A 284,642-nucleotide genomic window follows, 5' to 3' on the forward strand; every position below is an offset into this window, starting at 1 on the left:
TGGGTTAAGTCCGATGCCTTAATATGGTTTTAAATAATTGTGTTTCACATTAAATAATCACAAAGGAGTTGAAAAATCAGGAGTCAGGATTTTTAAGAAACTCAAAACACACTTTAAGACAAACTTTCTCTCATAAACTGGTGGCGTGAGTCTATTTGTGCATAATGTACCACATTCACAGCAGAGTTCCCAAATTATTTTATGGAATTTAAATGCTAATTAACCACAACTGAAAAACTACTGTTGAGTGTAGTCTATTAAAATATATATTTACACTTGCAGGATCACATTAGAGCACAATGCAGTTGGTAATAAAGCGACACTACACTAGATGCGGATCTGAGAAATTAACTAGTAATGCATTTGGGACTTGAAATGTACATTTATTTTCACCCCTTCTATATTGACTTCGGTTTTAAAAAGGTCTGGAATTTTACATAATCATTACAATCCATTAAATGTCTTTAAATAAGGCAACGTTCATTACAAGGTACCAAACTGCAATTCATTATGAATTAACGTGTGTGTGGCACCACCCAATGAAAAATTTAAGTTTAAAAAAATCTAGTTTTCCATTGTGAAAACCAGCTCGCAGTCCCTGTTCAAGTTTGAATGAATATTTTATATATATATATATATATATATATATATATATATATATATATATATATATATATATATATATATATATATATATATATATATATATATATATAATATACACACACAGTTTAGGCATGCGTACAAACCACTGTTGTGTCTTTTAAACTGTCAAATAAAATATCTTGTCTAGGAAGGAAAGGAAAGAGAACATTTGCAAACTCAAATCCCATGAGGTATATACTAGAAGACTGTGCGCAGACAACATATTTCTTAAAATCCCCAATATGCCATTTTAGTGACAATGGCAGAAGTAAGGCAATTATTTGAACAGAAGTCTTGAAGAAATAAAAACTTCTCAATCATGCATGTGAGGAACTCAATAAATTCAGTGCTCTTCATCCAAAACAAACTTGTCTTAAAAGTGCATGTGGTTATTTTGACAATGTTGACATCTGATAGGACATGAGTTCTGATGCATCACAGGCATGTTACAGTGTATTCTATGAAAATGGATTATATGAAAATGTATTATAATCAGATCAGAAAAGACAAAAACACAATTTTTAAAGTCTGATGTTTTAGCATCTGCCACCCCATTTTCTCTTTGCATTCTTTGGTGTAAAGTAACTAACTGCATGGATGAGATTAAGGTGATCCAGTTTGTTTTAGCAAAGTATTAAATCAAATGTCCATTACCTACAGTCTGCCCAATTCTCAAATCCAGTGTAGCAGATGTTTAATGTGTCAAATGAAAACAAAATGAGGAAACTTCATCAGAAAAATGACATTCCTGATTTAAATTAGAATTAAATCTCTTCGGCATATCCACCAATTTTAAATAACACATCATGCTCTCATATGAACATAATACATTTACAGTGTAACATACTTATAATGCATCATCGTGGGGCACGCAAGTTGCAATACTATTTCTTGTGTTATGCAGTGCTTATGCTGTAAAAGCGAAATGGTCAACATGGCATACATCAAGTAGTTTAAAAGCCCATGAATTGTTGAAGCATTGTTTTAAAATGAATACTTTCTATCTGTGCTTAGTACATGAGGGTGAGATGGAGTGCTCCCAGTGAGATCAATTGGTATATCCTGGCTAGCCATGTAAGCATTGAATGGATAGCTGGTACCCTGCAGCATTATCTGATGCCTTGTTTCTATTTCAGTTGTGCAAGCCTCGCTCAGCGCAGCCTAAAATCACAGCACAATTAATTGATTCCTCTATGGTTTTGATTTCCTCTTCCTGTGCCAGCTAATGCATTTGCAAGTACAACACTGCAGGATCATCTCTGACCTCTGAAACCTCACACATGCAACCAAAGGCCTAATAACGACACATTAATCACCAGAAATTACTATGTGCTGACCTGGCCAATATGATCCACGTCACTCTGCCAAAGCCATATTTTTCTAAAGAACATTTAAGTCCCTGTACAACACAACAGCTTACAATAAGGGAAGAAACCAAACCTATGCAATTAGTTAGATTAAATGTTCAGAGAGAAGGGTTACTGTATGTTTTAAACTGTTTACCATGAAGATACATTAGAAAAAATAATATATTAACTTCTCCTCACCTTCTCAATCTCTAAAATATAGACACATTTCTGAGAAAGGCTTTTGAGAACACACGTTGGCTGTGAATGGGGTGACATTTTTGTCATTCTAAGGTCTCTGCCAGCCACAATGTGTGTAGAAGGGTAACAGTTTAAGGTCCAACATTACAAGAACGGACTAAATGCATTTAATTATCACTAGAGAAGAAGCACTATGGTTTAAATAACAGTTCTTGGCCCACTCAGGTTGCTGGATGGAAATCACCTCCACACAAAAAAAAAAAAAAAAAAAACAGAAAGTGAAGGAAGTAATCTTTTTTTCCTACATTTTGAAGTTAATATTACATTTTAATGAAGCATGTCTTTTAGACTCTCTCTTAGCCCTCTGCAGCTCCAGCCACCACCCAATAACATCTACCACCTGATGCAGCGCTCGTCCCTGCCGCCTTAAGCTTCCTCCGGTGCCGTGGGCCTCTTCAGGTCCCGGATCTGCTTAATCAGATAGTTCTTCTCGTCGCAGAACTGCTCATCCTCTGATCTGTCGGTCTGGAAGTGGCTCAGGAACTCCACGAGTTTGGCCTGGTTCTTCAGCAGGATGTCCAGCACGGGCTGAGTCTTGTTGGGATTTGCAACAAATACCTTTTTTCAAAAACAGGAGAGAGAGACAGAGATGATGTAAATTGGCTATCTGAAAAGTTTAATGCTTAAATTTGATTACAAACTTCTCTTAAAAACACATTTGTCTTCTAAAAGAGGTATGTAGCATTTCACGGTACAACTAGATTATTATACAGTAATTGTTGTGCACTGATGATACATGTTTTAGGTGCACACCTTGAACACATGGAAAGCTTCAAATTGGATGTTTCGGCTGTTGTCTCTTAGCAAGTTCATCATCAGCTTCAAGTTCTCCGCCCGACTAATGTATTTTGTCATGACAGTGAAGTTGTGTCTATCCAGGAGAAGTTCCCCAAGGAGCTGAAAAAAAAGGATGTAATTACAATACTGTAATTATTGCAAGATCTAGTTAAAGTCACACAATCAACTTAAGTAAGTAGACATGTCAGTTACACTAAGTGCTCAACGGTGATTTTGATTTGACAGAGACGGTGGAGCTTCTACCTTCAAAGACTGACGTTTGGTGACGTAGTTCTCAGAATGCAGCAGCTTCTCGTATTCTGTAAACACCTGATAGACATTTTACAAGTATATTAGGCACAGCATGGGCACTCTTTCCATTAAAGATCAAAATCCACACTAAAAAAAACAAGCTTACTCTGTCATAATTTTTCTCCAGGAAATCTGCACACATAATCTTGTGTCTTGTGAGGAGATCCTGAGAGGGGAACAGAAGAGAGACCAAGATATTAGATAGGGACTGTCGGTATGAAGGTGCTGAAAACGGAAAATATATGCCAGTGTACCTTGAATGAGGCGAAAGCGTCTGAGGCAATGTCAAAGGTTGAGAGATCAACATAATGGAAGAAGCAGTAGAAGTCTTCGGAGAAGAGCACTGTCCGTGCCAAAGGCTCGTGACGCAGGCACTCTCTCAGCATCATTCCACAGTTCAGAGCCACTTCTGGACTCTCATATCTGTACAGGTTAATGCATGTCAGGCCCAGGTTAAGTCATCTGCCCCGTTAGAATTCAATATAGGCCAGTTATAAAACAAACAGATGTAGATGTAACACAAACAAAAACTGCAAACAGGTAAAGTCAATTAAAGATAGACCCATCCTAAACACTTTTAAGACCGTTAATGAGGCATTACATGTCATTTAGCTGACACCTTTTATCCAAATTAATGATGAACATTACACTTCTAGGCCTTATTCTTTTTTTTTTTTTTTTTATAAATGGTAAGGTATTTTTTTATGAGCCTGACGACAGCTGGCTAAATGTAGACAATTCACCATGCAGCTAAAAGGGAATCTATTAGCAGAAGAATCATTTTACACACCAACATCAAATGTCAAATGTTTGATGTCCATCTCTGACAATCTAACTGGATGGTCCTCTTTAGAGACATGACATTTTTGGAACAAACACAGCAATGGGCAGAGATAGCATTTGATCCACTATCAGCCTCAGCTGTAATCGACCACAATGCAATGCAGCCGTAATAGATGTTGCTCTTCCAGTAGGCAGGGCGACTCAAATTTTTTAGAGCTGTAAAACCTGCACTCTATCACTCTCTTCATCAACATGCATTACCCACAGATGAATGCAACATGTTCACGCTCGTTCCTCCGGGAGTTGTTGAAACACATACTGGGTAATGTAGAAAATCACAAGGCATGTTGAGTTAAAGTGATTTTACCAAAAACGTTTAAAAAAAAAAAAAAGTACCATAAACAAAATAATTTGGTTACAGTTAAGGAGTATCTAAGGTTGGACTTGCCTTTAATATACTGTACATATAAAGCACTCACATCAAACATGTATCAAACATCCTGAAAAGATGAACTTACCCTTTCAGAAGCATGAAGAGGATCTGTTGTTGCGTAGAGATGTATTCCACCGTGGGTGTACGGGTGCCAATTTGACGTCTCACAATATTGCTGAACAAATGAACCACATCCTTCTTCCCCTGTACAACACGCAAAGAGATGAATGGCTGACTGGGTGATAATGATATACAAAGACATTTATGCTTTGGGCATGTTCAAATCAGACATACAGTGGGAGCATTGTTTTACCATTTGGTGTTGACACAAAGGGATCAATACTTTTTACAAACACAAAGTCATTGCAGAAACAAGAACATCCCCCCCCCACACACCTCAAAATCAATCCTCTGCAGGTTTGCAATTAGAGCGATGAGGAGGTTGGTGTTGTACAGCTCTTGTGCAAGCTGAGCCACTGCTTCGGTTTGAGGCTCCTTGTCACCTGTTCCACTAAGTACCTCCTTCAGTGAAGCCAGGTTTTTGGACACCTCCTCCGCGACCTTAATTAAGCAGGAAAAAAATATGTTAATGACTAAGACTTTCAGTTGGTGTTAAGAATAAGGGATTACTATTTTAAATAAGAGACAGTCCATTGCCGACCTTTTCGCACTTTTTGCTGTCAGCAGCATCCATCTTTTCCATGGATGCCACATTCTCCTTCAAACTCCTCACTATATCAGCTGGACTCTTCTGAGACTTCCCAAAAGGAAAAGGCATGACTGAAGACTGGTAATCCAAGCCCAAATCTCTGATGAAATAAAACACCGTTGTAAATAACTATGATATGCAGTTAAAGCAATTCAATTTCCTGTACTTCTTTGCATCAGGAAATGGCTGAAAAGCTCTCACCCGCTCTCACCTGAAGAAAGCAACAATAGTTAAACTGTCTGACTGAAACTATTGAGTTGCAATGTTAAAGCTCATGACCACACACACACAGCTAGCTAGCTAACATCGCTAATCTTACATTAGTTTTCAAAGATAATGCGAGCAGATTAGCGCTCAAGTAACACTACTGCGATGCGTTTTCCCTTGGTTATTTGTTTAACCAAGTTAACATTAACGTTAGCCCAGCCGAATAAAACGTGGACTTCCTAACCGAAACGAGGACATAACGGGGAACAGCACGGTAACAAAGTTAACGTCACAGCGATGTTCAGCTGCAAAGTTGAGCTAGCTTGTGACCTAGTTAGCTGTAGCAAGAAACAACAAAACTAGCTTCAGTACGTGGACAGTGAGTACCGTGGAAAACACACACATAACACACTGCTGAAATATTCAGTTCAGGCTGTCAAGACTCACCGAGTGAACTTTAGTTTTGAAGCCGAAGAAGGCTCGGAAGCTAAAAGTTAGCTAGCCGGCTAGCAAGTTGTCCCCACTTTCTTTTACCACTGTAACGCTAACGTTACTTTGAAGTGTAACGTTATCCGAGATATGTGGCTGTAACGTTAGCTAGCTAGCTATCTAACGTGTACTACTTGTAGCTACAAGTTGCTCAAGCGGACGACCTTCATATCTGTGATATTTCCTATAAATCTCTCTACTCGTGACCGTCTGTCACCTATCCTGCTAGCTAGTTGCCTAGTTGTAAAGAGAGAGTTACTGGGCTGGCCTGTCAGACAGCTTCATTTCCCTGTTCTCTTCTGTTGAAACTCTCTCGTCCTCTCCTCATCCCGGGGACACTGGGCGGGTATGTTTTGCTTTACAGGATGACTGCCACTAATTTTAGCCAATCACTTTAACCAAGGCAAAGACGTGGAAACGCCCTCTCCGCTGTAGGTGCGCCTGTTTCATGGCTCGCAAATTTCGTGTGGGTGGAGTCGGTGGACAGAATATACGGGAACCACCTTCAGCCGGACTGCTCTGTAAGAATAATCAAGTGCATCAAAGTTCTCGAGAAAAAGATAAGGCAAAGACATTTTGAGACAGCCCTTTTATCTTATGGAATTTAACTTATATAGGCCATCGTAGAATAAATACATGCATTGCATTTTGTAAAACACAGGATAATATTAATACGTATTAGCATTAGTCATTTCCTTATCAATTCCTCAACATCAATCCACCATAGGCAATTAAAACACATCCATTGCTAATTCACAAAAGTCGCAAGAAAACAAAAAAATAGCATAGTATGTTGAACATTTTTGGTCCTCGTGACTCCCATATGTCCATATCATTACAGCTCCATCATCATGCTCAACAGTAGATGACAGACATTGTGGATTGAAATCACCTTTCAGCAATCTCAAACATACATTAAACCAATCCAGATGTTGAAAAAAATGTAAAAAAGCATCAGAAGGTTAGTGCTCAATACGTCACGTTATGCATATCTCTCTATTGTTATTTACACAAAAGGTTTCCAAATGGCAACCCAGCTAATAAATGCTGTCCGGTTTGGTGCTTATTTTGTGTCACATGTGGTGGTTTATGGTGTTAGCAATTACAGCTCAGGTTTCATTACACAAAGGCGATGGCTGTCCTGTCCTGTCTGTTCTGTCTATCTATAAAAAGACTCACTGGTCAACTCACGATGACAAGCCTTTCTGGAGGATAATAATGTCCTTCACTTCAAGCTTTTGGCCTGGTCATATAATGCAATAATTGCTGTCACTGACATTTTATTGCTGAATTGTCGACTCCCTTGATAAAAAGCAACATGGTACTACATCCTTTGTACATCTGTCCAAGGCTTTTGATATCATCACAACACTGTCAAATAAGCTGTTTTTCATTGTTGTTTTGATGAAACGTCTTACAGCTTGTTCAAATCACAGCCTATCTTTCTGCTAGAGTTCAAACTGTTGTTGCCAATGGCTTCAGGGTGTTTCATAAGGATCAATCTTAAGTCCTCTGCTAATTACTCTATATAATAACTAGGTTACCATAATAAAATTATATTTATTTCTCAACTTAGTACTGCAGTGGTAATTTATATGCTGTCACCTGTTAAATCCATGGCCGGATTGAACCTGTTAAGGGCCAAAATGTTAATGTTGGGCCCATATTGGCCACAGCACCCACTGTGCATTGTGCATGCACCTTCAAGGTTAAGTACAGATCACACAGAAGACTGTATAGAAACTTAATCGCACCCTAATAGCAAAACTTTTTTATGAGTATGCACCAAATTAGCAATAATAATTAATAACAATGAAAATAGGCTTAAGGGCCTCAAGATTCGGTATTACCCTTAATCTTTTACAGTCTACTATGGTAGAAGTATTTCATGCGTTAAGTGCTTGCTTAGGTACAAGCACTTAACGCATGAAATACTTCTCAGATTTTGTGACAAATAGACCTCAAATTAGCTGCAACAACTATTAGTTTAATTCAATTCTGACATAACACTAGAGTGTGTCAAATCTATTTAAAATCTGCATGAAACATGGCCCGCCCTTAGGTAGCCTTATATCTGCTTTGGGGTATTGATACTTAAAATGAAAGTACATTTTCATAAGGTAGCCTTTTCTTGTAAAGCACATTCGTCTTTTACCACTCCTACATCTGACCTCCTGCATTTTTCACGTTTGAAACATTGCAACATATCTTCGCAGACAAGACTTTTATTTTGAAAGGCATACCCGGAAGTCCTGCCGTCTTGAGCAGGGTAGCTAGCTTGATGCTAGTGTGAATAGCTCACGATTACTTCTGAAGGACGGAAAGAAACATAGTCACTGCTCGGAACACTTTTTCATCTTTTCCACCGTCTCAGCGCGATAAGACTATATTAGCAGGTAAGATGTGAGCTGTGTATGAGCGGCTGGATTAATAGCTGCTGTGTTTGATGGCCTTTTGTCGCCCCAGGCCTGGCGTACAAGCTGAGCTGCTCTCTCTTCACAGGGATACATCACGTATGGCGCTCTTTACTTCGAAACGGTTTGCGAAGACCCGCGCCTGTCATGATAATTTCCCACATTTAAAGGGAAATATTCGCAGTTTTTTGGGGTTCCAGCATAAACATAATGTCGAAGTGTCATATTTTCCTACCACCGACCTTTATTTGCCTGCATGAAAAGGCCTTAGGAAAAATGTCTGGGCGTTAAGATGTTCATAGTGAAATTAGTTTTCAGTTATAGCTGGTTTGTTGGAGAAAGGGACACACACCCCCTTTAATTCAAAACTTTGTAGGAGAAATGTAAGGCACTTTTTATGTTTCACTTATTCTTTTCGCAAATCGACCACGGCATCGCCATGTAGTACAGGATTGTGATATGAGAGCATTTCAGTGAAGAGCAGAGGTTGAAATAAAAGATATTTGCCGTTATTTACATGGACAGCATTGTGTGTTTTGCACGCTGGCTCCGCTGCTGTAGCCGCCGCAGTGAAATCCTGGCCCTGCTATCATGGCTGTAACCGTACGGCTCTATCAAGGCGTCGCAGCACACTGCTATTGTGATTTTTTTTTTTTTTTTATGTGTGTGTGTTTTAAAAAATAACCCACCCAGTTTCGTTTGTGGACTATTAAGGATTTAGTAAAAATTTTTACTCCTCATATTTATTAAATCTGCGGCGCCTGAAGCGCATAATGGACACCATTAAACAGACTATCTTTGCAAAATGACAGCACACATTTAGAGGTTTCGAGCTTCTCATACTTTAAAGAATACAGTGACGGATTTTCAGCCAATCTTGCATGGTTTTAAAAAAAATGTTGATTAATAATACAATACAAAGGTTTAATAAAAATGCAGCTGAAAATGATACATTGTTAATATTCAAATCATCCCAGCTCCAGGTAATGTGTATATCTTTACTGCTTATCTAGAGGCAATACGGTCTAAAATAGCATATTTTCATTGATTAATATTTCTTAAGACAATGTTATGGCTGCGAGTTGGGTCAGACAAGATATGGTAGAATGTTGGAGCAGACTGTGTATGCAAAATGGAAAACATGTTGCATCATTTGCAGTAAAACTACTCATGGAGGGGTTGTCTGTAATTAGAAGTAGCCCCTATGTGTAAGATAAACAGGGTTGCATTAGATCTGGTGTGATTGAGTTCCTATTCCCTGTTCAGTCTGATTTATACCTGTGATGGCTGTCGTTAATTGCCAGCCTGGGTTGTGATGATATTGTCTGCAACTGTCACCTTTTTAATGACCGAACATAAACAACATTGATTGGCCTCCTCAAATATAAGCAGGATCTCACACAATTCTGATATTGGTCAGCAGTTTTAGCAGACTGTGGATTTTAGTATCCATACAGGCCATCAGATAATCTTCATAGCACAGTCAACCCAAATGAACTAGGATCAGAAGTTGAGACTGTCAAGCTGTAGTCCTGCAACCAATGTGTAGGCCCCGTGTGCAGTCCACCATTTAACAGTGTTTGTAGGACACATGGCTCTTCTTTGGGGACTTTCGTTGCTCTATTTTGGAGTTATTTGGAGTAGCCTAGTCAAAGTTTTGTTTCCAGCTGTTTCTGGGAAAGAGTTTGTCTGTGGCTACTTTCCAAAGGGTTCTTTTATTATCTCACAATCCTCACATTTAGTTGGTGAACGAGAACTTGATATCCAGAGTACAGTTGACTCCCCTTCGCGAGGACGCTTATGCAGTTGACAAATGTTTATCCCTCGTTATGAACACATTACTAACTGAACAGTTTAAAACTCTGTTATCATATTACCCTACTGTTAATATGTTGGGCCATCATTGTCATCATTTATTTTAGCTACATTGCCAATGATTCTGGGCATCACCAAAGATTCCTGGCTCTTAGTTTGAATCAGATATGAGCTGTGATTATGAGCAAGATGTGTGACGGATGCATCAGTGTGTATGGAAGCTGTTATAATGGTATACATGGCAAGGCTGGATGATTGAGTGAAGTAGACAATCGTTTTAATAATATCTATTTAAAAAGAAATACTAACCAGCTTGTGTGATGCAAAGTTATCTTGTCGTTCTCACCTTAATATATTTGTGGTTTTTTTTTTTTTTAAATGTTTTTTTTTTTGTCATTAGACAGTTGGTCAAACAAAAAAAGCCTTTGGTCATGTCGGGACAGAGGAAAGGAGCAGCAGCACGGCTGCTTAAATGTGCCTTCTGCAGAACCAACCGGGACAAGGAGTGCGGGCAGCTGCTGGTGTCTGACGGCCAGAAGGTGGCAGCCCACCATAAGTGCATGGTGAGAAGAGCACACTGTTCTAACCTCTTTTAGCCTGGGATCCTTCAACACAAAGTCATGCTTACTTGCAACCCTTGTTACACATGCAGAATAGTGAAGAAATCAGCCCCAAAAACTGTGGATTTTGTGTTTTTCCTGTTGTTTCATTTGTTTATAAGCTAACAAAAAGTCTGCATTTCCTAAAGAAGAAAAAAACTGTTTTAAAAAAAAAAAAGTTTAGCAGAAAGAAGTGATATATCTCCCATATTCTTGAAAACCTCCAATTTGTCTTTTGTCCCCTTGGTGAGCCTGGCCTCCAGGTTTGAGAAAACACTGCTCTAACTCCTAAAGCCTCTGACATACCATTTAAAAAATGTGGCTGAATAGAAAATGTCATTTTGTGAGTATAAGTATTTTACTGTGAAATCGGCTCTGATGCCTGTAACACATGGAATCCACGCTAACCCTCAGAGTAGTGTGGAAAATGGTGCAGTAGTCATGAGGGAAATTAAAATGCAGATATTGTACATATCATCATCATCATCATCATATCGAAAGACTGCACAAACCAATTTATGCTTCTTATAAATGTCTATGCAGCTTTTCTCCTCTGCCCTGGTCACATCCCACTCAGACAGCGACAACATTGGAGGATTTTCCATTGAGGATGTGAAAAAGGAGATCAAGAGGGGAAATAAATTGGTAAGTACCCCACTGCCCCTCTCAGTGAACCATTAATAACAGAGGAGTGGAGCAGGAGAGCTATAAGGCCCCAGGGTTGAGCTTTGGTGCTGTACAGATTTGATCTGAAAACTATAAGTGTATTTAAATTTGAACGTATATTACTTGTTGATGTTAAGAGTACCACACATCCAAACACTGTGCATAAGGAGAATATGCAGTAGCTGCTTTATTGAACTAATAGTAACTAATGATGATGATGATGATGCATGCATGTTTTTATGTAACTGCTGTTTACTTGAGCATATGCCTGTCTTTCTTGTACACACATGTTGTATGTGTGTGGATGTATGCAGACTGTAGCATGACACTAAATCCCTAATGTTTAATATCACGTTTTAATTGGGAAATATCAGCTTTTGCATCTAATAACATATCTAGAATTACATTGTTTTGAATAAACAGGCTGTGGCTCATTCCTCAATCTGAAAAACCATTTAATAAGTATGTATGTCTATGTCAGACACTGAATGTTATGAGATGCACTGCAGCTGTCTGTAAGACGCCTGTGAATTTCAGAGTCTGACACTGAAATGCAATTGCATAACATCTATATTGCTGTAAATTAATATCAGTTTCACACGTTATATTTTTATTCTAGCTCATGCCGTGATAAACTATTCTGTAAAAGTGTATCCATATATTTACAGGTACAGTGTTTATAGCATTATGTTGTCTTTCATGAATACACCTATATGTATTTATATTGAAGAGTGCTCTTTTTTCATAACCTTGTTGTGTGCTTCTATGACATTATTTCATGATATTTACACATGGCCTGTCAGACAGTTGTGTCCATCAGGTCCCTGTGATCTTTGGAGAGAAAATGACTAGTTACAGTATTAGTTGTCAGCTTTTTAGAATGAATGCTGTTATTGGCTGGCCCGTGACCCGCCGCATGGCGAGGGCCAGCGTTATGGATGGGAAACGGTCACTGAGTCACTGAATGTTGAAGTTCCACCATTGGTCGGAGTGAGTGTGATGGCGTGAGTGTTGGGGTTTCCCCGTGGGCCAATGCCCTTTCAAAATGTATTGGCACCACACAGGCTTTTACCGCCGCTATCGCCCATTAATCAGCTGATTGACTTCCTGAGTACATGGTGGATGTTGTTGCTGCTGCCACCACCACCACCCCCGTTTCAACTGTTTTAATGAATGGTCGGGCAGAGTAGGCTACATGCCGATTAGAGTTCGGATCGGGGCGCATTTTTCTGTCCGCATTAAAAAATAAGCTTTTTTAAATTTAAAATTATCAATGCCTTATCGCGCTGATGTGACCGAGCCCGACCAGAACCCGAACATCATTTCTAAATATCTGTCTGAACCCGTGTCCTGACGGGTCCCGTCGGGTCCCGTCGGGCTCGGTTCGGGTATTCATCCTCTAATGCAGATGAATGGCACACCACCTCGCATATCTGTCTGTCACTCTCTCTCTCTCTCTCTCTCTCTCTGAATGTGTGGAACAAGTTGGCCTACACAGTTAAGAAAAAAAAAGTTCACAAACATCAGTGACATATTTATAATTTATTAGTGTGTGCTGTATGAACAGGCGTCAATAGGAAGTGGGCAGCGCTTTCCGGCCTTCAGCAGCCGGTGTAAACCCATTAAAAGAACTACTCCCAATTACAAAGAAGTAGTCATCTTTAAAATGGAAGCATGTGAAAGTAGCACAAGGAAGCAGTGCCAGTGGAACTTAAGTTTCAATTTCCAGTGCACTGTAGAGAGCAGAGAAGAAGTAAATAGTAAAGTTGTGAAGTGGTGGTTAATGTACCGTGTAGGTTTCAGTTTGGCTGCAGCTTCTGAAGACCAACGTCTGAGGCTGCGGTTCATAATTGTCATGGTGAAAACCTAGGTGTGTAAGTGTCAAAAGTCCTTTCTGACGCTCCATTTATGCAAGCTGTAGAGAGCTCCATATATATGACATCAAAAAAGGAAAGGGTCAATGTACGAATAGACAAGTCATGAGGTGGTTTCCAACGGGTTGCAATCATTTTCTTAGCAGCTGTAAGTCCAGCAAATGCAGCACGTTTCAGAATTTTAGAGAGCTGAACGGCTGACAAATCAAAACACTGATAGTAACAGGTACAGTATCATTAATCAAGGCAGATATTTTGGATGCAATATTGTTCCAGAACTGACAACCAGGAGAGCAATCCCAGATCCCGTGAAGATATGTACCTTGAGCTTTTAGTGGGCAGAAAGTGCATGAAGGACTGTCAATTACTTTCATGAACCTAGCCTTGTTCTTAAAGATACAGGTCTGTTTCCTTTCCCCTCAGATGTGTTCTTTATGTCACCGGCCGGGTGCTACCATCGGCTGTGATGTGAATACGTGCCGGAGGACGTATCACTATTACTGCGCTCTGAAGGACAAAGCCCAGATCAAAGAGAATCCCTCACAAGGGATTTACCTGTAAGTCACTTTAGACTCTGGACTCTTCTGCGCACAAATCTACAAAAAAACAAAATATACATTTTCTTTCCATTAAATTCAATTGAATTATATTTCTTTTGCTCCTGAACATAGTGTTTACTGTCGCAAACACCGGGATGCCTCTCAGGTTGGCATTCAAGGTAAAGTATGCTTTAACATCTGTTATATCATTAGGCTGTGTGGATGATTGGATTTACAGCTGCTTTCCCTTTTCAGTTGCAACACAAATACAAACACGTAGACTCCATGAATTTGAGTTGTTTGTAATGATGATTGTCTGTTTAAATCTCATTGTATATCAAATTGTAATACTACCACAAAACATTCTCTTACAGCCGCTCGCTCCATCTGTTCTGTGCTTGACATTTGTTCTGATGAAGTTCTTAATGTGATTTTTGTCTCCCAAAAAAAAATACACTCGCAGATTGTTTTGCTTGAATATCTTTTATGAACGGAAAAGTTTGTACTAATCATGATTGTTGGTACGTCGTTAGATGAAGAGGGAGCTGTGGCCAATGATTCCGACTCATCGCCTCCACAAAGTAGGGGCAGAGGAAGGTTCGAGAAGGGAAGAGCCAAGGTCGGATCTCGCGGCCAATCAGAAGACACCCGCTCCACTTCCTCGCAGGCTGCAGACGAGGAGAGTTCCTCCCACGTAAGGCAACACGTCTGTTCACCAATGCAGTCTGTGAAATTCACTTGAATGGCCTGTCCGCTTAGCCTGGATGCCAGCCGAACTTAGCCCCGCCCACAACATTTGAGGTCGGGAAGTTCGGTCTGGACTTGAGCCGTTGTGGAGCAACTATGCTCAAGCCAGGGCGGGCTTTATACGATGATGGACATATGATCAACAGTAACGTAATCAACCACGTCACCAAAGAGCGCTTGGGTTGAATTTGTTTACAACAAAGATGGCTGCCATCGCGTCTGTTATAAAAGATATGGACAGCGCATTTATTTTAAAAGAGGAACAGAGAACCGCGATCACGTATGTAGACACATTGCCACACCCGTCCGCACGACACGGAAACTGCCGCCTCTGCTCTGTCGAAGCCTACCTTTGACTTGCAGCTTCTGTGACGTCTGTTTCTTTGCTCTGATTGGTTGGAGGTCTATCCAATTGAGTGCAGAGGCATTTTCTTTCCTGGTTCGGTTGAAACCCGCCCCATAATCACAGCCCAGTGGAGCAGTATCAGACTCATGTTCTGACTAGAATATAAGTATGACCACGTCAGGCTACTATCCGCTGTATGTGGCTACTGTCCGCTGTATGTGGCTACTGTCCGCTGTATGTGGCTGCTGTCCGCTGTATGTGGCTACTATCCGCTGTATGCGGCTGCTGTCCGCTGTATGCGGCTGCTGTCCGCTGTATGCGGCTGCTGTCCGCTGTATGTGGCTACTATCCGCTGTATGTGGCTGCTGTCCGCTGTATGCGGCTGCTGTCCGCTGTATGCGGCTACTGTTTTTGAGTGTTGTTCCGTGTGTTCTAGCGGGACAGGTCACCTCTTCGGGCCAGCCCGGCAGATGGCGGCCAGCGCTGTGGCTTCTGTCATGCTGGTGATGAAGAGAATGAGACGAGGGGCATGCTTCATACCGATAACTCCAAAAAAGTGGCGGCACACTACAGGTGCATGGTAAGTTTGATGTGCGCGGGGATGTCTGTTTGTGCAACATGCAGAACACTTAATGCCGTGAATGTGCAGTTGCAGCACTACCGCTTTTATCTTTTTGTAATCTATTGTCCCTTTCAGCTTTTTTCATCAGGGACGGTGCAGCTGACCACTACGTCACGGGCTGAATTTGGAAACTTTGACGTAAAAACAGTCATCCAGGAAATCAAGAGAGGGAAAAGAATGGTGGGAAGATGTTTCTAACCACTAAACAGTCTAACCTGTTTTGAAAGAGTTAAAAAAACGACTTTTTTGTTAATGAAATTTTGTTTTTTGTTTTTCCAGAAATGCACACTCTGCACTCAGTTGGGTGCTACCATTGGATGTGAAATCAAGGCATGTGTGAAGACCTACCACTATCACTGCGGCCTGCAGGACAAAGCCAAGTACATTGAGAACATGGCACGTGGCATCTACAAGTGAGTTCAACTACAGAGAAACACATTTTCAGTTAAAAATAAAGGGCTTATGCTTCAAACCAGATTTGAACATATATCATTTGACTGTATTATTGTATTACTTTTTTTTTTTTTTTTTACTTGGGTTTTTTTACACAGATTTTCTCTTTATATTTACTGTTGCCACAATATAATTTGTACTTTGATTCTAAGTTTTACATATGATCATCAAGTCACAATTATTCCTTGAATGCCATTATTGTAAAGGTTTTTCACTAATGCCTTCTTGATTCCGATGAGCTTTTAATTTACACTAATGTGAAAAGATGATATGTTTAACTTACACTTTAGAAAACCATAGTCATGGATGGTCATCCTAGGCTGGATCACCAAGCTAATTAATACCATTCAGAGACAGATTTCGCAGAATGGTTTGTATTTACGCATCACATGCTTTTATCTAATCCAAACTTGATTATTGCAGTGCTCTGTATTCTGGCAATAGTAAGGGAAACATTCATAGACTGCAGCTTATTCAAAATGCTGCCGCCAGGAATGAACACATCACACCAATCCTTGCTGCCCTTCACTGGTTACCAGTGAGTTGTAAAATAGATTTTAAGATTTAACTCCTGCCTGAACGGCCTCCTGCCTATATATGTGATTTGCTAACTCCGTACGAGCTGGACCGATGCCTGAGATCCTCTGGCAGGGCTCTACTAAGGGTTCCAAAATCTCGTCTTGTCACTAACGGTGACCAGGCCTTTGCTGTTCGGGCCCTTCGGTTATGGCTTCTTTTAAATCTCTTCTAAAGACTCGCTTTTATCGTGTGGCCTTTTCATAACTGTTTTTTTTATTATTTATATACACACACACATACACACAACTGTTATTTATTGCTAACATTGTTGTATTATTTATTGTTGAATCTTAAGTATTTCAGTGCATTTATATTTTAATTATGGATCTTGTTTTATTCATTATTTACTGTACAGCACTTTGTAACTTGGTTTTGAAAAGTGCTATACAAATTAAGTTATTATTATTATAATTATATTTTGTTATCTCATATTCTGGTATGTATAAGTTATAGAAGTTTGATTTACTTAACCAACCACATCTGAACCACATCTGGCCTAACCCTAACCCTAAACCCAACCCCAACCCCTTTCCTCTCAATGCTCCAATCACTACGCATGAGCGTGAGATTAACGGTGTCCTGAGTTTTCTTGGAAAACATTTGCAAAGCCAATTATTTTTTGAATATTGCAGATTGTGCATGGTTTCCATCCACGTTAGCTAACTTGCAGTCTTCCTCTTCCCCGTTTTTATTTTACGACCACCGTCGTCTGTTCATCGGTGAAATAGCACCTTAAACTTTAAGGCTCTGTTCAGACCTGGCATTAACATGCTTCATTTTATGAACCTAAAAAAAAAAAAAAAAAAGGGTTATTGTCTACCTGCCGTCCCCAGTAGGGCTGGGTACCGAATTCAATACTTTTTAGACACCGACCGAATTGCCTCTAAAGTATTGAGTATCGAAAAATGCCTCGTCATTTAATTCCAAATTTCAATACCTATGGAGTAAATCTCATCAGCGTCAGTGAGCCAATAAGCACGCAGCATGCTTCTACTAAGATCTAATAATGCTGCTGATTGGTTGTCTGAAGTTATAGAGGCAGGCAAGAACAAATCCACGTTATGCACAGAGGGGGCTCACGTATAGGAACCGGTGTCGAAGTCACGGTATCGGTACCGGTATCGAAAATCTTTGAACGATACCCAGCCCTAGTCCCCGGGGACCTTTGCCAGGCAACGCCAGCGCACAGAGCTTCAGACCTGGGGATGAGAGCAGGCGGGCGGGGAGGTGTCACATCTGTGCAGAGCAACCGGAACAAAAACACTGACAGTATGATGATAACATCCAAAACACAAGATGTAAAGTGATTTCTAAGTGAGAAACATTTTTGGCGCCACTCGTACTCCATTTTTTAGTCGTCGTGGACAAAGCCAGCAATTGAGTACGTACCCTCGCTTACGCATACAACCTCAGTTGAGTAGGCAGCCCAGGACACATTTGTGTACACACTGCTAAAAGAATGTGGCCATCCCGAATATGCCAGGTCTGAACATCAGTCATATTTCCATCCCCTCCTGTCCTGTGTAGCAGAATGTGTTGAATCATTTAGCTGTTGCAAGTGTTGAAATTTGCAGAAGCACCCAAAGTTGCAGCCTTTTATGGTGTTGGTTGGTTGTGTGAGAAACTACAAAAGTCACTTCCTATGTAACTTTCTCTGGTTTGAAGACACTTTATTAGTGTCTATAAGGGTCATTTGACGACCCTGTGGTTGTCCCTTTGCTGATTTGTGTGTGTGTTTTAAAAGGCTATACTGTAAGAATCACAGTGGCAACGAGGAGAGGGATGAAGAAGATGAGGAACGTGAGAATCGCAGTAGACAGAGGGCAGCAAACAACCTTGAAGGAACAGCTGTAACGCAAGTGAATGGCAACTAGGTAGGTTATTAGCGGTGGTTGCACACAACAACTATTGTTAAAACATACAAAATGTCCACATTCCATGTCAAACACGAGGTTTCAGTGTTTTCCTATAGCAGTAGTTGAAGTTTTAAAATCTGCTGTCATTTCATTGATGCCATTCTTACAGGTTGGCCTGAGGGACGTGACGTGGGATGAAAACAGAAGAACTCTAAGACGAGGGAGAGATATTTTTTATAATAAATCTTAGCCTACTCACAAAGTGGTGGTCTACCACCCCCCTTCACGTTTTTTTTTTTTCTCTCCAGTAAATGGACATGATGTCCCAATGTGCACCAGATGTCTTCTTGACGTGAAACCCTGTTTTGAGTTGACTGGATAAGCTTTTCACAGACTGGTGGTACTCTGCAGAGCACTGGACTGCTGCAGGATCATAAAAAGCCATGGCTAATCTTACCCAAGACTCCGTGATGGGCTCACATTTCAAATACATGTATTATTTCCGTGAATAAGAGCCGATGGACTGATCTTCTGATTGTCTCACTGCCCATGTCCCCACAGGTTACATGACACACACTTGCTGAAATGGATGCATTCTTGCTTTTCCTTGCTTCTAAAGGACTCACTTTTAAGAGGAGTCTGTTTGTTACTAGTCTCTCTATCAAGTTGTGCAGTTTGATTACCCTGTTTCTGTACTCATGTCTTAAGAATACTCTTTTCATGTTAGCCTTTCTTTCTTGATATGTAATATTTTGCTACTGTATTATCATCATGGGTAATTTTTTAATATCTGGACAGTCACAATTACAATTTTTTGCCAGCATGCACTTGGATTTTGCCACTGTTCAAGGTGGCATTTTCTTATTTAGCTACTAAAGGGCAAAGTAGAGCTCTTTAGAGGTGTTGGCTTGACTTTGTTTGATTTACTGTTACTTGTATCTCTACAAATGTATCCATGAATGATTGGAAATAGAAAATATTTTATTTTACACATTTACTGAGTGAACGGAGTCTTTCATTTAAACGTGTGTCCATAAGGTAGTATGGGCATGGCTGGTTACAGCGTGTTAAAGGTGAAGATGAGCTTTGAAGAGTGAAGAATGTCACACTAGCTGCAGTGTCATAAAGTCAGACCTCTAGAAACGGCAAGGCCATACATGTTCCCATCTGGAGTATTCTTTCTGCAGATAAAGTACTTTGTGTAGATGAATTTAGGGCATTTCATTTTTTTTATGTACACATTTTTTAACACTTTAAGCAAGTCATCATTAGGTCCACACTATAATATCTTATGTTTCGGTTTCAGAGTGAGAGGTGAGAATGATAATTGATTAAATGATCCAAAGACCCCTTAACTGAGAGAGAGACGGAGCAGGGACCCCCTACTACATATATTGTATAAAATTAAGTTGCCTATTAAACTGGGCCTACAATAACGTGTAGGGCGGCCTATAGCCTTTATACATACTTTTGTTTGCATAGAATACTAAGCTATTAAAATAATTATTGGCATGATTTTTTAAATCATGTTTTAATGTTAAACATACATGTGGTACAGTGAGTCCTTAGGATGAACTGTATCTGTGGATGGCTACCTTACCTATAGGCCAGTAAGCCTATCAGCAGTGGGGATTTATATTTGCTAATAATATGTTGGATTCATGTTAATACTTTTACATTTTTGAAAAAACTTTCAAAAATTAACAATAATTTGGAGGCCCCCCTGCAGTGACTCTGAGGACCCACTAGGGTCCCAGATCCCCTGTTGAAGATCTCTGATGTAGAGAGATAGCTAGTATTGTATACTTAGTCAACTGTCAATAAAGTTTGTTTAAAAAAAGGCTACAGCCTCAAACGAAACCGCCTCAGAGCCATGTGCTCAGAGCACAACATCAAATGAAGCCGTAATGCATCAGGTCTCAGGATAAAGATGCATGTTCATCTGATGTCGGAGACCTGACTGACGGTGATATGTCCTAATATGAACACCGCACTACTGCACTCCATGATCATGAAGAGAAGACTGCACTTTTATCAGGCCTGTGGGTGCTACTAAACAGTGTATTCATATAAGTCTGTACCAAGACGGCTGATATGACAATAGTTTTAGTGGTTAGAAGCAGTGATGTTGCCGAGGCTTCGGAGCGTTTGTCGAGAAATCCAGGAAGTTTTCCATAAAGCGCGTACTTTATATTGAGGTTTGTGTCGTTTTAGACAAAGGCGTAATTGATGATGCTGCCGAAGGCCGAACACAGTGGAGAAAATATTGTTCCTGAATAAGATTCTCCACTCTACATCATTTTCCTAGTCATATAAGCAGCTCACTGTCTTGGACTTGATTACATTGGTATTGACTGCAGCCCTGCTTGCCACTTCTGTTTATGAAACAATTAGGCCTAATTATTTACCAAGGGATTCATTACACACATTTACAAGACATACAGTTATGTAACATTTTACTGGCACAAAATACAGTATCACAGATGGTTGAGATCATCTGTAACATATCTGCCTGTTTTACACTCTTTGACCAACAGGTGAGGTGAAACCTCGGGGAAATTATCCAATGTGCTGAGAAGCTTCAATGCTTAAAAGGTGCACTGTGAGTTCCTGCATGGTTTCAGCGCGATTTCATTTTTGTCTCAAATCATAGGCATCTCTCCTTGATCCGCTAGCTGCCTGCCCCCTCAATACACAAAAAGCCCGGTCTTGGGAGACAACACAGGGGTCGTAAACGTCACACAAACACTAGAGGCACAGGCTGTGCACCAAAATACAACAAATCACGTTCCAGCCAATCACTGACAAGATGGATGGGTGTTGTCTCCAGAGACCGGGCTTTTTCCACAGTGTATTGAGGGGGCAGGCAGATAACGGATCAAGGAGAGATGCCTACGATTTGAGACAAAAATGAAGTTGTGCTGAAACCATGCAGGAACTCATAGAGCACCTTTAACTAGAACTGCAAGCAGTTATGACGGGGTCCAAGCCTCCTCCTTGGGCGGAATCCAAAGCTGAACGGTGGGGAGGCAGCAGGATGTTTTTATATTGTAAAAACATCCTGCTTCCTGATCCATGACTTTAGATTTTATATAGAAAAATAAATGTACGTACATCTAGTAATATATGATTAATTACACACATTTACAAGAAAAATAAATATACGTAGGCTACATGTAATATATTATTAATTACACACATTTACAAGACAGTTATGTTATACAACAACAACATGTTATACATGCCTACTTATCAGAAAATAGACACTATTGACAGGATATAATGGATTACATTTTTTTTTTTTTTATTGTTGACAGATCTGTCCTGCGGTCCTTATACACAGCCCTGCTGTGTAAACCGCGCCTCGGGCATGGACCCCTAATATTAATCTCTACAAAAACAACAGGGTTCCACAGCCGTGCTGTAACCGCGGTTCCCACACAGCAGGGCTTGGACCCATGGATGTATTAAGAGAACTGGACCCCTAATGAAGCTTCACCTCACCATCACTAGTTAGAAGTTGGCAGCATGCTTTACCTTCTTCACATCCAAGCGCTTCACAGCTCGAGTACGACGGGGGCGGGGATAACCCGTTCCTGCGCATTGGATTGGCCCGCCGCGCTCCTACGTCATCATACACACAGAGCTACAGTGGATCCGCAGCCCGGAAAAAAAGGCAGAAGCCTCTTATAGCAACGAGCTAGCTACTTCCATGTGTGTGCTGTCACAAGGGTGAAGAGTCCGCGAAACCATTTTCAGAATAGACCTTGACTTTTCTATTTGAAGACCACAGTAGACTAGAACGGCGTGGACCGACACGGATATGGCGACATCCAGCCCCTGTGTTGTGGTAAGTTCGCCCCCAACAACTAGAATGAAATAAGAGATACTGATAGAAGGTGACCACTGCATGCCCACTGGAAGAACACGCTGTACACGGGCGCCGCTGCGTTTGATAAATATGTGTACACATACTGAGGGTCGTATGGCCTGTGTGCTCACCGGTGCTCCCCTTGGTAAAATGTTTCGGTGTAAGCTACATAACGGCAGTGTATTTTCCTATAGCGTGGCCTGCGGCTATGGAGACGGTCACAGACACGCGCTCTGCACAGTGGGCGTGCGTGACGCAGGAGACGCGTTTGAACGGAAACATTCAAACCTAATGTGCGGGGTTTTTTGTGTCTGACAGGAGATTACAGGTACAGATGAGTAGCCTATATTACACGATTGGGCTTACGTGCAGTTCAGTGCCACGATTGTACACAACTGCACCCAGGCAGCAAGAAACGCACGAGCTCCAAGAAAAGGGGCGTGTTTGAGTTATGAGTATGCGTCATAAACAGTGGAAGGTATCAGCTATGATGGTATGTGTGTAATTGGCAAAAAGTATAGCTAGATTGGCTTCAGACATATGTTAAAAACAATTAGCGTTACTTTAGTTTGAACATCAATTTAAGAGCTTTTGTCTACAGTTAATGTAAATTATTCTAAGAAGCTAATGGGATTACATTTCACTGGAATTGTACCTCGTACGATTTCATGTGACATACACTTGATTGATTGATTGATGAATATACAGTTAAAGTTTAAATTTGCCTCAAAGAGCAAGATTTTAAATAGCAGATGTAAGTGTGTTCTAAATCAAACATAATTTGGTGTCTATACGTTTTATTAGGAGCAAAAATCTATAGTGCTTATCCGCAAAAGAGCTGTTTGGTTGTTTTGTGTCTGGAAAGATGTTTCTTCGTATGCATGTAGTCTCAGTTTGAGTCACAGCACAAGGTCTGGCCTTGTGAGATCTGTGTGCATTTTGCAATATGTATTATAGATAAGTTGACGAGCCACGATGACCCTCTGACCTGGAATAAGTAAATAAGTAGCCAACAGTATGCTCTGTTTTTCAGGACATTTCCAGCATTTGGAAGCCAGTGTTGTATTGTGCCAGCAGACAGGGAGGGACCCTTGCTGACATTATCATGAAGCATTTTGCTAAACGACATCATGTGACGGTGGAAGATCCTGTCTCATGTGTCACATTGTTTTTCATGTTTTACCTAACCGAGCTTCCATATGCAACGAGTTGGGTATGGGTTTGACTTTACTACTTAAATAAAAGACAGCAAGCCCATGTCTAACAGTGGAAAACACTCACACTTCAGATCATGTTACCACGAGGACATCTGCTCAGTATCGGTCGTTATTATCTGGAGTTGAAAGGGTGTATCCCAAACAGATGGGCATGCTTTTCCATTTTGGGGAACATAAGGGGAAATGCTTTGTTCTAGTTCAACCGCATATAATGTGAGGATAGGCACTTTGTAATCCAGTTTTTAGTAAAGCAATGACAGTGTGTTGACTTGGGAGGATCCAAACTCTCAAAAAACGGTTTGAATACTGTGAGTGTGCTTATGGCCACATCATTCCCACAGCACCTCGAGCTCTGCACCAGCTCCCCAGCTGTCACATGATACCAGTTATGTTGTCTGGGTTCATATGGAATGCAGTTTGACAATCTATGGTTAGTATTTACCACCACTGATAACTGTCTGTTGCTTGGTAAACTGTACATAATCGAGCATTGTTCTCAGAGTTTGTGTTTTGTGGCAGAAAAACTGTTGACTGAGGCAGTAATATATGGAGGGATATATGGAGGGAGTTCATGGGAAAGTAGACCACAATTCACCTCATCCCCTTCACGGCGTACTACCCTGTATCTGCCCCGTGTTCTGTGTTAGGTAATCCCACTTTGTGTCGTGTTTGATTTCAGATCAGTGATGAGGAGCAGGGGTATGACCTGGACCTTTTCTGCATACCAAAGCACTACGCCGATGACCTGGAGAGGGTCTACATCCCACATGGACTCATCTTGGACAGGTGGGTAGCCACATTTTTAGCACATTCTAGTAGGATAGTGCAAATGTGATGAATTGTCAGGGTCAACTAAAAGGTGGGTTGTCTGAATCATTGGTTAACTAGTTTTAACAGAAGCCTTGTTGTATGTGGGATTCCAAGGTGTTCAGTAACTGGCGGGTCAATGTGCCATCCATGTGTTTTGTGTAACCAATTAACAAAGTCAGACACCATTTACATTTTTTTTAATATGATGTTAGATAAGTGATCTTTTTTTTTTTATTTAATAATGCATTTTTTTTTTTTTTTGGGGTGATTTCTGTTAAAGCTATAGTGCGTAGTTTCTGTCTCCCCCATATTCAAAGTAATGACAACAAAACTGTCGGCGCGTCCACATGATACAAGCCTTCCGTGATCACGCAGTTACTTGTAGCCAAGGAGGACACGGAGGATTAAAAAAAAACACGATGGACTCTTCAGAAGAGGTCATCATCTTCACTCGAGTTTCTGCGCGCGAAAGTCTCCGGACGCCCCATGGTCTTAATTAGCTTTGTTAACGTAACGGACGTTCGTTAATATCAAAAAGTTACGCACTAAAGCTATAAGCGGATCTCTGTGGTTATTCTGCTTGGGGGTGCTTTAGAAATGACAGCTGTGCCTGCTGACACAAAGAGAGAGGAAATGGGTACTACTGCTGACTGTAGCAGAAAACTGAGCTGACTCTTTTTTTCTCTCTCTCTCTCTCTCTCTCTCTCTCTCTCCCTCCCATGTGACCACAGGACAGAGAGGCTTGCCAGAGAGATCATGAAGGAAATGGGGGGGCACCACATCGTGGCCCTCTGTGTGCTCAAAGGGGGTTACAAGTTCTTTGCAGACCTGCTGGACTACATCAAGGCCCTAAACAGGAACAGTGACCGCTCCATCCCAATGACAGTGGACTTCATTCGCCTCAAAAGCTACTGTGTAATATATATATATTTTTTGTATCACTTAATATAAAAGCAGGCAGTCACATTTTATCACATTTAGTTTAAAAGATTTACAAGTTTGAATACTTAAAGGTAGCCTGTGGAGTTTTTGACAACTAGTTGCACTGTGGAGCAATGTTTTTACAGGCATTAACCCTAATTTATTATCTTGTGCATGCACTTGAAGACGCACATCCATGTGCATGAGCATGCAGGGCAGTTTTCACACTTTTCCACTGAAAAGTTAGCTAGCAAAGACAGAAAAAGACAAAGACATCAAGCTAGCAACCATGGATGTAAACATAGCAAGATTTAAAATAGTCAAAGAATTGGTTTTGTAAAATGTTTAATAAGGAAGGAAATACATTCAGAATGTGTGCTAGGTTTAAATAACCCAGTTTCTATCCAAATATATTGCAAATATGAACTGAATTTGCTGACTTTGCGGGTCATTACACCGTTGTAGAGGAAGAGAGCGCAATCAGATGTCGTAATAAAAGAGTGCCAAAACAGTGGAAAACCACGAAGAAAACGTGTTTACATTTCCACTCAGTGAACAGAAACGCACCTAAAGATACAGTCACATGTAGCTACATGTAGCAGGGTATGTAATGCAAACACTGCAGTAACATGCCTGGAGCAGATGACCATATAAAGAAATCCAGCAAGGATTGGCGTCAGCTTAAGCTGAGAGTAGAAAAAAAACGGTTGGAAATGGAGGGTTCAGAATCTGAACGGTCTGAAATATGATACGACACGACACAACTTTATTGTCAGTTCACACTGAAATTCATTCTGCGTTCCTGAGCAGCTCCACCACAATAAGAAAGAAAAGAAACACACATACACAGAGTTAGACAACTACACATATAGTACAAAGATGAAAACACATCAACAACCATGACAAAGGAATGTGTCATGATGTCCTCGGTTTCATGATGTCCAGTCTTGTGCCTTGATACACTTTTTCCACCTTAAACATACTGTATAATGTGAAGTCTGTAACATGTCCACTTCATTCCCTTCCTCTCAGAACGACCAGTCGACAGGTGAAATCAAAGTCATCGGTGGAGATGACCTGTCTACATTGACGGGCAAGGTAAGAAGCATGGAGGGCAGCATGATTATGACTAAAACAATCTTTGTTGACACTGTGATCAATATTATTAGTATTTAAAGTGAAATGAACTTGAAATTAGAAACAACTTGTACTGCTGTTGTCCATCACATCATTTCTTACTGTGTATTGCCACTGCACCGACATTTGAAATGAAACTGATACGCATTAACTGATTCAGAATTTTGTAAACAGGTTTGTTGATGATGCTAATTAATAATGCTGATGATTGGGCTACACTTGAGCAAACCCAATGCTCTCACATAATGATCTAGACTCGCGTCACATTCCTTTCGAGCTCGTTTGCATACTACAGTCCAATGTATCCAGTCCACTGTTTTTCATTAATGTCATTTGTTCTTGTGTTTTTACACAGAATGTCCTGATTGTGGAGGTATGTACTGATGTTTTCTTAAACTTAGTAACTTAGTAAAGTACACCGCTTTCTATTCCAAGACCGCTAATATGAGCTTCTCTCCTGCTGTGTTTCCAGGATATCATCGACACAGGGAAGACAATGCAGACATTATTGCAACTCCTCAAACAGTACAACCCCAAAATGGTTAAGGTAGCAAGGTAATTTGAAAAAAAACAAAAAAAAAACTGATTTTATTTTTTGTGATAATGTTTCTCTGTTTCATGACGACAGATTGTGGTGGTTTTCACTGACAGTCTGTCTCAGTCTTTTATGCAGCTTTTAAATATTACGATTGATGATCAACTTGGTTTCTGTCCTCAGTTTGTTGGTGAAGAGAACGCCAAGAAGTGTTGGCTACCGACCAGACTGTGAGTTCAAGACAGTAAATGTTTTTATTTTTAGACTATTTGTGAAATGTTTAGTTAGTATAATGTAGGGTTTTTTCCTGCCATTATAAGGTTTAGGTGAAGCACCTGAGCCGTTTTGGGCACCTAAGCCGAATGAATGTAACTACAAGACTTTTCTCAGATCTAATGATTGTAGTTGGACTTCTTTAACAAGTTTTGTCTTAAGGCTTTTTGAGTGTTATGTATTTATTACCTGCTCTAGCTTGTCCAACGTTTTAGACACACATATGGTGATAACAGTCCAAAATGATGAGAAATAAGAGACGCAAAACTACCACAAAGGGACACAAACCGATGCCAAATTACCACAGAGAGACAAAACAACCCCAAAGAAAACAACAATGACCAAAAAGAAACACAACGCGACTACAAAAATACACGTAGCTCTGTTGTTTGTTGTCACGTAGTGCTGTCAGTAGCGAGAAAAACTAAAATAATCGGTGTTGCCTACATCGAGTTATGCTACTGCTAGCTTTCGCAAAGTTGTGCTAATTCATACCTCTATTTAGTTCCGGTGTTGAGATGGCAAGACGAGTGCTTAGGGACCGTCTACAAACTACAACACCGAAAAGCAATACAAAAATATTTTCAAAAATAGGCATATGCTTATTTTTTTAAAGTGCTGTAGTACAACTAGCAGGAGACAAGTTATAATTGAGGTAAGTTTGGAGACACTACCTTATTTAATCATTAAATGAATAAATATTTTTGTTGTCTCTCTTTTTGATGTTGTAGTTTGTAGACGGTCCCTAAGCACTCGTCTTACTGCCGACTCAATACCGGAACTGGTCTGGCTATCAGCAGACCGAGCTCAATCTTTTCAGATTGAACATTAGTCTGGGGAGTCTGCTCTGTATTTTCTACTGCACAAGAGGCGTGATCAACGGGCATAGTTCAAATGACTTTGTACGCAATTGGATAGTCCTTCAACCAATCAGACCAACGATCCGGGTGACGTAGCAGCGACAGCGGCATCAACGGGTTGCTGCGCTTCGGTGGCCGGCTTGTTGAATGTAAACAAGAAGCTGCTCGGTCGCTTCTCTATCGTCATTGTGTTAAACCCGCCAATGGCGTGCCAGGTGGATAAGCCAGTTTGTGATTGGTCCCCGCAAAATTGTAACGGAAACAGGATAGATAAACGTACAGGTCTCCAGCCTGAGCTGCAGGGAGAAATCAAATTGCCGGCAGATCGGGCTGGGTTTACCCAGTCTACACTGGAACTAAACAGAGGTATGAATTAGCACAACTTTTATGCATTTCTTTCACATCTACTGCAGCCAGATTCACTGTGTTCACTCAGAAGGAATCACTGCACATGGCAAGGCACTTGTAATGACATCTCGAACATGTTAAGAGGCTAAAAGCACGTTTAAACCTGCCCCGTTTCAGCTGCCTCGGTGCGAAAGCTAAAAGTAGCATAAATCTGTGTAGGCAACACCGATTATTTCCGGTTTTCTCGCTACTGACAGCACTACGTGACGACAAACAACATAGCTACGTGTTGAAATCGACCGGAATTCTCCTTTTAAAGAAAGACGTCTAAACCCCTCACCAAATACTCGCACCTAAGTCTTTCACAATGCTGGGGAAAACACTGTCATGTACTGTATGCTTTGCATACCTTGATTTCAGTGTTAGTTTATCACGACAAAGACAAGTAACTTGATTTATTCACCTGTTTCTTTCAGTTGTAGGATTCGAGGTGCCTGACAAATTCGTGGTGGGATACGCACTAGACTACAACGAGTACTTTAGAGATCTAAATGTAAGTATTTGAGATGGATAAAGAAACCTAATGATTCAAGTAGCTTATGTTTCATGCTTATTAGAGTTTGTACAAATGGTGTGTAGCTGTGTGTTAATGTAAGGTCCGACCAGGACAACAAACATGTGAATCACTAATATGCTGCAACACTCATTGTTCCTTTTCTGTTTCAGCATATCTGCGTCATTAGTGAAACGGGGAAGGAGAAGTACAAGGCATGAAGGGCACATCAAAACACTTTGATGAATGGTTATACCGTCTCCTTTTGCTGTCCATTTGAATTTTATATTTTATTACTTCATATTCGTGTCATAAAAACACTCAGCCTGCTCAGGGTCCCTGACACTGTTGGAGTGATAATCTTGACCGTTATATTGCCTGTTTTATCCACAACACACACAACTTATGAGAAAATTGATTGCCTTAGCTAATAACACGTCTGGGTTAAACAGCATGGAGCCCGGCTTCACCTGGAATCTGTATTATCTATATCTATCTATATCTATGCCCCCCCCCTGACTAATTATTTGTTTTAAGCAATGGATTAATTGATTCAGAGCAATGCTGCTAGCTTTAAGTACAATATCACAATTGTTGTGCCACATTAACATTTACAACATTTGGCAACCTCCAATGAAATGAAATAATTATTCTATTGTAATTGTACTTTTACCTTAAGGATGACATTGCATTTTCTTGAAATCTACACTATGTAAATTTTGGGACAAAACCAATGTTTGTTGCTGAGGCGTGTGTGATAGGATGTTTTTCACATAGATTGTGTAGAAAAGTAACACATATGCTGACTTCTGTCAATTGAACACAGATTTGCTGAAGATAAAATATACTCTTATTTATGAGTGTTAATGAAATCTTTGTCTTTTATGTTACACAAAGAAATTGGATGCATGGATGCTTTGTTCAGACAAATATCTTACTTATGCTAGTAAATATGTGTAGTTTACAGATACTTATACAGAAGGTAAAAGTTATTCAATCCTGATTGAACTACTTCATCTGTATTTACCTGTCATTGAGTCAGACATGATTTCTTTTGGTTTTTCAATTTCAACTTTATAAAATGCTCTGATTCACTGTAAACCAGTGTCAACTAAAATTTGCAATACCAGAAATTAAATGTTCACACCCCTCATGTGACTAGTGCATTTCACTACAAAGCTTTGCATACTATATAACAACAAATAATGGGAACGTTAAAATTATTTCTGGTCAGTCGATAGTGAAAATACTGAGAAATGCAGTGGTGATGCAGATAAGATAAAAAGTGTTTAGTGTGTTACTATAGTATGTGTTAACGTTAACAGAACTCCCAGCTTTCTAGGGAGAAAAGGTTACAATTGAGTGAAATAAATACCTGCTGAAGGCCATTTTTGATTTTGATTTGTTTTTAACAAATGGTGATAGCAAAACCCATTTTTCTCACACTTTTTATGTGTCCAATTGTTACCTGTATCTATTGTTTTATTACTAATTTATACTGAGCCTGGATGATTTACAAATCAAGAAAACTTGAATATGGGAATGCAAAGGATTGGTCATCTTTATTTTTAATGAAAACGTCAAACCTTTTTTTAATCTCTTAATTCAGTAGGTTTTATCTGCAAAAAAATTACAAGGCAATAAAGTTTTGTAGCCAGTATGACAATATGAACAGTAGCGTGATTGGCTGCTGAAAATAACTCATCAATAATCATAACTCCATCCTCCAGGAGTTATCTGCATAGGGCCTCCTGCGACCAAATTGGTGTCAGGAGACCAGTACTGACAGTAGGTAAAAACTAAAACTTACATTCTTGGTGCAGCAAATGTGTCATGCTACCCAGGTGTGATTAAACATTAGTAATTGCAGCCGACGTGAATATAAGAATTCCCATGAACCGAAGGAGGATGCAGTTCGCCATATCCCGCGTGAGCATGCCGGTAAATGAAGCTGTTTCATTGGACAGGGCTGCGTTAACGTTAAAAGGGGCGTGACGTTTGCTCCTAGCAGCTAACCTAGCTCCTGATCATCTGGGATCTGGTTTATTCTTGGCGGCGTCCTGCAGAAACGAAAAATGAAATTGTAGAGCGAGTAATATTTGCAATAGACACTGTTTTAGTTTTCTTCTGTGAGCCGTAGAAGCTACCAGGCTAACGGACAGGAACATTTGTTTGTGAAATGTTGACCCAGCCGCTCTGTGGACATAGCATTGTGGCTATCGGCGTAACTGCTAACTTAGCTAGTTAGCCTAGCAGGCTAGATAGCTAGGCTGTTAGCTGTGGCTGAAACTAGCTAGCTAGCTAGCGAGGAGCCTAACATAACATAACATAACATAACACTGGCTTGACTTAGCTAGAAGGTAGACTCGCGTTATGAGAATCACTTAAAGCCAGCGTCGTCAGATTAACGTCAGTTACATTATAATCAATTTGTTTTGCACTTAAAGTTAACAGTTGGTCATGGCTAGCGATAGCTAATTTAACGCGCTAACATGCAGTGCTAGTTTAGCATAGTAGCGTTTCAGTCGTCACCTACTGCTGCCCTGCACCAACAAACGGGTCGGTAGCCTGCAGTTACAGGGCATTGTGCGGTATGTAGCCATGGCATGCTAACCACCCATCAGGACAGTTGGTTACTGGTCATAGCACATGCCAGTTCTGGCTGACCATATAGTCATGATATGAGGAATTATAGAGATAGCTAGCGTTGTTATGATTAACAGTCAGGTTTAAATTGCTTTAACACCAGAGTTATACAGACGACAGGGCCTTGCGGTTTTGCAGTGGGTCTAACGTTACATTTCGTTAGCTAGCTAGGTTGTCTAACGTCGGCTCAGTCGCCTGATTTGAGGATGTTTTTTCAAAACAAGTAAAGTTAGAAAAAGTTTGGAGAGCAACAATGTAACACAACTGAGCTGGTTAGCCATTTTAAGTTCATGAATTAGTGGCGGGCAGCGCTAGCTAACAAAATGAACAATTCAGGAGTCTTGCCACAAGAAAAGATGGAGCTGGATCTGGAAATCCCATCTTCGTTAGCTCAGGGCGATGGACACTTGAGAAGATCCAACAGTGCACCCATGATACATGGCTTAAGGTTTATACAACATGACAGTTACTGCATAATATTTTAGTGAATGTGTTTGCCCTTTTTTTTTTTTTTACAAATTGAAATAACTACATTACACCTCATAGGTAGAAGACACATGACACATGGTTGGTCTGTTAATTTGTCATTCCAGTGATAACTCCCAGGTGTTCCAGAGAGAGGTCCTGCGTAGCCGGAGAAATAGCACCACAGTTGTCAACAGGCCCAACATGGTACAATACTAAACGCATGTTTCTTTAAGTAATCGTTGTCTGCATTATTGTGTATTGAATGTTCTCTTCTCCACACGCATCCTTCTTCACAGGTCCCGTCATCACCTGTCCGCGTCCCCAGCACCAGACTTCATCAGATAAAACAAGTAAGAAGAGGAAGTGTTGTTTTTGACATATTTGAAAGTGTTTCATGATGAAAAGGAGCATGTCAGACCACCGTCTCCCTCTCAAGCCATAGGGAGTGATGGTGTCTAAAACAACATGCGAGAGGAACACTTTTTGGAGTCCACAGGGCCATCGATCTTAAAGAGTTGATCAATTGGTAGTATCGGACTCAAACAGAAGAGCGGTTACCCTGATGTAATCTGCTGGCTAAATGTAATCTCCATAAGTGAAATGAAAAACTGTTCAGTTTTAGCTTTTGAGATGACATTAAGGCTGTACCCTTTTCACTTGGAATATTAGGCCTGACTGCAATGGCATGAGACTTTTGAAATTTTGAAATCTGTTTGAAGAATATATGCAATTTTGGAAAACTAAGATGACCATTAACCGTCTTGTGTCCTCCTGCAGGAGGAGGGTGTGGACGTGATGAACAGAGAAACTGCTCATGAGCGGTAAGCTGTGCGTTTGTGAATGCCGTTGTGGATGAAGAGATCTGCTTGAACTATTACTTTGTGTGGGTAAAGTGCTGATGTGCATCAACTTATTCCTGTTTCTATTTTTATTCACAGGGAGGTTCAAGCTGCCATGCAAATAAGCCAGTCCTGGGAAGAAAGCCTGAGTCTGGTAAACCTCATTACAGATTGTCCAATCCCCATCCGTGTTGATATGTGCTGCTGTTTTGAATCCTTGAAAGTTGGCTTGATTTTGCCTCCCACGGCATGTTTTGGCCCGGGGCCATTGTTGTCCTCTCCATCTCTGTAGAGTGGACAAAACACAAACATGCCAGATTAATAGTGAAAACATTTGGAGTTATCAGGGCCACCAGTCCTTCAAGGTCAGACTGAGTTGGTAGTATAATACTCCGACACAATATTTTATTATTATTATTATTATTATTATTATTTTTTTTTTACTACTTTGCCACCTAGTACACCAATGTGTTTGGCAATTGTGTGTGTGTTCTTAGAGTGACAATGATTTGGAGAAGTCAGCATCTTCGTCTCCAAAGCGCATCGACTTTGTGCCTGTGTCGCCTGCGCCATCTCCAACCAGAGGGATAGGAAAAAAGGTACATCTGACCTCCGTGTTATCACATGCACATAACTGGATTATACTATGAGCTGAAGGTAGTAGTTAAAGTATTTTCACGGTCTGCTGTAATCTGATTTCACTAACAACTTGTAGTCAGATTCTTGAATGGAGGTCTGCGTGGCAGCCTACAGGAAGCAATTTATTAGAAGCCGAAAAACACAAACTTGTTTTTGTTTTGTGTAAGTTTGTTGCTGCAGCTTAAAAAAATACAGTATTTTAGTTGCAAGCCCCACCAGTGTTTGCGTATAGAAACACTTCTTTACATCGGATTTATTGTTGCTGTATGTTATGCCAGAGTTGATCAAAAGGTTGTTAATTGGCCACTGTCCCTAATTATACGAACTTCTTAAATATACAGGGGTGCTCATAAGTTTATGAACCCATGCTAAAGTTGACTAGAAAGATCATCTTCTGGAAATTGATCTTAATGCCTTAATTTTTAAAACGAGGACACTAATGGACACTAATTTTCTTCACCATACCTAGAGATTGGCATGGTTGTATTTCAGTTAACCTAATAGCTGGTTTGATTTGCATTGAGAGATGATTTATGGAAAGTACCCCATGCCAATCTCTAGGTATGGTGAGGGGTATGTGATGATGTGGGGGGGGGCTATTTTAATTCCAAAGGCCAAGGGAACTTTATCAGGATCATAGTATCCTGGATCCATGAAATAACTGGCCTTTAAAAATAACAACCTGCCTGCCTCTATGGGAATTTAACATAGGGGTGTACTGACTTATGCCCCCTGTATTTTAAGGAAGAACATTTATTTATGATACATTATTCATTCACAAAGGAAATTGGTGGCCTTAAAGGTTGGACTTTTCCTAATTTTTTTTTAAATTAAGGCATTAAGAATTTTTTTTATTCCTCTTTTTTAGTCAACTTTAGCATGGGTTCATAAACTTAGGAGCACCACTGTACTAAAAGGAGGGGCGACCTCTAGCTCACGCAGTAGAGTGTGGCTCCATGTAGGCTGAGTCCTTGGTAGCAGCCCGGCCCTTTGCTGCATGTTGTTCCCCCTCTCTCTCCCCTTTCCTGTCTTCAAGCTATCCTGTCGATTTAAAGGCCATAAATAGCCCCCAAAAAATAATCTAAATATACTAAAAGGAAAAAGAATAAGAGTATTGCCTTAATCTGTCTTTAATCTAGTCTGTCTTGTGTTTTGCTTTCTTGCAAGCAGCAGTGTTTCTCTCCTTCACTACAAATCCTTGTGAGCAGCAATGGCCTAACACCCAGCCCAGTACCCAGTCCAACACGACGCTTCAGGTCAGCAACTCTTGGGAGTGATAACTTTATAATCTACTAATGTTACTTTACTCCTGTTCTAAATAAAAAGCCTGTGAGACTACAGCTGCTTCCAGTTTGACTGTATTGTCTTCTTGGTGGCATAAAATGAGTTTCCTTTTGCCAGTCTTGGTAGGAAAAAAAACTACTGTATTGCTTCTATATGTCTGAGTAAACTATAATCTTTTCTGGATGACCGATTGTGTACAGAGGCATTTGTAACTGCTGATGTGGTTACATTTTAAAAGTGTGTGTGTTCTGTGCTCCTTAGCCGACGGAGTCAAAGCCCAATCAACTGCATCAGAGCCAGCATACTTGGGCCAATGAAACGCAAAGGTAAGGTATCCAACATGCCTGAAATTCCAAAATGCTTTGATAATACCTTTTCTCATATCTCTTTAAATTCTACCAAAAGAGCCACTTAATGCATGGATAGGAGTGGTCTGTTGTAAGTTGAAGGCCTTAATTGTTCAGACTAAAGGTTAAAGGCACTAAAGGACTCTACTAATAGTTCACTTGATTCTGCTTTTAGATTTGATCACATTCTATGTGTAACTCTTAAATGTAACTATTGGGCAGTGCACTGGCTGTCTGGTAATTAACTGGTAAAATCTGTCGTTTATGCTAACTCGGATTATGATTGCAATAAAACACTCCAGCAACCACAGGCTGTGTATTGAGATTCCTAAATGTCAGGGTCCCTTTACTCCTTAGGCGAGATGGAGACGGAGAGTCAGCCTAAGAGGCTCTTCCAGGGCACCACCACCATGCTGTCCTCTGATGTCTCCAACCTGTCAGAGCTCAGTTCCTGGTAAGACTTTGTGGATCGACACAAAATGTCAGAACAACCGTTCAAAAGCACACTGTTTAGGTAAGGATTCAGCAAACGTATTCAGTTCAGGTGAATGAAGAATTTAAGGCAGAGGGTGGTTTATCGTGATCTGTTAAAAAAAGCAAACGGCGGGGAAAATAAGTATTGAATGCGTCAACATTTTTCCCACTAAATATATTTCCGATGGGGCTATCGGAATGACATTTTCACCAGATGTCAGTAACAACCCAAGTAATCCACACATACAAAGAAATCAAAACTTGTATGTCCATGACAAAAGTTATGTGTAATAAAGTGGAATGATAATGGGAATAAATATTGAACACATGATGAAAAAGGGGTGTAAAAAGGCATGGGAAGCCAATAAACCAGCTGAAATCTGTCATTATGTAGGAAGCCATCCTGCCCCCTGTTAGTGCAAATTAATATCAGCTGGATTAGCGACTAGTTTCTTCATACAGGAGGCGTCTTGAAGCTGTCATTACCAACAAAGGCTTTTCTACCAAGTATTGAATACATTTCACTTTATTACACACAACGTAATTCATGGACATGTTTTGATTTCTTTGTATGTGTGGATTACTTGGGTTGTTACTGACATCTGGTGAAAATGTCATGCCGATAGCCCCATCAGAAATATTTTACTGAGAAAAATGTTGACACGTTCAATACTTATTTTCCCCGCTGTACTTGTAGGCAGGGTCCAAAATTAACTTTGTTTGTTTGCCAATGACTGGTAAGGGTGCCGGTGCCGTGGCAAAATAGCCTCGGGAAGGAACTTGTTTCGGTTTAATGTGTACAATCAGAAGTAGTTTGTCGTGCAACAGAAAACTCAGATTGGACAGATAGTCTAGCTAGCTGTCTGGATTTACCCTGCAGAGATCTGAGGAGCAGTTAACCATAGTCCTCACAAATCCACCAGAGGTTAGAACGCCAACACAAAGGAAGTCGAAGGCAACGGATATCCGGCCTAAATGAGTGAAATCCGGCAGAATTTCCGGCGGCAACGGAGCAATCCCAGAAGTGGAACCTCGAGGATATAGACCAGTGATTAGTCAACTGCGTACCGCTTTGCTCTAACGTTACACTTGTGTCTCGCTTTCCTGGCGTCGCGCTCGTCGTCCGCACATGCTGTTGCACAGAGCTGTATTTACTGTGTTTCCGTGAAAATCATGACGTTGCAGTCCATAATACATTTGTGAGTGCTGATCTGCCGCCAAAGGTCATCCATTTTGTTTGCTAAAGACCGTATATACGACGTGGAAAATGCTACATAGTAATAGCCGACAAGGAGTTAGCCGTAGCCCAACATTAGCCCTCTTCATCCCACTTTGTTCACGGTCTCAACCCGACTTGTGTGCACTTGCGGTCGGCGAAGCCGTGACGTTAAACCTCGGCAGCGCTGTAGCATTCGGTCTCGTCACAAAATCAACCACATTTTTACTCAGCGTTGTCTCGGACAAAAAGGACGGGATTTTATTTGAACACCACAACTGCGGGATGTCACTTAATTGCCAGTGCATTCACTGATTTCATTTGCATTCATCCATGCTGTTGTAGGTAGAAATGTGACCGCAGAGAGTGTTCTGTGAAAGGGGAAAAAAAATGTATATAGGCTGCTAAATGTATAACTATTTACTTCGTAAAAACAAATAGTGCTTGTGCGAGTGTCGTAAGCTCCTCTCTCTGCTCGTCACTCAGTACCGTATTTCCCACACTGGGTGTTAGATAGTAAGATACGCCCCTTTCCATGGAAATGTAATCCCCATTTCTGAATGTGCATTTGTTAAGCACCATTCAGTTTAAATATGAACTAAAACAAGACAGTTTCTGTGTTTCTTACCAAAGCATTTATCAGTAATACCGGTATACTGCCTAAAACGCTGGTATCGGGACGTACTGGAGTTAATGCACCGATCTGATACCACATAATGAAGCCCTAAAGAAAATCTACGTTAAAGTACTTTATTATACGTTTGTATTATATACGTTTGTTTGTTCTTGTTTCACAAAGAGTTTAACCTGAGCCAGACCGACAACAAAGAGAGAAATCACATCCATACAGGGATAGTAGTATACAGTTGTTAAAACATAATAAAATATATGACACACTGGTATCAGATCAGTACTCGGTATCGGCCGATACGCAAGTTCAGGTATCGGAATCGGGAAGCAAAAAATGGTATCGAGCCATCTCTAGATTTAAGGTGTGTGCCCCTAAATTCTGCCTGTGCCCCTACGTTTTTTTATTTTTTTAAGTTGGGGGGTGCTATAGTGACTCTAGTTAAAAAAAATCGTCTGGAGCCCTGAATACAGCAGGTGTTTGCCACGGTCACAATTCTGACAGCCTTTTTCTTTCAGTCACTCTCCAGATTTGCTGGACGGCAGCCTCAGCAGCGTCGGATCCTCCACAGACTCGCCAGGCAAAATGGAGGGAGTGTCGCCCTCCTCGTCCAGCAACTCGCCCTTTGCTTCCCTCCAGGATTTGTCCCCAAAGTGAGCACGGGATAGCAAGAGACACTATAAGGGACTATCGCCAAAAATTCTCTCTCCAGGAAACCAGTTTCCTTGCGAGACCTTCCATCTCAGCATCACCTAGATTTAAATGGAAGTTTCCATGTTAGTTTCTGAGCGGCCGTTTTCATGCCTACATTTTGGAGCGTGTAAGATATGTTTGAATTAAGGAAACGAAAGCCATGGATTAGTTTTAGTGTGGAAGAGGTAAGCCTAGTGAAACTAGCGACGACTGAAGACACTGGGCACCAGCTGCTAGTAGAGGATCTTGGATGGTGCTTGGCTTCATAGTGATAGGGTTCATAAGTGGCTATGCTTTTGTCCTACCAGTTCCCCTCACTACAGAGAGACATTAAGCACTGGACATTAAAAAAAAAAAAAAAAAGAAGAAAAAAAAGACTATTTGGATGTGTACATTTTTCCTGTTTTTGTGCTGGAGAACTTCTGTCCACGGGCCTTTGTATGTATACAGTCTGCATATTTTGTAAGAAAATATTTAACTTATTGTTTTCCTGCTTTGTTTGTAATTATGTATATATTAACATTGTCGAATGTCGTACATAGTTTTAAGTTTGATTGGCTGTGAGTTGAATGTGGGCACAGGTCAACAGCAAATGCTCTCTTTGTAAAGGAACATAAACTACTTCTGGTGTACACCTGTGGATATTTCCTTACTGTTATACTGTAAGAAGTTATGTTTTCAGCAGATTTTCTTATTTTTATATGGGCTCTGCACTGTGGTTTTGTTTTTTTTTCCTCCTCTGTTTGACTTGTATGCCCCCTTACTCATGGCCTGCTGCAACTTTAAATGCCTACTAAGAGCAATTAATGCACCAAGCAGTTAATCGTGGCTGTAATAAGATCACTGTTGTGCTCTCAACACTAACGGTTGTTCTGTATCCTGTGTTTTTGTCAGGATGTTTTTGTAGATAAGCAGAGTATAGAAATGATTCAGTTTTCTTTCAACTGGGGAAATGTTCTTATTTATGGAAAAAAAGACATTTATTATAAGATTTGGTTGGTGATAGGTTTCTATCCCCAGTTAAAATGAACCATTTGTGTTGTCATTTACAACCAGTCACAATCAACTGACTGCTGGAACATGCAGTACAAACAAAATGGCACTATCGCATTGTGAGGAAACAGACTGCTGTGGTTACATTTATTAAAATGTTTTTAATTGCACAGGATGCTTGATCCTGTTATGTTTCACCCAGTGTGCAAGCAGAGCAGAAGTGAAACTTTCTCGTTAAACAAGATTCAAGAATGCAGTACGTAGAGTCTGAATTATTTTTTTTGCACCTAAATTTGCTTTCAGCTGTCATCGCCCTAGTGCCCATATTCCTTATGTAACTTCTACATCTGAACCCCTTCATGGCTCTGTAGCTTCTAATGTGTATGTACGAAAGGAAGTGATTGTAAATCAGTTTATGGAAGTGTGCCCTTTTAAAAAAAAATTTTTTTTCAGCAGTATCTTTTTCTTTTTATACAAATAAGAAAATGGAGAAAGCAGTCAGCGTACCCTATTGTAAGGATGTTTTTCTTTTTCAGTCATCTCATGGAGTGTTCAGGACATGCATTTAGTAAACAATCTAATACTGTTGACCACAATGGAAAGGCTGTAATATGCAAAGATGGCTCACAATTTGACTATGCTTATCTTTTGTGATTGCAAACATCAGGACCAAATCAATACTTGTGTGTAGGTGTTTTGAATATTCCAAGAGTAGTCTTGCCTGCAACACTAATTTAAAATGTCAACACAGCACCCAGGGCCACAGTAGGATGGTGTCATTCCTAAACATTATTTACTGCTCTGGAACCAAATGGTATGCAAGCAGTGGCAAATCAAGTTTTCAGTTGTCAAACCTGACAATATTAATTTCCAAAGGAGCCTAGTAACAATAATTACAAAGCTAACCGTGGCCTTATTGCCAAGTTATGTGCTCTACACCCTCCTAACCCAACTCGTAAAGTATAGAAAATAGCTTAATCTATTTTATACCAGACAGCTGTATTGAGACTTTATTAATCGTTTGATGGAGCATTGATATAGTACTGCAAACAAACCATTATCTTCTAAAGATCATCTTTCCTTTGAGGACATGTAAAATCATCTTACTGCTGGAAAAATAAAAACTCATCCACACATGCAAATAACTGCATTTAGTCCTCAGCGTCTATGATATAAATGCTTTAAAACATCAATATAATGGTTACAGTTGAATACCATAACACAATTTTTAATGGCTTTATATACATGTTTGCATGTAGATTCCTTCACACTCAAGTTAATCATATTCAGTTACATAATGGCAATAGAAATACAGACATGGGGAATATGAGGTCAGACAACACTTTGAGTGGCCTCCCGTTTCTTCACAGGCCCTGCTCAGGGACAGCTCCTCTCACACTACCATTCCTCTGACCTACACACGGGGAGGTCTCTGCTGTTTGCGTCAGTTCAGTATTGTGTCAGTTTACGTATGTAACAAATATGTGGATTTAAAAACAACTATGCTAAAATGTATTTTTCAGGGGACAGGGTGAACTGAATAAGTACCCCCGCCCCCCTGCTGTCAGCTGTACTCATTGAAGCGTAGCAGTGCTTCTGGTGTGAGGATGTTCTCTTCGTCTTTAGATTTCCCCTCCTCTCACCTTACAGCACTTCATGTGCGTAAGATGACCATCGTAAGAAGACCTAAAATATGACAAGAAACAAAACAGAGCAACATGATATTGTAAACTCTAGCGCATACTATTTTAAGCAATGTGATGTCAAACAATAGCATTGTAGTTCACATTAAAACGTATTTAACATACAATGCAACCTCATTCTGTCAGCCAATGACTTACCAAGAACATAAGCAGCTACAAGTTTCTTGTTAACACTTAAGTGGAGGTAGACAGGCACAGTAGATTCTTGCTCCCCCAGGGTCGGGAGCATCAGGGCGGCCATACACACCAGCCCAAGCAGCACCGTCAGCAGACTGGGGCCTCCAGCAACAGGACGGCTCACTGTCAGGTGCACACAGTGCGATCAGATGCATCACTAAATTTTCTAAACCAGCTGGGCACGGTAGTTTTTAATCAAACATTACTCAGGAGTAAATGGTGTTATTTGTTGGGGACTATTTTCCTGCACAGATTTGGTGCTCTACTGATAATTTACAGCAGCGGAGCAATATGTGGGATTGACAAAAAAATAAACTACAGTGCGTGTTCATGGTAATTCAGGAGGATGTTACCCAGTGCCACACAAAGGTGTGGCTCACTGATGTGCTTTTAATCGTTATTTATATATACATATATGTGCTTTTAATCGTTTTTGGACAACAATGGAGGAATAATATATATATATATATATATATATATATATATATATATATATATATATATATATATATATACATACATACATACACACACACACACACACACACACACACACACACACACACACACACACACACACACACATACATAAGAATGTTTTAGCTAAACAACCCAAGATATGGTTTATGACAATGAACTATGCACTCAGAATAGTAAATGCAGTTACAGCAAATACATGAAGACAAATGAAGATTAATTTGATCTTGTACGCAATGAGGCTTTGGCTTGTACTTCAAGCCAAAGCTTCCTTCCTTCTGCAAAAGATGTACCTTTGTATGTAATAATCTCAACAGGAAGCAGGTTAACATGGTATACTTCCTACTACCTACTGTATCTTGCTACAAAATCAAAATGTGAAGATGATTACAACATGCATGTTATTATGTTATTGTCATACTATGTTTGTGAGACCTTCTGCCCTTATTGAATTTATCTAATTTAGCTGAAAAAAAAACATCCAAATACTTAATTTAATCCAAATACTACCATTAAAGTCCTGCATTCAAAGTCAGTTCAAATAAATAAATGTTGTAAAGAGTATAATATATATATATATATATATATATATATATATACACACTAGTCAATAAGTAACGAGAAATTGCAGGACTAAAATCACGACATTTTAAGTGGTTTAAACCATCATTGGCATCATTAATATACTGTTATTAGATTTTCTTTTAAACTGAAATATCAATGTTGGTATGGCCTCAAAAAACCCAGTATCAGTTGGAATGTATTAGCTTTATTGTATCTGTAACTATTTGTAAAATATTAAAAGTAACTATAAACGACAGCTGTTGAATACATAAATGGAATAACAAATGCAAATCTTTCCTCATGAAAATGTAGTGGAATAAAAATCGTGCCACAAAATGTAAATGCGTGGCATGCCAGTGCCTCTTGTTATTCATTTTTATACTAGATAAGATGGGTAGGTAGATAGGTATGTTCATAGACCATAAAAAAGCAATCTAATGTTGCTGAATTTGAGTTTGAGCATTTGGCTCCATCTAGTGGTAAGACCACACAACAGTCCTTCTTCCTACCTGTCTGAAATGCAGTCTGCTCGAAAAACTCGCTGTCTGCAAACTGCTCTTTGACTTTGCGTTCCTCATCTTGGGGCCGGGGGCTGGGCGGCTCCTGTGAGGCTGATGGACGGAGCGTGGCCGTCACCTCTTTGCGACCCAGAGCTTTCCGCTGACTCTGCTCAGACACCTGCAGTCGGAACTTGTCGTACACCCCATAATGGCATGCACGCACATCTCTGTGTCGGATCACTCTGTGTGGACAGAGAACGTTAGACAGGCTCCTTACTTGATCAGATGGGAAGGTCATCTGTATAAACAACCATCTGATTCAAAACATACAGTCAAAACTATCCAACAAACAAAGGCAATATTAAGCAATGAACAATTAAACAGCATGGATGGGAATCCACAGGAACAACAAGCTCATAAATGAGAAATGTGATTTACCACTTCATGAAAAAATAATAAGTTAGTTCCATACAGAAAAACAAACTCACATGTCAACACAACACTGTGGCTTGACAGCTCCGGTGGCATCCACCACAGTGTACTTGTTTGGCGCTGTGCACAGCACTGATAAAAAGAAAAAAATACACAGATTATATAGATAAATTGGAATGTATGACAAAAATAGTACAGCATACATGGAAAACCAAATGGATTGTGTTTTACTCTGCCAACTAGGGCTGCACGATATGAGGAAAATATCTAATTGCGACTGTTTTGACTGATGATATGATTCACAATATTGGAGGGAATGATCATTTTTGTATCATTATTCTTATTTTCATGGAAAAATATCAAAATTTAAATGATGAGGATCTGTACCAAAGAAAGATTTTGTTCTTACATCTGATGGATAGGATGTGTAGGCCGGGACGTCTCGGCACCACCACAATACTTCATTCCGGTGGAATGGAATGGTTTGACACATATTTTGTCTTAAACTAATATTGCGCCCCCCCTGCGATTTGGAAATTGCACTAGTCCATAGGGCTGGGCGATATGGAGAAAATCAAATATCACGATATTTTTTGACCAAATACCTTGATATCGATACCGCAACAATATTGTAGTGTTGACTATTGGGGCTTTCACAAAATATTTACACAAGGAGATTTTAGATAAATAATCATCAGTAATGTGGATATAATGACTAAGTGGGTAAAGGCAAATAATGGAACAGTTACAACAGTCTGGTAAGTTCAGAAAATGACATCACTTTACTGTAATGCAGCCTTTAAAACCAGGAAAAGACAACACTGCCATGTTACGATATCCAAAACCTAAGACGATATCTAGTCTCATATCATGATATCGATATAATATCGATATATTGCCCAGCTCTACTAGTCCATATTGCCATTTCGATAAGATTGGGATTAATTGTGCAGCCCTTCTGCCAACTCACCTTTAAATTTGAGGGCGAACTCATAGGGGTTGTAGAGGGTGAGCACCTGCTTGTGAGACGTCTGCTCATCTGCGTAGAAGATGAGCTCAGTGGGGAACACGAACACAGGAAGGCTTCCTTCCACCAGCTCAGGCTGTCGATGCTGCTGCTGCATTGGCTCCAGCTGAGCTCTTCCCCTTCCCCGTCCACGGTCTGCCTGGGCCCCCCCACCTCTCTCTCTCCACAAACTATCAAGCTGTGTAAACTCCCTTTAGGTGAAAATGACACTTCCCGCTATCATCGCCTCAGGGACATGACGTGGCACTGCGAAGAGACACAGGTGAGGAATAACAAGAGGCACTGGCATGCCACGCATTTACATTTTGTGACACAATTTTCATTCCACTACATTTTCATGAGGAAAGATTTGCATTTGTTATTCCATTTATGTATTCAACAGCTGTCGTTTATAGTTACTTTTAATATTTTACAAATAGTTACAGATACAATAAAGCTAATACATTCCAACTGATACTGGGTTTTTTGAGGCCATACCAACATTGATATTTCAGTTTAAAAGAAAATCTAATAACAGTATATTAATGATGCCAATGATGGTTTAAACCACTTAAAATGTCGTGATTTTAGTACTGCAATTTCTCGTTACTTATTGACTAGCATATATATATATATATATATATATATATAAATAAATAATGATATTATACTCTTTACAACATTTATTTATTTGAACTAACTTTGAATGCAGGACTTTAATGGTAGTATTTGGATTAAATTAAGTATTTGGATGTTTTTTTTCAGCTAAATAAGATAAATTCAATAAGGGCAGAAGGCAGAGCAGGGTAATAAGAGAGGGCCAGCCAGGGCAATTTCATTTTACGTAATTTATTTAAGGTTAACTTAAATTCAACAAGGCAAACAGGATTACGTAAACTCCATGTGGCTAGTCACGTGCCCTGGTGTGTTTACATGGTTACAATAGAGCTCGAGGAACCAGACTCGGGGTGTCGCAACACATTTTGTACTCCATGTACACATAAAAACCACGATTAATTAATTAATTTGCAGCAACAAAGCTTTAGTCAAGTGATGTTTTACTATCTGGGGTATATTGTTCAATTACTTAGTTATATTGCCATCTTTGTATTCGTATTCAGATAACATGTAAGCTTAAATGTAAGATAACGTAACGTTGCCTTTACAGTGCAGTGTAATCGTAGGTGACAACGTAATGATGTTTTTATGCAAATGTATTGGTAATATAATTAGCAACAGGGAGATTTAGAAGAAAAAAAAAATCCACCATACATTTGGTTACTCTCTAACTAAACCGTGCAGTTTGACTGTTTTTACTTGCTCGCACACTGTAATAACAACACATCGTTATGGTGCAATGCTAACGCTGTACAATAGTGAACGTTAGCTAGCGTTAGCCGGCTAGGAAAACCCCAGATGTTAGCTGGTAGCCACTTAACGTAGCTAGTCTAACGTTACACGCTATGTCATTACAGAAGATAAAACACAAAGTTGTTTTATTTCAAGACAAAGCTGAGAGCGAGACTTTACCTTGTTGTCAGCACACGGGTTTGTGTAACGTCAGTGCTATCACCGGGATTTGCGCTTCTGTTCCCACCACCCTGTTGTTGTTTCTCACTAGCCTTTTTTTCTTTGTCAACAATATACTGCAGGCCTCGCAGTGCATGCTGGGATGGCGAAGGGCGAAAGACTGCGTGCAAGACGTCAACAAAGCGGACGAAAAATACTCCAAGCAAGAAGAAATGTTTGTAATAACTTCAGAACATTGTGGAAAGCATGTAATTAAGCGTTTATAAACGCCCTAAACCACGCAAATTCGGTCATACATGCGGAATACAAACGTATTGGTTATTAACTGCACCAAATTGATAAGTCCTGTTAATCATAAAGTAGCTCAACAATGTTTTGTGTAAGTATTTCACCACGATGATCATAAAAAATATTTCACCTTGCACAGACAGAAAAAAGTAAAAGCCGATATCAGACTCAAGTTGTTGTTGAATCGTCTATGCATGTTATGTATCACTCAAAAAAAGAAAAAAAAAGATATATATATATATATATATATATATATATATATATATATATTCTCCATCCAACCTGCTTTCAGGCACAGCAAATGAAAAAACAGTGCAATTGTTACATAGTGTATGCAGACAAACCCGTCCAGGAAAGATATAATGGCCTTCATCTGCAGGTAACGTTAGGCATTGTCTGGGGTTGGCTTATGACTTTCCACTGACCTTTAAATCTATGAGGGTTTTTTTCCTAATATCTTTTGATAAAAAGGTCTGAGCTTATAATAAACATACATTTGTGGTCATTTGTAATTTAAGGTATTTGATTAAGTGTTAAAACGACAGAACAAGAATACCCCTAATGTAACAGCCATGCTGCCCTCAAGTGCTGTCGGATTTATTATTATAATGAGAGCACATGCATAACAGGCGGCACTTTGATGGTTTTAATTTAAAGGTTTGATTGTGGACGTGACTTTTCCACTGGTATATTTCCACTATAATACGTTTTGGTGGTCTGTTTGAATATATTGTCTTTGTTTAATCTCAACGCAGGTTTTAACCTAAATGTGCATTTTCCGTGAATGCTGCCATTACAGCACAAAATCCATATACCGTTAGTATGACAGTTGATTCATAGACTTACACAATGTCCAAGTTAAATATTGTGTTGACTTGGTTGGGCCATGTAACTGAACTGCACGTGTTCTTGTTTTGTTCTGTTTAAGAGGTGGAAGGCTGCTTTTTGAGGCGCCTTGAACGCAGCAAGAGAGTGACAGCAGAGAGCATCAGAGAAAGAGAGGTTTGTGTGTGTGTGTGTGTGTGTGTGTGTGTGTGTGTGTGTGTTCGTGAGAGAGAGAGAGAGAGAGAGAGAGAGAGGGGGGGGGGGGGGGGGGTGTGGGGGGCGGGATGCGAGGGAATTGGCAAGACATTTCAAGAAATTTCAAGTCTATAAATATGATCTATGATCTATTACAGCTACAACGTGATCAGTTGTCCTGTTTCAAGCCAGACAGATAGGCTACTTTATGGTAAGGATTACATATACACACCAGAGCCAAAGATAATACTTTTGAATACCCACTCGTTTAGCATATATATATACAATTAAAACGGTAGGCGGATGTAGTGTATGCAGACACGCCATCTCGACCTCGTTAAATATTTATATATCATAGGGGGCGTGGTCAATGGAATGGGGCTCAGCCAATGGCGCCGCAGTGGAGGGAGCGGGGCGTTCCATTCGGTTAGGAGCAGAAGTTGAACAGCGCTAGCCGAGACAGAGCTCTAGAAAGGCAGATAGGGAGAGAGCAGAGGCAACGGCCCTCTTCTGGAGGGGGGGCTTATTATAACAAATATATACACACACATGTGTGAACTGTATGGCCGCACGATAGGTCACATGTGGATAACAGTAATTTTAGAAAAGCATACAACCGCGGCTTTACATTTAAAATGCCTATTTTACTTTTCCTGTTAGACACGTCCGCCTCTATGAATCAGCGCACTTATTTGGGTACGACGTATCTGGACGTTGCTAAAGGCGCGGTTGAGGTCTTTATGAAGGTAAAGAATGATTTTACCCCGACTTTTTCAGCAAGTGTGCACCTTTGGTGTGCTTAGGGTTCCTTGGACAAGATCGGTCGAAATTAATTGTTGTTTTGGTTTTCTTTTTTTGACAGCTGCGTGCCCGAGACCCGGCTAGTAGAGGCGACAGGTACATGCTAGTTACATTCGATGATCCACCATACGGAGTGAAGGTAATTAGCAACTGATACAATTTTTATATTTGACCAGTCGAACGTATTTTTCTTTCAGTGAGACTTTATTGTCCTTCTGGTTTGTAGTCAGTGTTGGGCGGCTTCCCGGTGGCGAAAAACGGCCCTTTTTTTTGCTCCAAATAACCGCAGACCCGGAGCTGCACTGCCTCCGACCATCCAGCGGACATTTTGCTTTTGTGTTGAGAAAAGTCTCGGTCGTTGAGATGGAGGCGGAGAGATTTATTATCGCCCGTGACGTCGCTCTTTTTTTGAAAGTACAATGTATAGATTGGCCAAAGAGCCCGCCAATCATCCTCTGCTCCTCCCTTTGCATCATCCACGCATTACCATTGGCCAGTCTGGTCTGAAAGTTGATAAGCCCTCTTCATCATTAGTTTTTTTTAATGTGAGTTCGCTAGAAAAAAGAAAAAAAAGATAATTATTCATATGATAATTATTGTGTCATACCGATACTATATGAGCGTAATGGCTAAGCATACAAACACTCTCTAGTTTTCATACGCACACACACATAGGACAAAAACAACCCAAACACACAACATGTGAATCACAATCATTTCAGGGGTTTCATGTCAGCAAAGCTATCCTCACCAGTAACCAATTAAATTGTTATGACCTGGCACATATCACTTTCTGAGCTTTTCATGCCCAATAAAGTACAATTCTTAGTACCCACATAAACCCCTGAAGTCCATGATCTGCTTTAGTGGCTTGTCTGTATTAGGAATCTCAGGTTTTCTAACTCTGTCCATAAACACCAGTCTATTACTCTCAACACATTATGCATTGCAGTCTTTACTCTATCCCATATCATTCATACCTGAAGACATGGGATAGAGAAAAGTTTGCTTTCCTTGTAAAGTTGTTTTTTTGTTTTGTTTGCATGCCTCATGACTAAAATTACAAAATGCCAGAGCCGGAAAGTAATTTATTAATTCCTCTTTAATTGCAGTAGCTGGTTTGAGGTTTAGAAGTGGATACAGAGGCATGTTATTGAGTACCATGAAAGTTAAAAGCTACTTATAATGGCTGGTTCATTCCATAGCTCTTGTTTTTATAATACTCTTGAAAACGTCGGTGTACTTTGTTGCACCATTAACAACAGCTGCAGCTCTTTTTTTTAAAAGAGCACCAGACCAGAAGCCACAACATAAGTCTATCTTATGGTAACTAAATAAAATAATATAGTATAATATTTTACACTCATCATGTATTTGCCAAGGCAGTAGGGATGCACTTCTAATTATCATACAAGCAAGAAAGTAAAAAAATGGGAAATGAATAATTAAACGTGTGCTAGGGGTGAGAATATCGAAGTGAGTTGAAAAATCGAGCTTCAGGGTGTAAAATCAGTTCTTTTTATTTTATCATCAGATTAATAGAGGTATAAAGAACTTTTGTATAAAGAACTTTTGTCTTGTACAATCAGTTCAATATTTAGCTCACTATAATTTATGTATTCAATTATACATTTGACTAGTCTGTTATTAACATTCTAGGGCTTCTTGCATTTTTACTAAATTTTGTATTAACTCATATTAGGTAAAATATCAAATTAAATGCTTTTTTTCACATAAAGATATTAATATAACCCTAGCTTTTGATAGATAAGAAAAGCTATTTTTAAGACTAGCTACTTCCTTTTGTTTCAAATTGAATTTTATATGAATGACATTCGTCATAGTACTCTTATTGCAATATATATTTAGTGTACTTTCAACTCAGGCAGAGTTTGTTTTTCAATTAACTAATGCACTTAAATTAAATGCAATTAAAAATGTCTTGCTTTTATGATTATTTATTTAAAGCGGTGCAAGATGCAAAATGACTGTCAGGCTATATGTGGCTCATTGATCTCCAAGAGGACCATTTTGAGCTCAGTGCCCTTAACACTTAATGCATACTTTTTATTCTTCTACTGAAGGCCTTTGCTATGTGTAGCACTGGGGTCATGACAAAACGTTATGAGTGGATGCTGTCATTCATGTGATGTATCCCTACTTCACTCAGTCATTGACCTTGCAGTATTGGCCAAGTCCAGATCATTGCTTCATGCATCCCACTGAATTAGTCTTGCGTATAACATTTAAGCCAAATTATCCAAGAAAGTGCTATTCCCTCGCTGTGAAGTCTGTCTTCAACTCCTTTTCCATCTGCTCTTCCTCTTTTTGTCTTCATTGCCTTCTCCTTTGTTGGTTCTGTCAGCTTTGTGCACCAAGGATTATGATGAAAGGACAAGGTTATACTGAATGGGGCTGCTCTTGATTGCACTGTCACAGAGGCAATACATTGTTGAGGTAGAGTGAGCGAGAGGAGGTTAGGTGAGAGGAAAATAGAAATATTCTGTAGTCTGAATTATTGAGTGCAAGCTAAACCTTACTATGTCTGGATTAATACTTTTTTTATTTTTATTTTTTAAATACTACCCATGTGAATGTGTTTCCACCTTGGAGATTTCCTCAGTTGCTCAGTGATGTTGCTTTTGTATCATATTTATCTTACGTCATGTAACTCTGAGCTTTTCTACGAATTCCACCCGAATCATGGCTTTGGAATGATATCCCTTGATAATCCAGATTAAGAGCATATGTAGACACAGTGCAATTTTTTTTACTTCTTACTCTTCATCATTTCTTTCCTCTACTAATAAAGGAAGTGATAAGCTTGCAGGTTGTTGCAGTAGTAAAGGCTTGACCCCGCTGGAGAGCAGTTACACACTCACATCCTCTCCTGTGGGAGTATATCTCCGTCACAGAGGACCGGCAGCATTGGGAAGAGTATTTTTGGATGCTTGCCATGTATGAAATTAGACTTCTTTCTTAAACAGCACCATCCAGCTCAAATGTGGGCCTGATTTTCAACAATCTTCTCTTCCATTCCCGGAGCTTGACACAAGCTGATCTCATTTTATGGGTACTGTTATGTCATGTTGCACATAATCAACGGGTTGCTAAGAACTCCTTTTACCAAAGGTGGCAGTCACATCCTTGAGATCAGTTTGTGGTTGTCAGTGAACAAAACGCATTCAGTTTTTCTTTGTAATTACACAGTATGGGTATCTGTGGGTGTGGATCTATTTTGGTTTGTGGCTGTTCACTATGCACTGTAACCTCAGGCCTCCTCTGCCACTCAGTGGTATAGCTGTTTGCTGGGCCGTTCCATTCAGCACTGTCCATGTTTGTATTTCAGGCAGGCTGGAAGGAGAACCATGCCACCTTCATGTGCGAGCTGAAGAACCTGCAGGCGTCTGGGCTGACTACGTTAGGTCACGCTCTCCGCACAGCCTTCGACCTGCTTAACCTCAACCGCCTGGTCTCAGGCATCGACAACTACGGACAGGTATTCGGACGCCAATATCTTATTATGTATTTCTTTGGCAGCAGTCTCATCTGTTGCTATAAGAGAAAAGTAGAATTACTCTGCATAATATCCACAGTAGTAAACAAAAGGCTTAACAGTCATTTTAAATAGAGCTGAAATCTATTAATTGATCAGGTGATCATCAAAAATAGTTTTTTTTTCTTCACATTTGTCATTATTTCCTGACATTTTGTGGACCAAGCATTTATTAGACTACTTGTGAAAATAGTCTGCAGATTCATCAATAATGAAATTTTTTGTTGTTGCTGCCCAACACATTTAACACCTTATACACACAGATTGACAAGACAGTGATGTGCCATATTTAGTGGTGGATTGGTTGTGTTAGTAAAAACTGTTAATAATTAGGTTACAGCGATGTGAAAAATATGTATGTGGCTTTTTTGGGTTTTTGCCTTTTTCAAACTGGGGATTGAAGATGAAATAGATTCCACAAAACAAAACTAGTTCTGACATAGCAGCTGGTAATGGAGTGTAAAACCAGGCGTTTCTGATACAGCCAACACATACAGAATATGTGGACTTTCCCTGGACAACTGCCAGGTTTGATGATGATTGTAGCAAAGCTTTCAGCTGCCATTTCTTTATTCGTTTACCATGAGACAAAGAGAAGAATATTGACTTTTGATTGCAGCATAATCCACTGTCTTCCTCAGTTAGCACTGTCGTCAGCTCTGCACACACATCGTTTCTGCAAACCCCCGCTTGAATTACTACGCTCAAGTAGTGACACGAGTTCTGTGCATCGGGTGTGTGTGTGTGTGTGTGTGTGTGTGTGTGTGTGTGTGTGTGTGTGTGTGTGTAAATTTACTTAAGCATTCTGTGTGTGTGTTTGAGTTAGACAAGACTGACCCCTACAGCACAGTGGTGGAGGCCTCTGTCCTTAATGTGTAACACAAGGACACTCTGCAGCTTACAGATGCATTCTGACACAAGGCAAAGATTACAAACTGCAACACACAGTTATATTAGTATTCAGGAAGTTATCAGAGGTGTGAAGCTAATGCCATACTGAATACTGTGTTTAAGTGGACCTCTGTTTAAATAGTAGACCGGTATTTTGCCATTACTGTAAGGTTGCGTGTTCACATAGCCAAAAGGGGATCCGGCGATTTTCCACAGGGTTGTGCGACGGTGTGTGAATGTCACTGAAATGGCCCATTTGTGTGACGTCCGGTTGTGTTCTTTAGCCCCCCCCCCCCCCAATGTAGCACAAGTAGACTTTAAATTTCACAATGACTGTTTCTGTCAGATCGTAGTTCCCGACTGCACTTGAATGCAGCTTTATTTCAGAGAATAAGAGAAAGAAAAGAGAGGGAGGGACTGTGCTTTGTTGTTTGGCAAACATTCAGCTGTTACACAAACTCCTGGGCAGTTCAGTGCTTGTGTTTTGTTTTTTCTTTTACCCTCATAGTGTTTTAAAACTTTCCTGTGGCAGCGATAGAGGCAGTGATGTTTCCTGTTTACTGTACGGGATTCTCACACCGCCTCAAAACCGTCTTAACAAGTGTGTTCGCAGGTTACACAATTGGCCCCGGCAGCGTGACGTGGTGTTGCGTTTCTCAAAAAGTTGACCGTCTCAACTTTTCGCTGCAGCAGCCTGAACGACCAGTTTCACTTTCATTTTTAGGAGATGGGACACAGAGCACAGAACAGTGTAAAGAAAGCAGACTGGTGAGAATAAATGGGGTCACCGTTTGCTTGAACTTGGATTTAATTGCTGAATGTTACTGTTTCCGTCTCAGGGCCGTAACCCCTTCTTCCTCGAGCCATCTGTGATCATCACTATCACTGACGGGAACAAACTTACACACAGCTCTGGGGTGCCAGATGAGGTGAGAGCACAAGCACATGCAGTAGTGCTACTATGTACTGTTTGTAGCAATGTGATCTGTTTAGACTGTGTAATGACATCAATGGTAAGTTCAGTTTTTACATATAAGCTCCTCTCCCATCGTCCTTTTTTCTTTCTTTACCCGGTCTGTTGTGTAGCTGCACCTGCCTCTGAACTCTCCACTGGCGGGCAGTGAGCTGACCAAGGAGCCCTTTCGCTGGGACCAGCGCCTGTTCGCGTTGGTGCTGAGGCTGCCGGGAGCTGCCACACCAGACACCGAGCAGCTTGGTAGCGTCCCCACAGATGAGTCTGCCATCACCCAGATGTGTGAAGTCACTGGAGGTTCGGCATTTCCTTACTTTTGCAACCCAAACGTTTGTCCTGTATTCACACCACCATTTATTTTCAGAATCATTGCGTGTCCGTCTGTACGCATAATTCATTCTATTACATATAAAGATAATTGCGCCTCCTGTTTTTCTCTCTCAGGGCGATCGTACTGTGTGCGGACACAGAGGATGTTGAACCAGTGTCTAGAGTCTCTGGTCCAAAAGGTTCAAAGTGGTGTTGTCATTAATTTTGAGAAGACCGGGTTAGATCCGCCTCTCGTTGGGGAAGGTGAGTGGCACACTGCATAGACACAAGGCAACAACTTTACCTTTGTGCAAATCATTGTGCAATTTGTTGTTCTGGACAAACTTACAAAGCTTTAAGAACAGACGTTTGTGTGCGTGTGTGTGTGTGTGTGTGTGTGTGTGTGTGTGTGTGTGTGTGTGTGTGTGTGGGTGTGTGGGTGTGTGGGTGTGTGGGTGTGGTTGGTTGGGTTTGTGCAGGGGCGGATCTAGAAAAATATTTATGGGGTGGCGAGAGGGGGGCAGGAATTTTTGAGGGGTGGCAACATATGGCAGACGTATATATACTGAATTTGATCACAGTTTGATGAGAACAAAACTACAAACGGGCACAGGCTGCCATTTACAAACTCATACAGACAAACGTAATCTCATGCAATCAATGTCTTGCATTTGAGGTTTCATTTGAAACAGTTCATATTAGGAATAAGTGACCATACGATGTGATCTCACTTAATAGGAGATAGAAGTATGATAGAAGCATCATCACAGGAAAGGCATTAAGGTAAGACACAGGTGATGAGTGGCAGATGTGTGAGAGGGGACGCAAACAGTTTTGGACTGTGTGAGAGAGGCAGCGTTGCAGGCAGCATTTGTACAAGATTAGGAACTGTCATTGATTAGTTATAACCATCAGACTGTGTTAACCAACATTTTAGCCTGGGAGAGTATTTTTAGGTTCATTTGTTTCATTTTTTTATTGAATCTGAGCAATAGATCTAAAATACATTCTACACAAAATATAAAAACTCATCTCCCCATCTCATCACACTTTCACACTGACAACTTTCCCTAATTATTCATATTTAAGCAAACATGAATTTTTATATTTATTTGATGTCTAAGCAATGTCTCTTAAATTGTATAAAAATGTCCGTCTTTGTCATTTGTTGTTCTTATTCATATGTAACTTAGTATATATGCAGCAACAATTTCCATACCATGTGGAGCAGCTCGAAAGGAGCTCGTTGGTGATGGCCCAGCCCAGGCACTCTCTTTTCCCTTTCACTGTCTGAGCCCTGCACGTTATCTTGTCTCTCGCTTTCTCCCTCCTCATCTTGGTGATGCTCTCCCTCCATATCTTCACCGCTGTGGTGTTCTCCCATTTCCTCCTGTCCCTGGTCGCCTTGGCCTTGTATTTTATCTCTGTCACGTTTCTGTTGCCCTTTTCTCTCCACCTCGTCTTCTCTCTCTCCTTCCACCTCATCTTCTCCGTCTACCTTACTCAGTTGTTCATTTTCTATTTCTCTCGCCCTTCTCTTTGGTGAGAAAAAACTACATATGCTACCTTTCCTCTTCATTTCTGTAAGATTAAAAGTAATTTTACAATGTTCTTCAAAATCAGCATCGCAACTATGCTTTCATTATAATTTCATTTCTTGATAGATAGTTAATCCGTTTTGACCTCTTTCCTCCTGTGTCTCCTTTCCTCACGACTCCTGGCTCCCTCGCTTTGCGCCACTTTGTTTTCCAAACAAATCAGGCTCTTGCCGCTCTGGCATCATCTCATGCTGCATTCACTGCAGTCGGACATTGGAGATTCGCGCTCATAAATTGTCAAATTGGCCATAACTTTTAATTCCTTGCTGCCAACTGGGGTGGCAGCAGGGGTGGCAAGGCTTTCTTTTAGGGTGGCATTTGCCACCCTATGCCACCCCGGTAGATCTGCCCCTGGGTTTGTGTGTCAAACTGTGTGTTTGGGTTTGTGTGTCAAAAATGTGAAAAATATATGTGGATGAATGGGAATGAATGGTACATGTGGATGAGTGGAAGCATGGAGAGTGTATGGTCGGGGAGGTGTGTATGTAAAAGTATGAGTATGAGTATTCATGAGTGTGGTTTAAGATCATGTGGAGTAGAAGAATACTGTTACTAGTAGGAGTTGTACTCTGATTGGAGTATGAAATTACACAGTATGCTGGTATTACGTCTTCAGAAGTTTTTAAAAAACAGCAGTCATTACATATTGATATACACAAAATGTTTCACTACTCACAAGCCCAATCGGGTGCATAAAACAGTATCGGAGCACATGATCTCATTCCATTTCATAAAGTTAGTTAGAGCAAAGATACTGTGGGCAGTAAACCGGATGAAAGCAGAAGAGAATCTTCTTATCTCGGATCAACACAGTGCAGTTTTACACTAAAAGGAGAACTGATTCAGCCAAGAAAATGATGAAAGCTTATTTATATCCCCGACTCAGGGCTCGTTTGACAGTTGTTGCTCCCAAATTGATTGTTACATTTAAATTGAATTAATATGAATTGTTCATTTGGTTGAGAAATGTGTTCTCTTATATCATATCTTTTTTTTGTTTGACAGACAACTCGGTGGAGTCGAGTCGTCCTGTGTCATCCTTCAGCCCTCAGCCGTGGCACAGTTGCCACAAACTCATCTACGTGCGACCGAACCCAAAGACAGGGGTTCCAGTTGGGCATTGGCCCATACCAGAGTCCTTCTGGCCGGACCAGAATTCTCCTTCCCTGGTGAGCAGAGAGAGGCAAAAAAATATCTCAGCAGCACCTTTAGGGCCTTATTTTAACTATCTAAGCGCACGGCGTGACGCGCCTGGCACAGGTGTGTTTAGGGCGTGTCCAAATCCACTTTTGCTAGTTTGACGGCGGAAAAAAGGGTCCGTGCGCCGGGCGCATGGTTCAAAAGTGTTGTACTTAGTGTCTTCATTAATCAGAGGTGTGTTTTGGGCGTAACATGAAATAAACCAATCAGAGATCATCTCCCATTCCCTTTAAAAGCCAGGCACGTTTGGACCTTGGAGCATTGCTGTTATGATGGAGGATTTGCACCGTAATATTTTTTATTTGTAATCAGTAGTTTGTGTGCTGCTGTGCGTCCCTGTGTGTGTAACAAGCATAGTGTGCGCGCTGTGCATGAGCCTAGGAGCATTTTACTAATGCTCTGTTAAAATAACAATGAAATGCTGCGTTATAGACCAGGTTTTTGTTGGTCAATGGCACGATCACTTCCTGCTGCCTCAAGATAGCAATACGCCCAGAATGCACCTGAACACACCTCCCTGTAAGACCAGCAAGCCCATGGGCCACAGATGGGCGCAGGTGTATTTGCTATTTAAACGATGCGGGCGCTGGACGGGAAACTGACAACTGGGTCGGTCTTAAACTAGCAAAGACACTGGTGTTGGGCTTTACGCTGCACTGAGCTGCGCTGCACTGCGCCGGGTGCAAGATAGGAGTCTTAGTGTTATTCTGAACTATGAATAAGTTTTACACAAACTTTCTCTTTTACTTTCCTTGTCTCTCATATGTTCCGTCTTTCTCTTTTTCATCGGCAGTCCTCCTTTTCTCTAATATTAGTCATTAACTTTGACTCACAGCCAATATAACGAAGTGTCCAACTCTGCAAACTCATCGTGTGATCTCCATTATTTGTTGCGTTCGCAAAAACACCACATAGATCCATACCACAGATACATATGTCCAAACAACTTCTTCAATTATCTCCGTCTCTTGCTCTCAGCCACCTCGCACTGCACATCCCGTAGTGCGTTTCTCTTGTGTGGACTGTGAGCCCATGGTGATCGACAAGCTTCCCTTTGACAAGTATGAACTGGAGCCGTCTCCACTCACCCAGTTCATTTTGGAAAGAAAGTCTCCACACATGTGCTGGCAGGTATAGTAGATCTTTTCACACACCCATTAGCTCTGTTGGCTTGTTTCCACTGTCTGTGGTGTTGCCCCCGGGACTTTTCTGAAAAAGCTGAAATAATGAGGTTGCTAGCTTTATTCAAAATATCATTTCACATTTTGCTTTTCAGTAAAAATTTTAAACTCAATAACCAAAATGATGCATGGTACAAGACAATAGAACCAACACTAGAAATGGAAAAACTCACTCTAACAGTCAGAAACCAAATAGAAAAATGGAATAAATTGTATCCAGAGCATGTAGTTGGAGGAATAATTAAACATTCTAATAAGTGCATACTGTAGATGGATACACACACACACACACACACACACACACACACACACACACACACACACACACACACACACACACACACACACACACACACACACACACACACACACACACAGTGGAGCTACCCACTCTTTTTTTGTGTGTGTCTTGTTGCTGTCTTATTTTCTGTCTTTCTGTGTTTTTTATTATTTCTATTTTTTTATTATTATTATTATTATTTTTTTCTTCCCTGTTGTTCCCCCTTGGTGTTTCTATTGAATGTTAATATGGGGGGGAAAAAAAGTGTAGTACGATAAAGAATGCAATGCTTTTTGCACACTAAGAAAAGTATTATAATAAAGTAATAAAAAAAAAGAAAAATAACCAAAATGAGATTTGACTTCATAGTATTCCTTGTTTTGTCCTCAGGTGTTTGTTAACAGCAGCGGAAAACAAATTGACCTGGGCCAGCCCTTTGGTTATCTTAAAGCCAGCACCACTCTCACCTGTGTCAACCTGTTTGTCATGCCTTACAACTACCCAGTGCTTCTCCCTCTCCTCGGTAAGACACGTGGCAGTAAACAGTTCCTTTAAAGTGGCCTCGAAACTTCTGGGTCAGTGGGTCTGAGCTGATATTAACTTTAATAAGCTTTCCTTTTCTGGGTCACTTCATCTCCTGCAATCTTCCCCAAATCATCTTTAGCTATAAACATAATGAAAGTAACAGGCTCATCACGGAGCAACTTTATAAACAGTACGTCTTTAACAATGCTATTCAACAAAAGAGATATTTTGAAATAATGAGCTATTTAGAGGGGTAAATAGTAGTGCCTGTTTTGATGCTCGTTTTAGACTCACCCCCTGAATATTAATGTGTGTACGGCCCTGCAGCAGCAGGAGGAAGTGCAGCTGGATGTCACTGCTCCAGAATGCTAAAACTTTATTCTCCGCCTATCTTTGTCTCCTTCCAGATGATCTGTTTAAAGTGCACAAACTCAAACCAAACCTCAAGTGGCGACAGGCTTTTGAGATGTACCTGAAGACAATGCCTCCATACTTCCTTTTGGTAAACTAATGCTGCCTTTAGTAAACATTCAGCACATGGATTTATATTGTTTCTGCATGTAAGTAACATTCACAACTTCCTCTTGCTATCTTCTGACAGCCCTTAAAGAAGGCGTTGAGGATGATGGGTGCACCGAATCTTATTGCAGACACCATCGACTGTGGCCTGAGTTACAGTGTTATCTCTTACCTGAAGAAGCTCAGCCAGCAGGTAAAGACTTTGACAATTTGTCACCCAAACACGAGGACATTTCACTCTTCTTTGTTCTAGTATGTGGTAGAGGAGTTGTAAAATGTTTATACTATTAGCAGCATTGTTAAAGAGTGACTAGCCTCGCTTTAGCGCTGCGGAGGAGGGTCTGGCTAGTCCACACAGCATTCCGGGATGGGAGAAAAACATGCTCAGGTTTATTGCCATTTCTTTAAACCAATTACCATCGTCTTGGGCGGCGCTAAGCCCCGGACTAAATGACAGTGCCTCTGCAAAATCGCCTCGGCAAGGAACTTTTTTTGGTGGAACGTGGACGTTCAAAAGTAGTTTTAGTCGTGCAACAGAAAACTCAGATTGGACAGATAGTCTAGCTAGCTGTCTGGATTTACCCTGCAGAGATCTGAGGAGCAGTTAACCATAGTCCTCACAAATCCACCAGAGGTTAGAACACCAACACTAAGAAAGAGGAAGGGGACGGACATACGGCCAACAATTAGGGACATCCGGCGGAATTTCCGGTGGCAACGGACCAATCCCAGAAATGAAACGTCGTGGATATAGACTAAAGAAAGAAAGCGTCACTCTTATATATATATATATTTTTTGCATGACTGTTTCAGCATGAAATTATTCACGTATAGGACTACAAAAGAATCAACATATAAACATGTACCCCAAAATGCTTTGATGTGTCTGTGCTCTAAACAGTATTCCTGTTTTGTTGGTATAAAGGCAAAGATGGAATCCGAACGTCTCATTGTGTCTGTTGGGAAGAGGGCTCCTCAAGAAACTGGCATAAAGGTGAAGAACCACTCCAACACGCTCTCTCTGGCCCACCGGCGGGACTTTAAGCAGTTGCTGCAGGGGATCACCGGGGAGGGGCCCCTTCGCCTGGGGGACATCAACTTCAAAGAGTTCGCTGGCTTCCAGATCGCCCTGCTCAATAAGGTAGATTCCTGAAAAGGCATGACATACTTTGTGTGGGTGGGAAAGTTCCAGGGGAAAAAAAAAAAATGCAATGTTTGGTTGGTTTTCTGTGACTGGATATGCTGATGTGTTCACAGGATCTAAAACCTCAAGCTTATCGAAATGCCTACGACATCCCACGACGGAACCTTCTGGATCAACTCACCCGGATGCGCTCCAATTTGCTGCGGACGTCACAAAAACTGATCCGAGGGCAAGATGAAGGTATAAAATCCCACTGTTGAGGGAAATCTCTAAAGAAAATGCACTGTTGTATTATATAAATATATACATGTATATAATGTATTACCCGGCCCCGGGTTCGACTCCGACCTGCGGCCCTTCGCTGCACGTCGTCCCTTTTTTGTTGTCAATCTTCAGCTTTGCTACCACATAAAGGCAAACAAACCCAAAAAATATTTGTAAAACATACAAAAAAAATCTTTTTCAATGATTTGTCCAAAGGCTGCATTGAGATGTGCACAGTTGGCGGGAGCCATTTAATGAACATGAACGATACAATAACCCAAATCGCCCCCCCCCCCCCCAAAATACCAATATGAAAAAGCTATAGGAATTGATAGGAATCTATAGGAAATCCTGTGTAATTATTGCAGTACTTTGTTAAACTAATAATATTTCCTATGGTTGTCAGACTATCTGCACAGTATCCCAGTGGCTCAGATGGGAAACTATCAGGAGTACCTGAAAATGATGCCGTCTCCTTTGAGAGAGATTGACCCCGACCAACCTAAACGCCTGCACACATTTGGGAATCCTTTCAAGCAGGATAAGAAGGTAAAAATAAACACAAAACACTACACTTTACCTACTATGCACAATGTGGCTTTTAAGAGATATCTTCATTTCATATTTAGTCCCTTTATTCTTTAATGTTGTGTTTTGCCTGTATTTGTATCTCAGGGGATGATGATCGATGAGGCAGATGAGTTTGTTGCGGGCCCTCAAAGTAAGAAACGAGGAAATTCCAGCGATTCCAACTCGAGTACTACTATGAAGAGAAGGCGGAGCATGTCCCCGTTACTGCGGCGGCCACAGACTCCACCAGCGAGCACCAACCACGTGGTGGCGGGAAAAAGTCCGGTTGCAGTTCAAGGCCAGCAGAATCTCCTCAAACCCATCCCACAGCACAAAGGTAAGGTTAAGATGTACCTACAACATGAGAGTTATTTTGTATGTGCATCTGTGAGGCACAAATGGCATTAAATGTGTTATTTTGTTGTCCCCACAGGAGTGGACGACAACAACGCGGTGGTCGCTGAGAGTAACGGTGACGGGGTTCTTGAGCCTGAGTCGGGGGAGGTCTGGCCCGCTGAGACGGACCCTGTAGCAGAGAGCCCATCTCCACTGAGCCTGGAGGAGAAGGCCGGGCCGGAAGCAGCAGATCAGGGAGAGGACATGGACATGACGGAGGAGAGACTAGTGGAAGATAGTCTAGATGAGCAGCCGCTGGAGGAGAAACACAACTGTGACCGACTGAGTCCACAGAGCCAGCTAGACGACACGGAGGCTGAGCCGGCCATGTTGGAGACTATAGTCATAGCCCCTCTGGATGGCAGCCAGGCAGAGCTGAAGAGTCAGGTCATCAAGGAGGTCCGCAAACCTGGGCGAAGTGAGTATGAGCCAGTGCAGCATATCACATTACATTCATTGCTATTCTAAGGTGATAAAGTAGGTGTCATATTGGGTCTCTTCATTACGCTTGATGGTGTTTTAAGCTCCCAACGTGTCCTTCCAGGCAGTGCTGCGACCGTTGACTTCAAGGCACCTAACCTTAACGCTAACCATAACCATAACCATAACAGATGCCTAATCCTAGTGGCTTCCAGGCAGCGCTGCCTGGAAGGAGACGTTGGGGGCTTAAAACACCGATAAACCTTCATTACTAGTCTCACTTTGCCAGACCTTCCTCCACAACGCTGCGTAGGAGGGTCTGGCTAGTCCACACAGTATTCCAGGATGGGAGAAAAACGTGCTCAAGTTTATTGGCATTTCTTTAAACCAATCACAATTGTCGGACGGAGCCACAGTGCCTCTGCTAAATAGCCTCGGGAAGGAACTTGTTTTGGTGGAACGTGGACGTTCAAAAGTAGTTTCAGTCGTGCAACAGAAAACTGAGATTGGACAGATAGTCTAGCTAGCTGTCTGGATTTACCCTGCAGAGATCTGAGGAGCAGTTAACCACAGTCCTCAGAAATCCACCAGAGGTTAGAACACCAACACAAAGACAGAGGAAGGGGACGGACATCTGGCCGAAAAGAGGGACCGAAAGTGGACCGTCGTGGATATACTTGATTACTGTCTCTGTTTTTTTTTTCTCAGACTATGAGGCAATACTCTGTCTACTGCAGCAGGTGAAAGGACCAGTTGATGTTCAAAGGTACTTCATCCAACATGCTATCAAAGAAGCGATCAGGTAAGAAACAATGACTCATTTTAGACTTGGCAGTAAAGGGTTAAGTGAAGGAGTTAAAACATCACAGTAACCCATGTCTCTGACACAGAACATGCCTGTTCAACAACAAACAGGTCATTTTAACCCCCTGCCGCAACAGCATCAGCACTCGTAAAAATGGCCTTTCTTGAAGCAATGAGGTAAGACTGGATGTGGTAACTATTTAAAAGTCAGTTTATGGGCTTTAGCCACAGATCAAACAAGTCAAATACGTTTTAAAATTCATCAAGAAACTCAAAATACTCTCATTCTCACACACACACACACACACACACACACGAGACTGCGCTCTCCCAGTGCGTGCTCCCGGTTGTAGACCGTTCCATCCTGTAATGGTTGAGCCGACACCAAAGAATAGAAATATTTATAATTAGTTTAGATAGTGAAGTTAGCGTTAGCTAGAAACTGTTAACTTGCATGAGTTAGGTCTAGCTAGAAGGATGTTTATTTATTTGTATTTAATTGTTTATTTAGATAGGGACAGTGCATATTAATGGACATCAGTACAAGTACACATTGTAAATATATATAATATAATCTATTGTCCCTAGGCAGATACATAAAAAGAAAAACATAAAAACAGTAACAAGCAGGCAACACCCTCATAGTTTGAGAGGCAAGACAAACACTAACAACAACAAACAAGACCAAATACAACAGAACATGTGACATGTGTGAGGCAGTTAAAAGTGAGTGCAGCTTTGGTTTTCTAAAAGCCAGAATTTTAAATGAGTTTTAAAATTGATGCATGTGGGACGGGCCCTTATTGTGGGGGGGGGGGGGCAGGCTATTCCAATATTTATTTCCCTTTATTGACAAAACAGTTAGACCAAATGTGGTGCGCCTAAAAAGGTATTACACAGTCCCCTTTGGTGGAGGCCCTTGTACTACCACCACTCTCAATTCTTTGAAAGAAGTCACTCAGTGGGGGAGGGGCACGATGATGTATAGCCTTATATACAAAACAGGCATACTAATTCTTAAAACTAAAAACTTGTGTTTTTCCAGTATGCTACAGTGATGTACACTGAGGGAAAAAGTATTTGATCCCCTGCTGATTTTGTACGTTTGCCCACTGACAAAGAAATGATCAGAATATAATTTTATTGGTAGGTTCATTTGAACAGTGAGAGACAGAATAACAACAAAAAAATCCAGACAAACGCATGTCAAACACGTTATGAATTGATTTGTATTTTAATGAGGGAAATAAGTATTTGACCCCTCTGCAAAACATGACTTAGTACTTGGTGGCAAAACCCTTGTTGGCAATCACAGAGGTCAGACGTTTCTTGTAGTTGGCCACCAGGTTTGCACACATCTCAGGAGGGATTTTGACAACAAAAAAAGCCAGACAAACGCATGTCAAACACGTTATGAATTGATTTGCATTTTAATGAGGGAAATAAGTATTTGACCCCTCTCAATCAGAAAGATTTCTGGCTCCCAGTTGTCTTTTCTACAGGTAACAAACTGAGATTAGCGTAAAGGGAGTGCTCCTAATCTCATCTTGTTACCTGTAGAAAAGACACCTGTCCACAGAAGCAATCAATCAATCAGATTCCAAACTCTCCACCATAGTCAAGACCAAAGAGCTGTCCAAGGATGTCAGGGAAAAGATTGTAGACCTACACAAGGCTGGAATGGGCTACAAGACCATCGCCAAGCAGCTTGGTGAGAAGGTGACAACAGTTGGTGCGATTATTCGCAGATGGAAGAAACACAAAAAAACTGTCAATCTCCCTCGGTCTGGGGCTCCATGCAAGATCTCACCTCGTGGAGTTGCAATGATCATGAGAACGGTGAGGAATCAGCCCAGAACTACACGGGAGGATCTTGTCAAGGATCTCAAGGCAGCTGGGACCATAGTCACCAAGACAATCCTTTCAGAAAAATGCGGAGTTTTTTTTGTGATTGTTGCGGGCAAAAATCCTTGATTATGCGGCACGTTTTCTTAAAAAGTGCGAAGGAATATGCGGGATAGTTTATGCGATGAAATTGCGGGAACTTACAAAACCTGTGGTTTCATCGTGGCTTCATCGCGGGGTTTGCAGCTTTACGATGATGTTCACGTCGCGTAATTACGTCACGTCATAACGTTCCCATGGCAACAGGGGAAAACGGCTGCTCTTGTGTGAAGTAAACGCAACATTTTCAACTTTCTGCTAAGATATACGGGACTTTTTTGCAACGAAAATGCGGGGATTATGAAATCATGCAAGCCCCGCATATTTTGCGCGGAAATCGGCAATTTATGCGGTGAAAGTGCGGCGTATTTGAAAAAATGCGGCCCCCCCGCATAAATATGCGGACACTGGCTGATTATGCTTTGAATTATGCGATCACATAATCGCGTTTTTCTGGAGGGACTGGCAAGAAAACCATTGGTAACACACTATGCCGTGAAGGGCTGAAATCCTGCAGCGCTCCCAAGGTCCCCTGCTCAAGAAAGCACATGTACAAGCCCGTCTGAGGTTTGCCAATGAACATCTGAATGACTCAGGGGAAAACTGGGTGAACGTGTTGTGGTCAGATGAGACCAAAATCAAGCTCTTTGGTATCAACTCAACTCGCTGTGTTTGGAGGAGGAGGAATGCTGCCTATGACCCCAAGAACACCATCCCCATTGTCAAACATGGGAGGTGGAAACATTATTGGCCTAGCGAGTCTCCAGACCTTAATCCCATAGAAAATATGTGGAGGGAGCTGAAGGTTCAAGTTCCCAAACGTCAGACTCGAAACCTTAATGACTTGGAGAACATCTGCAAACAGGAGTGGGACAAAATCCCTCCTGAGATGATCAGAAACATCTGACCTCTGTGATTGCCACCAAGTACTAAGTCATGTTTTGCACCTACGTTTTTTTTTATATAATAACAGAGTTACATGCGTTTAAAAATGACCCCTTGGCGGTTCTAGTGTTAAGACGTGTCACTGTATTCCCATTATATTGCAGATTTAGTGTCCTTAAAGCAGGTTTATGTACATGAATTTTGAACTTTGTTTTTTGGGCACTTGCTCCCTTTATCTCCTGCTTCTTTCTAACTTCCTGCGCCCCTCTGGCAGGTTCAAGAAGCGGGTGCTGATCCAGCAGCTGGTGACGTCCCTGGCTGAGTTGGAGGAGAAGCAAGGAACATCCTCACAGCTTCCCAACGATCATGACAGTTAGTGATGAAGCCAGATTGACTTTGTTATTAGAAAAGGGAATGAAGCTCCTGTTTTGTCGACCGTTGGATTCCCCACCATAAAAGAGACGTCCTTGTTGACTAGCGTCGAAAAGACAAATTGAGGAACTGGAGGGGGGGGGAAAGGACAAATGCACTGATAGCAGATTCTCCCACTGTCCCTGTGCTGATACATCACATCCTGTTAGAGGCGGAGACTAAGGGGTTAAACTGGAGGACGGATCTACTGAGGATGAGCAAAGAGACTTTAAGTATAATCCTCTTTATATTGACAGATGCCTTAAACGTCCATACGGCTTTTGTCTGTATCAAGACACACACACACACACACACACACACACACACACACACACACACACACACACACACTCCGTTAGAGAGATACACGGTAAGCTGTCAAATCCTCAGAGCAAGGAATGGACAGCTACATTCCTGTTATTGTTATTCTTTTAAAAGCGACCTTTCTTCAGCTGGTCTGAAAAGTGTTTTTAAGACTGCAACCATTTTTTTTTCTATGAGTAAAATATTGTGCATTCATGTAAATGTATGGCTAACAGGAGAAATCTGTTCCACCCAGGTCCACCTCATATTCTAAGTGTTATATCTGCCGAAAGGATGCACTGATGTTTTTTTACCAAACGGATACTGTTATCTAATATTTGTCTCGCCATATCAGCTGATACAGATTTGCATTAGGGATGGGCGATATGGATAACATCTTGGAGCGTCTATGTACTTTTATGCGGCAGTAGCAATATATATTGTGATATATTGTCAATTTTCTGAAAACTCGATTGACAAAGTAAACAGATGGACATTTTTGATAAAACACCTGATTTATGGTATATTTTGTCATATCGCCCAACCCTGATAAGCATTTCTCATTCTGCAAATCCTTCCTCCACAAACACTCCATTGATTCCCAGAATTACAACTTTATTCAGAGGAACTGAAATGCATCTGTCGACAGTCAGATTTTAACAGCTGGTAATCTGCCCTCTGCTGCTTTTTACATAAACCCAAGTCAGCGCTCCTCCTTTGTTTTCCTTGTTTTTATGACAGATGTACACTACTTTTTAATGTTCATAAGGAATATAGATTATTTTTGTGAATTTGTTTATTTCAGAGTATAAGAAATATTTTGAATAAAATGTTTAAAGCCAATTTTGTAAACTGTCAAATACATATATAAAATGGAAAGTTTTTATGAAACAAATTTTTTTTTACAAAACAAAAAATAAACCAGTTAGAAAGGTTATCTCCTGTTGTGTGTCAGTGTGTGCATTTTCTTTTTAACCTAGAAGATACGTCTAAGTGCCAAAATAATTGCATTTTGCATTATGACAAAGTGTCTGATTCAGAAGTGGAATGAAGTTGCTCTCTGGTACAGCTCAGTATTAACTGCAGTAGCCTCCCTCCAACCTTTTGGGCTTGTCACTCCTTTCAACTTGTCCAACTGTCCTCACTGGTTGTGACCAGTCCAACCAAAGGGGGGCTTTTGTCCCCATTTTATCTGAATCAATTGAGAGGAAGAATCAAATTATTCTGTCATTTCTTATTAATAATAAATGACAAAGAAATAGCAAAACAAAGTAAAGAATGTACATTTTGTCGCACAAATTGTTGCAACAATTGTTAATCATCTTGGTACCCTTAGAGGGGTACTGTTTGGGGGACCTTTCCAACAACAGAGAGAAAAAAGGGGTTTCCACAACATTTACCACCATATTAAAAATATATATAGAAAAATGTCCTTAAATGAAGGCAACGTTTTCAGCTGTGATATACACGCATTTCATCAGATGGATCAATCCATCCCAACAGAAACAGCCTACACTGTTATTTTTTTTATCTGGAACTAACCTCAAGTGTGAGGAGAGATGGACATCAAACACTTTGAGCTGCAGAGAGGAACTTCTTGATTTGGTGCAGCTTCCTTGTAGCCTGACAAGCCAGACCCACATTGCTGCCTCTAGGGTACGTCTAGATTTCCAGGCTAGCTTCCTTTACAAATCAGACTAAAAGCTCAGCCTCCACTGCCACCTAGAGGCCAACATGAACTGATCAGGTGGATCATTTTGTGATGCAGCAGTCCAGCAACAAGGTCACAGGCACATCTCTGCATTGACATTACATTAAGAACTTCCTCTCCCACAGACATCTGTGATATAATTAGCATTTGTCACCAATTCCTCCACACCAATTTAGCAGGATGCCAGGACAGCATAGTACCGATGCCTTCCTATTTTCCATCTTTTAACAGCCCCTACAGCTTGCAGAAGATTTGATCCCTTTTGTCTAACAAAAGCAATATTCCAGCCTCTGAATATGATATACAGCAAAACAAAAAAAAAAAAAAGATTCTGACACCTTGTAAAATCAGTATGCCTTTTATTAAATTAAAAACATCTGTTAACAAAATGTAAAATGAAGGAAAAACAAACTTCACCCTAATGAATGTACCATAACTTTCTATTTCGCCTCAGTGTTCACAGTATCAGTGGAACGGCTGTCTGTTTCCAGCTCTCACCTCGAGTTGATTTCCTGTGGCATAAAGCAAACCTCTTTAATGCATACAGGATGTTACAGATTAGCCTTTATGCTTCCAGGAAATCAAAGAAAAGGTCCTCAGTTCATACAAAACTCATTTCAAGTCATACAATGTTGCCCAGACAGTTGCTGAAGACTGCTGTGTGGTTGAAATGTAACAGTAACAAAAACAGGCATTTGTATGCCCCCATACAAAGGACAGCAAAATCCCAATTGAGTTGAGAGGGGACAAGAGGGGCAGATGTCTCTGTATCTTAAGACTCCAAAGCAAAAATATACAAACAAATCGGCTTGAAAAATTGAAGGGTTGGCACAGTCAGTGTGAATATGGTGGTGACCACTTTTATGGACAGTGATGCATGTTTGGACAGCATATTAGTATATGTACAAATACAAATTAAAAGTAGAGGAAGGTGAATTCTCACTTTGCCTCCTCTGTCTAACAAAAAAACAAATCTTATGTGACGTTGATGACGTTACAGGCAAGAAAGGCCAGTCTCAGTGCAAATGCTCCAGCTTGCGTAGCCGTATGGGGTTGGGAAGAGCTTGCTGGTTGCGTACAGAGGAGGGCTCCTCCTCCGGCGAGCGGAATAGCACCCGACCCCGGTGATTGAAAAGGTAAAAGGATGGGTGGTTCCTCAGTGTATCAAATGTTCTGGGGAAAAAAAGAAAAGAAAAAAAAAAAGTATATAAAGTTATGTACAAATAGTCTATTGCTTGGCGCTGTAATGTTGATGTCACATGGGACTCCTCCGTATTTATATCTATGGGACTCCTCTAACAAACGGCAGACCACATGTGTCTGCCCACTGGGATGCAATTTAAGAAGTCTAGTTAGAAGACATTCAATCTTTTGGAATCAAAACCCTGACACACACCAACTCAAAAACAGACTGCCATAATCATCTTGTAATTACTTACACAGCAAAGTGTGCATGAGGCACTTTTACCACCTATGCTTCTGGTGGAAAATGATGATGATGATGATATGAAAAAGCAAAGGAGTCTGTGGCATACAACAGTTCAAAGTTCAGGCACTTGCACTAACAAATAATTACGCACTGTTTTAGACAGAACATTAGCAAAATATTGTAGCTTATCCAGTGCTAAAACACTTAGGTGATAAAACTGTCAAACATGTTCTGGTTCCAGCTCCTCAAGTGTGGGAATATGCTGCTTTCTTTTGTTGGGTATAATTGTATATTGAAACAGCTTTTGACCGTTAGTTGGACGAGGCAAGTCATTTGAAAACACTGCCCTGGACTCCTGGGAATTATGATCGACATTGATCACTAATTCCTGATATTTCATAGAATAAAAATAACTCTTTCCTAGTACCATTTCTACAATTACACTCGTGACGGGCAGACAGACGAGCCTAAACTACCATCACACCATGTAGTGATGCCGTTATTAATCTCATACTGCACGTAATAGCTTTAGGGAGCCAAAATCATTTATTTTAGCTCAACAGTGTTGTTCCTTAGAACTCCATGATTCGGCATGGGAGAGGGACCCATTTATAAAAAATAAAATAAAAAAACTGTTCATGTTCAAAATGGTGATGAATTTGAGAATTGGTATTTAAAAAGGTGCTGTAGGTAAGATTGTGAAGATCCAGGACTTAGCCAAAGAACAACTTCTCAGTCCCTCCCCCCACAAGGGAGAATGATTGTGTGTTCATGAGCAGTGATTGCCATGCAGTTGCCACTGATATGTCTGCTCTTCTCTCTGATGCTCTGAAACACAAACACAGCTGCACATCGGCTAGTTAACACTATACTCGACAGCAGCAACGTTAGCCTACCGCTAGCTAGTTAACACTATACTCGACAGCAGCTAACGTTAGCCTACCGCTAGCTAGTTAACACTATACTCAACAGCAGCTAACGTTAGCCTACCGCTAGCTAGTTAACACTATACTCGACAGCAGCTAACGTTAGCCTACCGCTAGCTAGTAGCTGGATTAAACACGGTTAAAATGCTGACAGCTAACGCTAAACGGTGTAAAGTGTGACTGTGTTTTACTGTAGAGGATTCAACACCGGGATGTAACAATCTGCAGCTGCCGTCGGAGAAACAACATAGACGGTGCGTTCAATGAAACTGGTAAACTACAGCCTCGTGGTGCATTTGAAGTTATTGTAAACGTCCTTTTCCCATCTGGTGGTCGTTTTTGTCGTTCAACAGCAATTTACTAGTGAAATAAGTTATTGTTATACATTATTATTAAATCATTTAATTTTGACCATATGGCCTTAGCTGTTCTTTAATATCACGAACTGTTTACCCTTTTCTTACTTTCTTAAAAAGTATCGGTTCAGGCACCGTTAATTATGTATGTGATTAATTTTGATTAATCAATCACAGAGTATGTAATTAGATTAAATATTTTAATCGATTGACAGCCCTATTTATAAGTCTTACCTACTGCACCTTTAAACCATTTGGCATTTACTTAAAGAAAAAAAAAAAATGCCATCTTTGTAGATGCCTTGTTCTCCTGTAATGTTGGGATGTTTCTTCAATGCACTTATAGTTTATTATTATTTCTCATCTATGTCTGATATTTATATTATGGTTAAAGATGTACAAAAACCAGTGGCTGGATAGTTTCATCTGTCCATAACACATTAGACACAAATAAAAAAACTCAGGGAGGTTCAGCGTGCGTCTCTAGGAATTGCTCCAAAGTTAAGTTCCTATAAATGCAGTGCAGCATGAAAACAATGCTTCCCATGTGGCAGAGGACACAAACAATCCGATCATCAAGGGAGAAAAGTGCTGCAACTCCACTTACTTGTTTTTGAGCTCTGAGGAGGCGTCCATGTCTTTGAACTCTCCAGCAATGTGAACAATACCATAACAGGTCATCACAAACGATAATAAGGTCTGTAATACAATCTGCAAAAAATAAAGCATAATATATTTAAAAATCAAAAACAGCATAGACATATTTGGGGTTGGTTGTGAAAGGCAGGCGGAGATTTAAAGATGACGGAATGAAAACCACTCACATCAATCGGTAGTGTCTCGTTTTCCTTCTCTGTGAGTCGCATGTACGATCGATCTGATGGGAGAAATATATTTGAATAAATGATAATATAATACGTTTATTTGATATAGCACATTTTACAGACAAAGTCACAAAGTGCTTCACATGAACACCATGACACAGTGGCAGAGGACGCTAAGCAGTGGATTAATAAGCAAGAGACCCTTTTTAATATTTAACACTATGCTAGTCAAACTTAACGTTGTATGTCACTAGCGGTGATATTTGAATATTAACTGCAGATGGCGGTTTCAGTCTTTAACCCCTGTGAATGGTTGTGAACGGGGCTAAGCTGCGCTAGCGTCTACTTAGCTAGCTAGCTAGCTAGCTAGTTAGCTGATGGACCGAAAGGCCCAAGCTGCTATTTATCACCCTACCGGGGACAACGGAGCCCTCCTGAACTACACAAAGATACACAGACCCGTGTTTTCACTCCCTGCACTAAAACTTACGCTGTGCTGCAGAGAAAGCTGCATGAGCTAAGGCAAAAAGTCCGACGCCGACAACACCTTTCCAGAACGACGAGGCCATCTTGATCCAGAGCGATGACGAACTGTGTGCAGTGTCGTAAAACAGTGTCGTAAATAGCCCCAACCATGACAGGGTCAAAAAACATCATAGCCAGAAGAAATCAACGAGAGACTATATTAAAACTATGTTAAATACACTTTGGGGTGGTTTTAATGTTCGTTTTTTTGCTTTGTGATGTTTATTTGTGCTTATGTATTTGTCATGAATAAAACCAAAGATTCTCTGATACCCTGAAATAGTGAGAGCTTTTACTTTGAAGGGATTGGCATTCGGCTAACATCCGCTCTGGCCCCTGCCCTTTCCTGTTAGCTAACACAGAGCTTTCATCTTATACCATATTTAGCTGCTTAACATTATCTCTTTGATATATTTACGCAGTCTATCGTACTTTTTAGACCAAACACAAATATGGCAGAGGCCATTCAAAAGAAATTGAAAGCGGAAGTAGAAAAGTATACACAGATGCAGAAAGGTAGGTGCCAGCTGAGCTAGCATTGCATGGTTTCCTCATATCGTGCCATGTTGTGGCGAGCTAACTGACCATATTAGGACAGGTAGCTTTACATTCATTTAAGTCGGTCGATATTTCCTGTACGGTTAGACTATTATTTATGGTTGTAACAGTACTGCCATCACATAAAAAGTAGACGAATACCCCCACTCATTTAATACTGTCTGTTGTTTAGATGTTAGCAAGAGCATGTCAGCCAGACAGAAGCTGGAGACGCAGCTGACAGAGAACAACATTGTCAAAGAGGTATCTAACAGCTCATTTTCACTCGTTCATGTTGTATATTGAAGTTTGCAGTATTAAATAACTGATCTCTCTCTCTCTGTCTTTCCAGGAGCTTGATCTGCTGGGCAGCACAAACACTGTGTATAAGCTTATCGGCCCAGTATTAGTGAAGCAAGACCTGGATGAAGCCAAAGCTACAGTCACAAAAAGGCTGGAGTACATCAATGGAGAGATGTGAGTCACTAAAGTTGTAGTCCATTATATTGTGGTCATGCCAGTAGTCCTACATCCTGCATAGGTTTGACCAGAGCAGTATAATAGTACATATTCCATAAATCCAGTGTGGTTTCAGTTGATGGGGTTCAATTATGATCATTACTCCGATACCTTATTCTGAGTGTGGACAAAGTCCACATGCTATGGTAATATTGATGGAGAAGAGGAAATACTTTCTCTGTAATACATTGTAACTAGGGTTCATCACAGCTGATAGTCACTGATTGAATCAGAAATTGCTTTGAGCTGCAATTTATCAATCCTTGAAGGTGAAATTCATTTTGAATATCTGGTTTGACGGTACTGTATTAGTCTTAACTGACGCATAACAACTGGAATATTTTTTCATACTTTGGCAGGCAGCTATTGTCAACAGGTAAGTAGGAAAGTGTGTTCTGAAAAATGCACTACGCACTTATCCTACGATTGATGCACCCCTGCTCAATACCGCCTCAGGCATTGTGTCCCAATTCCAGGGCTGGGTCTTCCGAAGTCCACATTTCTAGACTGAATACATCATTACAGCCCAACCAGACATGTCCTGTTTTAAAGACTCCTCCAAATGTGGCCAAGAAATGCAACTTTCTTTTGCCTAAACTGGAGTATGGTCACCATCCTGTGCATGTTCCCTTTCCCTGTTACAGGGCATTAAAGGTTCAGTTGGTGACTTTTATAAAAAAGAAAGGAAAAAAATTGTCATATGTGCTCGAACTGTCACTATGTCCTGACAGTGCTACATGAGACAGATAATCTGTGGAAGAAATCCCATTCCTCAGCCTCCTCCTGGTGCTCCTACTGGCATAATGAAAACAACCAATCAGAGCTGAGGAGACTAACGCAGTGTCAATATGACTGCTCGGGAACTCTGATCAAACAAGGCAGCACTTATGAATGAATCAAGATCCTGTTACTGCGTTGCCTATTTCTCGCCTCAAATGTTTTCAGAAACACATTTTAGACTACTGGATAGCTGTAAAATTAGAAAGATTGTGTCTTGATTCATATTTGATCAGTGCTGCCTAGTTTGTAAGGTTTGATCAGTGTCATTGACTGCATTAGAGACTCCTGGGCTCTGATTGGTTGTTTTCCTTCTGGCGCGGTGGAAACTTGCAAATGCTGTTAAGAGCACTAGAGGGAGGCAGAAGAACATTATTTTTTCTGTCTCATCTACTACTGTCAGGATATAGTTACAGTTTCAGCAAATATGACAAAAACGTATAAAAGTTAACTGCAGCTTTGAAAGGGACATTGAATTTATGTTGATATCTTTACCAATAACCTGATAGACTTTTTGCCAGTCGTCCATCATGTGATAAAGCAAAGTCTTGCAGCACTTAACTCGATGGTTACACTTTATTGGCTGTGACTTCACTAAGTGTTGACATAGTTGTCGGCGTAATTATTGTCATGGGTAGATATTACTGCATTTATTGTACAATATCAATGATTTTAAGAAAGACATTCCTTCCCTAAAATAATGTCACACAGAAACCAGTGTTTCCCCTAGGTTGACCAAATTCTGTAAAATATGTCTTATATGACCTTTAAAGCTTGCTCACCTGCTACACCCGTTATTTTCTTACAAGTATTGTAGCATTTAAAAGGCTTTGTTTTAAAATGGAGTCCGGCGCAGTGCTCACACCACATCAAACGCTACAAAACATCACTTCCAGCTAATTTCATGGAGAACACCAAGGGAAAAACAGCATCGGCAGTCTGTTTTATCCCCATATTCTCGCTCAACTTAAAACACTGAATCCATCTGCCAGGCTTGTCAAATTATAGGGGAAACATAAAATGTGATGTCTTAATCTCTTGAATTTCAATCCATATAAAACAACTCCTTCTGTAAGATAACGCCATGACATTTTTTAAATGATATCACACCCTCATTCTCCACATGCTTGTCGTCTTAATAGTCACCGATGTCGGCTCCTACAGGACATTCTTCACACAACTAGGTAGGACTGCACAGTTAATCGCAATATGGACTAGTGCAAAAATGCCAAACCGCAGGGGGGGCACAATATTTGTTAATGGCAAAATATGTGTCAAACCAGTCTGAATGAAGTATTGTGGTGCTGCAGAGACGTCCCAGCCTACAAATTGTATCCTACAGACTAAAGAAAAAAATCTTTGTTTGGTACAGATCCTCGCAAAAATCACACTATAATCATTTTAATTTCTTTCAATGTTAATCATTTTCAATGAAAATGAGAATAATGATACAAAAATGATCATTCCCTCCAATATCGTAAATCATATCGCAATCGTCAAAATAATGGCAATTAGATAGTTTCCTCATATCGTGCAGCCCTACAACTAGGCACCTAAGAAATGGCTCCATGTGAATATCGGTGCATGTGTTATGCTCACTCACATGTAGCCTAGGGGCCAGTAAGGAGTTTGGTGGATGGACAATAATCTACAACATCCTTTGTCACAGTCTTCCCTCTGTCCCTGTGATTGCAGGAGCACCATGAGTCCATCTTTTTGTGTATATTATGTAGCGCTGGAGACCAATTTCAATACTTTTTAGGCACCGACTGACCAAATTGCCTCTAAAGTATTGAGTATCGAAAAATGCCTCATCATTCAATACCCAATTTCAATACCTAAGGAGTAAATCTCATCAGTCAGTGAGCCAATAAGCACGCAGCATGCTTCTGCCAAGATCTGATAATGTCTGTGATTGGCTGTCTAACGTTACACGTCATAGAGACACGCAGGAAAAACTACATTACACAGAGACGCCTCACGTAGTGGGAGCTGAAACATAAATTAAAATATATTGTGCTGTTGTGTGTAATGTTGTAATTTCTTTTTGTTTTATAAAATTGGGAAAGTCACGGTATTGGTATTGAATTTCTTTTTACCGATACCCAGCCCTAATATTATGCCACAGCAGGACACATTGAGGAGAATCAGAGAGCAACATCAGAGTAGTGTTGTATTCACTTTAGGATCACTCTGTAGGCTGTAGTTTTTGGTGCCATTTAACTTTATTATGTTTTATAAAAGTGTTTTTGTAATTCCCATTGCCTAGTCCCCTATGTTAGCGTGGGATAGATGTAGTCCAAATAGCATTACCCAAAATCACCCTACCATGGACTGGAAAAGAATTGTTTTATACAGAAGGGTGAGCAACATTTCTTGTGTTAACGCATTCAGTGTGTAAATATGGCCAAATGTATCTTCCCCTCATTTTTTTTGGTCCTGTTGCAGTCAAAGGTACGAAACGGTCCTGAAAGACATGGAGAAGAAATCTGAACAGCATCGAGAAGTCTTGTCCAGTTTACAGCAGGAGTTTCAGAGAGCTCAGGGCCTGGCTGTCGGCAAAGTCTGACCAAGTGATTCAGCTTCATGCTCACACACACACACACACACACACACACACACACACGCACATCCAGATAAAGGGTTAGTCATGATATAATGTAAACCTTCAACATAAGGCTGAGTAAATTCTGCTTGTATCTTGTCATTCATTTGTTATTACAGTGACTCTTCCCGTGTTACTAATAAACCTGTTTTTCATGAAAGGTCATACCTTTTCCTTTGAGTTTTAATTGTGTGAGCAGAGGTTCTCTCTGACTGCTGAATAACAAAGAACAGGCTTGCTGTGTGCTTGTTTCTGTTGAACATTAGCTTTAATTGCCGGGGCAGGCTGGTGACCACCAGAGCAGATGTTGTCCAGTCACTGACCCAACCCACAGCTCAGAGCAGCAGCGCAGCATTGTTCACATTAATGAATGTGCTTTCCCCTGCCGTTACCACCAGCGGAGGATTAAGGCAACATGAATAATCAAATACAAAGCCTCGCTCAGGGCAAACAGCAGATAGATAGATAGATAGATCGATCCCCAAAGGAAAATTCAAGGTCCCTGTAGCTTAAATACATCACACACAACATACACATATAAACAGGATGATAAAATAACAAATCCACATGAATAATATGGACAATAAAAGAAAAGATACTAAATAAAAATCCACATGAATGTACTGAGGGATGTATAAGCATGGTAAGGTGCTCTATGAGAGGGTGTCATGGTGGTAGTGTAAATAAGTCTAGTTGTGCAAGTCTAGAGACCAGCATTAAATATGGACAATATAAGAGAATAATGTAAACATAGTAATATAAAAACTACAGCAGTGCAAGGATAAAGTAAAAAAAAAAAAAAAAAAAAAAGACGGCATTAAATATGGGCATTATAAGGGAATAAAGTAGACAGTAGGATAGACACAAACCAACAGTCAATATTATAGGTATGACTTAACTTTTATGGTCTAAAGTAGCCCATATTAATACACCTTTGCTGATTGGCCAGCAGAAGATGTGTAAACTACGATATTCAATTGTTTTATGCACCTATAGGCTACATTTAGTTAAATAGCTCTATTAAAGAATTGCAGTATGAAATGCTGCTAGCTTACAAGCTCACACCGTTATTAATCCAACCAACACACTCAGGGTATGGATATCATGTTTTTAATTCATTAAAGATTCTGGCATCTAATATGGCAAAATATTTATTATTTGTACAATGGGTCTACAATTTTAGATTTGATGTGTTAAATTATCAGACCTTATGGCACAAAAGGGCTGCACAGGAACAGTTTACATAGAAATGGTTTATAGCTTGTATTGAATTGGGGCTACAAATAGTCTACCTGAGTCCTGACACCACACACATGCGCAATAATAATAATAACACTGCGTCACCAAAAGCTGTTTTCGTGCACGAGCCTGTCACCTCTGGCGCGTGGGCGGCAGCAAACCGATTAACACCTTGAGGTGTGGCGCTTTTATAATATCCAGCTGTAAAGCTGGCCGACACGTGGCCACCGCTATGTGACCTACACATTTGTTTCATGGTTAACCCTTGTGTTGTCTCGGGTCAAATTTGACCCGTTTTCGAACGTTTTTTTAAAAAAAATCTGAAATATGAGTTTATACAACCAAATTGCCCCAAAATAACTTGGATGCATGCATGTATAGTTGTATGGAACCCAGACAACGTTCTTCGCAGGTAAAATGAATGATTAGGTTATTCAATATAGCATTTGAAAAAAATAGTTTTTAAATGGTTTTAAAACAGAATCCTGACTCAACTTTGACATAAACCAGTCTGTGATTCAGTCAACATCCTCTGATCTCAACTAGTAGTCAAAATAATTCATAATTTCAGCTTTTTTTCTAACTCAAAAATGTGGTTGTATGTCATTTAAATGAAGGTTATTGACCATGAAAAAAAAGAGGGTCAAAAACGTTTAAAAAACACCAACAAAAGTTTTTTTATTTTGACCTGAAAGTAGGCCTACAACACGTTCATGGTCGACGGGAAGACAACTCAAGGGTTAAAACATATATAAAGTTCCGTTATAGAGAACTATAGACAACTATGTAGGCCTGTCTAGGTGAGTTATTCCCGTGTGCACGACAGCTCTAGCCCAAGAAACTAAAAACGGGTCAACTCAAACTAAAACTTAACGTAACTTCACAAGGTGTATGAGGGTAGCTTATTAGCCCTACTATATAAATATCAGTGAACTGAGTGCTCGTTATGTGAACTGAAGTCATCAAATGGTTTGTTGATGAGGCCAAAAGATGTGGCAAAAACCAACAGTTAGAGAAGCTGATTGAAATGTTTAGTAGTGTGATGGGGGTCTGAGGCTACAGTTAGCTACGACTGGGAAAGTCCCCTGCAATTAAAGTTTAAGGCCATTCAAAAAATACATGTCCGCGTGCTTTTTGTCTAAAGTAGGCTAAACAAAGTAGAGACCTTTAAGTAGATCCATCCGCATTGGACAAAGGCTTATATCTATTTTACACTGACAATACATTCTGCCATATAGGACCCATTTAATCTTCATTTAGACAGATGCATCTCAGATGGAACCCTAATCTGATTCCAACTTGAATTGATTTACTTAGTCCTGTGAGCTTTTCTTCGGAGGGTTTAAGCTTAAAAGCGAACAAACAAAAAGAGCATCCTGTCCAGAGATGAGCCCAGCGGGACTAACACCATAATACAAAGGATGTTTTTCAAATAGGCTTTGAAGGAATGTCTGGACCAACCTACGGGTCACAAGATAATACAACGGGACAATGTTTTACGTCTTCAGGAAAATAGGCTATAGGAAAATATTAAATGAAATATTTGTGTGTGTGATTATAATTGGTTTTAATCCTTTTCTTCCAGTCGACCATACACTTGTTTTCCTCCTGGGTCAACATGAAACCGGTCTGTTTGAAATGTTTATAAAGCAAAAAGTATTATCACCCAATTCATGATCAATGTTCATGTACTGCATTTCATTTACATGACATTTTACGTCATTTTGCAGTTAAAAAAAAGCAGAAATTATGAATTATTTAAACTAATAGTTAAAATCCGAGGAACATTTGTTGATGGATTATCACATACTTCAACAGATGTCAAAGTTTAGTCAGGATACTGTTTTGAAACCATTGTATTATTCTTAATGGCAGCACATAATCACATCTGTGGTCTAGGAAGAAAAGATATTCTATAAATTGAAATAAAATACCCAAAATTCAATTAAAGAAACCCATATTTCTGATATAGAAACTTTGAAAGACAACATGAGGATTAAGGGGTCTCAAGCACAAAAGGGTACATGTTCCTTTAAGTGCGTAACAAACAGCCTCTTTGCTCCATGGATGCACTATGTGGAATGAAAGCTATATTTATAAAGTTAGGCCTTAGCAACAAACTGTAATGCCCAATTCTAAATATCAGACAGCAAACCATGGCCACCATAAGTCAAGTATTTAACAGTAATGGTTAGAACAGCTCGCATTCGGATGGTTAGATAGGCTACTTAAGCCAAAATGGTGAACAATTATTTACATTTAAGTGTGCATTGATATGTTGATAAGAGGGAGCCTGTTGCTTTAAGTGCAGTCTTTTAAATGTAGAAAAGCGCACGACAGTGGCCATTACCACACTGCAGTATCCTATTTAGACCGTGTCATCCAATGTACAAAACCACTTTAGAGCCTCACATTCTAAAACTCAGTAAGCAACCCAGCCCAATTTCCCGCTGAAACTCTAAATTTGGGCCTGTATCCATAAACTTCTTTTACATGGTGGGATCTGTCTGCAGGATTGTAAATTGACTGTAGGCTCTAGGCCTATATATAATTGTTAATTGCTTGTAAATCACAACATTTTCACTCCCACTAACGCCATGTGTATTAGTGTGGTTAATTTAGGTCAAGTTTATCACGGATGGTTCAGCCTCCCCCATCACCACAGACAGCTGGCCTGGGGTCAGTTTTAGTGGCTCTTCCAAAACGAACAGTGGAATTCTGCACCTGGACAATTTAAGTAGCCTAGTCTGAGTGGTAAAAAAAAACTACACTTGTTAATGGTCGGCCGGAGGAGACTGAACTCAAAGTAGGCTACAACTGTTTGTATTGTACTATTTATGCCTACAGTTAAATACTAGCCTATACAAATAGAGTGACGCAGTCTGGCTGCTGGACAGTGTGCGAATGACCACTTTCCTTTACTATTCTACATTTGAAAAACTGCACTTAAGATCATAGAAGCAACAGATCCCCCCCCTATCAAGACTTCAATAGACAGAATGTGTCATAACGGTTGTCCAGCCTGGATAAAGTATGTGTTAACTGTCCTTTGGATGTGCCCCTTCTCTTTAAACGTGCAGCTGGAACGACTGCTCAAGTACGAGCTATTCACACATCAAATAGGCCACTCGAATGAGTTGGAAAGTTCAGGAAAGCTGTGCTTTATTGTGAATGGGAACAGATAATTCAGCAAGCACAATCATAAAAAGTCAATCCTAGCATCATTTCTCTAACATGTACTCATGAGCAAAAATAGAATAGCACCCTCGTTCAAATTGTTAATGTCAATAAAGCGCATTTTACGCACGCGTCGGAGCAACACTAAACGCACTTAAGTATTCATGTTACAGCAAAAAAAAAAAATAGAAATATCACATAGCCTATTACTATAGCCTATCAAAAAAAATGTGTGTGCAAAACAGCAAATCCTAAAGCTAAAACGCCACCAGAAGTGGATACGTTGTCATGGCAAATATCTTCACTGTACAAAATAATCCAGGCTGTACAACAAATACATAGGCATATTTACACAGCCTGTCGGCATAGACAGTAACTACATATCTAAAAAAATAAAGAATCTGTGTGGAAGAGTCTGTCACTGAGGCCAGGGCCTCCACACAGGGTCAGTGATGTGCGTGCAGGCTGCCGTGGATGAGAGCAGCTCCCTGGTGTCACAGTGGAGGCCAGTCCCCTCGCTGATGTATGGATGAGAGATCCCGTGCTGGCGGCGCAGATGCTGAGGAGACAGAGCGGCCTGTGGCCCTTGAATGTTCCCGGGAGATGAAGGGTGAGTCTGGGGCTCTGGGAGCGCAAGAGAAGCCTGGACTGTATCCCCTTCGGTCTCCTCTAACTCCTGGCTCTTGCTGGATATGAAGTGGCTGACCCTCAACAGACAGGACCTCATGCCGTCCTGGTAGTTGTGCTGGCGGTGGCGGGCGGAGGTCGGTCTCTGCTCCCGGGATAGGAGTCTCTTCATGGGCCGGTGACCCTTCTCCACCTCCTTGTCCGTCTTCAGGAAATTGACCACACTCTCCAGAATCTCTGCCTTCTCCACCTTTGGATTTTTCAGTTTCTAAATGGAGAAATGAGAGTACACTCACTAAAAATAGGAATATTATATATATATATATATATCCTACATTTGGATATATATATATATCCTACAAAAGCATGGCGCACAGGCGTACCTCGTCGTGGGTGTTATCCAGCATCAGAAGTCTTAATGTCTCCAGACTGTGGTTGATCCGCTCGCGTCTGCGTTTCTCCATCAGAGGTTTAGACACCTTGGGATTGGAAAGTGAAATATTACAACCCTGAACAACACTGTAGACGCTATTTTCTTCGGGAAACCCTTGTAAAAAAAAGTCGTCAGAATCAGCAGCTTACCCTTCTCACACTCCTCTGTCTGGGAGACTCTGGTGAAGATAACGTTTTCATGCTAAAAGTTGACTCGCCGTTCCTGTTTTCACTGTGAATAAATCCTAAACGAAAGATGGCACGATTGACTGTGTATGTCCTTGCATTTGTTTGTTGCAGATAACCCCGCCCCTCGCGGGACACGCCTCTACTTCATTGAGCAGCACGCGGCCTTGAACTGAAGAACATTTGAATTTATTTAAATCCAAATCATCATCTTCTTTTCTTTTCACGATTAAGCTGAACTGAAAGTAGGCTTTGGTTTAAAATAAAGGGAGTGTGCCATATGCGCTCTCTCAGGGGTTACAGTTTGGTTCATTCATGAAAAGAGTACATTCACCCAAATCATAAATCAGTCTTTCTGACTTCAAGTTCGTGGTTTAATCGAGTCATTCACATGCAGAAGTTTCAGCCTGAAGCAATGGAGGTATAGACCTCATCATTCAATGTTACTGAGACTACCAGTATTGTATAAAGTACTTGGGAGCAATACTTGAGTAAAAGTACAACTATGTTACCAGAAAACGACTTTGGTAGATGTTAAAATCCCCTTTTAGAATATCACTTGAGTAAAAGTCTTAAAGTATCTGACGTGTACTTAAGTAGCCTATTAAAAGTAATTTTCTGATATTATATGTACTTCATTTTTTAGAAGTAAAGAAAAACCTTGATTATGATCTTTATTGTGGCTTCCTAATAGTAGTTTCCACACCCTCTTTTATCAAATTCAAAGTCTGACATCAACAAAGAGAAAAACAGAAATCTTTGACTCAGACGTACAAAAGCATTTCTTGCAAGTAACGAGTAACGAAGACGCTTAGGGGAAATGTAGTGGAGTAAAAATATACATTTTATTTAGGAAAAGTAGTGGAGTAAAAGTGAAAGTTTCCAGAAATATAAATAACGAAGTAAAGTACAAATACAGTAACGAAGTAATTGTACTTCATTACCTTACAACACTGGAAACTACGTTGTAGTCAAAGATCTGTTAATTATACTGACTTAGTTTTATTGCATGATAAATTCCAATAATTTTACTTCACATAGGTTACATTTTATATTCTAGTGCAGAAAATAATAGTAATAATAATAATAGGCTACAATGAATGTAACATTTCACTACATAGCCTACATTTTTCGACTAAATTACAGAATGAAATTACAAATAATAGGCTAGATGTCAGTGTGAAGCCATTCCTCACCGGGCCTGGTGTTGTTGAGCCAAATTGCCTGATTCGCACCATAAACGCGTGCGCTGTGATAAGGACTTGTGTTTGTCTTACAGTGGGTGCGTTTGCTTTCAGGAAGACTCTTGACTTAACCCTCATGTTGTCTTTGAGGTCACATTTGACCCGTTTTCAAAAGTTTCTATATCAAAAATATGGGATTCTTTCAACCAAATTGCCCAAAAATAACATGAATGGTTCCATAGACGAAACAGTCTGTGATTATCCATCAACAAATATCCCTCGGATCTTAACTATTAGTCAAAATAATTTATAATTTCTGGTGTTTTTTTTTTTTTTTAAATTAGGTATAATTTCATTTAAATGAGGTTTATAGACCATGAATTCCAAAAAGTTTAAAACTATAGCGGTGATAAGTTGGAATGAAGTTGGCTAATTAGATGTAATACATAATCGGGTGATCATTTGTTATTTGATGCTTTATAAACAGGCAAAACAGACCACAACAAGTGCATGGTCGACGGGAACACAACAGGACGGTTACCTGCAGATCTGTGCAGGAACAGCTGGGCCTTTATGCTTAATGTTCACAGTTTATTTTTATTTTTATTTTATTGGTTTATTTGATAGGGACCATGCATATTTATGAACATTGTTGTATAAAAACAACATGTAAATATGCCCGAATTAGTCAAAATAACTAGACCTACTTTTCATCTGCAGTCCCATAGGACTGACATAGAGACAGCCAGCAGTCATACAGCACTCATTCACTATAAATTAAAAGGTACACATAATGGTGACATATACATTGACAAAAACAAACTAATACATACAAAAAAAAATACATGATGACAAAGAAATGATTTATCCACCTCTATAGGCTACTTTTTTTTCTAAATGTAGGCTAGATATGATTTCAGACTGAAGTTTGAGGTTCGGGGTAGCTTTCTCCGCACTGCATTTATGGTCCCCCTGATCCCCATAATAGGCCTAACGTGTGGAGATAACACTGGGATGATCGGATCACTGGGATCCCGTAGATTAAGTGGCTTTTCAGAGGCAATGATACTTCCGTTTCAAATCAAAGAGAGGGCGATTAGTGGAGGCTCAGAGATCACGGTTGGTAACCATGGAGATGGGGAGCTCAAGCAAAGTCACTGTGATGATTTAAACATAGCATAGCTACACTAGCCTACCATTTCAAATAGGCTATATAGTCACCTTTTTTTTCTAGGAGTATGATGATGTAGTTAGGAGGAGGACACATAACCCTATAGTTTTTATATTACTATGTCTACATTATTCTCTTATATTGTCCATATTTAATGCTGGTCTCTAGACTTGCACAACTAGACTTATTTACACTACCACCATGACACCCTCTCATAGAGCACCTTACCATGCTTATACATCCCTCAGTACATTCATGTGGATTTTTTTATTTAGTATCTTTTCTTTTATTGTCCATATTATTCATGTGGATTTGTTATTTTATCATCCTGTTTATATGTGTATGTTGTGTGTGATGTATTTAAGCTACAGGGACCTTGAATTTTCCTTTGGGGATCGATCTATCTATCTATCTATCTATCTATCTATCTATCTATCTATCTATCTATCTATCTATCTATCTATCTATCTATCTATCTATCTATCTATCTATCTATCTCTATCTATCTATCTATCTATCTATCTATCTATCTATCTATCTATCTACATAAATATCTATCTATCTATCTATCTATCTATCTATCTATCTATCTATCTATCTATCTATCTATCTATCATAAATATCTATCTATCTATCTATCTATCTATCTATCTATCTATCTATCTATCTATCTAAATGTTATAGGCTAATTGATTTTGGTAAATATAGGCTATAGGCTAACTGATGCACTGCTGAACAACGTGGACCCGCCCCATAGATAAGTCCTATAACATGCTCGCCTGAGCCTGTGATGGAAACTCATTAGTGAAAATGTGCCCTTTGGTGTCAGATAAATGGACCGCTGACTTCTAATATCGTGACTGGTCGGGTGTGTCGGCCACTCTGACAAAAGAGTTGGAATCAAACGGAGCTGACAGGGTTGGGACGTGAAGTCAACACATGCTTCAGTTTTTTTTAAAGGGATCTGGTGTGAAGTCCAAACATCAGGTCACAAGCCGACCTGAAGCAGCGCACACTTAACACTTCGGTGTAATAATCATCCTCACACGTTCATCACTCACAGGCATACCCTTCTGCCAGGCTGCCTCAGTCTATGGTTGGTTCATAAGTTATATTCATAAGTTAGGCTATTTAATGTGCTTCTCTACAAAGGCATACATCGGGATGTCTTGCATTTTCAGTTAAAATGTGTAGGCCTAATGTGTGATAATGGGCTGTATTACATTTACTTCAGGACTTTATTTGGACCAACACGCTGTCATTTGGTCTTTTTCATCACTTATTAAGTGTGGATGTCTCACACATCATAAAAAGTTCCCAAGAGCTGCTCGCTTTCTCACTTCATTTCTGTTCCCACGAGAAAAAAAAAGGTTTCCCATGGTCTCACTTCTAGGAGGCGTTAAAAGTGATCAGGAAGCCCAGAACACATTTAGCCTAATGCAATTAATAAATGGTAAAAAAAGATGGCCATCCAGACTCATTAGATAACGTCTCAATATTTAGGATAGGCTACTCCATGTACAGTACGTAGCCTAGATAATCATGAACTGTTCTTATAATAAGGCAACCGAAATATTTAGCTTAACCCTTTTACGAGTGATGTAGATGGATACAACTTTTTAAATTGATTTTTTATTGATGCTTAAAGACACAAATACACAAAACATCATACACTGTCATTGTATGACAATGCAGTTTTTCATACAAAAACAAGACACATACAACAAAAAACAAATCACGTAAAAAACAAATCAAAACAAAGAGGAAAACTATTCAGGATCTCCAGAATGTGTAGAGGAGACACAGAAGCCCATCATTTTTTTGGTTATTTTTTATTATATGAAGTGATTTAAGGAGCAAATCTGTTCTATAGGAAGCCTGTCCCTTTGGCCATTTCTGTCAGATGGATACAACTCATCAGCAGGCTGCCTGTACGATGATGTCATATTTTGTAAAGATAAGCTATAGGTTATTGGTAATAGTGTTGCCTTTAATATTATTTGTTATATGAGTTATTGTAGAGGCACTTCACTATCTGATCACTGTTTAAAATGTAGTTTCGACTTTATCAATGGCCCATAATAAAGTTAGTTTGGAGACCATTTTCGGTTAAGTGTCGTCACTCACACTTGTCAGCCAATCAGAGGCAGCATGAGCTCTACTTATAGTCGCCCACAGGCGACAGGAGGCTGTTTGAACTGCTGCAGCCTCCTGTCAGGACCTTTGGACCAAACACTGCAACATGACCAGGACACTACAAAACCCCAGCCTGGAAGATGGCAAGAGAAAAAGGGTAAGAACTTTACATTTATTTATTTAGTAGCCTACTACTTTCAAATAAGGTTTTATAAGTTGTTACTCCTGTTTTATTCATGTTAATAAACCATTGTATAATCCTTCGTAGAGCTGAACTAAGCTGTTAATGAGAAGCATTTTTTAGGTTGATCAATGAAAGGAAAGGAATTATTACTAACTTTTAACTGCAGGCATGATAACCAACAAGGTTTTCCACAACCTGACAACCCAAGTTGTACTTATCAATGGCTTATAACTGTAATATATATATATATATATATAAACAATTTAATTACTATTAAATTGTTATTAAACTATATAAATTGTTTATATATATATATATATATATATATATAAACAATTTAATTACATATATATATTTTGGTATAATAAGCATAATCCAGAAGCCTTTGCCTTTCACATAAGCCATTTCTGATTCCAATTGATCAACTACAAGTCAAGTTTAATTTGTTGTTCCTACAACTTAGATAAGCGATAAGACTTTTGTCAGGGACTGTATATATATATATATATAAACAATTTAATTACAACAATACCTGTGACCACAACTTCACCATACTCACACAATGCGGTTCACCTCTTTCTAGGTTCTGAAACCAGTCGTGGAAAAGAAGAGAAGAGACCGAATAAATCAAAGTCTGGCTGAACTGAGAAGTTTGCTGTTGAGTCATACGTCTGATCCAGTGAGTCATGTCAACAAAATCCCATCCAGCCTCTATACGTATTTAAGGGAGTCATAACCTTGCAATAATGAAATATATTTCTCCCTTGTTTCACTGTTATCACCCACAGCGGCTGCAGAATCCTAAAATAGAGAAAGCAGAGATTCTTGACTTGGCTGTGGAATATGTTCAGAAGTTGACAGGTGAGAAGACGCAGAGAAATGGTTAGTCAGACACAATTAACTTGTTTAAATGTATGACATTTTTGCTGCTGCAAATCAATGGTTTCATCTTAATCTTAAACACTCATGTTTTATCCCTCGCTTTGGTGTCTTTTCTTTGCTGCAGACTCTACTGATGGTCACGTGAAGACTCATGCTCCTGTGGTCAGCCTTCATCGTCCAGAGTGCAATGCTCCTAGTCTCTTCACCATTGAGAGTGCAGGCTTTCAGCAGTGTGTGGCCCAGCTGAGCAGCTACATGCACAAAATAACACCAGCCCAGAGAACAAACCTGCTCGAGGGGCTTAAACATCACACAGAGAGCCAGCAGCCAAACTATATTAAACCAGACTTCAACCACAGAATGACTGAGACTGAGACGGCTAAAGGACCAGATGGAATATGTGTGGATTCCATTTGCACATCTGAGAGGAGGTTTCCATCTTGCTCCCCATTTCAGCCTCACTCTTGCTCCACACCGTGTCACGACTATCTGTCCCCTCCTCCCTCTCCCTGGCTTTCTCCTTCTTTTTCCACATATGTCACCTCTCCTCCTTTCCCGTCATTTACCTCTCACTTCTCCTTCCCCCCGAGTCTGTCACCTCTGTCTTCCAACACCTCCTTCTTTAGTTTCTCACCCACAGCTCCTCACACTGGCCCTCCTGGCCTCCACTGCCCCCCTCTCATCACACTGGGATCCCCTCCACACCCTGCACAGAGGGAGGGGTCACCAACATACTCTTCTTCCACCATGTGGAGACCTTGGTTTTGATGAAGTGGATCAGAGACTGAAAGCTGAGAACAGCAGAGCCACCTAGTGGGAACTAGCTGTAATCGCCTGTGGAGAGGATGAAAAACTCTCCATGCTGAGAATGTATAGTGTACATATTCAAATTTCCTATATTTTGTATGTCTTTTCTAAATAAAACTTGTACTTGAACTGATAAGTCTCAGTTTGTAAATGTATCTACTGTATATCTAATTATACACTCACTGTGAACAAACTGCAGGTTTTATGTTCTCTCACAGGCCTTGAGTTCACTGATCAAAAACTTTATAATATTTACACTTATATCAAAATCAGAAACTTCGGTAACACTTTATAATAAGGGTACATGAAATATCATGAATTCATGCATGACTTCATGCATGAAAAAGCATTGATTCATTCATGTAGTACTTAATAAACTATCAGTAATGTACAAGGATTAATAATATCTCATTATGACTTAATGCATAAATAAGATATGATTAATGGTGGCATAATCAGCAATCATCTTTGTGACCCCTCAAATAAGACACTTTTGTCAAGCAATTTCAGGTGTACACACACGTAAAAGTTGGTAAAAAGTAAAATTCATAAATATTGGGTGAACATTGTTCTCAGGCATTAATGTTTTATTGCCTTATATTGTTGTGAATAAAGCAACTATAAAAATCTGCAGTACACTGTATTTTGTGTAAATGCATGTATCATTTTGCCAAACTACTCCTTTAATTCTTAATATATGGACCATTATGCCACCATTGATCATATCTTATTTATCAATGTTAAAGATGGAGCAGGTCAGCACTAATAGGGCCACAAACATGATGAAGTAATGAAGAAGTCATGTTTAGCTCATCATGATTACAACACAACAATTCAGTCACTTTAACTACACATTTACCAATGATGAAGACACAAACATCATTAACCCTTGTGTTGTCCTTCTGAATCCAAATTGAAAATTAACACTTTAACATTTTTGTCACTTATTTAAAAAAAATATTTTTTTTTTCTTCTCTTTTTTGACTTTTTTTCAATGTTTTTGCAGCATTTTTCGACGTTCTCTGCGCTTTTTTTCCCACTACCACCAGTATACACTGAGAGCAACTTATTACCACTATTTTTTAAAACCATTATAAAGACAGTTATATCATTCCCACTGGATTAGGGAGGTTACGCTTTGTTTGAAAATGTGTTTGAAAAAAAATGAGTTACTACCTTCAAAATCTGTGAATATGTTTTATAAAGTGTGGGACTCTGAGTTGTCTATGAGAAAATTGTCCTAACTCTTATGTTGTATCATTTTAGTACTTTTATTATCTGTTATTTATTTTTAGTACAGTGGGGCCTGTGGTTAATAGGTTATTGAAAGATGAGTGTCACCAATCCACCCGTCATAACCAAAAGACCAACCAACTGCCTCAGGAATTACAAGAGCTTCCTGTTCATCAATAATTAATTTACAAACAATATGACAAACATTCATTTTCCTTCGCTGCGTAACTGGGAACCCCTGTTACACTCTGGTTTTCATGGAGCTACTGAGGATTCATAAGGCTGAGAAACCAAATACTCCATAGACACTTCCTGCCTGACAGAATGAGCTACCCTCCTTTTAATCACATCTACTGAAGAGGTAGGCCATTCTAATAGTTATTTCCTGCCTGACAGAATGAGATACCCTTGTTTAACAGCATTCATTGAGAAGGTATGCCACTCTGTCAGACATTTCCTGCCTGACAGAATGATCTAACCCCTATAAACTGCGTTTATCGAGGAGGTAGGCCATTCTGATAGACATTTCCTGCCTGATAGGATGAGCTACGATCCTTTGAACCATATTTTATTGAGTGAGTCGGCCATTCTGATAGACTTTTCTTGCCTGACAGAATGAGCTACCATCCTTTTAACCACATTTATTGAGGAGGTAGGCCATTCTGATAGACATTTCTGGCCTGATATAATGACCTACTATCCTTTTAACCACATTTTCTAGAGGGGTAGGCCATTCTGATAGACTTTTCTTGACTGACAGAATGAGCTACCATCCTTTTAACCACATTTATTGAGGAGGTATACCCTTCTGATTGATGTTTTCTGCCTGATAGAATAAGCTACCCTCCTTTTACCACTCTTATTGAGGAGGTAGACCATTCTGATAGACTTTTCCTGCCTTACAAATTAAGCTACCCTCCTTTAAACCACATTTAACAAGGAATTAGGCCATCCTGTTCGACATTCCCTGCCTGACAGAATGAGCTACCCTCCTTTTTACCGCATTTATCAAGGAGGTAGGCCATTCTGATAAATGTATATATACAACTCATTATTTATTTTGTGCTTACAAATGACAGTTTCATGTGTTCATTGTGTATTTTTTCAACATAACACAGCTGCACAGCACATTGTTGCTGTTATATCAGAATCAGAATCAGAATCAGAAAAGCTTTATTGCCAAGTACGTTTTTTACACATACAAGGAATTTGTTTTGGTGTTGTAGGTGCACGTCACACATTCTCTAAAATAAGTGATCATGAATGAATCAATGACTAATCAATGATTAGGCATTGAATAATAACTTTTATTTATATAGCGCCTTTCAAGAAACACAAACACTTTACAGAATTAGAGGTTGTAGGCTGTGGTAAACAGGTGGTGTTTATATATAGGCCTATATACAGTATGCTATAGTGATGGTGTTTTTTTTAATCCTTGTATTTTTAACTGTGCTCATAATCAGTCTATGTGTGTAACGTGTGTAAAATGTTCACTGTGAGTTCCAGCTGTGAAATCATTAGCAAATTCAGTAAAAGACTTGGCCTAAACCTAATTGGACACATTTAATTTGGAGAAGATGAAGTGAAAAGCACCTACAGTGGCAGGTACAGGGTGTGAAAATAGTGGCAGGTTTAGAAGATGTTTAACTTTTGGCCAACAGAGGGCAGCATTGACACAGAGTAGTCACGCAGCAAAGTAGGTGATCTCCATCCCTCTATGACCTCTCACAATGAGGATAACAAAAGGGGGCTGTCATTTGGGCGAAATAAAGGATGTCATTGAGCTATTCTATCAGCGATAAGCCCAAGATGCACAATCATCATTCTTCTCTCTTCTTGTGTCTCTCAATGCTCTCCCCACTCTTTATCTGATAATCAAATCTAGATTGCAAGCTCTGAATATTTCCAGCAGGTAGGCATCGACGAATTTGGCTTGAGAAAACAGAATTTACATGATGGAACATGTCTTTGGATAATGGTTACTTTCCCCCTCTTTGCTCCTCTTTGCGCTGGAGAAGCTTCTCTGTGTGCGAGTGCCATTAGTTATGAGGTGGCCATTGTTCTCTGTCAGAAAAATGAGAGGGCAGGCACATCACTGGGAGCTTGATTCTCCACGCTGTCTCCCTGTGTGTTTTGATCATCCTGCACAGACATATGAAAGCAGAGAAGGTCGCTCATGCCGGAGAGGACGATTGCTGCGGCACGGCACATAATTAATAGGGAAAGAGATCACCTCTTGGAGTGACCTGACAATGGTTGAAAACTCAACGGCATTTTCTGAGGACACACTGATTAGAGCTGATCCTGTTACCCTCTCTAATCACTGTTTTTGTTTGCCTTGAATGCACCCATGCATTCCTGATTTGGAGAAAACTCGAGATGTGCTTTGGAAATGTCACGGGTTTGTCATGGCCTGCTGGATCTCTAAATGCCTTCGTGTAGGTGCATTTCAAAAATGGTGTCTAACACTTTGAATACACATGTACACCTTGAAAGTATACACACAAACACAGAGCAGGTGCTTATCATGAAAGATCCAGACCACAAAAACAGAAATTCTACTGTGGATCTGGATGTGACAAATTTATCATGTCTAATTTTTGATTGACTTAAATTAAATACTTCTGATTTGCCCTGATTCAGTAGTTATTTTTACTGTGACAATCTACACCAATAAATCAAAATTCCTCATTCCACAGGTCTTAACCAGCTTGTATTTAAGTCCAATAGCAGCGGATTGTCTTACACAGAGGGCAGAACTAACTTCTCTTGCCAACATTTACGTAAGTGCACCAATCCAAGACCATTTAAGACTGATTCAGACACTTTAACCTACTTCCAGATTAAGAAGAGCTGCCTTGGGCTAGATTACAATTCAAGGAAAAGGTCACAGAAGGAAATTATTTTGGATTTATGTGCATTATACAATAACATTATGCACATTGTCCTTAATAACTTAATAACTCAAATGCGAATAACCAAATGATAAACTGTTCAACAGATTTTCTAAGCCTTGAAAAAATAAAAAAAAGAACATTTAACTGTCTAGCTAACTATGCTGTCTATTTGTATAGGAGTGACTGTGAATTCTTTTGGCGTTAAGTCAGTTTGTTTGACTTAGCTTGATTTTGGGCGAAGGTCCATGGACACAGTGCTTTTTATCAGTCAGATTTGAGGACTGCTGTAGACTCAGTCAGCATCCCCAGAGGAAGACTCCTCACTCAGATCGCATGTCAATACTCAAGAATGTAGATCTGTCACTACCCACAACTAAATATCATTTTTCCTCCCTTTCATTTCTCTCTCTTTCCCTCTTTGTGCGAGGCTCTTTGAAGTAATAGTGAAAGGATCCCAGACTGTAGCAAATTACCTGAGGACTGAAACATTTTTGACATAAGTCCTGAGAGATGGGGCGAGCCACTTTTCCTGGCGGCCCCTTTGCCGTTTTTAATCTGGGGCTGAGGGAGACAGCGGCGCTGACAGAATGATGGGACAGCTGGACGTGCTTCCAGGCCAGTAGCAACTGGGCAAAAAAAAAGCCAGGAGAAGGGCCACTGCCGACATCTCACCACGGAGCCAACAACTCAGGACAGCAGACAGAAGCAGGATGGAGCATGACAAGTGTCCACGGGAGACATTCATCTCCTCCATCTTGACTTAACAGCTTGTATCTCCAATAATGGAGGATCGAATTATAAAAAGAAATATATTTGTTTTGGTCTTATTTTGGGCACAAGGTTTCACTAATGATTTATATAATTGATTGCAACACCAATGTGGTGCAGTTGGTCAGTGCACCACTTTGGCCCAGACTGAAAGATCTCAAAAACTACTGGATGAATTGCTGTTCAATTTTGTACATACATTTGTGGTCCCAAGAGGAAGAATCCTGTTTACTTTTTTACTAATTTACTAGTTTGTGTGATATTGTTTCCCTCAGGATGAAATGTAATACCTTTGGTAACCCCCTGGCTTTTCATCTAGCGCCACCATCAGGTCAACTTTTCTGTTTGTCCAATACTTTAGTTTATGAAGAAATACCTGCAAAACTAATGACATTCCCATCAGCCTCAGCAGCTAATTGGCAAATGCTAAGCTAAGAGAATGAACATGATAAACATAATACCGGCTAAACATCAGCATGTTCCTATTGTCATTGTGCGCATGTTAACATGCCAATGTTAGCATCAATGTGCCTAAGTACAATCTCACAGAGCTGCTAGTATGGCTGTATTCTCTGAGACAGCCTTCAAGATGGCGGACCAGATCCACTTCTGGTTCAAGGGAGGATCAAGGAGTGAGGACATATCAAATAAGAGACTTGAGATGTAGCCTTTGTCTTGTTTCCAAAACTTTTGGGTTAATTGTGGCTTATTTGGATATACATTTTAAAGTAATTGAGAAAGAAACCTAAAGCAATGTTTTATTTATTTGTATTTATTTATTAATTTTATTTGTTAGGGACCATGTAACATTTTTAACATAAATGTTGCCATTTGATACATTGTACCAGAGTTAGGCTAATTTACATCTGCAGTCCCCAGGCAGGGTAGCCTAGAACTCTGGACGTCCCCTAACGGCAGCAAATGTAATTTGCAGCCAGGGTCAGTCTAGCAACTCTCCGTTGGTTTTCTTTGAGAAAAGAACAAAGAACGGCACTGAAGTCATTCTTAAAAAGGAAGATGTGTTCGGAGTTTTGCCGACCGGATACAGCAAAAGTTTAATCTATCAACTAGCGTTGCTCTGGTTGGTTGTAGCGCTATCCTATTGCGTGCAGAGAGAATTTGAAAGACAACCGTTTATCCCGCCCCTCAGATTGAGCCCTGCCAATGGTGAGTTCCCAGACCCAACATCTGGATGTGGGTCTGGCTTGTCAGGCTATAGGCAGGGCACAATTTAAATCCAACAGTAAAAACATAACAACATCTAACAAAAACAACAAGACAGATCACAAATCCTACATCAATATAATGCACATTGAGACACACACACACACACACACACACACACATATACATACACACACACCTGTTCAGCACCATGTTGAAAAAAAAATAAAAGTAAAAAAGTAGAATGTTAATGGTTGCAGAGTTGATTGTTTTTTAAATAATGTTTTAATTGAAACATGAACTGTCCAAAGGTCATATAACGGAAGGGTACAGTGCAGTTATGTATGGAGGCTGTTCTGGTGGATCTTACAGAGCTAACAGAGCGGAGATAGACATTATCATGTAAACAGATGGAAGCCAAGCCATGTAGAATTTTGTACACTGTGCACAGATTTGAAAATGCAAAATGCGCTTTCAATGAGAATCAACAATTACAACAATCGGTAAAACGTTTTCAGGAAGTCACTGCTCACAGCTAATAGCCGTAAGACTAGAAGCAGGGGGAAACCAAAAGTAAAAAAAATTCTGCCCACCAGTACCTGAAGCTCACTAATTAAATTAGGGTATTTCCCAAAATGTCAAACTATTGGTTTAAAATGTAAAACCAAGTTGCAGGGACTTCATATAAGACATTTGACTTCAAACAAAGAAAGGAAAAAACAGGAAATTAGAGGTCATTAAATTTAGCTCTTTGGTAGACAAAGACATCGGAACATCCCAAAATCTCTCCAGGAGCTTTATTGTCTCGGCAAACATGCTTAAAGCAGACAGGAAGTAACTTGAGCCAAACAGGAGGGAATCAAATCAGACATCGCTAGCTTGTTTTTCAGGGCAGGACAATAATATTTGACATACGGCGCTTTTCACTCATGCATCAGTGCTCTCCACTTTCATGGGCTGCTATCACATTGGTCCAGTGGTTTGTCTTTCTTCCTCTTGACTTTACAAAGTCATTTTGCTGGAGATGATGAACAATGGCCGCCTTTTCAGAGATCCTATAACCTTTTCTTCCTGAGGGACCCCGCTGCAATCAAGTATGCAAGAGTGTATTGTCATTCGCTTGGCTGTCAAAATTGTAATTTTTCCTGCACTGCTTAGAGACATCTTTAGATTCAAAGTGCAATTCATTGTCAACATGATCTCACCTGATATCAGGTCTCTATTGGCTTCATCACATTGCCACATGTTTTGCCAATTTTTTTAACTTGGGGTTTTACAGAAAAGTATCAAGAATCAAGCCTTTCCTGTCTGTCTGCCAGTGCTTTCCTGTGTTTTGTGTTTGGGCTCTGGAGCTGTCCACTTTGTGTCTGGGAACATGCATCCTCCTCAGCCTTTGTGACCCTGTCTTCCCTCCCCCTTGGGTGGGCTGTGACCCTGCTAGCCTGCAGCTACCGCAGGTTACCAACTCTCACCCTGGAACGCTTGTAATCCCGGGGATGTACTTCAGTACACGTTATGCTCTTTGCCCCTTTCTAAAATGTAGTAAGAACCTCACAGGTCACAGGTCATCGTACAAAACAGAAGATGCAGATAAAAATAGCAACTGATACATAGGTCATCTAAAAATACTAGCTCCTGTCCATTCTCATTTAGAGAATACTTTGTTTTGCCGGCAACCTTTTGGGAACTTTTGACATTTTGTCCTGATGTCACCAAAAACAGGAGTGAGAGGCCGTTTTGTTCGCAGAAAAAGAGGCTAGATGATGTAGATGTCTTTTTCCACGTATGTAACCTCATACTGCTGAGAAAATGCTAGAGTGCAGGAGAGAGTGTGTGTGTGGACATCAGATTCTCTGGGCCCTTAAGGGGCCCCCTGCACTGACTAATAGAGCAGTCTGTCCTTATCTCTACCATGTAAGAATTCCACTGGGGACTGCAGCGTCTGAAGCCAAGATTTTGAACAATGTAGAGCACACTTAAGAAAGGTCTAAAATTAGTCCCATTAGCAGTTTTGTTTGATTTTGTATTATGGCTTAATTTACAGCAGTTGTACCACTATCAAGTGGAGATAAAGGGTGTGATAAAAGATGACAGGTACCTTGGTGCACATGTTCCAAATTGTTCCAAATTTACCACCACAGGACAAATCTATAATCAGAAACTGATGTTCTTTTAGAATAGAGTCTAAACTAAGACGGAACAAACAAATCAAGCCAACATTCAAGATATTTATAGACTTCTCACTCATACATTACGAGCATGGAAAAAAATGCTTTTTTATTAAGGCATCACAAGTTGACACCTGGCAGCGGCTGGTGCAGATGAGCAGAGTGTGCTCTGTCTTGGGAAGTCGGAGTTTCCCGCTGTGGCTCCATGCAGGAACAAGCACTAAACAAGAGCTACAGTAAAAGAGGAAATTACATACCTTCACTGCCAAATACCTGCACCCTCTCTGTGCTGGTAGTCATCATTAGCAGCACTGTGAAGGGTTTAGTGGCGTCACACTGATCGGTGACTGACCGGATAGCACTGACTTTCACTAACCACGCTAGCAGCATGGCTCTAGGGATGGCAATGTCAGTCAGTTGGTCTACCACTTTGATCCAGACTGAATCAGCTGTATCTCTATCTCTCCATCTCCGTAATTCCATGGATTGCAATGACATTTTATAAAGACATTCATGGTCCCCAGAGGATACATCCTAATGACTTTTATTAGCAAATATTAGCATGCTAATGAACTTAACTAAGCAGGTGAACATGGTAAACATTATAAATGCTTAACATCAGCATGTTAGCATTGTCTTTGTGATCGTTTTAGCAGGCTGACATTAGCATTTAGCTCAAAGCACCACTGCCTTTGTACAGTCTCACAGAGCTTTTTTTTAGCTCATACTGGCTCCTGGTACAGTTCTTAACTTGAGAAAGGCCTTTGCACTCACTCACGTTAATGTTTCCCTAACTGTGTTTGATATCTAGTGACGTCTGGAAACATCATCACAGCACATGCTGACAGGCTGTGCAGGCCCAGAGAGGCAACATCTCAGTTGTGCCACGTCGCAGTGAGAGATACGCTGACACTGATAACTACAACTGAAGTAATAGTGTATCTCTCATAATGTTTAAAACAAAACATTCAGTGGGGACGTGTTTGTGTTCTTTCTTTCAAGCAGAAATGCACACTAGAAAATCGATGCAACAGTCTCTGGATGCCTCCTTTTAAATCCCGTTGCCTCTATCCTCACATGCACCCTCTTACAGCTTTAGGGACATTTAGAGATGAGCACGCTATCTCCCCTTGAGAAGTGTTGCGTGAGACGGTGTGTGTGTAGTTTATCAGAGCTTTTTTTCTCTCTCTTTTCATCCAGCTCCATATTTGTAAGTCCTTCATAAAAACACAAATGCCTCCTCTTGAATAAGACAAGACTTATCTGTCATTCAGACTCCCCCTCTATTTTCAGTGTGGTCTAAATGCGTGGACCACCAACCTCCCATCTCCCCGAGTACTAAAGGCAGGGAGATATGATGAAACAGATGAGATTCTGCTCAAAGCTACGGGACCTGGTGGTACTTTGTCTGGCCCATCTAGATCTCTCTGATAGGGTCACGATAAGTAACATGAAAGTACCCTGTCATCAGCTTTTTTTTCTGCCCTACAACATCACAGCACGGAGAAGCCATCATGCTGCAGAGAATAGACTTTGGCACGTTACTGCTTTTCAGAAGCAAAATAGAAACATGTTGGCTTTAAATGAGCAAGAGAGAGATTTCACAAAAGGCTGTGCAGATGTCTGCTCCCATAATTATCTACCTCATTGGCTCTTCTGTTGTTGTATCCATCATAACCATGTACATGGGCATATTCTCCATTACATGGTCTCTGGACAGCCCAAAGCTTGAGGCTATCAGTAATGTTTTATTATGGATCTGATGCGCTGTCAGATTCCAGCTGATTCCAGGAGGCCCTGAGTTCCTGCCTGGCACAGGAACCCAGGGCCTCCCATGCTGTGATTTGTGAGTTGCAGACAGTGAGGTCCTGAGCTACAGTGCGAGCAGATTTACACTCTCCATCTTCACTCTTAAAGCATTTCTTTAAAGTTGGCTAATCTAATGGCTTAATCTTTTTCTGTTGAAAACAATGATGGCTGCATCACCTGCAACTTTACTGTTTTGGATGACTGTCACTGCCCTCGTATTTCTTGTCTGCAGCAGGCAGGTGTTTTTGAATGGAAAAAAACCTCTGTAATTACCTGCACAGCACCAAACAGCAGACAAAGTTAGCAACTAGCTAGTGAACATAGTGGAAAAATTAGCACCAAACAGCAGACAAAGTTAGCAACTAGCCAGTGAACATAGTGGAGCAATTAGCAGCTAAAGAGCCAGATATTTTCCTTCCGAGTTGGTGGAGACCAAAAACAGAGCTAAAAGGAGTATGAATATTGGACTTACATTAGTTGGGGGGGTCAAAAACCCAACTCCAGTGTTGCCCTGTGTAATATTTCTGTGATTAAAAAAAATTTGATTAACCTGTAATGGACTATTGGCCAATGAAACCAAAATCATCTGCAAGTATGTGAAAATCTTTTATTATTACTGTTTATCGTAATTTTGGTCTTGCATAGCCTAGTCTATATCCTTCACATTCCACTTCTGGGATTGCTCCGGTGCTGCAGGAAATTCCGCCGGATGCATGTATTTTCCGTTTCCTTCCGCTTTCTTTATGTTGAAATTTTATAGTCGGTGGATTTGTGAGGACTATGGTTAACTGCTCCTCAGATCTCTGCAGGGTAAATCCAGACAGCTAGCTAGACTATCTGTCCAATCTGAGTTTTCTCTCGCAAAACTATTTAGCAGCAGCTCTATGCAGAGTTCAGCACCGCCCATGACGATTTTGATTGGTTTAAAGAAATGCCATTAAACCAGAGCACGTTTTCCTCCCATCCTTTCCTCCTTCCTTTGGAGGAAGGTCTGGCAAAGCGAGACTATGCATAGCCAGACCTTACTCCACAGCGCTGCAGAGTAAGGTCTTGCTCCACCACACAAACATTGTAGGATAAGAGAAAAAAATGCTCAAGGTTGTTTGAATTTCTTTAAACCAATCATGTCTTGGGCGGCGCTAAACTGGCCTCAGCAACACTGGCTCTGCAAAATGGTCTCAGGAAGGAACTTTTTTTGGTGGAACATATGCACCCCGATAAAAGAAAATGCCACATAATATAAAATGAAGTAAAATGTTCACACAATACAGTAAAGTAAGCTATGGTTAAACGTAATTTGCTCTTACCAGTGTATCGCCCTGTATAACGTTATTTTGTCCACAGCAATCCTGTCACAATCGGTCCCAAAACGTCCCAGTAAGAAAGTAAATGCCATAACGTTAAACATTCTTTGTACATCTTTACGAAAGAACCAAGCAAGCCTGCCTTGTTGCACGGTCCAAAGTTTCTTCAAAACTTGCCATTTTCAGCATAGCTTGCTAGCTTGAAGTTTGTTGTTGTCTCCTGAAAAGAACAGAGTTTTGCAAGGCGAGGGACATCCGGCGGTAAATGATAGGCTAGGGTGTAAATGACCCTTTGACAGAGTCTTTTCAGGTGTACCAACCATGACTGATAAAGGAACACTATGGGCTTCTCAGTGCAGCCACCACTCACTGTCCTGTTACCCCTTTGGCTGCACCTTCACTAAAAAACAACCTTTATTCCACACAGTTCTAATAAATGTCACTGTGAAGAGAAACTATTTTTTTCAAATATTGACAAAGTAAGATCTCTAGTATCTGGCACTGCTTGTGCTTTACTTTAATATTTACATGTACATGCCAGATAACATTTCCAGCTCACAGTATGACAGCTTGCTTGTTGACACAGCAGAAGCTGAATGAATGTGTAACGTCTGCTGCTCTGCAGACATTTAAACATGCTCCTATCAATGCTGTTATGATTATACACTGCATCATTCTGGGTCAGACCAAAGGAATGAGGTGGTCCCTGTGAAAATAAACATTAACTGCGAGATGTATTACACCCGATTGTAAAACATCCACCAATGACAACATAAACCCTCACCTATCTTCCTTCAGGGCTCGGGATTGTAACTGCTATTGTGATTGGTCACCACAGGTGAGGCATGTTGAGGAAACAGCATGCCTTTTTCCTCCCAGTCTTTGTTTGCCTCTGACAGGGGGAATGTGTGGCTAAGCATCTATGTGGCACTTTGAGCGCTTGAAATGAGTCCCCTGTATTTTCCTAATGTGCACAGAGAGGCACTTTGATCCTCCCTATCTGAAACAAGCTTGTCCTGGCTCATTTCTCTTAAAGGTAACTTCAATCCATTTTTCAACCATGCAGGTAAACTGATTGTATTTCCTGTCTGTTTGGCTGCATAAGCCAAGCCTGAGGTAAAGCGGAACGAGTAATGTTTGATGCAACTTTTACTTCTGAATCCTACACTTCTCTCTTCGTTTCACTATCAAATCATGCCCTGTCTTTCTTTGTCCTAACAAAGTCTAACAAATGTTTCTGGTTTCATAACACAGAGACATGACCTACCTAGTTGGCAGCAGGCTTCTGATCACCTCACTGATAAGTTTGAATCCAATAAAAACACACCTGGGTTAGTGAAGGCGCAGAGCCAACCAGACAGAAGCACAGTAAACATTATTGTGGGAATGTAAATGGCCCTCCGCTCAAACACTGGAACATTTGAATGACTCCCCAAACTATTCTGCCGGGTCTTGAGGCTTTGAAGTCTAATTTCTGCCCACTGAAGCTGACAATACTGACATCTTCATGGTTGAGGCATGGGAAATGAACTTGGGAAGCACAGGTGAAACTCTAGAAAGCTTGAATATGATATTTCCTGTGTGTTCAGCTACTCTATTCTTGGCCAGATCTGTATGATGATTAGTTACTGGGACGTGGAGAGGTATGCATGCCTTCTGAGCAGGAGGAAAAGGAAGAGAAGGCCAAAGCTTCATTAAACCCTCCCTGTGTCCAACAACTGCGAAATCTATGTATTCTTGGTATACCAGGTACTGGAATGTGAAGGTTTCTCATATAATCTAAAGGACCAAGGTACATTTTAACCGTTTGTTTCACTGTATTCAAAATTCATTTGTATTCAAAATTAAAAACTGTGTCCCAAAGTTTCCTTTGAAGGGTGAATCTTCTTCCAGCCTTCCTTAACTCGCAACCTGCTGCAGATTCTTGCTCCGGATTTTTTGTCGTTGCTTTTGACAGTGGGGTAAATGCAGGCTTTTGCAAAAATAAAGGCATTTTTGAGGTGCGACTGATCAACCTCTGAATCTGCGATAAACTGGGAGAAATCAGCAGTCGGAAGCAGCTGGTTGGGATGGATTTTGTAAATTTTGTAAATTATGATCCCATTTATTTTAAAATTGACAATAAAGCGGGGTATGCTTTAGGGTGGCGCTTCCTTGTGATTGACAAGTCTCTACCGCGTCTAAGGCGACCTGTCAATCAGGATAGTAGCTTAGCAATGCATATCCATGGCACTGTGTGCATTTAAATAGCCTTGTTTTTGGGTGTAGAACTTTAACCCTCTCACAGTTTGTTTTCATTTCATGAAAGTTAATTGCAACATTGTGCTTGTCTAAAAATGCCTTGTTTAGCGTTCGGTTGCACCTTGAAAACCAAGCTGGCTAGCTAGCGCTAGGGTTAGCTGGTGACTTTGCTGATTTTCAACTGGCTCTGTGTCACTGCATTGTGAGCAAGCAAAAAGTCCGCCAAATGACACCCTTCAGCCAGCCAGCCAATCTGAAAAACTGACTCCAAAAAACCAAGGTGGCGAAAGCCAAAGTGCCAAACTCGATGTTCAAACCGTCCACAAACAAACAAAAGTCCACAAAGCAATATGGGATGTCACGGTGGCTATGTCCACTTCTTTTATACAGCCTATGGGCTAGTTTCATTTGAAATTTGAAAATTCATTCAAAATGACAATTAATAATGGCACCACCTCAGGATCAGTTCGTTGAACCTAAATACAATTAGTAGTGTGTGGATGTTTGTGTCTGAAAATGGACTCTATTACTATAAAACTTGTTTGTTCTATCTAGTCTTGTGTGCTGTTATTTCAAGGTGGAGTCTGTGGCCTGGCTGTGTTAAACCGCCAGCCTCGTTGCCTCTGTAGTGGAGCGATGTGTCTTTCCTGGCCAGGGGATTTCCTTCTTCCAGAAGCACTCAAGGTTATTACTGTGGAGGAGGATCTGAGCTCTGCTGCAACGTCTGTTTGAAGTTCCCCACAATATTTTGCGCTGCTGCACTCCCAGAGATCACAGCCAAAGCAGCCACACCAGTGACCTAACGCACTGAAAAGTCAATCATATCTTCTCGTTTCTGTTGATAAAAAGTCCATTTTGAATGTAATCTGAGGTTACAATCATCATGACAGCTGTGTAAACTGTCTGAATTCACTTTCATCCACAATTTACATCACACACACATACTTTATGTATGAGTAATGTAGTTATGGATTGAATGTGGAGTTTGGAGCGTAATAGATTACAGCTCTATTGCTTCACATTGATTCCTCTGAAGTGGTTGTCTGGTTGGCTCAGACTTCTTTTCTTTTCTACAAAACAACTGGGACTCAAGCAGCACTCGCCAGGGCTTGTCCATGTTTAGCCCTGTGATTTATACAATGTAACTATGTAAGAGCTACAGATTAATGTACTGTATGGCAAAGCCCTATTTAAACTCTATCTGTGCAGCAATCTTGTCAAAGGAGATATACTGTTCACAATCACTAGACACACTTCTGGAACGGAAAGAAAAATTATTTTTGTCTCTGTAATTTAAGGATTACTTGGCAAAATATCACACTAACCCATTAGCAATAAACACACTCTTATTAAATACACTCTGACTCCGCTGCTACAGCCTCACTTGGTCTGATATGACATAAAAATAGCTCTTACAGCTTCTGGATTATTAAATCGGCATGGTTTAAAAATATGATAACACAAAGAGTAATTATGACCTTGTTAGCAGTTGAGGTTGTTCCGTCAAATGTTTTACCGATGTATCTTTTATAAGATCTACAGGAAGCCGAAGTCCTGAGGTCACGCCCGGGATAGGCTCTGTTCCACTAGCTTCTGAAACTCAATGCAATCTCTCATTCAACATTTCTGATTTCAAAATTAAGGAAAAAAGTAGAAAAGTTTCTCATATTCTTCATAAGACAAATCGGCATACGCTACAGGACTCGTCATTAAAATTTGAAACCTTTGTGATTTTATCAAAGTTAAGCTTACAAAGTTACAAAGTCACAAAGTTAAGATTACTTTGTGAGCATACAAAAAAACTACAGCTCCCATGAAAATGTACCATTATCGTATTATGGTTTTTAGTCCATATCCATAAAATTCATCAACTAGTCTATTTTCTTTGTTATTTTCCTCGACTTTTTTGGTGCAATTGCTGCTTTCTAAAACACTTAGAGCTTCCGCTGCTCTCTGTCCAGCCGCTATTACAAACATGTTCCTCGACTTGCCCATGGACTCGCCTCTTTTGTTGAGCGGTGACGCTAAGGTCTAGGGCTTATCAGAAATGATATTCGTTAAAGCAGCTAAAAAACAGAAAATTTGAATAAACAATTATATCGAAAATGATGGTAGATGGTCGTCGGGGCACGGATAAAGTAAAAAGAAATCGCTATGCTTGAGCTATGTTACTGGTTACTGGTTGGACGGCGTTCCTCGTTCAACTGGTTGTGACTCATGTTTTCCAAAGATAGCGCCTGCCTGTTTACACGAACGGTACTGTCTTTATAATCTATCTTTTTAATAAACTGTCTGTACACTTACAAAGTTCTCAATGCTTCGGTATACATGTAGGGACCCTCATTATGCTACAATGGAAGTGTGGTGCTATTTTGAGCTTTGTTAGTGGTATAGAAATAGCGATTTCTTTTTGCTTTACCAGTGCCCCGGCGACTAGCGTTATAAGCTAATTAGCGGTTTGCGCTAAAACTGGTCACATTCGATCAGCATGAAAACATATCCCAGAGAACGGTCGACTCGGTACACGTGTTAGTAACCCCTAGGTTCATTTTGCACCAGATTTCTCCTTTAAAGATATGGAGTGAAACACACAAGATGCTGTTGAGCACGGTTATGTTCTAAAGCTGGATCTTTAGCTTTGTGCGTTGTTACAAACATCAGTGAATGATGTTTTCTGACTTATGGAAATTCCAGTGTCACTTGGGCTCGCTGTGGGGAAAGTGTTTTTGGGCCACAGGGAAGGTTTTTGTGGCAGTACTACAGTTGGCCACTGGGCTACATTGGCTGCAAAGCTAACTCGCTGTAACTTACCCAGCACTCTTGATGTGTCCATGTTGTGGTTCTTGTTGCTGCCCAATCCGTACTGGAAACCCGATTCGTTCTACCTTTGTACATGCGTAGAACTAATCGGGTTTCTGGTATGGATCGGGTACTGACAGTCCCATTCATCTCGCTCTCAGTGAAGTTGCTGAATGATGGCATCTTTAAACAACTGGAAATGAACAGAAATTCATTGCCCAATTATTCCCCACTTGTGGAGGTGCTGTTCTGCAAAAAGTTACACAGTTTCGCTTTAAACGCTTAATAATCATATACTTATCTTTTGTCGTTTAAATAAAATTGCTGCAGTATTCTGATAATCAAAATTACATCACAACCAAATGGCATTTGACATGAAACTATTTAGGAATAAAAAGATATTTTTGTCTCACACTTCACTGCTCTCAAGCAGAAAAACAATTAATGACTGTTAGTCTTTGATAATGATCTATTGATCTTCTACACACACTAAGACACTGTCAAACTATGAAAATGAGTGACTGATTTGAAAGCTGAATCAGTTTTGGCATCAGTCTTTGATGTTCCACGTGCATCAGATCTGTGGGAGCCTCCCTGCAGGATTAAGCAGTCAATCAAGCTGTGGAAAGGTTTTCTTAAGTGTTTCTGTTATTACCTTAAATCAAGCAGTTGCTGTTTTGACCCAGAGGATAACAAACAACATCCTTTTGAGCCTGTAAGAATGTTCTGTGGTCGCAGCCAGGAATAATTAGTGGTATTCTCCAGGCTTGGACGTTGGCCAAATCCTGGCATTTCATCTGCCACTGTGAGCAAAACGTACATTAGGTTCAAATAAGCTGAAATGGGCAATAGACGTGCAAGGTTTCACGGTAAATTCTTCTCTCGTATCGTTTTTCTCTCCCCTGTCTTTAAGTCGCTCACTCTAAGCCCTCTTTTCTCTCTTTCTTCCCTTGTTTTGTTATTTTACCTGGAGGTGCAGGTGTGAAAGGGTGAGGCCGTGGAAAAACATTCGATTCCGTAAGCTTGTCATGAAGGAATCCATTGACTGACCTCTGCATCTTGGCACACAATGACAAATGGGTTTGCAATTTTCCGCCTGACTGAGGGGCAACAAAGCACATTTCCACTTTCACCGGTAGGCAGTGAGAGTACAGTCTTCCTCTGTCATGCTCTTTAACCAGGCAGTGAGTACTACACATAGCTGGACTCTTTACTTTGCCTGTTTGCAGCTCTCATGGTCAAAATAGACAATTACACTGGGCATGATCTATCAAGACAAACATATTTAAGTGAACGCCTGACTTCACACAGTGAGGTAATCTGTTGATGAAGAGAGGGAGGTTTGTTTTTCCTTCTTGCATCAAATATTAAGGACTACTCCTACATTTAGAGAATCTTTGATATGTAATGTAAAATACAATGCAGCTTTTCTTTGTTTTTTTGCATTATTGATTGACATGAATCTGTGTCATTTAGATTGTTGGCAGTGTTTTTATGGCAGCCATAGGAGACACTGACATACAGTATATTATCTGATCCACTGAAGACAGCTGTGAAACTATTTGCTTGTTTTGTGTGATATTGTAGTTTTTACATAAGCTTTCAGGTTTTGTTTCATATATTGTTTATTTTACTGTTCTTGTTCTTAGGTGCAACGTTTATGATTGGTCTTTTATGAATTAGCTACACTAATGTCCTCTTGGAATATGTGATAGTTTTACTATGGTAGTGGCAGCATGTCTTTTATATGTCGGCTGTGACTGACTTGGGGGGCTACCAAACTGGTTTCTTATCAATACTATTATCGAATCAAATCTAAATTGTGACATGGTAATGCCATATTTTGTATGTACAGGTGTATACTTTATATGAGTATATGTTCTGTGGACCCCAGAAAGAATATATGGTTACACTTTACTTGAAGGTATCTACGTAAGAGTGACATCTGTCATGAACGTGTCATAAACGTTTGTGACATATCCATCCATCTTCGTCCGCTTATCCAGTATCAGGTCGCGGGGGGAGCACCTCCAGTCCAGTGACATAACGCTTCTTTTAGTAAGTGTCATTTGGTTTTTGCCAATTTGTATGCCATTATTGGCGTGTTATCAAGACGCATACTCGCTTTTTAGCTTGTTTATCAACGTCATTTGGCCTCCATTGACTTACATTACCTTGCGATTGCGTGTGAATTTACGCCGTAGCGAGTAGTATGAAAGGGCGGTGGATGGGTAAAACACAGGACTTTCACCCAGGAGACCGGGGATCGTGTCCCGCGTGTCACGTTTCCTTCGTGTCCCGCGTATACAGCGTAGACATACACACGGATAGCTCAAAATGCGTACAGATAACATGCCACTTGACTTAAGAAAGTGGGCGTGTATGTTTACGCAAAGTCATGATGTCATGTTGGACTAGTTATGGTTATGGTTAGGGTTAGAGTTAGGGTTCATGTGTCATGACTGTGTCATGACAGTGTCATGTGTTCATGACAGTGTCATGTCACTCTTATGTAGATACCTTCAAGTAAAGTGTTACCGAATATCTTCTTATGTCTCTCGCTGTCATGAGCACGAGCAGCTTGTCCATGAGTAGATCCTTTTGTGCGGTGATATGGTTGGCGGGTGTAGTTTGGTCAAAAGAAAATAGTTCCTACATGAAACTGCTCACAACTTCCACAACTACGGCTGATATCTCCAAGACTAGGCATCTCACACCAAAACAATTTAGATTATAAATAGTACTACAGGTAAGATGAACAATATGTATCTTGGATTTTGGGGTGAATTGTCCCTTTAAATTAAATGGTCAATGGGCCCATTTGTTTTTGATCACCATTTCACGTCTATTAGTCTTTTATAAAGCCAGTTTATGAAACACTAATATGTAAATAAGTCTGTCATCCTTACAAAAATTACATTATATCCAAAGAAAAAGAAATGTCAAAATGATAATTGCATGTCCTCGCCACTCATAGATTGTTCATAATGTTCTAAGCTTTTTACTCAGCTTTTTATTTCAACTGCACAAAAAAAAAAAATCTTTAAAAGTAAATATTAGATCCATTAATTGTATTATCTTTTTAGCCCTGAAAAACATCCAACACATATGTTTAAATCATGCAGAGCTGCACACAGTTTATGTTGTATGTCTCTGTGGGATACATCCATCTTGTTTATGAGTACGCAGCATCGTTAACAACGGCTGGTAATTCCACGCTGCTAACCAGTGTTTTCACTGCTGATTGAATTGCTTCCAAAGCCTACAAGAATGTTTAAAGTAGAAGCTATGGAAATGAACCAATTGACCTTTTTTCTGACCCTAAAGATCTCCACGCCCTGTGGGAGCAGAAACTGTCAGGCGGCACCAGAGTCGGGAAATCAAAGGGATCTATGCTGTTATTAGAGACCTACTGCCACTCCTCATGGCTTCCACACACACATTATTGGCACACAGTTATCATTTAAAAAATGATGATTGAATTTTATGTGAGAATGTCAAAGTATTTATAGAACATGTTGGCAGATTGTCCTGCCTTGGCTTGATTGCTACCAAAAATGAACCAGTAATCTATAAACTCTGTGTGTGTGTGTGTGCGCGTGTGTGTGCGTGTGTGTGTGTGTGTGCCCTGGCGGGGCAGTCCAGCCGAGCAGTCCAGCGGGGCGATTATGTCCTGTAGGGATAACCTGTCATGGTGCTGAGAGTCTAATTGATGCCTCATGCTTTTCAGGGGGCAATTATAGTGCCCAAATGTCAAGACTTAATTTGTGACTGTGTAATGCGGACACATGGGCCAGAGGAAGGGGTGACACGGCTGCTCCAGAGGGACTCACACACTGGTTTGGTCAGCAGATGTGAGGGGCTGGGGGGTTACAGCAAGAAGAGATGGCAAAAACCTAAACTGAATGTCCAGATTATTAGAGATAACTTTCTTATAATGTATTGGGTTCCCTTTTTTTTTGGAAGATAAATTATTTAAAAATGCTTCTTTCATCTTGGTGTATATTTACCTGGATTCCCCTCAGGAGTGGTGTGTTTTACTTGAGTAAAAGTAGCAATACAACAATGTAAAAATACTTTGTTACAAGTCCTGCATTCAGTGAAAAATGTACTGACTTATGCACTCATTACGCAGAATGGGTCCTTTCAGATTGTTATATTATTACATAGAATATTGTTATAGATGCATTAAAGCTGCACCTGTCAATATTCTTATATGAACAATGGTTCAAATGACTATGTGTAACGTGAAAGGGGTTACACGTAGTGACAAACCCATGAAGGATTGTCACTGGACTCTGCAGTTCCCCTGAGCTCTAAGGCTGCATTCACACAAAATCAGGCGTTGCAGCAAAAATGTCAGTCCTATTGATTTGAATGTGGGTAGTGCGATAGACAGCGACCGCAGGGAATGCTGGGAAAGAAAACGCAGCGGCCTGCAGCCAAAAGTTGAAACAGACTCTTAGAGAAACATAACCTGATGTCATGCTGTGGTATCCTGGTCCTACCAGACTCTGGTACATTTCATTAGTCCAGAGAGTCTGGCCACTCTCCATTGACAAGTGGTAACTTCCTTGAAGTACTCTGTTGAAGTTTAAAACTATTGGATCTGCTCAGAGCCACTCTGGATCTGCCATAACCAATCGCTAACGTTTGGTCGTGACGTCGGCTTAGCATCGCTAGCGTTAGCCTTAGCCAACTCCTTCACCACTAACAGAGCAAGCTGGAAAAATCAAACTTTTCCCGAACCCCGTGGGGAGGAGGGCCACAACTCAAAGATTGTTCTTGCTCGGGCTTTAACTTCTGGATATTCGGCAGCGTTGCCACAACGGACCGAATGGCTTCGCTCGCATCTTTCTCCGCCGCCATTACTGAACTACAACTCAAACTGGCGCACAGCCTCAACGTCATCGTTCTCAGCCACTCCCTCTGTTCACTGATCGGACCGCCAAAGATTTGACTGGAGAAAACCCAAGACTATACCGCAAACCCAGACGACGTACTGAAGGGAAATGAAAATTGAGCGGAAGTACGTAGGAGGGCGGAGCCAGGCTAATGCTGTGGTGGCCAATCACATAACTGGCGAGTAGATATACAAAGCGAGCACCATGGGGGAAACCAATGAAGACAAAATGGGCCTTTTAAATGACACTGCCGCACCGCAGCACAACCCTACGCTAATCACAGCAACGACTGATTTGATGTGAATGCAGCCTGAGGAACGTTTTAGTTTTCTTCAGCTCATTCATTTGGTTATACTTTACTTCAATTTTTTGGTTCACTCTTACTGCTCTAATCAAATGATCATGCTTTTATTTTTTTATTTATCTTAATCTTCAAAGTAACTAGGAACAATACGTGTGATGTATATTTTCTCTCTGAAATGTAGAATAAAGTAGCACCAAAAGGAAAACACTACTTGAGTAGTGTACTTAGGTATTACTTATGTGTATAAATATTATTTTCAACCACTGCCTCTCATGAGTGAACTTCGGGAATTTCTGATATGTTCTTGACGTTCAGAGAATAATATTGTTGTGGCCTTATACACTTCCTGTGGTTTGTATTTCAACAGATCATATATATATATATATATATATATATATATAGAATGTAAATGTTTTGTAGTTTTATCAACCAAGAACTTTACTGCAAGATGATTAAATGTTGAATTTTACACAATTTGATCACAGTCTGTTATATAACTTCAGTCATATCCCATTTACCTCTTGTCGACCTGTCTCTGTATCTGCCTGCTGTATTGGATGCATCAGATGCCTCCTCCAGGTACTGCGTGTTCAGATCCCTTTAGCTAAACAAAATGTCACTCAGTCGCTGGCAGGTCCTGCAAACGCACCACAGAGTTGCATCACCATGCGTGCCTTGTTAGAACTGAGAGAAACTCTACAGAAATGACAGTGCCCCAGCTCTTTCTTCTTATTTTTGTTCCCCACAACACCTAAACACTGTTGTTTGCTACTAATGTCTCCATGGAAATGCAAACAGAGGAGCATATTTTCCACTTGAGCTGACAGCTTGCGATGTGGAGTGTCAGTAAATCAGGTATGCTGCTCTAATTGCCCCTTGCGGAAGGCAGACCACAAAATCCTCTTAGCTATGACACTAAAAATGATTGAACTCAACCGGAGTACAATGCAGCAAGTGTGAAAGATGATTTTGTTTTCAGGCCACAAAACACGAAGGATGGATGGATGATATTTGGGATCACTGGCTGCAGATTCTTCCAGAATCCCTCTCTCCCTCTCTCCCTCTCTCTCTCTCTCTCCCTCTCTCTCTCTCTCTCTCTCTCTCTCTCTCTCTCTGGACTCGGATGAAAGCCCAAAAGTATCAAGTGGATAACGCTATACTTACACTTCTGCTGTAATCCCTATAAACATACATGCAGCTCATAATTTGTGCGCACAGCAATTTACTAAGGAATAAACAAACAACAAAGAGCCTGAAATCAATAGTTGCAGGATTCAAATGACACAAAGCTGCAGACACCATCCCTGCGCAAACACACTCTTAGAAGTGGCCACGGCTTTAGAGCACCAGGTGAGCTTCTCGGCACCTCCCCTGTCTTCCCCAACGTGGCCTTCTAAATATAGAAATTATGCTCTCTGATAATTGGGGGCAGACAACAAAGCCGGCTATATTTCCACCCTCCTTCTCCTCCTCCTTCTGCTGCTAAGTCATATCCCCAGCTGACAAACAGCAGGCCTGAGATCAGAGTGTGAGAGCTTGAGTGCTGGGAACACCTGCGCTGTCTGACTGGACTGCGAAGATAGACACAGAAGATCACTGACTTCCACACCTGCCCGTGGACCCATGCCATATATACACACACACACACACACACACACTTGATTGAGTTTCCTCCAGAGCCCTTTAAGGCTGCTGCTGAGGAGGTGATGAAAGTCAGGGAGCATCTATTAAGCGTGTGAGACGGCCCTCCAGAGTGTGTGCGGATGAGGGGTTTAAGTGTTTTCAGCGAGGAGCCACAGACCACCTGGAGGAGGCTGAGTAGGTGGAACAAAAGCATCTGTCTCAGGGCCAGGTAGACTCCAAAAACATTGGTTAAACAAGTGCCAAATAGCACTTCTGGGCATCAGGTATCACAAGTCAGGATTTCCAGCGTTTTTAGAGGGGGTCGGAGGGGGGTTACGCTCTTAGATTTGCACAAAGTCTGCTTTTCATGGGCACAAGGGTGATGGCGGAGGGCCCTGCACTGAGACTTTAGTCTCTTTGGTGGTATTGCAACAAGAAAAGAAAAAAAGCTGTAGGTCAAAGTCATGGACAAACTATTGCCGCAACATTCTCCTTAGCTTTGAAAGATGGGATGGGACAGGAATGAAGCACGCCCCGTCCATCATATTCACGCTTGTTAACTTTTCTATGAAGAAAGACGAACAGTGAGAGCTTCTTTCCAAAAACAAGCACCAGAATCCTTTTTTCATGTTGTAATAAGCTTGCGTGTGTGTACCCGGTGGACAGGGGATGTCCACATGCACGCAGGTTATAATACACCACGGGGTGCTTTCATTAATCGACGACAGAAGTGTGTTGATGTTCAAGGTGTGCAGGTGGGAAAGTCCCACAGTATCACACTGCAGACAGGAGAGAGTTGGCAGCAGGGTTGGCTCCCTGTATCGAGACACCCCCACTGGCTCGCCATCACACACACACACACACACACACACACACACACACACACACACACACACGCGCTGAGATCAGAGGCTGAGCTTTCATGCTTCAACACAGATCTTCCCCCAGCCGTGGAGGAAACCGTGCACCGATATGCGATAGTGGATTTTTTTCACAATAAATGAGTAATTCAGCTGTTTTGTACCTCATAATTCCAACTTTTGGTTAGTTCTTCTGTTGTTAAACATCATGGGACGAATGTGATGTGTGATGGGAGTAAAACAATCTTACATTTAAAAAAAAAAAAAAAGAAACAGAAGAGAATAAGTCATAACAAGTCTTATTTAATAAGACATTTTAACAAGTCTTTCATCCTCAAACTGTCATCAGAGGTTATCGCTCTGACCTCCACTTTTACACAGCTGCTAAAGTTGCTGGGACTGAGCTAAAGGTCAGATTTTATTTGGCCCTGATCGTGTTGTTGCATGGCCTCTACATTCAGAGGATTCAGGACGGAGGCTTTGAAGTTTTATGCGTGCATCAGGTCTACGACTCCTCTCTCGGCATAATGGTGTCCATAAAGAAAGACAACTTTGGTCTTGTAAGCGGGTTTATATGTTTAAACTCTGAAAGATAAAGGCAACCAATAAAGTATACTTGTTTTAAAATATTGCTCTGTTAAAAATAAAAATGTAGGTTGTTTAAAGGAACATTGGTTATAAGTGGACACATAGTGAGCAACCAACAACATACCCACATCTCTGATCATATATAAGCTGACAAGAAAAAAGCATTTTCATCACATTTTGAGCAATTTATTAATTGTATTGTCAGTGTTTTGACTTCAGATTCCTCCTGTAATACATGTAACAGTAGTTTGGTTAGAATTAATATGTCAACGTTACAACGATTCTTTTCAAATTGATTCACAGTTTCCATATTGTGATAAAATGCATTTCAGATGTGGGGTTCTTTTCCAAATGTTGCCAATATGTTTCATATTTTTTGGTCTTATTACAGTATATCAATAGCTGAGCTTTTTTCTAAATAAAAGTCATAATGGTACAGTGTGTCAGTCTTTATATAATCAATACAGTTTCTAGTGGCTTTTCTATATTGAATGTATCTAACTGTAAAAATATATTCTCAAATAAATAAATATATAACATAAATATATGTACCTAAAATGAATAAATAAATTGTTACACTTTTTGCTCTTTATAAACAGGTCTAGACACAGGTAAGAAAACAAAAACATGAATTCCTTCAAAGTCCTTCTAAACAAATTCGCTGACACAGTACCAACAGTAAAAGTACCATTTCATGATACAGATTCCCACGGACTGAGCTGTCGTCCCCATCTGAGCAGAGGGGATGCTCCAGGATCATTCAGCTCCGTTTCCCATTCATCTCCTATTCCACGCAGGTACTTTTTAGGACCCTCTGAAACAAACAACCCCCTCATGCCGAGCGTGCAGACATTCTAGCATCTCTTCCTGGCTGCTGAGAGATGACCCATGCATTCCTATAAGAGGCCCTGATGCCTTTATCCCTGCCGGTCGGGCCGTCCACCAGCCTGCACCGGCCACATCTTTGCCTGCATCCCTCTCCTCTTCTCTGCTGCCCTGCCAGCCAGGGCTTTAGCAACTTCCTGAACTGGACCCGGCCTCCGGGTCTCAGCTGTGTCCCAGGATATCCCTGTACAGCTCTGGCACACGGTCAGGGTCCACAGGCCTGGGCAAGAAGTGTGTAAATTTCTGATGCCGCCTGGATTTAGTCCCGTCCCTTGGTGTCCCGTCTTTGTTTAATGCCACAAAGTAACGCGTCCCTTTGTCTCCATGTTTGTACAGGTTGGAGGAGTATGTGTTGTACCAGTTCTCCTCAAACTGCTCCCTGAAGACACATTCAGCTGTGAGCTTCTCCTGAAAACAAAGGGTAAAACATAAGAGAAGACCTGACTTGTGGATGCAGCAATGAATTTATTATTTCTGTAAATGTATCTTCCTGAAAATCAAATTCTCCAAATAAAGAAAAAAGCTACTTGTGGTCAAAAATGAGGATTTGGGCGACATGAAGCTGATACTTACAGAGCCATACAGCTCTCCTTTGTCGTTCATCCCCAGATAGAGTCCACTGTCCACCCCTCTAATGCTTATCAACCCAACAGCAAGGCTTATGAATTCCAAAATACCTGGAGAAGAATAACATAGTTGTTCAGTACAGACTTTGAGAAAGATGAAAGAATACTATCAAATAATCTCTAATTCTAATAATAATCAACTCTGGCAGCAGCCTATTGGCACAATTTTATTATTAACAGAATTCTATCATAATATTATTATTTTCATCATTCTTATTCCCTCTTGTTGCTGATTATTTTTGACAATTATTTATTTTATTTTATTATAACTGTTTTACCACTTTCTATTCCCTTATATTATAAATTCCAAAATATATGAGAAATAATTATCTCAGTATTTACCAAAACGGCTGTGGTCCTTCCTCGTCCCTTGCACTGTGCCATCCGGAAGTATTTCCAGATGGAAACCAGTTCTGCAGTATAACTGTCTCCTCCTGAGAATCCCTTTGAGGTGCGTTAAATCCGCCGCGGTGCTCCGGGACAGCCTGTCCCCAGGTATGAGGTGTTCCCCCAAAAGCGTCGGACTGTCCCCAAAAGGGGTCAGGAGGAAATGGGACCCGACCTGTGCGACACCGTCGATGCCGTGCAAGACGCCTCCAACTTCCCCCAGAGCAGCAGCAGCAGCCATCGCGTCAAAGCTCAGCGGGTAAAGTTCAGTGAGGAGGTCCGGAGGGAGCGCTCTTAGCGTAGTAGACTACCTGGTTGCCACTGTCACTTAATGCATGTTTACGTCCACCTCCTCCGTTACTTAGCACATGTACCCGTTGTGCAAGGACACTCGGGCGCGCAGATTTCTCTCCCCTGACATGAGACACTCACCAAATCTTAGCTGCTGGCTGCACCGATTTCTTTTTTTCTTTTTTTTACCGCTGCGTCTTCATCAGTTGGGGGTGGGCTGCAGTTGCTGCTCAGATAGCCCTCATGTTGCATACCTGTTCACAGCGTGATGCCTCAGTGGAGCAGACATATAGCAGAAGAAGATTCAGTTAGTAAGGGCTGAATAAACGCTGCAGTGCAGGTAAAGGAGCTCCTGGAGGGTTTGCGCTCAAAGTGGCAGGGGTGGTGAGGCAGGTGCAAAACCACAGGACTAGTAATGGGCGGGGCTGTCACGGTTCAGACGTGCCCTGGCAGGGATTTTTTTTTCCCTTCTCCAAAGGCATAAAATAAAGAGAGACACGGGGAGAGATAGTTGATGGTGGGCTGTGGTAAACTGCATTTACATCACTTCAAATTCTAATTAAATCTATAAACACAACATATATATATATATATATATATATATATATATATATATATATATATATATATATATGACACTTTATAAATTATTTATACATTATTCAGTGTCTGTTTCTATGTTTATCCAAAGACTTCAACATTTCCTTCACTCTCACAAATTTGACGCCCTGTAATCCCAGAGCGACTTGAAATACCCACGGCATTTCTCGCGAGCTCGGAGCAGCACGCGGCTCGAGCTGCTCTCTGCTCTTTGCAGGCTCTTTGCTGTGTGTGTCATCGGTTACGACATTTGAGTGTAAACAACGATGGCTGCCCTGCGCAGGCTTATCCCTTTATTCACTAACAGCTTTAAAACGGGGACTCTTACGACGCGGAAACAACAAACGTCCTCGAAGGCGACAAAAGCGCTGAAAGTTGTCGCCGCTGGAGCGTGCGTCACAGCCGCGGCCGGTGCTGCTTATTACTGCTGCTCGTTTGTCGGTAGGCGCTCCGGGTTGAAGAGCCATGTCGAGGCTCGACTCTTTCATCTGGCGTTACCATCAGTTTCAGCCACCGATAAGGTACAGTGGGGACATTTGTCAAGCTGCGAGGATACAGTGACAACATTCAGCTCACATACAGTCTGACAAAAACACCGGCTGTCGTGAAAAACGCATCACTTTAATTTCTCATATGAAGATAGGCTAACAGTAATGGCCGGGACATCTGCATGTGTAACATAATTACCTAGCCCACATCATGTCGTGCGCGTGAAACTACAATAACGTTCACGTGTCGTCGTCACTATATGGAGCTCTCCCGACCTATGGTGCTGAAATGACAAGATGGTGACCTAATTAATGCCATAAGTGAGGGTCTTGTCTGCTTTGTCTGCATAACTAGTAGGCTACTTACCTTAAGAAAATTTAAATAAAAATACATGTAGTAGGTATGTATACATTATATTGTATTTACATATGGAAAAATAGCAGAAACACCTGACTACATAGGCCTAATTTTATCCAATAGAATAGCCTGTCAATATTTGTAGCTTTGTGAAGCTCTTAGTGTATGTTTTTGTTCATACTATATTACAGTTTCTTTATTCAAATGAATTGTCAGTTTCGAAGCCGTACCTAATATAAGATGTTCCTATTATTTTACTAAGTATCTACGGAGTTGGACAAACCACGGCTACAAAAATGACCAAGCAGGGCTCCAACTGATGAATATTGTCAGATTGATTCATTATTTCTTTAAATAATGATTAATTAACATCACAACTTTCCAGAGCTCAAGGTGACATGTCCAGGTTGCTTGTTTTGTTCAACCAACAGTCCCAAACCCAACGATATTCAATTTACAGTATATATAGCCTGTATATATAACAGAAAAGAAGCAAATCCTCACATTTGAGAAGCTTAAACCAGAACACAGTGCATCTTTTTTAGAGCAACAATGTCGATTAATCTATTAATCATTCTAAAGATAATGAATAGGCAAGCTTTTGGATAATTGATTAATCGTGTAAGTCGTTCACCAAGCAAAATTCACACGTTCCAGGCTCTCTATTTTACATCATTGTAAAGCTTTGGGGAGGTTTTGGACTGTTGGTTGGACAAAACAAAGAAGGATTTTTTGGCACGACATATACTTCCAATCAAATTGATTAATCGAAACAAATTGATAGATTAATCCCTAATAAAAATAACCATTAGTTGCTGCCTTAGAGACCAGAAAATATTGGCATTTTGTCTTGAGATATGTTACTTATTAATCAATTATTCAAAGTCTTGTTGTTAGATTTGCTTTCAATTGACTGACTAATCATTCCAACACTACTTATTATTTTTACACAGGTTTTTGCAGCACTATTGTAATTTTGTGTCAAGTTTTTCGTCCGCCCCCTGTACAATATATATTTGCTCCTTATTAGTATACGTAGCAGCACTTCTACAGTTAGTGTCTTTGGCTCAGACATGTGCTGGCATTGTTGACAGGATATTCATAGATCACATGGGATGTAAGCAAACATGTGGTTTGCACACTTCTAGCTACAGAAGATTACTTATGTAAGTTTTATACAGTATGTGCGGGTAGGAGGGAGGAAAGTTTGACTGGTGTCCACAAGCAGCAGGAATCCAGGGACACAGGAAACTGGACACTGGGACTTGGCGAGGGGCTGACATTTGATGAGAGGTGAGGGTGGTTAGAGGGGGTTTAATGGTTAAGCAGAGGGGGGCACACATTCCCTGGGTGTTTGCGCTGTGCCCGGTGGACCTGGCACTGTGCCACCTGACAGAGAGATCCACTCTGTCTTCACCAATACGGCCTTCTGATCTGGCTGGGTTTGAACAGTTGTAGGGACATTATCTGGTGCGCAGGGATGAAAAATAGGGCTGACATAACATGCGCCCCATTACTGAATTAAACATGGACCTCTTTGTTGTTCCATGTGAGCGAGGCTTTTCGTGACAAGAAAAGCTTCAGTGGATTTCATAAAAAGCATCTTTCAGACTGTATTATCACTGTTGAGATGATTTGCAATATTTCCTGATGGGGTGTGTGTGTATGTGTGTGTGTGTGTGTGTGTGTGTGTGTTTACAGGCCCGGAGCTATGGTCTGGATGATGGAGATGTGTACATGTCGTCCTATGAAAACAGATTTCGCCTGTTCAGTTCGGTGGAGTACGAGGGCCAGCTCTACATGACGCCACTCAACTTCATCGAGTCCGTCACTTTGAATGAACCTAAGAGTGAGTGCACTCCTATTACTCAACTTTCCACAATACTAAACATCCTTGGATTAGGAGTGGAATCATTATTGATGTTTAGGGCTTTAACAATTATACAATTAGTCCGTTGACAGTTATGCCTATCAGTGAATTATTCTAGCTTCTTAAATTGGAGGGTTTGCTAATTTTCTATTTCATCTTGGTAAATTGAATGTTTTTGTGACTGTGGACCGGTGATCTGACATAAACAACTTAATGAGGTCACCAGCTAAAAACTATATACCTATATATATATATATAGAGTATATATAAACAGTAATACAATAAAATGATATGGCTGGTGTTGGCCTCCCGCTTCAGAATGTGGCGTATGGTGGTTCCAAGGAACTTGAAAGTGTCAATCCTAAGGGCATTGTTCTGCTTTTTCTGTCATTTTATCGATCAAACATTTTATCAGTAGATTGATCAATAATGAAAAGAATTACCCACACATCTGAGGAACCTTATGATTATGATATAGAAAGTGACGGAAAATGTTGGCGTTGTCAACTCAGAGTCATCGTGCCTTTCTCTGTTTTCTCTTTACTATTGTGCAACTGAGATGAATGTGATGAATGGATTCAAAGGGGACATGCATAACTTGAAAAGGAGACGGGATGCCTGCTGCAGTGTAAATAATTTGAAGCAGTCTGGACTTTGTGTTTGACCATTGAGCGTTGTTTTGTTTTTTTCGCAAACTCTGCCCCAATAGTCCCTGGGCCATCAACGTTCTGTCCCCAAAGTTACTTTTTTGGGGTCAAGAACTATATTTAGGCCATGATTTCTCTTGTTGAAACACAAGTTCTTGAGTCTGAAGGTTCCTGGGTTCCTAAAACGTTCCACCATGAAACCAGGCTAATTCAGTATTTCCAAATAGCAGAGGACACAGGCTCTGATGTGATTTGAAAAATAACTACAGGACTTTAGTTTACTTTTACTGTATTTTTAAAAAGGTGGCTATCAATCATTTTAGAGAACGTGGCAGCCCATTTTTCTTCATGAAGACTGTAAAAGTGTGCTGCACTGCAGACGCTACACTGCCTCTGTAATCAGCCCCGTTTGTCAGCAACCATTTGCTTAATTACACCTCCGTCAACTCATCAGATAAACCCCCATCATCCTCCAATTACTTGGGGATTGAAAAAAGTCCCAGTGTATTTTTTCCTGGAACATTACAATTTGTTGAGGGCCCGTGGAGTGTCATCAGACATTAGGTTGTGGCTTGAAGAGCTTCAGTCATAACACCTGCATAAAGATAGACATCTTTACCGGCAACCCCACTTTTATGGCTCATTTATGTGGCAACAAACTTGCACAGACCCAGAGAGACCAAACAACTGGATGTCATAAATGTAATGATAATACATTCTGATTACTGTGATTGATTATGATTTAAGGTGTGTGGCCTGCTGTAATGTTTTGGACATGTCTTTACTGGCTAATGAGGAAGGTAAATAAGGGGCACTAATGTATAAGCATGCTGTGTGTGTCATAATTCTCTGGAGGCTAATGTTGCAAAATAGTAATCATGGTGTTTTATGGTTATATTGTGGCTGTAAAAAGAAAGAGATGTGTTTTTGCCATTCTTGTGCATGTTTAGGAAGGCCTTGGACGGGGCCATTATTCACAACTGAGGGACAACACATGAAGCAGAGGATGGTGGAGTTCTGACCATTTAGAAGTGGACCATTAGAGTCAAAACTTAAAGTGCTGTCATGTAAATTATTCATATCACATCCATAAGATATGTTTACGAACTCATGAAATACATGCTCGCATTGAGGACATCACGCACACTCAGACACCTCACTTTGGTGGAGAGCAAGCCATCACATGGCACTCATAATCCTAGCTTTAGACACAGGCTCTAAAATGTGTCAGTGGAGGGTTATTGTCACTGTTATCGATGTCATTTTCCCAGCCAGGAAAAAAAGTGTTTTTTTTTTTTTTTTTTTACAACACCTCCATCTTATCTTCTGCTTTATTGAGCATTGGAATGCGTTCATGGAGATACACAGCTTTTGTTTCTGTCCACATAAACACCTGTTTTCACTTTTGTTTCCCGGTTTTATACTCCTAATATAGAAGTCATCATTAAAATCATATTATTAAAAGTCACCAATGCTGGAAGACATATTCAGAACCTTTACTTTAGTAAAAGTACACTGTGAAAATACGGCACTGCAAGTAAAAGTCCTGCATTCCAAACCTTTCTTAAGTAAAAGTATGTGATTATTATCAGTAAAATGTACTTAAAAGTATTAAAAAAAGTATTGATTGTGAAGTAAAATGGGTTGTAGTTATATCTGATGTGTCTGGATTATTATTCCTGCTGCATTAATGTGTATGATTCATTTTACTGCTGTAATGTTTGTGTGATGTTTAAGGTTATATACTGTTGGGTAGTTTAATCTACAGCAATGCATCATGGTCTATAAGATCATCATGTTTCTAGCGTCAGAAAAACAGCCCTGTTTTCAACTTTGTGGTGATGCATTTTCCACCTGATCCAACAGGCTTTTTTTAAGACTTTTGGAGAATTTTCTCAACCCATAAAGGAAGGCTTCATCCGTCAGTTTATCAGATTTGTTTTGTTTTGTTATTGGACAGGAAGGGGATGAAACATTTTACGAAGTAACTAAAGCTGACAGTTAAATACAGTGCAGTAAAAAGTACAATATTTGCCTCTGAGATGTAGTGGTGTAGAAGTATAAAGTTGCATAAAAATTGAAATACTCAAGTAAAGTATAAGTACCTCAAATTTGTACTTAAGTAAATGTACTTATTTACACTTCACCACTGTCCAAGTCACACATACTGTATCTCATGCACTAACTGTTAACCTTGTTTTGCTTAGGGAGGAGAGCATGGAAGTCCCTCACAAAACAGGTGAGTTGTTCTGTCATCAAAGTACTTACAGAATCTCCTCTGCATTACTGTAATGCCAACAAACATTGCATTTTGCTGTGATTACTCAGGATTTAGAAATGAATGAGTGATTTGGGATTTTCTTCTATTCTTTCAGGACTTAGACAAGATGTTGGCTGATACTCCGCCTGTTTGGAAAGGATCATCTAATTTGTTTAGAAATCTTCGTGAACGAGGTGAAGTAACCCACTCTGTGTATTACAGCTCTACACAAACATCCATTGAATTTAAGTAATTCCCCTTTATGCTTAAAGGCCCTCCTTGCTTTGCTCCGAGTGTGCTCCGTTGTGTGTGTCAGCCTCGTATAATTCAGAGTAGTAAGTGTGTTGTAAATACTTCATCTTATCTCTCCCTCTGGTAACATGTTGTAGATTTATTCTCAGGGAACCTGTGCAGGAGAGAATGCTCCACTGATAATATACATAATGATCTGACCCGGTTTCTCTAATTAAAAAAACGCAATAACTGTGAAGTTTCCTGGAAGGAACTATATAATTTGATACTAATTATAGGAAAGTAGGAATTTTGTTCAAAGAAGTTATTCATTTATTTTTGGAAACTTTATTGTATACTGTATTTTATTACTTGTAACTGTACTGGACTAAAATGGCGATCACTAGACTTTAGTAAAGGTTTTGCATCATTTTGCTTCCTAAATCTCCATCGAACCTTAGACATGAAGGATGAAAATACTTCCTACTGCTAATGACAGTATGTTTTTTCCTCCTCCTGTGCAATATACCATGCACCATGAAAATACTTAGAGCTGAAACAGTCAGATCGGAGTCAAACATTCGATTAGTCGATTGACCGAAAATGAATTGGCAACCAACAGTTGCAGTTTTCATGTGAATCTCACTTTACTTAAAGCGGCTTGAGAAATGACTGCACTCTTCACCTGCAAACCTCAAATCGTAGTAATGTGGCATTAAGAAAATGAAGTTGTCAGTGTGTGAGTGAAGATCTTTTTCCCCATATTTTCCCACCTGGGACCTCAGTGGGTCATACGAGCCAGTGAAGCATCAGATCTTACTGTTCTGCTCTCTCCTATGTTGCTTTAGCTAAGTGCCAATGCTGGGATTTGGGGCTTTTAATCCTGCTGTTAAACGTTGCGGCTTTGTCAGGGAAAAAAGGACTGGATTGATCTGTGAACAAAGCGTTGCTTTAGAGAATGAGGGAGCTGTTTGAACCCAGCTATGTCGAGGCATGTCCCACTGGCCACCCCCCTGATCACCACGGACATTATGAAGCCTAAGAATGGCATTGGATTACATCTCCGGGACTGCCACTCTGTATGAAGTGTTTCTGTGGAATTCTTTGTATTGTCTAACAACATCTACTTGAGCTCCGAGGCTGAGCTGCAGGGAGGAGGAGGACGAGGGGTGGGCTCCCTTCAGGAGTGAAGGTGTGTGGTATTGGTGAAACATGGCTGGAATCTTAAAAGTTTTTTCTCTCTTCAACCCATTTAAGCTTTAAAGGCTTTGAAGCTAGAGATCTGTTGTCATTATACCTGCCAAACAGAGACAGCTGGGATGACAAGAACTTTTTTTTAGATGTCTAATGGCATGCAGCACTAATTCTCTTTTCACACCTCAGTTTGTACATGTTTCACTTGACTATATATCATCTTGCTAGCAACATTTGTTCCAGCCTCAAGAGGAAAGCAAAAATGACATCTTTGTTTGCCAGTTTAGTTTTTTCCTCTTGAGTGTTCCTCTCGCTGGAAATATCTCCCTGCAGCAAACCCCGTACCTGAAGTCTTTTCCCATAACACCCAGAGCAGTCACCCAGAACTATCTGAGCTCGATTCTCTATCTTCCCGAGCAAACAAAAGCTTGGGAATGCTTTCAGCGTCAGAGGGGAGAAGCCTCCTGAGTCGATTTAGATGTCTCCTGACACTTACTCTTCCCCTTCTCCGTGTCACACAACAAAGGGAGCTGAAGGACGCAACACAAAACCTGAATCGGCCATTCTCAATCAGTGACAGATCACTTGAGAATGTATTACAAGTTGTTACGCAAACACGATCAGAAGCCGTAGGCCTTAAATTTGTTTGGGTTTGTGTCCAGATCGGTCAGCTCAGTTGTAAAGCCTGTGTTTGTGTGATGGGAACACCAAGCATGAAGGAAAAGGCACCTTTTAAGATGTTATCAGTGAGCGCGAGAAGATTACTCTTGTCTGAAGGCGTGCACTGTTTCTTTGGATGGCTTATTCATCTCGGGCGGATGACTTTGAACATCTGTAAACACCTTCGGCTAACTGGTTAATGCTATTTGATCGTCTGAAAAGGGAACATTTTGGTTTTTGTTTCTCAGCTTGACACATTTTCCTCTTTTTTCCAGGTATCCTCAGTTACACAGAGTACCTCTTCCTGCTCTGCATTTTAACAAGTGAGTATATAACTGACTTACGAAAAATGATTTTTGAAACACATTTAGAGATTAAAATGTGACTATCTAATGTAATTCATTTTTGTTTGATTGTAGAGCCCCATGCAGGTTTCAGGATTGCTTTCAACATGTTCGATGCAGATGGCAATGAAATGGTGGACAAAAGGGAGTTCTTGGTGGTATGAGCCATATCTTGATAATCAGATATAGTAATTAAATACATTTGTTCTGATTATGTTACATTCTGCATAGTATCTTTTCATCTTCTCACCAGCTGGAAGAAATTTTCCGTACAAAAAAGCACAGAAAGGAAGTTGCTGAAGACGTGGAAAGATTTGACCAGAAGGTATGATTTGTTTTCGAATGCTTTTTAACGGTTATTAAAGCTGCTATAATCAATATTTTTTATATCAAGAATGGACTAAATGAGTAATGTAAAGGTGGTTGCTGGTGATTATGAACCCACAGAGTTATCGCTACTTTTGGATTTGGTGTAGACTAAAACACAGCTAAAAGACTGAATATTGGACTTACAGTTGTCAGGTGGCAGAAACACGACTTTATATTTAACACTAAAGTCTGCTAGATATGTAAATATATAACGGTTTGCTAACACATACCTGTAATAACTTTTTTTTAATCAGGTGTTGTGCTTTCAGCTAGGTCTGCTGCCCCCAAGTGTCCAAAAATATGATTAATTAATTTGGCCATTTGGAGACAGCGCACAAAACTGTTAACACAACAAGGACATATTATCACTGTATAAAGTTGATATGGCATGCTAGTGCTAGTTGCCTATTTACACATCCAGCAGACACAGAGCAAAAACAGCATTCAAGTGGAGTCATGCTTCTTCTCGGTTTTAATCTTCACTAACTCTAACTGAGGGAAATATCACCAATATCATCAGTGTTCACCAGCTAACTGCTAACTTTGTCTGTCTGCCGTTTGATGCTGGGTCGCTAGTGCACAGTGTATTTATCAGAGCTTTTTTTACTGAAGAAAGTTGTCCGTTACATTTTATGATTAGGATGATTAGATCGATGAGAACAAATCAAAACAGTCAAATTTTGGGCCGGAAAACCAAAACAATTAGCCAAAAGAAGCTAAAATACTCTGTAGAGCTGACAGGGACTAACTCGTGATTCTCTTTGGGTGTGTCCCCACGAGTGATACCTTTCATTTTGCACACAATTCTTTGATCCATTGTTAATAATAATAAAAAAAGATTAGTAGCAGCTTGACATTGATCTGAATCTTAAATTTGAACCATTGTCTAGCATGACAGGGTTCTGTGTTCCTAGAGAGAACACAGGCTGCACAGAGGTGAATGTGGTCATACGGGGTAAAACATGCCTGAGCCTCTCATCTCTTTAGGGCTGTCTTGTGCCACATGCAGGTGGATGTAAACAGGGGGGGCTTAGTAGAGCGATAAGAGCGACTCTTTGAGGTCTTATCGCACAAACACAACATGGAGGAGCTTACTCTGCCGGGATAAATGTTAGCATCTCTGGACAGTCTTGCATTAATCTGAGCCCGTATAACCATCAAAAAGATCATTAGAATGGGTACTCTAGATTTGGAAATATAATGATGCTTTGCAAGAAGACAAAGTTGAGGATGAAGACTCTGGGTGCATTCACAAAGCTTAAGAATATGAAGAAGAATCTTGGAAGTCATGTCGTATAAATTTGAATAATGACTTAAAAATCCATCGACTTAAAACTAATTTGCAACCATCTTCCTGTTCTAAACTCCTTTGTGAATTATAAATGAATCTTCTCTCTCTGCTCTCTTTTATTTCAGAGCCTGCAGCTGTACGGTCAACCCAAATCCCAGCCGCACAGTGTATGTATTGTTCTCTTTCCCTGAAGGAAAATGAACTGTTCTGCTGGTTGCATGTATTTTTGGCATGCGCTCTTCCTAACCTGACAACACACACAGAAAACACACATGTATCTCAGGGGCTGACACCACCCGTATTTGTGTCTGTTAACACCAGATAACCTCATTCATATTCAATGGAATTGAAATACACTGCTGTGTACTTGAACATTATCTGACATATTGTCTTTGTGTGTGGTAGTGCAGATGATTTATGTACCCGGCTTTTGTCAGCGTTGGGCGAGAGATTCCACTTCAAAAAGCTCTTACCTGAAGACTGACAACGTTTCGTCCGGACCCCCATGTTTTATTTTTACAGTTTCTTGAGGAGTGGTATTTGGGCTCAGGTTACCTTTTGTGATGGGTTTGACCATGAAGATGCCAGTCAGAGAGGAGAACTGTGCAAAGCACTCACACACACACACACACACACACACACACACACACACACACATACACACACACACATGGAGCCCACAGCTAACAGAGCCAAAGACCCATCTGTTTGAAGACTTTACCTTTAGGTGTGTCTTTTTTGTTTTGATTTCTTCTGTAGGTATCTTTCCAGCAAAAAGTTCAAAAGTCAAATCTTTTCAAAAACACATAACAAGCATGTCTTCAGTGCTGCGGTTGGGCTTTCCCCAGCACATTCTAATTACAAGTGTATCAGGATCTTTTCATTGGATGAGATGGGAACAGCGTGGTGCATTGAAGAGTTGTTCCGTAATTAGCTGTGGGATCATGTCGTAAATCGCTCTCTCTGGTGAAAAGCGATGAGGCGCAGAGGAAGAGCTGTTTTATCAGCCGTCTCACATTCCCCCTCAGGCTTGATAGATAAAAAAAAAAAAAGGTTGATAAGATAAATAAATATTATGAAATGAAGCAAGCCATACTTAAGAACACGTGTCGGCGGCGGCTGGCTGTTTCTGGTTGGCTGTGTGCTGATGTTACTTTAGAATGAGGTGATGTCGAGACTTGAGAAACATCTAGACCGAAGACATGATAGGTTGAAAAAACAGAATGAGAGCGAGAGGCACCAACGTGGTTTGGTTTATAACTGGGAGTTAGAAATAATAGCTTTTCTTAACTACTCGAGACAGATTTCCTGTGATCTTTTCATTGCACATGACACCCATTACAAGAACATTGTTGTTGACAGTTGTGTTTCAGCGTAGCTGTAGTTATAGTTGTCCCACAGCAGATGGGAGAGTGAAGGCAGCAGTGTAAGCTGTAATAATGATAATGATTGGTTAATCCAAGATCAGGAGCCTGACCTCATCGAGAAAAAATAGCAGAGTGGCTTCTTTGTCCCAGACAACATTAAACAGGAAATGTGTTGACAGAGTTTTTTGTGCATTTAAGTGTATTGGTAAAATCTGCAGCATTAACTTTTATATTTAGTTAGAAGGTATTTCACGACAGTTGGTAAAAGGTGTCTGAAAACATGTATTTATGTCTCAGCATAGCATCAAATGATGATGTATTAGGTGGGTTCAGTTACATAGGTAACCTGGCATGAATCACCCTTCAAGCTCTCACGCCCTGCATGCTTTGGACATGAGTTAGCTGTGTTGGCCTGTGTTCCACCAAGAGGCTGCATGCATGGCTGCAGAGCAGGCTCACGTCAGGGCTGATGGGCCTCTCAGATACAGCAGTGTCAGCCCCAGTCTGTTTCTGCCTGGATGGATGGATGCCATGGATTACAGTCCGTCTCTCCCTCTGTCTCTGACTTTTTGTCCTACTGCTACATACCTGTCTGTCTGACTCTTCATCTTCTTTCTAGTCTGTACATCTACGTCCACCTGCCTGCCTCAATGTGTCCATGTTTGTCCATCTATATTCCTTCTCCTAATCTTAGTACCATGTGCCAGATATATTTTGTCTTCTAACAGCTGTGCTTCAACTGCTGCTGCAGGTTTTTAAAAAAGACAGTCAGCATGTGGAGGCCCGGGGCATGTGGGATGTTCTCAGACGTGGCACAAGTCAAGTTCTGTTTTCTGATCTCACTGAGGTAGCCATGACCTCATTACTTTGGTTATAGAGTAATACAATGCACCAGGTTCTAACTGTTCGTACTGTACGTTTCATGTTAGCACTGTGGATATATGCATATTCTTGAAAGCAAGAGTAAATACTCACTAATATTTCCTCTGTAGCATGTTTAATGAATCTGTTGCATGGCACGTGTTTGTATCATGCAGAAAGGCTGTTTGGTTTCAGCCACAGTGAAAGATTAACCATTAACTCTTTATTAACTTAACTAATTATTCAATAGCAGAACCTGGGTATGGCTATTAACTAACATCTTTACTTTAAGCTTTCAGCATGGTTAGATAAATGTCATTAATGTTTACCTGGTGTTACCATGATACACTTGAATGCTAGAAAACAGCTCATCCAGGCTGCTTAAACTGAGATTTTGTGTAAATGTACTCAATGTTTAGCTGAATCATTGCTGAGGTGGATATTTAAAGCTACGAGGAGTCATAATGCAGTAATTTCTTCCCCTCCTGATAGCATGTGGATGAAAGAAAAGAGACGACGCTGCTGGTGCATTTCTTTGGGAAAAAAGGCAAAGCTGAGTTGAAATTTGAAGACTTTTGCGAGTGAGTTGAAAGATAGTTTGTCTGCTCTGTGATAAATCATGGTGTCCCTGAGAAAATGATTATCTCACAGTATAATATGGCCATTAATCATTTTCATACCTCCAACAGCTAAACCCTTTAGTGGTTTTGTTTGTGACCATGTTAAGTGTTCCTTTGAGCATGTGAGTATTCTGGTGGTGGCGTTTCCTGTCAGCAGTCTGTCTTGCTCCTCCAGGTTCATGGACAACCTGCAGACAGAGGTGCTTGAGATAGAGTTCCTCTCCTACTCTAAAGGCCTGCCCACCATCAGCGAGGAAGATTTTGCTCGGATCCTCCTTCGCTTTACCAAAGTGGACGACGTCAGCGAGTATTTGGAGAACGTGCGCCACAGCCTGCCGGACGAAAAGGTGCGCTGTGTTTTCCCTTCAGATTTGTCATCACGTTATCTCTTGACAGTTCCCAAAAAGGGGTAGACAAAATAACAGGAACACCTCACAATATGATGTAATCCAATACAACATCAAAAACTGCAGGAGAGATCAATCAACTCTTCTCTTCAGCATTATAAGATTCACAAAGGCTGTAGGACTATCAAATTGTACATTATATTGGTGTTCAGGATATTTTATCCAACTCATAACCTTTTCCTTCCCATAGTTCCTCACACTCACTTTGTGGCACACCCCGCCACCTGCTAACATGCTAAACAGACATATTGAAAGATTGAACGGATGAAAATAAGCATTTTAATTAAAATTTTTGGTTTTCGGTTAAATTACGTGTTGGAGCTTATTGACAGCCAACCGTGTGCACAGGCACCATGGTACCACACCTGGCACGCTCATTGTGACGACAAGACTCCAGGAAGTCACTGTGCGTGCCTATGTTCCCACATTTCTAAGATTTTTTTCAAAATTAGGCCCTATGTTCTCACATTTCCTTTTTCATAAATTTGTATCAGATTTTATCCCCCTTTCTCCCAATTTGGTAGCCAATTACACCCAACCTATTATCCAGTAGCAATGGACTACAGATGGAATGTAACCCTAACCCTAACATAGGGCCTACTTTTAAGAAAAATCTTGTTCTCTGTGGGAACATAGGGCTGACCCCACTGCGCCCAGCCAAGCATAATCCCATGACCTAACTTCCAGTCAAATCACAAATAGTTGTTTACATTTTGGTTTTTGTCCATCTTAAACAAACAAAATATGATGTGTTAATTGTTGTGCTTTAGAGGTGCTGCGAGGAAGATTGTTCTTCATATTTTAGCAAACGCACATAAGAGTGGTATTAATCTTCTTTTCTAACTCTAACTCTAGTAAGCATTTCACAGACTTTGAAGCAACAAAAATGTGGCCTTAGGATCAGGTAATGCTCAAACAGAATTAGTTTGGAACTTGTTCGGCCGTCATAGAGACGTTTAGATATGAGATCAACAGCACACATTCAAGGTATTCGTAGCGTTGCACTCTGTAGTTTTGTGTAAGTATGGGAGTATTTTATGCCTCTTGTTTCTTTTGGTACCGCCCTGTGAATTAGCTGTTGAGTGAAGCATCCTCATTTAAGCTTTAATTTGTTTTTCTCTCATGGCACGCTGAAAAGACACCAGCAACTCATCAGCCACCTCGAGTAGCCTGTTGCGAGATCTCTATTGACGATCAAGTGGGTCTCATCATTAGGCTAAGAGATTTTTTATGGCCCTCACCTTGTTAAAACAGCAAAGCGTCACAGATTAGTCATTACTCCATTTGTTAGACTGTGTGTGTTGCCTGTTTGGCGAGGCCCCCGGCGAGAGAAGGAGCTAGTAGCTGCGGGTCGGTTGAGTGGAGATCAATGGGCTCAGTGTTTGAGTCATCAGCCAAGCCTGAGATGTTTGGGGATTCATCACTTTTGTTGTTTTTGTTTATTCAAGTATCAGGTTAATCTGCTTTAGAAAAGTCTGCAAACGGCCTGACCTCTTCCCAAAAGCTACAGTCCTCCCCCCCGCTGCCGACAGCTCAGCGTGTCCATACTGCGCAGGGAAAATCCAGCAATGTATACTTTGTCTGTTTGGGTATGTTATCTATCTGATGGCTTCAAGGTCCCACACACACTAAAGGATTCCCCGCAGGATGAAAGGAAGCAGATTATGTGTTGTGTGAATTGTAGCACTATCCTTTGCTGGAGTGTTGACACATGCAGCCGTTTGCTTTATGTGGCACTTTATGATTTCTCATATTGCATGTTTCACAAGCTTTATGTTTCATAAATAAAGGCTGTGTTTTATTTTTGTCATATTTTTTTGCAGGGAATCACCTTTGACGAGTTCAGGTCCTTCTTCCAGTTCCTAAACAACCTGGAGGATTTTGCCATCGCCATGCAAATGTACAACTTTGCCAACCGTTCCATTGGTCAAGGTAAAGTCTCACAGTTTGCAGTCACATTATGGTGGTACAAGACTTTAAATTGAGTCACTGGATAGTTTAGTTTTCAGGGAGTTTCACTGTGTTTCCTCTGTTTGCATTGAGTTTATCAATTGAGGTAAGCAAACCATCCAGGTGACATTAAATCTTTTGATTTTGTCTCAAGCAAAAACTCCTTGAAAACAAAACAATCTGTCTAAGTGTCTGTTTAATGGAAGTAATAATATTAATATTGGTAGCAAATACATCTGTAATAAAGACCTTTTACCCGATCACCTGTTTTTCTTCCCTTTCAGAGGAGTTTACCCGCGGCGTCTACGTTGCTACGGGCATCAAGCTGACCCGCCACTTGGTCAACACGGTCTTTAAGATCTTCGACGAGGATCGCGACGATAAACTCAGCCACAAGGAGTTCATTGGCGTCATGAAGGACCGGCTGCACCGTGGTGGCGGGGTGAGACAGCAGAGGCCACTTAGATGCCATCTATCTCTCTTTTACGACTCTGAGGGTGACAGAGGTGCTGGTGTCTGGACACCAGCATCGACAGCTACTTCTTAATGTGTAATCTGTCAGGGTGGATAGCACACACAGATGTAAAGTCAAGTCAGTTTTAACAGGGTGAGAGACTGAAAGGCAAATATGGGTTGATGCTGAGCACAGAAGTGTGTGTTTATTTTCAAAAAACAGAGTACTTTCACACAATTAGGCCTACTTAAGCAACTATTAGCATCACAAACACCACTCTTCCGGTTTAATTACAGCTTTGAGGAAGCAATAATTATGTCTCTTTTTTTCTTCAGGTGGTAGTTAACCTAAACCCCCCTCCCACCCCCACCCCCAAGCCATAATGTCTAAATTAGACTCCTGAACCTTTTTATTACTGAAACAAATCTCACCTCTGAGTTGGCAATTAGTGATTTTTGTGAAAGTATACTGCCATCTAGCGGGACATCATGAAATGGTCTTCTCACAGTATTCCTCTCTCTCTCTCTCTCTCTCTCTCTCTCTCTCTCTCTCTCTCTCTCTCTCTCTCTCACACACACACACACACACACACACACACACACATTCACAGGGCATCAGAGTGGAGGAGAAGTTCACCTCTTTTAAGTCCTGCATGAAGAAGGAGCTTTCAGGCAAATAGGTAAAGTATTTTCTCACACTGTCAGCATTCTCTGTTAAATGTGGGAAGAAAAAAAAATAAAAAATATATACATATATATACTAACACAACTTAATGTGAGGTTGAAAAATGCAACTTTAAACTGTTTCCTAACAGTGTTTCCCAGGCACACTATTCCAGTCAGTCTTTTGAGATGTGGGTCGGGGCTCACACTGCTCGCCCACAGCATTGAGTTACACTGTAATATTACCGCCTGATCAACTGCCACCAGATACCAGCTTAAGTCTGCATACAGGAGCAGTGAGCAGTGCAGTTTAAAGCCGTATAAATGATTCAAAGGAAATGCACCTCTTGGGAGAGTGCTTGATAAGCTTAGAAAAGGACTTGATCTGGATGTTTTTGCAGACAGTGCCGCAATATGAAAAATGTTTATTTTGAGAGAAAAGAGAAAAACTGCCCCCATTCTCCCTCATTATTGATCATTATTTGATTATATGAAAGTGCATTGAACTTCAGTACAGCATTTGTATTTTCTGACATGAGTGTAACCTTTTGAACAGTTAAAAGGAATAGTTCAACATTTGGGGAAATGTGCTTTTTCTCTTTTCTGCCAAGAGTTAGATGAGAAGATCAATACCAGGTGGTATCAATCTTCTCATCTAACTCTTGGCTAGAAAGCTGATAAGTGTATTTAACCAAACGTTGAGCTGCCACAGCAATTTGATTGAAAAAAGATTGCTAGTTGCTGCTTGTATGCTGAAGATCCACAGCTGTGGTCACTGACTGCAGAGGACCCAGATTCGTTTCTACATACTTGCAGGACTACTGCTGCACTCCATGACTGTTTGATTAAGAGGTGTAAGAGTTTTTGTTTCTCTGTAGTCTAATGTATTCTTGTTTCTCAGTATATACAAGAAATAATTTAACTGCAGTTCTGTTGTAAGAACGATACAGAGGATTCGTAGCAGTGTCACACTGGACTTGTATTGATCATTCTCTCTGTTTTGTCACCAGGTGAAAATCCCATCAGCAGTGCATGTCTTAACTGGACGAGCTGTGCGTCCTCTGTGCTCCCTATCAGGACAGAAGGGTGAACGCTTGTTGCAGCATTTTATTGCACTATGTTAGAATATTGTTTTTTAAATAAACAGGATGTGGCACAAACAGGATGTGGCCAGCCTAATTGGAAGCTGTTGCAAACAAACAAGAATGACCCATTATGAACCTAAATCCATTTAACACAATGTTGCTGGACTCTAAATTGGAGGAAACAGTTTGTGTAACTGTTTTGGCCTGATATTGAACTATTTATTGATTCATCTACTTGTAAATATATTTATTAGTTTAAGATTGAAGAAAACTGATTTTATTTATTTATCTAAAAGTCTAACATTGTCTTATTACTGCTCTGCCAGTGTGTGCAGTTCAGTTTGATTCTGCTTTTGTTCCCGAGCTTGATTCTGTACGGTGGCAGCATTGCTCACATACTTTGTTCTTCTGTTGGTCCTGCAGCCCCCTGTACAGATCAGCTTAGGACAGCAGCTCCCCTGCTCCTTCCTCCTCCTTTCTCCCAAAGCACTGCAGCTAAAATCCTCCAGGATCCCCCAGAGCCAGCAGGCCTGAACAAACGCACTCTGTCTGGAGCTTTTTCACTGTTTAACTACAGGCAGCTAACAGTGTTAATCATTTCTTAGCTAGTACAAGACAAGTGCTATGTCCATGCCACTGGCAGGAATGACCTCTTTATAAACAAAAATGTAAAATAGTAAAGCCATATGTTTATTCCACTCCTGGGACAATCCGCTTAAATTAGCTTTAGCGATATATTAAAATGACCTTCCCTTTATGCTCTATGAGAGTTTACACTCTTCTTATACTTGTACTACTGAACATGTTACTGTGGAATTCTTGATGTTTGCTTTGGGTGGAGTTATGTCCTGAAAAAAAGATAAAATGTTACATGCTGGCATATTAACCAAACTTATTTCATTTAGGATGTTTGGATTAGTTAGTCTACCTCTTGAATAGTTTTGGAAACTTGTGCCACATGTCATTCTTTTAAATCAGGTCCTGACTGTTACACTGATGTATTTATAATGACATGGTACAATAAATATCATATAAAATATTTGGATTCTTGGTTATTTTGTGCTCCCTGTCTTCCTCTGTCTCACACAGACATGCCAAGTCAGCTAATAAACTGTTCACATCGTCCTCACGAGGAACACGGCGGTTAACTTTCTTTGATGGCAGCAGCACAGAAGAATAAGTGAGCTGTTTTATTCTCAACATGAAGGCAAATCATTAACAGTATTAATCGTAAGAAACCTGAGGCTGTGTGGGTGTACAAGATTTTAATCAGGGACTCTCAGTTTTAAATGATTAATTCAGCAGGGAATTCTCCCAGTGCTCCCGATTAGCCGATCCAGGCCTGTCCTGAACCTCTTGAAGTAAGATCAAGGAGTTCATCAAAGACTAAAAAATCCCTGAGATATAATGTAAAGTTGAATTGCAATGTTAATCCATTCACTCTCAGACATTAAATCCTTTCAGGTTTCTTAAATAGGATCTTATTTATCTAAATGATCCAGCACTACCTTGTGTCATTACAGGCTACCAATATAATTAGTGTTTTGTGACTTGACACCATGTGGTTATTGTAATATTGAGTTCTTTTTTTCTTATAGCTGCATAAAACATCACTGATACAATTTTCTGAACTCTGCCTGTTAGCAAGAGAAAGGAAAATGAATGGCTGCACTTGCTTGCCCATCATATCCCTGCGTTGCTAATCATTTTACCACCCTCCATCACCCAGCCCTGTGTTGTGTGAAAGTACTGGTTGTTTTACCCACTATTGCCCAAGTTTCACTTTCCTCTCAGTATGAACAATCCAGTTCATATCAACAAAAATAACCTTGATGGGGAGTTTGAAGGGGTATTTCAGCAATTAGCAATGGACTTCCATAAGGTTGTGGGACTTAGAACACAGATTCAAAGAAAGAAAGAAAGGAATGCAGCAGAGGTGGAGATGTCTCGACTTAAACAGTGCCTGTTATGGATGAAACTCAAAAGACATTGGATCCTACATTTCCCAAAATTCAACTCAATAATATATTTCATTAGACCCTCCCTGCTTGGTTCTTTAAATAAAATATCTTTATGTCTCAAGCCCAAGCTGAAATAGATGATGATACCATAGGGGTGATTTTCTAAGACTTCTCTTCAGATCAGAACACATTACACCGTCTGTTTGACAAGTAAATTCAATTACATTTATTTATAGTATCAATTCATAAGCTTTCACAGCGCTGCGGAGGAAGGTCTCGCGAGTCCACACAGCATTCTGGGACGGGAGAAGAACATGCTCTGGTTTATTGGCATTTCTTTAAACCAATCAACTCAATTAAATTCAGTTCAGTTTTATTTATAGTATCAAATCATAATAAGAGTTATCTCAAGACACTTTACAGATAGAGTAGGTCTAGACCACGCTCTATAATTTACAAAGACCCAACAATTCTAGTAATTCCCTGATGGACTCAGTTGTAACATTTCATATCGTCCCAGATATTTATAAAGGTCACAAAAATGCTTTTTATGTATTTACTTATTTTGTAAAGTACAACCTTATAGATTAAATTAGTTTTGACATGTTACTGAGCTATCTGTCCTAACTCTTAAGAGTGGGATGTGCATATTGTGTTGCATATTGTTAGTTTTAAAGCTTTTCTGATTCTGATTCTGCAGTGCGTCACCCACGGAATTGGCAACAGGTAGCTTAATTTCTTAAGCTCCTTTCTTAATTTCTTTCTAAAACAGCATTCATAAAAAAAATAAAAAAAAATGTTTAAAAGACCTTTTCAATCAGAACGTAGCAGTTAATGTGTGAAATGAGATAGTTAGTGTTCAGCTTGGTAGGTGAGCTAGTACAATGTGTAGCCTACTCTGCAATATATGCAGAATATTTTGCAGGTGCTGTTGGGCGTGAAGCAGCAGACGCAGGTGCAGACCTCCAGAAGGTAATGAGAAAACACAATATGCTATCGACTCCTCTGACACAGGCAAACCATATTATAGCCTGTAAACAGTAATCAGACCGATAAAGTTTGATATTGCCACATAAACACATCCAAAATATAGTATAAGGAGATATAATATTAAGAAATATTTGGAAGAAAAACAACAATAGTGATTCGTCTTGCCTTTGTGTGCAAATAAAACAGACTCAGAAGCATTTAGTGCGTGTGCCTCTGTCTCAACACTCGCGAGTATGAACCGTTTGCTTTACACTCACTGGTATGAACTTATTGAACCCATCTGCTCGCGGTGGGAAAAAAATGCCAGGCTTGCAGCATCCCGCGGACGTCATGGCAACCTGTGGGGAGGCAGAAGGGGCGGCGCTGACTCTGTGCGCGTCTGTGCATAGTGTGAGCTGTCTGATATTGTGTTGTAGTCTGTACCAGTGTCTGAACAGGACGATCAGAGGGGAGCAGTGCGGCAGCGGCGGCGGTGGCGGCGGCAGCGGCATCAGAGGCGGGCGGGAGGCTGGTAGGATATGTTGCGTCTGAGCTGTCCATTAAGGCTGATCAGAGCCGGAGCACCGATGCAGTGACAGTCTACAGGAAGGCACGGGCACACACACTTACACACAGTGAGGGAGAGGGAAGGAGAGTAATACACGAATGCGCACGAGAAATGATCCGTTCCTAGACTATGGCACCGTCGGGCTCGCGTAGTATCAAGAAGAGCTGTCAGAGAGTTTTGTACTGGATCCCGGTCCTCTTCATCGCCCTCATAGTGGCGTGGTCATACTACGCCTATGTGTTGCAGCTTTGCATAGGTAAGAAACCAGCTGTCTGGGTGTGTGTGTGTGTGTGTGTGTGTGTGTGTGTGTGTGTGTGTGTGTGTGTGTGTGTGTGTGTGTGTGTGTGTGTGTGTGTGTGTGTGTGTGTGTGTGTGTGTCTGTGTGAGTGTGATAGGGAATGCCTCTGACTGGTGTGTGTTTGTTTGGTGATAGGGTGGGGAGACATTTGTATTTCAGCAGTTTGTGGTCCAGGCAGGCTGTGCAGAAGACTGGCTTGTTGTTTATGCAGTGTGTGTGGACAGTGTCAGTCACATGGCAACCACAATTGAAACAGGAATTGCCAGCATATTGTTACAATGAAGTGGCAATCATGTGTTTGCATGAAAAATGGTTTTGTTGTGAAGGAGCTTTTATGATATATAGGCCTACATTTTCACAGGGTGTACAGAGTAGGATTAGACGATTAGATTTATTATTTAATTCCACCACTACTCTATCAGCACTATCTTAAAGACTTACTGTAATAGCTTCAGGCTCCTTGTTTCATTTGGCTCTCTGAATCCTCCACCACAACATCACCACCACCAGCATTATTTTTTGAAAAGAAGTCTGTAGCCTAATGGTTTTTGAGTCAGGCCCCTCCAGCTGCTAAACGTTGGATGGTGCGTTTACAGATAGCGAGACTTCTCAGTGAACGTTGAACATAAAGTTGACCTGGATAGTGAGTAATGGTATCTGGGATGTCTCAGGGGAGTCTCAGCAGCCAGCTACTCATGTGCTCCATTTGGCAGCTTGTCAGACCACTAGGAAAGCAGCTCTCCTCTGTCAGAAAAGGGGGGATGAAATTGAGATGGTTTAATGAGACCAAACAGAGGAAAACACAGGGAGGGAGGGGTTGTTTCTAAGTCTGATCTTCTCCAAATGTAGCCAAACATTTATCCAGCTGTAACTGAAAGGGTACACCTTTATGTTCGTCTTTACACCAGATCAGTAAGACTTAGGGAGTCATAGTGCCATGTCACTGGATTCACCAGCAGGAGAAGGGCCAGAGGGGTGGCCAGAGGGGTGGCCAAGGGTGCCGAGAGGTGAAATCTGATTGGCACCCTTTGGTGCCTCCCTACCAGAGTCCGAAGGTGATAGGTAACTGGCTTCTTAGTACCATGGATGGATTATGGGCTTGACAAAGAGATGAAAAACAACCACAAAGGGTATCAAAACGACCATAAAGAGATACAATGATCACAAAAAGTTTAAAAAATGACCACAAAGGGACACAAAAGACCACAATGAGATGAAAAACGGCCGCAAAGGGACACAAAGCAACCACAAAGGGACACAAAGCGACCACAAAGGGACACAAAGCGACCACAGAGGGATGCAAAAAGACCATAAAGGGAGGCAAAACGACAAGATAAAACAAAACAGTGGGATGCAAAAAGAAGACCACAAATAAATGCAAAATGACCTCAAAGAGATGTAAAATGACCACATAGGAATGCAAAATGACCAAAAAGACACGCAAAAGAGACCACAAAAGGGTGCAAAATGACCACAAAGAGACAAAAAACGACAACAAAGAGATGCAACATGACCATGACCGAACACAAACGTCCACAAAGAAAACGCCAAAAGACCACAATGAGAGGAAAAACAACCAAAAGAGACACACAATGATAGAGAGAAACAAATAACACAAAGAGACAAAAGATGTCTGGATGTCTTGTTTTGTTGTAGAGCGGTGGGGGTCTTATCTTCTCATAATCCATCCATGGCTGTAGACTATGTGGAGTTACTATAATAAATAACAGCTATTTATTGACATTATTTCATATTAGAATATTTGCAGTTGTTCATTTGGCATTGTTTGATTTGTTTGTTTGATTTATTTGATGATTTGAGAAACACATACTACGCTGAAAAGCATTAATTACATAGACCAACATTAAAAATCACAGTGGATAAAAACACAGTAAAGTTTGAAGGCTTATTTCCATTATGGTCCTTTAGTAAAACACTTATCACGCCACAAGATAAAAATCAGCACAACTAGACAACAAGCTCAGACAGATGCAGACAATACAATCAACATATTAGCAGGCGGCGGGGTACAACAAAGCCTCCAAACCATACGACAATAGGTTATTCCTAAAATGACCCACAGGAGCGTTTCATAAATTAGCTCATCTAGTGGTGGCAGGAAACTGACCCACAGGAGCGTTTTCTGTTCTCATATCTAAACCCCAGAACGTATCGCGGTTGTAAACACGTCGGTAATGTTGTGCAACTGTTGCAGTTTGGTTAGGTTAAGGCACAGAAACTAGTTGATTTGGTTTAGGCACCAAAACTACTTAGTTAAGTTTAAAGGGCTCATATTATGCGTTTTGGCTTTTTCCCTTTCCTTTATTGTGTTAAATATCTTTTTTGTGCACATTATAAGTTTACAAAGTGAAAAGTCCAAAGTCCCCCCCAAAGGGACTTACCATCTCCAACAGAAAACACTGTTCACAAACTGCTCCAAACAGCTCTATTGTAGTCCAGCCTTTACTTCAGAGACAAACGTGGTCACTTTGGAACACACGTTATAATGCTCGCCTAGCTGCTAGCATGGCACGCCCTCATACTCTGCTTCTGACTGGCTAGTAGTCCTTACCTAGGTACTGTCAGGGCACGCCCTCATACTCTGCTTCTGACTGGCTAGTAGTCCTTACCTAGGTACTGTCAGGGCACGCCCTCATACTCTGCTTCTGACTGGCTAGTAGTCCTTACCTAGGTACTGTCAGGGCACGCCCTCATACTCTGCTTCTGACTGGCTAGTAGTCCTTACCTAGCTACTGAGCATGTGCGACTCCCAGCAAAGATGGAACAGAAGTGAGAGGTCTCACTCTGTAGCTAAAACAGAGAGCTGAACACACAGGGTGAAAAGAGGAGCTGCAGCAATGTGCAGTACAATAAAAATATGGTGTTTTTTGAAAATGAAACCATGTAATGCTATTCTGATATAACCTCTAAATATAATTATGAACCTGAAAATGAGCATAATATGAGCACTTTAATAAAAGATTGTGGTTTGGGTTGACATTTGTTGTGATACTTCCGGTTATGCGCGTTAGGCAGCACGTGACATAGCATCTAACATAGTACAGTACGTGACATAGTTCCATTTGTTCCGTAAGGGTAAAAGAAAAAACTTGGCGTTTACTTATATTTTCGACCACCGCTGTTATACTTCGTCACTTCGTATACTTAAGGAAACTTTGCTCCCGTCAAAATTACTACAGCTGCTAGAGGGCACCGCCACTATAAACGTAAATATAAGTCATAATTGCTGCTTGAACAAATTACTTATGTGGGTGTTTTTCAGGAAAGCAAAGTCTCGCGGGATAGCTATGTCAAAATGCTTTTTTGCTTTCTCAGTCAAAAAAACGTAAACAATTTGAATTGAAATTGAAAATGCTACATTTTACTTTGCAACCATTTCTTTTAGGCCACTTTAAACATGCTCAGTGAAACACTCAGTTTCAGATTTGGGTGCAGATTATTCCACTGTACTGCAGAACTGTAGACAAATGTGTTTTAGCCCATTAGGCTATTGAATCAAAACGTTTATTTATTGCGATGAATAAACAATGTAGATAATAATAATGTACACTTTATTAATATTATTATTATATATTAGTAATGCGCCTGTCCCCGGATGAACCTCTTCTAGAGTTACAGGACGCCATGTGTCTGTTATGAGATATTGAGACATCCTTCATTACTGCAGGTAAACAGAAAAGCAAAATCACTGTTTCATCAGGCTTTTTTAAACCATCTTGTTTTGCATCCAGTAGAACAAGAGCGACATTGTGATGCATTCGAGTCAGATGGGACTGACAGATGAAAACAGCAGCAGCAGCAGCAGGGCAGGACAGCGGTCGCTCGGGGGCCAGCATGTGCTCTGCAGACAGACACAGAGACAGTTGTGTGAAAGCATAGTCAGCTGATAGCTCTTGTTCGGCTGCTGAGTTAATCCTATTGTCTGGTTTACATAATTCACCCTAAGCAATCTGTGGTTGACCCACTTTTTTTTGAAGCACTGGACGTCGTCTTTTAAACAGTCTGTCCTTTTTCCAAGATTGTTAAACATTTGGAATCAGGTGCTCTTTGGCTTCTTAAAGCCCACATAATGTGGAAAATTTACCATTTTGTAGCAAGAATGCAAAAAGGAAAAGAAAAAAACCAACTGTACGGCAGTGACCATATTGCTTTCTTAGACACATTAATTTACATACCTGCACATACTTCTAATCACACATTCACTTATGCTTCACTGTCAGACTCTGGGGCTTTTAATGCTGGCAAGGCAGCATGCGCATGATCTTTGGCTGCGTGCCTCGATTCAGCTCTTTGGCTCACCTTTCCTCAGTTCCTGCTTTGTGCATGTGTGTGTGTATGTGTGCGTGTGTGTGTGTGTGTGTGTGTGTGTGTGTGTGTGTGTGTGTGTGTGTTGCTTCACAGGCTGAAGATGGATGATTCTGTATGCTCAGCCAATCATTGCTTAGATATTGGGACACATATTAAACAGTGTCAGCTAATATCTTCCAACTTGCCCACTTTTATGAGTCCAGATCTTTAGGTGCGTGTGTGTGAAACTGTGCAGGATACTCCTTGTTGTTGTTTTCGTTGCCTTTTGTCAGTGCACAGTAATGCTTACCTATTTGAGAGAAATAATGAGTCGAACTACAGTATATGACTGGGAGTGTGCTGTATATTGATTTTCTGACTGGTGTGGTGTTAAGGGTTTACGGAGTCAGCATTTTGTCAGTTTTGCTGATTTGAACTCACACACTGATTCTCAGTCATACATGTATCATGTAAGCTAGAAATGTTTCCCCATGTCGTCTTACACAATATGGTAGCGTGTGTTTTGCCTTCTTTAAGCAACACAGACCTGATTGTGTCTTTTTCATTTTTCAGAGTCTATCGAAGACACAGGAGAAAAGGGTAAGTGTTTTGTAATGCTGTTTAACATAAAGATGAATCACAAGTGTCTTCAGCTGTTCTGCATCTGTTACTGTATATGTTGAGTTGAGTTTAGGCAAGAGGAGATTTAGCAGCCTTCAGTCTGGCAGAGGCAGCCCACATCGAAACACTATAATCAGCCTGTATTAGCTGGAAGTGCGTCACAAGATTTTTTTTCATAACCTCAGTTAAATGTTTAAACGCAGGCTTTTATTCAGTGTGTTCCTAAAAAATAAATAAATAAAATTAATAAATTCTTTATTAGGAATAACCCCTTGAGATATACCATCTTGCTTTCAAGGGGATCCTCAACGACAATAATACAATATACTGTAAGCACAATTAGACAAAAGATTTAATGAAAAACTAAAATAATAAGATAATTAAATGAAACCAATTGTAACAAAAAAAACTAAAAACAATAAATAGCAAATCATAAGACATACAAAATCAGGAGATCATACTCCCAGCAGATGAAAATAGATCTTTCATTCATAGACTATATAAAAGTATTAATGTCAGTGATAGCATTAAGTAATAACGTGATAAAACATTATTATAGAGGTGTTATTTTGGACATTTACAACTGATCTTATAAGTGGAAAATGATATGGGTGGGATATTTACAATTATTCCAATAAGAGGAAGCTTTGAACATTCAGGCTTTGTACTCTGTGAGAGTAACTGAAATGTATACATTTAAAAATAAACTGCAGCCTTCGTGTGATGGGAGAGGTTTCATACATTGTACAATGATGGGTTATGAAAGAGCAGCCAAGGCCAAATCTGCATAGTCTATTATAAACTGTATTGAGAGGAAAATGTGTTTTTCATGCAGCCTGATGTACAACATCAGCATAATCCAATATTGGTAAAATGAGTTGTAACGCAAGCTTTTTTCTAACAGTAAATGAAAAGCAGTTTCTGGATTGGTAAAGAACACCAATACCAAGGTTAATTTTCTTCACAATATAATTTATATCACATTTTAAAGAAAGTTCAGTATCAAGCCTTAGGCCCCGGCGTTTCATGTGTTGAACTCTTTGAAGTGCCATACCATCAAGACAATAATCAGTAACACATGGATAAGCTTCAGATTTGGATTTACTTCTTAAACAAGTACCAAACACCATAGTGTGAAATTTTGTTTTATGCATAGTCATTTATTAGTTGCAAACTAGTGTTCTAGGGTACTCAAATCAGACTGCAAAGTTGATTCAATCTGTAATACATTTTTAAAGTTTTTAAAGTTTTAGATGTGTATAATACAGTATCATCCGCATAAAGCTGAACATAATATTCAGAACAAATTGGGGGAAGGTCATTAATGAAAATGGAAAAAAAGTAGTGGACCAAGAGTTAAGCCTTGAGGCACGCCTCGTTATTGTACTAATGTTTCAGATTTGCTTCCTTGTCCTTGATAACACATGACAAAATGTTGTACAAATCAGCATCAAGAATTATACCAACTCAGAGTCTCATATACTCTGTAAATGTATTTACTACATAAATATTTGTCCCACCACACAATTAAAAAAATTATTAGATTCTGAATTAAAGTCATGCTCATCTGAATGCTGAGTTTATAGAGTTTTTCTGCATTTGGTTCTATTATATATTATATTGTATATTATATACAAATTTAAATCTGTTTTATATTCCAGTGAAAGGAAAAAGAAATTACATTGAATCACACCAATATAACTAATATTCAATGACGCTGCAAACTGTGAGTAAATGGTTAAATGCACACCACTCATTATATATGATGATGACTTGTTTATGTTTTTCTGCTTCCAGTTATATACTTGCTTGTGTACCATGTCATCTTCATCATGTTTGTGTGGGCTTACTGGCAAACCATCTTCACCAGGCCCATGAACCCCCTGAAGGAGGTGAGTCTGTCTCAGCGTTATTGTCGCCTGGGATGATGAGGCAGGGTGGGATGTTCAGATGTAGGTTACAGCCTCCCTGTGGGATTGAACGCTGCATTTAGACTAATAAAACTTTCCAGTGGAAGTGCCTGGAGCACTTGGCTCTGATCCTGACCACAGCACTTCAGCTCTGCAGGGTGAACACACACATGCATACATCTTGAAAGGACACTCAGAAAAAAACGCTACCCTTGCATTTGCGAAGCACACATGTAGCCAATAGTCACCTCATATGAAAGCTTTTCTTTATGAGATATGATCGCTGGATCACTCAAGGTTTTGAGATTGTAATAAAAATCATTTCATGTGTGCTGAGTTGTTTGTTAGCATCAGAGTTATTTGTTTCCAGCCTGAGTGGCTGAAAGTAATATTGCAACTCTGTGCTGCGTTGCTCCCATTTGCCTGCTGGGGCAGAAAGAACCAAAACAAATGGACGATACAGAAATGTACTGCCTACTGAGCTGCGGCTTCACAGTGACAGACATCAATGCATTACTGATACTAACACAGCTTGTAGCTTATGTGACAAATAATTTGACTCTGTTTTGACAAAAGTAAGGATACAATACATTAGAAGTAAACAGCGTTGCTCGCAGATTAAACTATTGCTAAATCGTAGGTGTTGTTTGACTTTCCCTTTGGGTTCTGCCCCACATAGTTTCATCTGTCCTACTCTGACAAAGAGCTGCTGGAGCGTGAAGATCGGGGGGAGTCTCAGCAGGAGATCCTGAGGAGGATAGCCAAGGATCTGCCCATCTACACCCGCACCAACTCTGGAGGTACAGTACAGCACACACTGTCGCTGATGCAGAACAACAGGAGCAGTCTATAGACTGACATCCAGCTCTCAGAGCTCGTTTCACCCCTTTCACCTTGTAAGTCCGTGGTCAAGAGGTGCTGCTGCTGACGGCTGTGTGATTGAATTGGCTATGTCTCCTCAGCAATCCGTTTCTGTGACCGCTGCCAGCTGCTGAAGCCTGATCGATGTCACCATTGTTCAGTCTGTGATAAGTATGGCTCTCTGCTCATGCACCTATAGAGAACAGACCACACCATATATTGCATTCTGGCAGGCAGACTAAGATTCAATTACTCTAACGTCTGACCCTACTGTCTTACAGATGCATTCTGAAGATGGATCACCACTGCCCATGGTATGTAATGACAATAGGATTTTAACTAAATATCAGTGACACTGTATTAATTTACCACTGCACTCATATGATGTTGTTATATAATAATAATAATAATAATAATAATAATAATAATAATACATTTTATTTAAAGGCGCTTTTCTCGGCACTCAAGGACACCGTACAGGGATACATAAGACATTTAAAAGCAGCAAAATAAATAAAAATAAAAATAAAGAACAAAATAGAAACAACAGAAAGAGGCAGAGCAATTGACATCAAGTGGAATAGGCAGTTTTAAACAGATGTGTTTTGTATATCATCGTCATTATATCATTTCTTTTTCATGAAAGGCCCCACAGTATTCAGGCTTCATGGTTTCATTGTTTTTCTTTAGCACCACACTGCCCAGTCACATTCCAGTTTACAGGGCTCGTAAACACACATCACATGGGAGCACAAAGGGCTTGTTTACTGGGCAGATGTTGATACTGTAACCTCTCATCCTGCCATATGACACATTTTGGCAGCAGAGGGAGACAAAACAAATTAGATTCCAGTCGGTGTAATTTTTGTTAAACATGATCGGGTTGTCTGCTCTCTTTGCAACAATGTACGAGAAAAATTCATGAAAGAAGCTGAATATAAAAAGTCATAATGCAATGTGCCATTGGCTTATAAAACAATAGGTTCTTGGAGTTGCTTTTGTGTAAAAATAAAATCAGCAAAAAAAGAAACGTCCTGTCACTTTCAACTGCTTTTATATTTTAAGCAAACTTAACATATGCAAATATTTGCATGAACATTAAAAGATTTAACAACTAAGACATAAACTGAACAATGTTCACAGACATGTGACTAACAGAAATGGAATAATGTGTCCCTGAACAAAGGGGAGGGGGTCAAAATCAAAAGTAGCCCTCAGTATCTGGTGTGGCCACCAGCTGCATTAAGTACTGCAGTACATCTCCTCCTCATGTTCTGCACCAGAGTGGCCAGTTCTTGCGGTTGTTGTTGCCATGCTGTACCTGTCCCTCAGGTGTGATATTGGGATGTACCGATCCTATGCAGGTGATGTTACACATGGTCTGCCGCTGCGAGGACGATCAGCTGTGCTTCCTGTCTCCCTGTAGCGCTGTCTTAGGTGTCTCACAGTAGGGACATTGCGATGTATTGCCCTGGCCACATCTGCTGTCCTCATGCCTCCTTGCACCATGCCTAAGGCATGTTGACGCAGATTAGCAGGGACCCTGGGCGCCTTTCTTTTGGTGTTTTTCAGAGTCAGTAGAAAGGTCTCTTTACTTTCCTAATTTTCTTTTAACTGTGACCTTAATTGCCTACCGCCCTTAAGTTGTCATTGTCTTTTTGACCGTTCAACAGGTGCATGTTCATTAATTGTTTATGGTTCATTGAACATGGGAAACATTGTTTAGACCCTTTACAATCTAAAGTTATTTAGATTTTTACAAAAGTATCTTTAAAATACAGTGTCCTGATAAAGGGGCGTTTTTTTTTTTTGCCAAGTTTATTTAATTATTAATAAAATAAAAATAGTAAAACTATTTATGAAACAAATCTTCACAAATACCTGGTGTGAACATGTCCTTAGCATTCTGAGACAAAACTGGTTAATTCATATGAAAAGGTTTGTTTCATATGAATTAGAGGACCTGGTATTCTGTTTTCTTAAAAAGTTCTGCAAACTGTTTTTCAGTCTGAAACAGCTGGAAAATGGGTCATTTATATATTTGTCTGGGCCTAGAATATTTGTGTGCACATTCACAACCCCAATATTTGCTGCACAATTGTTTTAAAAGGTGCTGCACTCAAAATACTGAAAACAAACTGGGCTGAGATTGCTTGGCTCTCTCAGACCGCTGCCAAACTCAACTACGGCCCTCTAGGTCTGATACGACGCACAAGGCACTCACATGCTCTAACATGCACGTGTGGCCCACCAGCTATCAAAACAAAGAACAGAGAAACTCAGATTACAACGCATGCAGAGGGAGTGTGACTTCTTACTCTGCTCAGGATGCCATTACTGCACTATATCTTTACATAGCAAATATTTGTTTACTGCTATATTAATGTTCTGAATATTGATGACAGGCGCCTTTAAATAATCTCATCAACTCCTGTATCTTTGCATTTAGAAAATATTTGAACGTGTACTAATGAGAACATTTTCCCACACTGACCTGCATCATTTCTTCCTTGTTGCAGGGTGAACAACTGTGTGGGATTCTCCAACTACAAGTTTTTCATGCTGTTCTTGGCATATTCGCTACTCTACTGCCTTTTTATAACTGCTACAGATCTTCAGTACTTCATTAAGTTTTGGATGGTAAGTATAGTTTCCTCACAACAATATGAACCATTGATTATATTATGTATTTTTTTGGGTGTTGGACAGTGCCTGAATTGGATCAAGAAAAGTGCCAGTACCCTAATTCAGCAGTTGCATGACATGATCATCGCACGTGTCTTGGATATATTCTGATTCATACATATGTCTTTTTGGGGGGGACCGAATAGTCGACTATTATACAATTAGATCTGAGGAGCCGGATTTGACTGCTAATCTCACAGTGTAATTGTCACAGTGTCTGAAAATACATGGAGATGCTGAGAGTCAGATTTTAGATATAATTGCTTGGTTTTCCCCAAGAAATCATGATATATAGCCTATTGTGGTATAAATATTAGCCGTAGAATGTATATACAGTCTATGATATCATATGAAAGCCTATTAATAATACTGTTAATAATTAAAAGTATAATTAAAAGTCCTAATCAAGTGACGGTCAAATGACCCAATTCAGGCACTGGTGTTGGGTTTGCACAAAATATCTCTGATCAAATCTGAATGGACATCTGAAATCATGCAGTCTGTGTTGAATATGTGGTATTTGATTTTTTCTCACAAGGCTGGAGGTAGAGCACATTTCCGTCTGAAAGAATATCTGGTATGAACCAACCAACTAGTTAGTGGCATTGAGATAGAAACAACTTAATGAGCTCCCCTAGAACACTTGAGTAGAAATCTCTCAGATCCCACTCAGTCTTAGTGTCTCGCTCTGTTTTTGTGCAGTTGTGTTGATTGTTTGGTTGTTGTTTCCCCCTCAGAACAGCCTCCCAGACACTCAGGCCAAGTTCCACATCCTCTTCCTCTTCTTCTCGGCCTCCATGTTCTCAGTCAGCCTGGCTTCGCTTTTCATCTATCACTGCTGGCTCGTCTGCAAGAACAGATCCACCCTGGGTAGGTGGCGAACATGTATGTGTGTTCTGTTTGTGGATGCAGTAATTACTGTATACAGCCTGTGTTGGACAGCAGCTCGCTCAGCCCTGTGTATCTGCTCTCAATCTGCTTACAGTGTCGTCTTCGCACTAATGATGAAGAGTGTTTCACTGCACTTTTCCCACCATCAGTCCTCATCAGCACAGCGATTTAATGTGCCTTTGTGGGCCGTTATCAGACGGAGCAGTTTCTCATTATGTGTGCACAGTGGCACACTTTGTCTGTGTGTTAAGGAGTGTGGATTATCCAGAGGAGTATGTTACAGTGTAATGCAAAGACATAAGGCTCAGGGCAGTAAGCAGCTTAGTAACAGACACTGCTCACACATGGTGGCACTGTCTCAGATCTGCTTTTCCTGAACAACAAAGACACTTTCATTCAGAGTTGTTCCATTGATGCGGCCGTTCAGCGGGAGCCGTTCATGTGTTGTCTGAAGAATAGATTACATAAAGACTGAGATATCCATCTTCATGTCTGAATGACTGACTTCTTCTCCATGTGTGTTATCTCAGAGGCTGTGCGTTCTCCAGTGTTTCGCCACGGCATCGATAAGAACGGTTTCAGTCTGGGCTGCAGTAAGAACTTCCGCCAGGTCTTTGGGGATGAACTTAAATACTGGCCAATTCCTGTTTTCTCCGGGTAAGGTTATTATTATGGGCATTTGTCAAAGACAACCCGAAGAAAATCCTCTAAAAATATCTATCAAATACAATATATATTTATAAAGAAAAGAAAAGAAACATAAGACTTGAGAAGGGCAAACTAAAGAAACAATCCGATAAAGCAAGTCTAGTGTTAATTATTTATAACTTTCCCCGGCAGGTTGTTTGACAGTTTAGGAGCCCTGATGACCTGTAATTTTAAGTCTAGACTAAAGGACAAGCAGGTCAAAGACTTCAGGCTCTGTTTGAAGAACCACAAGTCAGTGCAACTGCAGTGTGGCTACGACTAACAATGAGATCAGTTAAGTCAAATCCAACTTATAACCTGTTGAGAGGTCATATGGCATCTCAGACACTGATCAACTGTACATAAGCACATTATGTTGATATGTAATGCATTAAAGGGGACATATCATGAAAAAAAAATCACTTTTTCAGTGCTTATGCACATACGTTTGGTGATGGTGATGATTCGACAAGCCATTCAGATTTGGCTCCTCATATGTCACATGCAGATTTATTAGAATATACCGCCCCCTCATCTGAATATCTCCACCCATGGCTTGAGAACGACCTTTGCAAAAGCTATATTTCTTCTCACCAGCCAATCAGATCAGACTGGGCTCGTAACCAGACAGGCGCTAAAACAGAGAGTTTTAGACAGAAGGTGAACACAGGTATTTTCAGGCAGACAGTATGAGAAAAAGAAAGTGATGACATGGTCAGCTTAATGTTTTTTTAGATTATGTATCATGTTTTGTTAAAATCTACTACTGAGGCGTTTCAAGCCTAAATTGCATCTACAACTATATACGGTTGTGATATTGATTATAAAAGTCCTGCCAATCAGCATCAATATGCACAGCAATGGCACACGTTTGCTTTAGAAAAGGCTTCTGTAGTTCAAAGAGTCTCACTCAAGATGTCAGAGAAGTGTTAAATGAATAAAGTCACTCTTAAGCTTGGGCATTAGAGAGCGCTGCCACTCAGTTTGAAACAAAATGGTTCAAAAGAGGGAAACGTCTCAAAGGGGACAAGAGAGCATTAGCTTCAGTAAACAACATCTCCACAGTGAATTCATGCACACGTTTTGCAAAAATGAGTAATTCATGCTGACGGAATGAATACTATTATGAATATACCTACAGCTTTTTGGCAATCACAGTCAAATTATTAAAACATAAACCCTGTTTTCTTTTTTACATTTTATATTATGTATAAACAATACATTGTTGATGTGATGAACACATTTCACATCCAGTTGGAATTGCATACAGAAGCCCATTTTGTTCCATTATTTGCAACAACTGGTTACTATTCTGCAAACTAAACCACTGTAATAACTCAAAGCCATGGAACATTTCTCTGTGGAAATAGTGACATTAAAGTGAGACTATGTAACGTTCTAAAGACGGAATAACACAATCCTCTTCTTGAGCTTATGGTGGCTAATTATAGATATCACTGTATTTGTGACATTTCCAGTTCACTGACTTTATACCTCTTCTCTACTTATGCTACTATGTTTTAGCATTGACCATTATCCCATAATTGCCACAATAGCTGCAGTTTATCAAAAGGTACATAGCTTAAACATAATCTACACTCTTTATTAGCCATCCTTTCCACAAACATACAATAAAACACCCAACATATATGTTGTGTCACCTACCGTATTAAACAGATGTATTATCTGCTAGTTTTTTAAACATCTTTCTACTGTGGCTTTCTAGTTTAGGCGACGGTTGCTCGTTCCCAACCTGTCTGGTGAATCTGGACCCAGAGCAGCCCTCATCCCCCACGGGCTCCAACCATGCCAGCAAGGGGTGAGTCAAGTGTCTCAAAGAAAAAAAAAGTCCTTTTCCACAGTCTAAAGTGCCAACACAAAAATACACACATACACAAATATACACAAATACACACATACACAAATATACACAAATACCTGAACACAAAATGCAACATAGACACAAAAATATGCAAACAAACTCCCAATGTGGGGGGTTCTGGCAATTGACAATATGGTCAGTGCAACAGTAATTTTGAATATAGGACAATATTGATTTAAATATAAATAATGCTGTACAACTGAATTATAAAACCATGAGAATGTTGATAGTATAAAAATGCCTAACTATTTAGTGTAACAGGATAAATAGTGTAATGGAACAAAGAGCAGGTATGAGCCGCGTAACAGCTGTGAATAAATGAAAATATAGATATAAATATAAATAATGCTCTAGATAATATAAATAATGGCTAACTAGCCACCTCAGTGGTAATTATGCATAGTAAAATAGGAGGCACTGAGGTGATGATTGTCCGGTATAAAGTGTGGATGCAGGCCAGGGTAGTCATAAAATGTCCATTGCAGGAGCAGAGGGTGTAGTTCAGGTGAAATCTTCTGCCTGATGGCAGTGGGGCAAACAGTGTGTGTGAGGGAGGGTGTCCTTCACAATGGAGGAGGCTCTGCATGCACAGCGCCTCTGAAAGATATCCTGGATGGAGGGGAGAGAGAACGCACACATCCATTAAAAAAAAAGCACAGCACAACTGCAAGTGAGCCCGTGGCGGTTTATTAACCCTGTAGGGGTAATGATGCAGGACAATCCCCTCACAGCAGTTACAGCCTTGCAGTTTCGAATGAATCATTCAAATAGAGATAGATACCCTAGATATGGGGAAATTCGGGATCATACATTGATATATATATGATGATAGGACTATTTTATTCAGAAATAGACCTCAGTGGGTTGATTTCTGGCTTCATCCCTGCTTATGTGTATTTGTGCATATCCAGTGCAGCAGAGGGCCGCCAGTTCCCCTCCAAGCCGCTGAGGGAGTCTCAGAGTCGACTGCTCATCAGCACCCCCTCCTGGACAGAGAGTGACAGTGCAACAGACAAAGACAGGAAGGGTAGATCACATATTATTATTTATTTTACTTTTTATTTCAAATTTTATTTTATTCTTTTTAATTGATGTTCTTTGTAGGCCTACTGTTTTTTTGTTTTTATTTTTCAACAATGTTACTCTTGTAAAGCACTTTGTGACTTTGTTATGTAAAAAGTGCTATATTAAATATTATATTTATATATTATTTATTTTTTATAATTATTATAATTATTATTATTATTATTATTATTATTATTATTATTATTATTAGGGGCCGAGCAGCAAAGCTACATGGACTCTATTGTTTTTGCCAGTATTATTATTCTTCATCTTCCTAAGAAATCTACGTTCCCATGCGTGAAAACTCACCAAACTTTGCACTAAATCCAGTCCCGTGCCAAACTTAATCAGTGTGATTTGTGTGCTAATAGTCCTGATGGTGGCGCTACAGCAGCCATCTAAACTTTTACAACAAATCAATTGTACATGCTACCACATCGCAACGTACGTCAAACTGTAGACTGCAGAGCCGATACTAGCCTCTGCTTTTACCCAGTAGCAATCCATCACTGTACTTTTTACAAAAAACCTTAAATCTATCTCCTCCCACATTTTTTTATCTATTGATACCAAATTTTGGGAACTTCATATCCAGACTGTTCTCCACAAATTTGGTATTCAGATTTATGATATATAAAAAATTGAGCCCATAGTGCATTAAAACATTTTACTGCATACAGTAGTGTAAACAAATTCTGCAATTTCTTCCAAACTAAATCTTTGACGTTCATGGAAAGAATTTAACATTCGAAGATGACTGTAGATTTAGTGTGCAAAATTTCAGAATTGAAATATTATTTTGTTGAATTGTGTCCTCATCTATGCAACTGCAGTCAATGCAAAATAGAGCATCTTCAAACATCAGTTTCATTTATTGATCTTTGTGAAAATAAATGACAGTCATCTCTATGTTGTCTTAACCAAGTACACACATTCTCAGAATGTTCTAGTGAGAAATTCATTTTTTACAGTAGTTTAAAATTCTGTATTTTCATGCAACCCTGCCCCTTGTCTACTAGATGTTGTGAGGCCACTCGTGACATCACCCAGATAATAGCTCCCTGAGATCAGCACCTGCCTATGGCGTCAAAGGCTCTGAGTTTGAGCCCCTGTTGTTACAAGATGATCATGCATGTATCTAATCAGGCATTGTGCTGTGGACAACTGCCCTGCATATTTTAAATGTGTCTGCATTATTGCACCTTCGATTCATTATTGATAATACTGTGCAATTCCATTACTGTGCAATATCTGTATACTGTGCAATATCTGTATAGTGTGCAATATCATTACTCTCATTGTCCAGTATCTATTACTCATTGAATATGATTACCACTATTGGGCAATATTCAAATAATGTGCAATAACCCACACTGCATATCACACTGTATATAGTATATAGTACTGTATATATGTATATAGTGTCTCAGAACTGTGCACCTTACCCCCCTTTTTTTTGCACTACTAAAGTCATGTTATTGAGTCAACCCAGGTTGAGCATCACTGTGGAGTAGCTATAATAATAATTATTATTATGTGTTTGTTCAGGTGCCAGTAACCCAGGGATGACCATAGAAAATGAGGCATAACCTGAGTTAGAGATAGAGGTGACACCTTCAACCCAGAAAAGTGAGTTTACAGTCATACAGACACTATCCACATATCAGTAAGATATATATTCAACATCTATGTTACTATGTGTTTCATCCAACAGGTCTATGCCACCCCCTCCTCGGTGTTGTGCCTATCAGAACGTGACGTGACGGTGACATCATCAACATTTGTTGTTTTCTATACTTCACCCTGCTTCTGAGAGGCTTACATGACTGACTATCACCTACAAAGCAGAGACAAATGATTTATCATCAGAATTACTCTTATTGCTATTGGCAACTATTTCTGCTGCTATCTGAAAGTATTTGGGCTTCAGAACAACTTAAAATAGCATTCCAACCTTCACATTTTCTTTTGTTTGTATATGAATAAGAAGAGAGCAGTAATGGAAGAGATGTTTTTGCACTTTGTAAACGAGGAAATCAATCTGAACTGCTTTTGTATGTTACAGTTCATGTAACAGAAACTCTCGTTTTATGGTATTTATGTAGCTTAGCACATAAGTAGATGCTGTTATAAGTTTGCCAAATGTTTGCATTTGAAGTATAAAGTATTAGGTGTTAATGTGATGTGATATTCCTTTAGCCATTTTGTTTCTTCAGTGAAGGTTTTTTTGGAGGGGGGGGTGAAAGTTGATTTGATGCATGCTCTCATCTCAGGATGTCAACACAAACACACCTTGCTGTAGTGAACTGACCTTTGCTTGACAAAAAAAGTGTAGTCATTAGTAATTACATTTTAATAAGGGCTCTTCTGACTCGTTATAGCATGAGTGAGGATGTTGCCGTCATACTAAAAAACCTGAAAGCTGGTGCTGCTCTGTGCTGCGTGTCCCCCTGCCAAATATCAACAGAAACAGGTAGCCTACAGTCAAACTGCCGGCCAAAAGCTTCCGGACTGTCTCTGTGTAACGCTGCAGATCTGTTCGCCATCAAAAAGCAGATACCGTTGAGTGTTTTTCTAACTCACATGTTGTGGATCTACTGCAGAGCAAAAAAACCCAGAGGTTCCAGCTCCAGCTGCTTTGTACAGTATATTTTCACCTTCTGAGGATTCTGACTGGAAATCAAACCATCACTGAAAATTAGTTGGTAGAATGTATGCTCGTTTAAAAAAAAGCTTCATTGTGACAGTCAATCTATATTTTTCTATTCTTTGGTCTGTATGACTTGAGACAATATGGATGTGTGAGGCAATGTACTGTACAGTTGTAATGCCTTATAAGAATAAAATAAGCTCATCTTCAGCCGCCTTATTCAAGTCTTTTGTTGCGCATTGAGAGGAATTCTGAGTCACTTAAAGGGACGTAACGGACAAGAGCATATTATGGTAGAAAACTTTCAAGCCTTTATTTACAAAATGATCTAAAAACAATCCTCTTGTATAGTGCATATTCTTCTTTTACTCCGTTACAGTGAAAGATGTGCTGCAGAAAGAAAGAAAAGTGTTTCAGTTATCAGTCTTTGACACTGATTTAGGTTAATAAGTCTTGAACCTACACTTCAACACACACCTATGGAAGTTCAGGATACAACTATAACACAGCATTTATTCAAACATTTTAGTACATGCGGCTCTTCTAAGCAGCATGAAGGAACTAGAAAGCAAAAAAAAAAAAAAAATTAAAAAAAAGTCATTCAAAAGGGCCAGAACTACCAAGTGGAATAAACTCCACAGGAACAAAAAGGTGCACGTTAAAAGTTAACGTTTTTCCATTGAGTAAAAGTTTTGTCTATTACAACACTAAAACTCTACAAAAATGTTACACTTAACATAGTAGTTCAGGGTAACCTCAGCATGTCTTACAGCAGGCGAGTGTTTTTATACTTTTTTTTTTTTTTTTTAAGGTCTGGTGAATTTGGTTGAAATAATTGCAAGACCATGTGGAGAGGTAATGCATCTGTGTTCTTATGTGCTTGTGTCAATGAGCGTGTTTACATGCACAAAGAATCCATATTCCTCCAATGAAAAGCATTTGTATGCATCTAGTACATACTGTATATCATTATCATGTATCCAAACAGGAAAACTAATAGTAAGAAGGACAATGTGTTCACCTCGTACCCCATCTTCATACTGAACAAGCAGAATACACCAGTTTGTTTTTCAGTGGGATTATTAGATCTTATTCAGGTCATTATAAACATTATCTTATATATATATATATATAAATAAAAAAAAAACTTCAATGAAACAGTCATGTGCATGTAAACCCACTGACTGACACTCCCTTTCTCATTATCATACAGGAGATCCAATGACAGAGGGCGAGCATACTGACATGTGGTGTCTTTGAGTGTTGACTGGAGCGTCTGCTCAACGCCAGATAACCAGCACAATAAATTAAAGTTTAAATAAAAGATAAGAATGCAGCTAGTATTAAGGCTGAGCGTGGTGAGAGCGGTTGTTGTGATAGTAAAGGTTTATATGTTCACAATGTAAAACAGGAACGTAGAGAAGGCAACAAAGAGGAGAGAAGACACCAGAAACCTTTTTTTTTTTCTTCAGCTTTCCATATAAAATCAGGTTAGAGCTTTAAAGTGCAAAACATGTCTACAGAACATTTTAGGAAAACTAAAATCTTTTCAAGCATGTTAAATTCAACTGATCCAAACCAAAACGTCTACACTGCTTTGTAGTGCTAAAACACACACACACACACACACACACACACACACACACACACACACACACACACACACACACACACACACACACACACACACACACACACACACACACACACACACACACACACACACACACACACACACACACACACACACACACACACACACACACAAGCAGCCAGCATGGGCATGTGTGAGGACAGCTGTGATTAATTTTTCTTTGACCATCTTATTCAGTTGTCTAAAGTGAGCAGAGCCTATGAGAAGCAGCTTGCTAAATGATGTGCGTATGTTGTTGTGTTCTTCCATTATCAACATCCGTTTGGCGAAAGCTCGGCTTCAGCGCCGCACTGATTGTGCATGTGGGTGAGTTATCAGAGGGATGTCACGACTGCTGCTTGTTAGCCTCTTCTTCGTAAGCGTTCCCCGTTCCGTTCTGGACGTAGGCGGAGCCGGAGCCGAGCCCGTACAGGTGACCACAGTACTTTGCATCATCAATATGATCCTCAAAGAACATCTGTGGGAGGGATAAGAAAAACAAAACACAGGAGACTGAGAACAGACAATTGCACGTTCATTTCAAATCATACTACTGAATACATCTTTAAAGTCTTATCCTCTGGAACCGGTCATAAATGTACTGCATGCTTATGCTAGCATCATCATGTGATATACAGGCATGGGGGTGTTTCTTCCCAGCTTGTGGTGGTAAAACTGCTGCACAGCAAATTAAGATAGAATTGTTTCAATCTGTCAACAGTAGCTCTTTTTTTGTTTTTTATCTTCATCAGCATTGCAAAGAATACATCTGCAAATTCTGGTCTGTCTGGTCTGTGTCCACTGAGGATGCCCCCTTACTCAAGAAAATGGAACATTGTTGGCTTCATCTCTCTGTTAAAGGGATAGCATATCATCATTCAGACATAAGGGACATATGTTGAGCCCATTTATGGAAAGAGCAGCATGCTCACGTGATATCTGGCACCTGGTGTTTGAGGAAGAAGGACAGACAGAGAGAGCCGAGTTAAAAATGTAGTATACACAATATAGTGTACACTTTTAGATTTGTTTTTTAAGTGGCTAAAATATGTTTACAGTAGCTTCTGCCCCCGTCCACAGCAGTACATTGCTCAGCTTCCGTGCCTGGACTTGTGCCTGCTTCTCCAAACTGGGGGCCGCCATCTACTGTAGGTAATACACTGACTATGGAGAAGTACCACATACAACCCCAGTTCAAAAAAATCTGAACTATCCCTAGAAGTAATACTTTGGGCTGGCTTTGTGAGGTTTGAGTTTCACCACAATCATAACACACAACTCTTCTCTCTGACCAGGGTTTCTGCAGGTTTCACCAAGTCAAATTAAAGACTTTTTAAGACCATTATAAATTAAATTTAAGACCTATATCATGACATAAAGAATCTATATCAGAGTCCGGAGACATGGCTAAACTTGCACTTCCCGATAGCTAAAGAATAAAATCTGTTCTGAAAGAGACTCGCGCGTTATTGCACTCGGCTGCAATATAAGTTGCATGTTGTTCTCATTTGTATTCGTAATTCAGCGAATTATATGTGGAGTAGGGAAAGAAAGAACTACACTGTAAAGCACGGCAGGAGCATTTCAATGACAAAATGTTCAAGCAGACCCAGAACACAATTCTTCAGCGAATGTAAGACTTTTTAAGGCCCCGCCTAAGACCCAGTCTGACTTGAGGAGCCTACCTCTCTCATCTTGAAGAAAGCCATGCCTGTGAGTAAAGAGTCCGAGCCGGCCTGATGCTGTGGTCCGATCCTCTCCAGCTCCAGTTGCTCAGCGACTTCCTGCAGCCCGCCCTGAAAACAAAACACTGGCAGTCACTCAAGATGCACGCTTCTAGTCAAGGTAAAACCTGAGGGCCACACAACAGACATCAAGGTGTGAAGCTTTGACTTATAAAACAGGAGATGCTCTGTGCCACCTGCTGAAATATTTATTTAGGTACCTTCAGGTTTTTACAACTCTTCATGAGGTACTTGACATCATAAATGACTGGAAAGTACAAGCGAAGAATCTCAAAGAAGTCCACCTCCTCCTCAGGCAGGTTAGCGTTGGACAGAATCTTGACCAGGTATCCAAAGTCATAGCCACTACAAAACACATATACACAGACACATGCACACCTTTTAAGTAGGTTTTAGAAAGAGCACACACAGCAGGAGGCTGTAAGGGATTCTGTCACGTCCAATCGGCCACATATGACACAAAGATAAATGAGAGACAGGCAGACTGGCTTTCTTGTTCTTATGCCTGTACTTGCACATGCAAGGGCAAATAACTACACAAGGCCACAGCATTCTCTTGTGATTTGCAAGGTCTTGTGATTTGGGGCTTTGATTTTGCTACAAGTATCCTACTAATCAGTGACTAATAGGAACTGAAAAACAGCAGACCAATTATCCAATAGTAGGGCTGTCAAAGGTAACGCATTATTACTGCGTTAACGCAAATTTGTTTTAAAGTCACACATTTACATTTTTTTTAACCTATTTACACAGGCTCCGCTATGATGACTAGTATGGACTGAAGAGCACTGGACTGGCACTGGACTCGGGGAACCACTGAGTACCCCGAGCTAAGAATCCAACATGGCTGCTCCGTGCATCAACACGGAAAGCTGGAGTAACGTGCAGTTATAAGCACTTCTGTGTTATTTTGTGTCTCACTAAATCAGTCGTACACGCATCGCTGTCCATATTCTATCTGTGGACAAGGTTGTTACGCCGTTTGTGTGCACAAAAACAGCGTATAAACTGGCATCGCTAACGATGGCTAACCTGGCCAGAGCTAATGAAAACTGAAAATCCGACTTGTAAATGGAAGACGTTCAACTCAGGTGTGACGTCATTCCCAGCTTCGGCTTCCGAGTTCCGAGGTGAATGGAACTCACTATAAGCATCTGGTGTGTATTAAAAAAAGTCGGTATCGTCACGGCGCTGCATTTTTATAAACTGTGAAAATCTTGTCGCGGCGGGTCACATTTCTCGTCCGCGTCCAGGCGCCGTCTCACCCCTCCCTCTTCCTCTCTTTGCAGTTCTCGTACTCATACAGGTGTGACGTCACAACGGAAACACTGGCTGTTTTTGCAACTTCAGCGTAGATGACTGTGATGTTTAATACTACTAGACCGATATTATCAGCGGGCCGATATTAGGCATTTTCCAAACCATCGGTATCGCCATTTATAATGGCCGATAAATGAATTTTTTTTTTTTTTTTTTAAATATTCATTTATCAGAATCATTTATAATGACAAATATAAGATTCTGATAAATGAATATTTAAAAAATAAAATAAAAATGGACCCCTTCAACCTGAAGGGGGTTTCGTGAGTGTTGGCGTTGCAGTTTGTCCACCAGAGGGCGCTCTACAACCTCCCTCGTCTTTAACCCTTTAAGTTTCATATCTTAAGTTTGTATTTTTATACATTTTATTTATCAGAACTTTAATATATTTTAATGTTCCTCTGTTCTGTTGTGACAATAAAACAAACAAGTTTATTTTTAAACTGTATTATCATATTATTTTAGTGAGGGGTCTTCAATGTTTTTTAGGCCAAGGACCCCTTAACTGAGAGAGAGACGGAGCAGGGACCCCCTACTACATATATTGTATAAAATTAAGTTGCATATTAAACTGGGCCTACAATAACGTGTGGGCAGCCTAAAACATTTATACCTTTTTTGCATAAAATGCTAAGCTATTAAAATAGCCTAATAATTGTTGGCATGGTTTTATAAATCATATTTTATGTTAAAACATACATGTGGCACAGTGAATCCTTAGGATGAACTGTATCTGGGGATGGATATCTAAGTGACTGCCTTACCAACAGGCCAGTAAACCTATCATTAATGGGGATTTATATTTGCTAATAAAATGTTATTCATGTTAAGACTTTTTAATTTTTGAAAAACAATAATTTGGAGGCCCCCCTGCATTGACTCTGAGGACCCCCTGATGAAGATCCCTGCTTTATCGGTCGGGCTCTAATTACTACTTCAGTAATATTTGCTCCCTTGTGTTTTGACACACAGCTGCGCCGCGGCTCAGCAGCCATCAGTGGCGCTGATTGTCGTGACGTGAGAGGTAGTGCTGTGGGCGGGACATCGAGTCAGACAGAGTGGTGACTACAGAGCTGCATACACTGTAGAGGGAATTATCTTCACTGGACATTATGACCGGAGCACGGGAACAGTAATTACCGGATAACAGAAACACTGCTACACGGGTTTCTTGACAAGATTTGTCATTGTTTTGTGGTGCTAATTGATTTCCAATAATAAACATAGGCCTACATAGATTTGAATGAACAGCCATTCCCATGTTAATAAGAACATTAAATACTTGACAAATATCCCTTTAATGTTTATTTTTACAGATAATAAATGTGAGATTAAATATTGTAATCGATTGACAGCCCTACCAATACTATTAACAGTTAATTCACAATAAATCAATGAAAATTAGGATGAATTAAAGAAATACGATGATAAAAACAGAATAAACAAAAATACGACAACAAATAATATAAATAAAAGGAACATGACATGAAAGCCTGTTGGTAAAGGTGTGTTCTAAATACCTGAAAGAGCTGACAGTGGTGTTTCAAACCTAAGCTTTGTTTATTTTCCAAAGCCTGGTTATCGTTAGCCTCAGTTTGCCATGGAGACACAGTGGGAAACTGAGTATGAAATGAAGATGTTAAGCAGCAGATTGTAGAAAATACTGGTAAAAAAAGAGAGAGTTGCTAGTCACTAGAGAGACCAATATAACAACACAAGTGTTCATTACACCTGATCAGCAAATTTAACAGCAAATTTCAAAATTTAACGTGAGTCGCAAAACGATCACAGTTCCGCGTAACATCTTACCTCTCACTAAGGAAACGAGACACAAAAAAACATAAACGAACAAAACAAAAATCCACAAACACTTTTCATGAGCCTTCTGAAAGGCCACATCAAATCCCATTAGTAAACATTTAAACACAGAGGGATGTCTGTGTGCAGATATGACCAAAAAAAAGACCATACATTAAGAAATAATATGTTATTAAACACATAACACACTGATAATATGAAGGGTTTGGATATATGGTGGTGAGCAAAACGCAGTCAAATGATACCACAATTAACACAATGTATTCCTGATAAGTGTAAACTGTCCAATACATGCTTGATTATTAACTGACAATCAAATAGTGACAGTAAGAGATGTTGTACCTGGGACAGACAATTTGTGATTTCTGTCAATACAGTGGGCACGACGGATATGATACTTGTTGCTATGCAGCTGTCTGTGCTATACAACTGACTGCCCACAAAAATAGCTACTAATCGCAAAAGCAGAATACCTGTGAAAAGACAGCCACTTGACGCCATCGCAGAGCACCACTCCCGATGTCATCAGCAGCTCTGCAAAGTACAGCGTCTCGATGCCTTCGTCCTCGTGCTTCTTGAACTGAATCCCCGAAGTGGTCAAGAGCTCAATGGAGTCCTGTGCGTACATGTCTTCTCTGATGACAAAGACATGTCACACTGTTATTGTTACAATCACAAAAGACAACCAAGTAGGGCTGGGCAATATATCGATATTATATCAATAACGTGATATGAGACTAGATACCGTCTTAGATTTTGGATATCGTAATATCGTGATATGACATAAGTGTTGTCTTTTCCTGGTTTTAAAGGCTGCATTACAGTAAAGTGATATACTTTTCTGAACTTACCAGACTGTTCTAGCTGTCCTATTATTTGCCTTTAACACTTAGACATTATGTCCACATTACTGATGATTATTTATCTAAAATCTAAGGGTGAAGATATTTTGTTAAAGCACCAACCCTAGAATATCGCCGCAATATCGATATCGAGGTATTTGGTCAAGAATATCGTGATATCTGATTTTCTCCATATCGCCCAGCCCTACAACCAAGTAGGTATAAGAGCAGTAATTGAACGTCATAATCATAAAATCAGTTTGCATTTTTAAAAGCTGTCTGTGGTGTTGTGCTCTGTCAGTGTATGCATTTTAAAGACTTCTAAATTCTGCCCTTAACATCTAAACTGACAATATGAATGTTGACAGACCGCAAACTTTGTAATTTGTTTCGTTGATAAATGTGTTAACTTACTCTTGTCTCATCTGTGTGCGCTGTAGGCAAGCTGAAATACTCTTCCCAAATACTCATGTGCATGCCATGGGCGCATTTGAGTCATATATAAGTGAAAAGAATGAGAGAAGCACAAAAGTCATCTTACGTGAGGTTAAACTTAAAATTGAACTGCCATGTTGATGTTCCCAGAGGGTATTCCCCTTGTTCGTTCATAAATGTAAGGCCCAGCTGGATTATTTTGAGCAAATCCACATTGCAGCGGAGTAACTGGTACTGATAGTCAGCGTTGCTTCTGAACTCTCCAATTGGTCTGGCTACTACACCCGGAAACTCTGTGTCCTGTAAGAAGACAGACAAGTCATTATGCAGAATGGAAATCTGGCTGTGTCTGACAGCTTTTTTCCCTCTATGATGAGCACCCCTCACCATAGCAATGTAGTTGTATTTTCGGATGACATGTCGGATCCTCTTCAACTCCTCCTCCAGGTTGTTGGCCCAAACCTCACATATTTTTTGGCTGTGATCCACAGTAGCTGCGGGCATAGTGCCACTTCATGTAAAGAGAAGGATGCAAGGAAAGACAGTTGGTTCATATACCTACCCTCAACATGCTGACCTGTGACAGACCAAATGATAGAAGGTGGCAGGATAAAGGCATACAACATAGATACACACAAGAAATGCTGTCAAACCATTTGGCTAATAGTGCATAACGACATAATATTAACTGCAGGCGATACAACCTGCTCTGGGGATCAAATCAGATATATCAGCGATGTGGAGATAGGTCTGGCAATGGGAGACTAAAGATTGGGGAAGCTAGTTCAAACGCAGAGCGGTTTGTGCCTCCTTTCAGCTGGGATACTGCTCAATGAACAGGTTATACAGACGCAAACAGACATGTTAACAGTTGATTCGAGATGTGCAGGACTTGTCTGACTGGCACTGTTCACATTAGCTTGTCGCAGGCAGTTTTCAACCACACTTTGGACTAGCTAGGTTACCTGTAGCAGTTAGCAGGCATCAGACTAAGCTAACATGAGCAGGACAGTGGAGGCTCTCAGGTGGGAGGCTGTTTACAGGTTCAACACACTTCTCAGGGACACGGCTAGTTCGACAGACATGAGAGTGTGTGTGTAAAAACATGAAAGAGACGAGTAACTAGCTGCACACACACACACACACACACACACACACACACACACACTCAGCGCCACTTTGATACTGCAAAAGCTCACTGTAGCGTCGTGAACTTACCGTTCCCCAAACCGGGCGGGTGTGTTAAAGTGTGTGCTATCAGAAAACTGTTAATTTGTTCTACGTTATTGTGTCGGGGGTTTTCCGCTAACTTTTAAATAGTTTATATTCAGTAATGTATCGATGTCAACCCACGGCTGCCATCATAGCTGAGCCTACAACACGACGTCATCACGTTAAACAGAAACGTCATTTGCGTGTATGGATGCATGGCGCACCTCCCACGTCGTATGTATTTGATCAGTGCTCCTGCTCAAAGATCCTTTAACAGTCTCTGTCCTGCTTCAATAACTGATTTCCTTTAAACATTTTTAAATTTCAGAAATTTGTATTTATGTGTTTTTAATTTTGGGCCAGCCGTCACCATACATTTTCCTATTTCTTATTATACACACACTATTATATTTTTGTTCATATTAGCCTAATCTTGAAGTTTTATATTTTACTTAGTCACTTTTATTTGACACAAATACACAAATGGTCAAAAGTTTGGGGTCACTTAGAAATTTCCATTCCACTCCATTACAGACAGAATACCAGCTGAGATCAGTTGCATTGTTTTTTTTTTCATCAGGGCAGCAGTTTTCAGATTACATTATATGTTTACATAATTGCAAAAGGGTTCTTGTCTGTTGTAGAAAGACGTGGCTGATCTTCAATGCAATATCTACATTGCCCATTATCAGCAACCATTCATCCAATGTTCCAAAGGCACATTCTGTTTACTAATCTGATATCATTTTAAAAAGCTAACTGAGAAAACATTGGAGAACCCTTTTGCAATTATGTAAACACATAATGTAATCTGAAAACTGCTGATCTCAGCTGGTATTCTGTCTATAATGGAGTGGAATGGACATTTCTAAGTGACCCCAAACTTTTGACCGGTAGTGTACATTTTGGAAAGACTATAATGGCAAACAAGTACAGCTGGACAGATGTTCATCAACATTAAAGATTGGAGCTCTGTTTAGTTTTTGATTGATTTTTCGTTTGTTTGATTGTGAAACCAGAAACGTTTTTTCCGCTTTTCGTTTTTAAAAAAAACAACAAATATAGGTGTTGTTAGAAAAATGATGATACATACTTTTTCTCTGATTATTATTAACACTGTTTGCATAAGAATACAATATTATACTGATTACTCTTTTCTCTCTCTGTTAAATTAAACTGTTGTGGTTGAGTACTGTAACTGCCTCCTTGTGTTCACAAGTAAAAATGAACTTTGATATAACTTCAATGGTCCTGTCTATAATTTGATATTATAATTATTCTAACAGGTGTTTTTCATTTTTTATGTAGAAATGAATTACGGATTATCCAATGATACACATACAGACCCTGGTAGTGGTATCTGGTAGAGGCCTACTTATACCAGCAGTTAACATGAAAAGTATTGTTGTCGTCATCTGTACATTGAGCTGATTCTGCAATGCAGTTGTTCAGACATAAATCGTTTGACAAAGTTGCACCTCTCATGCATCAAGGTCTAATACACGGTGTAATGGTCTGTGCAGCTCATTGGTCAACCTGTATAAGGGTCAGGGTATCATGGATACCATTTTTAGAGGGTTGGTTGACTTAAATTACAAAAGAACATGATATTTCACTTGCCACTTTGGGTATTAAGCCATGCAGATAGTTTTGGTTTTATTTTAACAGGGATTGAGATAAATCTATGCAATTTCTGCCTACAGCCAACACAATGAAGCGCTGAAAAATGAAAATTCAACAGTAACATATTTCTATAATCAGTGGCCCAGTCACTCTGGATAATCCACTGATTGCACTGTCAACATTTCCTTTTACTAGAAGTACTTTCTACTGAAAAAGTAATCCCTATAAAAACTATTCAGTGTGCTCTGTAGATTATCCAGAAATCTCAAAACCGGAGCAAATAAAACCAAACCTATCTGCATTGCTAGATACCACAAGGGATATAAGAGATGTGTTTTATTTTTGTAATTTAGATGAACTGACCTTATAAAAGGTCAGGCAAGAACACAATCAAGAATTATTAAAACAATATGATTGACAATAATGTATTTATTTCAAAAGAACATTGACACAAATTACACAGTTAAGATCAGTTTGACAAATCTGGCTCTTATTCCACCTGAACAGATAAACACAGCAATATAAAGCTCTTTCTTTTATATAAGGTCAGAATTCTTTATGACCGGACATTTTAGTATATCTCATACAAATAAAAACAACATGCATTAAATAGAGATGGTCGTTACTGCCTAAAACTCTGGTATCGGTAAGTACTGGAGTTAATGCACCGATCCGATACCACGTAATAAAGCCCTAAATAAAATCTACGTTAAAGTAGTTTATTTATGTTCTTTTTCCGTTATAACTGACTGTCAAACTGCAGAATAAAAGAACGTTCTGTGGCATTCATTGTTCATGTTTCACAAAGAGTTTAACCTGAGCCAGACCGATAACAAAGATAGAAATAATATCACATCCATACAGGGATAGTAGTATACAGCTGTTAAAACATAATAAAATATATGACACACTGGTATCGGATCGGTACTCGGTATCGGACGATACGCAAGTTCAGGTATTGGAATCGGGAAGCAAAAAATGGTATCGGACCATCTCAAGCATTAAAGCAAGTAGTCCAAAAAAAAGTCATAATACAAAAATATCTTAAAATGCTTTTGCTCGATAATCTTTGCATTGTTCATTTGCAGTATTGGAGTGCACCTAATGTGTACTACACTATTGAATTCAGAAGTTGTAATGCTAATTTTACAGTTGACGCCAATATTCAAAAAGTCAGTCGGTATTTGTGTTTACATGCTCTACTCTGCTGGTTCAGTATTCAGTAGTCCTATCGCTTACCACGCATCATTATTTATACCAGTAGAGGGTCGATTGCCTTTGGTAAGAATTATGATTTGATCATAGCAAATCTGATTTTGAAACATGGTGGACAGGAATGTATGAAGTTGCTTATTCAATAAAATGTCAAAGCTCATTTTTCCCCGTCTTGTAGTTATAAATTTCACAAGACATTTTGGATTAAGTTGAAATATCCAGGTGTGGACCACAAGGTGCCAATCAACTAGCCTGGCTCCGCCCTCCTACGTACTTCTGCTCAATTTTCATTTCCCTTCAGTACTCCGTCTGGGTTTGCGGTATAGTCTTGGGTTTTCTCCAGTCAAATCTTTACCGGTCCAATCAGTGAACAGAGGGAGTGGCTGAGAACGATGACGTTGAGGCTGTGCGCCAGTTTGAGTTGTAGTTCAGTAATGGCGGAGGAGAAAGATGCGAGCGAAGCCATTTGGTCTGTTATGGCAACGCTGCCGAATATCCAGAAGTTAAAGCCCGAGCAAGAACAACCTTTGCTGAGTTTTGTTGGGGGCCACGATGTTGTGGCCCTCCTCCCCACGGGGTTCAGGGAAAGTTAGATTTTCCAGCTCGCTCCGTTAGTGGTGAAGGAGTTGGCTAAGGCTAACGCTAGCGATGCTAAGCCGTCGTCACGACCAAACGTTAGTGATTGGTTATGGCAGATCCAGAGTGGCTCTGGGCAGATCCAATAGTTTTAAACTTCAACATAATACTTCAAGGAAGTTACCACTTGTCAATGGAGAGTGGCCAGACTCTCTGTACAAATGAAATGTACCAGAGTCTGGTAGGACCAGGATACCAATCAACCACAACAAACCATTAGTTTATTATTGTAGTGTAATGACTCCAAAACCCACCCGAGGTCACTGTTGTATGCTGAGTGAGTTCTGTTCAGTCACAATATGTTCTTAAGGGTTGAAACACTGCTACATTGCCATTTGAGCTACATTCTGGGTTGAATAGGATTAATGCTCTATCAGGCCAGACTGAAATCTTGACTCCAGACTGCCTGTGATTGAGTAGCACTGACCATTAGGCGCGGCAGCATTTAAATTAGGCATTTTAAATTCACCAAAACACAGAAAAAGGGAAAAGTAAATCTTTGCGAACACTACTCCAGGGAAGAGTCAATCTGATCTTCAACTTGAGTCTGCTGATATTTTAATTATCAAGCAGTTTGTCTATCAATGTTTTTTTTTTTCATTGTTTGATCTGTTTAATTCTGTCTGTCTTTATTAAATCATTTTGCCTTCTTAAAGCACGAACAATGCAACTGAAATGATCTGTTAATTGTTTCACTTTGCTTTGTTCATAAGGTTTACATTGCAAAGCCAAATTCCTAATCAATACAAGTATATTGTGTGGAAGACCATAGTAAAAAAAAACAAGCACAGACACCTAAATTGCTCATCGTTAATCTGATGAGTTGAAACACTCTGCATACATGTGCACTGAATTGTTCACAAGTGTCCTTAACTCTGTCTTAACTCAATCAAATGTCTCCAACATCAAACTGATTCTTGTGGATTGTATTAACTTTCTGTATTTAACTCTGCAATCAACAACAGACATGACAGTAAGCCATATCCAGCTTTGCTATTTCTTTTAGAATCTTAAGCAGGGAAGGTACGAGGGTAAGAAGTAAAATGTAGTCAGCTACAGTACTACAACAACGCTCAACGAGTATGCATGTGGCAACAGGCCGAGTCCACCACACCACACGCAAACAAAAGTGCAAGTCACTTTTCACTGGAGTTAGCCAACAGCCGGGTTACACGGTGAATGTAAAACGATACAGTAGTGTTTGTTCAGTGGACACAGTGGATGGCTGCTCGCCTCTACACCTTCCAACAAATGCTCCATTTGCTCAGGCAGCTGAGTAGGCAGCCTCATCAGAGTCTGGATCCCTGGTGCTGCCCGTGCTGAGAGGTGAACGACAGCTCACGTCTGCGATCCCCAACTCCTGGTCGCTGCCGCTGGAGAGGTTGGATTCAGATGTTTGGTTGGAGTCCTGGGAAGGAAGGATCCGGCGGCCGTCTGGTGCTTTCGGCTGGCAGGGGCTGCTAGTGATGAAGCCGCCAGTGTAGTCCTGAGGGGTGTTGGCCAGGCCGAGGTCATTACCAAGAGCCCATGCTGTGGGGCTCTTATCAAAGGGGACTGCTTTCTGGGTTACACTCCACTCCTGCTCCTGCTCCAGATGAGCAATTTTCTATTGATAATATAAGACATAAAGACTACAGTTAACTTGACTTAACTTAAAAACCCTGTGGGACATTTTTTTGTCTCATGAGAAATGACAAGCATTATGAATGTATATATCACGGTCTTACACATAGACTGTAAAAAAGAAAAAGAAAAAAGAAAGAACGATGGATGACGCATCTCCACTTCCTCCCACTGTAAAGCCAAAATATCCCAGATACGGGCGCCGCCATCTTATAATTTTGAAGCCAGAGTCTCTGCAGTAGTTATTAGGCGATGGAGCCACATACACCCGCCTGACCAATCGCGAGTCAATCACAGCTGTCAATCATGTCGTTTCACCCTGTTTTTATAGCATCAAATGACTAATAAAAAAACTTATCAGAAAAATTAACACTTGAACAAACATCAGTGTGATAAGAACTACCTAAATTGACAGAAACCATCTTTGGGAAAAACTATTTTGATGTGTACTTTGATTTTTTTGTTTGGTCCATGCCTCGTCCGCTAACATAGATGTATGACCTATTCTGTAGCCAGCCACCAGGGGGCGATGGAGATGTTTTGGCTTCACTTATAAAGTCTATGCATCTACCCCTGGGGCGTTATTATCATAGACAGTGAAAGATATGGACACAGCGACGCCATAGACTTCGACGGAGACCAGCGAAGTCACTTTTCCGGTGATGGCTGAGCGTTACTGAGCAGCCTCCAACTGAGCTTGAAGACGTAGATGTGACGTGAGCAAGCTGTCTGAAAGTTGGAAGTCTTCTGGTAGCTGTGACAAGAGAAATCTGTTTGTGGATGAATGTTACTTCATATGATTTCACTTGCCACATACCAAAGTATTTCCAATCCATCAAAACGTTGCTGAAATATTTTGTTTCCGATGCTTTTCATGGACTCTCTATGGGCTTCTCCCTTGACTGTATGCCTCCACGTCCCCCCGATTGCCTGCAAGCTTCTCCTGTACTGTACAGTAATTCCTCTACTATGCGACAGTAAGTTGCGTGGTTATGACACAATCGTTAGCCTATTTTTACAAAACTGTTGCTACGGGGCCATAACATGAGATACAAGGTAATGGAGCCTTTTATACATTGTCGTGTTTCTTTAGAAATAAACAATGAACAAATAGAGTCTTTAAACGCTTCAGATGTAAAGTTATTCGCTGTCAAAGTGACGTCAAAATGAATGGCAGTCAATGGGATGCTAACGGCGGGTGATGGCTTGTTAGCCTAGAATCTCCCCATAGGAGGTACCCTTTCCGGATGCTCGATAACCCCCTTGGTTATTATGGATCCTACGTAACTTCTAGGCAAGTCCCGCCCTACGAAGCAGCCCGATTGGTTGGGGTTAGGCATTGACCTCGAGTGGTTAAGGTTAGGACAGCCGATTGGTCAGGGGATAGGACATGAACAAATCGGGTTACGTTACCTAGCGAAAGCATGGACGCCTGGCCAATAGTAACGTGTGAATGCTATTGAAGGGCGGGCCTTGCCTCAAAGTTGCGTGGGTTCCATAATAACGCACCCCTGGTCTAGTCTCGCATTGCCAGACCTTCCTCCACAGCGCTGCGGAGGAGGGTCTGGCTAGTCCACACAGCATTCCGGCTTCGGAGAAAAACGTGCTCTGGTTTATTGGCATTTCTAACCCTAACCCTCACAATCGTCTTGGGCGGCGCTAAGCTCCAAACAGAGCCACGGCGCCTCTGCAAAATAGCCTCAGGAAGGAACTTGTTTTGGTGGAACATGTGTACGTTCAGAAGTTGATTTAGTCGTGCGAGAGAAAACTCAAGATTGAACAGAGCGGAGCAATCCTGGAAGTGGAACATCGTGGATATAGACTACCCCTGGTCCTACCTGTTTGTGTGAAGCCAGCTGCTCCTCCAGCTGCTGTGTCTCCTCTCGGATGGCCCTCAGATAATCCTCTACAGACTGCCGAGGATGCATCCCTTGGTCAAAGCGGTTGTACAGCCCTCTCCAAAACCTACACGAAACGAAGCAAGAGATTTCCAACTCTCAACCCTTCCTTTGTTTCCTTTACCATTTATATGGATTTATCAGAAAACAGTCTAATAACTCAGTAACTAGTGTTTTTAACATACAATTTATAGGAAATATGTGTATACCAGATTTTAAGTTGCATGTGTTGTCAGGGTTTGTAAGGACCTACTTAAAGCAGTAGGGGGCAGTAGACGGCCGAAGGAGCCCCTGTGTCTGGCTGTGGTCAGGTCGATACAGAGGGTTGATGTAGTCTGCCTGATTCTTCCATAGATAACTCCACAAAGAGTGAGTCCTCTCACGCAATCTGTATGAATGTCAAAAGATAAAGACAATATAAAAGCATGATTGATGAAAGAAAGATTCAGAATAACCTTTTGTTTCTAGCACAGAGTCGTCTCTCTTTGCACAAACCCGGTGATGTAATATACTACTGGCTGTCACTTCTCTAAATAAACCCGGTGATGTAATATACTACTGGCGGTCACTTCTCTCACAGCGGTGGCTCTGACAAGACGTCTGTGCTGTGAAAAGGAAAAGAAACTGATGGTTGCTGCAGGTTTAAATCTCACCCTAGCTCTATCCTCTCCAGCTGGTTGTTGCCAATGAAGTTGCCGTACTGGCAGGAGTAGATGTGGCTGTGAATCGTGATGAGGAACCTCGCGTTGAACTCAAAGGCACAGGGGAACTGCTCCATGAGCTGCCACACACACTCTAGGAACTGATCGATGATGGGAGATACCTCTTTAGGGTCTCCGACCAGGTGGTTGCATCTGGAGAAGAGTCGAGGACGGTTAGATCAAAACGAAGATACTTAGATACTATGAAAGTAATATTTTAGAGTCAAACCTGTGAGAGAACTTGTGTCCAAATGAGACCCAGTCTTTCTCAATGAGAACCTAAGAGCAGAAAAAAAAAAAACATTTGTGTGCTAAAACCCAAATAGGATCATAGTTTCTCTACAATTTCAGTGCGTTATGATTAAAAGGTTCAGACATAGTGCACAGTTAATCCCTGCAGAATGACTGAACCTCTTCACCCTCTGTGTAGGGTCATTGTCCTCCGACTTTAGGATGCAATTCCCAAAAGCAGGTTTCTCTATTATATTTTTTTTCCTCATTCCTCATCCTCATGGAGGATTCAAAGTTAGCCTGCGTAAATCCTTCTGATTAAAGAAATAAGACTCATGAGACCAGTACGGACTACTATCAGCTAAAGCCAGAATGTAACTGGACATAGGAATATGATGCAGAGTGTACCAGACAGTGTGACAGTCACAATGCTACTTAAAAGATGCATTTCTGCACTGTAACTTAAATAGAAAGAGGTAAAGGTTCAGCACCTACCATGAGTCCTCTGAGGGTCCTGTAGTAAGGATCCAGCAGCACACAGGCCACTGAACACACCTGGGCGGTGCGGTCCCAGCCGTCTGAACAGTGAACCAGGACACTGACCCCCTCCTCTGCAACAGCCTACACATACACACATGCACACACACGCACACATGCACACACGCACGCACACACACACACACACACACACACACACACACACACACACACACACACACACACACACACACACACACACACTATTTGGCATTTGATATGGATTCCTTATAGCAAAACTCTTAAAGAGACAGGCGCTAAAAAGGAGCGTGTCAGACAGTATTGTGTTTCTGTATGACTGCTGTCTAGAGTTAAGATTCTCTGCCCGAGCCCGAGCCCGAACCGGCTCACAGGCCGGGCCAACATTTTATGGCGCTATGATGGGGCCGGGCCGGGCCCTTAAACAAGCATTTGTGTTTTTTTAATCATTACTTTATTCATAGCCTTATTCGGTGGGGAGCCAGCTATGCCTCTCCAGCTTCTCCCCGTAGCTGTGAGGTAAACTGTGCTACATTGCGTCTCCCCCCCTCTGCAGCACTATTGTCGGCCAATTAGGTGATCGAGACAAGAAAGTCTCCTATATGGTTCCAGGGCTTTGATTATGTTGCTGCCTTGATCGGTTACCCACACTATTGGGCTGAGGGAGAAGCTAGGGTTGAGTTTTTTTTTTTAATGTTTCTTCATTTGGATCCATTTGCGATCCATTCCATTCTGAATAAACTAACAGTTTACATGCTTTGTCCTTGTTGCATTACCAGTATTCATTAAGATAATTCTAAACAGATTTCTGTAGTTCAAACAACTCGGAATTGTAGTTATAACGGCCCACGTATGAAAAAATTGTCGTGTTTAAATCGGGCACAGGCTCATAATTACAGATAATGTGCGGGTAGGGTCAGGCTTGATTCTTTTGGGCCCGATCTAAGCTCTACTGCTGTCCCGTGTTCCTCTTTTCATCTGTTATGATGAAAGTCTGACACAGTCGGTTGTGGTATTTTATCAGCAATTAAAAGCTCTCTGGTAAATGGCAGTTTTGAGAAGGCTATCAGATAATTGTTACTCACTGCTTCCTGTTAGGCTGTCTGTTGAATTGATTGATTCTAACCATAGCCATTCCCTAAAGATACTGTAACCATGTACAACCTTAAGTATTTGACTGGTGGAGCCTGAGAGCAAGTATCGTCGAAGACAATGGTTCCCAAAGTACGGTCCGCGGACCCCCAGGGATCCCCCAAACAAAATGGGGAAATCGTTAATTTTTTACTATAATTCCATTCATAAGTTATACAATGACAGATTGTATGTCTACTTTGGTCATGTGTTCAATACACTTTCTGTAGTTAATAAAACATCTAAAAGTAAAAGTCCTATCAGATGTGGGACGCTGGGACAAAATCTTATGAAACGGGAGTCTGTGGTCTAATTTGCGTCAGTTAAGGGGTCCTTGACGTTAAAAAGTTTTGCAACCACTGGTCTAAGAATGCCAGAGGGGAGTGATTCAAATAACTCATTTTGGAGGCTGTAGTTTGGTGTGCTTTTTGTGTTCTACTGATAGGTATTTCTATTATTTTGACCACCCAATGTATGTCTGTGAGGTTAGCCTGAAGGATTTATTGCAGGACTGATGTATCAAACTGTATTAGCGTAGGCTAATGGAGTGTACAGACAGACAGTATCACACATACAGGATACAACCCACACACACAAACACCTAAGCTAATATTGAGTGCCGTTGTGAGACAGATAGCAGGGATTAACCTCCAGACTGACCTTAGCGATGAAGATGCCTGCATCCAAAACTGCTTTGATGTGCTTTAGCCAGCCTGAGCTCTCCAGACCTTCCAGGAAGTCGGACATGGAGGGGGAACGCAGCTCACACGCTGTAACCACAACACAGCTGTCTCACTGGCAGGAAACATGGAGCATACCTGAACACTGGACTTTATTAAATCTCACATTCAGTTTCACATCACTAACAACCTCCACGGAAATCAATTTATAGGGAATCTGTGCATGGCATGAGAAAATATGGGTCACACGGTTTAAAATAACAAACAGATTTCCTTCAGCCTCTCACATTACGGTTCACATGTTTTTAGTCCCGCTAGCAGCGTGGCTCTGTGGATGGCAATGTCCGTCTGTCGGTGTGTCCAACACTTTGGTCCAGAAAGAAATAGCTCAACAATTGTTGAATGGATTGCCATGGAATTTTGAATAGATATTCATGTTCCCCAGAGGATGATAACTTTGGTGATTCACTTACTTTTCCTCTCAGCAAGTCAATGTTGTCACTTGTGAAATATCTCAACATCTACTGCATGGATTTGTACAACATTTTGTACATATATTCATGGTACCCAGATGATGAATCCTAATGACTTCAGAGACACCCGACTATTCCTTTCGTGCCACCACTAGGTTCATTTGTGGTTTTTGAGTGAAATACCTTAGCAACTACTCTACGGATTGCCATATTTGGCGCAGAAATTCATGTTCCCCTCATGATGCATTTTATCACTTCTGTGATCCCTTCAAATCATGTCAAAAAATGTTTTGTCCAATACTTTGGTTGATGACCAAATACATAGAAAACTAGAATGGCACTCGAAGAGTGCAGACATCCACTGAGGGACGCCCTATATCGCAAGGTTAACTTTCCGGCTTATTTTTCCAGTCAGGAACACATTTTCCTGATTATTCCTGCAGCACAAATGCCCTATCTTGCAATGTTATTAAAAGCGAAAAATATTTTTTGTGTTCACCCCGTGATTCAGATGTGCTTCAAAATGTAATGGGTTCTTTCTCGACCCATGCTACACCCTTCAACCAAGTTTCAAGAAAATCAGGCCAGTAGTCTTTCTGTAATCCTGCTGACAGACAGACAAACATGACCTCCTTGGCAGCGGTAACTAATGTCATTCCCATCAGCCTCAGCTGTACTCATTCTAACATGGTAAACATGGTACCTGCTAAACATCAGCATGTTAGAGTTGTCATTGTGAACACGTTAGCATCCTGAAGTTAGCATTTAACTAAGAGTAAGAACAGCCTCATGCTAACATGTAGACTGTTAGTCTTGTTATTGTGTATTTTATAATATGAATATGAGACAAAGCCATGCCCAGATGCAATAACACAGGCATGACAGACAATTAAACACAGATCCATTTCTGTACCATAAGGCTTCCTGCATTCTGTTTGCTTATCTTGTAAAACTGAAACCTAAAATTATTTTTTTCCATCTGCAGGGTTCAACATAAATATTTGCAAGTTGAGGGGCAGAGTGACCCGTTTCTCCTCAGCTGACATTTCATTTGCTCAGGCCAATTTATTACAATAACATTCATAATTCAAACACACTTTTAGATAACTGATAATGAAGACATCTGCTCACTCCTCACTCATTAAGGTGTTGACAGAGGAGACAAAGTATTTTTTTGCTGACACTACATCAGTGTGCTGACCTGTAGGTGTGCTCTGAGGCCACTGACAGGACAGCAAGCAGGTGAATGGGTTCATTCAACCTTTTATAAACACTAGTAGGGTGGACTTCCACCAACATTTTTGAGCCAATGTTGCCAGGCGGGGGGTCTTCGAAATCTCATTGAAGTGTGCAATCGGGTAGAGAGAGAGAGTTGCAGTCTCCTGCATTTAAAGACTTCCCTTGTGCTGCCAGGGGGCAAAGAGTTATCACAACTAAGAACAGCTATAACTTTTCAGACTTGAAATCACATCATTCTCACGCCCTCAGTCTCTCTTTGGGGGATAAGGTCCCGGATTGTCCACTCCGGGAAACCAAAATAGCTCAGAAATAAAATCCAGATGGATTCAAAGTCTTCCTAGGAGCACCCCTGCACAATACCCAGAAATTCTCCTGTGGGCTCATTTGAGGCCTGATTGCAGCACAGTCCAGTCCGCATGAGTGCATACGAAAGCCACAGGGGTAGCATGGGGTACCGCTCTGCTTTAGTAATGTGAAGAAGCAGCGGACTTTTAAAACAGAAAATATACATTACGTTCCACAAACACACATGTGGTGAAACATTTCTGACAATGTGATGAATGCACTGCTGTGGCTTCCAATCTGTATCTACAGTAAATAAATCGAAATAATCAGTGTGAGAAATCATTTCAGGAAGACAGGATAATTACCTCCCAGCATTTTCTGTTGGCTGTTTCTCATTACGTGGATGTTCTCGATGCCAATGAACTGGAATTTAATGTTGGAGTAGTTGTCTTCATTTTCATAGCCTTTTCCCGCAGCTCGGTTTGCGATTGCATTCAGCTAGAAAGATGTTTGATTAATCGCCAGAACGGCAATACAAAAAAAAAAAACTGTTACATAATATTGATCATGGTTCAACAAGCACATAGCTAGGATGTTTTTCAAGACTTCTGCTGAGAGAACATCCAGCTGGTAAAAAGCAGTACGGAAAATAAAGCCCACCTGAACATACAGCACAGTACTGTAAGACTTGTATTTTCGCAGGCATGAAGGGCTCACCTTAGGCCTGGTGTCCACCACATACATGAAGTCGCTGCGGGGATTGGACCTCAAGATGGCCTCCAGCATCTGTTCATCCTCCAGGCAGCGAGCACTGAAACCAGACAGGGGCTGGCTGCTACGGCAGATGGCAGCCTGGGAGGAGGCAAGAGGCACTCTGGTTTCATACAGGAATGTTTACTCGTCCGACAGTTGATTTTAATTGAATTATTACTTTGGGATGGCATTTTATAAATACACAATTCAATATATGACAATTAGGGTGAGTACAAATTCACAGTACTTTTTCTTCCCTTGCATGTTCAATTTAAATGAATCAACCACACAAGTTCTTATATCTCCATTTAGTAGCCACAAGAGAGAGACCCTGCTGACTCCCTGAACCAGAGTGGAGCCTCTTTGTATGAACTGAGCTCCACACACTGGTCCCCCAACCCTGGGAAACTGACCTCACACACATAAAGCACTCCCAACTGTCCAGTCAAGGATTAATAGAAGGAATTATGAAAGTTCGGGCTTTTTCCTGATTCAGATGTGAAAAATGCTAATGAGTCATGCTTTGAGTTAAAGACAGCATGGACATCTCCTCGCAGGACCTTTTGTTTGAGTGCCTGTTTACATTTCATGGCTAAGGATCTCCTGTGTATGGCCCAGGATCTCTATGCATTTTGTTTTACTGTCTCGTACTTTTGCAACCTGTTCTCACTCCCAACTCGTAAAATACGGATGCTTGGACAGTGGGTCTCAGCGTCAGATACAACGCAAAAAGCACCCTTCAGCGCATTTGTAGAACGCATCTGGCAGAGCAGCAGCTACGCTGCGCGTAAAGATGACGTAGTATTAAGAGCGGCAACGGTAAGGAGTAGCATGAAAGCCTGAAATTCCTTGTAGGGAGGATGGTTGGGGTGGGAGATGGGTCAAATAACCCAGGACTTTCACCCTGGAGACCAGGGTTTGTGTCCCGTGTGTTACTTTTCCTAAACCCAACTGTCCCGTTCTTCTTTTCCTAAACCCAACTGTCCTGTTTCTGTCCCGCGTGTCATGGAAACGTAACTTTTATAAGCCCACCCACAATCCTTTCCTTGACCTAACTGCGTCAAAAGTGACGCCAATAGTCCCGACCAAGTGCGTCAAGATCTGACGCTAAAGGAGACTTTTAGCGTCAATAACAACATCAAAGGCACCCTGACCAAGCGTCCGTATTTTACGCGATGGGAGTGAGAATGTGTTGACTTTTGTATGTGTGTTCACTTTATTTATATACTTTGTATTTCATGTCTTTTACTAATGTCTACTCCTGTGATCCTGACATGATGAAGATCTACTTGTTGCCAAGCACCAAGGCATTTTTTTTTAAATCAATAAAAACTGAAATGAAAAAAAACAAAAACAGAATGGACATCTGTTTTTGCTCAGTGTCTCGCAATATGAGACACAAAGTCTGATATTGCCCTGTAGCTTGGCTGTGTTGTAGCAGAAATACATTATTAGATGAAAGCCCTTAACCCACATAAGCAGTCAGACAATCAGAGCAAATTAAACCAAACCAAATAAAGAACCTAGTGCTACTTTGGTCCCATCAGAGCATCATCCATTGCACTTATTGTATTTCAGGCTCAGTGCCCATATCTGATTTAGATAGTTAGATAGTTCAAATCTGGTTTTAAATAAGGATGCACCAGTCTGGCCTATTCAGTGCCGATACCTGGGCTTTGGGTATCAGCCGATACCAGTGTTTCATTAATAAGCTGTATGCATCACAGTGTGGAAGTGACTGGGATCATTCTTTAATGTATAAGGCAACATCAGGCTTGACTTGAACATTGCTTTTCTTAACTTTGCTAAACAAAATGTAATTTATTTACTAAATGACTATTTAATATTAAAATAATAAATTGTGGACCAACAACTTGGTAAAAAATCTTCAAAATGAACAAGAATTACAATTCAAGTGTAAACCTTTGAAATGAAGCAACAAAGTTTTCAAAACTTAAACAGGAATTAAAATTCCAGTATATAATGTTTCTAGTATATAAACATAGAATTGAATTGAATAGATCGGCCCCTTTGTCACCGATACCCGAGTCAGCTATTTGAGTCAGTATCAGCCCGATATGGGATTGGTCCATCCTTAGTTTCAAATCAACAATATTTTACATTTCTACTGCAAGAAATGGCCATAATACTACTACTACTACTACTGTAATATCTGTAATATCTGCATGCAGTAAAAATAACTCAACAGGAGTGACTTAATGTTTACTTTGGGGGTTTGTTACTTTCAAAACTTACTATCTGTAAACTAAAACTTTTGGCTGCCTGAAGAGGTTATAGTCATGACATATCCCATCTGAATGCATGATCTTGTATCTCAGTTTTCTGCCAAATAACTGCTTTCATAGGTTTTCCTCTAACAAGCTTCCCTCCCTGCTTGAGCAGGTCTGAATCAGAGACATTGGTTCTGTCAGTGCAGATATCCATATCATCATCCATGACTCAGCACTGCGAGTTTGAGAGACTTCACCCATGTTTTTGCCCCTTGAATTAACTTGATTTGTCATAAGAAGCATATGGAAAATAAAAAGAGGAAATGTATGCAGTCAACTCACATGATTTTCTTTGGAGTAGTAAGACAGAGTAGGAAATCTGCCTCTGCTTCTGAACTTGGAGCTGCCCACTATGACCGGAGGTGTGGCGGACGCAGGTACAAAGAGGTCAGCGGGGTACGAGTCACTCACCTTTGAAAATAACATAACGAAAGTCTAAGATTCTGCCATGTCCATATTAGGATAAAACAAGTACAACTGGTCATAGATATCAGCTCACTGACCTTATAGTGTTGGTTGACAGGGGAGAGTTTCCACAGGGAGTTTGGGAGTCCCATTCTGCTGTAATCAGCCTTGAGGTCCAAGAAGTCCCATTCCTGACATCTCTCCTTCTCATCAACGTTAGGCTTATAGGAGAAGCAATACAGCTCTGTGTGACGCTCTGCAAGGCACAACACTGGTTGACAGCTAAAGTTTGATCACAAAACCTCCAGACCAGACCAAAGTGTTGCAAAAGCATACAAAATGAAAGTTAGAGCTCGACCAATACTGGACTTTGAGGCTGTCACTAGACACAAATAAATGGGAGAATACATTTCTAATAAAAAGATATCAGCTGATATGATTTTCTTCTCTGTTCTTGTTGAACAAACTAATTTTTAACAAGGGTCCCTTCAATTCTTTTAAGGCTTCATACTGGAGGCAGAATATTTTATACTACAACACAGACATTAAACACAGAAACCGATATAGCTGTCAAAAAGCCAATATCAGACGATATAATTGAAGTTCTGATGGTCTGGTTTTAAGTCACATTTGAGCAATAACATCCCCAAATTGATCTTTTGGAAACAGTTTACCTGGCTGGGAGAGACGCTGTAGGGACAGGTGAACATCATGGCACTCTTGCTCTCGAGGTACGACAAAATGAAGAACCTGGAAGTTCTTGCAGTGAATAAGCAGAGAACATCCTGAGGCTGTGGCGGCTTGTTTCTCCACGCTGCACACCAAACTGTGAAGCACCTGGTAAGACAAACATGGACCTATTATTGTGTGCTTTGTGTTGTAAACACATAGCACAGCATGACGCATGGATGCACATAGTGACTACAGAATCTAAATAAAGTAAAATCATGAATCGTCTCTACAGCATATACTATTGTGCCTTGTATGTGAGGCCTTCAGACAACATCTCACCAAGACACATTCCTTAAAGATGAACTGAACTGAAAGAATCAACGTTGATAACGTGTTGGTTATGACAAATAAAAATGAATTACACTAAAAAATTAAATAAAAAAAAAAATCAATATAGCTTTTTTTAAGCAACACAAAAATTACGTTTGTTAGTACTAGAACGCTGACTATTTCGATGACGTCACTGGCATGGTAGGACCTGCAAAGGTATATAGGCTACAGTGCAGCATATTAAATACATGTGAAAATGAGTCATTTTAATGGCATGGGTTACGCATTTGGGCCTGTGAGGGACAGGCCTGTAGTGTCTGAATACCACCACATGGTGGACGATCAGTTTCAGTCATTTATTGTATCCAAGCACATTATTTATTTTAGGAAATAGAGACTGCTTATATATCGTGTGCATTAAGAGAAAATGGAAAAGGTCCTGTGCGTTTTAGAAAATCGATGCAGGTAAATGGAAAATGTGATTGGACGAATTCATCCAATGGGATTGCTTGTTAAGTTAGCTGCACGCAAAATGTTAAAACCAAAATAAATAAAGTTTGAAAAAAAAAATAAGTTAGCTGCACATAGGAGAGTTACCCCAGGTTGACCATAGATGCACGGAGGAGTCACGAGTTTTTCCGTTTACTTTAGGCTAGTGCAGAGTTGACAGATTTTTTCCTTGTGGTCGTTGATGGATATTGCACAAATGGATCCTGCACAGATACCTCTTATTATGGAACTAGCAGCTTTTTCTGCGAGTTGAACTCCCTCTCCATCAACAATGTGCCCTGAGACATCAGCTAGCTTTAGGGTGAGTAGAAAGGGACATTGGATTCTGTTTACAGACCCGCTGTGGTTTAGTTAGCAGCTAATAACACATTATTATTGATCTGTGATATCATCGGAGTCATGGTTTATTTATACAGTCTATGGTCGGAGCGCTAGCTTGTGGAGTTTGACATAAGTGCTTCCAACGGGTTTAGCTGCTAGCCCTTTCCCTAGGTTGGATCGTTTGGTATCTAGCTTGGTTTTGTGACTCAATTTCAATGATGCCCAGTGTGTCAGTCTCAGTTTTGTTGAACGCTATAAAGCCTACACCTTAGGCTTTATTTGTGCGTGTAAGTGAATATGTACGTGTTTTGTGTATGTCACAACAACCTTACATCCAGCCCTTTGCCTAGTAGATTGCTAGCATGCTGGATAACAGCGAAACATACCTCTCTGTCCTCTGCCTGATGTGAGCGTTTCAGCGCCCTGTCTCTGCGGCAGATAGCATCGGTGGTGTTGTACTTGCCGTTGGTCTATCGGTCTGCCCTGTACTGTAGCCTGAAAAATCGATCATTGACGGAATGGCCTCAGGTTTCAGTCTGTTGGACTTAACCCTCACCAGTGACCCTGTTGTATCAAAAGTACAGCTCTCTAAATAGTCTGTCGCTAAAAAATGGTCGCTACAGATTCGAAATCCAGGGGCTGTTGGAGGGCTGGCCAGTTTTAAGGCAGCTAGCCATGAGTTGAGGACTGGTTTCCTTGTCAAAGGTAGCCTGTGGAAATGTATCGTAACCCCAGCTGCCTTAGCCCTATACAAGTCATTACTGCAGCCAGGGGCAATGCAGTATGAACCCCCCCTAGACCTGTTGGTTTCCGTTTCCTCAGCCATGTCCGTTAGCCTCAGACTCTTTACATTCTATGGCTGCTTATCATGCCAGTGATGTAGCCAATTATGGAATTCCAACATGGCGGCACCCGTGTAACAACAACACCTTCAATGTACCATTTTATCCCTTTTAACAAATTCAGCCATTTTAATCATTGTACCAATGAGAAGAAATAAAATACATCTGTTATATCACCTTTACTGAAATTCCAGTTCAATTCATCTTTAACATTTACTGTTTGTCCTAACTAATTGTTTTCGCTGGTTCTTCAGTATACTGAGCTGTTGCCTACCCATGTTTCATTGCGCACTCCAGTCTTGTTCTCTACAAAGATGGTGTGTGTGGCTGTCAGGTAGAGGGTGCCCACCCTACTTCTTCTGGGGGAGACTCTGTCTAGCAGCCGGACATTCTCCACCTGCCGGAGGAAGAGGAAGAACAACATCAAACAGCTTCATCCTCAGTCAGGACATATCAGCCGCTCATACAGAAGCTCTGACACAGCTCTACGCATGTGTTAAACGCACTGATACCATGGACTGTAAATATCAACACACCCTGCCGTCAAATGTGGCTGATAGCAGCAGGAGAACCCTGGCTACCTACGTGGCCAACACAGCACACGCCCTTTAATTCATCCTGTATGTTTATTTAATGTTCTGCATTACAACTCTGCAGTCACCGTGAGCGCGCCTGGCGGGGTTTGTTGAGGTGACACGGCAGATAACGTCACAGTGCGAACATTGTAGCTAATCACTGCAACTCGCGGTTACCTTTGGTAGTCGGATGTGCTCCATCAGCAGCTGAGAGATGAGCCGCAGCTTCTTGCGTTCACTGAATCTGTCACTCACAGTACAACTACCAACAGTACAGAATGTGTACAATAGTGTTAAAATATGCTGCTGTAGGTTAGCTTAAATGGTTAAGGTTGTTCGTCAGTAGCGTACAGGAAAACGCTACCATAATATTGCTAGTTGTGCTATTGCCTTCTTCATCAGAGCTGCACCGCTGGGTCCTAACGCCCGCCAAGTGCCGAATGTGGCGGAATGGTTTCAGAACCATTCCGCCATGGACTGAACTGGCGTTGAAGTGTTAACCAATAAGTCGATTCAAGACTAACCTCAAGTTCTTTGTTGCAGCCAGCCAGCCAGCCCAATGTTAAGGTTCGCGTCGCAAAGTAAGCCAGTAGATGGTATAACAGAAGGGCCGACATCTTCTAAATGGCATCGAAACCTCAGTGGCACGTGCGTGGCAGGTGTCTAAGGTCTGCCACGCATTTGCCACTAAGGCGCCAATCGATGCCACTTGGAAGATCTCTCTGCAAATGCTAGAGGCACCCATGTGTCTGTAGCCAACAATGCTATGTGCACACAGTTTTCTTTCCTGAACCTAACCAAACTGCGAAAATAACACTTTAACTAAGAGTAAAATTAAATTATTGTCAAGAATCAAACCCTCCTACCCCAGCATGTAGCCTAAGCCCTGAGTCCAACCCTTCAGCCACCACAACTTATGTGTTATGGGAGAGAATGGACAAATTGCTTCTGTGTGAGTATTCTTACTCAACTGCGGATACTCCGTAATTTTTTTTCTTTTCGGTAGCTATTTCAAAGTAAATTAGCTGTGTTCTGACCAAGAAAAAATAAAATGATGGGATCGTAGACAGAAAAAGCCATATCCAGTGTAAGAAACATTCAGCACATTTCATGTAGGCCTACATGCAATTATATTGTCTCCACAAGTCTAATAACCAAGGAATATAAACCATACCCATGTAAACGTTATATTGCTTATTATCAAAAAAAAGCAGCTTTCCTGTTTATCCCCGCCCCCACCCACTAGAGTTTCTAAACTGCAGACAGATTGCCACTGTGGTGCCACTCAGCTCGGCTGCTCCTCGATGGGTGTCGAGCGAGTGCCTCTTGCTTGCCACTGTCCTGGCACCTGCCACAGACTTCCCACACAGTGCCACTGTTCTGACAACTGTCCGACACCTCTCGGAAAATGCAGAACTGATATATATATATATATTTTCTAACATCTACAAACATCTTTTGTTGTTTTGGCAAGTCATACCAAATTTCAAATGTATTTTTAGATTGAGTAGTATTTTGCACACCAATGAGCAGAGGAGCCATCTGTTGCAGGACAGTAGACAGAAAAAAACAATAAAAGCAGTTAGTTAAACTAAGCAGAAGTGATTGACTTACTGACGCCTGACAGCCTCGCTGCACTCCTACTCCTACTGTACTGTGCTGCATTCATGTGTAAGGGACCAAAAAAAGCTTGATTGTCCAATGACTATAAAAACCAATTCAGTTCTGATAATATCACATGGATCAAATAACACTCCCTGTTTAGATGACCAATCATGTTATGTGCATACTAATTGAAACTATCCAGCCTTGATGACTGAACTGATATGTGTTCATGGTTGATATCTGTGTTATCACTGGTACTTGTCTAGTAGGTGTAGTTGCTTCATATAAAAGGCCAAATAAAGATGTGAAATGATCGTGATAGTGCAGGGGGACGGTTTTAAACCAAATATTTATTTAGGGGTTTTAAACTGAAATCCCTCATGCACATCAGACAGTTTACTTTGACCCACATTTTAGCCTCCCAGTGTGGAATTCATTTTTTGGAAGTCCCCAGGGACTTGGAGTAGAGTCAGCTTGAGGCCACAATTAACCCGCAGGCCAAAAGATTCTTAAGACATCACAAATCATATTTAAGGGATCCGTTACTATAGCCAAATGTGTCGAAACAAAAGATTGATGTTACTCAATATACTGTATGATGATGATTGTACCTTGACTCACATCCAAACCTTTGGCCAGTGTAGTTTCCTAAACCAGGGAAGTTTGTGCAAATGCAGTAGTCTTTTTAAGACCCACTACACAAAAACCTGCGAATACTGTATTGCATACAAGGCTTGTACACTGACCTAGATAGATACAGGAAATCACTTTAAGCGGCGCAGGGACATTCATAAATAATACTCCATCCTCCTACCTAATAAAAAGAGTATTAAGGTCAACTTAGAGCAGGTAATATCTTCAGGCTTCAGTCCCCAGACTGTTCTTAAAATGTAAAATGAAGAGACTTTGTGCCATTACATTACCATAGATTTAACCTTTAATAATAACTAATACTAGCCTCCTGAACTAACTTCTAACCTATGTTTATCCTTTATGTTTTACATTTTTCCCAGTAAGCTACACTGAAACCTGTGTTATCTGTGATGCTGTTTTTTATTTGACTTAGGTACACCCACATAGACTAGTTACAGTCTTGTCAAACTGTGGTCTAAGTATCTTCCTGCCCCAAAGACTGCTGTTTTTTTTAAATTTTTGTCAGAGCTGTTGTGTGCCTTATCAGTAATTGTTCACTCTAACATTTCCTGGTGACACCAGTGTTAACTGGAGCGAACAGTCTCGGTGTCCGCAAGGCAAACACCACTCAATCTGTTGACCATATCCACAATTTTGAAGCTAGGTCACTCAGCCATCGGAGGGCAAATGCATTCAATTGGCTTCACAGAATTAGCGCATGTCAACAATAAGATACGCTGAGCCAGTAACTCCTTTCCATACTTTCCATGGTTACAGTGCATGTATAAAAACTTGAAAGCTCATTGTGGTCCATGAGGCTATCATGGAAAATAGTGCTGCAAGATATGAGGAAATTATGCAATATGCAATAGCATTGTTGAATACCGCGATAACAGTTGACTTTCGATAAATAAAACATATTAAAGTGTACTCAGTTCTGCCTTTTCCATATTGCACGGTCTGTAGAGTTGTACTGCATTACACTGCTTTTAGTATAATGCTAAAATACAACACATTGCTTGTTGAATTAAAACAAATTGAAAGGAAATTATTTCCAACATTATTTTATTGAACATTGAACTGAACACAAAAGGCACCATTAAAAAAAAGAACGATAGTTAGTTTAAAATCCCATTTTCTACTGATGCTCTCTTTCAAGTCACAAAAAAAACCCTGAGTTTCTTTCGCAATGTGTCTATTGTGCAAGGTGATATTGTGATGATGATGACAAAATGATTTATTGTGAAGCCCTAAAGGCAAATCATATGTGTAATCCTGATTTGTTTTCAAAAATGTTCATTGGACATTTGCTACAGAAATGTATCATATATAAAATGGTGCTTCCAGATAGTCCATATGACAATAAATATCCAGTAATGAATATTGGTTGATGATTATGTTTATTATGTTTGTCAATGAATATTTCAAGATGCATTAACTTAACAATGTTATTCACCAGCTTCAATGATCTATTGCATTGTGTTCCTAAGCGCACAGCACCACTTTGTAAATAGCAAAATACACTTAAAGTCACACGTCATTTTAGAAAATCCCTGTTTCTCAATGTCATGCTCTTTGGTCATTTGATGGGAGCCATTTTGTCCTGTTAGTGCAGACTTTTGGCTGTATTTGTGTTAAATCTGATACATGTATTTAGGTTCATTTTGTAGATCAATGTGTGAGTGTTTAAGACAAACAGCCAGCATTAACAGTAGTGTCTCCATCCTGCCCACCACTTAGGACAACATTGGCTTTCCCATCAGCATGCAGGTCAGATAATCAACCCTGCAGCCAAGGTTTGGTGCGCGGTGGGCCATGATATTTGACTGCTTGGCTGGATGGACAAACTAAGAGAGAGCTGGCTGTTGTCATGCCGTCGGGTCTCTGCTCTGTGGATTGGATGGTGTTTCTAGCAGCAGCTGCCACCTTCCCACTGAGGTCTTAAGCTGGTTTGAGCTGGTCTTGGCAGACATTCTCTCCACTGCAAACTCAACCTTAGTTGTAATTCGCAGGCAGTGTTTGATAGAAAAATGTGCCTTTTTTTCTTTTCTCCAAGAGCTCAAACTTGTAACTGCAAGTTGCCGTGGAGATGCCAGGCTTTTGGCGCTACACCAAAGTTAGCTGTATTGTTGATTTTGTAATATCCATGGGTCCAATAGCTCAGGGAACATTGGGCAATACCTGTCTTCCATTAAGAGGACTTAACCCCCCGGTACTGTAGTTCGTCCACCCTTCATTGACCAATCAGCACCCATGCTTTTAGCAGCACTCCTGTGGGCTGCACTGGGTAAACACAAGTGTCTGCCTCAATGTTTGTTAACGGCAGTTGCCTAACCATTTATCAGTAGGCTAGTCACTAAGCATCTTGGCAGCTGGGATCTGTGTGCATTAGAAGTTACAAATTTTACCATCAAGATTCCTCCCTTTCTCTTCTCTGCCCGGCTGTGTGTGAGCCCATGGTGAGAGCTTATGGTGCAATGTTGTCTTCACAGAGTTTTACTCCCCCAAACCTCAAGCATGGAGGTGAAACAACCCCCCGCCGTAATTCTCTGGGGCCCCCTCCTCCCTCCTTGCCTCCCTGCTCAGGGGACGTCACTCCCCTGGCAGCGGTGGGACTGGAGGCTGGAGTCTAGGGGCAATGTGAGGGCAGATCCTATGAAGAAACTCTGAGAGGAGGCGTAAAAAGTACTGCTCTGCTCAGTGTACATACCAGCATATGAATAAGTGTTGAGCACAGTGCTGAAGCAGAGTTTCGAGGCAGCAGTTCATTGGAGCAGTGGATCTTATTTGACTTTTTACCTGCGCTTCATGTGCAGCTGATCTACTGTGCAAGCTCGAAAAAAAACGCACTGACACTTCTGACAGCCTGTTTTTTTTGGTGTCTGAACCTTTCATATCCACGCAGAGTCATTCTAACAGGTAGGTGCATGTCTCTATGAAATACAGTGTTTGTGCATACATTTAGAATAACTAAAGCTGGAAGTTAATAGTCAAACCTCTGCAATAGCTGTGAGCTGTTTGTGAACCAGCAGTCTTTGCAAAGAAATTCAACATGTTCAGTTTAAGATATGACCCAGATGTTGCTGTCACTGTACAATGTAAAACACACATGCGTGTATGGAATAATGATGCAGGTAACATCTTACCTGACATTATAAATGACTGTAATTTGTATTATCAGTTTCCAAAAGTGAATTTTCACTTAAAGTCCGATTGTTGTCTTTGCAATCTTCACTTTTTCATTCACTGTATTCTTGGAGGCACTGTATTACAGCCCACATTGTAATGTTAATGAGCTGTCACAAGCAAAGCTCATTTCCACCACACTTAAATGGGGGTCAATGCATATTTGGACGGTCGTCAGTGTTCATTTACGGTCAAGATAATCAAAGTTTTAGTTCAAAGAAGAAGCTTGCACTTCAAAAGCAAGCTAGAAACTATTCATTGGAGGGCATATTCCATTCCTCATTCATCTAATTGTATTCATGCAAACATGTTAGGCAGGATCCGTCAGCAATTTCACTAATGAAAAGAGACATTTTAGATACAAGACAATGAAAACAAAGACGACCTAGCAGTTTGTCTTTTTGTGCCCTTTCTAAAAAAGTAATTAGTAAAGAGAGATACTGGAATGCCTTTGTTGTGTTCTCTTGGTGCATTCATGGACCCGTTATGAATGCAGCTCTTTGAGTACTTAGATCTGCACCATAACCCCAAACAGTGGATGTTAATGGGACTCTTACTGTACTGTATGGACTTTACCATGCTGTAGCACTTGGCAGCATTCTTAAAATGCACGCCACAGTTTGTAGAGTTAACATCCCTCTCAACAGTCCTGATCCCACCTTTAGTTGATCCACACATCTTATGCAATACTAACATTTCAGCATTTTTTTCTCTCTAGAGAACAAGCCGTAAGAGCTGTTTAAAATGAAAAGCAGGGGTGGAGTTGAAACTGTTTCACAATTCTTGCACCTACTATTGAATAATAACATTTGAGTGCAAATATTGATGCTTAGAGAAAGAATAATATTAATGATTGAGTGAGATTAAATTATTTCTTTACATGTGTCACAGGCCCTCATGCTGCATGCACACACACCTATCCAAATACACCTTTTGATTCATCCAATCAAAGATATCCACTCATACCACAGAGCATGAATTTCATTAAGCATTAGGCCTACATTGTCATTTAAGTTCATGGCCGCCTGGCAAGACGCAAAAAATGGGTCAGACCTATGCTGCACAGGTATTTTCAGTCTTTTCTTATCTCTTTCCCTCTGTCAGCAGGTATCAACATGTTGGAGCAGGTTCTGTCATTCGGCCGCTCCCTGGTGCGCAGGAAAGTGGTCGACATGAGCAGCCTGGAGGACTCAAAGCTGTGCCGCTGCCTAGGAACTGTCGACCTCATCGCCCTAGGAGTTGGCAGCACTCTGGGTGCCGGCGTCTACGTCCTGGCCGGCGAGGTGGCAAAGGGCGACTCAGGCCCAAGCATAGTCATCTCCTTCTTAATTGCCGCCCTAGCCTCGGTCATGGCCGGCCTGTGTTACGCTGAGTTTGGCGCACGCGTCCCCAAGACTGGCTCTGCTTACCTTTATAGCTATGTGACTGTAGGAGAGATCTGGGCCTTCATCACGGGTTGGAACCTCATTCTCTCCTATGTGATTGGTGAGTTAAGGACAGGTCTTTGAATCGCATGTTATTTAAAGAAGATGCTGATTCTTCATGGTTTCTGTTTTTTTCTTTATCACAGGTACCTCCTCAGTTGCCAGGGCTTGGAGTGGCACATTTGATGAAATCATAGGGGGACACATAGAGGTATTCTGTAAGAACTACTTCAGAATGAACTCTCCTGGTTTGGCTCAGTACCCTGACTTCTTTGCCGTCTGCCTGATACTGCTGCTTTCTGGTAAGACAGCAAATGAAGGCTTAAAATCCTAAGGTCGATAATGAAACGGAAATTAGGATCGGTGCATGCTGTTTAACACAGCCATCTTTCATGAGCCACAGCTGGAATAATCCAATAAAGAGATGGCAGGACACTGTGTGATAAGTGCTTTATAGGGCAGACCACATTCCCCACTTTCTGTTTTTAAAACTCCCTGATCATCCTGCCAGTCTTCAGCAGCACACTGCTTCGCTTTCCCACAGTCACACACAATCACATCTGGGAACTGCTCAGTGCAACTACAGTTGGATTACAACCTCAGGTCACTGAGAAGCTGCACTATAGTAGCTGAGGGTTTAGGATTGTCAGTAGCTGTTTATGATTTTCATTCCAGTGGTCAGATTCATGACAGTCAGGGATTTCAACTGGACATTAAATTCCACCTTTTTGACCCTCCAGCTCAAACTTAAAACGTTATCATGTGTTGCATCCATTGGCCTTCCAATACAATGATTCTCACTGTGAAGCCTCACAGAACTGCAGAACTCTTGTTCATATGTAAGCTGTTTAAAATGCATCCAAGTGCCAGTGTTTTTTTAAATCGTATTAGGTTTTTGGGTCAAGTGGCACAACTCAATAATATTGTCAATGAATTATAACGATGACACACATTGCAACTACTTGACAGATAAAATATAGACTGAAGCATTGCTGGCATTTCAATCAAACTACAACAAACATCAAAGTAGTGTTATGAACTCTATTGCCCATTTGCTCATCTTAGGACTTCTGTCGTTTGGCGTGAAGGAGTCAGCCTGGGTCAATAAAGTCTTCACGTCAATCAACGTGCTCGTACTCTTGTTCGTCATCATCTCCGGCTTCGTCAAAGGAGACACACACAACTGGAAGATAACTGAAGAATCCCTTATAAATGTCACCATAGTTACAAGGTAATGTATTCATATAACCAGTACAGTAATATATTTGTAAAGCCCATTAATGCAAAGCTGTTCCCTAAACTACATGCACAACACAACTATCAGTAGTACCGTTAGTCTGGTTTGTTTGTGTTAATGCAGTGCTAAGAAATTGCACACACAGGGCAGCAGTGGTCAAACTTGTCATTTATTTTTATGTTTCAGGAACTTGACGGTGACGGCCAACGTGAGCAGTGATTATGGAGTCGGAGGATTTATGCCCTACGGCTTCAGTGGGACCTTAGCTGGGGCTGCCACCTGCTTTTACGCTTTTGTTGGATTTGACTGCATTGCAACTACAGGTGAGCCAGTGATAGGTTGTGATTTAGTGTGACTTCCTCAAAGCTCAATGCAGGGGCGGAGCCAAACATTGTAAACATTCAAGGCTCAGCACAAACCTAGAGGGGGGTCTGGGGGCATGCTCAAATTATATATATGCTATATGCTATATGCACTATTTTTCAGGCTATTTGGTAATAGAATGCCTACAAATCTGTACATCATTTGGGAGAAACATGATAGTTACAAAGAAAAAGAATCATAGTGTATCATCTGATTGTTCTCCAACTGTCTTCATCACTCTGAAACACAACAATGTTGAGGATGACTCATTTTCACTCTTGCCACCTGAAGAGAAAAGAGAATTTTCTGATGATCTATTTTTAAGTTACATAACAGATGTAGGGTAGGAATTTGGCGTAAACAGCATTACTAATCTTGAAACAAAGGTGATATTTCCCAAGTAAATTGATTTCATTTATATAGCAAGTTTATTTTATTTATTATATGTTATAGCATTTTAAAAGCAAACAAGTTTCCACCAAAGTGCTTCACAAAGACAAAAAGAAGATCAATAGAACTTCAGCTCTATTCATTTGCCGGTTCAGTCAAAGAGACTGAGGGTAAATGACACAAAGTTGAAGTTATTTTAAAACCCTAAAAGATTCGGGGGCTTTTGAGAAAACATTTGGGGCTGGAGCCCCAGAGCCACGCCTCAGTGGCTGAATGTAAAGATATTTGCGTATCTGTGTGTGACAGGCGAGGAGGTGAAGAACCCTCAGAGAGCCATTCCCATCGGCATCGTGGTGTCACTGACCGTGTGTTTCCTGGCGTACTTTGGTGTGTCAGCCGCACTCACGCTGATGATGCCCTACTACCTGCTGGACGAGAAGAGTCCTCTGCCCATGGCTTTTGAATATGTGGGCTGGGGCCCTGCAAAATATGTGGTCGCTGCAGGTTCACTGTGTGCCCTCTCCACCAGGTAACCACTGGATTTCCATTGGTGAAATAAGTTGAGCACAAAATATCAATATTCATGGTAGACGAAAGCATACTATATTTGAGTCAGCAGAATTTCTAATGACTTTAATTTCTGATCGATGTGCATGCTATAAATGGGTGGCAGTGGTGAGGGAGATCTGGTCAAAAGTTCTGACCACATATCTATCTGTCTTATAATTGGATTGATTCTTATTGCTTAATGGGACATAATGGGCGCAGTGCTTAATTCTCTCTATTTTCAGAGACCTGCATGTGTTTGTGATATACTATTTATAATTTAAGTATCATAAATAAGGCAGGCAAGTTTGTCTATAAACAAGATATTGGTTTGACTTTCTTTCCTGAAGGTTTGATCTATTAGTTCCCTCTGTTTTCCATCCAAAAACACTGGCGGATGTCAGCGACCATCTTATCCAATGGTCTGCACTCATGTGCATATTATCAAATTTGGCTCAAAACAATATAGTTTTGGATAAGTCAGTCAATTGGCATTTAGGCTGTCATTTTGGAGTCTGCCCTTTGGCAGTTGTTTTCACAAAACACACATTGTGGTGCTTTTATATGCTTGAACTAAATGCTTACACTCCTGGGAAAAGTATTCACTCAAGGGCACCTGAACACCCTACAATTCAACTCCAAACTGGCTCTCAAAACTGAGAAAAACAACTAAACATCTATTTTCAAACATTCATATTTAACTGTCTAAAGACACTGGTGATATGTAATTTGCCTGTTCAAAGCAGCTACAATCTATTGTATTCCATTGATTTAATTGATTTGTTCGAAAAGCAATACATAATGCTAGGTGCAGGAGTTCCAACAGGAAAGAAAGACACTCATTGACTTTAATCATGCTCTGAAGCTTTGATGATGTGATTGTTGGTGTAAATGTGTGTGTTTTCTATTTTACTTTTGATTAACGTGTTGGTCTTGCATGTCTCTGCTGTCTCATGCAGTCTGCTGGGCTCCATTTTCCCCATGCCTCGTGTAATCTATGCTATGGCACAGGATGGGGTGCTTTTCAAAGTCTTAGCCCGAATCAATCCTAAGACGAAGACCCCACTTATTGCCACTATGACATCCGGTGTAGTAGCAGGTGAGAGCCGGGGAGAGTCCAGTAAGATTACTCCTGCTAATCCTTCTCCACCAAACATCTGTGAAAGACACAGTCAAAGATGCAGACACTTATTTGGTTTTGTTCCCAAAATTGACCCACCCTTTAACACTTCCTTTTTTAAATTACCCAGTTTGTAGGAGGTTTTCCCTCAATGTACACATGTTGTTCTTTCACAGTTGTGCCGGTGTCATGTTTTCTTTCCCAGAATGCCCTCAACTTAACCATGAACCCTCTTCTCCCTAGCCTGTTGGGTTCCATGTTCCCTCTGCCACGCATTCTCTTTGCCATGGCACGAGATGGAATTTTGTTCAGTTTTATGTCCAAAGTGAGTAAGCGCCAGTCTCCTGTAGCTGCCACCATGGCGGCAGGTACCACTGCGGGTAAGCTCCCGAGACAAGGACTTGTATATCATGGGGTTGTATTGTGGATAGAGATGCACCGATTACAATTTTCTAGGCCGATTCCGATTTCCGATTTTCTTTGAGTTAGGCCAGCCGATACCGATTTCATGTTTTCTAACCACTTTACAGCACACACAAATATTTATTTTCTATCTTTTCTTTAATAGAACATTTTGCACAGAACATAGAACATTTTTTGAACAGATAATGGATCACTATAAAATAGAACTATATAAATGACTCCTGGTGTGGGAAATTCACACACATCTAAAGAGCAACGTTAGAACCATTTCCTTCTTTTCACATCCAATATCCAACTAAAGAAATGTGATTTTGGTTTTTGGTGTCGTCCCTCCACGCCCTACTTTTTCCTTGCAGGTGTTGCATATTGCAAACTTGTTATCTTCAGCATGTGTGCAGAAGATAACAAGTTTGCAATATGCAACACAACAACAACAACAACAACAATTTCTGCTGACATGTTGCAGGTTAATTCACGAGGTTCCTACATGTGTGAGAATAGCGCGGACACGCGCTTCACACCGCGAGCGGGTACACACGACACACGGCGGAAAAGTTGAGAGAACGTGCGTCCTTGAGAACTGTAACACGTATAACTTATGTTGTCAGTTAATTGTAGCATTGACCGGCATGAAATCGGCATATGTCAGACTGACCTGCCGGTCGCCGGTCATTGCCGAGCACGTGAAAACCGGCCAATTCCGGTCACCGGCCGATCTATCGGTGCATCTCTAATTGTGGACTTGTTTGTTTGCTTTTTATCTATTGCACGTTGGTGATGTCGGTACCTGCATGTTAAACTTGGTGATGGTGTTTCCAAAAGCATGTGAGAAAACATTAGACACGTCGTTAAGGCTGATACATTCATAGACATTATCTGTGTTCACCACTTCAGTCCATTTGGCTTTTAGTCACTTTTCTAAATGGAAAAGAGAAAATAAGCTACCGGACAGTCAAGCTACTGTAACTAAAAGTACTGTCTCATCTAACTCTTGCCAAGAAAGCCAATAAGCGAATTTCCCAAAATGTCAAATTATTCCTTTAAATCTACTTCCATGTCATTAAATTGTTGATTAAGAGTTGTTAACAGTTACAGGAAAGCCTACTGTACAATTTTGCTGTTAAAATGCGATACAAAAAAAGCTTTCTTTTTTTTTTTTAGAGATGGTCAACACATTCATGATTGTGTACTATTTTAAAGCTATAGTGCGTAATTTCTGTCGCTCCCATGAGGAAGTGTAAGTAATGACAACACCACTGTTGTTGCATCCACATGACACAAGCCTTCTGTAATCGCGCACGTGAGAAGAGGTCATCATCTTCACTCGAGTTTCTGCACGAGAAAGTCTCCGGACGACACAATCTTCTGAACATAGTCATGCTGAGAGACACAGAGAGAGTTGTGTGGAGCTGATAGTCTTAATTAGCTTTGTAGCAACTCATTTGATAATGGCTTGAATATAACTGACGTTCATTACTTTAAGAAAAAGTTACACATTAAAGCTTTAAGAGTTACCTTTGTAGTCATTTCACATCCACTTGACAAAATTTAAAGAGCTACTTATCACCTACTTTATTCTTAGTTACCTTCTCACCTTGCTGCAGTGATGTAGAAGTGTACTCCAGGGTGTGTCAGTACACTGTGACATCACTGTCGGGTGTGGTTACAGGTGTAACAAGAGAGAGTACAATTCTGTACCACACAGTGAAACAAAATTGAAACGTTCTACCTTCCAAATTAAAAAAGAAATACAGATCATAGACTGTAAAAAATAAAGGACGTAGCAGCAGAGACTTCACCAATTGGTTTGTGGACTGTCGTTTTGAATCCTTGAGTTTGACGCGGCAAAGCCAGTGTTGTTTTGTAATGGTGCTGAGCCAAAATAAACGCTAAACTAAACGCTAAAGTGGAAAATCTGCATATACGGCAGTTCAGAAAATCTGCAAAATCTTTTAATGTAATGTTTAGCATTGCTAAGCCGCTGTCCTGATTGACATGTCAGCGTGTAACCACGCCCTAAAGCATGCCCTGTTTTATCGTCTATTTTCCTCTGAGTGGGACCATTATTTTCCAAAATGAACATCATGCTGTATCGAAGAAGACTTGAAAGTAGCGATTGAGACCATAAACTCATTATGAAAATGTTTACTGAGGTAATACATTAAAGGCAGAAGTAGGGTGATTTCCCCATAGACAGTAAAATAAATGGACACAGCGACGCCATATACTTCCGGTGATGGCTGAGCGTTACTGAGCAGCCTCCAACTGAGCTTGAAGACGTAGATGTGACGTGAGCAAGCTGTCTGAAAGTTGGAAGTCTTCTGGTAGCTGTGCCAAGAGAAATCTCAATCATTCCCAATCTAGCAGAGACGGAGAGCGTAGGTATATGTAAGGAGATAACATAGGCACATGCTAATTATTGCTAACAAAATGCTAGTTAACATTACTAATTAAACTTAAACAGCTAATGTAAGTCGAAACTGCCTGTGAGCTTCTCCTGACTTTACGGTAATTTCTCTTAGCCTATTTTTACAAAAATGTCTTATATGGAGCCATAACGTGAGATACAAGGTAATGGAGCCTTTTATACATTGTCGTGTTTAAACACTTCAGATGTAAAGTTATTCGCTGTCAAAGTGACGCCAAAATGAATGGCAGTCAATGGAACGCTAGCAGAAGGTGATGGCTTGTTAGCCTCAGAATCTCCTGTTTGGAGGTACGCTTTCCGGATGCTCACTTACCCCCTTGATTTTCCCATAGACCTCTATAGAAACTGACTTCCTTTTGCAACCAGTGGAGTCGCCCCCTACTGGATATTAGATAGAATGCAGGTTTAAAGCACTTCCACATTGGCTTCACTTTTCAGACCAGAAGCTTGGTCCATTAATACAGATAGAGAAGAACAGTTGGCCTTTGGTTGCATAAGCAGCAGGCAGATGTGAACCCTGGGAGGGCACACCAACTCTCCCAGAGCACAGCCCATGTACTGTGCAACTGGTAGAACTGGGCAGGGGAGCTTCCTTTGTTGTTTTTGTTTTAAATATAATGTTGTGAGGAGCAGCGGACATACCACCACCTTGTGTTTGAACCTGTGCTGCTGAGATCAGCTCCATACTGGAGTCTGGTGCTGAGATACAAGAGAGTGAACGCCACAGTGTATCTCACATCAAACATTACTTGTAATGGAGATGATTACAGCTGTCAGCCCATGAAAACATTTAGCTCTTTGGGGTCTTTTTTATTGTGAAAACATGTCTGCATGAAGTTTTCTTTGCATCTGTTCGTGTTCATGTGCATTTGTTTGATGGTGCATCTGAAGAAAACAGCTTTTCCATTTATAATTGCAAGACTACTATTGGTGTGGGTGTAAATGTTTTAGTGTATTTTGTGAGAATGATTGCTCCAGTAATCAGTGGTGATCATATTTCTTGCATAAATGTTTTTTGTAAAAGGGAAAGTGTTTATGGTAATTGCATGTTTTTTTGTTGTTTTTTTGCTTGCTATAGCCATCATGGCCTTCCTGTTTGACCTAAAAGCGCTGGTTGACATGATGTCCATTGGAACTCTGCTGGCCTACTCGCTGGTTGCTGTGTGTGTTTTGATTCTCAGGTGGGTACATTTGTAAATACTGTAACTTAGAAATCGTATTTGGACAAACATTGCGTAACAGCTTCCCTTATAGCTTTCCTAAAAGCCCACAGGCCCCATTGGTGTAACATGCGCCTTGTGTTATTGCATCACACTGGTGATGTAAGAGCTGTGAATGCTCCCATTGTAGGAACGTGAAGTGGCTGCTTGAGTGAATGAAGGTGTTCATTTATGTTTCTGTACTTACTTTCAAAACTCTGGACCTGCCGTACACTTCTGCCGGTTGCACCGAGGTGACTCATCACCACAGTTGCAGTAAACACAGACACAGTGTTCGTTCCCTGATTTAAACATTTATTTATAGGCCTCAGTTGTTTCGTAAAGTAAAACCAAACCACCCTAAACTATTTCACAATGAAAGGGGTTTTGTAGCTGTATAAAGAGTAGTGTTCATAGACACTAAAAACGTTGAACATATTGCTGTTGTGAAATGCAGACTAATGATCTTTAACTCTTGACGCCTCTGCGGTCCAGGTACCAGCCAGATGGAGTCCTAGAGCGGCGGGCAGGCACCGGTGAGAGGGACTACCTGTCCTCTGTGGAGGGTGAGTCTGAACTGACAGAGTCGGAGTCCCACCTAAACATGCTGAAGAGTGGCAGCTCCACCCTGCAGACAGTCCTGCACCCTCCTGCCTCACCCTCTGAGCATTCCTCCAGTGTGGTCAACATGTCTGTCTGTGTGCTAGGTAAGCGGATCAGGTTAAAAAAATGTTTTTAACGGGACAAAAGACGTCAGAATTAAGCGTGTGTGTGTCATTAAACCCCAGTGCTGGTAGTGTGCGTGGTCAGCTATCTCACCACGTACCACATCTACTCCATCCTTGGTATGGAGGTGTGGATCCTGGCATCGCTGTCCGTGTGTCTCCTCATCTTCAGCGGCTGCGTCTTCATGGTCTGCCGACAGCCTCAGACCAGCACCAAGGTCTCCTTCATGGTGCGTGGCAGCTCAATGAGAGCACCGTTTTAATTCAATTTTAATTTCAATTTAATGTATAGTATCAAATCATAACAGGAGTTATCTCAGGACACTTTACAGATAGAGTAGGTCTAGACCACATTCTATAATTTACAAAGACCCAACAATTTTCATACCAAGTCCTGCATTATGGGGTGAGACTGATCCGATGCAAATACATTGATGGTGGATTCTTCTGCTTGCTGCCATCACAGGTTCCCCTTCTGCCTTTTCTGCCCATTCTGAGCATATTTGTCAATATTTACCTCATGGTTCAGCTGAGTGGAGATACCTGGATACGTTTCTCTGTGTGGATGGCTGTGGGTGAGTGCCTTTTAACTACTGGTCCAAACATTTAACCCATTGTGAACATTTAGAGGAGTAGTTTGACATTTTGGGAAATATGCGTAAGAGTTAGATGAGAAGATCAATACCACTCTCACTTGTATTTTGAATATGAATCTAAAGCAGAGATGGTTAGCTTAGCATATAGAATGGAAATGGGGAAACCGCTAGCCTGGCTCTGTCCAAAGGTACTCTGTCTCTGCCGGGAGCAGTGACTTCCTGGTGTCATGTCAAATTTTACACATAATAATCCACGATGATCAGATTACACAAAACTGAAATTGCACGTTAATATTTTTGAGCCGAGCTCACCCTAGCTCCCCCGTAGCTCGCACCCTGCCACTAGGTTGCCAGGCAACCATGGGAGACTTCAGGAAGTCACTGCTCCTCGCCAAGAAACAGGTCGGCACATAATTCCTTGTAACACCGCAACGTGATGTTTTTCACACTTTTTGTACAGATTAAACAAACATACAAGATATAACATGTTAATGAATGAACTTTAGAGGTGCTGGTAGATGGATTTGTCTTTCGGACAAGCTAAGCTAAACTAAATAAACTAAATCTAAACTCTCCTTTCTGTAGCTTCTTATTTAGTGGACATATGAGAGCTGTATTGATGTTCTCATCTAAAAACATTTGCCAAAATGTCAAACTTTACTAGGGCTGCCCCTGCTTCGATTTCTTTAGTCAGTTAGTCTTTTTTTTGCTTATTTATTCTTTGTAAGAGAAACTCAGTTTTATAAATGGTAAATGGACTGCAATCGTATTGCGCTTTCCTGTTCTTAAAGACCACTCAAAGCGCACAGATCTGTCAATTAAATCAACTTATCAGTTATCACTGACAAAATCATATTGTGTTAGTCGACTAAGAATTTCTTTAGTCAAGCCCTAAACTTAAACCTCTAAGATGTGATGCCTTAGCCAGTGTTTTTTTAGTATCTCATATCTCCTTTAACACTTTTCTCAGGCTTCCTGATCTACTTTGGCTACGGCATGTGGCACAGTGTGGAGCGCCAGCGCAAACTCCAGGGTCCTTTAAACAGCAGCAGCACCCAGAAACACAACACGACAGGCGGGGAGAAGCCGGTTGGTGTGGGTGCAGTGGGAAAAGACCAGGATAGTTTGATTTGCCCAGAAAAGACCAGCCGGTGTTAGAGTGAAAGATTCTGTGAGGTGACAGATGCATAAAAGCACCCAGCAGCTCTGCCTTGATGCACCTGTTCACACAGCTTCACCATGTGTGCGTCAGTCACAAACACATTCTGTCTGCGATGGCAGCGTCAGTACTCTGAATCAGCGGCCACACGATGGGGAGCCGCTCCGTCACTGTGATGGATCCACATCCCGTTAGGTCCCACTGCGCTTTATGGACAACATGGAGACAGAATTGAAAGGACAGGTAACACACTGGAGGGTGATGATCATTTTTCTTTAACACTGAAGCAGCCGATACAAGACTGCAGCAACGCTTCTCTCTTTCATTATGGACTTTTTAGTGCATGACACACATTTTGTCTTTTCTGTTAATTGTCGCATTTTAAGCAGGTTTGTACGAGTGTTTTAAAAAAAAAAGTCTTGGAAATCCCTGTTATCCATTTAACAGTAGTATTAGATTTCATTGCACCAATTATGTACTACTATTAAGAGTAATTTTCTTTGATATAAGTGTAGGATGCTGAAAAAGAACCAACATTAGTTAAAGATATGCTGTCAATCATAAAGTTGAAATATATTTTAGAGCTATTTTGTGCAGAGTTGTTTTTATTGTATAATTGTGATTATATGTACACAAACATCAAGACGCCGCCACATTTAGACCAATATACAACATGTCAAATAGTTTTGTCGGCACTTAACATGTTACCATTCGGCTAATAGAAGTAGGCCATAAGTGCTGGTGGAGAATGTCAGACTTCTGTAGGTGTTATGTAACAGATCATATCAATCTTTGCTGTACTTATTGAGCTGGCTGTAGCTATTGTGGTGGCTTTATCCAGGACAGGCTTGGGTGTGTTTTATCTATGAACTGTTACAATCTGAATATGAAGATTGTTATTTGATACGGAACTTTACTCCAAATGTATTTTTAGTAGTAGTATTTTCTATCAGTTAACGACTTGCTGTATTTTCCTGTTTGTCTGATACGTTGTGCTATTTTGTTGTCCCGCCAGTTCTTTTTGCAGACATGCTGTTATTATAACCTTCATGAAATGATTCTCTCTTAAGCAGAGTACTTTACCGCCTAACAAGAAGCACAACAATTAATGACAAGTTAAAGTATTACTGTATATAAACAAAGGTCTGTCTTGACACATCATTTAGATGAATTGGGCATTTATTTTAGGTTTCTTCTCTTGTGTTCAGTGTCTTACTTCAAAGCCTGGAGTCTGTGTTGCTTTATAACCGGCTTGTACTGAACAGCTTACATTCTTTCCTCTGAGCTTTTCAGGGGCCACCCTTGTAAGGCTCAGTGAGCTCTAGTTACAAGTAGAAACATGTTTGCTGTACTGCCAGTGTTTTACACCAAAAATTAACCTAGGGGTTAATAACATATGTGTACCGAGTCAAACGTTCTCTGGGATCTGTTTTCATGCTAATCAAATGTGTCTCTAGTTTGAAACAAGCTACCGCAAATGGGTGGTTAGCTGCTAATGCTAGCTTTCGGGGCAGATGGTAAATCGCTATTTTATACCACAAGGCTCAAAATAGCACCACACTTCAACGGTAGCATAATGAAGGTCCCTACATGTAAACCGAAACATTGAGAACTTTGTAAGTGTACAGACAGTTTATGAAAAAGATAGATTATAAAGCAGCTAATAGCAGCTAACCACCCGTTTGCGGTAGCTTGTTTAAAGCTAGAGAAACCATTCGATTAGCATGAAAACAGATCCCACATATGTTATTAACCCCTAGGTTCATATTGCGCCGGAATTGTCCTTTAAGCGGTCACATACTGAGGCTGTAGGATTTTGAGGATTGATATGTGCAGTGTGGTGGTTTAAATGAATGTGGAACAAATACGCTAGTCTCAGCAGGAGTAAGTTAAGGTGAGGTATTCTACTACACTGAACCTCTACATTAACAGTGTAGAGTCTTCCAGTGAGGTTACAGTATATAAAGTACATAGAAGTAACCATGATGTCATGATAGAGTATCATTTGTTACCAACTGCAGACTAGTACAATAAATGTATTTTCCAGTAAGACCGTGTTTGGTGTTTATTTTCATTTTGTTTTTTATTACCACATTAAAACGGTTGCGTTTTAATTCCATTCGTCTTTGTTAGCAGGATCTCTAAAAAAGCACTTCTCTCAATGAAATCTGGTGAAAGGATAGGCCGTGATTCAAAGAACTGATTCATTTTTAAGGTCGATGTTGCCACCATGTGGCCATTTTGAAAGGACATAGAAGCATGTCTTTTTTGTTTTTCTGCTAAATGTTTTGTTCAGTCCAACACATACAGTCCAGATCCAGAAATCCAGAATCCAGAAATGTCCCTTTGCTGTCACACACACCCTGGAGTACCACTGAAGGGACGAACTTGCATTACAATTTCTTTTGTGGTTCAGCAGGTGGGAGTATTCGGTGGAACCCATCTAATGCACTAGCAGCGCAGCAGAACGCTTCATGGTCATCAAGGCGAGCTAAGCCTGCCTCCACTTGTGAAGGATGGCCATCATCTCTTCCACTTAACTGTGGACTATTCATGGCGAAGATATCTACAGTCACTCTGTATGAGGTGCCACATGCAAGCCAGTAGAGACTGGCTTGCCACCTGAATTTCATGGCTCCATCCATGTGGCTTTTGCAGAGGCAACATCTGGACATTGATGGGTGTCCCTGGGGTGCAACCCTGGAGAGACTAAAGGCTGAATTTCAGGTCAGCCTCAGAGAAGAACATGCAGAGGATAGGCACATAGTTGCTTATTTGTGCATAAGTTTCCTCTGAGAAGAAGTTTGATCCTGTGTTTAAAAAGAAATATATGTAATATTTACTCTACTTATCAATATCAATTAAGATTTTAATAGTATTTATTTATGCGATGTAAAGTGTATTAAAATGTACTGTATGTAATGACGGTTTGCTACATGTAAACCTGGGGCTGTTTATTGCTGTTGCCTGCAAACGAATAATTATTACGTAACGTTAAAATATTATTTCTTCTAATCTTACCTTCTTTCCGCAAAAAAGGCTTCACGAAGGCAAATTTCACTAAGTGTGCATGTCGTGTGAGGTAGGGGGAGGGCTCTGAATTCAGCGCGGGAAGACTGTATACTATTAATATTCTTATTTTTACAGTCTATGGTTTTTATACAAGTAATAACTTAATTAAGAACAGTAAGAAATGCCCTCACGGGTTGCCAAAAGCTGCGTGAAGCAAACAGATGCCAGTGAATCCGTACCTCTGTTCTGTTATGTGAAAAATAAATGTTAATTTATAGCAATTTATGAGTTTTTATTTAGGCTAATGCTAGCAAGATGAATAACGTAGCCAAAGTTTTACCATAGCTTTATTCCATTTACCTTACTTTTCAAACTGTCATTTTCTTTTGGAGAGGATCAGGTTTGAAAAATGACTTAACATAACACAATTATTATTGGTAAGTTACTTTTGTGTATAGTATGTTGTAGTGTACCCACATTCTTAGTTAAAGAACAAAAATGAGATGTCATACCACTCAACTGATTACAGTTCTCCAGTCCATGATAAGGCAAGGATGCATCTATGGGTCAGCAACATAAACCGCAAGAATTGGAAGCCATTTCCTAACTCCTGCATGTGTGCTCTACTGCACATTTCACATTGGAGTGGTTTCACACTGGCAGTGGGAGAAGACAACCAAGTTTAACTGCTGTCCAAACAGTTTTTGCCTTCCCCAGTGTCCGAGACACAAAATCCGAGTCACAGGTGGGAAGTATGCACACAGAGGTATTTCTTTTACCTTTGGGGAAGTCACAACATCGGAGTCAGAGATGGAAGTTGCATCTGGAATCTGGAAAACAATTGGGCACTTTCTGTAAAAGACTAAAATTGTATAAAAAAAAGAAAAGAAACAAGACTACAGACGATTGAAAAGAAAGACTTCCTGTTTAATTGTGTTATGGTCAGCTCTCTCTCCGCCCTGCTTTGGATGTCTTTTTTCTGTGTGTCTGTGTTTGTTTGTGTTTTGTGCTTTGTCATTGGTCCCCAAAGAATATCTGGATTTAGCTGAAGTATTTAGCAAGGAAAAGGCTTTATCTTTGCCACCTCACAGACCCTATGATTGTGCTATTGAGTTGTTTCCAGGAGCCCCCTTGCCTTCAAGCCGACTCTACAACCTGTCCTGAAAGAGAGGCGATGGAGAAATATATCGGTGATTCACTGGCTGCAGGTATTATTTGCCCATCAATGTCTCCTGTGGGGGCGGGTTTCTTCTTTGTGGACAAGAAGGACAAGACACTACGCCCCTGTATTGATTTTCGCGGATTGAACAATATTACAGTGAAAAATAAATACCCATTGCCACTCATAAACTCTGCTTTTGAACCCCTTCAGGGCGCCACAGTTTTCTCAAAACTGGACGTGCGCAATGCCTACCACCTCGTCAGGATTCGGCAAGGGGATGAGTGGAAAACGGCCTTTAATACACCGCTTGGACACTTTGAATACCTGGTAATGCCGTTCGGACTTACAAATGCACCAGCAGTATTCCAAGCGATGGTGAATGATGTTTTGAGAGACATGTTAAATCGTTTTGTGTTCGTCTACCTGGACGACATTTTGATTTTTTCTATGTCGCTTGAGGAACATGTCTCCCATGTCCGTCTAGTCCTTAAACGCCTCTTGGAGAACAAGCTTTTTGTAAAAGCGGAAAAATGTGAATTCCATCGTGAGTCAGTTCCTTTCCTGGGGTTCATCATAGAGAAGGGACAGGTTTCTGCAGATCCTGAAAAAATGAAAGCAGTAACTGAATGGCCCATACCTCAGACTCGCAAACAGTTGCCTGGGTTTTGCTAATTTTTACAGGAGATTTATCCAGGGTTTTAGTCGGGTAGTAGCTCCCCTCACCAAGCTCACTTCCCCTAAAGTCCCATTTGTGTGGTCTCCTGAAGCAGACCAAGCCATGAATACCCTGAAAGAACTGTTTTCCACCTCCCCAGTGCTCATTCAACCAGACACATCATTGCCTTTTATTGTGGAAGTGGATGCGTCAGATTCAGGTGTTGGCGCTGTCTCTCACAACGCTCCCCCACGGACCAAAAGCTCCATCCTTGTGCCTTTTTCTCCAAAAAATTGTCACCAGCAGAGAGACACTACAACCGGGAGTTGCTGGCCGTGAAACTGGCACTGGAGGAATGGAGACATTGGCTGGACTAAACTCCTGCCAAGCCAGATGGTCCATCCTCTTCAGCAGGTTTAACTTTACTCTTACTTACCGTCCTGGCTCTCGCAATGTAAAACCTGATGCTTTGTCCCGCCAGTTCTCCGTCTCTGAAGAGTCCAGTGAGCCATCCTGCCATCTACCTGCGTCATGGCCGCAGTCCGTTGGGAAATCGAATCCCTCGTCAAGTCGGCCCAAGAATCCGACCCTGGACCAGCAGATGGACCACCGGCTCTATGTCCCTGTGTCTGTGCGGTCTGAAGTGCTGCAGTGGGTCCATTCTTCCCGTTTCGCATTACCGAAATTACCGACTGCCAGTGAGGCAGCATGTATTCCGTCCCCATGGAATACCTGTAGACATTGTTTCTGACAGAGGCCCACAGTTCATTTCTCAAGTCTGGAAAGATTTTTGTTCTGCTCTTGGCGCGACTATGAGTCTCTCCTCAGGATTTCATCCGCAATCGAACGGCCAGACTGAGAGAGCCAACCAGGACCTGGAAGCGTCTCTTCGCTGCGTGGCGGCTCAGCATCCATCTTCTTGGGCGAAATACCTTCCCTGGATCGAGTATGCCCATAATTCCCTGACCACATCTGCCACCGGCCTATCCCCCTTCGAGGCATCGCTGGGGTATCAACCTCCTCTGTTTCCTGATCAAGAAAAAGAGTTGGCTGTCCCCTCAGTTCAGAAGAACTTACGTCGCTGTCATCAGGTTTGGCGCGACGCCCGTGAGGCGTTGCTCAGCACTGCGGAGCAGAACAAGAGTTCAGCAGATTGGCGCAGGATCCCAGCTCCCCAGTACCAACCGGGACAACAGGTGTGGCTTTCCTCCAAGAACATTCCTCTGCGGATCGAATCACGCAAGTTGGCACCTCGGTTTCTGGGTCCATTCATAATTGATTCGATTATCAATCCCTCTGCTGTGTGGCTAAAGTTGCCGCGGACTATGAGGTGTCATCCCACCTTCCATGTGTCGCAACTGAGACCTGTCTCGTCCAGTCCTCTGTGCCCGCCTGCGGATCCTCCACCTCCTGTACGCATGATTGATGACCACCCAGCCTACACTGTCCAAAGGCTTTTGGATGTTCGGCGGCGGGGTAGGGGGCTCCAGTATCTTGTCGACTGGGAGGGTTATGGACCAGAGGAGCGTTCTTGGTCCGTTGAGGGGGGGGTCCTGTTATGGTTAGCTCTCTCTCCGCCCTGCTTTGGATGTCTTTTTCCTGTGTATTTGTTTGTGTTTTGTCTGTGTTTTTCCATTTGGAGTGTGGCCGCTTCTACCATGCACTACCGATCTTCACAGCTGCAGCTAATCATCCAGATCCAACCCAGCAGTATTTAAACCCGGGCTGATCATCCCCTCAGCGCCAGTTCGTTAACTACCCATGTTACACTAACCCATGTGGTAACTTGGCTCCAAGTCCCAGAAGAATTCTAGTTTTGCCTTTGTTCTCTGTGCTTAAACTTACCCCGTGTCTCTCTCTAGTTACCGCTCAGACCTGCTGCTTTCTCCGCTGTGCCTGCATGCTCCCAGCCTCACCGTCCAGCCTCAGTCTCCACTTTGGGAAAGCCACCAGTGTACTCATCTCTGCCTGTCTCCCTCGTGTCCTGAAACCACCTGGACTCTTCCCCGTCGGCTCGCCTCTATCTCGGACCAGCCAGGAGTTTTCCCACCCTGACACAATCAACTGTGTAACTCTGAGTACACGTTGTTTAATTAAACCTTTTAAAACTGCTCTACATTGTCTGTGTGATATCTCTGCGTTCTGGGTCAGAACTAGCTCCTAACAAATCAAGGTTATCAGTAAGCTGAAGGAGAACATTCTAATCTCACCAGTCTGTGCACAGATGCTGGAAGCCTCCTTAAGTGAAGTGTCAAAAGCGTTGCTGACCAGAGTTAAACGAAGGAAAAATGTTAAAGGGTCTGAGACTGAGAAATTGCGTTCATTTTCCATGACTCTGCATTTTTATTCTGTTAAAGACTATTACGTGCATGGATGCTTTGACTTTGTTTTGCCACATCACAACATCACAAAACCATCCGGTCGTGGTACAGATCTCTGCAGATCCTGGATTCACAAAACCAGCCTTAACTGCGATCAAGTGTCATGTGGAGGATAGAAAACAGGAGGAAAACAGTGCCCTCGTGATGGATGAAGGGGCCATTTGAAGCATTTGGAATAAGAAAATTCCATGGATACGTGGATCTGGGCTGTGGCATCTTCAATGACTGGATCTTTGACTTCCTGACAGGCAGAGCCCAGGTGGTGATGGGGGGGTGGACACTCTTCAACACAAGGCTGTGTTTTGAGTCCCCTGCTACTCTATGTACACACACAATTGTGAAGCCACTTTCAACTCCAACATCATCATCATCCCAGTAGCCTACTTCTTCATCTATGGATCGACTGGGGAAGAGCGTGCAGATATCAGGAGTGCCTTCTTCAACTCCATGACATCGGAGCATGTGATGGTCCATCTTGGTCTAGCTTGGATGTGCATGACATGAAACCCTCATTTCCACATCCGGCAAATCCCTCTGAAATGGTCCAGGCAGTATTATATGCTGTAATATATGTTCTATGCCAGACAAACTAATATAAGCATAAACGTTTAATTTATGTATGTATGTATGTATGTACTGTGTGTACTGTATGTATGTATGTATGTACTGTATGTATGTATATATGAATGTGTGTATGTATGAATGTATGTATATATGAATGTGTGTATGTATGAATGTATGTATATATGAATGTATGTATGTATGTCACGTCTGAGTATGTGCTGTAAGTGTTGGTCTCGTGTCCCCACTCGAGGCCTGCACCTTGACGTGGTGAGTGGACTTTCAACTAAGTCTTTTTATGTTTTAAATTTCTGTTACTTACCAACCTATGTTCACACCTTGGTAACAACATTTTCTCTTCTCTTCACCTTGCCTGTAACATCACCTGTTTCAACTCAGTAGTGTTTTCAGATTAAACTTTTTGAAGCTAGCCTTGATTCACACTCAGGTCCAGCAGAGGGCTCCAGAGTCTGTTTCGGCTCTTTTGGTCTGAGGAGAGAGAGTAAACAGAAGGGCTCTGGAGTTATTTTCCCTTTTCCTCTCAGTCTGTGAGGATGGAGCTGGAAATTTAAACAGGGCAGCTGGAGCCTGCAGTGTTCCTACTGAGCCCCTCACCAAAACTCCCCGATCTCTCCAGGCCCGCAAAGCAGACCATCCCGTCAGCACACTATGAAGCTCTGGGTTGTGCTTTGCCTTGCACTGCTCTGGGTGCAGCTCCAAAATGGTGAGTGAAGTGTTTGTCTCGACGAGTTATGATTGAAGCAAAAGACTGTTATTTAAATCACAAGAACTTGGAGTGTAACCTGGGGGTTGTGGGAGGATTAGATAATCTGAGGTTGTGTAAATACTGGCTGGGGGCACCAGTCTCTGAGTCTCTGTAAAGGGGCGTAGAATAGGAGGTGAATTGATAAAGAAGTAAATCTCATTCACATAAGGCAAAGACTTGATCACTTGATCAACACAATTGTCAATCATTTTGTCTTTCTTCAGATGTACAATGCAACTACTCTGCTATATTTGAATTTTAAATAATGCATGAAAATTTTGCAAAAAGGTTTGCGTTAAGTTGCGTGAGTTTTTGCAAAGTATTTCTGCAGACCAACTCAAACCAGCTGCATCCAAAGCATGCAGCAGACGTTTCTAATTAACTGGCCTTTACTGCTGACCCTCCTTGGCGTTCTTGTTAATGCTGCAGGGAAGAATAAAACAACAAACCCTGAAAGTCTACACTATGGACTGTTCGTTTGTTCCTTGTCTTTAATGGTTTATGTGTTCTGTGCCCACTGAGAAACAGAGCACGCAGCTGAAAGAGAGGCTGGGTGCTGGACATTTTCTGCCAGTACTAAGGATTTTACTCTTCCTGTTCAACTGTTGTCACAGCTGGGGAAACCCAAAGAGTAGCTCTCTAGAAAGGCATACTGAACACCAATCCGGAGTCTTTCGCACAGTACAGTAACACATGATTTTGCGACTTATCTATGTTGTCTTTATTATTTTTGCTCTTGCCTCTAACGCACCTTCCTCTTTCTGTGTATCCAGGTGCCTGCCAGCAAGTCAAGCGGAGAAAAGATGTAGGAGAGAACCGCATCCGTCCAGGGGGGAAGCGGGTGAAGGTGCGAGTATCCAAACCGAAAGATGGAGTAGGGAAAGGCCAGTCCCTGTTGACCCAGGTTTTAGATAAGGGACGCTTCCTGCGCCTGGGCCTGACCACCACTCTGACTCCTGGGAAGAACATGGAGCTGCGCTGCAAAGGCGATTCTATCGGATGGTCATACCCGACCTACCTGGACACCTTTAACGACTCACGCCTCAGGTGCTGGAAGCACACGTCAGTAGGGTTGGGCATCGTTTGGATTTTAACAATTCTGATTCCAGTTGCGATTCTTCTTTACGATTCCGGTTCTTATCGATTCTTTGAGGGGTGGAGTTGAAACAGGTCACATGCCTATTTTCACAAATAAGAGGAACATTTTATTTTGATTCAATGGTGGTTTGCAGTTTTACAGGGCTTTTTCAAAGTAAAATAAAGCCACACTAGAGCTCTGCTTACTGTGCTCCAAGGCTGCAACACAACAAGCGCCTGGCCGCTTCGGAAACCAAAACTTGCGCATGTTAAATTGAGAAGCGATGATCGGATTTGAAACCAAAATCCTCCAAACGATTCCAAACGATTCCAATAAAGAAACGATTCTACTGGAATCGTAATTTTTGAAACGATTCCAAGTAGGACTCGGTTCTCGATGCCCAATCCTACACGTCAGCTGTTTGTCGTGCTATACGTTGATGTGAATGTGAAAGTCTTATATTTTCGTTTCCCGCCTCCAGCATCAAGCACAGTGACAAGTACAGTCAGCTGGTCCTGATGTCGCCCTCTGCTGCTGACACAGGGTCCTACAGCTGCTGGGTGATCGTGTGTGACGGCACAGAGTGCGAGAGGGACCACGATCGCACCTATGTCTCATACATCTATTTCACAGGTGATTCATGGGATACATAACACATAGCACTTTACATTAAATTTAATTAAATTAAATTTTTTTTTTTTAGAAATAAGCAATAACAGATATTTACAAAGAGTACATGATGTGACTTTCCTGAATGGTTAATGATGAATTATAATGTATGATATTTATTAATGCTTTATTAATACGCTCAGTAATCCTGTATCTGGGATTTTCGCATACAGAAAGTGTATGAATCCCAGGACCAAATGAGTCATACATTCTGTCATTGTCATTGTGTTACTTATTGGTTAGTCTCCCATTGCCAGACCTATATGCACCCCGCAAAAGAAAACGCCACATAAAATATTAAATGAAGTTAACTGTTCACACAATACAGTAACGTGAGCTATTTGAATTAGCTGGATACATGGTTAAATGTAATTTGCTCTTACCAGTCTATTGCCATGTGTACTTTGTCCGTAGCAAATCCCCACCAATCGGTCCCAAAACATCCTAGTTAGAATGTAAATATCTTAAACATATTCTTTGTAAATCTTTACAATAATTCCCCGAACCAACCAAGCAGACCTGCCTTGTTGTACGATCCAAATTTTCTTCAAAACTTTTTTTAGCGTGTAACTTGCTAGCACTAAGTTTGTTGTTGTTTCCCAAAATAAAAAACAAACAGACAAAGACAACCTCTTCGTCCCCTCTGCCATCCACTTTGAGATCGTGTACCTGCGCCCAGACCGGCCTGCCGTCGTGCCCTGCTGTGTGACCGACCCGCAGGCCAAGGTGTCCCTGCACAGAGAAGTCCCTCCAGAGGAGATCACAGCCAACGGGACGCAGGTGACCTATGACCCCACCAAGGGGTTTGTCCTGCAGAACCCCAGCCCAGAGCATCAGGGGGTCTTCTACTGCAAGGGTGTGACCAAGGGAACACCTCAGATCTCCACAAAGTACCAGCTGCTCTATGTGGCGGGTAAGGATGCAGCAGTCACACTTCAATGTAGTTATAAATACAGTAGTCTCGCATTGTCAGACCTTCCTTCACAGCGCTGCGGAGGAAGGTCTGGCGAGTCCACACAGCATTCTGGGACGGGAGAAGAACATGCTCTGGTTTATTGGCATTTCTTTAAACCAATCAACTCAATTAAATTCAGTTCAGTTTTATTTATAGTATCAAATCATAACCAGAGTTATCTCAAGACACTTTACAGATAGAGTAGGTCTAGACCACACTCTATAATTTACAAAGACCCAACAATTCTAGTAATCCACCAAGAGCAAGCATTTAGTGCAATAGTGGCGAGGAAGAAACCTGGGACAGACCCAGGCTCTTGGTAGGCGGTGTCTGACGGTGCCGGTTGGGGGTGTGATGAACAGTTGCAATAATAGTCACAATAAAAGATAATGGAACAGTGACTAGAAATAGCAGTTGTAGTAGTTCATGGCATAGCAAGGCACTGCAGGGCATTACAGGACGTAGCAGGGCACCGCAGAGCGTAGCAGGGTGTAACAGGGCATAGCAGGGCGTGCTTCAGGACCATGGCGACAGCTGCAACCATGATTTTGGTGCCACCCTAATCCAAGGAAACATGCTGGGTGAAAAAAAACATAAGGACTCTGGGGAATAAGCTCCCCAGAGCTAGGTGCCTTGGTCACAGTCGTCATGGGCGGTGCTAAGCGCCGGGCGGAGCCATGGTGTCTCTGCAAAATAGCCTCGGAGAGGAACTTGTTTTGGTGGAACGTGTACGTTCAAAAGTAGTTTTAGTCGTGCAACAGAAAACTGAGATTGGACAGATAGTCTAGCTAGCTGTCTGGATTTACCCTGCAGAGATCTGAGGAGCAGTTAACCACAGTCCTCATAAAGTTTAAAATTACAACACAAAGAAAGCGGAAGGAAATGGGACATCTGGCGGAATTTCCGGCAGCACCCGAACAATCCCGGAAGTGGAACGTTGGGATATAGACCATAAATATAGTAACGTATGGTGATGCTGCTCCAAGTGCAGAATCTGAATCTGAATACTTTATTAATCCCATCAGGGAAATTGTTTAGTGATGAGTAACCATTTTTCCTGTGCCTTTAACTGTCAAACATAACCACGTTACTTGTCCCTTTATTGGTTCAAAGCAGTGCTGTAGTACTTGAGTCCGGACTCGAGACTTTTGCTCTACTTAAAGTGCTCATATTGTGCTTTTTTTCCCTTTCCTTTATTGTGTTATAAATCTTTTTTGTGCACATTATAAGTTTACAAAGTGAAAAAGCCCAAAGTCCCCCCCAAAGGTACTTACCATCTCCAACAGAAAACACTGTTCACAAACTGCTCCAAACAGCTCTATTGTAGTCCAGCCTTTACTTCAGAGACAAACGTGGTCACTTTGGAACACACGTTATAATGCTCGCCTAGCTGCTAGCATGGCACGCCCTCATACTCTGCTTCTGACTGGCTAGTAGTCCTTACCTAGGTACTGTCAGGGCACGCCCTCATACTCTGCTTCTGACTGGCTAGTAGTCCTTACCTAGCTACTGTCAGGTCACGCCCTCATACTCTGCTTCTGACTGGCTAGTAGTCCTTACCTAGGTACTGTCAGGGCACGCCTCTCTCTGCTTCTGACTGGCTAGTAGTCCTTACCTAGGTACTGTCAGGGCACGCCCTCATACTCTGCTTCTGACTGGCTAGTAGTCCTTACCTAGGTACTGAGCATGTGCGACTCTCAACAAAGATGGAACAGAAGTGAGATGTCTCACTCTGTAGCTAAAACAGAGAGCTCAACACACAGGGTGAAAAGAGGAGCTGCAGCAATGTGCAGTATAACAAAAATATGGTGTTTTTTGAAAATTAAACCATGTAAACCTATTCTGATATAACCTCTAAATACAATTATAAACCTGAAAATGAGCATAATATGACACTTTAAAGTAAATAATATGGCCTAATTTGATCCTACAGTGCTTCCGCTTTTTGATCATTGCAAGTAATAAAGTCAAATGATCATCCTAAAATAGAAGATATACTGTCTCTCGCATCACATACATTATGAACAGGTAAGTAAGTGTTCTTGTAGAGGATTCTTTTTTTTCTGTCTCTGGCTTTACAGTCTCTCATTTGGACTCTCGGTCTTGACTCTGTCTCGACTAGTCCTGGTCTTGGACTTGTCTTGGACTCGACAAAGGTGGACTTGACTAGAGCCCTGGTTAAAAGCACCAAGAACCACCGTGAGAGGCATTTTTACAAAGTCATTGTATGTATGTATTGTATTTCACATTTGTCAAAATCCTCCTCACTGCTGAGCTTGGTTTATGTGAACGCTCGCCAACAGAAATGGAAATACAGCTTGGATTTTGCAAATGGGAGGAGGATGGGAGGTGAATTTATGAAATGGAAATTGTGTGTGGTTTAGATCAAATTAGCTGCCATGGCATGTTTGGCTGGCAGATGGAGAGAAATAGAATTTGGACTGACAGCAGTTTAAGTACCACTAAGCTTTCATCTATGAATGTTTTCTACAAATTTTGACATAAGTGTTTTCTGTTTCTTGTTGACAGTTCCTGGCGGGGCACCATTTGTGAGCCTAGCAGTGTCTCCGGAGTCTGTGAGAGGAGGAGACAACATCAACGTGACCTGCAGCGTGCTGGGGGAGCCGGAGGAGGACGTGAGCTTCACCTGGTCTTATCCTGGTCAGGTAAGAGGACAAACTGTCTTTATACATGTCAGTTACTTCATTTTAATTGTCCAACAGAGACAGTTATTTTGTAACCAGGAGTAATTCAACAAAAATTTGAACATCGACAACTTCTCAGTCCCTCCCCCCTTTCTGCTAAAGCCCAAAATGGTCTCCTAAGCCCCTCCCCCCACAAGGGAGAATGAATGCGTGTGCGTGAGCAGTGATTGACACGCAGTTAGACACCCTCCCCTGGCCCTGATTGGTGTATCTGAACAGTTAGACACCCCCCCTGGCCCTGATTGGTGTATCTGAACAGTTAGACACCCCCCTGGCCCTGATTGGTGTATCTGAACAGTTAGACACCCCCCTTGGCCCTGATTGGTGCATCTGAACAGGGAGCTGTGGATTTTTGCAAATCTCACTACAGGCTGTAGGTGGAGCCAGAGGAGTCAGATTGTTTTTAAATGACCTGCTTCATGTAGTTCTACTGGAACATAGGGGCAGTTTCAGCAGATATGACAGAAAGGTAGTTTTATAAGGTAAAGTAACAAAAAATTGCCGGTGCAACACAGATGTCTTCTTACTTAATAGTTTTATTTCTTAAGGTGCATAATGGTGACTAACGTTTCGATGTAGGGTTACATCTTCATCAGAGTCAAGGACTCAGATTTTTTGTTACTTTACACTGTTTTGTCCTGCCTTGGTTGCACCGGATTGTTGTGGTCTGCAGAAGCACAGAGAACTCTCTTTTTTTACCTTAGTTTTATAAGTCTTACCTACTGCACCTTTAATGCAAAAAAAAGATCTGTACAGTAATTAATCAATTCACATTAAAATGGTGCTGTCATAAAAGAAAATGCATATAAAAAAAATCATATAAAATCTTCATACAATGTATCGATTTATAATTGTCTTAATGGATTTAATACATTTTATTAGGCGTTTAACATTTCGTTACATTATTATTGTTCAGAAGAGAAATAAGAAATAGAGCAGACAGTACCTAGGTAAGGACTACTAGCCAGTCAGAAGCAGAGTATGAGGGCGTGCCCTGACAGTACCTAGGTAAGGACTACTAGCCAGTCAGAAGCAGAGTATGAGGGCATGCCCTGACAGTACCTAGGTAAGGACTACTAGCCAGTCAGAAGCAGAGTATGAGGGTGTGCCCTGACAGTACCTAGGTAAGGACTACTAGCCAGTCAGAAGCAGAGTATGAGGGCGTGCCCTGACAGTAGCTAGGTAAAGGACTACTAGCCAGTCAGAAGCAGAGTATGAGGGCGTGCCCTGACAGTACCTAGGTAAGGACTACTAGCCAGTCAGAAGCAGAGTATGAGGGCGTGCCATGCTAGCAGCTAGGTGAGCATTATAACGTGTGTTCCAAAGTGACCACGTTTGTCTCTGAAGTAAAGGCTGGACTACAATAGAGCTGTTTGGAGCAGTTTGTGAACAGTGTTTTCTGTTGGAGATGGTAAGTCCCTTTGGGGTGGACTTTTTCACTTTGTAAACCTATTACGTGCACAAAAAAAATATTTAACACAATTAAGGAAAGGGAAAAAGCCAAAAAGCATAATGTGAGCACAATAAAACTTTCCCCCTTCAGCAGATGGATGTTAAAATAATCTCTGCACATACATCACTCTGCACAGCGAAGCTCAAACATTCAAGTGAGGTCATAATAAGAAATACACAAGACAAATTGGAGGGGGACTTTAAGGTCTTGTTGTTGATAAACCATGGTGAATTACATAACCATTGTGAACAATGGATCGATCATTTTCCTGCCCTGATTGTCACTAACAATTAACATAAATCCTGTTTGTTCTATTGTGCAGGACCGCCGCCCAGTTCACATCCAAATGTCCTGGAGGCTGGTTAACAGAGGAATGGGCCACACCACGCGCTTGTCCCAGAGTGTCATGACTGTAGAAGACGTGGAGACCATCGACTTTGGAAACTACATCTGTAACACCAAGAACCAGTACGGTGAGACAACTGTGACGATCGACATCATCTCCAAATAGCCGCGGCAGCAGAACCTGTGTTGTGGGTGTATTTCTAGATTGCAGATTGTGAAAACATAATAAAGATTTGCTACATCTTTTGTCGAAGAGTTCATTTTAAAAAGTTTCGGTTACACTTTACTTGAAGGTATCTACATAAGAGTGACATGACACTGTCATGAACGTGTCATAAACATTATAAACAAGTCATAAATGTTTATGACAACGCTTCTGTCATTAAGTGTCATTCGGTTTTTGTCATGACAAGTTAGGGTTAGGGTTCATGTGTTCATGACACTGTCATGACACTCTTATGTAGATACCTTCAAGTAAAATGTTACCAAAGTTTCACTTATTTTGGAGTGACTAAAAATAAGTTGTATTTGTGCAGACACATTACACTTCCTCTGGCTTAAAGCTCTGAGGAGAGGATTCACTTTGCAGCAGGACAATGAGCCCCCACACAGGATCGCAACACTATCTGAAATCCAGAGAAGAACAAGGAGTGCTGACCTGCAGGGCTTTTCCTCCACAGTCCACCAGATCTTAAATCTACTGAACATCTCTGGGAACATTTGGAGAGAAAAGCCCAAACTGGTTGCCAACATGCTTCATGAGATGCTGTACAGGAGTGTGGGTTTAAGATAGATTCTTAACTCGTTGCAGAACGGATGACAAAGAGTACGCTGTAATTAATGCAAGTGCTACATACATCTTTTTTTTTAAATAAAAGTACAAACAAATGAGTTGTGGGTAGTGGAGTCAGATTTTTATGGGCCGCTCTCTGACAGGGACATTCAGGCTGGATGTCAGTCCAGACTCGGTCCAGACAACCTATAGATGGTTCAGTTAAATTTGACCAGAAGGAATGACCTGCACTGTGATTAAATCTTATACAGCACTGCATACTTCTTAGTCAGAATATTTCAACTTTATTTAAAAAATAAGATAATAATTAAGTTACTTTGATGTTTTTTAATGTCATTTTCAGGGTCTTTCCTTCCAACTCTTTCAACTGCTACAGTGTTTTGACTAGCCTCTGCATAGCTGTCTTATTACTAATACTTTGTGCAGCTAAACTAGGACCTTGATGCTTGAACGCGTGGCAGTTTTATGACTACATTGACTGTTTTTTTTTCACGTCTGACCTCGAGGAAACGGCAAAGCAGGAAGGCCTTGATAATCACATTTATTTGACAGAAAAGAACCTTAAAAGCTCTGCTGCAGACTAGCCATTAGTTCAAGGCTTTGAGATGGAAAAGCAGGAGACACTTGAATAACTACAAAACACACTTCAAAATATGTCATCTCTCCTTGGTCTATCTGACCACACCGGCTTTGAAAAATGACTAGATTAATTGGAAAACTTTAAAATGCGTCAAGTGTTCAGACTTCTCTTATAAAGTAGGGTTTCTTTGTATCTGTGTGTGTGTGTGTGTGTGTGTGCTCTACGTGTTTACTCACATTGTATATCAGAATGACACTGGGTGAAGAATGTCAGGAAATGGTATTAATTCCCAGAAGCAATCCAAATCTACAGCTCGATGCCTTTATCAATCCAACCCTCCACACACACACACACACACACACACACACACACACTTAAACTAACAAATGAGTTCTGGGTAGTGGAGTCAGATTTTTATGGGCCTCTCTCTGACAGGGACAACACCCTGCTGTAAACCCTGGCACTCTGTGTTGGACACCTAATCAAACATCCCTGACTTATCATAGTTAGCCTTTGTGCTACGTTGAAATGAAATAATGATGCTGGATAAGAGAGCAGCAGCCATCAGAGAATTGCTCTGGCTCGTTGTGAAGAAGAGAATCTGGTTTAAAGCTGAGCTGTGCGCCAGGCTGACGTCCTAATGCACTCCGTATGTGGAATGTGATCTGCAGGCCCAGAACTTATTTCGGTCCAATGCAACACTTGCTGCAGTTTCCGCTTTGCTGATAAGTTGTTTTGGTTGTTATGATTTTGGAATATACTTTAGCTGAGGATATGAATGTTTGTGGTTTATAAAACATTTAGTATATTTGGCTCAAACACAACATTTACAAGACTTAATTGATAACTGCTGAGTTCCAGGAAAAACTGAATTCCTATAATATACCTTTTAAATGTAACTAATTAGTGTCATCTGCTGTGAGTAGCTCAAAAATGTGTGGATCACAGTTTTATAGCTTGACTCTGATACACCAGGTTTAATACAAGACTTTATTAATTGCATATTTCAAACAGGGTCAACAAACCAATAACATCAATTCCAAACTTTTTGAGACATCGCAGTGTCACTGACATGTACAAGCAAAGCCTCTTCTGGTCAACTCTTTGCAAGACCCCAACTTTAAAGCTGCATTAGGAGGGTTCAGTGAGGGGCGATCACCAAGACTCAAACACATGCACAAAGACTTGGATTGGTCCCTTGGTCAAACAAACAAACACGTGGAAAATAAAAACAAGTTTGAGGCCACAGATGATTCTTAAACCAACAACCTAGGTGTAAAAAAACCAACCTTTAAAAAATAATTCTTAACATAGATTGAGACTTGTACAGCCCGGGTGTACTAACTAGCAGCTGGATGTTAGTAATAGAACAATTTGACTGTCACTCTTGCACAGTTAGCTGTGAGAAATGGTGCAGGAATCCAACAAAGAAATTCCATATTTCATGTATATTTCACATAAAATGTGATATGAGAAGGGACAGTGTCCTCTGTATTCACAGCTATTCTATATTCAGACTTTCCATGGCTGTGGTCTCCAGAGACACAAACAAGTGCTCTCCCACACACACTGGGCTATATCTGCATGCATGTGTGTGCATATTTTACTGCATGTACTGTGTATGTGAGTGTTCTGAGAAAAGCCTCTGCCAACAAGTAACAAAAATAGTGTTTCATTGAAGTCCTGAGATTTCCTTTCCCCCCCCCATCCATAGTATCAGACGTGAAAGGCAAAAAAAACAAGGCGGCCTTGCTTATTAAGTGCTTCTGTGCAGCATTTCTTTTTATTTTTTTACGGTCTGTACCTCTGTACAGATAGTGTCAGAGTTCATCCAATCTCCAAGGAGTCAAAGGCTGTTGTGTTGCTAAGCGAACAGGAAACAAACATGGCTCTTAATTCCAGAGGGACAACTCAAAAGAGAGGGTGTGCTTCGAGGAAGCAGGGGCCCATGGTTATCTGGGTGAGACCGGAGGGCTGGAGAACAGGCCCGAGCTGCGCGGTGATTGGAAGCTGAAGGAGTGGGGGGAGGAGGCGGAGGTGGGGGACACCTTGCGGGGGCTACTCAGGTCTCCATTGTGGAGCTTCCACATCAGCTCCTCGTTCTCCATCGACAAACGCTTGTTCACCTTGGACTCCTTCTGAAGGGTTTCCTGCAGCACTGTCTGCTCCGTCGACAGCTGTCTGCAACGCATCAACACAACACACAGGTCAGAAATGTTTACAGACAGAAAAGATTCAACCATTCAACTGAAGCTCTCACCTACAGTATATATCATATCATGATTTCTAAGGTTGTTCTGGAAAGCCTTAAAGGTGCCCTGCAACACGTATTTCATTACTTTGTGGTAATGTCTGAAGTTCTACCATGGACTCTAAACATTTTTGTGGAAAAAATGCCTTGGTTACCTTGTTTCAAGCCATTCTAGCGTGGTATAGAAAGCCTGCAGGAAGACTCAGCTCGATTTGTGCCAGTTCTCATTAATATTCAATGAGCTAAGCTGCTTGACTCTGATTGGCTAACAGCTAGCCAATGAGAGCCTGGCTATCAGCATCCTTTACCCAGCACAACTGGGCGAGCTCATGAATAGTAATGAGCTCAGGCAACACCACGTCAGACTGACCAGCTTTTGTAATTGGCCTGATTTCTCAGCTTATTTCTTTTCAGTGGCTAGAGCTGACAGAGGAGGCAGCAGTTCATCTTCACATTCACGACATAACACAAACACATATGGACCTAACATATTTCAAAAAATACAAGGAATAACGGTTTTGTGTGGCAGGGCACCTTTAAGAATAAGTGGTATTCTTTTAATTTGTTATTGTCAAACAAATCCCATGAAAGACCCCCAAAAAAAACAATAAATAAATAAATAAATCTCTCTCTCAATACTTTCTAAATGACCTAGCCTGTTTGCTGCTCTCAGCCCATTGGTTCCTACTGATGATGATGATGATGATTTTCAGCAGTAGTGGAAGAAGTATTCAGATCTTTTACTTAAGTAAAAGTACTGATACCACAATGTAAATATACTCTGTTACAAGTAAATGTCCTGCATTGATAATGTTACTTAAGTATCATCAGGAAAATGTACTTAAAGTATTAAAAGTAAAAGTACTCAATGCAGAAAGATCCTCACATTTTAGAAACTGGAAACGATCCAAACAGTTCTGTCATCTAAGTGTTTAATCATCTCAGCTGGAGTGGTAGGCCGTTATATTGTTGGCTAGTTTAATTTATGATAAAGCATCGCATTTTATAAACTACATGTGTTTTGTGTGCAAAAATCTTCATTTGTAAAGTAACTAAAGATGTAACAGATGAATGTAGTGGAGTAAAAAGTGCAATATTTCTCTCTGAAATGTAGCGGAGTAGAAGTAGAAAGTGGCATGAAAAGAAAAGACTCAAGTAAAGTACCTCAAATTTGTACTTAAGTACAGTACTTGAGTAAATGTACCAAGTTACATTCCACCACTGATTTTCAGCCGTGGACATTGTATGTGAGATTGAGTCAAAATAAACAACAGTGCTAATAATTATTGAAGGAACATGTCACCCAGTGCCATGGTGTGGATCACTGATTAATAGTTATTAGAAAATGATGCCAGTCTATGGCACAGAGGAGCATGCATTTAATTTAAAGAGGGCGATTCAAAGGTTCAGTGCAGCTTAAGGAGTGTGAAGTGAGACGGGCGGTTAGATGCTTCGGAGTGTGGTTTCCATCCCTACACATGAGTCTTACCTTGACAGTGCAGCATGTCTTTCCATGCGGGCTTTGAGGTCCTCATTCTCCTGCTGGACCTTGTTAAGGCTCTCATCCAACTTCACATTTTTCTCCGTCTGGAAAGAAATAAAAATCAACAGAATGACTGAGTGATGCGTGTGGGTTTTATTTAGCAGCAGAATTGCTTGTCTCGATGCCCAGCAATCATCCCCCTCAGGTCTCACCAGTTTGTCTATCTCCATCAGCTTCTTTTCCTGCTGGTGGAGCTGTTTGTTTTTAATATCCAGCACCACTTTGAGGCTCTCTAGCTCCTGCTCCAGATACAGGGTGTGGGAGTCCTTCTGCGGGGACAAATAAGTAGTGCCAAGATGTTCAGGGACTGTCAAAAATACTTCAAAAATGAGTACAGCAAGCCTCATAAATGTCATGTGGCCATAAATCCAGAAACACACAACAGAGGGCGCCATGAATCACTTACACATTAATCTCTGCTCTGGGCTCACAGGGACAAAGAAGCTTAGGCATCATACATAATGACATCAAAAAAATTACAAACATGCAAATAATGTGTTCTGCATGAAGGAAGTGTTTAAACTACTCCTAGTCTCTTTTTTTTTTTAAACTTGGAGTGGTCAATGTGTAACAGTGAGCTGTTTCTACTGCTGTTCTTATTGTGTATCTATTAATAGCAGATGTGGAGTGGCAGGGTAATGTGCGTAATGACTGCTATGCCACGGCAGAATGCTGGGTACATGGGGAAGCCACTTAACACTAATGAGGAGTGGCATCCTCACTGTACAACAGCACTCTGGGAAAATTAAAATCTACACTCTGGGCACAGAGGGAGGGCAGTGCTATAGCTAACACATGGTTTAACCCACACTGTTTCACATTGTAAAGAATGGTTGATTGTCCTTAATAGACGGCTCTTAAAAATAAGGTTGGGTCATGGTTTTTGTTTGTTGGTAGTTTAGATCTCTGGTAATCATTGTTTTGTCACCTTTTTATGCTTCAAGGAAAGCAACACTGGAGTCATGAGATGTTTCTTGAGTGGAGCTCTGCTATAATAAGCACACTGATAAGATTACCTGACTCTTATCGGCCAGCTGTTTCCTCCTGTTCTCCTCTGCAGCTAGCTTCTCAATTAGGGCATTGTTCTCCATCGTCAGCTTTTCAATCTGTCCCTGTGGATGTATGCAGGAGGACAACGTCACCGAGTTAAGCTTTTATACACTGGCTCATCAATTCATAAATGACCCTCATGTCATGACATGCTATTGTTTGTGTGAAATGATTTAATAAAAAGGGAGAAAAGAAAAGTCAAGCTTACAGATAGAGCGTCTCCGGTCTCTTTCAAAGTTCTTTCCAAAGACTGCAGCTCCTGACTGTGGACTTTTCTGAGCTCTAAAAGAGTTTTATGACATCAGAAATATTTTAGAAAAGTCAAAACTGTACAACAAAGCTCAAGGCTAATCACAATGTAATCTTATTATGCAATACAAAAATGCACACATGCACATTTGTTTATTGAAGTACAATATCCTAAGTATAAAGGATACACCCAAGTCTTTCTCAGCTTGAGTTTGTAGCGTTTCAAATAATCTTATAAAACTCAGCATCAGAGAATGGATCAAGTTTCATGAATGGATCAAGTTTCATGAATACTGTTCACTCACCTTCCAGTGACATTTCATACTGCTGTTTCACAGACTGCAGCTGTTCTGCATGGCTGTTCTCTAGTTCCAGCTTCATGACTTCATGATTGTCTTTAAGCTCTCCCATCTTTCAAAAGAACACAGGATAGACTTCATTCTGAACCACAACATTACTGATCTTAAGGCATTGCTAAGCACTGCATTACATTAAGATGGTTCACAGTTATTTTCTCCTGACGCACAGAAAAGTTCAAACAAACAAAAAAAAATTATTGCATCAATGATAGAATATTAACAAAGAACGCCCCACCCTCCACTTGTGTCTGAGCCTTTACAGAGAGCTGCTTTCCATTACATTAATTTAATAACGAGGTGGAGTAGGGACAAACCTGCTGTTGCAGGAGAGTCCTGCACTTGTCAGTCTCCTGCTGGTAGCTGAGGTGGACCTTGTCCCACTCGGCCTGGTAGAAGGCCTGCAGTCTCTGCTCCAGCTCGGCCAGGTCCTTCTGGTGCTGCTCCTGCAGTGTGTGCAGGGCATCCTCCAGAGCAACGCGCAACTCATCCTTCTCCTTCTCCAGGCGTTCAGATGAATGGACGGAGCAAACTGGAAATGAGAAAATCCCAACTTATTTTATTTAGGTAAAAGAGTGGCAGGACATTTGCATGGTGTTTTGTATTTGTATTGTATGCAGCTGTGTAGAGGGTAATATTAATTGAAATAGGGCAGAGGAAAAATTTTCTTAGTAACTGCTTGTGTAAAAAATATGATACGTCCACTGAGGAACTCTGTTTAGCAAACTTCTCTCTTGATGAAATTATGCGACACTAAATACACTCCAAAAAGGAATGGAAAAACTGACATTCAAGGGGAGGTTCCTCTTGCACTTGACTGCATATGCCAACTACACCACAGTTATTTATAGGCAGATGAAGATATGGGAACAAGTTTCACAATCTCTTGAAACCAGCAACATAAGTAACTGATTTCCTAAAGCAGGCTTGTTCCCTCCACACCTGGTAATTTTTAAGTTTGTGCAATTGGTGGCTTTCGTTTTTGTTCTGTAAACCAGTCTCAATATTTCCCAACTGTTTCCAATTGCCAAGTGTTTATATCTGCTCTGGAGTGGGTGACAGTGACTCCATATCTCCAGTCTCAGTGCTTGTGCACAAACACTGTTGATATTAATTGTGAACTTCAACTCACTAGAGAAGTCGCACCGAATGTACAGTTAGAAAGACAGCTGTGCAGAACAAGAACGTCTGCTGTCATGTTAAGCAGGTGATTTTCTTTCAAAGGTTTGGCATTAAATACACGGTATGACAATAAACCACAACTACTTAGAGCTCGAGACTATGTATGACTTCAATAGTGGGCGTAAAATAATATTGAACGCAGATGTTGCTGTGCTCCGCTACAACATGTGTGGCAGGGACATTGACTGTATTCGGGGCACAATAAAGGTACATGTACTATTCCCAAATAAAAGTTATTAGTTGAAGGTTCCTCGTTAGCCATGAGTGCCACAGGCTGTATGTGATATCTTTACTGGTTCACACTTATCTGTATTGAGGGTTGCAATTTTAGTCATGTTGAACAACTTTGTCACAGGCAAATAGTGCCAAATCTCGTTGATCCTATTGTGTATTCCTGTTGTCTGGTTGTAAATAAAGTCCCAGAGTCTGTGTTTTTGCACTGCTAAAAACTGAGCTACAGTATAAACACGGCACTGCACGAGCATGTAGATTCACCTTCACAGATCCAGGAACAGTGGCCAAGCAAACATAGGGACAATCTATCAGGCTTTGGCAAGTACAGCTCAACAAAAGGAGCCCAGAACTCTGCAACCACATGCAACATAGATCTGGTGAAATTAGCCTTTCTAGTATTAACACACCTAACAAAAACACCTCATGGCTCATATGTGGGAGGAGGGCCAAGTTAATCTAAGTTAGCTGCAGTCAGCAGGGTGATGGGGTTTGGAAGTGTCACAGATAATGCAGAGGGTGAGAAAGGCAGGTGTGTGTGTGTATGTGTGTGTGTGTATGTATATATTATATATTTTTTTTACTTGCGAGGAATGACAAAAGGGGGTGTGGTCGTATAACAGTTTTGGCTGTGGCCCAAGACTGCAATTTATTGCTGTATGAGGAGTGAGATCACTGTGGAAGCAGGCAGGGATGTAGGCTGAGGAGGAAATTAACTAAAAGCAGGCTTATAAGAACGTGTCTGGACTTCAAAACATCTTTTACTACACATAATCCAAAGGTCCATGTGAGGTCAGTGTTGGTCTTACAGCCTCTCTGAAGTGAATAATGTGTTAAAGCACAGATATAACAGCGCTCAGCATGTAAGAGTAATCATGTGGAAGTCCCGAGGCTGTGAGGGAGGGGAGGAGCCACAACACTACTCCTGCTGTCTTTAGTAAGAGAGATGAAAGCTGGTGTGTGAGCGTGTGCGTGGCTGTACGTGAAAGGCTATTCTGTGGGACTGAACACAGGCTGGACAGAAAACAACAGCCGCTTTCTGACCAAGTAGTTACAGGAACGTAGTTCTAGGAAAAGTCCACTTCTAAACAGACCTACTAACTACTCTCCCCCAAAATCGTTTTTTCCAATTGCATTCGCCCTGGCGAAGTTGCGTGTGTGCGTGAGACGGCCGGCCAGCTGCAGGACACGCCTGTGGAGTTTAACTCCGAAAAGACCACAGGTTAACCACAGGTTCCCATTAATCTTATGATGGACATGTGTTGTGATATTTAAACAAATGAACTGTCAACGGCGAAATAAAAGCCTCTTATTTACGAGAGCGGTCTGAGAAACCTCCTGCTTACAGCGGAGTCTCTGAGCACGACTGGCCCAGCGACGAGCTAGCGGCCGGGGCAGGCGCCTGCTGGCTGTCGCCTCACTTCATGGAGCTTCTCAACTCCGAAAACTTTGAAGCAAATTGTCAATTCGGCATCAATTTCCGCAAGACTGCCTATATTCGAAATCTAAACAGTTAATTTCTCGCCTAAAACGTTGTCAGAAGTGAAATTAGTGATGAATAAGATGGCGAAAATTGTTAAAATTGTCCCGTTGTTGGTCTGTCTGTACCGGAAACCCGACCCTCGTTCACCTAGGTTCATATGCTGAAAAGGGAAAAGACCCTGCCCTGAAGTAGGAGCTGAAAGAGTTACAGGAACTGTAGCCAGAGGGACTTCATAATCCCCAAATTGGTCCAGTCGGAACACGAGAAAAAAAGGGTTCTAGGAATTTTATGTTCTAGGAACTACAAAAATCCCTCCGGTCGGAAAGCGGCTATTGTCCCTAAGCCTTCACAAGGCCTCAGGTGGTGTGACATTCCACCACTGGGAGGCCCCCCCCCCCACCCCCCTGTGTGGGTGGGGTCAGAGGTCAGCCTGCCACTCCCTGGGGAATGGGCCGAGACCACTTTACTCAGCAACGCTTAAACACACACATGCCTTGACATGGTATGTGATTTTCAGCTGAGGACAAAGCAATTAACAAGTGGAGGAAAAGCAACAGGGGGTATCTACGTGGTGGGCAAAAGCAAACAGGAGCAAGACCTCCCCTGCTTACAGTTAACGCAGTTAACCCATCACAGCACACACCACTTCAAGGCACAGCACTAAACTATTTTATCATTAATACGTAAAATAAAGATTACATTGAACTGCATGACTGTCAGTCCAGAGGAATTTGCGCAATGTAATGAATGGGTGACTACATTCATCAATGTAGAATAATGCTAAACATAGACTATAAACATCTAAATTAAAGTACCAATGAGTCACATCTATAACTGCATTAGATCACAGCAACACAATAAATGAACAAAGTAAGCATCTAAATACTCAAGATGAAAACATTACAAACAATAGGAAAACTGTATTGTCCTCATTATCTATACAAAGATTTCCTGACTTGTCATCTAAACAAAAAGGCAGAAACACATCTGAAAGGGGAACTAAAAGCAGACCCTGTAACAAAAGTGTGTACTTTGCTGATAACAACTTTAAACACGGCTGTGTGACCAAGGTGACCTAACTTACCCAGCTCTCCTCGAAGGTTGCCCAGCTCTTGGGACAGATCCCTGCACTGCTTTCTGGCTTCATCACGCTGCAGAGAAAAAACAAAGTAAACAGTCATGCACATGCTCATTAAGATGTCAATGCAATTTCTGAGCCTAAATCACCACATTTCAGATCACAAATGAGCAAGGCCAGCATTATGAATCTGAAAGGTTTTTCTCTGTTAGAAGAAAGGTTTTGACAGGGCAACACCCTGACACATATCTATCTGATGAATACATATTCTCCTTCCAGGATATTGTGTTTGACTGGCAAATGCAAATACATTAACAGCACCACAGCAGCAAGGGAGGAAGACTAAGGAAAACTACCCATGCTGTCAGTCTTAGCACATGCCTTCTGTCTGCCTAACTCTTTTACTTCTCCCTTTCTGACTCAGTTTTGCAGTAAAGAGGAGGCTGCACTGTAGCTGCAGTGCTCCTCCAGACTTCCAACTGACGCATCCAAATCCAAAAACTGTTTACCTCTCATGCAATACCAATTATGACTATGCTGATTCACAGAAACACCCTGACACACTAAACAGTACATCACACAGTCTGCCTAATTCAATTATGAACCTGAGACAGAATAGCAAAGTAGGACAAGCCAAATATTACTTCCCTGATCAGTTTACAAAAGAAAATATAGTCCACCCTGTCCTGCTATGCCCCAGATCTACATCTATTCCTCACTGCAGAGTAAAACAATGGAGAAGCCAGTTACCCGATCTGCAGCGCAGGGAGCACTAAGGCACGCTCTGCTGCCAGAACAGCCCATGATCTAGCCTCAGTCTGAGGCTTGGTAGCCGGAGTCTCCCACCCCCAGCTATGGAGAGCCAGTACTCCAGTACAAACAGTGGTCCAGGTGGACGCACCACCTCCACACACCTCCTCCCAGACTGCTCCGACTACATCTGTGGCAGGACTGAAAAAGCCGCTTCACTGGCTGTGGAGAGTGACTGCAGAGTGCATTACCGTATTACACCTAAAAAAAGAAAGAAGGAAGGGGGGCAGGCTACAGTGTGCATAGGAACAGCCTCCACATCAGCGAGCTGAGGTCACTTTAAGACAGCACTAAAAGGCAGCCAGAGTGGAGCAAACAGATAAATTGTTCAGAGCTGCCTGACATCAGGCTGATGAGAGCAGGACTTGTGCTGTGCAGTGACCTTCCCAGGAGATACATGGAGAGGCTTCATTAGCACCATCCCCCCACCACTCATCCAAACCTACATTAAATCATCCCGTCACCCCCTCTGCATCACTACCTTACAATCGGCTGTGCAGCTACAGGCTTCATGGGTACAATCTCTCCATTACAAGATGATAGAATGCTGAGACAAATCATATTTCCAGCTTCTGCGGGAGACTTTACAGTCACTGTATTGAATCAAAGACATGTAACTTGTTGACTAACCATCTTGGTAATCATTCCTCAGATTGTATTAGAAACCACACATTTTAACCATTTTAACCACCTTGGTAAAGGCTATGCAACTCTGAGCATAGCCGAGAGCAAAGAGTAGACCCCAGTGTATATCAATATGATACCATGTCAGGTGTAGAATAACACTTGATGGTAGACTAATATCAATGACTAATTGCTCCAGATCAAGTTACATGTACAAGTTCCCAGAAATATTGTGAATATCAGAAAGCAAGTGAGGTAAAGTGAGCTATTTGGGAATGTGCCTACATTCCTACACTGAAATTCAACGTGTTTCATAGCATTTGGCTCTTTGAGAGAAGATATGTCGAACCAGGTCCAGTGCTTACACTCTATCCAAAACAGATCATAAGAAACAGTGCTCAGCCCTTGCTTAGTGTTTGGCGGCTGTTCATAACCATATCAAGTCAACAGCTGGGACATTCTCACACTATGTTGGCAAGGACCTGCCTCCTATTCTTGGTCTGATGAGTGGCCACCGGATTCCATTGCACACTACATGCACACACTCGTCCAACAACACACCTGCCATGCAAATCTGTTATTCTTGTCTATTTAATTGATGTTTTGATATTAAATGCAAGTTGTGTGCGTTTAAGATACTGTAGGTATTAGTGTCCACTGGAGGGACAGATTGGACAGCAGCACATGCTGTAGTCAAAGTTGAGTAAGTGAGAGGAACAAACTGTTATATTTGTTGATGTCATCAGTTTCACAACCAGTGCCACCCAAACATGAGTCAAACAACAGTGACTGGAGGTCACACACTGAGCCTTGTGTAAAAAAAAAAAAAAGCTTTGTTCTGTATGACTGCAAAAATCCATCAGTCAATACTCTCCACACTATTCTCAAAAACACATAACTAGAAGCTTTCTAACACCCATATGCACTCAGGTTACAACAGGCAAAAACGGTTGACAGTTTATAAGGCTCCTCAACAGCTGAGGAGACACTTGACTGCATAATCATAATACCTATATTTTTTTTCACCTTTGCGGCAGCAGAAATTAAGAAACAACAGTACTCACTGAAGCTCACTGACGCTAAACTCGGACTGATTTGAACTCTTTTCACAACTGCAACTATCCAGAGCGCTGCCACAAGGGATCTGTCTGGTGTCAAACTCGGGAGTAAGGCAGGAGTAAAGGGAGTTGCAGTAATCTAGGCCAAAGGAAATAAATGCATGAGTGACTTTCTGTATTACAAATTAAAAAGAAGCAGTGGTTCACTTTTCTGAAATAGTTCTCAGCTGTACAGACCACGTTCACACATTTGTTAAATTCTCGTCAATGAACATCCCCTTGTTTCTCAGACACGTTTCATGTTAGAAGCTAAGATACTCAGTTTTTTCCTCCTGAGTCCCTGTGGCACTTACATACAGTAGCACATTGCTTGCAACAACAGCTTGTTAAAGGACAATTCCGGCGCAAAACAAACCTAGGGGTTAATAACAGATGTGTACCCACTCGATTTCTCTCTGGGACATGTTTTCATGCTAATCGAAAGGGTTTGTAGCTTGAAACAAGCTAGCGTGGACGGCTGATTAGCTTACAACGCTAGTATTCGGGGCACAGGGAAAGTAAAAACACATCGCTTATTATACCATTAAAGTGTTGTGATATTTTGAGCCTTTTTAAATGGTATTGGCAATGGAATTGTCCTTTAAAACAAACTTTGGAACAGATTGATGGAGTCAACAGTCACTTTTCACTTCACGGCAGCAACAAACCAGAAGGAGTCAGGCTAGCAGCAACAGGATCCCTCACCTACAAACTGCTGTTTTGTGTGTTGGACTGCTCCACTAAGCTGGAAGCACCACAGCTACAGTAGAGTTTAAAATAGGGTCACTACTGTAGTGTTTTTCCTCTGCAGTCTGCTGTACCTGCAGTACAGGGATGCTAAACTGAAAAAAAGATTGATCTCTTTATTTTTTACAACCTCATCACTGTGCATTTAATAGATGTGGCCTCAGCTCCCTGTGCTGATGTGTCAGAGACATAGCAACAATGTCAGATAAGGTCCACTGGATTGCAGCGCAATGATGGAAAGTTCCCTGCGACCTCTGGAGGAAGTCCTGGCAGACCTGATGTCTGACTCTGTCCCTTGTTCCATGTGTACTCAAAACAAGATTAAAAACGTCATGTTATTGACTTAAAAGTACCAAAATCCAATAAAGAAAACGACAAAGTGGCTTATTAGAGACATCTCAACACTAACATTCTAAGTACTGTATTTATATTTATTTGTCTTAAATTATTTTATATTTGGATGGTACATTGCAGTTGTTTCACTCAATCAACACATACGGTGGGGAAATGTTTGACAAGGACACCTCTAAAGTTAACCAGAGGGACTGTGACCGGGTAACAGAGTATCTGATTTTTTTCTTTTAGGTTTACAGGAAAATGTAGATATAAATCTCTACTAACTGCATTGGGCCAATTTAATTCTATTTCACAATTCACTCATATTAGACTGGAGAGCTTCTCATTAAATATACTTTAGAGTCCGAGCACCAAACCATAATTTTGCTTTGACAACAACTAAATGAGGGAGTATGATGGTTGGGGTCAGGTGGAGGGGAGTGGATAGGATAAGCCTGTTTGTACTGCACTGTGCAGAGATTAATCCCTCAGGGAATTCAGTTCCTGGAAGCCAATCACATGGTACCACTATTAAAACAGATCCAAAACAAACAGTAAGTTTAAACATCCATATTTTAAAGGCTTCCAGGGTCATGCCAGACTACCTGAATAACCTAGGAATTTATAAAAGGTACAACTGAAAGACTTGTGGTGAGCTTTTAGATAGAAGCCAGAATAAGTTCAGCTCTTCTGTTAAAATCTTCACAAGAAAATGCAAATCATGCTGCAATGAAAATTCATTTTTAAATTTCTCATTGATCCAGGATTGCTTCAGTTGTTCATTGGATTTTGTGTTTGACAGCTTCCAAGTATGTCTGTGTGGGCAGCCCCTCATATACCCTTACAATCACCCCCCCACACCCCCCCTTGCTTTTGCTGTAAATAGAAATGCCATTTGGTTTGCCCTGTATTATCAACACACTACACAGGATTTGATGTTGCAACATTTGTTATGTCATAAAGATAAATTTTGACTTTATGTGTACTAAACCTCAAATTGTATTTTTTTTAGATCGGGGGTGATATGTTAAGAGTCTGAGATCAAGACGATCCGACTTTTATTCCGGACATTTGAGCTCCGTTGGCATTTCTGTGTTTTTACCACTGCATGGTTGTTCTTAATCTGTACTTGCATACTGTTTTAATCTCAGCTTTCTATATAAATAATGTAAAATGGAAAGCATAATGCAGTAAAAATATGATAGATTTCTGAATTGTATTATGGGCATGATTTCAACTAGTTGTATAGGTATAGTGATTTCTCATAGGTAACTGTAGAGATGTATATTATACATATTACATACATTGTGATAGCTTTTTATACTGGACAACCTAGTGCCATAACATGGTAATGTGAGCCACATTCTGACTCAGCCGTATTACAGGAGCAATAGAATATCGAATATCAACAATCACAAACTGAACTAAGCCGGTGCTATTACTGCTATAACATACAGCACGTCTTTGCTATTTAAAGATGTCTCTATGCGTTTCTCTGAAAAAAAGGTTGGTGAGGCTGCAAACTGCAGTAACTGTGCAATATGGTTCATTATTTTCTCTCTTTGCCATGTCCATGCTGTTCCCTCATAAATAAAAATGTCATACCTCAGTCAAAGCTTCCTGCAAGACGATGGCGACAGCCTCAAATCTGCAGTTACTAGCTGCCAGGAGTCCTCTGAGCTGCTGGATGCTCTGGTCCTTCCTCCCGCCCTCGGCGGTGCTCGCTGGTACCACATCCACAGCTCCATTGCGCCGATTTGGTTGGGACGCTTGCTGCTGAGGGTGTTGGTTGCGGGAGCTGGCCTTGGGCTTGTTCTTGTCCACTGTGAAAGAACATGTGTTGAGTGTCGTGACAACGTTGATCATCATCATACCCCCTTCCATAACCGTTACAGCGGGTCTGACAGTAGCACCACCCACCCTCTACACTCCTGTCAGGGCCAGAGGTGCAGCAAGCTCCAGTGTCAAAGCCCTGGATATTTCTGCAGTCCAGAATGGTTCTGTCCAATCAGCCAGTCTGAGGATTCCCAGTGCTGCTCCTCTGACAGAGGAAAAATGGATCCTCTCAATGCAGTTACTTTTCCATATCTTCATTCAATCTATCTATCTATCTATCTATCTATCTATCTATCTATCTATCGCTCTGCAGACACTGGTCACCAAGGACAACTTATTTTAGCGAGGCCGTGCTACTGTAGTTTTGATTTACATCAGCTTCATAAATACATCACCCCCACACAATAGCTACCCTAAAACCCTACTACTGAAAAACACTTTGTTTACTCTGCTAGAACACAGACATCAGAACAGAGGAGCACAACTCACTACCTCTTACGTCACTTCTCATTGATATCGGGACATATCTGTGCGTTTCTTTGAAAGCACAGTTTGTCAACGAGGAGACTGTAGTGAGTGTTATGTAACACAGCAGGGAGAATAAGAGATATATGGGCAATACCAGTGAGTGGAACGTACCACCAGTGGCCTGTGGGGAAACTCACTCAGCTCTGTCCGCTGTTTTAGATGACAGTTGTAAGAGACAATTACAATTAATATGCAAATAAATATTGAAATAGTGAATTTGGAACAGTAACACCAATGATAAATGTACTTTAAATAAGGCTCTGTAGATTAATCCACCCTAGTGTGTGCCCGATACAATGTACGCACAACCCCGGCCCATGAAGTGTTTATATTCCCTTCCTTTATGAACCTTGGGAGCATATTCAAGTTAAATATAAATGAATGGACTAAGCAGGGTTTTAAAACATCACAACATCCCAGAATAACACCAGCATGTAACTGTGGGATATAGACATAATTTTGAGCAAAATAATGCTGAATTTACTGGATGTCTTTCAAATTAAGACCCCGCAGTTTCTGTTGGCAGTGAGGGGAAGGTATTTAATATTAACATGAGGAAATATCTTCCTTGCCTACTGTAGACAGCTGATCCAGGAGCTGCAGAGTGGACAGCCCTGGCCTGATTGGGGCAACACAATACTGCAGAGAAAATAACACTCCAGGCTGGCAAAGCCAACAGAGGGAACAGACCAAACTGAGGAGTCACGGCAGCAAAAAAGTAAATAAAAACCACCTATGTGAGAACAGGATAATCAGATGTATTTCATCTGAATAATTATATAATGCCAGACTTGAGTTAACAAAGCTCTGTATCCAGATTTGCACTTCACATCAAAACTAGTTTCTCCCTCACTCTGTGTACAGAGCCAAAGTAAACTATTCAGCATGAAAGTAAGGAGCAGCCTTCAAGACAAACAAGACAATGAATTTCAGAACGTGGTCACTTTTGCTTTCATTTAGTAAAATGTTTTACATTAATGTTCTGAAGCTTGTACTGTGCACAAGGCTGTGTTTTTAATATTTTGTGTTATAGGGGACCCAGATCATCCAAAACAGATTTCCATCTCAATGTCCTGACTGCATCCTCCTAATCTACATATTATTTTTACACTATGATTTGATGTTTTTCTCTTTTACTTTTGTTTCATGTACAGCACACAGATCCAAACCAACAGTTCAACTGTGCTGCTCAGCTTAAATTGTTTCAATTGAGCTGCAGTTCACTAAACCTAAAATGGGTTTTGTTTAAATTAGGGTGCCCTCTGCTGGTTGAGCAAAGAGCACAGAAGGGACATCTTAAGCTGCATTACAGACAATCATGCCTGCATACAGAATCAAGCCAACATCAATGACAAACTCTGGCTGTCGAGCTACTGCAGAGTGGAAATATATATATTTATATTATATCCCTCTGTAATGTAATGGTATGTGATAGTTCATTTTTTAATATTTTTTTATAAATGTATTCTTTTTTTAACTTAAAGCAACATGTAGTTACTTATGTTTGCTTGCCCTCCTGGGACATTTAAAAAAAAGAAAAGTAGGATCATAGCCATGTTCGTTGATTTAACATGTCCATTTAAAGAGAAACTGACGGATGGAAATCTTTCCAAATATGTTTATTTTCCCCCAGCTTTTATCTTGTGCTTGCTTCCAAGAACAGATGTGGACATTATGCAACACATTTCTGCTGAATTTAAAAAATTCATGATCTCACCTTTTTAAATAATTCAAATCTGTCTAAAGAGGTGGCCGGTTCAGAGATTAATATAGTGAATTAAATGGCAAATCAGCCCGATTTTCAGGCTACAATATTTGTTTAATTTAGACATTCATTTCTTCTGAGGGTTGCCCAGTGTAATTCTAACATGTATTCACAAAACAGAAATAAATATTCACACATTCACAAATAGTCTAGGAGTTAGTGCTTATCCCTGGCTTCATCGTCTCATATTTTTAACAGTATTTCTAACTAATGTGGCTTTTGCTTTCCATAAACACACTAATCTGCGCTTTGAATATGACTTAATATAAGCACATGGACCGTCTCTGCCTTGACTGCTGTTCCATGGCAACAGAAAACCTGCAGCTATTTTCATCAAAGTATATGAACAAAGTTGATGACACATGTTGCCCTCTTTATTTCATATGTCCTCCCACGCTCAAAGAAACATTTTGTACCAATTCAACTAGTACGCTTAACATCAAAACTCTGAGTGATTTACTGACTCAACAGCATAGTGCTCTGCTGCTATAAGGGGATATCACACCATAGCACAAAGCATGATGGGTGATGAGACCCATCACAATCAGGCACTTGTTATAGTGCTTGGTTGACACAATAACTGTAAATAATTGTCAGTGTAACATTCACTGGACACTTAAAAAATACATAAGAGTTTAACTAACCGAGGCATGGGACATCTTGTACATACTAAAACCATGACTTGCTTTGAAGTAAAGTGTGAGTGAAACAGGAGTACTGGGTGTTCCAGTGAGCAGGATAGCAAGACAAAGTGCCTCTTGACACACAGTCATAAAAAAGGTGGCCTTACAATACAATATATAATGAAAGCCATTCTGAAATGTCAATATGACCAAAAAAAAAGAAAAAAAAAGACAATTCGGATGTTTGTTTAAATACAATTATTCCTGAATTCAAGATTTGTATCCTACAATAGCTCTGCTCGGGGTGACATGTTTTGGTGACCAAGGTGGGTAAATGAAAGATGAACCTCCTGCTTTGCCGACTAGTAAATAGCCATCCTAAAATTAGATTTCAGAAACAGCCAACTGCGCAGGTCTGAGTGAGAGGCTAACACAGCAAAGCTTGGTTTAAGTATTATAGCACAGATACCCCAAAATAATAACAATGGTTGGTAGAAACATTTAACTGACAGACCTGCTTGGAAAACCACAGTGTTCTTCCTGCATCCTGACAGCAGCTGAATGCTGCGGAGTAAGCCCTTGGCTGTCAGACGCACGTGGATGTTTGACAGGGAGAGCTTCGGAGACCATAACATCTCTCAAAAACAAAGCAAGACAGCCACTGTTTAATTACTTTAAAACATAAAAAATAAACAAGTTTCCAAATGCAGAAGCTTGATGCTGACTATGAACCACAGGCCATGGTGTGCCTCATTGTATCATGCCTCAGGTGACAGCAGAACTGACGAGCAGAAAATAAATAAATCAATAAAAAACAGTAGTAAGAGTTACACCGCTGAGACAGCCTTGAAAAGAGTGAAGGCACCCAGTTCAGCATGGCAGGTCTCCCAACTCAAAATCTAATCCCCAGCTGTGAAGGCTGGAAGATACAGAGAAGGTTAAAGGCTGGCCAGTGGTTTTGTGGCACAGCTTGATTGATGCAATAGGGGCAGAGAAGTAAAAATCCCTTAATCCTCTTGGTAAAGCCAGCCTCCAGCTATTCACCAAGCACATGCATCTCTCACAGCAGAGCAAAGCAGCATCTCCAAGCTTAATGATGGCGGTGCTGTGGCAGAGCCAGGATGCTAAAGAGAGCAGGGAGGGGGAGGGGGGAGAGAAAGGAGTGGGAGGGGCTAACAGCATCACTGCAGCCAATGGGATTTAAAACCCACCCCCCACTATTTCTCTCATTTACTCGCTTACCCCAGCAGTGGGATGGGGAGAGATGACAGACTTCTTGTGGTTTTGTCTGATGAGCTGAGCTTAAAACTGCTTGGCTGGCACAGCTCTCTGTGAAAATGTGTCCTTAGCTAATATTAGCTATATGAAACATATTTAATCCAAGACTCAAAACAATATGCTGACTAAATTGAGTTTTATAAAATGCAGCATGTTTTTCCTGCAAAAGAGTAAAGCTCAACCAGGCTGTAAAAGACAGGACACATGAAGAGCACGGAAATATACATCAGGCTTTGTATGTGAGCAGGAGAGAGCACACACCTGAATGTATTGGTGTAAATGAGCACAAACCATATCTGATTTCCTAAAGTACCACAAGTTTCTTAGCGGCACTGAGTAGCATTAAAATACTACTTCATCAGTAGTTTCAGCTGAACGTAGAGACACTCTGGAAGCCACAAGGGTGTATTACTTTTACCCCCCCTCACTTTTATAGTTTCAGGTTAATTCTCTTACTAAAACATCTAAACATTATTCTCTAAAGCCCAGTTCAGACCAAAGATTCATGACACGACAAAACCGTTTCAGAACGTTGCAGCGGTCTTAACTGGCCCGTCTCTCAACTCAGTTCAAGCCAGCGATGGCGTCGCCTGCGACTCAGCTTGTCAAGTCAGTTGGGCAAGACAGTTAAAAACTGTTGACTGGTCGAAATGGCAGAGTTTTAGACAGAGGCTCAACGAGCGGTATATGATCAAGCGTGCTAGAGAGTCACTGAAGAGAGGTGTTTGAACAAAGCAGTGAACTGAACTGGGCTTTACTGTCCATCCGCCATATCTACATGAGAGAACAGAGGAGTTGATAACAATTTTGATAACCTTATTTAGGTCAGCTTTAATTATTACTGTCCACTCTGAGCATTAGCAAGTGTTTTCAGGACATATGTGCCCCTGGTTTCGCCTCATAGAATGCATACAGGTTGCCCTACGTTATTGTTGGAGATGTTGGGACTGTATGCAGCCTGAGAGGGTGACGGGCTACAACATTTATATTATGAAAACCCAAACAAGGTTAGCACGTTAATAATACAAAAGTTTTAAATCGCTTTTCTTACATTTCTTTTTTGTTGTTGTTATACTATACCATTATTACAGAAAGCACAATAACCAGTCTCTTCCAGCCTTGACAAGCCATCTAAATATGTAGTTAAAACACAGATAATAATGGAGACAATTTAAACTCTTACCAGCTCCACTTGAAGTGAGACGTACAAGTCTTGAAGAAGCGGTCCTTTTCAGAGGACTGACTGTAGAGTTTGAAGCACCTTTGCTGGAGGAAGGTGCAGGTCTGCATGCTGTGGCCAAAGCTGTTAGGAGCAGAAGATCCAGGTGAGACAAGCAGCTGGAGTTAATCTGACCCATAATGTAGCACAGACTGGCAGCTAGCCACAACCGCAGCCAGCTTTTATGCTAAAACTAATTCATTAGGTTAGACCAAACATATTGTTCAACTGAAATAAATGATAGGATTGCCGAAAAAAACAATGTGATTACATTTGGAAGTAACAATAGCTTTTTGTAGTTGAGCGTTTTGGGGGAGATTAATCACTTTCAATCAAGTCAGATTCAACAGGGCGGTCTCCTTATCATAGTGTGAGTACTTGCCAGTGTTTGAGATGTAAACAATGTGGTCTCACTCACATTTACTTTACAAATGAGAGTTCAGAAAGAGTGTCTTCAAAATGTAAGCTTAATGGCTTAAAAATGAGACACATCCGTGAGAGAGTGTGTGTGTGTGTGTGTGTGTGTGTGTGTGTGTGTGTGTGTGTGTGTGTGTGTGTGTGTCTCTCTCTCTCTCACATGGTCCAGTGTTTTTCCCAGGGGTTGTGACGAGTCTAGCTTTTAGCACAACAGTTTTGAAAGGGGATGGTTTATGTGCAGCTCCTCCAAAAACTGTTGAACAAGTAGAGAAGTGGTGGTTAAATTAAATACTACAAATCATGCTGCGACATTCATAAGATCGCAAAGCACAAATATGACAAATCAGATTAACACAGGGTGATGTTAATCTGATCAAAGAGGTAGCAAATATAGAAGCACATTTAAAAGCAATAACTGAATGAATACCTAGCATGTAAAACAAACATTGATGTTGTCTCAGCTAAACTGATTAAAATATTCAGACGCTCAATACTTCACCATGGATTCAACATTTGAATCATATGTATCAATCAATGTATTATGAATCAACTTCCAGTTTCACTTACTTCTCCAAAGCTTTCTATCTTTTCCATTAAATAAAGATAACAAAGGGATGACACAGAAACGATAGGATCCAATGAGCAGGCATGTCAAGAGGGTGAGATCACAGTTGGATGCTGCACTGCCCTGTGCCATTGAAGAGGAGCTGTTGAAAATATGAGCTGGAAATTCAGTCCAAGTGCAGCTTCGAAGTCCTGTGTAACCAGCCATTGGTTTTAAATCTAAAAATTAGAATAGAAATACGGCTCCTTTTCTGCACCTCACACGGCATCAGTTATAGTGTATGTCTGCTCACTTTCCTCCAGGCAACGCTATGTGTGAACTAGAGTGGAATAGAACCCGTTGCCATGACAACAACACAAGTGGGAGGGGGACGGTCTCCAGGTTGAGAATAGGTCCTCCCAGCCAAACCTACATGCTGCTGAAGATGCTGGGAGGAGAAGAGCCCACTGTCTAACAGCACTCCTTTTCTTCATACGGTACATCAACACAGATTTTTTTGAAAGCTTTGAAAGATGTTCTACTTTCTTACAGAGCTTAAAATAGGAACAAGCTAAAAAATGTCACAATGTTTTTACGATGCAAAAGCTGATGTATCTTGGCAGATGCAGAGGTATTAAATCAGAGATAGATTTGCCCCAGGGAGATTTACATCTAAGCCCAGGCCTGAAGTGGGTCACTATTTGGAACAGAGGCCCCTCCCCTTCATGACCAGATGTGTTCTTAAAAAGCACAATGAACACTGTGACTTAACCCTAGAAAACACCTGTATAACACTGATTTTATACCGTTATGTAATAGCCTGTGGGGACTGAACATCCTATTTCTAAAAACTATGTAAATTCTTGTTAGGCTTACCTTGTGTTCTTCCAGCACCTTCACTCAGCTCAGAATAAACCCTGGCCACAGTACGGCTCCTGGATGGCCCTGGGGTCTTGTGTGGTACTGGTAGTCTAGAAGTAGGAGTAGGGGGAGGGCCCATAAGAAGGGGTCGAGTGGGAGTATGAGGAGGTTGGGATCCATTTAGTTGAGGCTTAATACTTGCTGTTGAAACAGTTCCAAGGGATGGCTCTCCTTTTGCCTGCACTCTCTGACTGCCTGGGATGCAATGGAGCACAAATAAAACATTGAAGATCAGCAGCATGGATCCTGTTATTAAGTGCAAATACACATACTGACCGTAGCAATGTATTGGTCATAACCCTAGTACAAAGGCACAAACACAGGCAGTAAAAATATCTAAAGAGCTCCCAAACAGGCCAAATCAAGAGTAGTATAATTAGTCCTTTTTACATTACAGTACATTTTTTCATACGCAAAACTAATGAAAAAGCATGTTTAGCAAACAATCTCAATATTAATTAACAGCTTACCTATTCTTTGTTACTATTTAATATAGAAATTCTACAAAAACGTACCGGCATGTTTCTTATTGACTACAGCAAACATGTTAAATATTATCAAATAAGAATCTTTCAGTTTTAGCAAAAAAAGTACATCCCGGTGAAGTGTCCCTGTAGCTGAAGCATGAGAAGGTAACTAACACGTACTGTGCTTTACTTGTGTTCTCACTTTAACACTACTGGTGAGCTTAAAACCTCCCTTTCCTTCCCCTGCTTTTTCCACTCGTACAGATGGCTTCCCATCAGAGGAAGAGTCCCCCTCCTTCCCCAGAACTCCTCTTTCTATAAAGAGCAACAGGGCAGAGGGAGCTGGTTGTTTATCCCCAAGACCTGGACAAGAGACCGGAGGTGACATCTGTATCCAACACTGTTCCTGTGGGACATGGCTGAGCTCATCAGGACATCAGAGGAACCACTAAATGCTACCCTCTGATGGGGCGACTGCTTTACTACAACCTGAATTATTGGCATGTCTAAGTGAACCAGAGCTACGCAAACTAAAACTTAAATAATAAATTAATTATTTGTATGGCATTTTCATTATTTCTGAAATGATTATCAAAATGTTTATTAGTCATCTGGAGAGTACAGAGCATGATCTTATAACATTACTGTGTTGCTTTGAAGGATCCTGGTATATCAGCTTCAGTACATAAACTCCCCACAAACTCTGGTGCTGCCTTCAATAGACCTTTTTCACAGCAGACATGTTGACATGTCATAGTAGGAAAAGCACAGGTGTATTCAAAACTTATTAACCATTAATGATAGCTGCATTCCACTTAGGAGAGGCCCTGGTATTGTGCATGCTGACTCACTGAAATAGCTCACTGGGAAACTAGATGGAATTGAGCCATCGTTAAGGTTATCAATTTCAGCTGTGCTTTTCCTACTATGACAAGTCAAAATGTCTGCTGTGAAAAAGGTCCATCCTACATGGCCCTTCAAGTACACGCCATGTCAACTTCTCTACTGTGCCTGGTTGAAATTACACCTCGGGTTAAACAGAACTATTGCACAATTCTGTGTACACAACAAAGGAAATCATTAGCTCTCTGTTTAGTCAAAGGCAGGTCATGAGACTTGGAATTGATTTTAACAAATTAATATTCATTTACCGACATTTGTGAAACGAATGAAGGACAACTTTAAACTCTTCTCAAGACCCTTGCAATGTTATCACAGGCTCAGCTTAACTGGATAACAAAAAAAACTCAAAGCATTTACAGTATTTAACATTGCCCAATAAATACGAGTCTTACCTGTGCTGCTCTTCTGCTTGGACTGTGGTGTTCCTGCAGCTTTGGAGGTCCTGTATTCGTCCCTCGCAAAGGTTCCCTGCCTCTGCCTGGTTGATGGAGTGACTGGTCTGGGACTGGCAGCTGGAGGTAGTGAAAGTGGTGCTCCTCTTGCTTGTCTAGGAAATGCCTGTGCTCGAAATCTGCTCTTACGCTCATCCCATGAGGCTCCCGACGTTATCGATTTGCTGGATTCTGCCTGCAAAGAGAGACATTTCTCACTCAGTCCCTCAGCTCTATGCAATTGGCGCTGATGGTTCACAACACAAAACATTTCCCCAGAGATCCCTGCCAGCTCCAACCAAATCTGTGTCCATACATTTTTTTATTTAATGTGGCTTATAGAAAAAGCTGCAAAAACATGAATAAGCATTACTTGAAAATAAGTAATGATGTCTTGCTGAATTTTTAATTGTTCACATTATAAGTGCATACTCACCACCAGGCTGATCCTCTTAACCTCTCTTGTGGAGTTTTCAGCAGGTTGGTTTGTGGCCTCAGTGGGAATGGTCGGTTTATTCCGCGAAGAGCAGTCCAGGTGCCCTGGTTTGGTCTGGCCCAGCCTGGTGTTAGCTTTGTGAATGCTGATGCTATTAGAAAACCTTAGATTTGTTCTCTTTTCCCTGGATGGCCTGGAGGACACTGCTGAGCTCTCCGAGGAGCAGCGAGGCCGCGTCTTGCGTACAGGAGGCTTGTCCTGACCTAAAGCTGAGCCGGCCCTGACGTCAATTTTGTTTAATACGCCCTTTATTGGAGTTGGTTTGTGATCCGTTTGGCCACTTTTGCTTTTATCAGGGGATTTTTCTAAGGTTGACAAGCAGAACGTCTGGTTGACAGAATGCTGTGCTGCAGTGCCTGCTACTTGGCTTGAGGCTGCCTGTTCTGTTACAGAGCTGGCTTTACTGCATTGGACTGCTGAAGCATGTTTATTTGCAGCAGGGTGCTGGTAAGGTGAGGATGATCTACCTTTCTCCTGCCCATCCTCAGTAGTATGCCCAGATGACTGTATAATTGTCAAGCCCAAATTGGCAGCGCCTGTATTCACCTGACGCTGGGCACCATTGACCATTTTAGTGGTGGTAGAGACAACTGCAGTGCTACCCCTCAACTTGGCTGGAGTAACCCTGGTAGTTGCAACTCTAGGTGCTTCAATGTGTTTATTGTTCACATTAACCTGAGATGGTTTGAGCTGTGAAGCAGGGCCTGGCACTATTCTTGTCCCGACTTTAGATTTTACACTGCTGAAGTCTGACTTGGGAAACTTTTTAATTTCCGTTTTCTTGACTTTGCTGTCTGAAGGTACCAGTCCTGCAACCAAATGGTTATGAGTCACAGAAATTTGCTGCCGTTTAACAGGGTGGAATCCTGGGCTGCCTGGGTTTTCAGTGCAGGGAGACTCTGAAAAGGAGAGGAGGCTGGGTATCATGTTCCCAATGTTTTGTACTGGAGTGGAAGTATGAATGTCCTTATCAGTGTCTTGCGCAGCCGACACAATGGGCACAAGGTTTTTGCCTTGTTCTGGTATAAACGCTTCAGGGAAACGGGGCAACGGCTCTGCTTCAGCAGGAGCAAACTGAGCCTCTTTTCCACAATCTGCAGGAGATGTTTCACAGACAAAGGTCATCATAAGACCTCTCACATTCTCACTTGGCAGAGCTAAAAGAGAGTTGGATGTTGCCTCATCATTTTCCTCAGTGGGGAGCTCTGCCTGAGTGAAAGTCATGCCAAGACACGGAGGAACTGTGTTCTCCTCAATGACTCCTGTGGATTTTTCAAGGAGATCCGACAGAGTGGTTGACAGCAGGTTAGATTCTGCAGGCAATGCTGGATGGCCTGCAGCCAGAGAGATAGATGACTCATCTAGGGAAGAGACTAACAAGAGTGACTGATCCTCCAGACAAAAACTGTTGCTCCTTATAACCATTTCCCCAGAGCTCATGGAGCAGCAGTCATTCTCAGCGGATCCTCTACGCAAAGTCTCCCCTAAACTCCTCCCAGCAGAGTCTGGAGACATCGCTGCACTGTTACTTCTATCATCTATGTTCTTACAGAAAGTCTGATAGTTATCCGATCCCATCTCATGGTTGCTCATCAGACTCAAATTTCTATTCCAGAAATTCCCACTGCCATTAACAGGTGTGGCAATGAAACTTTGGTTCAGGTTCATGCTTACGCCACAGAATACATTATCCTGTGGTAAGGTGATGTTGTAGGAGTTATCCACAGAGGAGCCGTCACTGAGGCAGCCCTCAAGCATGTTGATGTCAGGGGAGCTGTTGACTTCTCTGTCAGTCAGATTTGAAATACTACTGTTGGAGTCAGGTGAAGGCGACGAGTTGCTGTAATGACTCTCAAGGGAGAGGGCCTCTCTGTGGGGCAGACGAACTGTGCTTTCAACTTGGTCGATGGAAAATGTCGTGTTAGACATTTTAGAGTTCAGACAGGAACTTTACCTATTCTGTTGCTTTAAATGCCTGGTCATTCGTTTAGCAGAACATTAATCCATCAACTTTGTTGATCAGATGTCTGTTAAGGAGGAAAAAGCCAAATATTTTACAGTTAGTTATAGCTACTACACAATCCATGTTGACATTTTTGTAATTTCACTGTAGGCTTGTGCCCAGATATTCCCGTGTAAACTTTAGCTCATGGCTCCAAAAAGGCTTTGGCTTGCCCTGGTAGGCCTTTGTAACCATTGGTCACTGTAACAGTAGCTGGATACTCAAATTATTTATAACTTAGCTCAATGAAAAATGCAAAAGTCATCAGGATCATGTTTAAGGAATACAGCTGTAATCCAAGTCTGTCTAAATGATCTCCTAGTTGTGCTATGTGCTACAATATGTTTTTCATTAGGTTGTTGAATATAAGATTACCTTAGTATCTGTACCCTTTCTAAAGATATTTTACAAGACACACCTGCTGTCACTGTTAAATCATGGTTTCAGAAAAGCTTTAATGTGAGGTTGGACCAGCAGTTACAAGCCATGTTTTTCTACTCTGAAATGAGCCAACATGGGTTTGGCATGAGAAGTAAACAGCAGTCTTAACTTCTTTGTTTTGTACTGTTGTGTTTATTTAAGCTAACTGGGCTGCTAAGCTTGCCAGCCGCTATTACGACAAAAGCACCATTGTGCGTATGTACCACCGGAGAGTATCAAGTCACCAACTGCCTGAGAGTGTTTCAGTATGCTGATCTCAGTGCATATAAGAAAATTGAACACTGGAGCTGAACTACCTGTAGTGCTATTTATCAGTTAAGATTGTTTTGCCGTTTTGGTGTAAGTTGCCCAGTGTTGGAGATATCGGCCATAGATGTCGGCCTTCTCTTGAATATATTTGAACTAGATGGCACTTGGCTTGTGATGCTCAAAGCGGCAAAAAATAAATAAAGAAACGGCAATGTCTTTTTCCAGAAATCATGACCTGGTTATTCAAGATAATCCACAGACCTGGTTGCAAGCAGTTTAATGTAGGAAGTATTTTCTTTTTACTGAACTACACCCGCCAACCGTTAGCCTGGTCCTACCAGACTCTGGTACATTTCATTAGTCCAGAGAGTCTGGCCACTCTCCATTGACAAGTGGTAACTTCCTTGAAGTACTCTGTTGAAGTTTAAAACTATCGGATCTGCCCAGAGCCACTCTGGATCTGCCATAACCAATCACTAACGTTTCGGTCGTGACGTCGGCTTAGCATCGCTAGCGTTCGCCTTAGCCAACTTCTTCACCACTAACAGAGCGAACCGGAAAAATCTAACTTTTCCTGAAACCCATGGGGGGGAGGGCCACAACATCACGGCCCCCAACAAAACTCAGCAAAGGTTGTTCTTGCTCGGGCTTTAACTTCTGGATATTCGGCAGCGTTGCCATAACCGACCGAATGGCTTCGCTCGCATCTTTCTCCGCCGCCATTACTGAACTACAACTCAAACTGGCGCACAGCCTCAACGTCATCGTTCTCAGCCACTCCCTCTGTTCACTGATCGGACCGCCAAAGATTTGGCCGGAGAAAACCCAAGACTATACCGCAAACCCAGATGACGTACTGAAGGAAAATGAAAATTTTGCGGAAGAACAAGGGCAGAGCCAGGCTAGCCAACCGTATCACCATGTAGAAAAAAGCAGACTTATGGATGAGAGGCTTGTCCTCCTCGGCGGAGCAGCAACTATAGCCAACCAATACTGCTAGCTCACCAGAGATAGCCAACAAGGAGCCGAAGAGGACACCATCAATGTTTACATCTCGTGCTGTCACGAGCATGAGCCTCTCGTCCATGAGTACACTTCCTTCTGCGCGGTGATACGGTATCCTACATAATACTGCTCACATTATCTTGAGCAACCAGAGGCCTGTACTAGCGAGATCAACATGTCCTGGATTTCTTTCAGTTATCCGGCTTCACCTAACATCCGCATAAGCTGTGTCACGACGCTGGTTATCAACTAGTTCAGTCAACCCAGGGTTTCCCAATCCAGCGACGTGCGCGTTCACATAAGAGGCGGTGTTTGCACAGCACGACCAATCGCAAACATCTACCAGAGCCGCATATTTTACATAAGAGGAAATTATAATTCTACATAAATATGAATAACACAGACACGGTTTTGCAGGCAAAACGCAATACAGTCGCTGCTTCCTAAAACAGGAAGGAAAGCTGGCAAAAAAAAATAGCCGACGCTGTAGATGCGTAAATCACAACGCTTATTAATATCACTTCCCATTAGTCAGGACCAAGATATGACCATAATTACACTTGTGCACTTTCCATCAACTGTCGTTGCTTTAGCCTAGTATTTCAGTTGCAACCCTGGCAGTGGGAAGCCATCGTGAGAGCAAATAAAATATATAAAAACAAAATTCAAACTGATGTGCGCATTGGCAACACACGGCTCAAGAAGCCGAGCCGATATGCAATTCCCTCCCATTACAATCTATATATTTCATAAATATACACATCAGGGAATGCTAACGGGGTTGTCTCTAAATGTTTTAACTTTTATGTGCGCACCCCTTTCTTTCTCTCTCTCTGCGCACCGAGCTCCGCCTGATCTTCTAAGAACGGAGACGCCGTTATCAATCGAGTATTGATTGGTCAGTAGGCGGTGCTTTTACACCGGTTGATCTCCGATCTCCAATTTAACCTGCTTCCGACCAGGTTAGGCGTTCAGCATAAGTTACCACGGCGATTGAACCCGATCACAAGTGATCCACCTTCGTAGTACAGAAAACCCTGGGTTGAACCTGAAGTTAGCTTGTTAACGCCAAATCTCGCTTCGTAGTACAGGCCTCCGGTCATGATTTCTGGAAAGAGACAATGTTGTTTTTCAAATTTAATCTTTTGCCGCTTTGAGCACCACAAGCCTAGTGTCATCTAGTTCTATTACATTTGAGAGAAGGCAGACATCTCTCAGCCTATATCTCCAGCAAGTCACACCAAAGCAAATCTAGATTGATAAATAGCACTACGGGTAAGGAAGGAAACATTTTTATTTTTTTATTTTGTGTTGAACTGTCCCTTTAACATGTTTCTATAGCAACAAGTTGGCATTGTCGGTCTTTCCCGGTTGTAATCACCCCAAAATAGTGACTGAAACGCTAACATATATCTCGTTTGTTGGGATAAGATTTGTGCATAGTCTGCTGCACTTCTGAAAGGCTTAATGAGGCAGGCAGTATACTGGTTAAGGAAGCAAGGGCTGGATCAGTAAAGCTACATGACCTTCCCAGGAAACACACAACAAAATGCAAAAAAAAAAAAACAGAGCTCAAGGGTTTCTGTTGGTTGCCAGAGCTAAAGAAAAAAGAGGGTTCAGTTGATAATATGCAGAATGTTAACCTCATGTTTTCTTTATTAAGTGGCAGCCTGCTTGCCTTTGGCTCTTCTCTGCTAAGATTGAAGTTTGTTCTGCAGCCATATCAAAACGTCATCCAGTAGTTGATTGGTCTGGGTGTCAAATAAGCCATTTCTTTCCCTATGTATAGAAGGTATAAAGTGTAAAGTATAGAGTTAGTGATGTAACTATAGAGTTAAAGAGACACCTGTAAACAGGTCTAAAGACCTGATAATACTAGGGTTAGCTGCAGGCCTGAAGTGCACACAATTATAATTACATTTGACAGTTTTTTATAATTAACCAAAATACCAGCCACCTTTACAAACCTATTTTTGCTAGCACATTTACTCAATCAGAATGTTCAACAGAACCTACAAATGACACATTCAGCAAGCGTCAACTCATATGCTTTGATATTTTTCGAAATGAGAAACTGTAATAGAGAAATCAAAAACACATTGCTGACTATAATACTGGCCCAAACCTAGACATGCGTACTTCAAAATGTTGATTAGAAAAATGTTCGACCTTAGAGCAATAGTCAGTCTGTAGCGACAACAGCTAGGCCTACACCTAAATGAAGTCCTCAGCTGGAATATCTGAGCGCTACTCTATTCTTTAAAGGGATCTTTCGGTTAAACATTTGGGAGAATGACTTTTTTTTTTTTTATATAAATATGCCACAATAACTATTAGTTGTTCATATTAAATCTGCCTTACTTTTGACATTACTACTGATAGATATATCAAAGCAGCTATGCTTTGATCAACAATCCATATCTGACTGAATAATGGGTTTAACAGGCAGAGAAACACACCTTACTGTCCATTACAATCTCTGTACAGTCAAATCAAATATACAGCCTTGTCAAACTGCTGTGCACATTGAACCTTGGCAAGAACTGCCTCTCTAACGCCACTGCAGTATCTTCCCACAACAATGCAGAACATTGATTTAGCTGGTTCAAATCGTGATTAGGCATTAACTTGTTATGTAAGGCACAACTGCATCTATGACAAACCATAACCTGACAATGTTTATGGAAAAATAAAACCACGAAAATAGGCCCCAAGACACTGATACACTAATAGAACAGGTCTTCAACACTTACCTTTGACTAAAAAAACAGATCAACTATGGTATGAACTAACTCAATACTGACACTATTGTCCTCTCTATTCAATAAGTTGAAAACACCTCCACAGTGTGCTGTGTTGCCTGCTGTATCACGTCAGTTTACTCACTTTTTGCAGGTTCACCCAGCTCATTTTACCGTCTCAGAGACAATCCCATTACTGCTTTCCTACCAAAGCGCTAATTCCAGCCAACTGGGCAGGCAGTGGTGTGCGAGTGTGCTTCAGCCAGACAACCGTCCCATGACTCCTCCCTCCTTGTGCTCAGAGTCAACCGTGCATCAGTAACTTCACAGCCTGAATGAGGGTGCCCCTGTGCAGGCATTAGATTCTGTTTTTTTTTTCCCCCTCCCCTCCCTGAGGTAACGTGACTTAGTCCAGCAGGCCTACTGCAGTAGTGGGCAGCAATCTCTCCAACTAGCCACAGTGTCAGACACCAAGAGTGACTGCACAGCGCTCCCCAGTGCAGGCATGCCAAGGTCCAGCTAAGGACTGTGCTTCAGTGTAGAGCTCCAGTCCCAGGTTAACAGAGGGAGCAAGCAAGGAAGAAAGCAACATGTTACCTTATCCATGCCGAGCCCAGTTCTAGGGGAGTGGCCACGGCCTGCCAGGCTGCGTTGGCATTCACTGTTGCTAAGCAGCCAAAGTGCCTCTTTTATGAGGGAATGGATCAGGCTGCTTTTTTAGTAAGGGATAAGTGAAAATGGGAGCAGAATAGCGGGAGGCCTGGGCTCCTCTGGGAATGTTACACTATGACAGTTCCCAACCACAATTAGCATAGAAAATCACTTCCAAGATGGCAAGACACATTACAATGTTGTTTAGAGCCGATAAGTTCCCCGACGTCCTCCACTGATGTCACTGCCTCAGGTTGTACACAAACAGATCGACACTTGATCCTGACACCAGTCTAAGACCCCTAACACCAATGCTATTTATGCCTAATCTATACAAGGCCCCTGACCCTGGGAACTACTGTCTAATCTTAACTAGAGACAAGATGTAAATCATGGTATAGAGAGTGCTTATTATCTCTTCAGAGTTCTGAGAATGAGTCTCATATCCTGTAAAGTCAGTTATTTAGTGGATCTAGTTGTATAATCTAAACATTTTGACACTGGTCTTCAAGTACATCTGTCTTGTTAACAAGAATGGAAAAGTGATTTCCATTTTCAGCAGAATTTGGAATAGCAGCTTCTAGACTATCCAGTCCGAGATTCAGACCTCAAACCTCAGTGATGCATGTTGCACCCTAACCAGTCCAGTATACACTCTGAAAGTGGATACAATACATTCAAAACCAGTAGGATTACCAGCCAAACTCCCTCTGATATCTGACCCTCACTCGCTACTGTGTGGTCTACTGGACCCTGTGTTTTGAGACTCCATTCAGCCTTGTCAAACTATAAAATTAGGTTATTTTGAAATAGTCTCAGATGCATTTTCAACATTGCTGTTTGATACAAGGCCTCACTAAGTTTATCCAAGAAAAATCCAATGCAAGTTGCTGCCTTCAGATTGCATTATACATTTTAAAACCAAGTGAGATCAACAGAACAATGCTCCTCTATTTCTAAAGCCCCTCAGGCACTGTGCAGACAGGCTCAAATGGCCTTTCCTTGCCTTTGCATGGGTGACTGAACATTTCAGTATCATACAGTGAGCAGTTACAAGTAGCAGGGACAGCCATCAAAAGGCCAGGCACAGAGCTGCACAACACTACTGCAGGGCAGCAGGTCAAGCTGGGGGATTCCAACCAGCATACCAAGGACAACACTGCCCTCTGTAAAGCACAGGGAGACAAAAGCCTGGTTAGGGAGAATAATATGGCACTGTCTTTCATAAGTCAGAATATTAGTCAGTCTGCGCCAGCAAGAATAAATAGAAAAAAGGCTTTCAAGATAAAGCTGTTGGCCTATGTCATCTAGTGAATAAGAGGCATGTCAGATGTGTCAGCAGCTGTGCAAATGTATCTTGGTTTGCTCTCCATTCAGTTAGCCTGAACTGTGAGGCTTACATGGAATACACAACATTTCAAGGGGGACAACAATAACGACAAACATTAAGTTGCACATTTTTGAGATGCAAGTCAAGAATTAAAACACAAGCTCAAACTGAATTGTGTCAGATATTCAACTATATTCTGCAGTAACACATTTTAGAACAGTGTTTGGGGTGTTGTATGGAATAGCACCTGTTGAACAAAATTATTTAACCTTGCAATAATTTGTGATTAACACCACAAAAATATTACAATTATATATATATATAAAAGATTAGTTTAAACTATGTGCAAGCATTTTAACAGGCAGTCAACCGTCATCTAGTTAGATGTGTGTATTTAAAGCCAAAATAAAATTAATTCATTTTGCTGGGTGTGTTTGGAGTAGTAGCGACTTCATTCATGCCTGGTTCCTGTAAAACATGGTCATTTTCAGATAAAAAAAAAAAACTGCGCCCCCCGCACCTGATTGACAGATTATCCCTGTGTGAGCCCTCCTTCAGCCAGTTAGAGCTATAATTAGATCAGAAGTAAACATATCCATCTACAAATAGCAAGGAAAATACTCTTTCAAGTCAATACATGGTTTTAAACACAGTAACTTTAGACTACGTCTGAGACACTTTAAAGAGTGGCCAATAAGCTAGTATTGTGTTAAAAAACCACCCAGGTATTACCTAATGTTAGCGTCCTTGAATAAAGTTACAAACATAGCGGACTACTAGCTATACATTGGGCTCCAACCATGAATTGTAACGGTAAAAACTAAAATGGAGCACAGCAAACAGCGGTTGACAATAAACACTACCATTAGCTAGCTTAATGTTAGCTCATTAGCTATCAAGCAAACAAGACCTACAGTTAATTTTTGATGACAGGAGGCTGAACATTTTGGTAAGTAGCAAAAACTAAACAACTAGCTAAAGTAGGTAAGTTATGTGGGAAAAACATATAAACTGTCTCACCAATTGTCCAAAAATTAAGAAATACAGTACAGTTAGTCAATTAAAAACTCATAGTTTAACATTAAAAGTTAACACGCTTGTAACGTTAACGTTGCCTGTCACAAGAGCGAGCAGCACCGACGGGAGCGCGCCGCTGAGGATGTGCTAATGAACAATTATTTTCACCTGGTCGTTTCCCTTTTTCCTTAACAAACAAATGTTTGTTGAACTGTGATAAACAACTACCGACCGGTCATACCAGAGTTCAGCTCATATTGTCCCGTAGAAGTGATGAACTTGAAATTGTTAGCTAGAACGTTGACATGTGGTAAGTTGACGTCCCCTTACAACCAACAGTAAGTCACTTACAGTCGCAATCAATTAATAAAAGAATTGCCTGCTCAGTTTAGCTCTTATTAAAGTCATTAGGTCAGACGTCCAAAATGAAAGCCACAAATATCAAGACATCGCTATTGTTTTCCATCTGAAGAGATCAACCACTTGATACATCAGATTTTATTATTTCAAATCTGGATGTACAATAATAATTACATGATTATAAACCATATGATGCCAGGAAGCAAATGTATATACAATGTAAAAAGTGCATTGTGTTAACAAAAAGAACATATGAGCTCACTGAACATCCTAGCAGAGGTAAAAGGTGAAAGATGGCCTCCTATCAGTGGAAAAGAGATAAGGATTTCTTCAAAATCAGACTGGATTCAAAAGAACAATTACATCTTTTGAGTCGGTAATATCAATCAAATTTACAATATTTATTTGTATGATCATATCTGGTATTTTCCAGCACCCATTTTAGAATATACTACTCTGCTTGGTGATAAAACAAGAAGGAAATCTGTTTCTCAGCAAAAAGGGGCATTCATGACACACCGCCAACATGGTTCGTTAGACACTTGCCACTTGAGACATACTGTATACTGCATTAGTTTTGTCAGAAATTAGTTTTTTGTTATGCAACAGAGGACCAACCACTGTATTGGGGTATTCAGTCTTGATAGATCTGCAACATGCTACCTATACTTGCAGGTCTCTCATACCTCTGTTGACATCATAGGAAATGCAGGACAGTAACAAAGCAATCCTTGCTATCTTTGAGGTCCATTGTGTTATCAGTCTGAATGGATTAAATTAATTGATAGGACAGTATCACAAACTGATACATCAGGCCACTACGTGCATGAGACAGGGTGGATGTAACAGACTACTATAAAACAAGATCATTGTTCTACATCATGTTTTATGCCACACGGCTGCTGTCCATTAGTGGTGGTATGGGGTGGGACTCCCTGTCCAGAAGGCAAGTGAATGTGCACACTATCAAAGAGGGGGGCGAGGGAGGGGGGAGGAGGAGAAGCAGCAGCAGCGTGTGTCTTCCGGGGATGTTGAAGCTAGAGTAGAGGAAGGAAAGTTGTGTTTCCTTTTGTGTCCACTGGCAGGCAGGGTTGAACAGGCTCTTCTCCCCCTCTTCCTTTTTTTCCTTTATCTCCTTCTCTTTTAGCCCCACTCGCCTCTCATTTGACACAAGTGGGCCAGCTGAGGCCTCCGCAGGCAGCAGAAACGATTATGTAAAGGATCACCTGAAAAGAGGACAGTAACAAAGTTCACTGCCTGCACCACTGTTTGATTAATAGTGCAGTGAGCCGTACAGTCGCAACACACAGGAGTTCCTTCAGTCAATGTCAAACAGTGCTGTAGAGCCGTCTGAGGGCAGATCATTGCTGCAATGGGTTTTCAGTTTCAGAGTTATTCATTTAAAGTAAATACAGGAGTTGTACAGGACAGCTCTTCGTAGCTGAAAATCTATTCTAATTTTACATGTTAATGGGAAAATAAAACAACAATAATCCAGTATATTACATTGCATCCCACTAACAACCAACACCTCACCAATTCAATTTGTTTTGTATCCTTACTCACCAGACACACCAGCACAATGACAATAGTCAGCTTGAGGTTCTTCATACACATGGCTCGAGCCAGGTTACGACTTGTGGTCTTAAATGTGACAGACTAAATGGAGTAGGTAAAGAAAGTAACATCAGGGACAATATTTGTGTATCAATAGCTTGCTAGATTACTGTCGAAAGTACAGAAACATTTATACTGCCTAATGTCATGCACCAGAAAACAAGTAGGATGAACAGGAAAAACAAATTTGTCTTTAAACTCACTGAATCAACCAGATTTTCTGTCTTGTCAATCAGCAACTCCAGCTTCTCTCCTCTCTGAGCTACCAAGTCTGTGAAAAGACACAAAGGCTCCAGTGTAGGGCTGAACGATTAATTGCATTTGTGATAATATCGCGATATGTTAAGATGCAATTTCCTAATCACAAAGGCTGCGATTTGGTCACGTGACTCGCAAGAGCAAATCAGTCTGCAGAGAAAGCAACAACTTAGCACGCTAACGCTACACCGTACCTTGAGCAGATTTCTGCCATTCAAACAACTCTGAGCTGTAGTTTAAAACTTTTACAGCCATTTTAATAAAATGAAGGGTTTTATTTGGGCTAGTTTACATGCAGTTAACGGATACAGGCATGCAGAACTGAAGGCTCGGTTATCAATGATTAGCTCTGATTAGTGGTTAGCTCCAGTTAGCTAGCTCCGTTATAAAGATATGGAGTGGAGGAGAGGGGTAACAACCAGACTCTGATAAATGACGTTCGGGGAGCTTTCACAGCAGCGTGGCTGCGTTGTTACAACGGTTTTATTAGTACAGTTAATCCCACGACAAGACCAGCAGTAGCATGCTACTGCTAACGTAACGATAGCCTCTCTGTCTCTGAGTGGGAGTGCAATGTTGACGCTGTCATGCACGCGGCACGCAACTTCATGAGGGGAGGGAGGGGCTGGAGGCAGCTCCTCTGTGTGCGCTGTAAAAAAAATACACCGTTGTATATACTGTATGTACTATATTTGTACTTATTTAACTGTCTGGTTAAGTGTGGTAAAGCCACATATTTGTTTTTATATTTATGCAATCTGCACTTTAATTTGTGTGATTTGTTTCTGACTTTCATATGAATGTTTCCACCAGGCGGTCAGTGCTCAGTATACTACTGGGACTGAAGGAGTTAAATAAATGATGTCATTCATATAAATTCATGCATCACCTAATTTCATCATCACATCCAGGCCTGGCCTCCAGGAAAGAACAGTTAGTTTAATATATCTAATCTTGTATTGTTCATACTATACAATGATTTATTGCTTGCCTTTGTTGAATAATACAGAAGACAAAGACCTTAAAAAATAATCGCATATTGAATCGCAATTGCAATATTTTTGAAAAAAATCGCAATTAGATTTTCAAAAATCGTTCAGCCCTACTCCAGTGTAATGAGATTCATATCAAATGCTTGCTGACAGTTATCCCCCAGTTTTCATCAGATTTTTTTGCCATTAAATTATTGCATAACTTTTTGTCCAGAGCATTTGCTTTGTTGTTTCATTATTACCTTATAGACCCATCAAAAAGAGGTCATATTAAGGTGCTATATTCGATATTCAGAACATTAATATAGCAGCAAACAACTATGTATAGATGTAGTGGCGTAATGACATCCTGAGCAGAGAATGAAGTCACACTCCCTCTGTGTGTGTTCTAATCCGAGCTTCTCTGTTCTTTGTTTTTGGTAGCCGGGCCAATAAGCTGGATGCCAAACGCAATAAAACAAGAAGGAGAAGAAGAGGTGAGATTTGTGTGCAGGCAATCCCGGCCCAGACTCTGAATACCGTATATAGCACCTTTAAGCAAGCCCAGATCTAGGCAAAGGCATTCTAGGCAAGCGCCCCATCTGCCACTAGGGGGCACAGTAAAAGGGAAAAGTGAAATTCTTTTTTATTTTTTTTATTTAAAGGTCCTATGACATACTGCTTTTTGGATGCTTTTATATAGGCCTCAGTGGTCCCCTAATACTGTATCTGAAGTCTCTTTTATATAGGCCTCAGTGGTCCCCTAATACTGTATCTGAAGTCTCTTTTATATAGGCCTTAGTGGTCTCCTAATACTGTATCTGAAGTCTTATTTATATAGGCCTCAGTGGTCCCCTAATACTGTATCTGAAGTCTCTTTTATATAGGCCTCAGTGGTCCCCTAATACTGTATCTGAAGTCTCTTTTATATAGGCCTCAGTGGTCCCCTAATACTGTTTCTGAAGTATCTTTATTGAGGCCTTAGTGGTCCCCTAATACTGTATCTGAAGTCTCTTTTATATAGGCCTTAGTGGTCCCCTAATACTGTATCTGAAGTCTCTTTTATATAGGCCTTAGTGGTCCCCTAATACTGTATCTGAAGTCTCTTTTATATAGGCCTTAGTGGTCCCCCTAATACTGTATCTGAAGTCTCTTTTATATAGGCCTTAGTGGTCCCCTAATACTGTATCTGAAGTCTCTTTTATATAGGCCTTAGTGGTCCCCTAATACTGTATCTGAAGTCTCTTTTATATAGACCTTAGTGGTCCCCTAATACTGTATCTGAAGTCTCTTTTATATAGGCCTCAGTGGTCCCCTAATACTGTATCTGAAGTCTCTTTTATATAGGCCTTAGTGGTCCCCTAATACTGTATCTGAAGTCTCTTTTATATAGGCCTTAGTGGTCCCCTAATACTGTATCTGAAGTCTCTTTTATATAGACCTTAGTGGTCCCCTAATACTGTATCTGAAGTCTCTTTCCCGAAATTCAGCCTTGGTGCAGAACTACAGCCACTAGAGCCAGTCCCACAATGAGCTTTCCTTAGGATGTGCAATTTCTGTGTCTGTAGCTTTAAATGCTATTGAGGAGGAGAGAGGGGGGGCAAGGTGGAGGGTGGGGGTGTGGCCTTGACCAACTGCCATGCTTCGCTCGTTTGCAAGCCATGATGTCTCTCTCTCTCTTTCTCATGGGTGGGCCAAATTCTCTGGGCGGGCAAAGCAGAGAAAGGTAACCTTTCCCCTTATGACATCATAAAGGGAAGATTCCAGATCGGCCCATCTGAGCTTTCATTTTCTCAAAGGCAGAGCAGGATACCCAGTGTTCGGTTTACACCTATCACCATTTCTAGCCACTGGGGGGCCATAGGCAGGCTGGGGGAACTCACATTAATGTTAAAAAACCTCATAAAGTGAAATTTTCATGCCATGGATGCCTTTAATAGTTAAAAAAAAAAATATATATGAAATGTAAATTTCCAATCTAACACCTAATCTAAACTTGTATATATTTTTAAATGAATATATTATATTGTTTTAATAAAAAGTACAGTAAAGTAAAAACTCCAATTGCTTGAAAATGTGTTTCCGGTTCCGTATGATAGCTAGCCATTACGGTTACACTACGACTTTTCTGGGATGCTTTTGGCTGCAGCAAAGCGGACAAAAAGAAAAATGGAAAAGAAGAACAAACAGGACAAAGAGGGGGTTTACACAAGTTTCTCTCAGGTCCTTCAAATAACCCTAAAGTAGATGCATTCAAATACCTACATAAATAAGTTAGCATGATAATCATGTGGCAGTTAAGTTATCTTGTTTGTCAGCCAGTATGCATTTGGAGGGGGCCTGAAAAATTCTGTATGTCTAGCGTAACCATTCCATTTAATCCGGCTCTGAAAGCATCACTGTGCCATGGGGAAACCCATAAGCAGCTCACCTATGTCGCGGACCATAATGCCCTTTAGGTCATCCACCTGCATCTGAGTCTCAGTGACACGATCTGATCCTCGTTGGTCGGAGTGGTGTTTCTTCAAAAAGAAAGGTAGGGGAAAAGAAGGTGATCTAAGCATATTTAGAAATTCTGTAAATTCTGTATGTGTGACTACAGAGGTAGAAAGCAGTCACAGAGTAATATGCTCACGTCAGGCTCTTATCATACTCACCATCTGAGCTGCCAGTGTTGAGGAGAACTCACTGTTCATGGCGTAAGGCAGGGCAGTTTGTGCTCTCGACCCGTATGTTGTCTGGAAGCGCTTCTTGACTTCACTGAGGAAGCTGAATGCCCGTGACCTCTCAAAGTCCTTTAGTTAAAAAAAAAAGTTAAATATAAGAGTCCTTTTTGTTTTTAAGTACATTCCCAGAAAGATTTCTATATTGTTACCTTGTGACTCTTAATGTGTATCAGCCTGCTTCCTGTTGTAATTGGCTCAATAGATTACTTTAAAAGGAACACGCCGACTTATTGGGAATTTAGCTTATTCACCGTAACCCCAAGAGTTAGATAAGTCCATACATACCCTTCTCATCTCCGTGCGTGCTGTAATGCTGTCTGACGGCCCCAGCAGCAGCAGCCCATCACAGAAAATGCAGGTGAATGGTTCCAGCAATCCTACTGCTCCGAATTGTGACAAAAGTGACAAAATAACGCCAACATGTTCCTATTTACATGTTGTGATTTGTAGAGTCACAGCGTGTACAAAAAACTACGTAAGATGAGACACAGCCATCTTCTAACCGTAAACAAACCGGGAACTATATTCTCAGACAGGCTTGCTGCAAAGCAAATCACTCCGCCCAAGTAGCAGAATGAATATAGTTCCCGTGTTGTTTACGCTTAGAAGATGGCTGTGTCTCATGTTACATTGTTTTTTGTACACGCTGTCACTCTACAAATCACAACATGTAAATAGGAACATGTTGGCATTATTTTGTCACTTATTCGGAGCAGTAGGATGGCTGGAACCAGTCACCTGCATGTTCTGTGCTGACCTGCTGCCGCTGGAGCTGTCAGACAGCCTTTCAGCACGCACGGAGATGAGAAGGGTATGTATCGACTTGTCTAACTCTGGGGGTTACGGTGAATAAGCTAAATTCCCAATAAGTCGGCGTGTTCCTTTAAAAACATGAGTTGGAGATGTATTTGAGTGCCATAACTTTATTTCTGTTTCTCCAAGTGGCTGGGTTACTCAACTCTACTTCTTAACACTTCTTTATGTTTTAACTATAAGGTGCATTTCAATTAACCTTACATATCTATCACTCAACTTCCCACTTACAGATATCTGAGCCATTTATATACTTACATCATCAGTGATACACAGGTATATGATTCTGTCATGGCAGATGTAATGAAAGAGATAGCTAAAAAAAGAAAAAGAAATGTGTCTACATTAGATATACAGTTGAAAGTACAAAGTTGAATATAGTACTCTATCACTGTAAAAAGTCTAAGGAAACATTAACTACATAAAAAGGTGGTAAATGGGCTGTAACTCTAAATGACCCTGGTATTCTCCTCTTAGAGTTTTGAGTGAGGACACATTGCGTTGTGCCTTTGTGGCATTTGATGTAGAGCCTGACCGATATATCGGCCGATATTATGCATTTTCCAAACTATTGGTATCAACATTTATAATGGCCGATAAATGAATATTTAAAAAATAAAATAAAAACGGCCAAAACCACCTTCAACCATGTTCTCAACCATGTTTGTCCACCAGAGGGCGCTCTACAACCTCCCTGTTGGCAACATTGATTTGTGTTGTTATTGTGTTTTTGTTCAAAGGACTTTAAGTTTAATATCTTAAGTATTTATCAGAACTTTAATATATTTTGATGTTCCTCTGTTCTGTTGTGACAATAAAACAAACAAGTTTATTTTTAAACTGCATTATCATATTATTTTAGTGAGGGCTCATAAATAACGCGTTTGTTACGCGTTTCTGGATATTTTGTTCTTAAATATATATCGGCCGATATATCGGAATATCAGATTTTTAAATCACCAAATAATTGTATCGATGTCGGGCTCTAATTTGATGCCACTTTATTGTTTCAGGTTGGGGTTTCCTGCAGTGTGCCCTCTGTAAACTCTGATGTCTGAGCTTTTAGTGATCTAGACCTTGTCACATAATATGTACTAATATATGGCAGTCACTGAGCATAGAAATCATTACATCATTGATACTGTAAGAAAACGCTTTAATCGTGTGGACATTACCACACCAAGGATAATCACTGGTTTCTGGTCTCATGTTGAAGTAGCAATTTAACATACACTGTAATAATCAGATTATTCTCCACTTTATACAGAATTATGCCCACTGTTACATTTTTTAGGCTTTAAAAATAAGTCTGTGAACTTAGTAGGAGTAGGTCTGCCTCCATGACTTGTCCAGCAGATAAGAGGCATTTTATACAGCAACAGCACTCTAGGTAAATTTGCCACTGTTTTTACCCATGGTGCACCTTCTATTACGCTACTTATCTGGTGGTCACATCACCCCTTGTACATACTAGTGGGATATGGACCTTCCTAACCCTAATGCAGACCCCATGTAGTCACAGAATACCGGTGTGTGATGCTATGTGACGGGGAGTGAAGTATAAATCCTACCTGCCGTGGCTGTAGGTCAATTTGTTATTCTCTGATGGGATTTTGGCTAAAATCTGTTCAGTGACTTCCAGGAAGTTGCCGCCACACCATGCATGCTTTGCCAGGATGGTGGTTCCCCGAGCCACCACAGCAAACAGGATTGCCATGGCAACAGCTAGTGTTTCTGCTCTATTACACGCTGCCAACACACAAAAGAACAGTGAGATGTTACTGGCAGAGGAAGTGAGGCTGGGGAAAGAGGAGATTGCTTAACAGAGGATGATTCTGGTCAAACGTTTTAGGGTTACAGATAACACATAAAGAAATGAGTGGAAATTATGTGTTAATAATTAACGTTACTAACGTTAGTAGACACTAAGATAACAAGCATTACTAGCTAGCTACATAACGTTAATCCAGTTGTCACGACAAATGAAAACGAAAGCCAGATTAACGGTGGCTGGAAAACAACAGGCTAGCTAGCTAGCTAATTATGTTGTTGACCAATGTAGCACGGTGTTTGGTGGGTAACGTTGACGTTAACCGTTTCTAGCAATGGAGCTGACGCAATAACAGTGATATAAAAATGAATACAATACGTTACCTCGATGTGTCAACGCTGTCCAAAGAAGCTAATTTAGCGCCAGTTTCCAACATCTAAAGAGATTTAATTTGCTAGCAAGCTAGCTTGCTAATCCCTTTCGAGTGACTTCTGCTTTGCAAATCGCCCAGACCTCCAGACCGGAAACGAACTCGCTCCTATGCTAGGTAATGTAGTTTGTGCCACATTCATTATGCCAAGTACTCAATTGTATTGTTTCGTTTTAAGAACTACATTTTATGACTTCCTTTTATGCCGTGCTATCGTCACATGGTTTCAAAAAACGTCATGTTATGGCGACATTTTTGTTTTGTTTTTGGTTGGTAAAGAGCCCTTTTCAAGGTCTTACAGGCTTATATCTTAAAGCTCTATCAAATGGAGGTTTGTGGTCGAATTTGTGTCATTTTAAGGGGTCCTTGATATGGTACAGTACATAAGGTGTTCAGTTGTAGAGAGGTTACGGTTTCCTCTTTTACCCCCTTAAAAGAAATTAAGCAACCATTTTATTGATTTTTAAAATATTGAAAATTAAAAAATGCAATGTATTTTAGTATGCATCTTAGAAGTACGTCTTACTGTGTTTTTCAGCCCCAATGGCAGCTTTCTGAGAGTAGGCTAGTTGTTTTTACTATAGCCAAGCAGATTTCCAACTTGCGGAATACCCAACAGACATTTTTCAGACAGTTTTCTCAAGTTGTACCCACATATATAACTTTAAAAAGTCAGGTATTTATGAATATTTGATCAATGTTACTCCTATAATCACACACCTGGCCTATGCTAAAACAAAAAACAAACACAGTGGAACAAGGCCCTACCTCTTGCCTATCAGACATCAGTGAGGGCTGGTAAAGCTTCACGACATCTGTATTGACGTACAGAGTTGGAATGTGAAGCATGGCTGGGGAAGGCGAAAAGAAACCAGTGCTGGAGATGGTAAGAAGCTAATATGCCTTATGATTTAGTTTTTTATATATAGCTACATGTATTTGCCATTGTTAATCTCTGTTTGTATGAAAAAATTCAACAAAAGAAGCTATCGATAGCATTTCGACTGCTTGTAAACGTCTCACGTGGGTAGCTAACTGCTACAGAAGCTAACGTTAGCAGTTATTCCACCTGAATGTAAACTTCACTTAACGCTGTTCTCTTTAATGCAACAATGCTTGTAGACTGATAGTATGAGTGGCATTATATAAAGACTAAGGTTAACTGAAACGTAAATTACTTTACAGTTGCTTCTAGTCCATAGCTGACTCCGAGTTTCTCCACTAGGGGACAGTATTGTAACAGACCTGAGTGTTCCCTCAGTTTTTTTCAGTATGCTGTTCAATATGGTTATTAGATTAGACTCAACTTCATTGTCATTGTGCAGAATACAAGTACAAAGACAACGAAATGCAGTTTGCGTCCAACCAGAAGTGCAAAAAGAGCAGAAAAGTGCAATGTGATATTCAAGTGTAGACAGTAGTTTACAGATGGTGGTTTAGAGTAATACAAATTAAATATAAATATGTGCAGTGTATTAACAGTTACCTTATAAGAGCAGAAGAAATATGGCTATGTAATATGAGCAATGTATGAACAACATGTACAGATATGTGCAATGTTGTAGCAATAACATTATAATAGTATTCAGAATAATACAGATATATGCAGTGTATTATTATAAGAAAAACGGAATAAATATGGATATTCAGTATGTACTAGGGCTGTACAATTAATCTAATTTTAATCACGATCATGAGTTTGGCTTCCCGCGATCAAGTTCACGTGATCGAGCGATATTTAAAATGCTTCATTCCGTTCATAGAACGCTCTGTATCAAAGTTTTTTTTCCCCCAAAGCTCCATAAACCACTCTCTGATCACGTGCCTCCATGAGCCAATCAGAGTTGTTCCCTGCACCGCGCAGCTTAGTTTAGACAGACCCCGTGTGACCCCTGTGTTGTATTAACAGGGACAGTCTAACCTGTCAGCTGTGTTGTATTAACAGGGAGAGTCTAACCTGTCAGCTGTGTTGTATTAACAGAGAGAGTCTAACCTGTCAGCTGTGTTGTATTAACAGAGAGTCTAACCTGTCAGCTGTGTTGTATTAACAGGGAGAGTCTAACCTGTCAGCTGTGTTGTATTAACAGAGAGTCTAACCTGTCAGCTGTGTTGTATTAACAGGGAGAGTCTAACCTGTCAGCTGTGTTGTATTAACAGAGAGTCTAACCTGTCAGCTGTGTTGTATTAACAGGGAGAGTCTAACCTGTCAGCTGTCTTGTATTAACAGGGAGAGTCTAACCTGTCAGCTGTGTTGTATTAACAGAGAGTCTAACCTGTCAGCTGTGTTGTATTAACAGAGAGTCTAACCTGTCAGCTGTGTTGTATTAACAGGGAGAGTCTAACCTGTCAGCTGTGTCGTCGATGCTTAGGGAGAACAAAGGAAGCGACTCAGAGCTTGCCATAAAGCAGTATCTCCGGCCGTATATGTGTATGACGTCATTGGCATTTTAAAAGGCTTTTTAGAACAAAAAAGCCACTTAGGCACCCAGCAGTGTGTATTTTCTTAGCCTCCCCTTTCGAATGCAACATTCAAATTACTAGACAAAAAATGATATCCTGAGAAAAGTGGATTTTGAGGGGTATAGCTCCATAGAGTCCCATTCATTCTGCACTGGCCTGTGAGCGCCTCCTATATGGAACTCTGGTGGAACTGCAACCAGTTCAGAAGCCGGAAGTAACGAGAGAGTGGAACTTCTTCCCTTATTAGAAATTCTTTGGTTTAGATCAAGCCCCTAGGAAGAGCGCCATGTGTCAGTACCCGATCCGTAACGCCTGTAAGATCCGTTCTGCGCATGTGCACAATTCAGCGCATGCGCAGAAACTCAACGTGTTTTACGACACTGCCTAATCAGTTCTACGCTTGCGCGAACACTGGCAAACTTCACAGCTCTATGCACGCATTGGCGTAAGGATGTTTGGACATTTCCGGTTACCAGAAGAAAACATTAGACCGTGACAGTAGACCGTTATGATGGCAGAGATGAAGTTTACAAGGTGTTTACTGGAGTTGCCTAAAGTATCTGTTAATGATATACGGAGGGTCGTCCGGCCATCCAGTACAACACCACGTAGCAAATTAAATAAAGGCTTCACATTTTACGTTTCATCATTTATTTGCAACTTTGAAGGTAATTTGCTAACGCTAGCTAGCCTGAGCTAGAAGCCTTGCTTTGGTGTTTTAAGTCATGACTCCGTCCTGCTTCAGGTTAATCATGCTTTAAATAAAGTTTAAGCATGTGTATACCTCTCACTTCATGTGTTTGTACTTCGATGAAAGTATCAGGTAAAAACAGGGCTACAAATGAGATCTCTGTGAGAGACCAGCAAACTCCTAGCAAACTATGTAGCTCAATGCTGGACATTTCACCCCAAATTCCAGTCACTTTACTGTATTTGTATTTGTTTAGTATTTGGTTTTGAAGCCTTTATTGGTGATTTTTTACGGTACAAAGTCCTGCTACATACGTACATATATAGCTAGTTATATATGCTCCACTATGTCACGTTAGCATGCAGCTACAATAGTTAGCTATGAGTATGCTAACGTTAGATTGTAGTGGAACGAAGCAGCACTTTCTAATGTCAAAAATCGCAGATAAAGGCTTCTGAACCAAACACTACTCAATCGGACATGTTTCAGCAGGAATGTGACCTGGAATTGGGGAGAATTTAACAACATTGCCAGCTAAGATGACATGTTTACTGCCGTTAGCATGTAGCTACTATAGTGGTATACAGCAGTGGTGGCTGGAAGAGCTATCATCCCATCTTCAAAAGGACACTTATGTACGTTTATACTTCATCGCATTAATAATAGACAGTCTATGGTTATTAGTCAAGACGAAGTATTAAAAGTAAAAACATTAACATAAACAACACAACAACAACGTCGCTACACGGTTTTGGATCAGTGACAAGTCTCGATTGTTTGTAGCTATGACTATTGTATAATAAAGATTTAATAAAAAAAGTTGTGATGTTTGGTTCAACGCATGCTGGTACAAATCGCACAGGGACATTGTTAGTTTTCTACTACGTAATTATGCGCATGCGCAGAACGGATCGTACAGGCGGTACGGATCGGGTACTGACACCATGTCTAAAAGCCACCATGGGCTTAGCGGATAACGGTGGTACTGCACCCCATGGCCAGAAAGACTTTTCCCATAGACTTTGCATGGCGAAAGAAACGTCTATATTTCAGCGTATAATTTGTTTCGGGGTATGTCAACTTACCAGCCCGAACACTGAAAGGGTCCTTGTTTAAAACGTCACGTTTTTAACATTTTTAACATTCACTAGAAGCGAATCCAGAATTATTAAATTTGGCATGATGAACGCGCATAATGGACGCGAGCAGACCTACGGGACTGCGCCTGCCTGCTCACCCGAGCTCATGTAGCTAGTTGTAATAATGGATATAGCTAATGGTTGTAATTCACCATGTGTTCTATTAATACGTCCATGGTGTTATCTTTATGAAGTTATGATACATCCGAGGGATGTATGTATGCTGTAAAGCCTGTTAGCTACGTGGATGTAACGTCATTAGCGTTTCCCAAACTGGCGGGGCTATCGGCTAGCTAGCTAGTTGCTAACATCAGGGGTAGCTAGCATGGCTGTATTAAGATCTATACATAGTATATGTCTACATATAGTATGCCTACACGTTATGTAGGCATACTATATGCCTACATAACGTTACTACAGACATAGTGATTACATCGCCTTGGTTCTCTCTTATGATACATCCGAGGGCTGTATGATGTAAAGCTTGTAACGTGGATGAAGGATGAAGCCATGGATGAGCTTTGTTCATGAAACTGCAGGCTAACTGCTAGCGCTAGTTAGTAGCTAGCTAGTAGCACGACATAATTATTAAATCTCCTCGGTTGTCTAGCTAAATACATCTATCGGTTATTTAGCTAAGCATGTAAACGATCGGGAACAACGAAAACAGTGTTAAACGTTAGTGAATATTTTAGACAATGAAACGGCAAGTTCATGAGTTCGCCACTTGTAAGAGACACGAGAGAGAAGCTCATGAACGAGCATGTTGCTACCGGTTGCTAAGACAACACAAACAAATTGTTGCTAGTGCGCGTGTCCATCGTGACGTCATGGGCCAACAATGCGGAAGATCCGAGCTCCATGTTTGCTTTATGCGCTTTTGAGCACTCTCATTGGACAAACTGGGCTTCCCGCCGAACACTATATCCAGTTCTCTTAATACATCCATGCTTTAGATGTAGACAGTCACAGAGGACAGAATAACGTGAGGAACATTCCACAACAGATAGCAGTTTACCAGTAAACGCAACATTTTGTCCCGTCTGTTGTTTTTCAGACAACAGCAGTGACCAGTGCTATTTTGAGTCTTTTAGCTCATAGCTTTAGCGCAGACTGTTGTATGTCCAGCTGTTGTAATCCTCTACAGTGAAATAGTCACACTACACCGTTTAGCTGTCAGCATTTTAGCCGTGTTTAATCCAGTTACTACTGTAGCTAATGGTAGGCTAACGTTAGCTGCTCTGTAACGTGCTATTAGTGTTAACTAGCGTGACATGCAGCATCAGAGCGCAACGCAGACATTTAAGTGGCACCTTAATCCGCGTTGCTATTTCGTCCGGTAGATACCGGGCACATGCACCGTTAATGTGAACAGAAAATTGCGTTGCCTGTATCTTTTCACGGCAAACGCGCATGTTTGGAAAGTGGTCGCACAACCGCTGAAATGGCATACTCCTTCATAATATCCTTCAACAAAGGAGGAATGTAGCACAATATGGATGTGAAAGCAGTTATAATTAGCCTATGTGACAATAACATTTGTTTTGGTTAAAATCAACAAATAATCGTGATAATTAATCGTGATCAATATATTGGTTAGTGGGGGTGCATACCGCTCCAAACCAACATTAAAAACCTACCGTCGGTAGCTAATGTTAGCAGCAGAGCCTGTTGACAGCAACGGTATTGTTCATATTTATGCACAATGACACATAAAGCAAACTTGCTAAAAAAGGAACTACACGCTGTTTTCAGGTAAAGTTACTGTTGACGTTCAAACAGGCCTGTGTGTGTGTTTTGAGAAATATCTTTAAACTGCAAGGCTATATTTGTTTTATTTTTATTTGTTATTTATATATTATTTTATTGCCCTTACCTGTTTTCCCTGTTTTCATACATACAGAAGTTTAGTTTGCTAAATATATCACATCTTTTTAGTTGGATATCGGATGTGAAAAGAAGGAAATGGTTCTTCCATAACATTGCACTTTAGATGTGTGTGAATTTCACCAGTAGTAATTTATATAGTTCTATTTTATAGTGATTGATTATCTATTCAAAAAATGTTCTATGAAAAATGGTACATTTTCTATTAAAGAAAAGATAGAAAATAAATATTTGTGTGTGCTGTAAAGTGGTTAGAAAAAATGAAATCGGAATCGGCTAAAATCGGTATCGGCTGGTCAAACTCAATGAAAAATCGGAAATCGGAATCGGCCTAAAATTTGTAATCGGTGCATCTCTACAGCTGATCGTCCTCGCAGTGGCAGACCATGTGTAACATCACCTGCATAGGATCGGTACATCCGAATATCACACCTGAGGGACAGGTACAGCATGGCAACAACAACCGCAAGAACTGGCCAGTCTGGTGCAGAACATGAGGAGGAGATGTACTGCAGTACTTAATGCAGCTGGTGGCCACACCAGATACTGAGGGCTACTTTTCCTTTGTCTTATACCAAACAGCTATTTTGTATATATTTGTTTCTGTATTTATTGTTTATTTCTTATTCATGTTTAATATGTTTGTTTGTGTGTGTACATCACCAAGCCAAATACCACGTAGGGTAACTACTGTGGCAATAAACTCCTTTCTGATTCTAATGGTAGAGTGACAAATGATGAGCTCAAGTGATTTAAAAGTCTTCTGGCGTGTGATGTGTGATGTTTTTAATAAATACTTAGGTCCAGGCTGATGGGGCTGATGAGGGCTGTGTGACGTTTGTGCTGCATGATGAAGACCATACACTGGGCAACTCCCTCCGATATATGATCATGAAGACGTAAGTGTTTTGTTTTTTCTAAAGTGCTACTTTAAACTCAGCATGTAGTGGTCACAGGTTTTTTCCTTTTTTCCTTTTAACCCCTGTACTCCCATGGGTCACCGCTTTTTAAGGTCAAAGAGCATGACCTGATGGTTAATTTTTGTCATTTGGGATTTGACTTCAACTGGAGGAGTTGTTGTTTTTCCTTATAACTCATAGAGGTCATTCAGACAGTTTATAATCATATCCCACAGGACTCTTAAGTGCGTATGTGGTTCCACTTTGTTAACAGTGTTGTTGTTCTCAGTCAGTCCAGGTCAGCCGGGATGAGTTGGTAGTGGAAAACTTGTATTAACACTAACACGCCTCCACCCTTTTTTTTTTTTAACAATCACAAACCTTGCTCTCACTTTCCTGTTTCCTGTCAGTGTGGATGTGGATTTTTGTGGCTACACCATCACCCATCCGTCTGAGAGCAAGATCAACTTTCGCATTCAGACACGAGGTGAGAGACACCCCTTAAACCCCCGTCACTCATCTTCTTTTCATTCTTACAATCAATTTTAGTTTCTAGTGTGCATACACGCATCGGACAGCTGGACAGGAAACGCTTCTCAGGCTGTGTTGCAGAGTAAACATGTTGATTGGAGTCTTGTGTATTCACTTTGTCCAATCAGCCGAACAAGAAAGGCCTGTGGCTGGCTTTAAGTAACACACACATGCACATACACCCCCTCCTGTTCTTGTCCACGTAGAACTATAACCACTTTGCCACTCGCTTTGCACAAAGTGCCTACAGCCGCCCCATCACATGAAAGGACTCTGCAAGACTGAGAGAACAATTTGTTTTTGTTGTTGAACTAAGTTTGAGGATGCCAGGAGGATCTTTCCTAATGGCTCATCACGGCAAGACACAATGACCTTTCAGGCACCAGGAAAAACCCTAGTTCCCACTGTGCCTTCAGATGTTCAGCTAGCAGATATTTCTGTCATTACTGCTCTCCACCATGACCACAATGAAAATGGGTGGGTGGGCCCCATGTCAAATGGAAGAAGAGGGCCAGGACCGCAACTAACAATTATTTTCATTCTTATGGTTTTCAGTATTAAAGGTCCCATGGCATGAACATTTCACTTTGAGTTTTTTTTAACATTAATGTGAGTTCCCCCAGCCTGCCTATGGCCCCCCAGTGGCTAGAAATGGTGATAGGTGTAAACCGAGCCCTGGGTATCCTGCTCTGCCTTTGAGAAAATGAAAGCTCAGATGGGCCGATCTGGAATCTTCCCTTTATGACGTCATAAGGGGAAAGGTTACCTCCCCTTTCTCTGCTTTGCCCGCCCAGAGAATTTGGCCCGCCCATGAGAAAGAGAGAGAGACATCATGGCTTCAAACGAGCGAAGCATGGTAGTTGGTCAAGGCCACACCCATGCACTATTCTGCATGAATGAAAGAATAGTGAGTGGAGTGTTGTGCGGTAAAAGAGAAAAACAAAGCCCAACGATGTGGAGCGTGGAGCACAGGGAGCAGCGTTTCCTCCCCCGCCTCCTCTCTCCTACGTTGGGAACACTGAAGAGTTGCCAATAAACAATGACTGCACCACCACACCCACTGGCACCTGCAACACAAAGCATGAAGGGAAAGACCGGCAGCCAGGAGAGGCAGGGTCGTCACACTGGGGGGGGGGGGGGGGTGATTGTTGAATAACATTTTTATATTTCTTTGTAATATATATATATTATACTGTAATTTGACTTTGGTTGAGTGCTTGAACCGACTGGGGTCCCTTTCCTTAAAAGCCATTTGCGAACCAGTGCTTGCACACAAATTACACTTATTGGCATGTTTCAGAGATGACAGAAATGAATGTCACTTGCCAATGTGTCGTATCCTGGAAATCCAGACCCAAATCCGAAAGATTAAGGGTCTGGCTATGAGTAATGAAAATGGCCCAACTCGAGGGGCGGCCCCAAGCATGCATTTGAAAATCTCACTGTACGCAATTGGATAACACTACGACCAATATTTACTGACTGATTCCGGACTTCGACGTCGCAGCGCTGTCGTCACCTGTTTAGCTCGCCTCTGACCCGCCTATATCGGATGCACCGATGTGATTGGTGCAGCTCGGCTCCAAGGGCATGGGTAATGAGCATCGTTACTCAATAACGATGTTACTCATCGTTACTCAATAAGCTGCTGTAAATTGCAGCTTGCATGTTGCAAATTTGGTGAAACCGCTCTGTGCCGGCCGTTCCATTGATTTCCTACGGGGAGGGCGGTGCCGCCCAACTAGGCGCTGCGCTCAAAGTTCAAATGATTTCAACTTTGACCTAGTGGCCGCTGACCTTTTCAAGGCGCAACCAATTCCAGAACATTCCTGCGCTGCGCTTTGTCTGTTTGCTCTGTGCCACTACCTCGCGCATTTGCCGCGGATCATGTGTAGGCTGCTTAAGTGTGAAATGACTGGGCTCCAATATCTGTTGAATCCCGTGGAGATGATTGACCCACGAAGTGAATTCATCATTCGTGATTGTTTTTGTTATTACTATGAGTGGCGGTGGTTTTCTGCAGATGTATCTACCGTCTGTTTCAGGGGGAATTCCAGCAACAGAGCCGCTGCGGAGAGGCCTGAATGACCTCACTGATGTCTGTCAACATGTTCTCAACACCTTTCAGGTAAGCCTGTGTGTGTTGGCAACCTTTTCCCCCCACCGACGGGTCTCGGGTGTCTCTGCCAACCACAGGGCTTCTGCTCAGAAGCTGACCCAATGTTCTGACCTCTCTTCAGTGGGGAGGGCATGCAAGAAGCCAACCTTCATTTTCACACATGGAAAACCAGTCCCTCCTATCCTGGCCTGGGACACACATTCATACAGTTTAATAAAGTACTGACTTTAACTTATCATTGTACTTACAATAACAAGCGCAGCTGTCCTCAATTTAGGTCATTATGTCGTCTCATCTCCTTTTTCTCCTGCATCCACCGTGTGTGTGTTGTTTGTGTGTGTGCAAGCGTCAGTCGCGGGGTGCTACGGAGCAGTAGCCCCACCCGCTGCAGACAGCCGACAGCCAGGATTGAAACGGCAGCAACTTCAGCGACTTTTAAATCGTTAAAGTCTACATTGATGTTAAAATGTATCGGACGGTCTGAAATGTTTTTCGCTGTACGTTTTTTTTTTTTTGGTAAATGAGTCACACTCACGTCTCGTCTTCATATCAAAAACAAGTAAATGATCAACCCGTTCTCACTCCCGATTGGTCATTGGCTCTCAGAGTGCACGTGGGACTGCTGTGATTGGTTGAAGTCGCGGGAAACTTCAGGTTATTGGTCAAATGTGCGGAAAAGTTGCGGTGATTGGTCAAAATTGCGAGTCGCACCAAATTCGCGACATCGCGAAATCCTGGAAGGACTGGAAAACTAATATTTTCGTCTGGGATGCAGGAAAAACAGCCCCTGGGTTGTCTGGTGGGCTCTGTTTATTAGTCCCATAGTGAAAGGAAAGTCACTCACCACTAGGGCTGCACGATATGAGGAAAATATCTAATTGCGACTATTTTGACTGATGTTGCAATTGTGATATAATTCACGATATTGGAGGGAATGATCATTTTTGTATCACTATTCTTATTTTCGTTGAAAAATATCAAAATTAAATTATAGTGTGATTTTTGCGAGGATCTGTACCAAAGAGAGAATTTCTTCTGATGGATAGGATTTGTAGGCCGGGACGTCTCCGCACCACCACAATACTTCATTCCGAATGGTTTGACACATATTTTGTCTTAAATTAATATTGCGCCCCCCTGCGATTTGGAAATTGCACTAGTCCATATTGCGATTTCGATAAGATTGCGATTAATTGTGCAGCCCTACTCGCCACACTGTCTCTACTCCAGTTCTGACTTCATTTTCTTGCATTTTGTTCCAGGCGAGAGTTGATGAGTTCAAAGAGAGGCAGGAGCAGCCCATGGAATGAAGAGCATAACATATGTGTGACTATGAAGCTGTCACAGTTTCTACAGACCTATGTCCCTTTTATATATCTATAAGGTAGTATGAAAAGTTCTCCTCCAAATAGTTTGATCATGTCATATTTAAACATTTGTACAGTTTTTTTTTTTTCTTTTTTTGTATTATGTTGGGATTGATGCATGATGTGTCATTGTGTACTAGTCCTGTGTTCATCAGTCCTGGATTTTTGGACATTAAACTTAGTCAACAAAGACTTTCATTTTCTTTCTTTTGTGTGTGTGTGTGTGTGTGTGTGTGTGTGTTAGAAATCAAACACGTATAACACGTCTCTTAGACATTTGACTTGACTTGTGCTGGAATATTTATTTTCATAACTACTCTTGTAACAGGGTTTGAAAGATATCCAAACCTAAAGAATGGGTCTCTTGAACCCGAAATTACTCTCATCTGTCCTTTGAAGCCATGTTTGTCCAGTGAAGGATGAAGTGTTAGCTAGAATGTCCTTATTAGCAGAGGAATGTGGTGCGAGGGACTTCATGCAGTGCCAGCAAGACAGAGAGGGGAAATAAGGAGAGATGAGTGTAGCTTAACGAGGTAAAATTTACTTTTTGAGGTTAACCATATAGACCTCTGTCCCTCACATGATCATGCGTGGCTGTCTCTGTGGGTAGAATTTATATTTGATTAAATATATGTGCAACATGGGAAATTCTATCAGAATCGGTTGACCTTTTTTTAAATCAATTGCTTGACATTTTGGGGAAATAAGCTTGTTCGCATTCTTGCGGACAGATAAGAAGATCAATACAGCAGTCAGAAAAGGGGGAAAACGGCTACTAAGGAACAAAATCTGCCCACCAGCACCTCTAAAGGCTCTGAAACACCAACCCGATGGCCGACCGTCGGCAGAAAAGGCAGTCGGACTGATCAGTCGGCTCACCGAGGTCCAAAAAGTGCCTCGGAACACACCGAAGAGACGGCGACTTGAGCGTACGTTCTGCACGTGCGCGAGATGTAATACGTCTCCATAACAGCAGGCGGCGCTAATCTGTATCGTCGCCCAAAAAATTAAAACTGGAAAATGACGAACGCGTCACGTAGGTCTGGCTTCTTCCTAATTTCAAAGCCGAACCATAATCGGCTCATTTGGAATACGATCTCATATTTTACGAAAATAGTTCACCGAAACGTGTTTCTGAAAACATTTTAAGAGAGAAATAGGCCATACAGTTGCTGAATCTGTCTTCATTTCAGATCAACAAAGGTCAGTTTGAAAGATTTTCGTCGTTCGTCAGGCTCATCCCGCTCGTCATTTCCGGTAAGTGTTGTAACATAAGTGCACTGATTCGCTAGTCGGGGGCTAGCACTCCATCAATCAGATTGGTCATTGAGTCCAACTGCCCACCCACCGATTCAACATGTCAAATCTGCCAAAATGAAGGCCGACGGCCTCTCGGACTGGCGACGGCACGGAACACACCGAACAGACTCGAGTCACCGACCTCGCCAGACTGTTGATTATCGGGTTGGTGTGTCAGAGCCTTAAGGCTGACTAATTAACATGTTATATGTTGTTTGTTCAATTTGTGCAAGGCTTTTGGAAAGAGTCAGGTAAGTTATAGTCTGGCTCAACGGATGTACAGTGCTGGGATAAAGCCTGACATCACGCCGGATGACCCTCCCCTACTGCTATCTCTTTTACAAGGGGCAAGTTCAATCTCAAAACGGCGTGCACTGTTTTGCTATGGGTTCCTGGTTGAACGACATGTTTCCTCGGAACGGTGTGCAACCAAGGGGGTATGCTTCTCCTCGGAACGCGTACCTCCTATGGCGCCATTTTAATGCTACCAAGCCATCACCTTCCCATTAGCATTCCATTGACTCCCATTCATTTTGGTGCCATTTTGACAGCGAATAACTTTACATCTGAAGGGTTTAAAGACTATTTGTCCATTATTTCTAAAGAAACACGACATTCTATAAAAGGCTCCTTTACCTTGTATCTCACGTTATGGCTCCGTAGCAGACGTTTTTGTAAAAATAGGCTAACTAACCACGCAACTTACTGTCGCTAGTAGAGGAATTACCGTACAGTACAGGAGAAGCTTGCAGGCAGTTTGGACTTACATTAGCTGTTTAAGTTTAATTACTAATGTTAACTATCATTTTAGTGATCAATAATTAGCCTGTGTCCATGTTATCTCCTTACATATACCTACGCTCTCCGTCTCAGCAAGATTGGGAATGATTGAGATTTCTCTTGTCACAGCTACCAGAAGACTTCCAACTTTCAGACAGGTTGCTCACGTCACATCTACGTCTTCAAGCTCAGTTGGAGGCTGCTCAGTAACGCTCAGCCATCACCGGGAAAGAGCTTCTAATATCCTTCACTGGTCTCCGTCCAGAGCAACAGGATCTGTTGGTCCATTTTATATATGTCAACGTGTGCAACGGGCTTTGAGTTATGCTTTCTCTCATTTGGTGGGCGTGTCTCTCATTGATTGGCTGTGTCACAGGTGATACCCAATCAGCAGAGACATGTCTGTAAAATTGTGGTAATAAAAAGGCAAAGCGCTTGCACTCACAACATGGTGTTTAACACACCCCTGTTTCAATTTAAAACATGTTGCTACGTTTTGTCGGGGCTGAACGTGGCTCAGGTCACCATTGCTGCGTCTGGGGCTTAGCACAGCCCAGGATGAATGTGATTGGTTTAAAGATATGCAAACAACCATGGGCTTTTTTTTTCCCTATCCCAGAATACTTCAACTTCAACTTTAGCCTTTTTGTCCCCAAAGGGCAATTGGTTTTGCTGCGATAAGCAATGCCATAAAGACATACAAGACAATAAAATACAAAAAGTCTACACAAGGTACTGAATGTTGTGGGCTCGGGGGAAACAACGGTGGTCCCAGATTGCCCTTCCCAATATAGAATTTTTCCTACACACATACAACAGATAAGCGGTGTAGCCAGATCATACTTCAGTGCTGACACAGCGCAGTGGAGATAGATTTAGCTTTATACTTAGTGTTACAAATAATTGTGAGAGTTCTCATCTCAAGGCTCATTTATGTTCAATGTTCGATGCGTTTATGTACAGAGTCTTTTTGTCTGTACTTTGAGTTCATGAGTATTCTGAGGAGTATCACTGGAAATCCAGGAGGCAATGTAGCCAACAGTTCAAGCGAGACATGACAAACTGGTTTGAAATGGCAGAACTTTTTGAGGAGAGGCTGGCCAGTTGGTCAGAAATTGAAAACATACTTTGCTCAGGAACAGGGAAAAACGGTTATTACAGAACAGCTGGGCGGAGATTGGACAAGAATTAAATGTGAGTTAGACCGTAGGGAAGAAAAAGTGGAGTTCGGTGTGAGATTGATTTGTAATGTATTGCTTTAACATCCAGGCCAATATAAAGGATGCATGAAACTATGTGGGCAGTGAACTTTGAAATGGACATATCTATTTTCATACGTAAAGAGAGCATATATGAAGAGCAACGAGCAACACAAGAAAGTAAATAAGAAAGACAGAATCAGTTTAATGTTCTAGTGGTCCTAACATTAGAAAGAGGAAACTTTCGTAAAGCAAACTTCTGAAACTTTTGTTGAACAGCAGCCATTGTGACCACAAGAGGCAAATATGAGATGATGGTAAAGTTTAAGTAACAATAGCACAAGTCGATAAGAGTCATACAAGTTTAATCTAAGGGTTATTAACAGGAACATAAGGGTACATTTTATCGCTAATGAATTTAATTGTTATTCTGAAGAGAAAAAATGTCTTATATCTTCTTACTCTGGAATCTACTGTAATGATGATGACCGGACGCAAACCGCAAATGTTGGTTTTAAAGTGCTCATATTATGCTCATTTTCAGGTTCATAATTGTATTTAGAGGTTGTACCAGAATATTTATATAGTTTAATTTTCAAAAAACACCATATGTTTGTTGTACTGCAGATTGCTGCAGCTCCTCTTTTCACCCTGTGTGTTGAGCTCTCTGTTTTAGCTACAGAGTGAGACATCTCACTGCTGTAACATCTTTGTTGGGAGTCGCACATGCTCAGTAGCTAGGTAAGGACTACTAGCCAGTCAGAAGCAGAGTATGAGGGCGTGTCCTGACAGTACCTATGTAAGGACTACTAGCCAGTCAGAAGCAGAGTATGAGGGCGTGCCCTGACAGTACCTAGGTAAGGACTACTAGCCAGTCAGAAGCAGAGTATGAGGGCGTGCCCTGACAGTACCTAGGTAAGGACTACTAGCCAGTCAGAAGCAGAGTATGAGGGCGTGTCCTGACAGTACCTATGTAAGGACTACTAGCCAGTCAGAAGCAGAGTATGAGGGCGTGCCCTGACAGTACCTAGGTAAGGACTACTAGCCAGTCAGAAGCAGAGTATGAGGGCGTGCCATGCTAGCAGCTAGGCGAGCATTATAACTTGTGTTCCAAAGTGACCACGTTTGTCTCTGAAGTAAAGGCTGGACTACAATAGAGCTGTTTGGAGCAGTTTGTGAACAGTGTTTTCTGTTGGAGATGGTAAGTCCCTTTGGGGGGGACTTTGGGCTTTTTTACTTTGTAAACCTATAACGTGCACAAACATATATATATGTATGTATATATGTATGTATATATATATATATATATATATAAAACACAATAAAGGAAAGGGGAAAAGCCAAAAAGCATAATATGAGCACTTTAAAAACAATTACATTTCAACTTTTGAAATGTCCAGCACAATTTAAAGTGCTGGCTGTCGAAGGGAAATTCCCCAAACCCGCCATGTGTCCAAGACCACATTAAGGGAGACCACAAGACCTCTGTTGTATGTTCAGAAAATCATTTATCCACAGCGACATAGGAAGACTAAAGCTTGCTGCTGTGAACAACTGTTTCTCCTAGCAAACAATCTATTGCAGTGTTGTGCCATGTTTACAGCGTTTGCCCATTGCTTACACACTTTTTGCAGAATTTGGCTCATTACATCAAAACTCTCCACACAAGCCAATCAGACAGCACTTGGAGATTAACAACACACATCTATGACAAAATGAAACACTGCAATCAAAACTTAACACTCCTTTCTAAAAATGAAATTCTTGCAACAAAATCATACACACAAGCACCACAAGTTTGCATTAATGAATTACTTTCAGATTTTTGTCTATCCTATATTTTAATGCAGCAGTGTATGTGTGACCTCCGGGTTCAATGACTACAGCCAGGTCTGTTTGGTTTTTCAGATGTTAAGAAAAAAAAAAAAAAATCATTTTCTCACACACCAACAGTCTGGACAGTCTGGCGAGGTCGGTGACTCGAGTCTGTTCGGTGTGTTCCATGCCGTCGTCCGTCAGAGGGGCCGTCTGCATTCATTTTGGCTGACCTGACATGCTGGGTCGGAAGGCGGGCAGTCGGACTCAATGACCAATCTGATTGGTGGAGTGCTAACCGGAAATGACGAGTGGGATGAGTGACGAATGCCTCTCAAAATCGGACGAAAATCTTTCAAACTGACCTTTGTCGATCTGAAATGAAGACAGATTCAGCAACTGTATGGCCTATTTCTCTCTTCAAATATTTTCAGAAACACTTATCAGTGAACTATTTTCGTAAAATACGAGATCATATTTCGAACAAGCCGCCATTATTGGTCAGCTGGAGAAGCCAGACCCACGTGACGCGTTCGTCATTTCTGGTTTTCATTTTTGGTATTACGTCTCACTCACGCGCAGAACGTACGCTCAAGTCAGCGTTGCTTCGGTGTGTTCTGAGGCAACTTTTTGGACATCAGGGAGCCGACTGATCAGTCCGACGGTCGGCTGTCAGGTTGGTGTACCAGAGCCTTTAAATGGACATTTAACCTCAGAAGCATGAGTTACAAAATCTGAAATTGAAGTAACCGCGAATAAATAGTTTCCAAGAAAAAAGATTTACTGAATGAAAAACCAGAACTCTTTCAAGATGAACTGATGTGAAAGAACTTTAGTTTCAGCAGTTCTTTCCATAAACCTGCCTCTTGGAACTGGCCCCTGGGACCTAATGTCCAAAGCAATCATTTCAAACCAGGAAAAGGCTTGTAAAAGGTCATCTGTAACACATTTGATATGGTTTCTTTTGAGGATTTGTATGTTCATTCCTGGCAAGAGTACATCGCTCTCTCTTAACACAGCTCTGATTTTAAAGGGGAAGTCAAGGAATTGTTGAGCGTTTGTAAAAGCATGTTATACTCAGCTAACTGATATAACAAAAGAGATGTAAAGCACACTACATGATACCTTTAAAGGAAAAGTCAGCATGCCCTATAAACAGTGAAAACGACTTATAGTAAACTTTACTAACACCCTACTTAAAGGTGCCCTGTGGAGTTTTCTTGTAGAAATGAGTTTACATTCAGGTGTAACAGCCATTCTCTACTGGGCGTGTCTGTGCTGCCTTCCGGCTGCGTTCCAGTTTTGTTCCATCCTTCGCCGCGCGCCATACCACACCGGGAGCTTCTTGGCTGCCCGACTCGCACATTATATAGACTCTACAAGTATTTACAGAACAATCACGTGTTTATTAAACTAGTATCTACCCCCTACTCCAAGCATTCCTGTAAAAAGGATCTGTGATGTCGTATTATGTTTTTCCACCTCCAAGATAAATCTCTCGTCGTCCATGGTGTTGTAGAGGAGACGTATACGATATTGGGGGTGTTTTGGTAAACTGACTGGATGCTCTTGCTGTTTCACTTCCTGCCCGGGTGTCCGAACGGCCCCGCGGCTCGCGGAAAATAGAACTGGTGCGTATCTTTAGTGGAGCGGAGAGCCGCTTCACGAGTGCTTCTGGGACACGCCATGGCACGGCTGGTGGAATATCAAGCATTGACTTGAATGGTGTGGCCCGCGGCGCCTCTGGACCACAGCGCAGACGCACCCGGTGGAAAATACCGCTATGGGTGTTCTCACCTAGCTGAGGTGAGCTTTAAAGCAGTCGTTCCAAAACCAGGAGCGTTTTTTTCGGAAGCTTGGTTTATTTGGGCATAAATGAACACAGCAATCGCACTTGGATGATAGACCGGACAAGCAGGACGAGATCGCCAAGAAAGGGTGGTCTTGGCTTCCAATCCATCCCTGGAGCGGTTTGTTTGCAGTGCGAATGCAATCAATCCAGTTTTTTTCGGCGAAAAAAGACGAGGGAAATCTGGCCTGAGGCAAACTATTTCTGTAAGATTTCTAAATCAATCAATCAGACTTTTTTTGTATAGCACTTTTCATACATATAAAAGAATCCAAACAAAGCGATAAATGGCTTTGTATTCAATAAAGCACACAATAATTACTTTAGGCAGAGTAGGGCACCACCCATTGCATGTTCAGATATTGTATGTCCTGTTCGTTTCCCGACAGGTTGTCTCGATGATGCAGGAGTAGCGTCCATGTTGTTTTCACATTACAACATAAAGCTCACGAACACAACGAAGTCGGAAGAACAACTTCCCAACTCTGGAAATGGGAACATCCGAAGTCAATGCACCGCTGGCCTTGGCGGAGGTCTGCGCTCTCCAAGTGCCATTCTAGTTTTCTGATTGTTTCTTGGCGGTTACGTTCTAAAGCACAAATAAACACACTCACACTTCCGCACCACCCTGCAGGAAGGTGCCGCATTGCCGGATTTTGTGGGAATGCAGCTGAAGTACACACTTCATTCTGTCCGCTGTGGTTTCTCTGCTCTACGTGTGTGTGGGTCAAACACACACACAGACATGCAGCTGTTTATACATCCATGACACAGACGGATCAGAGGAGAGACAGCGATGTAACCTGGACGCTATGTTTTTATAGACCGCCCTCACACCCTACACACTGTTATTGGCTGGGGGATACACAGCCACTGCCCAAAGGCTGACGCCCAGAAACGTCCTGAACACAGCAAAATAAGAAGAAAATCTGAAAATAAAAGGCGGAGGGCAGGATCTCTGAAGATGCAGACACCACCACACACTTCTAGTGGGTCATAAGTGATGATTGAGAGGGATTACTTTTGTATCTTTTTGAGTCTATACACTTTTTTTTTTTGTATACGCAGATATATTGTGCAACGTGAATATTATGTCAGCAACTATGAGACTGCATCACTAGTGACCAGAAATGACCCTAAATAACTCAAGACAAATGCTATAAAATAATATTTATTACAGGTTTACTCTCAACAAATAAGTAGTATGAAATGCAATTTAAAACACCAGGGCCAATACTCACATTACATTTGATCTTCAACGTCAAATTAGTCTTGACTTGTTCACAAAGCTGCTCAGACCTTCCTGTACACATTTGCCTCTACATATGTAGCTAAAAACAAGGGGGACGATAGCATAAATACATATGATGAGTTATGAGTCATGTACTGCATGATCAGTTGATTTGAGGAGCGCCAATGGAAATATTTTGTCAGAACATTTATATGTTGTTTGAATCTATTTTAAAATGCTTCAGTTTGAACCAATGCCATGTCTGGTTTTTCAGCAAATATGGATTTGAAAGAGGACACATTTGCTCCTCAGTTTGATATAGAGAACTCAGAATATGTGAGGTTTTCATCACCATATCACAATACTAAGAGCCAAAAAAAACGGATTCATCTTGTGCTTATATCTTAAGTATATACTCTCAGTACTGTCACTGTAAAATACTTTGATTCATTTAGGTTTTAAGTTTTCTTACAGAGTAAGAAATCTGCTGTTTTTTTAATTATCATGTCTGACTTTTTAAAGAGCCAGACCTTGTGTAAATAGTTTTTGTTTTGCGATTTGACAAAATGTGTCACAAGTACGTGATTACTGAGCACTTGCAGCTTTCTCAAGTTATAGGTGTACTAAATCTTAGGAACACATTGGCCTTCCTGTGCTGCAGCCCACATATTTCATTTCTCATGATCCTTCTTTAGCCCACACATCACACACATTAGAGATCCTGAATTCTATTTGGATTATATTGAATGGAAATGACTAATATAAAACGACTATATATGTAAATCATTTCTATGACCATTCCACAGTTCCACAAACATTTGCTTCTTAAAAAAAAACATCCAGGCGTACAGGATTTCTTCGAACCTTCCGGAAGCTTTTAAAATGGGTCAACTTTGGGAGAGGTTTTCCTCGAACAGCTCTTAGAAGTCATTTCCAGTCGCCAGATCATCTTTGTGACATGACCACACACTGAAAGAGAAATATTTGGAAAAAATAACCTCATGTTGGAAGATGAAACAAGTGTCTCATGTTTTTTGATATTTCCTTAAAAAAAATAGAAGCTAAACTGTAAGAGACAGGTTTATAAGACTGCAGTGGAAACACGTACAACAAAATGAATACCGCAACAATAAAAGTAATAAATGATCTCTTCTGTGTAGCGTGATGGGAATCATCTGGTATTTGTCAGTGTTCTCAGACAACAGCTGGCCTCCACATGACTTGAAACGGCGATGATTTCCAGATTAAAAAATATTCCAATTATTGGCCTTCCACATGACAGTGGGGCCCATTTTACTCTGGCATGATGTCACCAGTGCACATAGACGTCGGGGAGCTCAGCAGTTGTATACATGTTGATTGTCAGAATCAGCTTTTGATTGTGCTTATATGCAGAGGCACATTTTTATACACAAAAAAAAATCTTTTAGAAAATATCTCCACAGTTTCCCTCTATCTTTCCCTGTGAGGTATTAAAGCTTCAACATGTAGTCTTATCAGAGCTGTTATTCATACATGAAGCACTACGGCTAGATATAATCGTGGTATCGTAATAAACATTCTTTATAAACGTATTGACAATGTTGGTCCACTGAGACTTTTAGTCCGCTGAACACAAGCCTCAGTGTCGCAGTATGAACAGATTCATGTAGGCTTGGTTCCATCATAAGTGTTGGCAGTTAGTATTACAGCCTGAAAAGGTACAGTCCGGTTATTTCATTCATCAGTTTGGGTCCGTCCTTTTGTTTTTTTATCAGAGTCTTTGAATCCGCTGTGAGTCCTGAAGGAGTGACTTCTACCTCACTCCATTTTCCCCCCTCCTCCTTGGTCTGTTGGCAGTGGCAGCTGTTCCTCCGTGATGGGAGCTGATGGGAACATGGGTTTGGCGTGCGTGTGTGTGTGTGTGTGTGTGTGTGTGTGTGTGTGTTTATGAAGAGCTTGTGTATTTCTGACTGGAGCGGGAGCTGGAGCGGTCTAGTCCGTTCCCGTGACAGGAGCCCTTCCAGCGTCCTCCTGAACCTCGCTCATCCAGGGGAGACGTTCTGTAGCACCAGCAGCACAGGCAAGACTGCAGGACACACACACACACACACACACACACACACACACACACACACACACACACACACACACACACACACACACTGCTTTTTATTGACTGCACTTTGTGTTCTCACAGATCATTTATTCTTATTTTTAGGGGTAGGATTAAATACACTTTTGCTTCTACTCTTTTTTCGCTAATGTTAAGTTATATATAATATTGTAATATTGTGTTTTTGTTGTTTAAGCTTTTATTGTATTATTATTTTCTTCTCTACATGTTCGAAATAAAGCATTCATTCATTCATTCTTGCACTTTCTAAAATGTTATATTTCTAGTGCCAGTGTGTGCCCTCTTACCTGGAAGCAGTTTTTAAACTTCTGGCTGACAAAGTAGAGGGCAATCGGGTTGATGCAGGAGTTTAGGGAGGCCATGTTGATGCCGATGTAATCCATCACTAACAGGAAGCTGGCGGGGGAAAGGGCAAAGTTTACAGTAAGGACTACAGGAAGTCACAGAGTAGAGGACAATGGGCGCTCATGACGTTTGCCGTGTATTTGTGTCGCCCACCTGAGCAGTTCACAGCGGTTGGGGTCACTTTGGTCGTAGATTGTTTTCTTCAGAATACGGCTGAGATGAAGGGGCAGCCAGCAGAGAGCGAAAATCAACACGAGGCAGAACACCGTCTTCGCTACTTCCCTCCGCTACACACACACACACACACACACACACACACACACACACACACACACACACACACACACACACACACACACACACACACACACACAGAGTCACAAAAGACAAATATTGTTACAACTGAGTGCCTCTGTCTTGTTGGTGGTTACATGGTTACAGTGGATCTGAATGAGTCACTGGCACCTATACCTGTTTCATGTGGTCGTTGAGTGCGATGCGCATGCCTTTTTTGCGACTGAGCATCTCGCAGGACATGAGTGTGTAGAAGATTGCTGTGCAGGCCAGTGGGAAGCAGAAATAGAAGCCAAACAACCACCAGTCTTTCACATCCTGGTAGAACTTGAAAAATAAAAATGGCCAGTCAAAAAAGTGCAACAACAAATAGTGTAACTAAGTTTCTTTGATTGACATTGATTGTACAAAGACTTCAAGTTGAAACTGATGCTGTGTATTATTTTGGTATTCTTCCAAACTTGAAGTATCCACATGTTGGAAACGTCTTTGGAATTTGTGTCTTGCTGTGCAGCTTTATGAACGTACCTAAGTTCAGATGGTTTTCATGCAGTGTGTATATACATGGCTTGTATTAAATTCTTTGGAAGAAATAATTACTTGTTGGCAGAGCTAGAAAGAGACAAAGAAAGATTTAAAGAGATACTTATATGTGCAAATGAACTATGGTAAATGCACTCACCTACTCACAGGCCAGCTAAAAAAAACTCCAAGTGACGCGTTTGACTTGGAATTTTTCTGCTGGCATGTTACTTGAACTATAGTCTCACATTGCCAGACCTGGGGGGTCTGGCTAGTCCACACAGCATCCCGGGGTGGGAGAAAAACGTGCTCTGGTTTATTGCCATTTCTTTAAACCAATCACAATCGTCTTGGGCGGCGCTACGCGCCGTATGGAGCAACAGTGCCTCTGCAAAATAGCCTCTGGAAGGAACTTGTTTTGGTGGAACGTGTGGACGTTCAAAAGTAGTTTTAGTCGTGCAACAGAAAACTCCGATTGGACAGATAGTCTAGCTAGCTGTCTGGATTTACCCTGCAGAGATCTGAGGAGCAGTTAACCATAGTCCTCACAAATCCACCAGAGGTTAGAACACCAACACTAAGAAAGAGGAAGGGGACGGACATCCGGCCAAAAAGAAGAGCAATCCCAGAAGTGGAACGTTGTGGATATAGACTATGTAGAACCAATTTCAACAGCCAAGTTTAATGAAAATACCCTTTCCAGTGGTAAAATACTTCTTTAAAGAAACACGTTATGCTGTTCAGGTGCTGTTTGTACTTGAAATTAACATCAGGTGCAGGTTGAACAAAATCCCTATTTCTTTCTTCTTCTAATTTAGCCTTAATAGAGAGATCTAAATCAGTGTGCAGGATGTATTGACCATATGTTTGTGGTAAAACAATGCATTATGCAATCCCAGTATCCAGCTGTTTGTGTTTATTATGTTGTTGTAATGAAGTGGCTACCTTCATAAAGCTGCTCGTCTGTTCTGGATGCATCAGACACACACGCAGCTTGTTGCCTCTGTACGGCATCTCCAGCATGTCGAATGCCAGCGCCTCAGGGACTGCGAGCACCACGGCAACCAGCCAGATCAGAGTCACCTCCACTGCTTTCCACAGAGGGATCCCCATCCCCTTCACCCTGCTCCATGATGTCACAGCGTGGTAGCTACGCAAACACAGTTATACAGTATGCAATATGTTACATTCCATTCTGTAAAAACTCTGAACAAAGTCTCTCTCATCTGTTTCAATTGGTATCATAAATTGTTACACTGTTTTCCTTTCTGAAGATTTATCTGCGTGAACCTACCTTGAACCAATCCTCCTTTGCTATGGAGCCTCTTTTTTATCTATCTACTCTCACGTCATCTAAGTAAATGGAGCGATTGTTTGAAAATGTACATGGTGGAATGTAACCAAGTACATTTTCCAACTGCTTACACATTTTCAAACTATGTCTCCTTTTTTCAAAACTCTACACACAATTCCCAAAATTGCACACACAAAATGCAAAATGTCTCACATCTCCTTCAAAATGAAAAACTGCATTCAAAATGCCATAAACACATCTCAAAATGAAGCATTTGCATCAAATGGCAAACACGTTTTTTCATAATAGTACATTTTTGGATATACCATGTACACACTGTCTTTCATAGTCTTATATCTACATTTACAATGTTCTAGAGGGAAAGTAATCTGCTGAGTGGTTGAAAAGTACAGTGTAAACAACAATGCAATGTTACAGTAAAACAGAAAATATTTATTTGGCATAACAGGGGGTATCGTATGCACTTTGTGCAAAACAAAGTCTGATTGATTTATAATGCTGAAATAGTCATTAGATAGTTGCATGCCTGTTCTCATTTTTGAAGGTTTGAAGTATGGACTCCACTGTAAAGCTATTCAAGATGGGCTTCTCTCATGGTCAATCCGTGGTTGATCACATGATGATTAAGTGTGGCCCTGATCTCATCAGAGATGGCTCTCCTTTCTCCTCCTCCTCCTCCTCTTCCTCCTCCTCCTCCTTGTTGTCGTCCCCTGCCTCTCTCTCCTCCTCCCCTTGCTATCTGTTCATTGTTAGCATCCATTGTTCACAGGTAATCTGACCTTTGACCTATGTATAGGCCTATACTAAAGCAGTGATTGGTTAGTGTTCAGGAGGAGTGTGACCTGGTGAATAAGTGTAGCATTTTGATTGGTTGTGTTTGGAAAAGGAAAGCAAGTCACCTTCCTGTTAGAGTTTTGTGTCTTAGGTAGAGAATTGTGTGTAGTGTTTTATGCAATTGAAAACTGAGTGAAAGGCTGAGAATTATCTTAAGGTTTTGGAGATTTGGTGTGTAGCTTTGCTCTTTGAGTGAGAGGTTTCAAAAACCGTGTGACATGAAAAGATTTTGTGTGAAAGCAGTTGGAAAAAACTGTAATCAAGTACTGTACTTACAAATTTGAGGTACTTGTACTTTACTTTCCTTTTCATGCCACTTTCTACATCTACTATTCTAATCTAATCTCACAGCTGTAGTTACTTTACAAATTAAGATGTGTGTGTGTGTGTGTGTGTGTGTGTGTGTGTGTGTGTGTGTGTGTGTGTGTGTGTAGAGTAAAAGTCTACTTACCGGTCAATACTGAGGGCACACAGGCTAAGGACGGTGATTCCAACCGAAGCTTTCTGGATGAACGGCATCAACTTACAGACGTACACGCCGAACGGCCAGTCCTCGGCTATTAACTGCAGAGAAAAATAATGCAGGCAGACAAGAGAGGGAAGACATTTATGATGAGAGAAGTGTTCCCTCTGCACACAATGAGAGACATCTTTGAGGTTCATGTAGAGGTTCTGTCTTCCTTGTGTCTTCCATTATTACTGTGGCAGCTAGCCAAAATCAAGTTCATCTCCCAGTTATAAAATCAGTTTAGCATTAGGACAATGTCCTCAACACATTTGATTGTTGTGGAAGGCTTTGCACTTGCCAGCCACTTATCAAAATCTGCAGTTATGTGGCTATCAACACTAGGCTGTATATCCTCATCATACATTTATTCTTATCATGTCACAAATACCTGTAAAGCAGGACCCCTGAGGCAAAAAAAAATATGACTATTACTC

General features: G+C 41.0%; 21 protein-coding genes and 1 non-coding gene across 29 annotated transcripts in view; 12 read left to right on the top strand and 10 right to left on the bottom strand.

Moving 5' to 3' along the window:
• Positions 1-2,498: 2,498 nt before the first annotated feature.
• cab39l1 (calcium binding protein 39, like 1) lies at positions 2,499-6,290 on the bottom strand. The gene is made up of 9 exons (XM_078261181.1): positions 5,921-6,290; positions 5,219-5,366; positions 4,954-5,118; positions 4,643-4,761; positions 3,596-3,764; positions 3,448-3,507; positions 3,294-3,359; positions 3,006-3,149; positions 2,499-2,810 (listed from the first exon to the last, which is right to left on the bottom strand). Exons 2-9 carry the CDS (start codon positions 5,333-5,335, stop codon positions 2,619-2,621), a joined length of 1,032 nt encoding a protein of 343 aa, XP_078117307.1. The 5' UTR covers positions 5,336-5,366; positions 5,921-6,290; the 3' UTR covers positions 2,499-2,618.
• Positions 6,291-8,205: 1,915 nt separating this feature from the next.
• Positions 8,206-19,465, top strand: phf6 (PHD finger protein 6). Of its 2 annotated transcripts, none has more exons than XM_078261184.1 (11): positions 8,206-8,358; positions 10,596-10,754; positions 11,334-11,435; positions 13,754-13,887; positions 14,002-14,048; positions 14,403-14,563; positions 15,399-15,542; positions 15,660-15,764; positions 15,864-15,997; positions 18,361-18,490; positions 18,642-19,465. In XM_078261184.1, exons 2-10 carry the CDS (start codon positions 10,623-10,625, stop codon positions 18,488-18,490), a joined length of 1,089 nt encoding a protein of 362 aa, XP_078117310.1. In that variant the 5' UTR covers positions 8,206-8,358; positions 10,596-10,622; the 3' UTR covers positions 18,642-19,465. The 2 variants fall into 2 exon arrangements, with proteins under 2 accessions (XP_078117310.1, XP_078117309.1); XM_078261183.1 differs by having other exon boundaries at positions 8,207-8,358; positions 10,592-10,754.
• A 2,658-nt stretch (positions 19,466-22,123) lies between these two features.
• Positions 22,124-30,148, top strand: hprt1 (hypoxanthine phosphoribosyltransferase 1). Its single transcript, XM_078261185.1, has 9 exons — positions 22,124-22,322; positions 24,240-24,346; positions 25,102-25,285; positions 26,324-26,389; positions 26,784-26,801; positions 26,901-26,983; positions 27,147-27,193; positions 28,921-28,997; positions 29,171-30,148. Exons 1-9 carry the CDS (start codon positions 22,296-22,298, stop codon positions 29,216-29,218), a joined length of 657 nt encoding a protein of 218 aa, XP_078117311.1. The 5' UTR covers positions 22,124-22,295; the 3' UTR covers positions 29,219-30,148.
• Positions 30,149-30,971: 823 nt separating this feature from the next.
• pabir2 (PABIR family member 2) lies at positions 30,972-39,812 on the top strand. Of its 2 annotated transcripts, none has more exons than XR_013502637.1 (10): positions 30,972-32,091; positions 32,237-32,315; positions 32,408-32,461; positions 32,889-32,932; positions 33,050-33,104; positions 33,448-33,549; positions 34,760-34,845; positions 35,135-35,199; positions 35,578-35,734; positions 38,057-38,145. XR_013502637.1 is itself a non-coding variant. In XM_078261186.1 (10 exons), the coding sequence occupies exons 1-10, from the start codon at positions 31,967-31,969 to the stop codon at positions 38,193-38,195; spliced, it is 846 nt and encodes a 281-aa protein (XP_078117312.1). In that variant the 5' UTR covers positions 30,972-31,966; the 3' UTR covers positions 38,196-39,812. The 2 variants fall into 2 exon arrangements, 1 of the variants encoding a protein (XP_078117312.1); XM_078261186.1 differs by having other exon boundaries at positions 35,578-35,674; positions 38,057-39,812.
• Positions 33,206-33,351, top strand: LOC144525032 (small nucleolar RNA U109). Its single transcript, XR_013502655.1, has one exon. It is a non-coding gene; the product is annotated as a small nucleolar RNA U109 (small nucleolar RNA).
• A 406-nt stretch (positions 39,813-40,218) lies between the features above and the next one.
• Positions 40,219-45,733, bottom strand: mospd1 (motile sperm domain containing 1). The gene is made up of 6 exons (XM_078261187.1): positions 45,614-45,733; positions 44,048-44,350; positions 43,134-43,209; positions 42,655-42,887; positions 41,066-41,227; positions 40,219-40,910 (listed from the first exon to the last, which is right to left on the bottom strand). Exons 2-6 carry the CDS (start codon positions 44,199-44,201, stop codon positions 40,879-40,881), a joined length of 657 nt encoding a protein of 218 aa, XP_078117313.1. The 5' UTR covers positions 44,202-44,350; positions 45,614-45,733; the 3' UTR covers positions 40,219-40,878.
• Positions 45,734-47,372: 1,639 nt separating this feature from the next.
• ints6l (integrator complex subunit 6 like) lies at positions 47,373-66,832 on the top strand. Of its 3 annotated transcripts, XM_078261189.1 has the most exons (19): positions 47,373-47,667; positions 47,784-47,861; positions 51,072-51,221; positions 53,009-53,098; positions 53,256-53,439; positions 53,587-53,715; positions 56,055-56,218; positions 57,228-57,380; positions 58,101-58,233; positions 58,643-58,737; positions 58,837-58,947; positions 59,680-59,895; positions 60,012-60,138; positions 60,569-60,711; positions 60,838-61,069; positions 61,166-61,546; positions 62,257-62,350; positions 62,439-62,529; positions 65,456-65,544. In XM_078261189.1, the coding sequence occupies exons 1-18, from the start codon at positions 47,557-47,559 to the stop codon at positions 62,518-62,520; spliced, it is 2,673 nt and encodes an 890-aa protein (XP_078117315.1). In that variant the 5' UTR covers positions 47,373-47,556; the 3' UTR covers positions 62,521-62,529; positions 65,456-65,544. The 3 variants fall into 3 exon arrangements, with proteins under 3 accessions (XP_078117315.1, XP_078117314.1, XP_078117316.1); XM_078261188.1 differs by lacking the exon at positions 62,439-62,529 and having other exon boundaries at positions 65,456-66,832; XM_078261190.1 differs by lacking the exons at positions 57,228-57,380; positions 62,439-62,529 and having other exon boundaries at positions 65,456-66,832.
• A 1,113-nt stretch (positions 66,833-67,945) lies between these two features.
• On the bottom strand, positions 67,946-71,743 carry mmgt1 (membrane magnesium transporter 1). Its single transcript, XM_078261191.1, has 4 exons — positions 71,632-71,743; positions 71,142-71,194; positions 70,925-71,028; positions 67,946-68,779 (listed from the first exon to the last, which is right to left on the bottom strand). The coding sequence occupies exons 1-4, from the start codon at positions 71,708-71,710 to the stop codon at positions 68,623-68,625; spliced, it is 393 nt and encodes a 130-aa protein (XP_078117317.1). The 5' UTR covers positions 71,711-71,743; the 3' UTR covers positions 67,946-68,622.
• A 237-nt stretch (positions 71,744-71,980) lies between these two features.
• On the top strand, positions 71,981-76,269 carry pfdn6 (prefoldin subunit 6). The gene is made up of 4 exons (XM_078261192.1): positions 71,981-72,182; positions 72,397-72,467; positions 72,556-72,680; positions 75,948-76,269. The coding sequence occupies exons 1-4, from the start codon at positions 72,119-72,121 to the stop codon at positions 76,066-76,068; spliced, it is 381 nt and encodes a 126-aa protein (XP_078117318.1). The 5' UTR covers positions 71,981-72,118; the 3' UTR covers positions 76,069-76,269.
• A 4,227-nt stretch (positions 76,270-80,496) lies between these two features.
• Positions 80,497-81,783, bottom strand: her5 (hairy-related 5). Its single transcript, XM_078261526.1, has 3 exons — positions 81,730-81,783; positions 81,531-81,626; positions 80,497-81,415 (listed from the first exon to the last, which is right to left on the bottom strand). The coding sequence occupies exons 1-3, from the start codon at positions 81,778-81,780 to the stop codon at positions 80,939-80,941; spliced, it is 624 nt and encodes a 207-aa protein (XP_078117652.1). The 5' UTR covers positions 81,781-81,783; the 3' UTR covers positions 80,497-80,938.
• A 4,579-nt stretch (positions 81,784-86,362) lies between these two features.
• her11 (hairy-related 11) lies at positions 86,363-88,090 on the top strand. The gene is made up of 4 exons (XM_078259985.1): positions 86,363-86,413; positions 87,024-87,119; positions 87,229-87,301; positions 87,447-88,090. Exons 1-4 carry the CDS (start codon positions 86,363-86,365, stop codon positions 88,088-88,090), a joined length of 864 nt encoding a protein of 287 aa, XP_078116111.1.
• Positions 88,091-112,583: 24,493 nt separating this feature from the next.
• Positions 112,584-115,340, bottom strand: fgf20b (fibroblast growth factor 20b). Its single transcript, XM_078259943.1, has 3 exons — positions 114,648-115,340; positions 114,253-114,356; positions 112,584-114,087 (listed from the first exon to the last, which is right to left on the bottom strand). Exons 1-3 carry the CDS (start codon positions 114,931-114,933, stop codon positions 113,842-113,844), a joined length of 636 nt encoding a protein of 211 aa, XP_078116069.1. The 5' UTR covers positions 114,934-115,340; the 3' UTR covers positions 112,584-113,841.
• Positions 115,341-115,833: 493 nt separating this feature from the next.
• Positions 115,834-133,702, top strand: micu3b (mitochondrial calcium uptake 3b). The gene is made up of 14 exons (XM_078259945.1): positions 115,834-116,104; positions 118,131-118,278; positions 121,154-121,185; positions 121,322-121,400; positions 123,567-123,614; positions 123,711-123,793; positions 123,889-123,960; positions 125,421-125,462; positions 128,016-128,104; positions 128,319-128,490; positions 130,374-130,482; positions 130,785-130,942; positions 131,565-131,633; positions 132,627-133,702. Exons 1-13 carry the CDS (start codon positions 115,850-115,852, stop codon positions 131,631-131,633), a joined length of 1,356 nt encoding a protein of 451 aa, XP_078116071.1. The 5' UTR covers positions 115,834-115,849; the 3' UTR covers positions 132,627-133,702.
• A 2,385-nt stretch (positions 133,703-136,087) lies between these two features.
• Positions 136,088-154,267, top strand: zdhhc2 (zDHHC palmitoyltransferase 2). Its single transcript, XM_078261193.1, has 13 exons — positions 136,088-136,455; positions 141,379-141,405; positions 143,224-143,318; positions 144,016-144,136; positions 144,299-144,368; positions 144,479-144,511; positions 146,717-146,837; positions 147,620-147,752; positions 148,304-148,430; positions 150,187-150,279; positions 151,254-151,369; positions 152,956-153,036; positions 153,122-154,267. Exons 1-12 carry the CDS (start codon positions 136,329-136,331, stop codon positions 152,994-152,996), a joined length of 1,104 nt encoding a protein of 367 aa, XP_078117319.1. The 5' UTR covers positions 136,088-136,328; the 3' UTR covers positions 152,997-153,036; positions 153,122-154,267.
• A 78-nt stretch (positions 154,268-154,345) lies between these two features.
• cnot7 (CCR4-NOT transcription complex, subunit 7) lies at positions 154,346-163,235 on the bottom strand. Its single transcript, XM_078261195.1, has 7 exons — positions 163,069-163,235; positions 162,238-162,361; positions 161,957-162,150; positions 161,047-161,208; positions 157,636-157,780; positions 157,376-157,486; positions 154,346-156,168 (listed from the first exon to the last, which is right to left on the bottom strand). The coding sequence occupies exons 2-7, from the start codon at positions 162,352-162,354 to the stop codon at positions 156,037-156,039; spliced, it is 861 nt and encodes a 286-aa protein (XP_078117321.1). The 5' UTR covers positions 162,355-162,361; positions 163,069-163,235; the 3' UTR covers positions 154,346-156,036.
• A 1,861-nt stretch (positions 163,236-165,096) lies between these two features.
• Positions 165,097-182,411, bottom strand: mtmr7a (myotubularin related protein 7a). Its single transcript, XM_078261196.1, has 14 exons — positions 182,190-182,411; positions 181,712-181,834; positions 179,437-179,599; positions 178,861-179,018; positions 178,640-178,768; positions 176,031-176,165; positions 175,679-175,811; positions 173,297-173,406; positions 171,485-171,610; positions 170,988-171,037; positions 170,711-170,911; positions 170,311-170,445; positions 169,998-170,124; positions 165,097-168,142 (listed from the first exon to the last, which is right to left on the bottom strand). Exons 1-14 carry the CDS (start codon positions 182,211-182,213, stop codon positions 167,801-167,803), a joined length of 1,956 nt encoding a protein of 651 aa, XP_078117322.1. The 5' UTR covers positions 182,214-182,411; the 3' UTR covers positions 165,097-167,800.
• Positions 182,412-186,863: 4,452 nt separating this feature from the next.
• Positions 186,864-201,098, top strand: slc7a2 (solute carrier family 7 member 2). Of its 3 annotated transcripts, none has more exons than XM_078261197.1 (12): positions 186,864-187,169; positions 188,541-188,921; positions 189,007-189,162; positions 189,926-190,091; positions 190,284-190,420; positions 191,157-191,379; positions 192,356-192,495; positions 196,446-196,548; positions 197,062-197,273; positions 197,355-197,521; positions 197,758-197,866; positions 198,858-201,098. In XM_078261197.1, the coding sequence occupies exons 2-12, from the start codon at positions 188,552-188,554 to the stop codon at positions 199,043-199,045; spliced, it is 1,971 nt and encodes a 656-aa protein (XP_078117323.1). In that variant the 5' UTR covers positions 186,864-187,169; positions 188,541-188,551; the 3' UTR covers positions 199,046-201,098. The 3 variants fall into 3 exon arrangements, with proteins under 3 accessions (XP_078117323.1, XP_078117325.1, XP_078117324.1); XM_078261199.1 differs by lacking the exon at positions 192,356-192,495 and adding an exon at positions 192,760-192,896; XM_078261198.1 differs by having other exon boundaries at positions 188,544-188,921.
• Positions 201,099-207,325: 6,227 nt separating this feature from the next.
• pdgfrl (platelet-derived growth factor receptor-like) lies at positions 207,326-215,031 on the top strand. The gene is made up of 6 exons (XM_078261200.1): positions 207,326-207,541; positions 208,357-208,630; positions 209,143-209,294; positions 209,950-210,243; positions 212,815-212,951; positions 214,766-215,031. The coding sequence occupies exons 1-6, from the start codon at positions 207,487-207,489 to the stop codon at positions 214,952-214,954; spliced, it is 1,101 nt and encodes a 366-aa protein (XP_078117326.1). The 5' UTR covers positions 207,326-207,486; the 3' UTR covers positions 214,955-215,031.
• A 2,101-nt stretch (positions 215,032-217,132) lies between these two features.
• On the bottom strand, positions 217,133-247,341 carry mtus1a (microtubule associated tumor suppressor 1a). Its single transcript, XM_078261203.1, has 15 exons — positions 247,210-247,341; positions 240,567-242,653; positions 240,092-240,326; positions 238,285-238,524; positions 237,025-237,117; positions 236,412-236,531; positions 230,804-231,021; positions 225,591-225,657; positions 221,928-222,142; positions 221,560-221,665; positions 221,214-221,287; positions 220,972-221,067; positions 220,108-220,224; positions 219,902-219,999; positions 217,133-218,342 (listed from the first exon to the last, which is right to left on the bottom strand). Exons 2-15 carry the CDS (start codon positions 242,553-242,555, stop codon positions 218,114-218,116), a joined length of 3,897 nt encoding a protein of 1,298 aa, XP_078117329.1. The 5' UTR covers positions 242,556-242,653; positions 247,210-247,341; the 3' UTR covers positions 217,133-218,113.
• Positions 247,342-250,517: 3,176 nt separating this feature from the next.
• Positions 250,518-259,107, bottom strand: sybl1 (synaptobrevin-like 1). Its single transcript, XM_078261204.1, has 8 exons — positions 258,962-259,107; positions 258,379-258,556; positions 257,066-257,123; positions 255,926-256,063; positions 255,700-255,790; positions 252,243-252,310; positions 251,989-252,081; positions 250,518-251,648 (listed from the first exon to the last, which is right to left on the bottom strand). Exons 2-8 carry the CDS (start codon positions 258,522-258,524, stop codon positions 251,583-251,585), a joined length of 660 nt encoding a protein of 219 aa, XP_078117330.1. The 5' UTR covers positions 258,525-258,556; positions 258,962-259,107; the 3' UTR covers positions 250,518-251,582.
• A 680-nt stretch (positions 259,108-259,787) lies between these two features.
• Positions 259,788-270,293, top strand: polr1d (RNA polymerase I and III subunit D). Of its 2 annotated transcripts, XM_078261205.1 has the most exons (6): positions 259,794-259,894; positions 265,547-265,628; positions 265,987-266,084; positions 266,495-266,571; positions 268,661-268,743; positions 269,997-270,293. In XM_078261205.1, the coding sequence occupies exons 2-6, from the start codon at positions 265,572-265,574 to the stop codon at positions 270,042-270,044; spliced, it is 363 nt and encodes a 120-aa protein (XP_078117331.1). In that variant the 5' UTR covers positions 259,794-259,894; positions 265,547-265,571; the 3' UTR covers positions 270,045-270,293. The 2 variants fall into 2 exon arrangements, with proteins under 2 accessions (XP_078117332.1, XP_078117331.1); XM_078261206.1 differs by lacking the exon at positions 265,547-265,628 and having other exon boundaries at positions 259,788-259,894.
• Positions 270,294-278,201: 7,908 nt separating this feature from the next.
• The window catches only part of LOC144524745 (endothelin receptor type B-like), a 14,126-nt gene continuing 7,685 nt past the window's right edge, over positions 278,202-284,642 (bottom strand). The window contains exons 3-8 of the mRNA XM_078261207.1: positions 284,152-284,264; positions 282,497-282,701; positions 281,207-281,356; positions 280,889-281,022; positions 280,678-280,786; positions 278,202-280,342 (exon numbers count right to left, since the gene is read on the bottom strand). Of these exons, the coding sequence (XP_078117333.1) occupies positions 280,202-280,342; positions 280,678-280,786; positions 280,889-281,022; positions 281,207-281,356; positions 282,497-282,701; positions 284,152-284,264 (852 nt within the window). The 3' untranslated portion in view covers positions 278,202-280,201. The remainder of the gene's footprint in view (positions 280,343-280,677; positions 280,787-280,888; positions 281,023-281,206; positions 281,357-282,496; positions 282,702-284,151; positions 284,265-284,642) is intronic.

Source organism: Sander vitreus, chromosome 10 (genome assembly GCF_031162955.1).
Source record: "Sander vitreus isolate 19-12246 chromosome 10, sanVit1, whole genome shotgun sequence".
Classification (NCBI taxonomy): domain Eukaryota; kingdom Metazoa; phylum Chordata; class Actinopteri; order Perciformes; family Percidae; genus Sander; species Sander vitreus.

Coding starts and splice junctions, on each gene's coding strand:
- cab39l1 (XM_078261181.1), bottom strand. CDS start 5,335: ATGCCTTTTCCTTTTGGGAAGTCTCAGAAGAGTCCAGCTGATATAGTG. Junction 5,119..5,218: donor ACAGCAAAAAGTGCGAAAAG/GTCGGCAATGGA, acceptor TGCTTAATTAAG/GTCGCGGAGGAGGTGTCCAA. Junction 4,762..4,953: donor TGCAGAGGATTGATTTTGAG/GTGTGTGGGGGG, acceptor CGTGTTGTACAG/GGGAAGAAGGATGTGGTTCA.
- phf6 (XM_078261184.1), top strand. CDS start 10,623: ATGTCGGGACAGAGGAAAGGAGCAGCAGCACGGCTGCTTAAATGTGCC. Junction 11,436..13,753: donor TCAAGAGGGGAAATAAATTG/GTAAGTACCCCA, acceptor CTTTCCCCTCAG/ATGTGTTCTTTATGTCACCG. Junction 15,765..15,863: donor TCAAGAGAGGGAAAAGAATG/GTGGGAAGATGT, acceptor TTGTTTTTCCAG/AAATGCACACTCTGCACTCA.
- hprt1 (XM_078261185.1), top strand. CDS start 22,296: ATGGCGACATCCAGCCCCTGTGTTGTG. Junction 26,984..27,146: donor AAAATGGTTAAGGTAGCAAG/GTAATTTGAAAA, acceptor TTCTGTCCTCAG/TTTGTTGGTGAAGAGAACGC. Junction 28,998..29,170: donor AGTACTTTAGAGATCTAAAT/GTAAGTATTTGA, acceptor TTTCTGTTTCAG/CATATCTGCGTCATTAGTGA.
- pabir2 (XM_078261186.1), top strand. CDS start 31,967: ATGAACAATTCAGGAGTCTTGCCACAAGAAAAGATGGAGCTGGATCTG. Junction 32,092..32,236: donor CCCATGATACATGGCTTAAG/GTTTATACAACA, acceptor TTGTCATTCCAG/TGATAACTCCCAGGTGTTCC. Junction 32,316..32,407: donor TTGTCAACAGGCCCAACATG/GTACAATACTAA, acceptor CCTTCTTCACAG/GTCCCGTCATCACCTGTCCG.
- mospd1 (XM_078261187.1), bottom strand. CDS start 44,201: ATGCAGCAGCAGCATCGACAGCCTGAGCTGGTGGAAGGAAGCCTTCCT. Junction 43,210..44,047: donor GTTCGCCCTCAAATTTAAAG/GTGAGTTGGCAG, acceptor TCTTTTTATCAG/TGCTGTGCACAGCGCCAAAC. Junction 42,888..43,133: donor CCACAGTGTTGTGTTGACAT/GTGAGTTTGTTT, acceptor CTGTCCACACAG/AGTGATCCGACACAGAGATG.
- ints6l (XM_078261188.1), top strand. CDS start 47,557: ATGCCTATTTTACTTTTCCTGTTAGACACGTCCGCCTCTATGAATCAG. Junction 60,712..60,837: donor CTTTCAAGCAGGATAAGAAG/GTAAAAATAAAC, acceptor TTTGTATCTCAG/GGGATGATGATCGATGAGGC. Junction 61,547..62,256: donor GGTCCGCAAACCTGGGCGAA/GTGAGTATGAGC, acceptor TTTTTTTCTCAG/ACTATGAGGCAATACTCTGT.
- mmgt1 (XM_078261191.1), bottom strand. CDS start 71,710: ATGGCCTCGTCGTTCTGGAAAGGTGTTGTCGGCGTCGGACTTTTTGCC. Junction 71,195..71,631: donor AGCTTTCTCTGCAGCACAGC/GTAAGTTTTAGT, acceptor TTCTCCCATCAG/ATCGATCGTACATGCGACTC. Junction 68,780..70,924: donor TCCTCAGAGCTCAAAAACAA/GTAAGTGGAGTT, acceptor TTTTTTCCCCAG/AACATTTGATACACTGAGGA.
- pfdn6 (XM_078261192.1), top strand. CDS start 72,119: ATGGCAGAGGCCATTCAAAAGAAATTGAAAGCGGAAGTAGAAAAGTAT. Junction 72,468..72,555: donor AGAACAACATTGTCAAAGAG/GTATCTAACAGC, acceptor CTGTCTTTCCAG/GAGCTTGATCTGCTGGGCAG. Junction 72,681..75,947: donor GAGTACATCAATGGAGAGAT/GTGAGTCACTAA, acceptor GTCCTGTTGCAG/TCAAAGGTACGAAACGGTCC.
- her5 (XM_078261526.1), bottom strand. CDS start 81,780: ATGAAAACGTTATCTTCACCAGAGTCTCCCAGACAGAGGAGTGTGAGA. Junction 81,627..81,729: donor GACAGAGGAGTGTGAGAAGG/GTAAGCTGCTGA, acceptor TCCAATCCCAAG/GTGTCTAAACCTCTGATGGA. Junction 81,416..81,530: donor TGGATAACACCCACGACGAG/GTACGCCTGTGC, acceptor TTCTCCATTTAG/AAACTGAAAAATCCAAAGGT.
- her11 (XM_078259985.1), top strand. CDS start 86,363: ATGACCAGGACACTACAAAACCCCAGCCTGGAAGATGGCAAGAGAAAA. Junction 87,120..87,228: donor TGAGTCATACGTCTGATCCA/GTGAGTCATGTC, acceptor TATCACCCACAG/CGGCTGCAGAATCCTAAAAT. Junction 87,302..87,446: donor ATATGTTCAGAAGTTGACAG/GTGAGAAGACGC, acceptor TCTTTGCTGCAG/ACTCTACTGATGGTCACGTG.
- fgf20b (XM_078259943.1), bottom strand. CDS start 114,933: ATGGCTGCTGCTGCTGCTCTGGGGGAAGTTGGAGGCGTCTTGCACGGC. Junction 114,357..114,647: donor GAAGGACCACAGCCGTTTTG/GTAAATACTGAG, acceptor ATTCTTCTCCAG/GTATTTTGGAATTCATAAGC. Junction 114,088..114,252: donor AAGGAGAGCTGTATGGCTCT/GTAAGTATCAGC, acceptor CTTTGTTTTCAG/GAGAAGCTCACAGCTGAATG.
- micu3b (XM_078259945.1), top strand. CDS start 115,850: ATGGCTGCCCTGCGCAGGCTTATCCCTTTATTCACTAACAGCTTTAAA. Junction 123,794..123,888: donor ACAAAAGGGAGTTCTTGGTG/GTATGAGCCATA, acceptor TCTTCTCACCAG/CTGGAAGAAATTTTCCGTAC. Junction 128,491..130,373: donor ACAGCCTGCCGGACGAAAAG/GTGCGCTGTGTT, acceptor ATTTTTTTGCAG/GGAATCACCTTTGACGAGTT.
- zdhhc2 (XM_078261193.1), top strand. CDS start 136,329: ATGGCACCGTCGGGCTCGCGTAGTATCAAGAAGAGCTGTCAGAGAGTT. Junction 147,753..148,303: donor CAAGAACAGATCCACCCTGG/GTAGGTGGCGAA, acceptor GTGTTATCTCAG/AGGCTGTGCGTTCTCCAGTG. Junction 151,370..152,955: donor AACAGACAAAGACAGGAAGG/GTAGATCACATA, acceptor GTGTTTGTTCAG/GTGCCAGTAACCCAGGGATG.
- cnot7 (XM_078261195.1), bottom strand. CDS start 162,354: ATGCCCGCAGCTACTGTGGATCACAGCCAAAAAATATGTGAGGTTTGG. Junction 157,781..161,046: donor AAGTGGCTGTCTTTTCACAG/GTATTCTGCTTT, acceptor TGTGTTTTGTAG/TGGCTATGACTTTGGATACC. Junction 157,487..157,635: donor AGAGTTGTAAAAACCTGAAG/GTACCTAAATAA, acceptor TTTTGTTTTCAG/GGCGGGCTGCAGGAAGTCGC.
- mtmr7a (XM_078261196.1), bottom strand. CDS start 182,213: ATGGAGCACATCCGACTACCAAAG. Junction 171,038..171,484: donor GGACCCTCAGAGGACTCATG/GTAGGTGCTGAA, acceptor TTCTGCTCTTAG/GTTCTCATTGAGAAAGACTG. Junction 170,912..170,987: donor GGACACAAGTTCTCTCACAG/GTTTGACTCTAA, acceptor ACTCTTCTCCAG/ATGCAACCACCTGGTCGGAG.
- slc7a2 (XM_078261197.1), top strand. CDS start 188,552: ATGTTGGAGCAGGTTCTGTCATTCGGCCGCTCCCTGGTGCGCAGGAAA. Junction 192,496..196,445: donor GACATCCGGTGTAGTAGCAG/GTGAGAGCCGGG, acceptor TGCTTGCTATAG/CCATCATGGCCTTCCTGTTT. Junction 196,549..197,061: donor GTGTGTGTTTTGATTCTCAG/GTGGGTACATTT, acceptor TCTGCGGTCCAG/GTACCAGCCAGATGGAGTCC.
- pdgfrl (XM_078261200.1), top strand. CDS start 207,487: ATGAAGCTCTGGGTTGTGCTTTGCCTTGCACTGCTCTGGGTGCAGCTC. Junction 209,295..209,949: donor CTCATACATCTATTTCACAG/GTGATTCATGGG, acceptor AAAAACAAACAG/ACAAAGACAACCTCTTCGTC. Junction 210,244..212,814: donor CCAGCTGCTCTATGTGGCGG/GTAAGGATGCAG, acceptor TCTTGTTGACAG/TTCCTGGCGGGGCACCATTT.
- mtus1a (XM_078261203.1), bottom strand. CDS start 242,555: ATGTCTAACACGACATTTTCCATCGACCAAGTTGAAAGCACAGTTCGT. Junction 237,118..238,284: donor AGGTGCTGGAAGAACACAAG/GTAAGCCTAACA, acceptor CTTGTTCAACAG/TTTTTGGAGGAGCTGCACAT. Junction 236,532..237,024: donor TGGGAAAAACACTGGACCAT/GTGAGAGAGAGA, acceptor TGCTCCTAACAG/CTTTGGCCACAGCATGCAGA.
- sybl1 (XM_078261204.1), bottom strand. CDS start 258,524: ATGGCAATCCTGTTTGCTGTGGTGGCTCGGGGAACCACCATCCTGGCA. Junction 252,311..255,699: donor CATTATGGTCCGCGACATAG/GTGAGCTGCTTA, acceptor GTCTTTTCACAG/ACTTGGTAGCTCAGAGAGGA. Junction 251,649..251,988: donor TCATTGTGCTGGTGTGTCTG/GTGAGTAAGGAT, acceptor TCCTCTTTTCAG/GTGATCCTTTACATAATCGT.
- polr1d (XM_078261205.1), top strand. CDS start 265,572: ATGTGTAACATCACCTGCATAGGATCGGTACATCCGAATATCACACCT. Junction 266,085..266,494: donor CGATATATGATCATGAAGAC/GTAAGTGTTTTG, acceptor GTTTCCTGTCAG/TGTGGATGTGGATTTTTGTG. Junction 268,744..269,996: donor ATGTTCTCAACACCTTTCAG/GTAAGCCTGTGT, acceptor ATTTTGTTCCAG/GCGAGAGTTGATGAGTTCAA.